We start from the raw sequence: 253,957 nt of genomic DNA on the forward strand, positions 1-253,957 counted from the left end.
AAAGCCAAAATCTTTCTCTTCTTCCCCCCCCCCCCCCCCCCCCCCGCTCTTCTCAGAATGATTTGAAGGGGAGTAGGCTTGATGTAGAAAACATACACAGGCATTCTAAATACACAGGCATATGTGGTAGGTGTGAGAAACTTCTAGGTGTAGAGACGTCCCTAATTGCTCAGTGCAGCCCTTTCACTTCGGCTTGTCAGTAATAGTGGTCACACAGAACTGGCTAAAGCAGCCAGTTCCTTTTCCTTAAAAATTGGATAAAAGCACATCCATGAATATTAACTGCTATTTTGCCTTTAAAATACTTCAGTACACCATTTCCTGGTTATGGGGGAGAGTCATAACCAACCTTCCACTACATCCCCTTGGTTAGATTATATTTTATAAACTAATCTAGAGTGACGGTGGGGAAGAGAAAAGTGTGCTGACACTGCTTCTCTCCCTCACCCCAGCAGGAGCAGAGGGCAATTTGAGGAATGCAAAAAATGGGTAGCAGGGCCAGAGTAAAGTAGTCTGAGACCATAAGCACACTGACAGCACAATCTCCTCCCCATGCTTTGGCTGTGCTCTCATGCAACAATAGAGGATACCTTCCCATTCTAGACAGGGATGGCAACAGGGAATGCAGCAACAAGGTCCCCCTACCTCAAGAGCCAGAGGGCTGCGGCAGGAGAATCCTTAGTACTTTTATGCCAGAACCCGTTCTGCTTTACCAAGGGTATGTCTACACTTAAAATGCTACATCAGCACAGCTATACCCCTGTAGTGATTTGGTATAGACACTACCTCTGCCTGTGGGCGGGGTTCTCTTGGTGTAGATCAGTGTTTATCAAACCCTGGGGCACGCCCCCTGAGAAGGGAGCATGGAGGAACATAGGGGAGGTGCAGAGACAGGGCCAGCCATGATGCAGGGCAGGGAGGGAGCACCATGCTTCCAGACACACTCTGCCCTCAGACCAGCTCTGTCTCCAACCCTGTTCAGCCTCCAGGGCCAGTTCCACCATCTCTGCCTCCAGCCTCAGCTCCACTCCTCCCCCAGTCTGGCTATGCCACACTCTCTTGGCCCCCATCAAAGCTCTGCCTCTAGTCCCAGCTCCTCCCCCATCCGCAGTTCTATCCCTAGCTGTGCCTTCAGCCCACGCTCCACTGCTGAGGAAGCCTTGGCTGCGTAGTAATGGGAGAGGGGGGTGCAGACCGATTCAGTTACTGGTAAAAGGGGGTAGTGGCAACTGAAAAAGTTTGAGCACCACCTGTGTAGATAATGCACTTCCCTGCGAGGGAGTAGCTACGTTGATGGAAGAATTCTGTGGATCTAGTGCTGTTTACGCAGGGGCTTAGGTCACCATAACAATGCATCTGAGGGCCGTGGATTTTTCTCACACTGAACCAGTGTAGTTAAATCAACCTAATTTTCTAGTGTAGGTATGCCTAAGTGGGCTGGGCCTGTTGTACTCTTTTACTGCTACACAGTTCATTGTGAAGGTGGCAGAAGGTTCCACCAGAGCAGATGGTCTTGGAGTTAACACCCCAAATGAAATGAATGAGGCAATTCAAATCTAAATTATTGCTTCCGGCTTTCTGCCCACTCTGGCAGATGCCAGTACACCAGTCATGCTCCAGTCACATTTTCTACACAATCATGAGGCTAGAAACTTTTAAATGAAAGCTGACTGAATCTGTACCCTCATGACTCCAGAAACTGGGGTTTTATGTGCAGACGTGTAGTACGTATGCCTTAATCTGGGCTTGTTTGGGCAGCAATGGAGGGAAGAAGCAAAATAAGACACACATGAAAATCTGCCCTTTCAGCATCATGATACTTCTGAAAGATGGCCACTTTGCACTACATTTTTCAATACTGTGGAGTTAAGACACCAAAGCAGCCTTCAGCCTCTGGATCCAGGTACCTCCGTTTGTTACATTTTTCTCTGTCCACATTATTCCAGATTAACACACTGCTTTCTAGCTTTACTCAAAGTGTTGCATAAAAAGAACAGGAACGCTGGGGTAAAAGGGAGGTACTTTATTTTAAATGCTGCTACCAAAGTCTTCTCAGCCTTCTCTAGAGACCTTTAGACTTCAAGTCTAATCTTACTAGACGTTTCTGAAAGCAAGACAATTTTCTCAGAAGCCTTCCTAATTGACTTTTCTTTTTTGTTTGTTTTATAGAGCCATGGATTATATAGCAGGATAAGTAAAGGATACTAGATAGACAAATGAAACTGCTTTCATGCTTATTAGTTCTCCTGGGCACAACCAACTGATCAAAGATCACTTAATCTCTCTCTCTAAAACCAAGTACAATTAAACCCCTTTGTCATCATTGTCACAGTTCAGGGTAACAGCACCTATATTCCCCTTTATGATCCAGCAAGAGCACCCACTCTTTAGACTTCTAGCACCACAGCCCTCACGTCTCGGGTGGAGACACATCATGCTTCCTTGTGACCTGTGTTCCCTGTAAGCTACACTGCACCAGGAGAGATTCAAGTGCAGCTGCTCCCAGGACCCTCCTGCTGGGGGTGCAGAGTGTGTGTAGGAGGGTGCTGATGTCAGGTTCATAGAATATCAGGGTTGGAAGGGACCTCAGGAGGTCATCTAGTCCACCCCCCTGCTCAAAGCAGGACCAATTCCCAACTAAATCATCCCATCCAGGGCTTTGTCAAGCCTGACCTTAAAAACCTCTAAGGAAGGAGATTCCACCACCTCCCTAGGTAACCCATTCCAGTTCTTCACCACCCTCCTAGTGAAAAAGTTTTTCCTAATATCCAACCTAAACCTCCCCCACTGCAACTTGAGACCATTACTCCTTGTTCTGTCATCTGGTACCACTGAGAACAGCCTAGCTCCATCCTCTTTGGAACCCCCTTTCAGGTAGTTGAAAGCAGCTATCCAATCCCCCCTCATTCTTCTCTTCTGCAGCCTAAATAATCCCAGTTTCCTTAGCCTCTCCTCATAAATCATGTGCTCCAGCCCCTTAATCATTTTTGTTGCCCTCCACTGGACTCTTTCCAATTTTTCCACATCCTTCTTGTAGTGTGGGGCCCAAAACTGACCCCTCCTCCCCCCTGCACCTGTACCCCATCTCCGCAGAGCAGGGGAGAGGGGACACCCTGGCTCAGGAGGACTCAGAGCTGCTGTGGGTCTCAGGTCTGAACGGTAAGTGACTGAGTGCCTTTCTTAAAGAGGTAACGCATGGTTTCTGAGACTTCCCAGCAGCCAGCTCACACAGTCTCTCTCTCACGCACACACTCTCTCCCCCCTCCCCATGTACCCCATCTCTGCAGAGCGGGAAAGGGGAGACAACAGGGCTCAGGACAGAGCAAGGGATCCTTCAGTGAGTGCCTTAAAGAGACAGCACAATGTGTCTCAGAAATGTCCCCAGCAGCCCCCGACACACACACACACACACAGTCTCTTTCACACTCACCTCCAAACACATACTTGTATTATTGTTGTTGTTACTTCTTGGTACTTTCTGCAATGCACATATATTCTCTGTAATTTTATTCTTTCAAAATGTGTTGTTTTAGTGTTTTGACTGGTCTATACATTTCATAATTTTTATTTCTCTTACACTTAAATTTAATTCTTTGAGTAGTGAGTTCTAAAATGCCTAACTTGTCCGGGCTGGAGTAATTATCCCTCTGGTAACTTTTTAAAAATATATATTATATCTAGGGTTTTTGTTTCTACTGGTGGCGCACATCCGCACATACCTCAATGCACATAACAAAATGTATTCTGCACATGAATGGAAAAAATTAGAGGGAACATTGCTTGTGACTGAGGCTGCACAGTTCCCTGCCTCCGCTGTGAATTCCCCAGCAAGTCAGAGCACCCAAAAAGCCATAGTCTGTGCTTTGCTTTCTCGTCAAAGCCTATGAACAGTTGCAATTGCCCATGTTTTAAAGTTATCACACAGCTCTTTCTAAACAAGTACATTTATTCTTAAGATGACATTACAGAGAAAACATTAAAAATAATAAATGAACCTACACACGTGCTAATAAGCATCCCTACAATCTACTGTCCCGTTACTCTGTCCCTTCTGCACCCTCTGCCTAACCGCTCTTTATGTGCTTTCTAACAATGAGTGTGGGGAAGCAGCAGACAAGTCAGTCACTCAATGTTTTGTTGACCGTAGGTGTTGCTGGTTATGGTTGTTGTAATGATGGTGCAAGAAATTAGACTGGGGTTGGGGCATAGCAGTTACTTTACCTTAAAAGTCTCTTAACCTACATGGTAGCTTCAAGATGCGGCACCAGTATATTTGAAAAGGAACAACCTACACTGAACTGATCCACAATTGAACCAGAATATTTATATACACTCTGCATATTTATATAGTTCAATATAGATAAGCATACTAACTGCCTTCTGCTTCTGAGCTATTCAGAAAGTGATGTCTTGATGACTGCCTCCAGGAAGAAAAGGAAAGTGGCATAATCCAAAAACTGAGCAATCCTAGATCTGTGCTACTGTGGGTGTAACAGAGCTGAGACGTCACCTCTCACATCTATTTCCTGCAAATTGAATGGAAAGTTAGTCCCACGGCATCTGTTCTGAATACCAAATTGTGCATGTATCCCCTCCCCCCCAATGTTCTAAAAATGTATTCAATTTGGTTTATGCAAATTTAGGGTGAATTAGAGAGAAACACATTTCATGGCTAATAACATCATATTGGAGCTATCTGTGAAATCAGTTATGGGGCCAGTGGATGCTTGATTTTGCTAAGTCAGCCACAGTATAAAATGTAAATTGGCTCAACAGTGTGTAAATTTCAGTGCTGTCCTATCAGTTTCACACCTTCATCTGTGCTGATACGATAGGACGTTTTACATGATCATTCCGCCTCCAGGTAGAAACTTTAGGCATTTACAGAGTATTTTATGTAAGGCTGATCTACACTAGAATATTAGTTTGACCCAGGTATGACACTCAGGAGCATGGAAAACTTCTCCTATTGGTGTAGGTAGTGGCTATGCTGAAGCACTACAGTGGTGCAGCTGCAGATCTCTCTACCCCACCTTGTATTCTAGTTTCCCTCAAATGGTGGATGAATCCAAAGTGTGTTCAGGAGTTTGTCAGCTCTTGGGAAGCTGATGGGCACCTCCTACTGTACAGACACTGGAAAAAACACCGCCTGCCTAGTCTCTCTGATACAGATTGAGTTTGAAGAGATTGGGGCTCTTGGTTCCAACTTCCCTAGTTCTTTTAGTATGGTCTCTGATTCCTTAGCCCTGAAAGGGACAGAGGGTAGCAGTACCAACCACCTAACAGCTCACCTTGGGATTTGCTGAACCAATCCTATTCTGCCAGTAGACCAGAGTTGTCTCCTTGTAGGAACAGGTACGGGCTGGTAAATGGTCTTCCTGAGGGCAGCTCCTGTAAAGACTTCCAGGAATCTCCCTGTGAAGCCACCATCTACTCTGTCCCCAAACTACCCTGCAACTGCTGGAGACTTCCTGCTTTTAAGCCCTTATTCCACCATAACATGATTGACGGGGCCAGAGGGGTGGGGCCAGCCTTGCCCATAGCATCTCTTTAATCCCGTCATCACTGGTGTGGGGTTTATATACCCCATCACTGGGTCCCATTCTACCACCCTCCACCCACTCTCTAAGTAGTTTCACCTATGAAAGCACCTGATGGAGAAGCTATGAGGCCCCTCTCCGATCCAGGCCAGGGAGACACCCCCATACATCAGCCTCCCCTGCCTAGAAGTGCCCCTCCAAGCACGTGCCTTGGAGTGGAGCTGTCAACATTTAGGCCCAAGGACGCATCTTCCAGGGCTCCCCATGAGAGGAGAAATCCCAGTTGAGAACTGTCCATAAGAAACATGTTTCCTCCATGAGCTGGTCAAGGTCAGGTGAGATGTCGCGTGAGTGAAACCTAAGGAACTGGCTCCAAAGAAGACCCCCAGATCGGAGAGCAAGATAAATAAAAAGAAAGATCCACTGATTCTGTGGGTCACCTCGGTACCGAAGCATAAGGATAGCTGCTTGCTGAGTCTACCAGTGCTGGTCCAGGCCCATTGTCAGTACCACCATATTCATCTAAAGATTGTCCAGCTGATGCACCAGATCCATCAGACTTAACTGAGGGAATCCCTCAGATACCAGGTTATACCAAGACTTACATAACACTGGAGGACATATTCCTCCCTCATCCACAGTCTCCACTTCTTTCTGGCCTGGCCCTCCTACGGGATGTCCTTACTCCAGAGGAGGAGCATACATCACTTTCCCAGGAGCAATCTCACCTCCAGCAAGCGGCAGGAGTTCCCCACTATGGACAGCACCACCGCTACTGATGGAGCAGTTCTCAGACTTGGATGAATCAGAGGAGATCGCAGCACCGGCATCTCCACAGAGACAGTTAAGCCCTGATAGAAAGTTGAGGGGTTGCTTGCCATTCTGCCGGGTATGACGGCCCCCCCTCCCAGGGACTGCTGGTACTGATTTCCTTGGGGTCCCCAGCAATTGATCAATCCCTCTTTCTGGCCTCATTGGAGTCCATGGGATCCTTATGGCAGGTGTCTGGGCCCCTCTCACTCCATCTCACAGCCTGGTTTTTGGATAGGCGTCAGAAATAAAACACTCATGTTCAGACTTTGTTCAGGTGATCCTTAACCAGAGTAGAAGAGAGTCTATTAGAACCTGCTATCAAGCCAAATGGAGACGCTTTTCAGCCTGGTACAACTGTGCCAACATTCTCCAGATAGTGTAAGCATTGCAGTTGTTCTAGACTATCTCCTTTCCCTAAAGGCTTCAGGTCTATTAGTTAGCTACAAGTACACCTAGCAGCAGTTAGTGCCTTCCTCCCTCCAGCAGAGGGACTCTCTGTCTTTACACACCCAGCTACAGTACGATTCATGAAAAGCCTGATCAGGACTTTCCCACCAGTGCTTAAACTTACCCCTCAATGGGACCTTAACCTTGTCCTGTCCAAGCTCACTAGTCTGTCTTTCGAACCCATGGTGACTTGTACCACGGCCCACCTGTCCACGAAGGTGACGTTCTTAGTAGCTATCACCGCAGCAAGGACGGTCAGTGAGTTTGGACCCATGGACCCTCCTTCTACAGTGTTTCACACACACAAAAGGTTTCTCTTCAACTACACCCCAAGTTTTGCCTCAGGATTGTTTCTCAGTTCCACATCAATCAAACGAAACACTTACCTGTATTTTTCCCAAAACCCCAAACTTCCATTGAAGACAAGAGACTTAATTCCCTCGACGTCTGGCATTCCGTGGTGTCCCATTACCTGCAAAGAACCAAGCACATTAGGAAATCACTGAGACTCTTTATCGCCACAGCAGAGAGGTCGCATGGGCAAGTCATATCCTCCCAGAGGATTTCTAAGTAGGTCTCAGGATGCATTTTAGAATGCTATAAGTTAGCAAACATTCCTCCCCCTGAGGATGTCACAGCTCACAGCTACTTGAGGGATTTGGTGGGTAGATGGGTGTGGTGCAGTGCCTGGTGTGCAGGATAGGCAATACCTAGAAATGTTATAAATGTAGAAGTTAGTGTTTCACAAAACTTCTTTGATCCTAATAGCTCCTAATAGCTAGTAGCCAAGAAGCTTGAGGGGAAGGAGTAGTCATTTTCCTTGTGGTCAGTACTTGTTCCAGCAAGAGCTGATGATGCATCCAAACCCAAGTGCTCTAGATCTCTCCCTCTTTCCTCTGTTTGGCCCCGCTATCTGCCTTTACCTCCATTTCTCAGGTTCCACCTTCCTTTACCTGATGCAGGACATCACATTGTCTAATTTTTGTCCCCATCCCCATGACATTTCAAAGCTCTGAAAATTTACCCGATAGTGTCAGAGTTTGGGAAAGAGTGGATTTTCTGTTTGTCCTATTCAATTCATCTAGGAAAGGGACTGCAAAGCTTGTAGGTAATCTTGGCTTACTGTATCAAGTTCTGTATTTTGGAGATATTCAGGATAATAGAGATCCCTGCCTCATCAGAACTTAAGGTGTCTGCCTCGTGTGAGGAGAGAAGCATCATCATCATCCATGGATATGTCTACCTGGCCCTCCCTCCATGTTTCCTCTAAATTAGGGCTGTCGATTAATTGCAGTTAACTCACACAATTAACTCAAAAAAATTAATCACAGTTAATCGCACTGTTAAACAATAGAATACCAATTAAAGTGTATTAAATATTTTGGATGGTTTTCTACATTTTCAAATATATCCTTTTCAATTACAATACAGAATACAAAGTGTACCATGCTCACTTTATATTATTTTTATTACAAATATTTGCACTGTAAAAATGATAAAAGAAATAGTATTTTTCAATTCAGCTCATATAAGTACCATAGTGCAATCTCTTTATCATGAAAGTGCAACTTACAAATGTAGGTTTTTTTGTTACATAACTGCACTCAAAAACAAAACAATGTAAAACTTCAGAGCCTACAAGTCCACTCAGTCCTACTTTTTGTTTAGCCAATCGCTAAGAGAAACAAGTTTGTTTACATTTACGGGAGATAATGCTGCCACCTTCTTAATTACAATGTCACCTGAAAGTGAGAATGGGTGTGCACATGGCACTGTTGTAGTTGGCATTGTAAGATATTTACTTGCCAGATGCGCTAAAGATTGATATGCCTCTTGATGCTTCGGCCATCATTCCAGAGGACATGCTTCCATGCTGATGACACTCGTTAAAAAAATAATGCATTAATTAAATTTGTGACTGAATACCTTGGGGGAGAATTGTATCATTCTTGCTCTGTTTTACCCGCATTCTGCCATATATTTCATGTTATAGCAGTCTCGGATGATGACCCAGCATGTTGTTCGTTTTAAGAACACTTTCACTGCAGAGTTGACAAAACGCAAAGTAGATACCAATGTGAGATTTCTGAAGATAGCTACAGCACTCGACCCAAGGTTTAAGAATCTGAAGTGCCTTCCAAAATCTTAGAAGGACGGGGTGTGGAGCACGGTTTCAGAAGTTTTTAAAGAGCAACAGTCCGATGGGGAAACTACAGAACCTGAACCACCAAACTGACTCAGATGATGAAAGTGAACATGCGTCGGTCCGCATCACTTTGGATTGTTATTGAGCGGAACGTGTCATCAGCATGGACGTGTCCTGTGGAATGGTGGTTGAAGCATCAAGGGATATATGAATCTTTAGAGCATCTGCATGTGAATATCTTGCAACGCTGGCTACAACAGTGCCATGCAAACGCCTGTTCTCACTTTAAGGTGACATTTTAAACAAGAAGCGGGCAGCATTATCTTCTGCAAATGTAAACAAACTTGTTTGTCTGAGCGATTGGCTGAACAAGAAGTAGGACTGATTGGACTTGTAGGTCTAAAGTTTTACATGATTTTATTTTTGAATGCAGATTTTTTTATACATAATTCTACATTTTTAAGTTCAACTTTCATGATAAAGAGATTACATTACAGTACTTGTATTAGGTGAATTGAAAAATACTATTTATTTTGTTTTTTACAGTGTAAATATTTGTAATTAAAAATAAATTAAATGTAAGGTGAGCATTGTACACTTTGTATTCTGTGTTGTAATTGAAATCAATATACTTTAAAATATAGAAAACATCAAAAATATTTAAATAAATGATATTCGATTATTGTTTAACAGTGCGATTAACCGCGATTAATTTTTTTAATCACTTGGCAGCCCTACTCTAAATATAATGGACTGAATAACTAAGCACCAGCTGATGCTTCCTTTGGCTGCAGTGTTCCCTTAGGGAGTCTTGAGAATAATAGGGAATAAGAGTGAGGCATTCCCTCACCCTAGACCCACTCCCCTTTAGCCCTAGGTGCCCCCCTTTCCTCTAATTATCAGTGTGTTGCCCCCCCCACACACACACACACTCTACATACACACTCTAAATATGTGTTATGGTTCTGCTAATCAGGACCAGTGCTTAATTTGTGCCAGGTCTGAGCCCTGGCACCTCTAGGCTTGGCAGTAGCCCGGTCACCTCTGGGGTCGCAACAGTTATAAATGTAAAAAAATTGCCTGGCATCTAATTGCTTGAGCCCCCGCTCTTCTTTCATTACAAATTAAGCACTGATCAGGACCCTGAATTCGTGCCATATTAATTAAATCATGAGGGGGGAAGGGGAATTATTCCTACTTACCTATTTACTTGGTTTCTGTGACTCACTTGATCACAGGGTGACCAGATGTCCCGATTTTATTGGGACAGTCCCGATTTTTGGGTCTTTTTCTTATATAGACTCCTATTATCCCCTACCCTCTGTCGTGATTTTTCACACTTGCTGTCTGGTTATCCTACTTGATCAATACAACCCAGGGGGAATTTGGCTCCAAGATAAAATGGAGCCAAAGAAACTCCCATTATGGAATGTAGATAAGCTTAACAGCTCTTTTGTTAGAAAGCAGGAATAACAAGCAACCACTAGAGGGTGCAAAAATCTTTCGGTCTGATACAGGCCGAAGAGGAAAACCCAGGGCCTGTGCTGTTTTGAACAAGCCACAGGAAACAAAATTAACAGGTAAGTAGGAATTAAAATATGAAAGGCCTTATTTGCTTTTGCTTTTCAGTTTGTGGTATTACAAGACATTGCTTAGTAGCTTTTGAGTATTATTAATACAAGAAAGTTCAGTAGTAATATTCAGGGCCGGCTCTAGGATTTTTGCCACCCCAAGCAAAAAAAAATTTGGCCACCCCCCCTTTTTTTTTCGTGCCCCCCTGCCCCCGGCCCTGCCCCAGCTCCACCCCTTCCGAACCCCTTCCCCAAATCCCCAGCCCCGCCTCCTCCCCCGGGTGTGCTGCATTCCCCCCCGCATTGCTTCCTGCGGGCCCCCCCGCGACCTCCCGCCCCGCAACCTCAGGTGAGGGAGGGGGGAGAAGCGGAGCAGTGGCGCATTCAGGGGAGCAGGCAGAGCAGAGTTGAACTAGGGTGGAGGGCGCAGGAAGTAACGGGGGGGTAGAGGAACCGCTCCCCGCTCCAGCTCACCTCCGCTCCACCACCGCCGCCTCCCCCGAGCGCCACTCGCTTGGCTTCTCCTCCCTCCCTCCCAGCCTTGCTGTGCAAAACAGCTGTTTTGCGCCCGGCAAGCCTGGGAGGGAGGGGGGAGAAGCGGAGTAGCGGCGGCACACTCAGGGGAGCAGGCAGAGCGGAGGCAAGCTAGGGCAGCGGGGGCACTTTTTCCCCATGCCTCGGAGTCGGCGCCTATGATGGCTGGTGCCAGAACGCTGCCCCAAGAAATGTGCCACCCCAAGCACCTGCTTGTTTTGCTGATGCCTGGAGCCGGCCCTGGTAATATTACTATTCACCATCAGAATCTTTTTTCCCTTCTCTCTTTTCAACAGTGAAAAGTTGTATTTGTTCATGTGCTTCTTTCAACAGCGATTTGAGCTACTGAGACTGTACCTATGCTGGGATCTCTAGATGATTTGCAGGTTTTCTTCAAGGTGTTGTATGTCTTGTTTCTTTGCATACGTTAGAACTCTATTTCCCCCTGGGGTTTGTAGGATAGGTGCCCTATCTCTATTCCACATCAAAGAGCCCTGTAGAATAGCGCATGAGTCAGGTGGATCTGGTGGATCTGAATTTAGAGCAGCTACTTTACTCTGTTTTGTGAGCAAATAACTATCCAGTGACTGACTATATATGTGAAAAATAAATCACAGCATCTCATTATATCATGCAATGACATATTGAGAGAGGAAGGTGGAAATGGAACATGTTATGAATATAAATCTCTTGTCAATAACTGGACAGTTACAGGACCAGGTGCCAGAAACTCCTCGTTCTAATCCCAGCCCTGACCTCAGCTGTGTGATTTTCCCAAAGTCACTTAAGGACAGATTCTTTCACCCTTTCTCATGCTGAGTAACACTTGCTCTGCAAATTGCCCTACTGATTTCTTGCACAGTAAGTGCTACTTGTCATGAGTAAGAGTTACAGAAACAGGCCCTCAATCCCCTTTTCAGTGTTTCTACCTGTAAAACAAAGTTAATAAAACTTATCTATGACTCAAGGGTATTTTGAGGGTCCACTAGTTAATCTATGTCAAGCACATTTAACATAAAAATGGAATGAAAGTCTTAAATATTATTATAATACTCCTCTGACATTACTTAAATTCACTAAATTTTTGCAGGCAAATATCAGTTCAAATCCCCAACTCTGATCACTCTTTGCTTGAACTTGTAAAATATCTCTGCAAGGGACACGAAGTCAGGACTTCTACATGGGTGACTTGGTATTAAAAAAATATTTAGAATAAATGTACTTTAGGTCAGAGATGGAGCCATTCTCAGTGCTTTTCTCCCACTTAAATCTGACCTGACAATATTTTTAAAGGCATGGGAGAGGTTTGGAAAAAGTGCACATTATGGATGATAAATGGCTTTTCCTCCAAGCTCAGTATTTTAGTGGATTGTCAGGTAACATTGGCAGCCACTGACAATTGAGTCAGTCTGTAATAAATGCAGTTATATTAAATTAATGTTTCATTTCCATGGTTACAAACACTGGCCTGCAGCTGCAGAATGGGATAATTGTAATGACAATAAGGTAGCAAACTGTAGGAAGTCCCTTAGCTTGTTGTGGGTGCACCTATTCTTTTTTCCCTGCAGTGATCCAGAATGCCATGACTGGGCTAAAAATCCTCCACATAGAACGGAGCCAGATTACTATATTGGCCACTAAACTGTAGTTGGAGGGCGGGGGGAGGAGGAAAGAGATCATGAGACTGGAAATACTTTAAAAGTTTAAAAATATGAATTGAAATTTGTCAATTTTGATAAACTCAGATAAAATTTCACTGAAACTTTTTCTTCCCAATTTTCAACTAGCTCTAGCTAGAACCCTTCTACGAGTTGTCGTAGGAGCTAGAGGGCAATATGGATCTGAGACCACCCACAAGCATATACAATCCCGAGGGCAGGAGCGGCGCCAGGGTTTTTGGCGCCCTAGGCGAGGGTCCTTCCGTACTCACGGTCGTCGTTGTCAATTCTGCGGCCGGGGGGGGGGGGGGGGGCCTGTCCTTCTGCGCTCCCGGTCTTCGGGGCACTTCGGCGGTGGGTGCCGCCCCCCCAAATCCTGGTGCCCTAGGCGACCGCCTAGGTCACCTAAATGGAAGCGCCAGCCCTGCCTGAGGGTAGCTAGCCCAAAGAGCAGCCTTTCTGTGCCTGTGTAGAGAAGCTACCAGGGGTCAGAGCTCACCCATTGTTATTAGTGTGTAGAAAGGCAGTGGTTGCATGTGAGCATAGGGTTCAGACTCGGTGTGTGTAGGGGATCCAGGTTAGGCAACCAGGGATAAGCTAGGTCTGGAAGAGATGATCTCCTTAGTAAGTGTGGAGCTGGGAAGAGACACAAGAGAAGCAGAGCCAGAAGTATTTAGGAATTATGGCCTAACAAACGTTCATGGAGACAAAAGCAGAGCTCTCCAGTAGAGATACAGAATCTAAGACTTAGGAAGATGCCATAGGTAACAGCCACTCACCTTTCTAATGGGGTCCTTGTCAAGGCTTTAGCTAGGAACTGTACTGCCTGCCCATAGAACCACTGTAACACCAGAGTCTGTAGATTAATCTGCCCAACTCCTTTCTGTCACCACTAGCAGAGATCAACTTTCTATTAGGTATATAGCTGGAACACACTAGGTGCTCAGGCTTAGCATATATTGTGCCTATAGCCTTCGTTTGGCCTTCAGGCACACCTGGCACACAACTGGATGCCCCCAAAAATGTGATGTTCCGTGACCTGGTGATGACCCAAAAAGGAGTGGAGGGCACTGAGGATTGGCAGTTCTGCATTTAACACTAGGACTAACATTTCTTCACTCCCACCTTGGGATCTCTTTCTTCTGAATGTGAGTTATTCTGCACGAAAGAGAGCTCATGCAACATTCTTATCATAAGGAAAATGGTTATAGTTCTGGTGACTGCGGTGTATGCCGGATGTTTCTGCAACTCTGTTTTGTAGCACATGTTCTCTGCTATAGTAACACAGCAGTTACAGCTTGGTATGAGTTCTTATGATCTTTAGCTGCTTTCAGATTCATCAGATCACTTATTTAAAAGCATCTTATTCATTGTCCACCAGAATTAGCCCGAAGATACTCATCACGCTTGTTTTTATTAGCCAAAGCTCTTTACTTCAAGTGGCATCTGGCATGTTTTATTGATCATAATCTCTCGTAGCTGGGAAATGATCTTTGTAACCATAGAAACAGAACTTTCATTTAATGCCAACAGTAACACCAGGAAAAAAAAAAGTAGGTAAGAAGGAGTAAGTTGTTTAAATTATTGAACAACTAAAAAGCATTTTCTCCATAACTGCTTCAGAGTTTCCTAATTTGATATGGTAAATAATGGATAGGAACAAAACCTTTAGATTTGTGAACTGCTACATTTGCTATGGAAGCCCATGAAAGAGAATAATATGGAACCACAAAATGTCAGCTCTCAAGTCACATCTCTGAACCTAAATTTGGAAGTGCTGGTGCAGTCACAAATTACACCCTCCCTCTTCACGCCCCCTACCCCACCATTAGTTTTTTTTTAAATGCAGTTTTTATACAGACTTGATTTTTTTTATCTCCATGTTCCTTAACTCCTGCTGCCCTGCAATCATGGTGACATTAAAAGCCCCAGACTTACCACAGGTGGCAGCAGCCCTGGAAATCTTTAGGTCAGGGCAGGGCCGGTGCATCCATTTAGGCGACCTAGGCGGTCGCCTAGGGCGCCAGGATTTGGGGGGGCGGCATTTTGCCGCCCTCAGCGGCAATTCAGCGGCAGGGGGTCCTTCCGCACTCCGGGTCTTTGGCGGCAATTCTGCGGCGGGTCCTTCACTCACTCCGTGAGAGCGGAAGGACCCCCCCGCTGCAGAATTGCCGACGACGACCGGGAGCGTGGAAGGACCCCCACCTAGGGCACCAAAAACCCTGGCGCTGCTCCTGGGTCAGGGAGCACTAGGAGAATTGGACTCCACTAATACCTTAAAGAATGAGTGAGGCTAGAGGGGCATCAGTAGGGAGGGAAGTCTGCACTTAAAGCTCACCCCATATTTAATTACCAGGATTAGCAAAAGAAGGCAAAGGGGGAAACAATATCCCATATACCCATGCAGTGGTTACTGAAGCCGCTAGGGGGCGACAGATGCTTCAATATGTTTTAAACATTTAAGATGGTGATGTAAAATATGTATAACCTCGAACTTGCTGTAATACCGCACTGATGGCTGAGACACCCGCTGTGGGGAAATGAGGAAGAGAATTTGTTACTTACAGATTCTGTCACTGCAGTGTCGTCCTATGTCTATGCCCATTCAGGCAAAAATCAGCTCACCAGACAGGGCTCCATGTGGGCCTGTGACACTAGTATTGCATGCCCTGACCTGCAGTGTGAGAGCCCTGCTCCCAGAATGCCAGGTCCTGTTGCTCTGTGCACACTTTCTGGGAAGTTAGTGGAGTGTGGAGCACAGCTCTCCATTCTATCTGATGCCTGTATACTCAAGGGAACCCAGTGGCCAAGACCCACCCAGCAGTTCACCTGACTAACCAGAGAAGGGACCAATGAAGGGTTAGCTCTCAGAAGTCATCAAAGTTCACGATTTGGGGAAACATGCAGCCCCCTGATTGGCTGAGGGACTCTATACAAACCATGAAGTTGAGCAACTAAAGAAATCCCTGGCTGGCTGGTTGCTACTACAGACCCCTTCAGCTTACTTGACTCCTGAGCCCTGCATTCCTGCCAGCTCCTGGTTCCTACTTCCCCACCAACTCCTGGTTCCTATCCTCCTATTCCAGACTCCCATCTACTCCCAGTTCCTGCTATCGTCCCCTACTCCAGGTCCCTGTTCATCTGCCTTACCTCTGACACTGTCCCCTGGCTTGGCAGCTGGCTCTGGCTGATCTTTGGCTTGGTACCTGACACTCTTTTCAGTTTTGACCCTTGTCTTTGGCCACTAGGCCTGACTCTGGCTCCAACCACTAGGCCTGCCCACCCACACCCCGGTCATTGCATCCAGCACTTGCAACCTCTGAGAAGCACCTTCCTGCCAGCATCTGTGGGGTGGAGGACTTGGAAAGAAGGAGTGTTACAGTGGAACTCTCTCTCTGCAGCAAGAATGCAAGGAGAAAGACAGGGGAGATTTCTCTCCTTCCCTATCCACAGCTGGGAGAGGTGGCTGTAAGACAGAGAGAGAGAGTGGAGCTTGAAATAAGCTTGGCTTGTGTTTTACCCTTCTGGAAAGTGGCAATTCCATGCTGGAGGGTGGATGGCACTACAGAGATAGATCTAGCTCACTGTGAGTGAAGGTGAAAATGTGGGGATGGCAAATGTTGAATGCCCAGAATCTGAGAGAGGAAAGTAACAGTGGGTGGGAGAAAGCCACTACTTCCCTTCCTTTACTTTAAGCCAGGCCAATAAAAAGGTTAAGAATCTCTCTGAATCTGAAGCAGAGAGGAGATTGTGAGACACAAGTCTATGCTGTAGCGTCAGTTGTCTGCTTTCCAGGACTCCAAGACATGAAGAGCTCTGTGTAAGCTCGAAAGCTTCTCTCTCTCACCAACAGAACTTGGTCCAATAAAAGACATTACCTCACCCATCTTGTGTCTGCCAGAATTACTCCTGGGGGAATTTTGTGCCACTGTGTATGTGCAGAATTGATGTCCCCTGCAGATTTCTTTGCTTGCTCGCAGAAAAATGACTTTCTGACAGGGAAGCAAAGGGAAGCTTGAAGAGCAGTCACGCAGCACTCCCTAGCTGTGCCAGTACATCATTTCAGGCACCCAGAGCAGCTGTCAGAGAAGTAAATCACCATGGGGTTGGGGACACCCCAGCCAGAGGCTCCTACCCTGAGTCGAGTTCAGTTGCTAGTCCCGGCTGGTCTGAACGCAGGAGAGGATAGGACTTCCTCTTCCCCTGCAAGGAGTGGCTGGGGCTGTGTCAGACCCACCCCCAGAAACCTCCCCCCAGCTGCAGGAAGCTCAGCATCCTTCCCTGCTTTGTGCCCCCATTGTTCCTCAGCTGCGGGGTCACTGCATGGTGAGCTTCTCCCCCATCCGCCCAACCCCTGTGAATCCGGATGTCCCATACCCAGACACCCCCGCTAACCCTCACCCTGTACACCAAGACCCCCCCTAGCCCTCCATACTCGAACCCCACCCCACTGAAACTCAACCCATGCATCTGGAGCCCCCCTGCACCCAGACCCCTTGCCTCCAGACCCCCTGCACCCAGACCACCCCCTTCTGAGCCCTTTCACTCAAACCGCCACCCCGATGAACCCCACCCCCTGTACCTCCACATCCAGACCACACCACTGACCCCCAACTAGCTGCACCCAGACCCCCACCCCAACACCCCTACTCCCCCAGCACCCAGACTCCTCCGCTGAGACCCCCAAGCCCCTCTGCTGAGCCCCAACCACCTTCATCTGAAAGCCCCTGTACCTGGAACCCCCCCACCCCAAACAAGCTTCTGTGTATCCAGATCCCCCCACACGGAGACCACCTACTGAACTGCCTCCAGATTGTCCCTCACAGAACACTCTCACCCCCACACCTGGATCCCCCCACACTGAGCCCCTTCACACTTGGATATTGCCTGGTTGAGCCTGCCTGCCCCATACCTGGTGCACCTGGTGCAAAGGGACAGGGCCCCAGGGTGTTTCTGGGGCAGGTCCAGGCCTTGTGCTGTGTCAGGGTTGAGTCCGTGTCCCAGCAGTGAGGGTTAGCAGGGTGATCTCCCACCTTCGTGCAGCCAGTGGCCTGTGCTCCCCATTGCCATGCTGGAGCCTCTGCATTTATTTATTGACAAATAAAACTTGCAGAATTTTAAAATATTATGTGCAGAATTTTAAATTTTTTGGTGCAGACTGCCCTTGGGAGTGAAGAATCGAGGTATTCAAAGGTGTTTGCTGATTCTCCAGGGATAAAGATTCAGCTTTTGTCATACAACATCCTGATGTGATATGTACAAGTCAGCAGCTGTCATCAATTTAAAAAAATGAGCCATTTCTCCACTGTTCATTGCCAAAGAGCAGAAAGGAGTGACAAATAAGGAAAAACACTAAGATCAACAGGCAGCCTCTTTCCAGACTCATAGGCATGATAGGAAAGTGTTGCTTTGCAGAATGAGTACACAGCTTGTGCATCCAGCACCACTTCAGAGCAGGTTTCTGGTGACTGAAAGCTGTTATCAGCTATTTGGTGGCCTATATGAAATGCTTTTGGTGGGCTCACTTTGATCTCTCCACCACAGATCTCTATATCACAAAGAACCCACCACTGCAATGGGCACATTCTCAGAAATGAAGATGCAGTTGCTATGGAGACTCAACATCAGGGCTGGAGTTCTTGGCAGGGCAGCATGGAGAATCCTTTATGTATTACTCATATCGTGACAGTGCCTAGAGACCAAACTGATCAGGGCTTCTCAATAACAGATGCTATACAAACGTTCCTTGTTCTACCACTGCCTGTGTAACCTGGTCCCGGGTTCAACCCCGACCTGCAGTGCGACACTTGGCCTGCAGATGGAGTAGTTTAGCCCTTTTTGGTGTTTATAGCTCAACCTCTTAGTTTAATCTTTCTTGAAAACAAAGTTTTAAAATGTCTATATCTGGTTTATTTAAATCTTCTCCTTCCCCCAGCCCCAGCAGACTGCTGCTGTATCTGTTCTTAAATGACTATGGTGAATGAGCCACAGTCTTCCATGTGGCTGCTGAAAATCAGAGCTGCTGATCTTCTCCCCCTCCTCCCCCCCGCACCCACCCACCAGATGGCATCAGCGTCTGGTAGGAGTGCACACAATGGAACATAGTGGTGCAGTCACTCATGCGTGTTAATCTCTGCATCAGGTCACTGAATGGAAACAAGGCCAGGATTGTTCCTCAAGGGACAAGAGGAGGAGGGAGAGAAATACAGGGAGTGGAGATGAAAGACAAGCCACACTGTCTCTGAGACAATGAAAAGGGGAAAATATGTATATATTCCTCTCTGAATAATAGTATTTCACTTTAAGGGCTAAACACATTCATGATTCTTTTATCATTTTAAGATACTGGACTGTAAGACCTTATAACTATGAATAAAAGCGTGAATTTCCTACTGAAGGAATCAATTCATCAGCCCCTTGGCACTAGCTGTCAGGAATTAGCTATGCACTAATTCACACTGTTAAGGGGTTAAAAAAATTAATGGGTACTGCTTACTATCTTCTAGCTATGAATCAAGATGAAAACCTATCAGTGACCCAGATGACTGCTGGCAAGTGTGCAGTATGTGCAAAATGCAATTGTGGCCATTAGAAAAAGTGTGCGGGCAGACTATCTGCAGCATCCACTAGTGTTTATGTGAGGGAGCTGGTATATAGGGCTATATAGCCTATGATGCCAAAGTGTCAATGTATAAGGTCCTGTGACTTACTTCCTTTTAACTGGCATTGGTATCGGATGTCATTGAACATATCTATGCTTTCTACTGCACCTGGATGGCACTTTAGGAGAATATTTATGTAACTAGGGCTGTGCTAGAATCTTTTTGTTCATTCAGAGTACTTTTTGTTCATTATCAGTTACTGCCAGTTCAAGTGTACCTCCCTACAGTTGTGGTTTCCCAGTCTCTTTAAAGTTTTGAAATTCAGCGATGAAAAGTGATATAATGTAATCACAAAGGATGCATCTCTCTAATTATTATAGAATTGTTCTTGTGCTGCAATAGTTTTAGGTTAGCTGACATTTCCAGAATATAGCCAACATTTTACTCAAGAGGTTATTTGTGAAAAAATATTGTGCTAAGATGTAAAGACAGGAACATATTTTATTTGCATTTTTTTACAGCATTGTAGTATGCATAGTTCTGTACAAATGCATTACTTTGAGCTGCTCACAAATTTAGATGGCTTCAACACAAACAATAAAGGATCAAGCACACTCATAAGAGTAGACAAAACAAAAGTGATTAGAGTGAATAGTTGGAAGAAGAACTGGTTTGCTTGGTTTTGGTGGTTGTGTAGTTTAGTTTAGTTTTGTTTTTTTTGGTGTTGCAGGTTTTTTTGTTTGTTTAATTTCTTCCTCCAAAAACAAAACAATGATTTTTAGATTTTTTTTTTTTTGCAAACTCATCTCCCCCACCTGCCAACAGGCACCCTGTCACCATCCCAACCCCCTGCCTCTTACAAAACCAAACCTCTAATTATTAGAACAAATATTTCTTTCACATCATCATTGCTCTAAAGCTCTTAACCACAACAGAGCTGGAAGAGTTTTAGTTCTTCCATTAGTAGCAATGAGCATCTAAGTAGAAAATCCAATGTTCAGAGTGGAAAGTTTAGCAGTGAAATGGGCCTTTAAATATTTAAAAAATATATATTAATGAGATGCTACAACTTTAAAATTGGCTATTTTACTTTTACAGCACCACAGGAATGCATAATACCGCACAGACATCAGAAAACAATCTGGGTTAACAATCTAGAGCCCTGATCTTGCACATAATTCTGAGCTGGTGGATTTTCCTTTCCAGATTGGGTCCTAAAAGCAAACAGACTAGTCAAAGAATTAGAGGGGAAAGCATACACTAAAGAAGTGCCATAATATTAGGTTTCCTTATATTCAGCATACAGTCTGCGTTTCTTAGTGTATATATTTAATATGTATTATAATTTAGAAAGTGCTCATTGGCCTAGAAACTAGCCAGGATTTAAATATTTTAAAAAGTAAACAGAAATCTCACAAAGCTACTTACAATGGGTAGCCTTAAAGCTCATTATTTGCACTATATATCCAGAGTACTTTTTTCACAAATCGATCCAGCGATATGTATTTTCTGGATATTGCATTTCTCATCCATTGAAAAGGTAAATGTTGCTGAATGCTTTGATATAGAAAATAGTTTTGTGGGGTAAAATAAGCAAACTTGCCCTCTACCAGTAGTAATTCCGTTAGATTATATAGATCTTTAATGATCTGGAAAAAGGGGTAAACAGTGAGGTGGCAAAATTTGCAGATGATACAAAACTACTCAAGATAGTTAAGTCCAAAGCAGACTGCGAAGAGCTACAAAGGGATATCACAAAACGGGGTGACTGGGCAACAAAATGGCACATATCAGAGGGGTAGCCGTGTTAGTCTGGATCTGTAAAAAGCAACAGAGGGTCCTGTGGCACCTTTAAGACTAACAGATGTATTGGAGCATAAGCTTTCGTGGGTGAAAGCTTCAAAATGGCACATGAAATTCAATGTTGATAAATGGTGGGATCTAAATTAGCTGTTACCACTCGAGAAAGAGATCTTGGAGTCATTGTGGATAGTTCTCTGAAAACATCCACTCAATGTGCAGCGGCAGTTAAAAAAGCTAACAGAATATTGGGAATCATTAGGAAAGGGATAGATAATAAGACAGAAAATATCATATTGTCTCTATATAAATTCATGGTATGCTCACATCTTGAATACCGCATACAGATTGCGGTCGCCCCATCTCAAAAACGATATATTGGAATTGGAAAAGATTCAGAAAAGGGCAGCAAAAATGATTAGGGGTATGTAACAGCTTTCATATGAGGAGAGATTAATAAGACTGGGACTTTTCAGCTTGGAAAAGAGATGACTAAGGGGGGATATGATTGAGGTCTATAAAATCATGACTGGTGTGGAGAAAGTAAATAAGGACGTGTTATTTCTCCTTTTCATAACACAAGAACTAGGGGTCACCAAATGAAATTAATAGGAGGCAGGTTTTCACACAATGGACAGTCAACCTGCGGAACTCTTTGCCAGAGGATGTTGTGAAGGCCAAGACTATAAAGGGTTCTAAAAAGAACTAGATAAATTCATGGAGGATAGGTCCATCTATGGCCATTAACCAGGATGGGCAGGGATGTTGTCCCCAGCCTCTGTTTGCCAGAAGCTGGGAATGGGCAACAGAGGATGGATCTCTTAATGATTACCTGTTCTGTTCATTCCCTCTGGGGCACTTGGCATTGGCCACTACTGGAAGACAGGATCCTGGGCTAGATGGACCTTTGGTCTGACCCAGTATGGCCGTTCTTATGTTCTTAAGGAACAGGTAGACATTTTACACTACATTTAAGCCTGATCCAAAGACCATTGAAGTCAATGGGAGTTTTTGCGTTTACGTCACTGGGGTTTAGAACAAACCCATATTGTACTAAAAGCAAAATCCTGTTCCTCCTTATGTGACCCATGAGGGAATAGCACAACAATGATTGTGTGCTTTGCATAAGGCCTTCTGCAGTGAGTAAGAAAGGGAGCAGCATGGCTAAGCATTTGCTGTAGAAGGCAGCATGGTCTAGCAGACTGAGCCAGAGAACACTGAATTCTAATCCAGCCTCTGTCAGGGACTGTCTGTGTTAATGTCAGGCAAGCCACTTAAATTCTCTGCCTCATTTCCCCCTGTGAAATGATTACTTACCTCACAGGGCATGGTGAGGATTAATTAATGTTTGTACACGGCTCTGAAAATGTAAAGCACCCATATAAGTGCCAAGTCCTGTGCTCATTGCTGCTGATGATGGTAGCAAATGTGCTAGATGGATGGAGAGAGCTGACCATGTGCCCAGCTGGTGGACAAAGGGTGAGATAGCACATAAGGCAGCATGATATCAAGGGATCCTATCATGTTTTCCACAGTGGCGACTGTGATAAGAAACTATCCCCTCATCCCACACAAGAACCCCCAAAGCACCAGTGCAAGGTCTTGTCTTATATTTTTATTTAGTGCAGTGGTTCCCAAACTGGGGTTTGTGAACCCCTGGGGGTTCGTGAAATGTTATAGGGGGTTCTCAGGAAACAAATCCCTAATGACAGACAGAGTTGTCCCTAGGAACTCCGGGCAGCATAGGGCCATCAGCCCAGAGCCCCTGGACTTCCAAGAGCTAAGCAGATCAAAGTAAGTATATCACACTGAGGAGATTTAAACTTCAAGACTCCTTCTAAGAAATGGAAAGGGAGGTGGATTTTTTTGCTGTTTTTAAAATTAAATAGGCAGCTAGTATTGTTTTTAAAATTATTATGAAGAACAAGTTTAAGCTTTGTTGTAACGTGCGTTGTTTGCCTTGACTGCTCAAGACCTGAATGCTTGTGTAGGAGGAACTCTTTGAGTTGGCTTCTTAAATACCTTCATGCTGTTTCACATCTGATACTCCTTGATGAAACATAACTGGCTTATTCAAAGTGATACAAGTTACGAAAGTGAGATCTTGTAAGAGTGTTGCCGTTTTCATAATGTAATAAAATACTGTAATGATAAATAATAATTAATGATAAATAGTGTGTAATAAGCATGTCATAAAAACAAATTTTATATTTCCAAGATCACTGCTTTTATTATTTATACTCAGATAAAGGAGAAAATTCCTGGAAATATTCATTTTGAGGAGGGGGTTCACAAGACTTGACATTTTAGTGAAAGGAGTTCAGAGGTTGTTAAAGTTTGGGAACCACTGATTTAGTGGAAAATCATTAAATATTTGCTTATGCTTTAAAGAGACTAAGACTTTTCACACAGCTACTGGTCTCTGCAGCCTTCTGGACATCCACACTGAGTTGGGGTATAGAATGTTCTCTCGCAAAATAACCTTTTTATATATAATGCCCATAGTGTGTGTCTATTGCTGAAACTATACCCCACTGTGTCTAGCTCAATGAACGTTCAGTGTTGTCACTAACATCGCTGCATAGTATCACCTACGTGGGGATTGTCTCATATGCCTGAGCCTCATTTCCATTCTAGCACTCTTTCGTTTTTAGATTTTAAAAAAGGACATTAACTAGCCAAATACTGGAAAAGACTTTGCTGCATTTAGGAAAAACAGAATAATGGTAACCCTTAGTGCTGTGCACCACTAGATTTCAAAGCACTTTACAAAGGAGGATAGGGTTCACTTCATCCATGTTACAGATATGAAAATGGAATCACAGAAAGGTGAAGTGATTTGTCTGAGATCCCAGCTCTACCATGGACATACTGTTTGAAGGGAACCCACATCTCCTGATGCCCAGCCCAGTGCTTTAGTCCCTTTTCTCTCTCTTTCCTAGAGGCCCTTGCTTCCCCCACCCTCAGTTTGTTGCCTTCATAGACTCCCCAAATCTTTCTTCTGTCTGTATAGCTCAATTTCACTTGTTGCCCTGTTTCTGGGGCCTTCCACATCTATGGAAGAGGAGAGCAGGCATTTTCTCAAAGGAAAAGAGATGTGAAAATGAAAACAAAAAGGGTGTTGTTTCACTTTGGCATTAAAATGGTTTTAAGCTGAATCTGGGAGCTAGACAGCTTTCTCTCGCCAATGAGTCATGTCCTTGACAGTGCTGAATAGACTTACAATAGGATGGCTAATCAGGATGTTGATAGATTCCACAGTGGCAATGGTGGACGTGTTGAGACTAAAGTAGTGCCATCCCATGACTCTAGGAGTAACACAAGCATCTGCAAATGCTAACATTCTCATAATGGCACAAAGACGTTTAGGACCTGACTGACTTATTTACAGGGATTTCTGTAATACTCATTACCATTTATGACAATGTCCAGTGTACTAACATGTGGCAAAGGGAAATAATGTTAATTGCGCAATGATTAGCTATCACTTCAAAGGCTGCTGTAATACTTTTTCAAAAGCTGACGGAGGCAGGGAGGAGCACATGCCCTTCATACCTGAAGAGGTAAAAGAATCTGACTGACTCATTGGCTATGTCTACACTACAGCTTGTGTTGGCATAATTTATGTCACTCGGGGGGTGAATAAATCACCCCCCTAAGCAACATAAGTTACACAGACACAAGCACCGGTGTGTACAGCGCTATGTCGGTGGGAGAGTTTCTCCTGCTGACGTAGCTTCTGCTGCTCGTGGGGGCTGGAGTAGTTAAGCTGACAGGAGAGCGTTACCTCTGCGCCACTGTAAACTCTCTAGTGTAGCCGGGCTCACTGGGATGCTCTCTGGCCTTGAGCAGGAAGAGGTGCAATAGAAGTGTCACCAGGCTGTAACACTGACCTGGTCTTGACTGTTTCTCATTGCAAGAAGTTGTCATTGCCATTGCCCTTTTAAAAATAAGAAATCAAGCTACTGTAAGATGAACAAAAGCTTATTAGTATATTTCATTAAACTGAATTTAGCGCTCATAAAAGTTGCAGTGCAAACTCCCCCCTCACTGCCTGCCACATCAATCTGCTTCCATCTTGATTCAGTCTCCAGGCACATCTGTTCCTTGGCCTCTTGGCTGAGTCTACCAATAAATATGCTATTAATTAGCACAGTGATGGTGACCCCATTCTCTAAAAACTGGCCTGAGACAGCCAAATCATTTTAGTTGGATGGTAGCCACCATTTGCCTCCCAACCAAGTCATGTTGGAATGAGCCACCAGTTCCCTGAACCATCTAATATAGAAGGTCATTACTGCTATGAATCTATTTACATTTGAAATAAGTTGAACTGTATACACATGGCTTTGAGGTAGAGAAACACCTGTTAGGGGAATAGTCATTTGTTTGCTTACTGTCTTGTTTTGAAATACCCACCTAGAATGACTTCAGGTACCAGATCAGGTGAGTGTCACGTGATGCTAGGATTGCAGTGGTAATTAGGAATTCCTGAATGTTAGTGCAATTAGAGTTGCAGTGGTAATTAGGAATCCCTGAATGTTAGTGCAATTACTGTACCAAAAATCCCATTCAATTTGCGCAACTATTAACCTACTCAGCAGCACCAGAGCGCTGAAAGGTTAACATCCACCAACAATTCTATTGCAAACATACGTTTCAGGGGATTGCAACTTGTCTATATTAAACTACATCAGGTTTGTGGCATATAAGGTAACCTCTCCCAAAACAGAACTGGCTCTGAGCTGCTGGACACCCACTCCTTCCCCCATCCATGAAGTGAACAATATGTCAGCCTATTAGTTCTCCTCCTTTTCACCCCTCCGCGACCTGAAATTTACAGGCATCTCTCTGTTCCTAAGAGAGAAGAGGCAAGAACTGCAGTAAGAGGAGAAGCAACTCTGGATCCCTGGGCCACAGAAGAGCACAGGGGCAGTATGGCAGCAGCTGATGATGGGGCTGCATTAATTGTAAAGGGGTGGCTAACATTAATTGTGGCAGGCTACATTAAATGTGTGTGTGTGTGTGTGTGTGTGTTCAGGGGCAGCAAGTACTAAGAGAAAGGGCATTATTTGTAAGAGGGTGGCATTCATGGGGGATAAGGGGCTTCACTGATTGTATAGGAAGATAGCATGAAATGAATTTGGGGACAATCTGGGCAGGGACTACGCCTTTCCCTGGTGCCCCAGGAGAAACCCAGATTTGGGCCTGATTCCACCACCTGTTCCCAAATGTACAGAATGTGGAACACCTAGATTTTGTTGCATGTTGTGCAACAGGCGATAATAGTTTTTAACCATATCACCTAGTTGAAAGAATGTTTTCTCACTGTGTGAGTTAAATCAACCAGTTTTGCAATCTGTAACAGCCATTAACTACACACAATCCCCCATTGACCTGGGAGGACAGCTGACAGTCCCCTTTTCACCTCCAGGGGTGGCACAAAAGGGACAGAGCTGTGATCTGTAACGTATAGCATTGTGTTCACTGCCACTATATAAATAAGTTGTACTCCTTATCTCTCATTGGAATACTGTATAATGCTTCTTTTATTAGCAAAGTCTTTGAGATATATATGCACCATTTGTCAATGAGTATGTTATTTATTTTAATGTGTATACATAAAAAGTGCCTATTCCAGGTTCTAGACTCTTTGACAATGAATAAGTGCACAATCCTGCCAAAAATAATATTTTCCATTGCAAAAAAAAAAAAAAAAAATCCCAAGGGAGATCTCTGTCTTGCTAATGACAATATATTTTGTCTTCAAGCTCCATAATGTTTTTGGCTTTAAAGAGACACTGTCAGGTCCCATTTAGGCCCCCAAAATAGGTGTTATAAAGTTTTTTTACAAAACATTTCTACTGAACTTAGGTTTCCATTAAAAAAAAAAAATTCCAGTGAAACAGGTTTTTTTTTGTTGGGATGCACACATTCCCCAAGAGCCAGGAAGTGACTAGACAACAGTGAATGTAACTAGCTTATTTTCATTGCCCATGTTGAGAGAAATGAAAACGGTAAACAAAATACGTGGTGAAAAGTAAACTGGCTTTTAAAAATCACTTCTATTTTAATATTCAAATGACTTATTAATAACACAGGTTATCTTGTTTTTATACAGGATTTTGTAACAATGTTCTGTGCCTATAGACTTAAGTTTCAGCAGGAAGTTTAAAATGCTGCAGGGCACTATGCAGTGCTACACTTCCTATTGACTCTGAGACCATGTCCTCACTACAAAATTATGTCGACCTAACTTACATCAGCATACAGATACCATAGTTATTAAATTGCTTGTGTATGTGCATGCTTGGCTCCTGGTGTCGGCAGTGTGCGTTCTCACCAGGAGCGCTTGATTTGATCGTATTATCTGGGTGGGGCATTGTGGGCGGCTCCTGAAGACCAGTAACAGTCGATGTAAGCAACTCAGTGTCTACACTGATACCACATTGACCTAATTACATTGACCATGACTCTATGCCGCTCGGGGAGGTGATGTTACCAAATCAGCGCAGAGAGGCACTTACGTCAGCGGGAACCAAATTTAAGTGAAGACACTTCTACAGCTAGGTCGATGCAAGGCAGCTTAGGTCAATCTAATTGTGTAGTGTAGACCAGGCCTTAGACAGACACACACACACACACACACACACACACACACACACACAGGACCCAGCTGCAGAGACTGACACGTATTACAGCCAGGCTAAATTACAGCAGCAATACAGTAGTGTCTCTATTTGATAAATTATTTCATGCTGTTATTAAATACATAATTTATCATGAAGTCTGCTTTAGTCACCTTTCAAATACTATCTGTACCTTTAACTTAATAATTCTTGCACCAACAGCATCCTATGTTTAAAACAAAATAAAACAAATTAGTTTTAAATTTCAGTAGAGGTACATTTTGTGTGATCTTGCATTTCTTACACTGGCTACCAATACATAGACTATTTGCCTAGTTATTGTACTTACCCACAGGTGACTGTGATTATACTTGCCTGTATGGCTCTGTATATCTTGACTTTGCTGCTCTTCTGTCTTTACTGTCTGTCAGAAAACTCTAAGTTTATTTACAGCACACATTGAGCAAATTGTACCAATAATTTGCCTAGAGAATAGCCACTTCTCATGCTCTTTGTCTGGTAAAACTGGTCTTGGTAAAAAACAAAATGCAACATTGCAATATCTTGTGTATATATTTTAAAAATCCCAAACCCCAGAAATTGGAGACTAAGGAGCCATATTCAGCTGTGACACAACTCCACTAAAATGAATAGAATTGCACCAAGGTTGAATGTTTACTTCTGAATGTCTGAGGACAAGGGCCCCAATCCTGGTCCTACTGGAAATTCTGTGATTTAATTATGATCAGAATAAGCTCCAAGAGCAGAGTTCTGCCCTTTGAAATTTGACAAAAGTTACATAACTGAAATAAATAAACTGAACCCATGAAAAGGAAATTACCCTGTGCCTGAGGAATGAGGATATAAGGGCTTGGGAGGCAGAGGTATGTTGGGACTCTCCTGTTGTGAATCCTAACTGCCTTTGTCTCCCTCTTTAATCTTGCCATATTTCCTCATCTTCTCCCAACATGCCCTCTTGATGTGACCACTTCCCTTTGTTAGTTCCTGACTGCTGTCTCAGACCAGGAACCTGCAGGGGAGAGATAAGTCACTTTGAGCATTCAGAATGAGATCAATTGGGAGGGCTGGCAATGCAGTTGCATGGAAAGGGCACGTGAGGCTACTACTGACATCTAAAGGAGAGTCTCATTTAGTACAAGCAGTAGAATGGCTATTGCTTTTGGATCCAAGAGTTCTTGGTTACAAGTATCAGAGGGGTAGCCATGTTAGTCTGGATCTGTAAAAAGCGACAAAGAGTCCTGTGGCACCTTATAGACTAACAGAAGTATTGGAGCATAAGCTTTCATGGGTGAATAAGCATGCGTCTGACGAAGTGGGCATTCACCCACGAAAGCTTATGCTCCAATACTTCTGTTCGTCTATAAGGTGCCACAGGACTCTTTGTTGCTTGGTTACAAGGACAGCGTCTTTAGACAGTCATGGCCTTTCTTTTGACAAAGGCCATTTCACCATAAGAATGACACACAACTTTTCCAACCCCTTCAACTCAGAATACCCCAAAGAACTTAAATATATAACCCTCAAACAAAGCAACCAAAACAAAGCAAACAAACAAAAAAACTTTCCTAGGCAGAATTTTACCCCCAACAGGAAGAAGTGCCAGAGACTCCAGGATGTCCACCAGGGACTTTGCTATTGCTACTGATTTCATGTGGAAGGTGCTCAGATACTATGGGGATGGATGACAGGCCTTTATAGTAGAATATGAGGAAGGCCAGAACATTAGTTTCATTATGGATTCTCAAGAAACCACTGTATTGTACCTGAAAGAAACATTAATTTTCTGAGTTTGGATACAGCCTTCTCCATGCCTTGTGACTAACCTTCAGATCTTGTGAGGATCCTAAGAGCAGATAAAGTACATGCACATAATGACATGAGTGATATATAGCAGTTTACAAGCAAAGATCTAATCAAGGACTAGAGAGACTGCTTTGACCACACAGTATAATTACCAGATTATTGGATACCATTGGCTTGGATTAAATCAACAGAAAAACCTTTATCATTCTTTGTAAAATCTTTGGGGCTCTGCAATAGAATTCTTTAAACAAAAGTTCTTCACTATCTTAATGCTATGTCCTAAGTAAATCCCCCACTTCAGGGACTGTATGAAGCTTGCATGGCACTAATATTTTACTCTTGTCATTCAACAAGAATAAATTCTTGGAAGATCTGTAGGTAACAAAATTCCTAGTGCAAAGCGCCCCAGCAATCTTTGCAAAATCTGTTTTTCTGTTTCTTCTTACAAAGATTAAAAATCAATTAACTGTAAAGTTCCTGTAGAACGTCACATGGAAGTTCCAGACAAGAAAAAACAGACTTTCTACAAAGGAAAAACTCATGTTCCTTTGGGAAGCATTGATTTTGAAAGGGACATCTGTCCCCCCTTCCCCCCCCCCCCCACTTTACAATCTCTGAATCTGAAATGAGAGAGTTTATAGAGAATAGATAGTCATCAAAGTATCATCTTGGCAGGACTATAATTTGTCTGGAGAGTACAACAACCTTGGAGGGGAAGCTAGAACTTCCCCTAGCATTCCCTCTGCAAGGCAAGTCTGAACATCCATTGTGGTCTAGTTATTTTATATAATTTCTCAGCACTGGCACCAAGTCAAACACTCCGATGCCTGAGGCTTGATGTGCCCCACGTGTGAGTGTATGCAAACACATCTGCTTTAGCACAAAAATTATTCAGGGGGGAAGAGTTCAGATTCTTAGCTTCCTCCCCTTTTACATTATCACTTGAAATTGCGCCAAAGCTGTGACTAAAAGACAAAATAGCTCTCAGTGATATACCACAGGCACTTCTAGTGGTTCTCTCCTATCTGAACTATGTACTCCTTGTACAATATCACCTCCTCAAGCATTTTACTCCTTGCATGACCTACTGCTGCCTGACAGCCTGAGTAAAAGATTCTTTTGGCGCTATAAGTAAGGAGGTAGTGAATTGGGTTAGTACTCTGGTGGAATTGTAAAAAGGGAGTCTGCATATTGCTGCAAAAAACCATAATCACTCAGTGGGCTATTAAATACTTCTGCAGCCTAGACAGAGAAATAAAGGAAATGAAGCATATAGAAGCTGATGTTCCAGCTTCAACTTAATGGATGAATTCATTTTCCCTTGACACCAACATCAGCTGAACCTCAACATATTTATAGAATGATGAAAGGCATAAAAATAACTTATTTTCAAAGTGTTCTATGAACATTAATCTTCCTGACATCCCATAAGGTAGAGTAGGTATCATCCCTATCTTACAATGACAGAACAGTTAAGTGACTTTTGCAAGGCTATAGAAAGTCAATCTTACAGCTGTTATTAGAAATAAAGAGTGTCTGGCTTCTAGTCCTGTCCTCACCAAATGATCTTCACTTCAGGTCTTTTCCTTTGCTGGTCAAATTATTGATAAAATATCTGGATTGTTTAGGGGAGGTTTCAGTGTAATTCCTCTCTTTCATTCTTATTTGGGGTAAATTAATTCTTTAAAGAAAAGGCCATCTCCTTGCAAGTCTAACTAAATGGGGATGTGTATGTATTCAAAAAAATGTAAAGATTGCTCAACAGTCTTGTCAGAAGTAATAACTTGGTCACTGCAGCAGTATGGTTGCTTTGTGACTTACTCATAACACTGTGGGGCATATATTTTTCTCCCTCAGCACTCCTGATGAAAGCTGTCTTTGGCTCTATGCATACAAAACTTGTTTACAAGTCAGCCATTCAGATGACTGGAATCCAGCAGAAGTGTACAGAAAAAAATCCCTTTTTTAAAAAATTTCATGTTTCAAAGCAAGTGTACACTAGCAAGTGTACACTATTTATTGCTTAAACTGTGTGACTTTACTTTCAGGAATTCAGAGGTGGTTATTTGGTAATCCACCCCGTTTTTCCAGCAGATGGCAATAACCCATAATGGGTGAGCAGGATGAATGGAATGTACACAGGACTGTATAGGGTGTGAACATTAATGGGACCATAAGCTTCCAGTGCAGCAATAAGAAAAAACTATGAATCCCAAGAGAAAGAGTGAGTGAGCGAATAAATAATAGATGGCTAAAATCTAGCCAGCTAGAAAATGCATACACAGGAGAGGGAGAGAGTGCATAATTCATCTATAATTGCTTAGAGGGGATTTTAAATAAAGACGAGAAAGATAAAATGCATGTTCCCTTTGTAGGTTTTTAAAGTGTAACTGAGCTAGGAGTGTGCTATGTGTTCATATTATTAGCTGGGAAGCTGCAGAAATGTAGGCTGAAAAATAATCTTTTTATCATTAACATTAATGGAGGATAACAACTGTTCAGCACTGAAAGACTATCCTGCAGTGTTGGAGATGAATAGGATGCATGGAGATGCCACAAACATAGGAAAAAGATGGGAGCAGGGTTAAAAGAAATCAATAGCACGCTCTAGAAATATTTTATATATTCTGTGGGCAACGAGGCCATTAGGTGCTTTAAATCAGGTGATATGGCTGATCATACAAAGGACTCTGAGCCATATCTGAGACCCAAAGAGGGCTATTGCATACGATGCTGCAGAAGCCAAGTGGAAACCACGTGAGTAGAAGTTTCAGTTAAGAAGCTTGATTTAGTTCTAGCTTACCGTGAGTGACCCCAAGCCTGTTACTATCTTGCAAACTACTATTTTACCACTCTGTGGGGAGGAAGAATTTCATAAAGGATTTTGTAAAAAGCAACAGAGGGTCCTGTGGCACCTTTGAGACTAACAGAAGTACTGGGAGCATAAGCTTTCGTGGGTAAGAACCTCACTTCTTCAGATGCATCTGAAGAAGTGAGGTTCTTACCCACGAAAGCTTATGCTCCCAGTACTTCTGTTAGTCTCAAAGGTGCCACAGGACCCTCTGTTGCTTTTTACAGATTCAGACTAACACGGCTACCCCTCTGATACATAAAGGATTTTATATCTTTTAGTCCATTGTTAATCTTCCTGTTTGCAAGTAACAATCTAGTTAATCAGTATTTATCTGATTTTGGATTTTGCCATATGAAATGGAAATTTAGTTAACTTGATTATTACACAAATACTACCTGGAACAAACAGTAGATCCAGTGAAAATAGTACAATTTTGCTACTCTGGAGTCTTTATAATAAATATTGCTCAGGAGCCGAGCATTTGGAGTGTTATAAAATGATTATAATAATCAATAATAAACACATTTAATAATGAATGTGTATCCTGCTTGTGTCATAGTTCAAAGCCTCATAATGGTGTTAGAGACAGCAACATAAGAATTATCACTGCCAGTCCAGGAACTTCTCTTTGACAGTAGTAAGTACCAGGTGCTTCAGAGGAAGAAACCCTAAGTAAGCAATTATGGGATAACATGCTCCAGGGAAAGTTTCTTTCTAATCACTAGTAGCTATAGGTTAGTTTATGTCATGAAGCTTGAGGGTTTATATCCCATCCAAAGATCACGCTTATTTTTAAAAAAGATTTATTATAATAACTGGGGATATTGTTGTTATCCATATAAAGGTCTAACTCTTTTCTGGAACCTGCTAAACTCTTGGCTTCAGTGATATCTTGTGGCAATAAGTTCCACAGTGTAACTGTGCATGGTGTGAAAAATTATTTCCTTTTATCAATTTATAATTTGTCCCTTTTCAATATAATTGAATGTTCCATTGTTCTTGATTTATGAGACAAAGTGAATAGAAGTTCCTGATGTACCTTCCGTTTACCATTCATTATTTTGTATACTTCTTATGCATCTCATCTGTAAGGCGAACAATGCAAATCTTTTAATTCTCTCTTCAAATGGCAAAGGCAAAAATCTGTGGGAATAATGGGTAATACCCATTCTTCCATGAAGCAACCTATATAAACCATTGTTGAAAGGGTACTTCCTAATTTCTAAACCTGTCTGCACCCCTCTACCCCAGAAAAGCTAATCAAGATGGCTTAGAAAAATAGCAGTTTCTGGGAACATGTGACTAAGTGGGATCTTAATAATAAAAGTAACAACAATTATAATAGGTTCATTGGCACATGAGACCTATGTCAGAAAAAGTATTATAATTTTTTATTACTGTTACCCACTGCCGTGTCAACAGACCTATTTTGACTCTTTTATTTACATCATAGCTCCTTGGTATCCACAGCAGCAACCGGTTTTATAAAAATGTCAGATGATTATTGTGATCAGCACCTCATGAGATTCCTTCGATACAGCATGTGATCAAGACTGCTGGATCTTGTACACTGCTATAGTGTTAGGCTTTTCTTATTATGAAGCTGATACAATGAGGTGATGACTCGCCTATTGCTCAGTGCCACGGATACTGACAAAGAAAACTGGTGTTTGGAAAGGCCTGTTTAAACTATATTATCTTGTGTTTTATTTTCTGGCCTGGAAAACAAAACAGCCATAGGCAACATTTTTAATATTTAATTTAAAGTGTTAGTTTAATAACTTGAGAGGTCTCTGGTGACTCAGTAATAAAGAGATCCTGGTCTAATAAACACCTATCCTTTTGGCTTTGGGGTTTATCAGCCCAAGGATATGGTCATCATCTTGTAAACAGGAAGCACCCTCAATGTATTGTTATAGCAATTATATTATACATACCTAAAAGATCTACTCACATATATATGTGGTTTAGCATTATATGCTTCCATCCTGACTCAGCTTCATTTCTGCCTAGCTGAGACACCTCCCTTTTAGGGCATGGAATCCTAAGTAACCCCAACAGCTTCCTGCATAATTGGATTCTGGCATGGCCCTGGCAGTTAGGACAGCAATTTTCCTTGGCATCTGTGTGCAGGAATAGGTTTTTAACCCCAATAATGCAAAACACAGGGTAGGTCCGTATATCCTATCCTACTATCATCATGAGATAGTATCAGAGGGGTGGCTATGTTAGTCTGGATCTGTAAAAAGCAACAAAGAGTCCAGTGGAACCTTATAGACTAACAGATGTATTGGAGCATAAGCTTTCGTGGGTGAATACCCACTTCGTGCATGCGTCTGACGAAGTGGGCATTCACCCACGAAACCTTATGCTCCAATATATCTGTTAGTCTATAAGGTGCCACAGGACTCTGTTGCTTTTCATGAGATAGTATTGCACAAAACTTCCTGTTTATAGATGAAAGAGTTTTCATTAGAATTGGTTGGGGGGAAAATAATAAATCAAAATTTTGGAGTTGTTTACATTTCAGAGGGTTCAAAGTGGACTGATTTTTCAAAAATTTCCATTAAATTTTTTTATCAACATTTTTATAAAAAAAAATTGAAACAATTATTGCATTCTGGTAAATGAACAATTCTGATAACCTGCAATGATGGTTTTGATAACAAGTGACTGGGTCTTGGAATTGACCCAATAGCAGAGAGACAGGTAAGGAGCCTTTATGAACATATTATGAAATGCCAGCATAGTTCTTCAGCGAGGTTTAGGGAGTTGCAGTGAAGAAGCAATGCAACTGCTACTAGCCAGCACAACCTTTCTCCCAACCAGGCAATGGAGCAGTGAGAAAGTTCAGCCAATCACATGATGTAACTTGCTGAATGTTCTCAAGTCCTCGATGTGTTATGCAGGCCAACGCCCACACCAATTTCACCAAGATACTGTAGCTTCACATTTTTTTCTAACTATAAATTGACATTGTTATAAATCAAAATAAAGAGGAATACATATCAGCCAGACTCATTTCAACTTTATTTTTAAGTAATTTGCTTTCTAGCTTAGAAAATGAATGCCACATTTCTGACTACAGCCATCTGAGGAAACAGAAGTGATGATGGCACTGCTGCTAGCCCCACCCTGCTACAATGAATATATTCCACTAGAGCGAAGGAGTAAGGCACTTCCCTCTCTTTTTTCTATGCAGGGAAGAACAAATAAACAAACAGAATTGCAAGCAGGGTCTGAATGAGCTCTCCCCTGACATCTAATGATGAGCTGGGGGGCAACATTTCAGGAGCAGACTATATTTGCATAAATACATCTACTCTGCCTAGGTATTCAGCAGACAGAGCTGGTTTGCCATGATCAGTTTTGGCTGATGCTGGTTACAAATCACTTTAGTATTGAATGCAGGGGTAAAGAAATATTGTTATTCTTATTGTATGTGTAAAGGGCAGCAGAACTGTACTTAGCAAGTCTCTGAACTGAACTGCATTTGCTAACAGGGGTAGGGATGCCAAATTCCAGTGAAAGGTGAGAGGTGGTATGGGCTTTGTCCAAGGAGTCTAAGGCTATGTACACACTACAGCTTAGGTCGGTATAAGTTATGTTGCTCAGGGATATGAATGAGCCACCGCCCTGAGGGATGTAAGTTACACCGACCTAAGTGCCTGTGTGGACAGCGCTATGTCAGCGGGAGAGCTTCTCCTGCCAATCTAGCTACCGCCGCTAGCGGGGGGCTGGAGTAATTAAGTTGGCAGGAGAGCTCTCTCCCATCAGTTTAGAGCAGTGATTCTCAACCAGAGGTCTGGGGCAGCATTCAGGGGGGCCACCAAGCAGGGCCAGCATTAGATTTTCTGGGGCCCAGGGCAGAAACCTGAAGCTCCACCGCATGGGGTTGAAGCCCAGGGCCCTGAGCTGCACCACCCAGGGCTGAAGCTGAAGCATGAGCAACTTAGCTTTGTGGGGTCCCTGGTGGCATGGGGCCCAGGCAGTTTCTCTGCGTGCTATCCCCTAATGCTGGCCCTAGGTTTTATATGCAGAAAAACAATTGTTGTAGCAGAGGTGGGTCATGGAGTTTTTATAGTATGTTGGGGGGGGGGGCTCAGAGAGAAAAAGGTTGAGAACCCCTGGCTTAGAGCATCTGAACTAGCAGCACTACAGCAGCACAATTGTATTGGTGCAACCGCCCTGGTGCAAGCTCTGTAGTATAGCCCTAGCCCTAGCCATCCTTTGACTATCCCCCCTCCACTGTTTAAAGATAGAGTGGATTAGGCTCAACTGAGAATCTTTTGTTCTGTTAAATGATCACTACAGCTGAAATCACTGAAACCAAGGCCTAGTCCAGGGATCTCAAACTCAGATGACTCCGAGGGCCGCATGAAGACTAGTGCATTGGCCCGAGGGCCACATCACTGAACCTGCGCCCTGCCCCCCCCCCGCTGCCTCTGGCCCCGCCCCCACTCCACCCCTTCCAATTAGGGCCCGCCCCTGCCCCACCTCTTCTCACCCCTTCCCTGCCCCATTCCAATCCCTTCCCTGAAGTTCTGACCCCAACGCTGCCCCCAGGGGGTGCAGAAAGGGTGCAGGGTGCAGCGGGGGCTCAGGGCAGGGAGTTGAGGTGCAGGAGGTGTGCAGGGGGCTCAGGGCAGGGAGTTGGGGTGTGGGATGTGGCAGGGGCTCAGGGCAGGGAGTTGGGGGTGCAGGATGTGGCAGGGGGCTCAGGGCAGGGAGTTGAGGTGCAGGAGGTGTGCAGGGGGCTCAGGGCAGGGAGTTGGGGGTGCAGGATGTGGCAGGGGCTCAGGGCAGGGAGTTGGGGGTACAGGATGTGGCAGGGGGCTCAGGGTAGGGGGTTGGGGTGCGGGATGTGGCAGGGGGCTCAGGGCAGGGAGTTGGGGGTGCAGGATGTGGCAGGGGGCTCAGGGCAGGGAGTTGGGGGTGCAGGATGTGGCAGGGGGCTCAGGGTAGGGGGTTGGGGTGCGGGATGTGGCGGGGGCTCAGGGCAGGGAGTTGGGGGTGCAGGATGTGTCAGGGGGCTCAGGGCAGGGAGTTGGGGATGCAGGTGGGATGTGGCAGGGGGCTCAGGGCAGGGAGTTGGGGTGCAGGCAGGGCGTGGGATGTGGCAGGGGGCTCAGGGCAGGGAGTTGGGGGTGCAGGAGGGGTTCAGGGTGTGACCTCCAACCTGGTGCCGCTTACCTAGAGCGGGTCCGGGGTGGCAGCAGTGCTCACTGGGACCAGGGCAGGCTCCCTGCCTGCCTTGGTCCCGGCTCCGTGCTGCTCTGTTCCAGGAAGCAGCTGGAACCGTGTCCCTGCAGCCCGAGGGGGAGGGGCTCAGGCTTCCCTGCTTGTGCGGCTCTTGCCCCTCTTCTAGGTACCTCCCACGAAGCTCCCATTGGCCACGGTTCCCTGTTTCCGGCCAATGGGAGCTGTGGGGGGCGGTGCCTGGAAGGATGCAATGCCGGAGCCCTCTGCCTCCTTCCCCCTCCCGCCAGCCCGAAGGGGCGTGCTGCCGGCTGCTTCAGAGAGCAATGCGGCGTTTGCAGCATCAGGAGGCAATCCCACGTAGGCAGCGGGGCGGGGAGCGGCGGCGGGGGGCACGGGGAGCTTGGCGGGCCACACACAAGAGCCCCACGGGCTGCATGTGGCCTGCGGGCCGCGTGTTTGAGACCCCTGGGCTAGTCTATGCTTTAACCTGGCTTGTGTAGTCATGGCAGAGCTCTGGGAGAGCCAATGCTCTAAAAAAACCCACCTCCACGAGGGGCGTAGCTCTCAGCACTGGTGCACTGTCTATACTGACGCTTTACAGCACTGAAATTTGCTGGGCTTAGGGGGGTGTTTTTTCACACCCCCTGAGCGAGAAAGTGCACGTGTAGACAAGTCCCAAACCTTAGGCCTGCTGTGGGACAGTGTTTCAGTGAACGAGACTGTGGTGAGGTTTCACTAACTGCTGAAATCACTGAGAGCTGGGTTAATTAAGTGATGATGGGACCTCAATATGTGGCATCGCAGAGGTTACAATAGAGAGGCAAGTGGAAGCAGAGAAAATGACAGCACAGCGATTGATGGTGGTGGACTGATGCAGAGTGAACAGTGGCAACCGTGATGCTGATGGCAGCAGCAGCTGAGGCATTGCTCGATGCCACTGCATTCCACCATCCCTTTAGGTGGGAGTTGAATGTAACTCTGAACTCTGGGTCTTTGCTGACCAAGGACAGCAACAGTCAGTGGGGGCAGTGGAGGGGAGAGGGGAGTGGCCTGTTAAAGGAACACTTGTTTGTCAGTCTTTCACACCCTGACGTGAGAAACTGAGACAAAGGACACTGCCCAAACTACTCTGGGGTGGGTGTTTGACTTATGATTGCATGTTTTTGAATGTGGTCGTGGTGTTTTCCGAAACTAATGCTTAGTTCCCTTTCTAAAATACTTCTCTTTTCTTATACACAGACTCAGTGCTTGCCAGTGGGGAAGTATTGCCTCTTGCAGGCTCCCAGGGGTGATGTTAAATTTTCCCAGATTACTGGATGGGGCGGGGCTCGAACCAGTTCTATGTAAGCAGAACCCCTAGATATTGAACCTGGCCTGTGTTGCTGCCGATTTCATCTAGCAGAAGGGTTTCATAACCAGGAAAACTAGTAGAGAAAGTGACAATGAAGTAAACAATAAGGCAAAGCTGACAGTGGCAAGCAGTGACCAGACAGCCTTCTTAAATCAAAGTATGATTTATTTAGAACAAAAGATTTCAGAGAAAACGTATCAAACAGTAAAACACACTATACGCATGTTTAGCTTACAGCAGTTTAACTATCTTCCTCATGGGATCCTAGAAGGGCTGGTGAGTCCCCCCCCCATCTCCTCCCTTGGCAGGGATCAAGATACTTTTTAATTGTTTATAGCCCTTTTGTTATTTAGCCTCTCAGCCTGACAAAACAACTGTGTCACTTCATCTTAGAGCTTAGAAGGATGCCCTTGTCTTTCAAGAGTGTGCATAGGTGTTCTTATCTGGGAAGCCATTGCTTCATCTTCCTGTGTAGGCCCATTGAATTCAAGCATTATAGGCATATAAACATTCCATTATCTGCCACCCCAATTAAATTAGATCAGCACAACCATACAGGAAATTCTAATAGCCGCAATGTACAATATACCTTCCCCTCTCTGACCAGGTGACTTTCAGTGTTCATAAGATTACATAGCAATATTCCTAACATGATTACATATGAGCTCAATGTCTATCCCTGCTCTTTCTCAAAAATACTATTGGAATTGTTACACTGGGTAGCCTCAAAGGACTGTGGTTTGACATGTTGTCAGGAGGAGGGCACCCCAATGGAATGTCAACATCTCCTAATACTGTACCACAGTGCACTGAGTATAAGCTCAAGTCCTAGTTTGGGAGTTGAATCCAAACCACTTGGCCCAGAAGTGAGCATATTGCCACCTGAGCCATACTAAAACTCTGCATAAAAAGGAGATTCTGAGCTTAACTAGTTTGGGGAATGTGAGCCTACCTCACCCCATTTCTAAAGTCTTGTGTTTTGTGCAGTGTTAACAGACATGAAAGAACTGTCAGTATGAAGACATTTTTATTTTAAACAAAATGTTTTACCTCATTCTTTGCCCACACAATCACATAATATCTTTATATTCCTCTAGGTTCTGCATTTCAATACTGCACAGAAACATAGTTCTTACTTTTCCATTAGACAAAAATAAGCTATCTAACAATGGCAGAGACTTGTATGAGGTCTCTCTCTAATTCTCCAGGGGGAAAAACAGGATGCTAGAAGGAAATATTATGTTGAGGATCTTTGAATGAAACCTTTCATATAGGTTTATTCCAAGAAAGAGACATTCCCAGTTGCAAGGGATAACTGCACCTTTAGTGTGTTTTGTCTACTAGCTCAAGCTACTTGCATAGAGTAAGATAAAACTAGTGATGTAGAGCTGGCTGGTTTGATTGAAGCTTTGTTCTGTCTCTCAGCAAAAGTTTTAGGCCAAGGTATCTTAGGAAGTATCCCCCTTCACCCATTATTTGCCACACAGATTCCATCAGCAAACCATTTGGTGCATTCCCTCATTTTATCTTCGTGCCGTGACTGCTAGCTATATGGGGTTGAAACTACTCATTATGAAAGTTACTGATTTTAGGATAGTGGGATGAAAAAATATAAACAATTTTATTAATGTTTCTGAAGTAATTCAGGTGCTTATTTCTGACAAGCAGAGAATTAATTTATTTTAATCAAATTAAAGGCTGTGTTGCTTCCTCCCCTATTTAATTCAGGCAGATAATCAGAAGTTTGTGAAATTTACAAATGACTGTACTGTAGACAGATATAAATTATATGTATACAAATAATAGTCATATGTTTCACTTTTATAGCACCTTCCATTTGAGGATCTCAGAGAAGTTTACAATTATTAAGCCTCACATCCATGAGGTAGGTAAATGGAAGCAGTTAGACAGGAGTGTTTGTAACCACAGTTCATGCCAATTGATTAATATGATGTAAAAGAAACTCTGCTGGACATTTCTTAAGAGTACTGAGTCCTGTAAACTTCTCTCTTTGGTTTAATAGTGAAGCAGAGATCTTTGCTGAACTTTGATACATAATTTGTGCTCAAATCAGATTTTCCATGTACACACAACTACATACTCTGCCACAAACAAGTAAAATGAACATAGCTTATTGGTTAGCTGAGGCAGGAAACAGAATAAATTGACAAGTTCATAAAAAAAAAAGTAAAACCCATAGGAATTTCTGTCAAGAAGTGCTTTCTTAGATTGTTAGAATGAACTTAAAGGAGGAAGTGATTGTACTGTATGTGTAGGTGGTGAAACAACTATTGCTATATAGTGGTGAGTGAAGAGAAGCTGCCAAAGTACTGAGCAGAGGAACAGCAGAGAGGAGTTGCCTCAGGAGATATTTTTGTCAGGCTAATTGGGTAGGTATTTAAAAATAAACTTTTAAAACACTTATAGCTATTACAAAAGAAATATTTCCATTTATGTCAGAGTTGTTTGCCACATTAATCACATAGTTCTTCCTCTAAGCTCACAGAGAAGCCCACTGAAGGAAAGGGGGAAAAAAAAACCAATAAGGAAACAGGTACAGTGGTACGAGTATTTCCTGACTGTCTGTCCACCAAATGCGAGGAAGCAGTCGTCACTCCCCAAACAAAGTTTCTATATAATTCACAATGAAGTCAGCCTATTTTGTTAGGGGAAAGAAAAAAAATCACAGTTAAAACAATTAAGTTACAGGCATTAGTAACACACATTTCAACCACCATGTTTCCATTAGTTACCAAACATCATAAATAATAGGATGCTAACATCAAATTTTGAGACAGTTTGAATACACATAGTTGTAAACTAATAAGAACACAAATGCTCATACAGAATCATTGCAATTAAATTGTAAAATAATGGATAGCTTAGGATTTTGATTTTGGACTTTTGGTGAAAAGGAAAAACATAAAATTAGAGTTCCCATTTAATGAACTCAAACATACATCTAGTTTTAAAAAAAAGGGGGGGCATTATTTACACTATATTGTTAGTGAGTACTCTGAAAAGAAATTGGAAAGAGGATGAAGCCATTTAAAGTATGGTGGCTGGGACCTCTCCCCTCCCTTCCCACTGGAGAAATTGGCACCAGAAAGAACCTCTTCCTGCTTTCCCTTCACCCCCACCTTCTCACAACAGGGGCTTGGGTGGTCAGTCCTAATGATCAGAACAGGGGCAGTGAGAACATAGCGCTGAAGGTCAGAGCCAGAGACAGGCAGGGCCAGCTCCAGCTTTTTTTGCTGCCCCAAGCACCAAAGCGAAAAAAAAAAGAAGATAAAGCCATGATTGGTGGCACTTCGGCGGCAGCTCTACCGCGCCACTTCATTCTTCGGCACCAATTCAGCAGCGGGTTCTTCCCTCCGAAAGAGAGTGAGGGACCCGCCGCCAAATTGCCACCGAAGACCCGGACGTGCCGCCCCTTTCCACTGGCCACCCCAAGCACCTGTTTCCTTTGCTGGTGCCTGGAGCCGGCCCTGGAGACAGGAATCAGAGGCAAGCATCAGAGCTGGAGTCAGGAACCCGAGCCAAGGGTCAGGAGTCCAAGAACAAGCCAAGAAGCAGGTCTATCATTACAATTGGCAAGAATCTGTGACTGCAGCTTGTACATGGACACTTCCTGGAATGCCTCCTGGGTTTAAATAGAGTGCCTGGGCCAATTAGGAGCAGATGTTTCTACCAAGCACTCCAGCTGCCCCAAGTAGATCCTGCTGGGCTGACGCAAACTAAAAGGTACCTCGCACACATAAACGTAGTCCTATTTGAAACTACACATTAGAGTTCGCTGCAGTTCACACCCTGATAGACAAGACTGTGATGCTTCACCCAGAAATCTGCCACCCTAGATAACTGCCTAGTTTGCCTATAGGTAGAGTGGCCCCTGTTTCCATATACCTGCTTAAAAGTGGTTGGCCATGGTCTGTGGTTGTATTGTGGTTGAGACAGCGAGCTAGGACTCGGATGCTCTGGCTTCAAATCCTGGCTCTCTCACAGACTCACTGTCTGGTTTGGGCAAGTTACCTAATTTCTCTGTGCCTCAGTTTCCAGTCTCTACACATCTCTATATTTTGTTATTTCACACTTGGTTTGTCCTGTCTATTTAGAGTATAAGCTATTTGGGGCAAGGTCTGTCGCTTTCTATATGTATATGTACAGCACCCAGCATGATGAGGCTTTAGTCTTAGTTGGGGCATCTAGGTGCTACTGTAAGACAAATAATAAGAAGACAGGGAAGAATTAGTGGAAGAAAAGCAAGAAAGTGAAATGAACTCAAGTTGCTTCCTGGGCATTTTGTGCAGCTTTTTATGGTTTGTTCTTCTGATCAGAATACAGGTAATTCAAATTAACATGAAAGTTACAATTATAAAACAACACATGCATAGTTCTATTTCTTTATGTGGCTGCCCCCAAACACCTCCTCTAGTGTATCATATTCATATACTTTCATAATAACAACACATTACTTTCACATAGCATTTTTTGTCCCAAATGGCTTTGCAGACTTGGGAAAATCATGGCTTTGATCTGCACAGTGGCAGTAGAGTGGCATGCCTGTTTAGGCGCTGGATCACTTCACCTATTGCTGAAATGCATTCATATTTGAGGTGTACATGTGACAGCCATTCTGGAGTAGCAGAACTATGCAACACAGCCATTTATATGGTGGAGTGTAATTTAACTCAATTTAACCAACTGAAATGACAGAGATAGGCAGAATATACAGTAAATACTGAATTGGAAATTGTGCTGAACACTCAAACTGATTCCAAAGTAATATGGAACCTTTAATGATTGCACATGGTCAGGACCTCAGATCTACATACCGTCTTCTGGCACCTTCATCAGTACTGTGCACCTTAACACTATGCTGGGCCATTGATTCGACACTGATTTAGAGCGGGAAAATTGCTACAGTGGTATCTACTGAATCACTAACACCACATCCTCTAGCACCCTGGCTTGGCCCTGGCAGTAAACAGAATTTTGTATACCAATTTATACTACATTCGTTTTCACATTTAAAACAATTAAAACTTAACCCAAAAAGACAAACCCGCTTGCCTTTTGCACTATGGAGCAGAGTAAGGATGGGGTTCCTTCCTTAAAAAATGACAGTCAAAGTGGGGATGGTGGAAGATGAATTTATGCCCTACATCCTGTTTTTTTCTCTTTATAACACATAAAGAAGACCTGGAAAGGTTTCTTTAAAACAATGTGTTCTCCTTGTTTACTACACAAATTCTAGTCTTGTCTACCCTTTTCCTGACTCTGTGAACAACTTGGACGCTAGTAGACTTATGACAGTGGTGTCAGACTTATTCTGTGGAGAGAGCTAAATTCTCACTGATGCTACTGGGAGCTTTGTACAAAGATCAAGGCTAGAATACGTAATAATTAAACTTTTAGTTATTAACATTATTATTTGTCCTGTAAGTTTGTGTCACATTTGGCCTCAGTGGGAAATTTCCCCACTTTACTATCATTCTTATTTCTAAGCTTTGTATCTCCCCCTTTTCCTCCTTGGTGAAGGTCTCTGTTTCTCTCCCTCTTCCCTGTCTGTATACATCTTCTCTGTTCTTCCCACTTCATTTCCTTCCTTTCAGCAATTCCTACTTTACACCCTCGTGGATTTCATTCCTGCCTCCTTCCCTATTCCATATGCTAAAGTGATCCATATGCTAAAGTGATCAGCAATGAAATAGTTAAAGCTGACATCTGAAATATCACCATTGCACTTGATTAGATTAATAGAGGGAAGACAGGTCACACCTCTCTATAACATTGTTTCAGAATGTTTGCAAACTCGCTCAGATATCACTGCATCAGTTACAGTCAGTTCATGTTTTCAAGGTTATCTTTGCAACTATGGGGAGTAGATACTTAAAAGAGAGAGAGAGAGGATTATGCAGAATCTGAATATGTCACGCAGACCACCTAAATGCATCCAGCTCCAGCCTGGATGTTTGACGCTACTGGCTAATGTAATCAAAGACACTAAGCAAATGATTCCTGTCTAATTGAAATGGAAAATATGTTTTGGTCAGGCTGTTTAAAAACTTGGGTTTCTATTTAAACTCAAACACCTGAGAAATACTTGAGCTGATATGTCTTTGTTAAAGATTTAACATCCTATCTCTTCCATTAAGGGCTGAAAAAGCTCACAATCCACAAATGACATTTCCAAAGGGTTTTTAAACAAAACCTGGGAAGACCAGAATTAATATTTCTGATATTCCCAAAGTGAAAAACAAGGAAAAATTTCCTCTTTAAAACAAAACAAAAGCTTTCAGGCTGCCTTTTTATCACAGAAAAGCAAAAACCGGCACAAATCCCATTTCCTTTGCAGGTCACCTTAAGGGCTATCTGCACTGGCTACTCCTGGGAAAATCTGCGTCACTGCGCATGCACAGAATTCATGTCCCCCACAGATTTCTATGCTTCCCTGCAGAAAAGTGACTTCTGATGGGGAAACAAAGGGAAGTCTCAAGAGCAGTCATGAACCCCAACCCAGCAGCACAGACAGGTTGGTTTGGGTGCCTGGAATAGCCAGTAGAAATGTAAATCACCTCCGGGGTGGGGTGAGGGGCTGGGTAGTCATGTGTGTGAGAGAGAAAGGTGTTCTGTCCCTCTTGCATGCTATTGTGGTATGCTCAGCATAGAGGGGCAGGGCTTTTGGGTTCTGAGGAGGTAGGCATGGGGCAAGCTCTATCTCCTCAGGCAGAGCAGAATGTAGCAGCCTGCCTCTTTAGTGAATTGTTCTCATTGTCTTTGTGAATCCCTCAGGAGTATAAAACATGTGAAAAAGTTTAAAGGCTCCTTTACATTGCCAGTGGTGCTTTAATGATTAGAACTGGTCTAAATTTTTGGATTGAAAACATTTCCTATCAAAATATGCTCCACGAACTGTTTGCTACTGACCTTTCTGGAGATGGTCAGTAGCCAATAAAATTGTGAATTTGATTCCCCAGCCCTCAATTGCTCTTCAGTTGCCTATGATGTAACACTGAACATATGGCTGCATATATTTGTTGACTAATAACTAGAAATAAAGGGTCAAACCTAGCTACATTACTATTAGACAAAGGAGGTTTGGGGATTTCTTCCAATGCTCCCCACTGCCATTCTCCATCCATTGTATTGTAGCTTAAAAAAATTACCAAAATAATTGAAACCAGCGTGATTATATTGTGTTATTTTGACAAATAAAATATGCAGAATTTTGCAGAATTTAAAAATATTGTGCGCATAATTTGTTTATTTGGAGTAGAATTGTGAATTTTTTGGTGCAGAATTCCTTCAGGAGTAATTGGCTGAACAATCAGATTAAAAACCTGCTTAATCAGAGTTTAAAGTCTGGCCAAATATGGTTTTAACATGGTTGTTTATTGGTTGGCCAGTATAGACATGATTGTACTAAGCTAGAACAGAGTTAAAAAATGATGATTTAGTCTAGGTCATGCTAACTAGACTAGAGCATTGTTTTAACACATCTTTGGCCCTATGCACACTGGGGGTATGTCTACGCAGCAGCTAGGAGGGTGCTCCACATGCACTAGCTCTGTTCCAGCTAGCACAGTAAAAACAGCAGTGTGGCTGTGTTGATGCTGGCAGTAGCTTGGGCTAGCCACCCAAGTACAATCCTGCCTGACCCATGGGCATAGCTTGGAGGGGTCAGAAGGGACGCTGTCCCCCTCACCCCAAAACTGCAAACCTCAGACAGGTGCAGAATTTGTCCCCCCACACATGGCCCCGGTGGCCTGACTGGAGCCCCCCTTCCCTCGCCCGAAATCTAAGTCAAACTATGCCTATGGCCTGACCCACTGGGTACATGCTAGGTCAGGAATCCAGTTGTGTTAGAATCCCATTTGTCTATAACCAAATTCAAATTGTGCTTAAGTAGGATTTAAATTCAGTGGTTTAGCTAGTAAAGATAGGGTCTAATTTCATTTGCTTTCAGAGCTGCAAAGTTTGGACAACGTAAGTGGCTATAATAGAGAACAAGAGCCCAAAGAAATCTGTTCAGTAACACAAAGGATCAGACCAGTAGATTTCAGTGAGGGCTTAAATTGCTAAAGAGTAAAGAATACTTTTATAAATGTATTTAGAAAGCTGAGCTACATTTACAAATGTCAATTCTAGTACGGCAACTCCTATATCCAAAATTTACAAAAACACAATTCAGATCCCTCCTAAAAACTCACTATTGCTGCCTTGCCAGTGAGAAGTGAGAGGGGGGAAAATTAACAATAAAAAGTAGAATAAAATAAATTTAAAATGAATTAAGTCCTTTCTTTGCAGACCTGTGATCTTATTATTGCGACCCCAATTGTGCCTCTTCCATCCTCCCTTTATTAGATTTTTTACCCCCATCTGTTGCATCATTTTCTAATTTAGATTTCAAGCTCTTCACTGGCTTTTGTGAGACACCCAGCACATTTCTGGGTACTCAAAATAATAATAATCTTATTTAAGTGGGTTAATTTAAAATTCCTTGACTTCCATAGATTTTCATCAGTAATAATGAGGATTTAACCTAGATGGTGATGTTTGCGAGTTCTGTAGCCCATGGCAGTTTCCAATTAAAGTTAAAATTAGCAGTGAAACACAGAAAAATTCTAAAATAAGATATTTAACAATGCTAATCAGAACAAATAAGTGTTTAAGTCTTAGATTTTCAAGGTCACCCAGGCTAGAGTGATTGAACTGACAATCAATTCTTAAACCACATGGGGGGTGAAGTGACTAAGGTTGCTATAGCCACATGACAATATGTATGGAAAAATATACCCCTTGTGTCAAAAGCAGCCCCATGATGAAAGTAGCCCCATGATATAAGAAGTGGGCAAGGGGACTTGCAGTGAATTGGAGATTGATGAGGGTACAATTTTAGAAATGTTTGGTTGCTTAACAGGAAGCCAGTGGAGTCACTGCAGGAAGAGATTTTCTGAAATCGTGGGTGTGTGTACAGAATTATGTAGTGAAGGGTGTATTTCCAAAAATGGTGCAGATTTTCTTTGCTCTTTATCAGGCTTTTTGAACACGTGGAGATTAATGGAAGGAGGAGGCACATATCAGAGCCTTAGGGGGGCTCACGTCAGGGCCCTAGTGGGGCTCTGGGTGATCGCTACTTCCCACCACCCAACACAGATGTAATGAGGTTGAGTAGTGTCCGCAAAAGAGAAACTAAACAACTAATTATTCCTCAAGAAAGGTTTTTAATGACTTATGATTATAAAGGCAACACAGATAGAATGTGCCCAGCGACTTTGTGTGTACTGTAACCATCCCCAACCAACATAAATTCATATGCAATACTGATACATTAATCAACTATAGTTTACTAATTTTAACCTACCTATTAACTTATTTAACAACTTATAAACTTTTACTGTCTTTTATGATAAACTTGATGGTAACTTATACTGAAGACAGGACAGCGACTTGTAAAGCTTTTATGATTTATAAACTGCTAACTTCATCAATGCTGTACCCGGTTTCAGCAAGGCACAAAACATATAAAGTTACTATATATTGATTAACTATTGACTACTACTATTTTTAAACAACTTAAACAGTTTACTAATATACTTAAACTATGGTATTAATACAGACTTAAGATTAACCAGCTTGCGCATAACCAGACCTTTTTAGTTCAAAATCTTACCCTGCTTTCGTCCAAAGATACATTACCTTTAGTTGACCAATTCCTGCACTGGCCAGGTACAGATAGTCAGTGAAGCGCAAGTCCCTTTGGTTTAGGGGGTGTATGTGAGCCTGACAAAGAGTGATCTCCTTTAGGTGTACACACCACACCACACCACACACACACACACCTATTTTATACAGTATTTGCTGGCCGTGTTTCAAAAAAGGTCAACCAAAGTGGCCAAATATTCTAGGGTGGTATTTGCGGTTGTCTTGAACTAATGAACTGTGCATCTGTGCCCAGCTCCTCTCTTCTCTATGCGGCTAATTGTGGTCAATTTTCTAGACTCAAAAAATGCTCGAGTCAGCTTAAAGAGGTATTTGGTTTTAGAGCATAGTAACCACAAGCCTGTATCAACCTTTACAGGGTTTCCTTCTTAGTCTATAAAGCTTCCTAGATGGATTATGCTTATGCTTGCAGGATTCTACTGCACTCGCTTCTTACAACTTCCCGAAGTTTGAGGCCTAACAGTACTTAGCCTGACACTACTTGACAAGGCTTATGCACATTAATCACATCCCCCCGAGACCTAAACTTCCGACTTAGCAACAACAATATTTATTTGAGTATATTCAGCAATAACAGGGGGCAAATAGTGAATGCAGGCAAACGTTAAGGCCCCAGCAATAACTATGGTAAGACAGACTAATAATCCCAGAAGAATATGTGGGCCTAGGAATGTTAGGTCCTGGACCTTGACTGAGGAATGTAGTATTACGTGAGCCTTAGAGGCATTTTCAAATAATTAATATATATGCATAGATATTTGTATGCAGTGTTGGTCACCCAAATTATGACTGGTACTAACAGGGAATTTGTTTACCCAATTTGTAGTTGCTGTATAACTTAATTTTTTTACTAATTTGTTTTTTCCTTGCCTTTATGCTGTTTGCTGCCTTTCATGTGTTGTAAACAGTTAGGAAGGTTATGCACACTGTAAATGTTGTACAGCAATAATATAGTTGTTTTTACAAAATAACCAAGCTGACAGTTTATCCTGGTTCAGCTAGTAATTTTTAGCTGATTGTTAACTTAATTGTCCATACATGGTAGATAGGTGTATTTGACCAGTTTTTTATTTATAAAGCACTTCACTTTTCTTTTCTTGATGCTTGGGGATTTCTTCACTGTATATTGATATTATCTGGTATTTTTGTGGTGTGATATCTTCTGATGTCTTTAGTCTGTGGGATACAACTTAAACATCTAGTTAGTTAACATAATAAAGGTTTTTTTTTTTTTTTTTTTTTACATTTTTTTTAGTATTCCAAATTTAATACATAGAGTAGGGACAAGTCTTTTATAACCCAAGCTATACTTTTTGCAATTGTTGTATAGACATTCATTTTTATTTGAGGTGAATTACTAATATTTTATATTAAATGTAATGCCTAACAGCTAAAATAAATGCTCACAATCTTTCATAAGAAGGTGTATTGCTTTCCCTTGCTGAACACTTTGTTTCAGCAAAAGAGTCAGTGACATAATTTTAACAAGCCTTTTAGAGTTAATTTTCTTTTTGATACAAACTTTACTCGTGTTAACTGTTTAGAAGCATAAACTTTAACAACCATTGCTTCCCATTAACATAACATAATAAAAGAAAAGCATATAAAATTAAACCAACTATAAAATTAAACCAAAATAAATTTTAAATACAGATCCATGCAATTACTTTGAGGGTATTCAACTTTTATGATGCTTTGTTATGTTTGGGAGCCAAAGGTGGAAACCTGTTGAAAATGTAAAAACCTGTTGAAATTATTTGGTTAGCTTTATGCATAAATTGTTATTTTTAAACATTTTTGCTATCACATTCTTATAACTATATTTAAAAGTGCAAACAAGTTTATAAAAACCCCACACAAGAAACTGACATTTTGTTAATATTATCTTTACCTTAATGTTGAGGTTTCCCCTTACATTTTTTCTTTGAATAACAAATAAAAAAACTGAAAAAACAAAATAAAATTGAGATTGAAAAAGAGAATTCTTTGCAATTGCATTATTTTTTGAGGCAGAAATATATGTACATATATTTGTAACTGAAACCTTTTTGAACTTTGCACGAAAAAATGGTGCTGATAATGCTATGATTATACCCCAACCATGATCTTAAAATAGTGTGGTACCACGTATACATATATTTTTAAAAGGGCATAAAATTGATTTTTGTTGCAAAAATCATAAAAAATAGTCACGTGACACACACAACATACAACACTCATGATATACAGGACAAACTTACAATTAAAAACAAATGGCGCCAGAATTTTATTTATAACTATACAAAATAAGGCAAACTAAAATATAAAATAAACAAAAGGTTTAAACATCTAAATAAGCAAGTTATTACCTTGTTATTTAAAACTTTTAATAAAAATTGATAAAATTTATATAATTACTTGCAAAATGTGTTGTATTAATTTAGTACTTAAGGCATTTTTTGTTACTTCATATTTAACATTATTTTAAAACTTTGCTATATGGAAAAGAGAAAAGCTCATGTTTCAAATATTAGTTAGTGGTTAGGATTAAAGACAGAGTGTGCCTTTTTGCTGCTTGGCAATCATATCTTCAAGAAAGTTAGGAGTAATTCCAGCTATTGCATCCCTGAAGGGTTAAAATAATTAATTTACTGGATTTATGTAAAGTAACATTTTTTACTTTGTTTTTTCTTTGTTTGTTGGTTTGTTCTGTTTTCAATGCTTTATCTTTTGGAGGTTTCTGTAAAAACTATAACTTTTAAATCAAAGTGAGAGAGCTTAAGTGAGGAAAGGCGGGAAAAATGGGGGGTGAAGCAGCAGCAGCGAGTTTTGCAAACTGAGCTGCAATGAGGAGAGGCAGAGAAAATGGGTGTGTGTGTGTAGAGGAAGAGCAACCTAGGAAGGTAGCGAAATGAAAATACAGGCAGCAGCAGCGAGTTTAGCAAACTGAGAAAGCATATAAAGGACAAAACTTAACCGGTATGTAAAAATATTTAAGAAAGAAGGGTACATTTTTAGATATGAGCGCGGAGTGTGGTTCCGTGGGTTAAAGCAGTTGGGAACCTGCACAGTTGGGAACTGGGCCCCTGGTTTTTATTCTGTCTTTGAGAGTGGGGGTAGTTACCTGCTCTTGTAAAACCTGAATTTGTTCCCCCACTGTTTGTTGAAACTTTTTTATTTACTCCCCTGTGATGGAGTCTCAGCTCCTGTTTTCTAATGTGCTTTGTGAACTGTTCCATTTTTTCCTTCATTTGATTTACCAGTTTAGTGAAAGTATCGTGTGCTACTTTTTTCATTTGTGCACTTACTTGTTCCGTTCTGACAGGCACCAGTCTAGGTCTCAGTTTAAGTTTAACCTGAACCTGGCATTTATTATAAGGTGGTGGTTGCAATGCAGTGGACCCAGTTTCATCTTTTAATTTTGCTAGGGCCACCTTTTTCCATTTCTGTCCCCATTCTTCAGGCACAGGGTAGCTACCTGAAGCCTGTTGTTTACCAAAATTATTTATAATAGGGGACGGCACATGTACTTTTTGTAGGTTCCTTGCAGCTATTTCCAGTGTTTTATTCTGTTCCTGTGCTGGCTTTCTCTGAGCTGCTCGCCACCCTGCAAGGGGAGTGGGAGCAGTCCAGGGCTGTGTAGATTCTTTTGATTTTTCTAACTCCTTCCTTGTTACTGTTACTTGCCCCAACCATTTAGCAGCCATGGTTAGTTTGCAATATTTTAATCAGACCATAAAGTCATTTAGCTAATCATTAAATACCCCGGGGATATAAAACCTTACAATTGTGGACCAGCCACAGAACTTCACTAATGGGATGTTGGGGTGCAGAGGGCATTTGCCTGAGCCGGATGATGGGGGAACTTGAATGAGGAGACGGTGAGTTCCAGTGTACTGGGTTTTGGAGATCACAGAACACCTAAAGGTAGCAAGACAGAGGGTAAAACCCCACCATGGATTTGTCCCAGCAGGATGTCTTGTGCTAAGAGAGTCATATCATTTCCGGACAATGCCCTAAACCCGCCCCCCCTCCAACAGCGACTAAGGCAGTATTAGGCCAGGAGCAGCGAGACCTAAAGCTGGACACCTTGTCCTCTGACCTCTCCATCCCACTGGCTCCCCTTTGCCAGCCGCTTCCCCACCCTTCCATCTCCCTTCCCCTCACAGATCCCCATGACCCCCATCTTCTCTCTCTTCCTCCAGCTCCCCACAACCCCCATCTCCCCTCCTCAGACAGCTCCTCTCCCGCCCCCCACAACCCCCAGCTTCTCTCTTCCTCCAGCTCCCCACAACCTCCATCTCCCCTCCTCACACAGCTCCTCTCCCTCCACCCATCTCCCTTCCCCCACAGCTCCTCTTCGGCCCCCCCAACTTCTCTCTTCCTCCATCTCCCCACAACCCCCATTTCCTTTCCCCCCCACAGCTCCTCTCCCCCCCACAACAGCCAGCTTCTCTCTTCCTGCAGCTCCCCACAACCCCCATCTCCCCACCCCACACAGCTCCTCTCCCTCCCACTAGAACCCCCAGCTTCTCTCTCTTCCTCCACCTCCCCACAACCCCATCTCCCCTCCTCGCACAGCTCCTCTCCCTCCTCCCGCCCACCTCCCTTCCCCCCACAGCTCCTCTGCCGCCCCCAACCCCCAGCATCTCTCTTTCTCCAGCTCCCCACACCCCCATCTCCCCACTCCACAAACAGCTTCTCTCCAGCCCCCCACAACCCCCAGCTTCTCTCTCTTCCTCCACCTCCCCACAACCCCATCTCCCCTCCTCGCACAGCTCCTCTCCCTCCTCCCGCCCACCTCCCTTCCCCCCACAGCTCCTCTGCCGCCCCCAACCCCCAGCATCTCTCTTTCTCCAGCTCCCCACACCCCCATCTCCCACCCCACACAGCTCCTCTTCCGCCCCCCACAACCCCCAGCTTCTCTCTTTCTCCAGCTCCCCACACCCCCATCTCCCCACTCCACAAACAGCTTCTCTCCAGCCCCCCACAACCCCCAGCTTCTCTCTCTTCCTCCACCTCCCCACAACCCCATCTCCCCTCCTCGCACAGCTCCTCTCCCTCCGCCCACCTCCCTTCCCCCCACAGCTCCTCTGCCGCCCCCAACCCCCAGCATCTCTCTTTCTCCAGCTCCCCACACCCCCATCTCCCCACCCCACACAGCTCCTCTTCCGCCCCCCACAACCCCCAGCTTCTCTCTTTCTCCAGCTCCCCACACCCCCATCTCCCCACTCCACAAACAGCTTCTCTCCAGCCCCCCACAACCCCCAGCTTCTCTCTCTTCCTCCACCTCCCCACAACCCCATCTCCCCTCCTCGCACAGCTCCTCTCCCTCCTCCCGCCCACCTCCCTTCCCCCCACAGCTCCTCTGCCGCCCCCAACCCCCAGCTTCTCTCTTTCTCCAGCTCCCCACACCCCCATCTCCCCACCCCACAAACAGCTTCTCTCCAGCCCCCCACAACCCCCAGCTTCTCTCTCTTCCTCCACCTCCCCACAACCCCATCTCCCCTCCTCGCACAGCTCCTCTCCCTCCTCCCGCCCACCTCCCTTCCCCCCACAGCTCCTCTGCCGCCCCCAACCCCCAGCATCTCTCTTTCTCCAGCTCCCCACACCCCCATCTCCCCACCCCACACAGCTCCTCTTCCGCCCCCCACAACCCCCAGCTTCTCTCTTTCTCCAGCTCCCCACACCCCCATCTCCCCACTCCACAAACAGCTTCTCTCCAGCCCCCCACAACCCCCAGCTTCTCTCTCTTCCTCCACCTCCCCACAACCCCATCTCCCCTCCTCGCACAGCTCCTCTCCCTCCGCCCACCTCCCTTCCCCCCACAGCTCCTCTGCCGCCCCCAACCCCCAGCTTCTCTCTTTCTCCAGCTCCCCACACCCCCATCTCCCCACCCCACAAACAGCTTCTCTCCAGCCCCCCACAACCCCCAGCTTCTCTCTCTTCCTCCAGCCCCCCACCACCCCACAAACAGCCTCTCTCCAGCCCCCCCACAACCCCCAGCTTCTCTCTCTTCCTCCAGCCCCCCACCACCCCCAGCTGCCCATTAGCGCCCTGCTGTCCCCGCCCCCAGCACCTTTCCTCTCCACGTCCCTCACTCCACCCCTCCCCCGGCACGTGACGCGGGAGCGCTGACGCCGCGCCGTGCCCTGGGGGAGCTGCCGCTGCGCGAGGAGGAGACGGTGGCAGCGGCGGGGGGAGGTGGTGGCAGCGGCGGGAGTCGCCGCGCTGAGGCGGGAGCGGAGTCGACGCCCACCCGGGTAAGGTGGTTGTGAGCAGGGGGCTGCGGCGCGGCAGAGCGCGGCGGCTCGGGGGCAGCGGGGACCCTGCGGGTGGCCCCGTTGGCTGGTGGGACGCTGCTGCTCCAGGGACGCCCCCTGGCTGGCTGTGGCGGGAGGGGTCTCGGACGGTGCCCCCGAGTCCGTTCCGGGGGGAGCCTGGGCTCCTTGTGCCCCCACCCCTGCGGTGCCCGAGGGCGGGGGTCCTAGGGGTTGCCGTGCGGGGCCGAGCTGGGGAGCCGCCTGGCCCGGCCCAGACGGTGACTGGGACCAGCCGCTTGGAGGATCCCGATAGCGGCCAGTTATGGAATAACCTGCCCATAGGGGAAGTTTCTTCCTGGCCCTTGCCCGTGGCTGGCTTGTGAAGGCATCTGTCCCTCCTGCGCTGTTGTCCAGGGGCTGTTAGACCCGTGCGGGGCTGGCCTGTCCTGTCCTGACTCACCATAACTCCTGGGTTGGGTGGGGGCAAAGTGAGTGACACCAGCACTGCCTTCCCTATACCGACAAGCTGGCAGCGAAAGACTTTCTTGTGTTGAAAATGTGAAGTGATTTTGTGTGTGTGTGGGTCATGTCACAGGCTGTGCTCAATACTGTTTGGTATGTTTTTCGTAGTCCTTTGTGTATTTATATACTGCAGATATACATGCTCACAAATTAGTCAACGGAGCTATGAATGTCTTATGTAATTTTGTTTCACCTGTTAAAAAGACTCCTAAAGCTCCGATCAAAACAACTTAAATGCTAATTGAGATGGTAGCCATTACTGTATTTTTCAGATGCCCATGTTGAATGGGGACTCTAACACGCCCTAAAATAGTTTGAATGCTGCTTGTTTGTATGATTTAATCATAGTGTATAGACACAGCTTTGCTCAGCTATTTATAGCTGGTCATTCTAGTCAACAACATAACAAAAGTGCACAGCGAAAGGCAAGGGGCTGATGTTAGGCTGCATGCTCATTAATATGTACAGTTGCTGAAAAGTGGCTTTTAAAAGTGGCTTTGACAACGATTTAAAAAATATACCATGTACTCAGAAGTCTATAGGCTGAGTCAATAGACAATTATCAGGAAATTGGATAGTTACTTGTTATGCTTTTAATTTTTAAGGAAGTCTAAACATTTGGGGGGGGGGCTTATTCTGCTTGGGAATTCCATTTGTCTCCTAATACTAATGATGGTTTATGTCTGAGGAAGGGGGTAGAGGAGTAGACCTGTTTTTTAAAGGGACTGCAAGTCCCTACTGTCCACATTAGCTGTTTGTGTTTCATATATACATGTGCATGCTAGCTTGAAATGATTTTTGCCTAAAATTCTGTACAAATAACTGATGCATGTTGTCAAGCAAAACTGTTCTGATGAACTTCAGTATGTGAAATTCATTTCTAACAGGGCAGATGTGAGGGAAAATGGTCTTACAGAAAGTATGGACTTGAGATATTCTGTGATGATATTAAAAAAAAAAGTAGCTTTTTGGATATTATAGAAGATTTCTTTAAATTCTGCTCCTAACATGAACACTTATAAAATGCAGAATATATTGCCGATTTCCTTTGTTATTCCCCTCAGTCATTGAATATATTGAAAAGCTTTAAAGAGTGATCAGCTAATTTTTGTTTTTGATCATGAAAAATAAGAAATAGTGCCTCATTGGAGAAATTTGAATAAAAGACTAAATTCATCCCTGATATAAAAAGAATTAAACAAAGGGTTTAATTCTGTCCCTAAACTAAGTATATCCTGGGACCATATTCAAGAAATGCTGTTGCAGCAAATGTTTTTGAGGGTGCTGAAAGGACAAACTCAAGGGGAAAAAATCTACTATGTAGAGATAATTGGGTGGATTTTATATTTCATCTGGCCTTCAGTTGGTAAGAATTTATAACAGATGTTCTCCAATATGATTTCTGTGGCTGACTTTCTTGTTTGTGCAGCAACATCATTAATGTATTCATCGCAGCTGTAGGGAATAATGCTTGTCAATGAAATATCTATTGCAGAGGTGGTACAAGAACCAAGCCATTGTTTTTGTGTGGCTCACATAAACAGTGGCTATTGTTTGGGGTCATAACAGTAGCTCTTCAAAAATACTTCTAAAAATCTAAGTAATTGTAAAAACTTTTCTGATATTCTTCAAACAACTTTTGGGAAAGGAGTCCAATTCGTAGAAGCTTAGGGCATGGCTACACTTGCAAATGTAGAGCGCTTTGAATTAAACTAGCCTTCATAAAGCGCAGTAGGGAAAAGCGCTGCAGTCTGCCCACACTGACAGCTGCAAGTGCACTGGCGTGTCCACGTTTGCGGCACTTGCAGAGGCATTAGGAGTGGTGCATTGTGGGCAGCTATCCCACAGCGCACCTCTTCCCATTCTGGTGCTATGGCTTGTGGGAAGGGGGCGAGAGGTGCGGGGCATTTGGGGTCCTGTCCCAATGCCCCATGATGCATCGGTTCGAATCCCAGCAATCCCTCTGCTTCCGTCCACAATTGGCGCCATCTTTCAACGTTTTTTGTACTGCGCGCTCTATCTTCCCTTTTGGTCTGCGGGAATGGAGCCTGAACTGCTGAGGAATATGCTGACGAGCTATTGCAATCTGGAAGCTGGCAACTCCAGACAGCTACCGATCGGTCGCTAACCAGTTTGGAGTGCGGAGTTGACTGTTGGAATTGTGTTGATGCAAGTTTGCAGGGCCATTAATCCCATCCTGCTCAGAAGAACCATGACTCTGGGTAACGTGCATGACATTGTGGCTGGCTTTGCACAAATGGGTTTCCCTAATTGCGGAGGGGCGATAGATGGGACACATTCCAATTCTGGCACCAGCCCACCTAGCCTCCAAGTACATTAATCAGAAGGGGTATTTCTCTATGGTTCTCCAGGCGCTTGTGGATCACCATGGGCGTTTCGTTGACATTGACGCAGGCTGGCCCGGAAAGGTGCATGACCCACACATCTTTCAGAACACTGGCCTGTTCAGGAAGCTGCAAGCCGGGACTTTTTTCACAGACCAGAAGATCCGCGTGCTGTACCATCCATAACATTTGTGAAGGGAAGGGTGAAAGATTAATTCAGGCATGGCACTCAGAGGTTCAACACCTGGAGGCTGAATTTGAACAGCCAAAGAGCAGGGCTATTAGAGGGGCCCAGCTTCAGGCTGCAAGGATTAGGGATGCCTTGAGGGAGCAATTTGAGGCTGAAAGCCACCAGTAATGTCCGGTGCCCTGCACAGGAGTAAAGTGCAATGGTTCCAATGTGAGTAGTAATCTGTGTTTGCTACGTGTGATACACTGACTTGCAGTGCCTGTTGCTTTCCTGGGCTAAGGTATCTTTTACTTTATGCAATAATAAAGAATGTTTTCAAAGCAAAAAAAATCCATTTATTGAAAAGAAAATGCATTTATTGAAAAGAAACACAACTGCTTGGGAAACAGGGCAAGGGGGTGGGGTGGGGAACGGTACAATCACAGATTTGCGTATGTCCTGTTATCATACTCAGCCTTCCTGTCTGGAGTGCTGTGCAATGAGTGCTGCACTTCAGGATGGCTATACTGCATGGTGATGGGGGTTGAGTGCAGTGGGTAAGGGTCGTAGTTTTCAGGGCTGGGTGGTGAAGCTATAGGTGTTGGAGGCAGCTGGTGGCGATAAGAACCCAGATGTTGGGGAAAGTGGGTTGGAGGTGACATGGGGGAACAAGGGAAAGAGTTCTGGTACAAGGGCTGCAGGGCCAGGCGGGCGCGGTAGTGCTCTGCCTGCATGGCTACGAGTGCCTGGGTCGAGTCCGCTTGGCTCGCCATGATGCTTATCAGCCGCTCCATGCTTTGGGGCTGGCAATCTGCATTCTGCTGGCGGACCCTCCTTTCACTCTCCCGCCACTCCTGCACTTTTTGATTTTCATTAAGGGAGTGCTGCATGTCCTCTTTGCTTCTACCTGGCCTCTTCCTGGTTCTTTGCAGCCTCTCGTCAGGTGACAACCCAGACGGCTGAGATCTCAAGGTTGCATCTGTAAAGGCAAAATGCAACACTTAACAGAGGCAGCATTGTTCACACCAGACGGAGCAAGGATTCCCCCGTACTTAAGGAGGGTAAGCACAGTCTACACAGTAGCTTAATTTGCTCATTCCAAAACGAGCGCGCACAACCCCTGGGAGCCCCAAAATGATGAGTAAGCACAAGGTCAAGGGGAACTGATTCTTTCATGGCTGTACTGTCCTCCGGGTTTCTGTGCCTTGGGGAGAGCCAACTGCTGCAAGAGGCCCCTATACTGAACACTGTCCCCACATTTTCCACAGGAGTTTGTCCTGGAAGATATCTCGCTGCTGAGGTGACCTGGGAAGCAAGGGAGGGTCTTCTACTTCAATGTGGCTTCCGCCCTGGCCCATATGCAGCTTGCCTGTGTGCAGCAATGGTTCCCCCCCCCTCACCCCCCCCCCCCCGCCCGTCTCTCATGGCACAGTGGCGCGGGCATGTTAGCCTGACTGGAACAAGGACCACAGTGGCTCTCCCACGAAACCTGTGCAAGTGCATTGCCCAAGTTCTGGATGAGACCTTTGAAGAGATCACTGAGGCCGATTACCGCGATGTGAGAGAGCACATCAACGCCCTATTCCGCATCTAGGCGTGCATGCATGCAGCCCTAACACTCCCTGCCCCAAGAGCTCGCACTGAATAACTTCCTTCCCAAAATAAAAGCTGCTTACCGGGAACCTCCTCTGGTATTTTTCCTTCCCCAAGCACTGGCCGCCGTGACTGGCTACCTTCCTCCTGGCTGCATGCATCTAGGGATGATGGGGTGTCTTCTTTCTCCTCAGCATCCTCGCTCCCGCTTTGATCCTCCTCCTCCTGCCTTGTTGGATTGGGCTCTGAAGTGTCCAAGGTGGTACTCAGAGTGGCGGAGGGGTCGCCCACCAAGTATTGCATCCATCTCTTTGTAAAAACGGCAGGTCATGGGGGCAGCAGCAGAGTGGCTGTTTGCCTCGTGGGCTTTGCTGTAGGCATTCCGCAGCTCCTTCACTTTAACCCTGCACTGCAGAGCGTCCCGGTCATGGCCCCTTTCCATCATGTCCATTGATATCTGCCTGATGGTATCGTAATTCCTGCGGCTGGAGCGCAGCTGGAACTGGACAGCTTCCTCCCCCCAAACACTGATGAGGTCCAGCACCTCGCCATTGCTCCATACTGTGTATCGCGTGGAGGCATGGTCACCTGGAAAGATTCGCTGAGAGCACTCCAGGCCTAGTTGAGCAAATGGGATTTTCAAAATTCCCAGAGAATTTAAAGGACAGGTCTGAGGGCAGGGCAGTAGCGTTCAAACTGATGACCAGAGTGGCTTGTACAGGCATTGTGGGACACTTCTGGAGGCTGATCAGAGTGCATTAACAGACCAGGGCGTCCACACTGGCGCCACGGCGCTCCAGTAGGGGCGCATCAAACGTTATTCCACTCGCCGAGGTGGAGTAGCAGGAGCGCTCTAGCCGCAGAGTCAGAGCGCTCTACATGCCTTGCAAGTGTGGACGTGTCATGAGTTAGAGCACACTGGGCTGCTTTAATGTGCTCTAACTCACAAGAAATGCAGGCAATACACAACTGCACTAACTGCTATGACAGCAACCCAGCAACCACACACGGGGAGATCTTTGTTCTTTGTGTAGAGTAGTGCTGATATTTGAAGATGGGAGGTGTTGTGGAATCTGGGGAAGTAGCTGAGCTACATAGAGTACTTATTTCAGGCCTTATCTGAAAGTTGCACAGATTTAACTAAAGGTGTGTTTTAAACGCACCAATTTCAATTTAAACGCATGCAAGTCTGTGTAGTCACTCTTATTTTAGTTTGAGAGTCTTATTTCAGTGTAGATTGTTTTTTGTTTTTTTAGAGTTTTGCTAAACTGAAATAAACTATTATTAAACCAACCTAAAAGTGTTTACATGCAGATTTACACCAATTTGAAGTAAATTGGTTTAAAAAAGCAACTTTAATTATAGTAGTGCAAATTTGTTCTTAGACAAGGTCCCAGATTATTTATGGATGAATCTCTTCTGGCGGGGTATGTGTCTGACAATGAGGGAATTGTCATAACAAACCCATTATTTCATTAAAATTGGAGAAGTCTTTTTATATGAGAGAGACTAAATTTTGGACCTAAGGCTCCTGAATCATGGCCAGGAGCGGGCTTTTTTTCTTTCAGCAGGTCATAAAACCTACCCAATATTAAGTATGTCCTTGCAGAATTTAATGGATAATCACTGTCTCTGTGTTGAGAAGTGTTCCATTTCCCCTAGGAAATGGGTGACCTAAAAGATCTTCTGCATGAGCTCGTAATCTAAAAATCTAACTTAATATGTTTTAACTGCTTCAGTTCCTATTATATCGGTAGTATAATTGTATTCTGCATAGTACATCACCTTAGGATGGTACAAATGCCTTGTAGAGTGGGGGAACTTAATTACTGCCAGACTATAAGGATGTTGTCAGTGTTTTAAATGCACTCTGGCACCCAGGCTTTCCTTGACCAAAGAAACAAGTATAGATACTGATCTCGGTCCTGTTGTCAATGGTGAATTTTCTTATTGACTACAGTGTGATCAGTGGGGGTCCATTCAGTAACATTAATGTCGTGAATCAGGTTTCCAGATACATTAAAATATCAAAGCCTACAGATGTACTCTATAGAGGAAGTTGCTTCAAGTAATACTTAAAACACACATACACAGCACTTTCCATCTGAGGATTGCAAAGCACTTTACCATAGTGGGAATTCATTATCATTTTACAGTTGATGGGGTGGGTGGGTGGAACTGAGCGACAGAGAAGTTACAAAACTTGACCGACTGTATCACTTTAGGCAGTGACAAAGTCAGGAATAAATCAAGAACTCTTAACTCCAGTCATATGTGCTCGCTTCTAGACTACACTAGCATTACTTGTTTGGAAAGGATGCCTAAACTTTTGTCATAGGGGTTTGACAATACCTCCTTACTTTGAAGAATCAGAAGATGGGCATTCAGATCTTTGGAAGGGCACAAATTAGAATCCTTTACTAAGGTAAGAATCCGCTAGTGGTACTACTATAGTTCGGAAAGTCTCTCTTCTGTGGCAGCGTTCACAAGAATGACTACATACAATCTATTGCATTTTTGGATATGTGTGATAAAGAGCATGGAATTATTTTGATGTTGAGCATTCACAGGACCCACTCATCCTGTTGGTGGGAAACGATGAGCTCCAAGTATCCCTATTGCCTTTCACTGTGACAGATAGAAATGGGTCTTACTCACTAGCTTGATTTTGACATGAGCTACTTATAAACCTGCATTAATGGCTCAATCTACCATGGGATGCACTGATAAAATGAACATGATAATTTTCTTTCCTGTCTAGATATCTAGTCATTGGTACTCAGACTACGGCAGAAACCTTCATGGGGTGCTTAATGCAGGTCCATTGACTTAAACATACTGCCATGTGAATGATGAAGAGAGCTGCCATCCCTCTCCTTTCCTTAAGAAATAGGACATGAGAGTCTGATATTGATAAGAGTGGTAGGATTGGACTCTCTTCTTGATTGACTTGTATTTTGTCTCTGCCTCCATAATACTGTGAACTATTTCTTTTTTAAAGCGGGGACAGTAGCTTGTATCAATTTCCATCTTGAAATAACATTAAGCATTTTGGTTTCTTATATGAAGTTTAGCTGATTGTGATGGTGGGGTGCAACATAAAATGACAACAGCAGTTTCTGTGTGGTGTGACCTTGAAGCAGAGAGCAGCAGTTAGCTGCTGTCAAAGGGAGCAAGCAGTCAGCTTGGAAGAAGCACTAAGAACTGTAAGATTTAATAATTTTAAAAATGGAATATTCCTGTGAGAAGATTTTGAAATTGGGTTGAGGGTGAGCCTTGCTGGCAGCTGGGACAGGAGGCAAGATATTCCTTAAACATATGTAAGTCATAGCCAAAACACCAAGAATGGATAATGGAAATCTGAAGCTGCAAGCAGAAGGGCAAAGAGGGGGAAAAAAAAATTATATGTGGAGATTGGAGCTGTGCAGCTGAGGAAAGGTAACAGCTGTTCACTTTTTAATCAAAACCATATAATTTTGATAGGAACTTTAACACTGGCACAGATATGTACTTTATAAGCAGAGGATCTACACACACAATCTTAGGCTGTATTTTTGTGCTCCTTTTCAGTTTTGTTTGACTGAATGTAGTGTCATCTTTTTATTCTTTCAAGTCCCCCAATAAAATCATAATTCAAAGTTTATGATGCTGTTTTCACACTGGAAATTACTGTAATTAAAAAGTCACTCTCATGACATTTTAGGGTGAAGCAGAAGAAGGTGGATTGTAGAAAAAGACACTTGCTTAAGCACCAGTGGCTCCTTATGGACCTCACTACTATGAACTTAGCTCCTTCAACCCCCACTGAATTTAATCGGAAATAAAGGTGCATAATACAATGAAGGATCAGAGTTATGATTAGCCAAACGGACAAAAGAAAAATAAAGGCAAATGTGTTAAAGGCAAAAGGATTTGTTATAGATCTTTGACATTTTCCCCAGTAGAAGAGCCCACTTCCCTCATTAAGATTTCCTATGTTTGCATGATTAGGCTCCAATCCTGCAGTCACTCTGTATGGATGGACCCATGTCAGTGTAGAGTTGCATTGATTTCATTCTCTTGCAGGGGTAAGCCCATGCAGTTCTAATTGCAGGCTTGGGCTTTCAGGAGCTGAAAGTTTCTTAAAGAATGTCACAGAGGGTCCTGTGGCACCTTAGAGACTAACAGAAGTATTGGGAGCATAAGCTTTCGTGGTGCATTCTTCAGATGCAAGAAGTGAGGTTCTTACCCACGAAAGCTTATGCTCCCAATACTTCTGTTAGTCTCTAAGGTGCCACAGGACCCTCTGTTGCTTTTTACAGATTCAGACTAACATGGCTACCCCTCTGATACTTAAAGAATGTCTACTCCCTAAGCAGAGTGTTCAATAAACTATACATTATTTTATACTTGTCTAATGCTAATCTTAAAATTTCTTATTACTAATTTGTTATGCAGTGGCCAAACTAAATTAGCATCACTTGTTTTTTGGAACTCAAGTTGTCACTGAACTATCACTAATGCTGTAACGGGACTATTAAACAGAGTGCAAGGACGGATATACATTTGGTTATATTGCCTGGACTATGAGAGACTGAAAGCCCTTTCTAAATTTTTCATAGAGTACATGCCTCAAATTAGATGTTAAAAGAATTAAACACAAGAAAATAGAAAAATAAAGGCTCATTGTTTGCTCATTACCCTCCTTCACCATTTCTTGTTGGTTCTGTCCTCTTACTCTATTTCCAATGTTCTCTTGTTTGTCTTGTCCCCTTCCCTTCTAGCTCTGTCTGGGTTGTCCCACACTGTCTTGTGAGGTAAGTAATTAGAAAGTGCTTTAAAAACCCCCAACCAATTAAACTGTGGATGTTTTTAACTGCCTTTAACTGGGTTAAAACCCAAAAACTAAATTGGGAACTTAAAATGTATCATTTAGAGAGAGATTAGAAAACAACAATCCTAGCTAATGGTGTCATGGATGTTAGTAAAGCACACTTAAAATCTGCAAGCAGGCTAGCTGCTCCATTATGAAAGCCTGAGTTTGACTGTGGAGGCATTATGCTCTGCATGTGGAAGGGAGAGAGTTCCTTGTACAGGGATCTATTTGGCCAATACAGAAGAGGTGTTTATAGCACTTGAATAGAGTATCATCAAGCCATCCTTGCAAGGATTGCTGGCCTGTCACAAGTTCATTGGTTTGAGGGGAGAATGATTAAGGGGACTAATGAGTAATTCTGGGATCTCTGAAAGGGTCCTCAGAGGACCTACTGGGACAGAGAAAGGGAGGCAAAATAAGCAAACCAGCCCTTCTCCTTCTGAAGACTTAATTATAAGAGAAGTCACACTGTTCCATGAAGAATTTAAGCTTGTACGTAAGCAAGCGATTGACTCGAGCTAAAAAAAACCACTGATCTTCTTTGCTAAGTAACAGAAACAATAGGCTTAATAGGTAGCTTGCAGATAGTAAGAGGGTCATGAGAATAGGAGGGCAGAAGTTGTCACATGGGTTGCCAACCCTCCCAGTTTTGCCGGGAATCTCCTGGAATCAGGCTCTATCTCCCGGAGGCTCTGAAGCCAAACCAGGAGATTTTAGGTGCTAAAAGTCTGGTGGTGCAGTGGGGCAAAGGCAGGCTCCCTGGCTCCACACCACTCCCGGAAGCAGCCTGCACATCCCTGGGGAGCCTAGGGGGTCTCTGTGTGCTGCCCCTGCCCTGAGCACCAACTCTGCAATTCCCATTGGCCGGGAACTGTGGCCAATGGGAGCTGTGGGGGCGGTGCCTGTGGGCAGGGGCAGCAGGTGGAGACCTCCTGGCCCCTCTCGCTAGGAGCCATTGCCAGAGGGATGTGCCAGTCGCTTTTGGGAGCCGCCAGAGGTAAGTACCGCCCAGCCGGAGCCCTCACCCCCTCTCACACCCCAACCCTCTGCTCCAGCCCAGAGCCTGCACCCCAACTCCCTCCCAAGAGCCTGCACCCCTACCCCCTGCCTCCTCCTGGTGAAAAAGAGGGAGGGTGGGGGAGAGCAAGCAATGGAGGGAGGTGGGATGGAGTGAGCGGGGGGGCATGACCTTGGAGAAGGGGTGGGCTGGGGGGGCAAAGGTGATGGATTTGTGGGATTACAGTTGGCAACCCTAGAGACCATTGTTTCCACTGTTTTACTTTCATAAAGAGTGTCTCAGCTATGATCTTAGAGTTGTTTTCTTATCAAACTGTTGTTGTTTGTCGAAAGACTTAGATAATTAATGCAATATGTGGTATTAATTTTGAAACCAGTTTTCCCTCAGGCATTTTAGGCAATTGACTGGTGACAGTTTTGTTTTTGTTTTTCTTATAGCTCTACAGATACAAACAGAAAAAACAAGTCATGATGTGCCTTACCTTTCGCCTGGAAAGGTGAATATCTCTTTCAGATAGAGATGGCTGACAAAGCTGGAAAGATCCTCCCAGGACCACTGTACATTGAAGTGGAGTATGATTATGAGTATGAGGCAAAGGATAAAAAGATTGTGATAAAACAAGGGGAGAGATACATCTTAGTGAAAAAGACTAATGATGATTGGTGGCAAGTCAAAAGGGATGAAAATTCCAAGCCCTTCTATGTGCCAGCACAGTATGTGAAAGAAGTAACACGAAAAGCACTAATGCCACCTGTTAAACAATCAGGTGGTCTGCCAAATAGCTCTTTGAAACTGATGCATAGTTTACAGAGGTCGACAGAAAATGTGAACAAATCGCCAGAGCTTTCTAGTTTTGGAAAATCCTCTCCAGTGTCTGGCCTAGTTCGTGATGCCAATCAGAATCTGGGACCAAATAGTAGCTCAGGTCAAAATCTTGGCCTGAGCCTGGACCTTGCCCAAAATAATGGAAAACTTAACAGTGAGTTGCAGTCCCCCAAGGTTTCCAGCCAGTACAAGTCTCTCTCTCTGGGCCATTTCACTTGTCCAGAGTTAATGGAAATCGAGAAGACCAGCTTCTCACATGAACAGTCCTGTGATTCAGCAGGGGAAAGCTCAGAAAAAGTCCATCAGGATTCAGAGTCTGGAGATGAACTCAGTAGCAGCTCCACAGAACAAGTGCAGGTAAGCTTGAAAAGTGGATTTTTTTCTTTCTCAATTATACATCTTTGATGTAGTTTACTACTGTTTTTAATTTGCTTCCTAAATAGAAAGAATTGGAAGATTTGAGGTGAAATCTTCATTTCATATTTTTCATCTCATCTAGCATGGCATTGATTTGTCAAGTTAGAAAAATTGGCATGTATGGGGAAGCGAAAAATTCTCTAAGTTTTATTTGTAACAAAAAGTACTTTGCTTTGTGCTCTTATTCTCATTACAGTGTCCATGGAAATGAATGGCATAGAAGAACTTCAATTAGAACTGTCTTTTTTTCAGTGTTCAACGTGTAATTGGAGATGTGAATTTAAGTAGTTCTTAGTGACTCTTCCCTAGAGGAAGCAAGCCCAGTGCTGTTAATTTCAACTTCTGGGTTCACTGAACTTTAGTCCAGATGCATGTGATGGTCACTAGCCACTGTCATTGATTTCTTATGTATATTGTATGTAGGTAATATTGTATGTAGGAAGTATGGAAAGGTGAATGTAATTAATGGCTTAGTGGCTATGAAATGGTACTTTAAAAGTTAATGTTGACACTTAGTGTGAAAATATCTCAAGAACATTCCTATCTAGCCTTGAAATTAACTAATGGAAACTGACATATTTGAGTTTTAATTCAGAGATATGCTGAGGTTTGAAAGAAGTAGTGGTGGTAAGGGTGGCTTCTTACCAAAGCCAGTTAGTGACAGCTTTAAAAAAAATTGACTCTTTAGGCTAAAAGGCAAGATACCAGGGTTGCTATACCTTTGGTTATCTTAGTAAAGTCTCTTTTGGCTTACTAGGGAATGGGCTGGGGAGTTCACCAGTTTTTTTTTCTGTAAGGCAGGGCTCTCAAACTCAATTTACCTTAGGGCCAGGGCCAGTCCTCAGAGCTTCTCAGCAGACCAATGATGTCATTGAAGATGGTGTTCAGAAGAGAAAACTTTTATATTGTATTTTTTATTTTGAATTTCTTATAAAGTTGTATGACAGTTTTTATTATTTCTACAATTCTTCGCCTGCCAGAGAGTTTTTAGTGTTTGCCAGACACCTGGCAACACCTCAGTTCGGTTTGTTGATGTTTGGCCTCAGTGACTGAGCAGTTGAAACCTTCAGGATTGCAACAAGGTGTGCATCAGAAAATTGTGTTCAGTATTTTAACTTGTTTATATTCATTGTGGGGGGAAAAAAGTGACACTGCCTCTATGGCTGACTCTACCCGGCAATTAATTATGCTGCCTCCATGGCTGACTCTGCCTGGCGACTAGTGATGGTATCTCTTTCCCTCTCCCCCAGCCAATGGGAGCTGCGGGGGGCCTGCAGGCAGCATGGCTGCATGCGTCTCTCCTCCACCGGCTGCAGTCGGGAGGTTCTCGAGCTGCAGATGGCCCGCGGGCTGGGACTTTGAGACCCCTGCCGTAAAGACTGCTAGAGAGCCATTGACTGGTAATGGCGATTTGACACTATAGTTGTAGACCATTTGAACCATTAACATAGAAATGGTAAGGCTCTGTGTGCTTTTTCCAGTCTGAGAGGTCACTTTAAACGGTGATATACATTATCTCTGTAATAAATTCTACATTTTCCCACTCTTGCTTTGATACTGTAGCTTGAGTATGTACTGACAAACATTGATAGTAAATCAATTTATCAGCAACTATTTAACACCCAAAAATATTTTAGTTTAAGGATGGTATTCAGATAAGGGTAGACTGTAATTTTAGAAATGAAATCTTGATTATATGGCTGTTAGCTGGAATCAGTTTGCTGAAAAGCCACAGTTAAGGCAATTTTCTTCCACAGCATAACTTGCAAAGCTTTGTTACATTGCTCAGTTAACAAGAACCAGTACAGTTGGTCACCTGGACCGAACACACATACATTTAGATTAGTGGTACATTAATCTAGTATCCTGACTGACAGTGGCCAGTACTAGATGCCTCAGAGCAGGCCTGCACAACTCGTAAAGCGGCGACGGCCATATTACTCCAAAGAAAACAGCTGAGGGCCGAAACCCCCGGCCCCACGGAAACACCCTGCCCCTCCCCCCCCAGCACCGCCTGGCCCCGCGGAAACAAACCCTCCTTCCCCAGCACCACCCCGCCGAAACAGCTAAGGTTTGGGGGGGGAGGGGGTGTGATACTTTATTAAGAATTTTTCAATTAAATCAAACAATTTTTTAAATTATTTTAATGTTTTTATTAATCATGGAAAAATGAAAAATCTGTTCCGTTGAAAGAAAACATTTGTACTTTTCATAATTACCTTGCAAATTTAATGAGAAATATTACATCTCTTTTCGGCAACAAGCTTGTCGCATTCGGGGGTCATATTTGAAGTGGATATTTTCATAATGTCTTCTAAATGGTTGTCAGTCAGAGAAGAAAGTTGCTTGTTTTTATTCATGTTCATGATGGAAAATGTTTGTTCACATATGTAAGTGCGTCCAAAAATGCTGAACCTTTTCAGTGCAACTTCATTGTCCAGACTTTTGTAGAAGTCCCGCAAGCTGCTTTCTCTGTGCTTATTTCGGTAAACTGCTGAACAGTGAAGTTCAATAACCTCCAACTGCAACTCTAGTGGCACTTCCTCTGGATCCACAGAAAAGGGATCTTCAATCAGCTTCAACTGGATGTCTTCTTCTGTCAAATTCTTCAATCAAAAGAATGATGTGCTTTGCGTATTTTTCTCCTAACTCGGCGTGTTTGTGCTGAGGGATACTCTGTGCACAAGTGGGAAAGTGACACATTTCGCCTTTTGACAGCTGACTTCTGAAAAGTTTCAATTTCATTTTGAAAGCTTTCACTGCTGCACACATTTGAAATATAAGTTGATTTTTTCCCTGAAGTTGAATGTTGAGATCATTCAGGTGTGCTGTAATATCACAAAAGAAAAAGAGATCTTGATTGCAGGACTCACTTTCAAGCTCTGGGAATTTTATTGGCCCATTTTCTAGGAATTTTGCTACCTCCTCTTTCAAAGCAACAAAACGCTGGAGCATTCTTCCTTGACTCAACCACCTCACTTCTGTATGGTAGATTAAGTCATTGCACTCGGTGTCTACCCCTTCAAGAAAGGCTTGAAATGTCCTATGTTTTAGTCCTCTAGAACGGATGTAGTTTACAATGGAAACTACCACTGACATTACATGCTCAAATTTTAAGACTTTGCTACACAAAACCTGCTGATGTATAATGCAGTGATGTTTGGTTATTTCTCTCCCGATAAATTCTTCAAGAAGAGTAACTGCTCCAACATTTTTTTGGCACATAGCTGGAGCACCATCAGTACAAATGGCCACTAAGTTTGTGAAATCTAATCCCGACTTATCATTCATGCACTTTATCACTTCACTGGAGATTTCTTTTCTGGTTGTGCGACCTGTCATGGAGCACATGCCAGCAAGTTCTTCAGTAATTTCAAAGCTTTTTTCGATACCTCTAATAAAAATAAGAAGTTGGGCGGTGTCTTTAAATCGGTGCTTTCATCCATAGCTAGGGAGTAAAAGCAGAATTCACTGACTCTCTGCTTTAACTGATCACTTAGATTGGTAGAAATGTCAGCTATTACTGCACACAGCAGTCAATCAATGCAGTTGTAGATAAATCTCTGCATTATGCATTTTTGTATAACTTTTATATGACTTTGTATTGAACCTTGGTACTATGTTATAGCGGGCTCCTAAGATAGTATAATTAAGGTAAAAGAAAAATTTCTTCTGTGCCAATTTTTGAAGCAGAGTTCAAATTTGTTTGCCATGAGGCAAATGCGCCCAAGTGAGTAAAATGCTTTATACATTTAAAAAGCTTTAATTTGCAATTTGTGTCAGTTTATATGGGTTTTCAGATAGACCTCATAAGTAAAAAAAGAAAAACAAAAGTTTGTGTTTTAAATTATTGATATTTTTTAGGAAAATTTTCAAATGATTATCAGCCAAGAATAAGATATGTAATTACAAATGCATTTTAATTTCCTTATTGGTCAAAATGTCAAAGACTGCTAAACTAACCTTACTGTTTTTCCCTGCAATCTTTTTCATTTCCCATTCAATATAAACTCTGTTCAGATCTATCAGTCCGCAATCCAGCTGGTAACTCTTAATACACATCAGCATCCCACACAGAACCCCCCACTCGCTAGTTTCCCAATACACACAGATTTCTCCTCCCTCCCTCCCAGTGTCCTTCCCCACAGCCCCACCACCACCACAACTAAACAATGCCCCACACAAACCTCCAGTGCCCTGACACACACAGATCTCCCCCACTGCCTAGCACCCCAAAACACACACACTTCCCTCACAGCCCAGCACCCCCCTCACACCTCCCAGACATTCACTCCACCACACCCTTCCCTGGCTGCACTCACCAGCCCTGCTGGGAGGTCTCTGGCTCCTAGGATGAGAGCGGAAAGGGGAGTCTCCAGTGGTGAGCTGGAGCCAGTTCGCACCGGTTCGCGGGAACCGGTTGTTAAATTTAGAAGCCCTTTTAGAACCAGTTGACCTGCGCGGGACAACCGGTTCTGAAAGGGCTTCTAAATTTAAAAACCAGTAAGTTGAAGTGACCAGGAGCGTAACTGGGAGGGAGCAGAGGGAGCGGCTGCTCCCCCTGAGCACATTATCCAAAAGTGGCACCTTAAGAGCCGACCCCATGGGTGCTCCAGCTCTCTGCCCCACTCCCCGGCCCCAGCTCACCTCTGCTCCGCCTCCCTGGGCCGGAGCGTGAAGCCGCCGCTTGCTTCTCAGCCCTCCCAGGCTTCCAGCGCGAACAGCTGATTCGTGGGAAGCGGCAAGGCTGTAAGCTCAGCTTGACCCGGTGCTCCAGGCACTGCACGGTGGCGGCGTGGCCCAGCTACAGCTGAGCGGCTCAGCTGTAGCGCCGCCAGCCACCTCCAGGCAGCGCGATAAGTGAGCAGGGAGGGGGTGTTGGATAGAGGGCAGGGGAGTTCAGGGGGGTGGTGGGGGGTGGATAGGGGTCGGGGCGGTCAGAGGGCAGGGGAGTTCAGGGGGATTGAGTGGGGGCAAGGGTCCCGGGGGCAGTCAGGAAGGAGCAGGGGTTGGATTGGGGCAGTGGGAGGCAGTCAGGGGCAGGGGTTCCAAGGGTGGTCAGGGGACAGGGAGAAGGGGTGGTTGGATGGGGCAGGGGTCCCGGGGGCCATCAGGAATGAGAGGAGGGGTTGGATGGGGCAGCGGGGGGCAGTCAGGGGACAGGGAAGGGGGTGGATGGGGCGTCAAGGAACGCGGGGGGTTGGATGGGGCAGGAGTCCCAGGGGGGTGGGCCAAAAAGCGCTCAGGATGGGGGTGGTGGCTGAGCCCCGTGTCCCGCGGGTGGGGGGGGGGCGCGCGAGGGCTCTGTGCCTGTGTCCCGCTGGGGGGGAGGGGGTGGTGGTGCACGAGGGCTCTGTGCCCGTGTCCCGCTTGGGGCAGGGGGGAGGGGCAGTGGCGCACGCAAGCTCCATGTCCCGCTTGGGGCTGGGGGGTGGAGGCGCGGCGGCGCACGAGGGCTCCATCCCCATGTCCTGCTTGGGGCGGGGGGAGGGGGGGGCTGGTGGCGTGCGAGGGCGCAAAAATATCCTTGCACCGGCGTCGGGTCGGGGGGGGGGGGGGGGGAGGGCGCCTGAAAGCTCTGATTGGGCTGGACTCCGCCGCCCGCATTGCTGGTTCCTGTCAGTGGGTGGGCACGCCACCGGGAGCTGCCCCAGGAAGTGCCGCCACGCCAGCCTCGGGACTTTGGCGGTGATGGTGAGCGAGTGGTTAAAGGGCGTCCCGACCAATGTGCGGTTGGGACGCCAGACAGATGTGTGCGTGGGGTTTAGAATGCCCCCGCGAGCCGCACAGTGAGCCCCCACGGGCCGCATGCGACCCACGGGCCGTATGTTGTGCAGGCCTGCTTCAGAGGAATGTACAAGGAGCACTGTATTGGACAGTGCCGCTACCCCACTTGGCAATTTATTAAGACAATGTTTTTCTTAATCCCATTCAATGAGAGGTTGGTTTATGCACTGAATCATGAGTATTTGTATCCCCTAAAACTTTCTAACCAATAAAATATAACGGTGGGTGTTCTTGTTACATGTACAATCCTTTTTTGTATCCTACTCGTCGCCCCATCTCAAAAAAGATACATTAGAATTGGAAAAGACAGAGAAGGGCAACAAAAAGGATTAGGGGTATGGAACATCTTCTGTATCAGGAGAGATTAAAAAACCTGGGACTTTTCAGTTTGGAAAAGAGATGACTAAAAGGGGATATGATAGAGGTCTATATAATCTTGACTGGTGTGGAGAAAGTGAATAAGGAACTAGGATATACTCCTTCACATAACACATGAATTAGGGGTCACCAAATGAAATTAATAGGCAGCAGGTTTAAAACAAACAAAATTAAGTAGTTCTTCACACAACACAGTTATCCTTTGGAACTCATAGCCAGGGGATGTTGTGAAAGACAGATCTAAAGAAGGGTTCAAAAAAGAACTAGATAAGTTTATGGAGGATAGGTCAATCCATGGCTATTAGCCAGGATGGTCAGGGATGCAACTCCATGCTCTGAGTGTCCCTAGCTTCAGCTTGCTGGAAGTGGATGACACAAGATGGATCACTTGATGACTGCCTGCTCTGTTCAATCCCTCTGAAGCACCTGGCATTGGCCACTGTCGGAAGACAGGATACTGGGCCAGATGGACCATTGGTCTGACCCTGGATGGCTGTTCTTATGTACTAAACTGTTGGCCTCTAATTTGAGGCATTGTGTTCCATGGATTATGGTTGTGTCTTTGTTTGTTAAGGTGGTTGCCTTTAATTTTCATTGTCCCTTTTTCTTGCATAATGAGAAGGGATAAATAGGATCACTGGATTTATTTTCTCCATATTGTTAATTGTATATATTGCTACCATGTTCTCATTTATTTAGCCTTTGAACTGTCACACTTTCAGGTTTTTTTAAGTGTGAACTTTTAAAGCAACATGTTTTATGCACTGCAATAGAGAGCACCACAGAGAACTAGTAAGGATGAAATATATATTTAACTGCTCTTTCAGCATTGGCAAAATGTTTAGTGGCACATCAACTGTTGATATGGTGACTTCCAAATTAATGACAAGGATGAGAGAACTCTTTAAAAGCGTACTCTAGTTCAAACACTTTTTTTGGTGCTTTCTATATTGCTTTATACAATCCCACTAAAATGGGAAGAAACATCGTATTAGAAGCAGCAAATCTAGTCAATTCCATTTGTCGTATAAGTAGATGCTCTTAGCATTGCAGGGCTGATCATGCTGTCACACTTATTTATGTTTATAATTTAGTCTTCAGCTAATTTGGGCAATATTAGTAACAAACTAATGCTTTTTCAGTGAACTGAATATGCTAATCTTCATATATTTCTGAGGCGTTGGAGAGGAAAAAGGTCAATGTCATGGATACTTCTAGTATCCACCGTGTTTGGTGATGGGAAATCTTCATGGTGTTAAAAATGATGACTTTTATGATTTCAGCTGTGAGAAAACATGGCTATGGTTATTAATATTGCTGTGGAGCTGTCGTTTACTGTCATTGCCTTAGGAAACAATTGCAAACCATATTGAACATTTGCTTGCTTGTTTTCTATTTTTTAAAGCAGTGGAGTAACTTAATCTCATCATATGGAATCACAATTTCATTAAATATAATTTAAATATTTGACATTTATTAGCCATCGGGATTAAAGCAGTGGTAGTGCTGATGTCATTGTTACTGTGTTGGCTTGGTTTAGCTATTACAAATGCCAGCCTTCTCCATTGGAACGTCCTTCATCCTTTCAATAATTAGCATTGTTTAGCAGAAGTCAGCTGTGCAGAAATTAATGGCTTAGAAAGCTGTTTTTATTGCTCTCAGTCTGTAGTCAGAACATGAAGTTCCAAACCTGCATACACAAATGCTTATTTTATTTTCATAAGGCAAGCTGAATCCTTTCTTTTTCATTGTAGAGTCCAGTCTTACGCAGTCTGTATCATAATAAACTTTAACTTACAGTACTATCAGAAGTTCACATTTATCTCCTTAGATTGATTCAACTTTTAGCCAAAAGTGAGAATGGTTTATTGAAATTGTTAAAATGTACAGTTAAAATGTTGTCTTAAAAGATTTATGGTTTAATTAGTGTTTGCAATGAGGGGTCTGGGATTTTAAGATTTTTCAGAAAAATTGAGAGCAATTTATCAGCAAATATAAACCAAAGTTTCCAGGTATGTTTATGAAACTGTTTTTCACAGGTCTGATAGATTGCACCCAGGATTTCTGTAAAGATTTTAGGAAGGGATGTGTATGAGCTTGGGTGAGATGGGTATAGGCTGCTTAACACTTTTCCCACAGCCGTGTGAGCTTTTAAGTGTCTCAGAATCTTAGAATACATTTTTATACAGTTTTTGGCATTGATTTATACTATAAAGTTTTATTGCAGGGGGAAGCTTAGAATCTGATGTGCTCATTACCATGGTGTCTATCTAGCCTCTCAATTCAGTTCTAAAGGGTGGATTCCCGCCTCTGATTGGCCCATTGTTAGCCTTCGTTGCCCACTTGATAAATTCTCAGACAAGCATCTTTGTGCTTTCTCAAACTCATGCTTGGAAAGAACTTCCTGTAAATGTTTGCAAAACTAACTCATTTTCTTCCTCCAAATCACTCCAAAGCTCTCCCTTGCTGTGATACCTACAAAAAACTTGACAATAGTTAGCTCCGACCTATCAGGCTGCCCAGTATTGTCTCACTGTTGATTTGTACTTCCCTGCTGATTAGTCTGTAGCCATTTGTTCTCTTGCCTTATACTTAAATTGTAAGTCCCTTGGGGGCAGGGACTATCATTTTGTTGTTTCTACAGCACGTAGCACAATGAGCTACTGGTCCATGATTGGAGCTCTTTGGCACTATGGTAATATAAATAATAATAATAATTATGGGCAGGTATGGAACTGTGAAGGCACACTACATTGGAGGGATTATAGTCCTCCACCTCCTGTTTCTTTACCAGTAGCATAAGTGTGGAGTATGTGTGTGGGCTTTGGATTATTTTTCATATCCTGTTGTCAGGGGGGTATTCTTACTGTGGGAAGAATTTTGTAAAGAGATGGTTCTTAAACTATATTCTAGTGAATTGTGGGGTCATCTTGATTTCTTTTGAAGGGGAATGCTGTACCTGAGGACCAGTCACTAAGGATTGCCTCGTAGTTCTGTCAGCTGCAGAGGCCCTGAAGAATGCAACTGTTGTGTGTTAGGCTTCATAGAGAGCGGGATATGGTCCAAGTCACAGTCAGTCCCATCCTGTTGAGAGCTTTGTAGGTTAGGACCAGGTCCTTGAAGTAAAGACATTGATAGGGAGCCAGTGTAACACAGGGATCCAGAAAGGTGGGGAGTTGACATTGTCAGTGATGGGAAAAGATTATTTTAGTGGCTGAAATTCATATGGACTAGAGGTTGATGAGGAGGTGACGATGTGAATGTTGGGGAATTTGCTGCTGAAGGCCTGCAAAAGTATTCTGGTGATGTGGCCAGGAAGAAAACATTTATATATTAGAATTATTATGGACAAAGAAGCAGTTGTAGTTGGATGTAGCCTGGATGTGTAGGTAAGGGGAATGGGAGGAGTCAAATGAGCACTGAGTTATGGGCTTGAATTATAGGAAGGATGATGATGCTGTTTTATAGTGACCAGGGAGGGCTTGTGAGGAAACTAGTTCAGAAGTAGCCACTTTAAATTGAGAGAAGGATATGTGGGAGGAGATGCCAAAGATAAGCAGCAGTGTGGTTGGATGGAAGAAGACAGGTCTGGAATGGATGGGTAGATCTAGGAGTCACTGACATAAAGATGATGGTGCTTGAAGCTGGGAGGGCAAATGAGGTTACCCAGGAAAAAAGGGGGGGAAGAGGGTGCCAAAGAGGGTGTGTGTGTGGGGGGGAAGAGGGTGCCAAAGATAGAACCCTGTGGGACCCCAGGGAAGGAGGAAGGGGTTGGCAAAATCTTCCTCCAAGAGACTGGAATGAAGGAATGTCTAAAGAAGGGAGGGGAGCAAGGAGAGGAGAATTTTGTCGCCAAAGGTGAACAAGATCAAGAGAGAATGTGAGTATGATAAAATGTGTCATAGCTAGTTGGTATTGAAGAAGTAATTGGAAATCTTGGTGTAACCAATTTGGGTGCAGTAGAGAAGATGGAAACCAGAACAGGGGGGATTCAGAATGAAGTTGGAGCAGAGGCACTTGAGGCAATGGTTGAAGGTGGAATGGTCAATGAGTTTAGAGGTAAAGGGCAGAATGGAGATGGGGCCGTAGTTGAATTACCTGGAGATTATTGAAGACTATTGTCCACTTTGTATATCTTGCTTATTGGCCAGGAACACTCTAGAAGTGGTTCTCAACCAGGGGTCTGGGGCCCCCTTGTGGGGCCATGAGCAGGTTTCAGAGGGTCTGCCAATCATGGCTGGCATTAGACTCGCTAGGGCCCAAGGCAGAAAGCCAAAGCCCCGCTGCACAGGACTGCAGCCTGGGGTCGTGAGCTCTACCACCTGGGGCTGAAGCTGGAGCCTGAGCAACATAGCTCTATGGCGCCCCCTGTGGCAGTTGCCCTCTTTGCTACCCCTTAACGCTGGCCCTGGCTTTTATATGCAGAAAAACAATTGTGGCACAGGCGGGCAGTGAAGTTTTTATAGCATTTTGGGGGCCCTCAGAAAGGAAAAGGTTGAGAATCTCTGTTCTACAGTAATACATCTTCAACAAAAACAAATTTAAATATTCAGTTCTGTTCTACTTGGCTCTTTGTCATGGCCATCTGCACTAAAAGAATTAAACATGAAGGAAAATGTAGTCATTTTGTTGTTAATTAAATATCCTATCTTGGCTTTTCAGTAGCTTCCTTCTCTGTGTGTGATTAAGAGAACTGAATAAACTGCTAGAGCCATAAGAAGCAAGTGTTATTTTCCCCTGGCTTATCTGCGTCTGTAGTAATCTTAGTGTCTGGAAGATGTAGTGCACAAATCATTTTGGAGTTTATATCAACTGTAAGTGTAAAGCAGCTGGAATATCCCCAGTAATGGCAGCAGTAGCATACCTTTCTGATTTCTAGAGTTAGTCTTTATTGTCATTTATCTTGTAAGAGCACCTATACTACTGTTCTAAAGGTGGTTTATAAAAATGAATTACACCAATCAGTGGTCATATTTTAATTAAAATATTGAGCATATGACTTAATCCTGTAAAGTAACTTCTGTAATGAAATCATGAGCAAGTTTGGGTACCATCTGCTCTACAGTTATATTGTTCACAAATTGATTAATAGCTTCCGCATAGAGCATGATCCAACTTTAAAGTTATGTTCTACTGCAACACGCCTCTAATTGGCACATTCAGTTTACTTGGAATTTGTATTCCTGTTTTCCACTTATGTTCTGTACCCATTTGTGATTTGAATAAGCATGTGCTTAACACTTTTAGATTATAGTACTTTAATGTTGTTTAACGATTCCCTCGGAGAGATTTTTAAACCTGTAAAAAGTTGCTGAATCTGGGTAATCTTCCTATGGTATGCCTGGTGCCTCCATGGTAGGCATGGTGGTGGTGAGGAACTTCCTCGCTTTTCGCATTCCCTCCTCTTTTGTTGCGGAGTGACCCTGACTCCTTAAACCTTTTGTTGTGCTGATTAAATGTTATCTTTTCCTGTTCATAGAAAAGTTACTTTTAGTAGTAGGCTGTTTTAATCATTACAAATATAGACTGTGACCTATTTGCAAAGAGTGCTCTGTCTTTTATCCTCTTTAGTATAATTGACTATTGCATAAACTATGAAGCACTAAAGGGGATAATCACTAAGATGTCTGTCTTGCTTTGATTAATTCTGAGTAGTAAAGATCCCACAAATGGAGCTGACTTTTGCCTCTACAGTTTCTGTAGAAAATGCTGTAATTTTGTTTTCGATTGCATTAAAACATAGCAAGTTAACTATATTTAAAAAATGTGTATGTATACTGGTAAGTTTCTTTAGGGAAAATCACAGAACCCTGTTTAGTTTCCTCTTAATTAGACTAACTTAATTAGGCCTCTAAATACAGGGGAGTTGTCAAGTTCTCTAGATCCCAGATTTAACTGTGCTGCTTATTCTGCTTGTCTTTATTTTTAATTCACAGGGTCCAACAATTGGTAATTTGAGGAGGGATATTGAAAGAATTCTGTTTACAAGACCTATACTTAATCAAACTGGGCATGTACACCAAATTCTAGGGCTGCATATATAGCTTGGTTAGTGTAGATCCCAGACATAAAGTGCTACATGTAATATTTAAAACCCATTTAAAATAAGATCTGTGCCAGAATAATTAAAATTCTCTCCCCCCTTTTCCCAACCCTGGAAATTATGCTTTCTGTAGAAGGACGACATTTTGTCTGGTATAGTTATGATTTTTAAAGGCAAATTTAAATTTAGGACCAAAAACTATTTGTAATTTGAAGTATTTTGCAAAACACTAAAATTAATAGACTTGTATTTTCTTCAGTTATTGCATCTAGCATTTCATATTCACCCTGAAGTGTTTTCTAAGTGACTATTAGTGCTATCAGTCCAGCACCTCTCCTATTGGTGTGAGCTTTTCTACACTAAATTGTTCTTCAACTGGCAGGATTGGGGTCACCTCCAAGATAAGAGAGAAGTTCAATTTCCTCAGCTTCTCTAACAATGGTTCTAATCATGGTCAAAATAGTTGATGTCAACATCTCTCTTTGACAAACTAATGAAACCAATAGCTCTCTTTGTATCAGCCAGCAGATGGTACTCCCTTTCAGTCACAAATGATATTCCTGTATTCATATGAATGATGTAAACCAAAGAGGTTCCATGTTTCATTATTATTCCCTGACCCATCCATTCCCTTCATAGTGATGCTTTAGTGTAATGAATTTACTTTTTACTTTTTCTTTAGGAAAACAGTCTCTGGCTTTTTCTACAACAACAAGTATTTTTGAGAGTTTAGGTGGCTTGATCTTTACTAGAGATCAATGGAAAAATCAAACTGGGATAGAGTGTGAAGGCTTTAGTTAGCTTTTATTTAAATAGTGGAAAGGTAGTAATTTCAAGTGGTTGCATGTCTCTCAACTGACTAGATAGTTCAGTGAAATGAAAATCTACTTTTAGTCTAGGCCATCTTATTTTACACTTTTGTAATTTCTGAATTAGAGTGCAGAGTTGAAAAGTCAAGAGAAGATTGATTTTTGTATTTGACAGTTGTTAGTACTTTGTTTCATATTCACTTTTTGTGCATGCATGACTCATGGAAATGTAGAACTCTAAGACATCAGTTTATACTGATAAATGTGAAATGATCTGATCCCACATTATTGAAATTTCTTCAGTTTTGAGTAGCATTACTTGATGCCTTATCTTGGGCAGCAAAGCTGCAGTGCTTAATTTTGTATCTTGCCACATACTTTGTCTGGTAGCTGAAGTCTAGAAAAAGGTTTCTCAAACTTTCAATGTCGATCATATTTTAGTGTATGCAGTGTCATCTGCCTTCTGTTTGAGAGAGTGCAAAGTATCTCTTGCACCATTCATAATAACTTGTCATCCTTGTGGCAACTAGTGCAAATGCTTAATTAGAAAGTGATATTAGTAAATTTAATGAATATACTGTCTCTTAATGAAATCTAGCAGCTGGAAATAAGTTGGGATCAGCCTGTTTTTTGCCAACAGGTATTCCGTGGGCTGCAGTTTGGGAACCTCTGATCTTGAACATGTGCAAACATGCTTCAAAATTAATAAAATTCCTGTTTGAGGGCACATTAGCATCAGTTTATATTTTTATACATTTTTTGGGAAATATTTGTTTATATGTAGTATGGCTTTACCTAACCAACATCTGTACATTGTTTAATGCTGGAATATAGAGCTATCATGTAGCTATGTCATCTGTGTCCCAATAATAATGAATCATTTTGATATTGTCACTTAACCTCTGTGAACTGGACAATGCAATTCTTCTGGTATAGTGGAAATGTCTATCATGAAAGTAAAGCTCTTCAGTGCAGAAGACAGAGCTTTCTTGAGGGCCAGTCCAAGTCTGTGGAACAAATTCCACAGGATTATAGAACCACCATCAAACTTAGTCAATTCTTTGACCTTACCTTGATTAATACAAAAACATTGCACATAAACAATTAAAATAAAAATCTACAGATTTTTTTCCTTTTTGAGAAATAAGGAGAAAAATAAAAACATGTGGCAGATGTTAGTTATATAACTTACTGTGTTACTTCTAGATGGTGTTCGGATACCATGGTGATGAGGTAAAAATCGATTTCTTAAATTTATCATGGTGTTATAGGGTGTGGAGTCTTCAACTAGTTCAGGATGCCATTTTGCTAGTCACTGTACAAACTGAGTCTCTCTGCTCCAAAGAGCTTACAATCTGAAAGATGACATAACAGGAGGATGAAATAAGTACGGCTATGGTAACAAAAATAATAGGTTGCTTTATTCCAGACTAGCTGTGGGCAGAACTTTTTCGCTAATCAGTAACAGTAATTGCTACTTGCCACCTGCCCTGCTATTACTGGATGGCTGTATGCTTACTAAATATGTGGTTAGAAAAGAGTGTCTATTTTCAGAACTTATCTGTACAATTTTCGTTTGTTAGTGTCGGTATTGTGCTAGGAAAAGTCCCTGTAATTCCAGGATCTTGGTACCCCTTCCAGACGGATGTCCATTTGAAAGATCCCCTTACTTCCCAACTTTCATTTAATTTTAGTAGTTAACCAACCACTGGCTTTATTTCTTTCATGTGACTTCTTCCACTGGTGTAAAACATGTAATTGTTTTTTCCGACTCAGTAAATCCACTTGATCACAGTCAAACTTGACAATTGGATGTTACCTCCCTTGCTCTTTAGTTTGATGATTTTTTTTTTTTTAACTTCAAACTATGCTGATCAATTCTATCAAGTGTTGATGAGTAAAGAGAGAACTATATTTGACTCTGTTTTTCTTTCAGAGTAGTTTAGTGTGGTGGCTTTATCCTGCAGATAGTCCAGCTAACTAAAGAAATTTCCCTGTGTTATATACAGTTTATTAGCTTAGGTATTGAAAACATGTACTCTTTACCTCTATTTAGACCAGGGGTGGGCAAACTATGACCTGTGGACCGGATTCGGCCCCTCGGGGCTTTGGATCTGGCCCGTGGGATTTGCACCACTGTGGTGCTGCAGGCCCTGCGCTGCTCCCAGAAGCGGTCGGCACCAGGTCCCTGTGGCCTCTGGGGGAGCGGGGGTAGAGGACTCCGCGTGCTGCCCTTGCCTGTGGGTACCTCCCCCGAAGCTCCCATTGGCCGGGAACGGGGAACTATGGCCAATGGGAGCTTCGGGGGAGGTACCCACAGGCCAGGGCAAAGCGCAGAGCCCTCTGCTCCCCATCCCCTGGGGGACGCTGGGACACAGTGCCCTCCACTTCCCAGAGTGGCGCTGGGCCAGGGCAGGCAGGCAGGGAGCTTGCCCTGACCTCGGTGCGTGCTGCTGCCACCCCAGAGCCACTCCAGGTAAGCGGTGCCGGGCTGGAGCCCCCAACTCCCTGCTCTGAGCCCCCTGCCTGCACCCCAACCCCCTGCAGCACCCCTGCCCTGAGCCCCCTCCTGTACTTTGCACCCCTCCTGTACCCCAACTCACTTCCCTGAGCCCCCTCATACACCCTGCACGCCTCCTCTGCCCCAATCCCTTGCCCTGAGCCCCTTCCTGCACACCACACCCTGCACTCCTCCTGCAACCAACTCCCTGCCCCAGCCCTACATTCATGGCCCTGCATGCAATTTCCCCACCCAGGTGTGGCCCTCAGGCCAAAAACTTTGCCCAGCCCTGATTTAGACTGAGGTAAAGAGTGTAATACAAAGCACTGCAGAGCTTTTATGATAGAAGAATATGCTTTAAATTTGTTTAATGCAGTGAGTGAAGTGAGACTTTCAGTATAAATATTGATATAAATACTGTTCAATAAAGCATAAGTAGTTTTACATTTCAAAGTCTGGACAGTGGACTTTTTGAACTTTGGCATTCTGTGTATATAATAATTAGTGTCATAGTGATGCCTATAGAACACTGCCAGCTGATAATGTCTAAGCAAATGGTGAGCTGAGACTGCAGCTACTGATCTGTTTGCTTGTTTCCATTTAAAAAAAAAAAAAAAAAGCCTCTACATAAAAATTGTCCATACAGCTTGTGACCCGGTGTGCCTGGTGTAGCCCTCACTGGAAATGCCAAGGTCAGGGCAGGCTGCAAAAAGGAGAGCGGATACTCCCAAGACTGGTGGATAACACTGAAGTTAACTCCCCAACCAGTCTCAAACTGCTTCTGATCCCCACACTGGTTATCAAGAAGCCAAGAAAAGAAAGAATCACATAGCCCCCGTATTGCATTCCAGTTCTCTGGCTCACAATCAGCACCTAGGTCCAATACAGTGAAAAGTTATTTTAAAACTCTGCTCATTATACAAAATGTTCTTCTGACCCCAAAGGGCCAGCCACATTGCCAGGTCAATATTAGGTTGGATCTTACCCAAAATACCATGTTGCCAGGCAATCCTTTAGTGTCTAAAACTAAAGGTTTATAATAAAGAAAAAAGAACAAGAAGAGCGTTATTAAATGATAAAGCACTTACATACATAAAAAGACTTTAAAGGCCATATATCAGGTTCTTAGCAGTATTGGTGAGTTTGCTGGCTTGCAAGTCCCTCTGGAACACATCCACAGTTTGGGTGGGTCATTCATTCAGAGCTTGGTTTGTAGAAAAGATACTCCAGAGGTAAGAAGCAGGAATGAAGACAAAATGGAAAAGATGCAGCTGCCTTTTAGTAGTCTTTTGCCATGCAGCTTGTACTTCCTTTATCCCAAATACAAGCTTCACAGCACATGGCATGGAAGCCTCAGGGTATGTCTTCATTAGCAATGTTAAAATGCTGCCATAGTGCTGTGTAGTCGCGGCACCAGCGCTGGGAGAGAGCTAACCACCCCCACAAGAGGAGTAGCTACCAACGCTGGGAGGGCGGCTCCCAGTGCTGGTGCACTGTCTACACTGCCACTTTACAGCGCTGAAATTTGCAGTGCTTGGGGTGTGTTTTTTCACACCTTTTGAGCAAGAAAATTTCAGTGCTGTAAAGTGGCAGTGTAGACAAGGCCTCAGAGTTCTCTATACAGGCAGGCATACCACATGCTGCCTTGCGGACTCATAAGGTGTCTTCCCTTGTTCCTTTCAATGAGTTCATTATACAGTTGATGACCCTTGATGGGCTAAGCAGTGCTTATGCCAATCTGCCTGGGGGTGTCACCCAGAAACATAGCAGAAGTTTGGAAATACAGATATACCCTACATACCTATAACTCATAATGCAAAGGTGATACAAACACATAAACAAGATTATCCTACTTGGCAAATGGTAACATTTTTGCAGATACCTCACATGGCATGTCTGGTCAGATTCCTTGCAATTTTATAATATTGTCAACAATATCTTAGTGTTCCACATATTCCATACAGCATCACACATCCTGTCTGAAAAGACTTTCTTTCTGGCGTCACTTCCTCACAACCCTTCCATGCCCCCCCCCCCCCCCAAGAAAAAACAAACCTCTTCTTGATTGACTCACCTATTTTGTCATATCGTAAAGATTGTAAAGCTCTCTGGGGCAGGTCTGTAAGGTGCCTGGCACAATGGGGTCCTGACATAGATAGGGCCTCTAGGTGCTATCGTGACAAAAAGATAAAATTTGGGGATTTTTATATGTTCTGAAAGAGCTCTGTAAGTGATATGGAAATTAAAAATGTTAAAATATTTGATGGATGGTCGCTAGCTCAGTAGAGACAAATGATTTAAAGTGAAACATAGGATTTGATTATTTGGGACTTCCTTTATTTTAAAGCCCTATATACATTCTGTTTAATTCTGAAATACATATAATCAGTAAAATGAAAAAGCTAAGCAAATACTCTTGTTCTAAAAGCATTGAATTAGCAAAAATTCTTTTTTAATTAACAGAAAATGTTTCTAAAAGTGAAAAAAATTCTTGCTAAAGTAAGGAAAATAAAGAGGAAGCAAAAATACAGAAGTGTATGGTTGTATGTCAAGCTTTCTGCAGTAAAACTGTCAAGTGCTTTCAAACCATCTGCAAGCAGAGAGAAATAAAGGAAGCCAAAGGACAAATACATACAGTGTTACACTGCTTTTATCATGGAGAAAAGCATAACCTTGTGGGAGGCCTCTAATTTAACTCCTCTATACTTACTTTTTTATTGAAAGCTTCATACACAACTTTTTAATGTAATAAATGGTTAAGCTTCTCAGTTTTTCATTTTTGGCTGATGAGGTCACTGCTGATATTACAGTGATTACTGTACACTACAGATATTACTAGTTCTTGACTAGAGCATTTTATAAAATAAGTACTTTTAAAAGAGTGTTGTTTCGGTACTAACCATTTGGGACTAGTCTACTGTGTGGTGAGTGAATTTCGAGAAAATATTGGCCTTACTATGTGCCAGTGTTATAGAAACACTTCTGTACAAATATTAGTGCCTATTACATGTTCATTTTGAAATTATTGTAGCCTATTCCATGACTGTAGATATTTCAGTTAAATAGAAGATTGATTCCAGATTTTTGTATTCTCAATAACAAGTTTCAGAGTAGCAGCCGTGTTAGTCTGTATCCGCAAAAAGAAGAACAGGAGTACTTGTGGCACCTTAGAGACTAACAAATTTATTAGAGCATAAGCTTTCGTGGACTACAGCCCACTTCTTCGGATGCATATAGAATGGAACATATATTGAGGAGATATATATACACACATACAGAGAGCATAAACAGGTGGGAGTTGTCTTACCAACTCTGAGAGGCCAATTAATTAAGACAACTCCCACCTGTTTATGCTCTCTGTATGTGTGTATATATATCTCCTCAATATATGTTCCATTCTATATGCATCCGAAGAAGTGGGCTGTAGTCCACGAAAGCTTATGCTCTAATAAATTTGTTAGTCTCTAAGGCTTGGTCTACACTAAACCCCCAAATCGAACTAAGGTACGCAACTTCAGCTACGTGAATAACGTAGCTGAAGTCGACGTACCTTAGTTCGAACTTACCGCGGTCCAGACCCGGCAGGCAGGCTCCCCCGTCGACTCCGCGTACTCCTCGCGGCGAGCAGGATTACCGGAGTCGACGGGGAGCACTTCTGAGTTCGATTTATCGCGTCCAGACAAGACGCGATAAATCGAACCCAGAAGTTCGATTGCCTGCCGCCGAACCAGCGCGTAAGTATAGACAAGCCCTAAGGTGCCACAAGTACTCGTATTCTCAATAGTATTTATTCTTTGGATTATTGTATTACTGTTTGGTTAAGAACTTGGTGTTCTTACTTTGACTGCAAAGGCTTCAATATTAGATCTTTATATTATATAACTAAACAAACACACTGCCTGAGCATATTTTTATAACACTGTTAAAAGTTGTATTTGAAAAAGTCTTTGGAGCTTGAAACTGAAATCTCTCTTAGAATTTGTTTTCCTTTATTATTTGCACACTAAGTCTGTGGTTCTCAAACTGAGGGGTGCGGCCCCCTAGAAGGGTGCAGAGGAAAGTTGTTTTTTTGGGGGGGGGGGAGGGGAAGAGGGTGAGCTCAGCAGGGCCAAGGCCAGATCCCACAGGGGGCAGAAGGGGATTGGCATGCTTCCAGCCCTGCTCAGCCCCCCAGACCCGCTCCATCTCTAGCCCCAGCTCCTCCCCCATCCCCAGTTCCGCCTCCGCCTTCAGCTCAAGCTCCTGCTGTTAAGGAAGCCATGGCTGTGCAGTAATGAGGGTGGTGGGAGGAATGCGCCGCGCATGTGACTGAAAAAGTTTGAGCATCACTGCACTAAGTGCTGTACTTGCTGGCTTTTGTATTGGAGAAAAGCATTGAAAGACTTACTTTTGGTGGGGGAATAGGGAGTGAGGTGGGGAAGGAGAGATTATGCTTGCCTACAAAGTAATAGCAGATATTTTACCTAAATAGCAGAGATTTACCCAAATACAGATGACTTTATCAGGGACTTGAAACTTTAGGAGTTCCAAATTTTGGTGATGCTGTGAATTGTAATCACTTCACTTATTCCTCCAGTTAATGTAACAGAGTACTATAATTGAAAGGGTTATTAGATTTAGTTAGTTCAATTAGAGTGCATATCCTGTGCTATAAAAGCTCTAAAGCCAAAATGTGCATTGGCTCAGGATCTTACTATCTTTTAAATGGCAGAAACTTCCTCCCACTTATGTTACTGTGAAATCTTTAATGATTTATTGTGGCTAACAGTTTAGCTAGTAAGAAAAGCAAACAAGTTTTGCTCACTTTTCTTTGCTTTTGCTCTTCCATTTTCCCTAGTAAGTTTCTTATCAGTTCAAACTGCCTCCATAAGCTTTCAACTGTTCCCTTTCTTCATAGAGTTGCTGAATAGTCATTCTTGCATATTGACCTTTTCACTGCAGCATTTCCAGTGAATGGATGGTAAAAGTGGAGTTCTTCCCTGGTTCAGATAAATCTGAATGTTTGCCCTATATACAGATTCCTTTGTCTTCAGATCTTTCTTAAAAAAAAAAAAATTGATAAATGCAGGATTCCAATTGTCAGCATGAATATTCCAGTACACAACTAGGATAATCAGAACATTTCTGTGGGAGTCCAATAAAAAACAGTATCTGCCTTCCTATGGCTCTGCTACCTGTTTGACTCTAATATGAGTTGGATATTGATGTTTTCCAGAGCAGTTGTAAACTGCCTGTAACCACTGCTTATTTTCTGTTGTGTATTCAGTGTTATGTAAGTAATTTACAGTTCAATAACAAACTTTGTTAAAGAGGATTTAAGTTTGCACAGTGCCTTATACCCCTCCAAAATGTGGAATTCGTGGCAGCCAAAATCGTAAATCTCTGAGGTCAGGGAAAAATACTGAACCATACAACAGAAACATTGGGAAGCTGGGAATATATAATCTGAGTTAATTGCACAGTTAAAATAATGTTTCAGCCCCTTTGGTCATGGCTCCAAACGGTCACTTATTGTGGGGTACACCACTGTGTTCTGCCTATAGCCTTGATCAGGGGTCTCAAACTCAAATGATCACGAGGGCCACATGAGGACTAGTGCATTGGCCTGAGGGCTGCATCACTGACACTCCCCCCCCCTCACTATCCCTGTCCCCGCCCCCACTCCACCCCTTCCATGAGGCCCCGCCCCTGCCCTGTCTCTTCTCCGCCTCCTCCCCTGAGCGCACAGCTCCCCGCTCCTCCCCCCTCCCTCCTGGAAAGTGCTAAGCACCACCAACAACTGTTTGGCGGCTTGGTGGTGGGAAGCACCTGGAGGTAGGCAGAAAAAAAAATGAAGAGTAATATAGTAGTATAGTATTAAAATATTGTATGCTATTAAAAGTCAATTTATTAACTTTTTTATTAACTTCTTTAACTGTAATGTGAAAAGTCAGTGCTAATTTTGACATTCATTTCATTTTTGGCCACTTAGCTGGCAGTGTTTTGCATCAACCAGAGCATCAATATTTGGTTTCATCTCTGGATATCAAACCTATCTCAGTGTTGCTTTCAAATGTTCATCAGTGAGCCTTGACCTTAACAGAGATTTGTTAATCTTCATGGAAGAGAAAAACTGTTCACATATATATATATAATGTATGTACTTCCAAACATTGCCATTATCCTTGCGGAAGCAGAGAATAACATGGGAAATCTTTCTTGTGAAAGAAACCTGTAGAATTCTGGAATTCCAACATCTGTATACTTCTGCTTCAAAATGGTGTCACACTGAAGCTCCACTAACTCCATCTACATTTCCTCTGCAATATAGTCAATTTCAACAGCAAATCATGTGGGGGAAAAAGTTGAAAATGTGGTTAAAGTGCCTTGAAATCTTTAAACTGCACATCAAACAGTTTGTGTAAGTCAGAAATGATCTCTGCATATTCTTTCAAGGATTTGGGTTCAACTTTTTCTAAGGAATTCAGAGTCAAGAAATGAACCAAATTGCCAGCAGTCAGCTTTTTCCCCCACAAAGTAAGCTTGACTTTGAATGAGTTAACACTGTTATACATCTGTGTTATCACCTGTTTTCTACCCTGAATTTTCAAGTTCAGTGCATTCAGGTGATCAGTTACATCTGTTAGAAAAGCAAGGTTGCAGATAAAAGTGGAATCAGCAAGCTGTGGAACCTCCTTGTTTTTCATTTTCATGAAGGAATCAGTCTCCTCTCTAAGTGCAAAAAAAGCTTCAAAACATTTCCACGACTCAGCCATCTAACTTGAGTGTGATCCAGAAGTTCCTCACATTCGCTGTCCATACTTGCTAGAAAAGAAGTGAACTGTCTGTTATTCAGCCCTTGTGCACGTATAAAATTAACAGTTTTAACAACTACATTCATAATTTCCTTCATTTGTAGACTTTTACTACACAGGGCTTCTTGGTGCAAAATACAATGTATACTAGTGAAGCTAATTCCTGGTATATTGAGGCTGTTCAGTTTGGTCTTCAGTAATCCAACCACACCAACGTTTTCAGAGCATATTTATGTCGCATCATCCGTAGCCCAAGATAAGAGTTTGTTCCATGGCAGCGCAGCTTTTTCAATGCACTCTTCCAGTCTTTGAAATATGTCACGTCCCGTAGTGGTACCCTTCAGTGGATTAAGTCTAGCAATTCTTCAGTTATATTCAAATTGAAATCCACACCTCTAATGAACACTGCACACTGTGCGGTATCTGATACATCTGTACTCTCATCAAGAGCAATTGAAAATGCTTCGAAGTCTTTTGCCATTTGAATCAATTGTTTTTGCACATTATCAGCTAAATCCGTTATCCTGCAGGCAACTGTCTTGGCAGACAAGCTTATACCTTCAAAAACTTTCTTCCTATCAGGACATAAAATTTCGCTGGCCTTCATAAGACATTCTTTTCCGAATAAGCCTTCTGTAAAAGGTCGCGGTGATTTAGCTATCATTTCGCTTATCACAAAACTTGCTCTTACTGAATCTTCGCTAGACTTGTTAATCTCAGAAAAGAAATTTTCTTTGCTTGGCAAATGCTGCTTTAAGTTGCTGAACTTTTTCCTCTTGGATTTTTCCGGTGAATGCATCCTAAAGAATCTAAGTATTTTAAACTTTGGTCTTTGTTCTGAGGAATCCCAGCTTTACTCCTTACATTGTCATTTTATCCAATGTGATACCTGCCGACCCCTTGTTAGTATTCCCCAGGTCAGTAGTATGCAGAGCACAGTGAAGATCCATAAGGTGTATGGAATATGAGTGTAGATTTGGGATGTGTAGAGGGTTTTTTGAGTGGGGTGGGGAGAAGGCAGATGAAAATGGCAGGTGGTGATAGGAGTGGTTGTGGCTCAGTTATACTTGGAAGGTGTATTGCAATCTCTATATGGGCGGAGTTAAGATTGTGAGAAGTATGATCTTAACTGTGCATTGACTTTTGCAGTGCATTTCCTGATTTTTCTAATATTTGTGTTTTAATATGGTTGAATATTTTTCCTCAACTCAGATTTGGTTTTGGCTGCCACCATCCACATTCTGAAAGCATACAATCCATTACTAAGTAACCTTAACTCTTTTACTATTATTTTTTGTGTGTGGTGACTTTCCCTTGTGTTTTTTGAGAATCTGGTGGTGGTCGGGGAGGATGATTGAGAGGAGCCTGTGGGAGGGGCATGAATGGGTTTTCTGGACACACCTCACTGCTGTACAGTTACTTTTACCTTGTGCTACCTGCTCGAGTTGCAATCTAGGTTCCCCCAAAACCTACAGCTTGACCAGCTGTCATTTAGTAAAAATGTTACCATCTGTATGCTAGACATTTAGAATGTTATACTAATCAAGACACACCATCATGGAACTCCTGCATGTATGGCAACATGTAACTCAGATCAGCTGTAGAATCATAGAAATGTAGGTCTGGGGAAGGGACCTTAAGAAGTCATTTAGTCCTGCCCCCCCTGTGCAGGACCAACTATACCTAGACCATCTCTGACAGGTTTTGTGTAATCTGTTTTTAAAAACCTCTGTAGAATTCCCATCACCAACCTTTTTTGGAAGCCTGTTCCAGGTGCTTAGCTGTCCGTATAGTTAGAACGTTTTTCCTAGCATCTGTCCTAAATTTTCCTTGCTACAGATAACCAAATTACTACTTGTCCTACTTTCAGTGAATTTGGAGAAAAATTGATCACTGTCCTCTTTATAACAGCCCTTAACATATCTGAAGACTGTTATCAGGTCCGCCACTAGTCTTCTTTCCCCAAGATTAAACAAACCTAGTTTTTTAACCTTTCCTCATAGGTCAGGTTTTCTAAACCTTTTATCATTTTTTGTTGCTCTCCTCTGGACTCTCTCCAATTTGTCCACACATGTTAATACACGCCAGAATATTAGCCTTTTTCACAACTGCATCTCATTTGTTGGTTCACAGTCAGTTTCTTCTCTGCAGTACCACTGCCTAGCCAGCTATTCCCCATTTTGTAGTTGTGCATTTGAATTTTCCTTCATAAATGTAGTACTTTGTATTGCTCTGTCTGGAATGGCTTATGATAGTCGTCTTAGCATATGTCTGATATGCCTCAGGTGGCATGTGACCAGGATTCATCACCGAATTTGGTCTGTTGGTTGGATCTTTAGCTTCCCTGGCTTGGGCCAGGTACTGACAGGGAGTGCGACATGAAGGCTGATACATGTCCCTTGCTTACGACAGTGAGTGCCTGCCTCAGGGCACACTGTCAGAAACAGGGAAGACACTCCAAACTGGTGGCATGTTCTATAATTAGATTTCGCCAAGCAAGTAACAAATGTGAAATTCTGGATCACGATAACAGTCTTCCATGGACTCACAGACTGGAGAGTCTAGGGCACTGTCTATCTTGCCACCCAGACAAACTGGGCTTTGAAATAAATGGTCACTTACACCAAAAATAATACCACATTCAGGTTGCTTCCAGTCCCAAGAGATCAGTCACTCACCCTAGATTTTACACCAAAGACCATGCCAGTAGCCAATCCTATAAAACTATGTAAAGGTTTATTAACTAGGAAAAAGGATAGAGTGTTTACAGGTTAAAGCAAGCAAACACACACAGAGATGAGTTACTATCTAAATCTTTAGAGTGACAGAGTTGTAGTGAGCTGTGAATTCAAAGAGTCTTTCACAGTAGACACAGGGATGGGAACCCCTGGGGATCTCTGGCTTCAATTTAGAGTCTCTGGCCCAGCAGAGTTCAAACAGCGAAAAAGATGGACAATTTTCCTGCCGTTTTATTTCCGTCATTCAGCTTCCAACCCACAGGAGGAGTTTCCTTGCACATAGCATTTCCCAGGTGCAATAGGGCCATTAATCAGTCCTTTGTATTGTAATGATTCTTGATGGCCCATCTGATTTTGATAGTCCTTCTGGATGGGCAGGGGGAGATGATTCCCATGTCTGAGTTTACAAGTTCAGGGCAAACATTTTTGACAGCAAACAATTTGACGACAAACCATTGAAACTACTCTTTGATATGGTCTTTCAACCAGTTGTTCACCCATATAGTAATTTCATCTAGACCACATTTCCCTAGTTTGCTTATGAGAATGTCATGTGATACTGAGTAAAAAATCTTCACTAAAAATCAAGATATCACATCTACTGTTTCCCCCCCATCTATTAGGCAAGTAACCCCGTCAAAGAAGAAAATTAGGTTGATCTGTTCTTGACACGTCCACATTGGCTATTCCTTATAACCCTATTATTCTTTAATTGCTTACAAAGGGATTGTTTTTAATAATAAGTTCCAGTATCTTTCCAGGTATCGAAGTTAGGCTGACTGGAGTATAATTCCCTGGGTCCTCCTTGTTCCCCTTTTTAAAGATAAGTACTTTGTCCTTTTCCAGTCCTCTGGGACCTGACTCATTCTCCATGAGTTCTCAAAGATAATCACTAGTGGTTCAAAAATTGCTTCAGCTAGTTCCTTAAGAATCCTAAGATGAATTTCATCAGGCCCTGGTCACTTTAATATATATTCATTTATGTAAATAGTCTTTTACCTGTTCTTTCCCTATTCTGGCTGGTGTTCCTTCCCTTTATTGTTGATATTAGTTGTGTTACGGATCTGGTCACAATTAACCTTTTTAGTGAAGACTGAAGCAAAATTAGGCAATAAACACCACAGCCTTCTTGATGTCCTCTGTTATTAGCTCTCCTTCCCCACTAAGTAGTGGACCTATACTTTTCTTCATCTCTTACTTCTAGTGTGTTTAAAGAACTTCTAATTGCCTTACGTCCCTTGCTGGGTGTAATTCTTTTTGTGCCTTAATCTTTCTAATTTTGTTCTACATGCTTTTGCATGTGCATTGCTCTATAGATGCAAAATGAATGTTTAAAAACTCTTGGTAGGTTTCAGTTGTGGGGCTGGACACTAGAGGAGGTCAATTGGTGATACGTTTTTATGTGGATACTGCCCATTATTTTTGTTTTTTTGTTTTTGTCTCCTCCTTCCTCCCCCCACCCCCGTCTGTGGGGAAGAAAGCATTGAATTAGCAAATGTGTAAGATTTCAGAGTAGCAGCCGTGTTAGTCTGTATCCGCAAAAAGAACAGGAGTACTTGTCGCTTACAGACAACCCCCCAACCTAAAGCAAATACTCACCAGCAACCACACATCACTGAACAAAACCACTGACCCAGGAACCTATCCTTGTAACAAAGCCCGATGCCAACTCTGTCCACATATCTATTCAAGTGACATCATCATAGGACCTAATCACATCAGCCATACCATCAGGGGCTCGTTCACCTGCACATCTACCAATGTGATATATGCCATCATGTGCCAGCAATGCCCCTCTGCCATGTACATTGGCCAAACCGGACAGTCTCTACGCAAAATAATTAATGGACACACATCTGACATCAGGAATCATAATACTCAAAAACCAGTGGGAGAACACTTTAACCTGTCTGGTCATTCAATGACAGACGCAGCTGCGGGTGGCTATATTACAACAGAAAAACTTCAAAAACAGACTCCAACGAGAGACTGCTGAGCTGGAATTGATATGCAAACTAGACACAATCAACTCAGGATTGAATAAGGACTGGGAATGGCTGAGCCATTACAAACATTGAATCTATCTCCCCTTGTAAGTATTCTCACACTTCTTATCAAACTGTCTGTACTGGGCTATCTTGATTATCACTTCAAAAGTTTTTTTTTTTCCCCCCCTTCTTACTTAATTGGCCTCTCAGAGTTGGTAAGACAACTCCCACCTGTTTATGCTCTCTGTATGTGTGTGTATATATATCTCCTCAATATTTATTCCACTCTATGCATCCGAAGAAGTGGGCTGTAGTCCATGAAAGCTTATGCTCTAATAAATTTGTTAGTCTCGAAGGTGCCACAAGTACTCCTGTTCTTTTTGCAAATGTGTAAGAGAAGGTTAAGAGATGGTATGGTCAGTCTATAAGTACATGCATGTGAAGAAGATTTCTGATAGGAGAGGGCTCTTTAATTTAGCAGTCAGACATAACAATATCAAATGTCTGGAGGATAAACTTAAACAAATCCTGACTAGAAATAAGGTGCAGTTTTTTAAGTGAAGCCAATTAACTATTGGAACAGTTTTCCTAGGGAAACTCCAATAGTTGAAGTCTTTAAAGATTAGATGTCTGTCTGAAAAATATTCTCTAGTTCAACCAGAAGTTAGGGGTTTAGTGCAGGAATCACTGACTGGAATATTGACTTGTTATGCAGCAGGCTGGACTAAATGATTGTAATTGTCCTTTTGGCCTTAAAATCTCTCTGAAATCCTGACCCTACTGAAGTCAATGGAAGTTTTGCCATGACTTCAGTAGGGTCAGGATACCCTATGAATTTACACTCTGCCTTCCTAGTTGTTGACTCTGTTAGGCATGTTCTCCTTAGAACTCTTTTAATTCCATTAACAGATTTGTAAAAGCTTTTTTTTATTCCTCTTAACTCCCATGGAGTCCCTTTTACTTCTTCTTTGAGTGCCAGAGACCTACCATGTTTTTAATAATGAGAGCTTCACAACATGAAATGTGTGTACACAAATAGAAAGAAAAATGGTGAAGAATATGGCATATACTCCAGACTCCCAAAGGGAAACTAAAACTACACGGAAATGTGCATTTGAGTCTTTAATGATGGCTAGATATTATAAAGTTGATGTTTATAATAGAATGCAGGCATTCAGTGGGGGAAGATTGTAAATGAAGCCTACTGCTAGTATTTGCCTGCACTGTTGGAGGTGGTCATGCAGAAAGATTGTCATTGTGCAAGACTGTTCTGGATGTAAATGAAATTCTTGTTACAGGCACTGTTGAACACATCAGTTTTATGTGGGTCTACTGTGGGTCAGATAAAGGGCGTATAGGGGAAGAAGAAACTAAACTCTATGTAACAATTAATGTTGGTTCTGTTCTAATAACCTCAAGAATTTTTATATTACTAGTTTCAGCATGCTTATATCCTGTGTAAACATGAACAGCAATTAAAAAAGATCTCCTTTTCTTCCCTCTATCTCCCAAATGTTGAGAGATAAATTAAATAAATACCTTTTTAAAACAAATTATTTTAGTCACTTACAGAAGAAGTAGTAGGATTCAGTTGTAAATCAGTAGCTAACTATCCTTTGGAAATTTTAAACAGAGAGATGCTGTCAAGTTATAGTTTTTAGGCTGAAATTATTTTGTTTTGGGAAGTAACTTCTCTTGTATTCCAAATATATTTTAACTCCACTGCAGATAGGGATGCATTTCATCTACAGTAACTCCTCACTTAAAGTCATTACAATTAACATTGTTTCATTGTTATGTTGCTGATCAATTAGGGAACATGCTCTTTTAAAGTTGTGCAATGCTCCCTTCTAAGATCGTTTGGCAGCCGCCTGCTTTGTCTACTGCTTGCAGGAAGAGCAGCCCATTGCAGCTAGCTGGCGGGGGCTTGTAACCAGGGTGGACCGGCAGCCCCCCATCAGCTCCCTGCTCCCCTAAGTTCCCTGTGCCTGCAGTTCAGCTGTCCCTACCCCCACTGCCATGTGCTGCTCCTGCCCTTTGCCTTGGAGCTGCTCCCCGAGACTCCTGCTTGCTGTGTCAGGTGTCCCCCTCCCCGCTGCTCCTGTACCCCGCTTACCCCATCTTCCATAGAGCACCAGAGCTCAGGACAGAGGGAGCTTGCAGCAGCTGCGGTCTCAGCAAGCTGATTTAATTAACAAGGCAGTGTACTTAAAGGGGAAATGTGCATATCTCTCTCTCACACATACGGTGTGTGTCTCTGTCTGCGATGTCTCCCCTCCCTCCATTCCTGCTGCCTTGTAGAGTGAGAGAGTTAATCTTTGAGGGCTCAGCCAATTGCTAGTTCATCATTTAGAAATAAGGGAAATATCCCACCTCCATTTGACTTCTCCACCTAGCTTCACAATCATAATCACTGTGTACCAGTATTAAATTGTTTGTTTAAAACTTATTCTCTGTGTACACACACACACACACTATAGTCTTTGTCTGGTGAAAAAAATTTCCCTGGAACCTAACCCCCTCATTTACATTAATTCTTATGGGAAAATTGGATTCACTTAACATCGTTTCGCTTAGTAGCATTTTTCAGGAACATAACTACAACGTTAAGTGAGGAGTTACTGTACTGCTTTAAACAATTACACAGGAGTAGAAAGCAGATCAGATACATGAAAAGTTGATCTCGCGAATTTACTATTTTTATATAGTAATCTAGTAACCTGTATGTAATTTAAGACCTGAGTTCCATGATTTTTATTAAGTACACCTCTACCTCGATATAATGCTGTCCTTGGGAGCCAAAAAATCTTACCGCGTTATAGGTGAAACCGCATTACTTCGAACTTGCTTTGATTCATCGGAGTGTGCAGCCTCGCCCACCCGGAGCACTGCTTTACTGCGTTATGTCTGAATTTGTGTTATATCGGGTCACGTTATATCGGGGTAGAGGTGTATGTCACTTTGCTGTGCTCCTGCGGGGGCACAGAATTCACCTGGCCTGCATATTTCTATGTACCATGCGCAGGAAAATCCAAAAGAAATCTGTGGGGGACACTCACCTCTTCCCCTGCAGCCTAGGCAGAATGTCTGTTTCAATGTGCCTGGAGCAGCCTCAGAGAAACAAATTACACCCAGCCTCCCTCCCCTTGCAGTATGTGCCTGTGGGGGAGACATTGATCACTGTCAGGGGGCGGGGCTGGGCATGCGTGGAGGGGTAGGTCTTTTTATTATGCACAGGAAAGACTCTGTCCTGGAGGCAGAAATGTAGCAGCCTGCCTGCACAGTAACATTGTTAATGTTCCTATTGTTAGTTAACTGTTCCCATTCTCAGTCAATTCCCCCAGGAGCATAAAACCTGTAAAAGTTTTAAGGCCCCTTCATTGCCAGAGTAAGGAAATCAGCTAGGAAGATCTATGGCTACACTGGCGCTTTACAGCGCTGCAACTTTCTTGCTCAGGGGTGTGAAAAAACACCCCTGAGCGCAGCAAGTTACAGCGCTGTAAAGCGCCAGTGAAAACAGTGCCCCAGCGCTGGGAGCCGCGCTCCCAGCGCTGTAAGCTAATCCCCTCATGGAGGTGGAGTACCTGCAGACTTTTTTCTGTATTGTAATTTATTGTAAAGGTTTTCAACCTTTTTTGCAGGCCCCTAAAACATTTCAAATGGAGGTACAGACACTTTTAGAAACCTTAGACATAGTCTGTGTACCCCATGTTGAAAATCAGTATTCTAAATAACTCCCTGTGCTAATTACGAAATGCTAGTTTAGATGTTTTTGTTAGTTATTTCAGTACTTGCCTTAAGGATTCCAATAATAGTATAACACATAGTGTTACAAAGTGTGTGTTTTTTCCAATTGACTATTACAACTTTTTGACACCACCATTCCTTCATGGTGCATGTGCCAACGTGGCTGAAAGTGGGTTTTTTTTTTTAAATGCCGTATTGACCAATAGCATAATGGATTTATCAGTACAGCTTAAATAATAGAGAGACAAGGTGGATGTAGTAATATCTTTGATTGGACCGACTTCTTTTGGTGAGAGAGACAAGCTTTCAAACATACAGCATTGTTTTTCAGGTCTGGAAAGCACTCAGAGAATCAGAGTTGGTCCATTAAAAGATAGTTCCTTACCCACCTTGTCTCTCTAATATCCTAGAACCTATATGGCTACAACTGCACTGCATACAGCTTAAATAATGTAAGTTGTGCTCCCACTGCTGGGTGACTCTACAATACTAAAGCAAAAAAAGTGTATCTGTTTGTATAATACATAGGTGTATACAAGAATATACATTTGGCAGGTAAGGGCAAAATCATACAGTTTTAAAATTTGTTTCCGTGACTATTGTTTTCCCTTTTCCTGTGGGACGTAATTATGGTAGCCGTGAGCATAGGTGCAAATGTAACAAGTGCAGCTGAACGGCTTCAGCCCACTGTATTTTATAATTACTGTTACTATGACTGGGCCAGATTATGTATTTTCTCCTTATATAAGCTCACTGACTTCAATGGAAAAAGTACAAGTATTGAAACTAGTTAATTGATTTTTATGGAGAAGATGTGGTTAATGACACTATATGGAGTTGCAGCTTTTGAGAAAGCAAAGAATTTGGGGTAATCTTAATCTAAAGCCCATTAAAGTATTTAAAGCTTTTCTGGAAACTTTATATTTAATATAGCTATTGTACTAGAGACAGCTGAGAAATAGTAGTTGAATAGTGAATTGAGGCAAAATAAGTTTTATTGAACCAATGGCAAGAATGAACATCAGCCTTTTAGCTGTGTAACCACAGACTTAAAAGACCCATCAGAGAACCACCAACCACTAGGATGCTCACAATTAATTAACAATTAGCAATAATTTGTCTGCTTTTCTTACAGGAAGCTCAAATGGAAATTCCGGCAGGTTAGTCTGCAAACTAGGGTTGTGGCTAGTGGCAGGGCATTTGGTTGGAAACTTGTGTTGCAGCTTTGGATAAAAGCAGTGATCACTGTTTTAACCAATGGCCAGCTGCTAAACCTTCACAAATATATTTCCCTTCCAAAAATAGGTTGAGAAATGGAAAAAGGCATACTTCTACTTTCAGTATTTGTCAACCTGCTCAAGGTCTGTTGTCTTATTTAAAATTTGAACATGACTGCTGTTTCAACGATTAAATTCTCCTATGAATGAGAAAAGGACTATCCATAGAGGATCCTAAATGATTGCTCAAAACCACCAAATAAAACTATAAAATAAGGTGCAGAATCTGTTACAACTTAATGTAGTAGGTAGATCAGGAATACTAGATTTTCAACAGATAAATTCTGTACCAAAATAAATGCCACTTTGAAATTACCTCAAAGTTCAATAGAGAATTAAACTCCTAACGCTTTAACCTATGTTGTCTGGATATACTGAAAGGAGGACAGGAGACACTTGATATGGATTTTAATCAGGCCACAACTTTGTTACATAGATGTCTGGGACTACCCGGCAGCTGAAGTGTACAGTGCGGGCAAATCCATGCTTATTCAAATCATTATGTATTTTATCAATACATTAGAAGCAAGAGGAAGACCAAAGACAGGGTAGGCCCACTGCTTAGTGAAGAGGGAGAAACAGTAACAGGAAACTTGGAAATGGCGGAGATGCTTAATGACTTCTTTGTTTCGGTCTTCACCGAGAAGTCTGAAGGAATGCCTAACATAGTGAATGCTAATGGGAAGGGGGTAGGTTTAGCAGATAAAATAAAAAAAGAACAAGTTAAAAATCACTTAGAAAAGTTAGATGCCTGCAAGTCACCAGGGCCTGATGAAATGCATCCTAGAATACTCAAGGAGCTAATAGAGGAGGTATCTGAGCCTCTAGCTATTATCTTTGGAAAATCATGGGAGACAGGAGAGATTCCAGAAGACTGGAAAAGGGCAAATATAGTGCCCATCTATAAAAAGGGAAATAAAAACAACCCAGGAAACTACAGACCAGTTAGTTTAACTTCTGTGCCAGGGAAGAAAATGGAGCAAGTAATTAAGGAAATCATCTGCAAACACTTGGAAGGTGGTAAGGTGATAGGGAACAGCCAGCATGGATTTGTGAAGAACAAATCATGTCAAACCAATCTGATAGCTTTCTTTGATAGGATAACGAGCCTTGTGGATAAGGGTGAAGCTGTGGATGTGGTATACCTAGACTTTAGTAAGGCATTTGATACGGTCTCGCATGATATTCTTATCGATAAACTAGGCAAATACAATTTAGATGGGGCTACTATAAGGTGGGTGCATAACTGGCTGGATAACCGTACTCAGAGAGTTGTTATTAATGGTTCCCAATCCTGCTGGAAAGGCATAACGAGTGGGGTACCGCAGGGGTCTGTTTTGGGACCGGCGCTGTTCAATATCTTCATCAACGACTTAGATATTGGCATAGAAAGTACGCTTATTAAGTTTGCGGATGATACCAAACTGGGAGGGATTGCAACTGCTTTGGAGGACAGGGTCATAATTCAAAATGATCTGGACAAATTGGAGAAATGGGCTGAGGTAAACAGGATGAAGTTTAACAAAGACAAATGCAAAGTGCTCCACTTAGGAAGGAAAAATCAGTTTCACACATACAGAATGGGAAGAGACTGTCTAGGAAGGAGTACGGCAGAAAGGGATCTAGGGGTTATAGTGGACCACAAGCTAAATATGAGTCAACAGTGTGATGCTGTTGCAAAAAAAGCAAACATGATTCTGGGATGTATTAACAGGTGTGTTGTGAGCAAGACACGAGAAGTCATTCTTCCGCTCTACTCTGCTCTGGTTAGGCCTCAGCTGGAGTATTGTGTCCAGTTCTGGGCACCGCATTTTTAAAAAGATGTGGAGAAATTGGAAAGGGTCCAGAGAAGAGCAACAAGAATGATTAAAGGTCTTGAGAACATGACCTATGAAGGAAGGCTGAAAGAATTGGGTTTGTTTAGTTTGGAAAAGAGAAGACTGATAGGGGACATGATAGCAGTTTTCAGGTATTTAGGGTGTCATAAGGAGGAGGGAGAAAACTTGTTCACCTTAGCCTCTAAGGATAGAACCAGAAGCAATGGGTTTAAACTGCAGCAAGGGAGGTCTAGGTTGGACATTAGGAAAAAGTTCCTAACTGTCAGGGTGGTTAAACACTGGAATAAATTGCCTAGGGAGGTTGTGGAATCTCCATCTCTGGAGATATTTAAGAGTAGGTTAGATAAATGTCTATCAGGAATGGTCTAGATGGTATTTGGTCCTGCCATGCGGGCAGGGGACTGGACTCGATGACCTCTCGAGGTCCCTTCCAGTCCTAGAATCTATGAATCTATGAATTACCTGGGGCTCCCTCCAGGTCCCCCTCAGCCAACCTATGGCTTGGACCTTACCATCCACTCCTCTTGTAGGAGGGTTATGGTGGGCTATTAGAATGGGCGGGGGGAGGGAGTTCACTCCCAGCCATATCAATAATAGGAATTGCCAACCTCCTCCCCAGTTCTGTTCCTTTATCCAGCACCTCCTTTTAAGTCCTTTACCAGGTCATTGATCTGATCACTGGATGCCTTCCCTATGGAGTACCTGCACTGGATATCCGCCACAAGGAGGTGCCAGCAATTTGCTCGGCTGCCCCCCCTGAAACCCAGCTGGGTTCCCAGACATCTCCCAGCGGCCTCTTGTATAGCAGCCCCAATAGGTGAAGCCCCATTCTCCCGAAAGAAACCGTTGTCCCTTGCACTATGCCAGGATCATCAAGGATGCCAGCAGCTGGGTTGTCTGTGACCAGGTACCACAACACCTGCCCTCTGCGGTGGGCAATATCTGTGACCAGTGTTCTGGATCCTGAAATTGGAAGAACTCATTTAACCTTCCTGTATAGCTCAGCTGTGTGCACGGAGCCAAGAATCTCCATGCCACCGACAACATCACGTGCTTGGAAGATAAATAAATGTTGAGGTTTAAACATTGTAGAGAAAATGTCCTCACTAAGTTCATAACCCTGTACGATTTGGAAGTTTGGTGATTGATAACCTGAACTACTGCCATGTTGTTGCACCCAAAGCACACCTTTTTATTAGCCATCTCCGGTCCCCAAATAACTACTGCAACTAAAATGAGGAAAAAATTCCAGGAAAGTCATATCACGCACAACCCCATTTTGCATCCAGATGGCAGGCCATTTCTGGGCACACCATCTGCCTTGATTAAAAAAAAAAAAACCCAAACCTGTACCCTCTGCAGCATCCAAATGGATTTTTAAACCTCCTTGTAATAACCATTCCTCCCTCCACAATGACATACCATTAAATTGACTCAAAAAACATTCCCACACCTTCAAGTCATCCTTCATCTCTCTAGTAACTCCTATGTAATGGTGTGGCCTGGATATGCCTGCTGTTGCCACTGCCAGCCGGGTACAAAATGCCCGCCCTGGGCAACAATCGTGCTGGCAAAGTTCAGGTGCCCTAGAATAGACTGCAGGTCTCGCAGTGAGAGTTCTTTGGCTCCTTACAGCTCTCTTGAGCAATCCCAATAGTTAAATAAATATATAAATAAATATATAAATATAAATAAATAAATAAATAATGGAGATATCCCATCTCCTAGAACTGGAAGGGACCTTGAAAGGTCATCGAGTCCAGCCCCCTGCCTTCACTAGCAGGAAGTTCCTGAAGCTTATCCTGAAGGAGCTGCGATATGCTCTCCCCGGTGTCCAGCTCGATTTCCAGGTAGGTTAATGTAGTGTAAGGGCCCTCTGTTTTTTCTTTTGTAGGAGTAGCCCCAACTGGTTAGCCAGGACCTGAAATGTGTCCAATAGGTGAACACACTCATCTGACCTGGCTCGTTCCGCAAACAAAAACTTGTGTAAATAATGCACTACTTGGCATAGTCCTGCTGCCTGCATCACTGCCCAGTGCAACGTTGTACTAAATTTTTCAAATGCTAAACAGTATACTGAACAGCCCATGGGCATAGCTTTGTCAAAATAAAATTGACCTTTTGGGTTTCTCTTTTGTGGGATAAAGTCCAATGGATGCACAGGCAGCAGTCGAAAAGCAGACTTGATATCACAGTTAGCCATTAATGCCCTTGGGCCACAAACTCGTAAAAGTGGCTTCTAACACCCAGGGCTTGAACCTTTATAGCCTTCAGACCTCACATTCCTGGCAGGTGAGTCAGCGCCGCAAAGCTGACCACCATTCCCCTTTTACATCTGTTTCTGACCTCGTTCCTTTTCTTCCCCCACTGGCCATAAAGTACAGTTGCCTTCCCAGGGCAAGCCCAGACAACGTTGCCCCCGCTTTAGATGCGGTGTGGTAATTTTCTGAAGTACAAAAAAGCTGTCAGCTTGCAGGAATAACCTTATGGTAATCACATAAAGACCTTACTGCACTTATAGTAAAAACACATCTTTGAAGCATTGCTTTCTAAGCATGGAGGATAGTGCCATTGCATTTTATTATATCCTTACTAGAAGTTACAATGAGAAAATTCTCCAAAGATTTGTCTCACTAGCTGATCCTCTGAATGCTGAACACTGCGTTATAATTCAGTCCTGTGTGGGGGGATATTTAGTTCTAATGAATGGTCAGGCACCCGATTACTGCATGGGCTTAATCAGCATGAAACTATTAACTAATTCTTGCCATCTCAGCTATCATGGGTTTATTTATTTAACTGACCAGTGACAGCAAAAGAATCTGGGATGTTTTAATAATTGCAAATACCTCAACTTAATGAAGTTTGACACCTTTTTTAACCTCTCTCTCATAAATAAACATGAATGTATTTATGCTACTCAACATGTGAGATGATATTTGTTTTAGTGTTACTAACTAGAGTTGTCTACATAATTTTCTTCTCTGATTATCCCAGGAAATATGCTATAGAAGGCAATAAGATTTACAGTCAGAATTAACAAGTTTGTTTTGATGTACTCTGACCTTGGTTTTATGGAAGCTATACATGTCAATAGTTTTATTGTAGATATTAAATGTCTCTAAAAAGGCTTTTTTAAAAGTTACTTAAGTTTTTCTAAATTTTTCTCCTGATTTGGAAGTAAATTGGAATGTGTAGTTCAGAGGATGGCATAGTCCTCCTTACACAATCAGAGACAATAAATCACAAGGATGACTAGCAGCAAATATTTCTCAGTCCTGTTTTTCTGCTACCTCTGCTGTCTGTACCTTCTGCTTTAGAGGCAATATGCATTTCTGCATTTTGTAATGCAGAATTAGGGCCAGGATTCCAGAAAAGGCAAGAAATAGTTTCTTCATGTTGGACATTAGTGCAGCCAGTTCTCTGGATTGGTGCATTTGACCTGTTCGTGGAATTATTGTTCGGACTGGACCCTGATGTGATAGAAGGGCCAACAGTTCTTAGTTAGCTGGCTTGTTGTGAGAACTCTCCCTAAGTAGCGTTTTGCAAAGGAAGCAAGAGAAGTATGGTTTTGGCTAGAACTTTTTCCTATGTATTTGGAGTTAAAAAACACAACAAAAAACAAACCAACCCACAGGTGCTTGTGGACTTCCTTAAGAATGATTGTTGTTTATTTGTATTGCCATAGCGCCTAAGAGCCCCGATCATATTTAACTGTTTGCAAGGTTTTCACTTAACTACAGAAATTCAGTCCTTCAATCCTAAATCTATATTTCTTCCATACATACAAATATGTGACACCTTTTCCCTCTCCCCTACCAGTGACTGTGGATCTTCTTCCCAGACACATGATCTTAACCACAGAATCTTCTGTTACGTTGTAGGGCTGATCCTGTCTTTCTCCATCCAAGGTATGCCATGGATGTGCCTAAAAAAATCAGAGGGCTTATATTGTCCCACAAGGGACTTGATAGTTTTGCAGCAAAGACCATTTAGATTCTACATGCAAAATACAGTAATACTTACGCTGTGGACCATTTTTTTTATTGGCAACCTCTTGTCTTAAGGTATTTCCAATATTTCTAGTACAAATCTTGTTGAACTGGCATGTAGTGACCATCTCTACTAGGCAGTTTCTGTATTTTGGTTAGGAGGATGGGATTAGAGACTGATCCCTTAAAGTAAATACACCTCTACCTCGATATAACGCTGTCCTTGGGAGCCAAAAAATCTTACCACGTTATAGGTGAAACCGCATTATATCGAACTTGCTTTGATCTGCCAGAGAGCGCAGCCCCGCCCCCCCGAGCACTGCTTTACCACGTTATATCTGAATTCGTGTTGTATCGGGTCATGTTATATCAGGGTAGAGGTGTATATAAACCAGCTGATAGCAGCTAAATTTTAATGGAGACTTCCTTCCATAACTACAGCTCCAGGATAGAAATTTTCATCTTCTCATCAGTCCCAATCATCAATAGTTGCTAAAATTATACTTGCTTGGGGAGGGGAGATATTCTCCAGTTATGAGTATTTTGGTGAGAGAGGAGGAGAGTGGATAGATTGCTTCAGCTGTCCCCATAATTATCACAATCAAGCAAAACAGCTCAAGGTCCTCATTCCCAGATCAAAATCTGGTTCATCCATAACTGTATTTTCAAACTCATTTATTTCTCAGGCCAGACTTTGAGACAGATATCATGTACATCCAGTCCAACTTGGTGCTTGTGAATTGGATTCCCTGGCGGGGATTAAGAAAATAAGAGCAGCCATAGGGGATCAAACCAAAGGTCCATCTAGCCCAGTATCCTGTCTTCCGACAGTGGCCAATGCCAGGTGCCCGAGAGGGAATGAACAGAACAGTTAATCATCAAGTGATCCTTCCCCCGTCTCCCATTCCTACCTTCTGGCAAACAGGATAGAGATACCATCCCTGCCCATCCTGGCTAATAACCATAGATGGACCTATCCTCCATGAATTTATCTAGTTCTTTTTTGAACTCTGTTATAGTCTTAGCCTTCACAACATCCTCTGGGAAAGAGCTCCACAGGTTGACTGTGCGTTGTGTAAAGAAATACTTCCCTTTGCTTGTTTTAAACCTGCTGCCTAGTAATGTCATTTGGTGATCCCAATTCTTGTGTTATGGGAAGGAGTAAACTTCCTTGTTTACTTTCTCCACACCAGCCATGATTTTATAGACCTCTATACAGGGGTTGGCAATCTTTGGCCTGCAGCCTGCCAGGGTACGCCCCCTGTCGGGCTGGGCCGATTTGTTTACTTGCTGCGTCCGCAGGTTCGGCCAATCGCAGCTCCCATTGGCCGCGGTTCGCTGCTCCAGGCCAATGGGGGCTGCGGGAAGTGGCGCGGGCCCTGTTAGCCTGGGACAGCAAACCCTATCATATTCCCCCTTAGTCATCTCTATTCCAAGCTGAAAAGTCCCAATCTAATTAATCTCTCCTCATAAGGAAGCTGTTCCATACCCCTAATTTTTTTTCCCTTTTCTGAACCTTTTCCAATTCCAATATATCTTTTTTGAGATGAGGTGACCACATCTGCATGCAGTATTCAAGATGTGGTTATACCATGGATTTATATAGAGGCAATATGATATTTTCTGTCTTATTATCTATCCCTTTCTTAATGATTCCCAACATTGTTAGCTTTTTTGACTGCTGCTGCATATTGAGTTGGTGTTTTCAGAGAACTATCCACAATGACTCCAAGATCTTTCTTGAGCGATAACGTCTAATTTAGACCCCATCATTTTATATTTATAGTTGGGATTATGCTTTCCAATGTGCATTACTTTGCATTTATCAACATTGAATTTCATCTGCCATTTTGTAGCCCGGTCACCCATTTTTGTGAGATCCCTCTGTAGTTCTTTGCAGTCTGCTTTGGACTTAACTATCTTGAGTAGTTTTGTATCATCTGCAAATTTTGCCACCTCACTGCTTACCCCTTTTTCCAGATTTATGAGTATGTTGAATAGTATTGGTCCTAGTACAGACCCCTGGGGGACACCACTATTTAACTCATTCCATTCCACTACTTCCAGTATGTTGCATCTGTAATGGGGTTGACAGGATGTTAACTTTCTGAAAGGTGTAGCATTACCAGAGTCTGGATTATTCTGAACATGACTGCAAGACTTTGGAGCTGAAGCCCTCACTCTCAATATCAAACAACTGAATTTTTTTCGCTATGTTCAACATGGCAGCACGGTTTGTCAGAAGTTGAGCTCTATACTAGCTGTTTGTGAACATACAATGAGAGATGTGGAACTGTCACTTCCAGCCAAAGACTAAATTTTCATTCTTGTGGACAGCAGTTCCCCCAGCCCTTGTCCCACCCCAGTGCAGTGAAAGCGTTTCTTGGTAAGGATACACAAACAGGCAAGAAAACTTGTGACAAAGGTTTTAACTGTTAGTTTCTTCTGCTTTTTGTCTGAGGAAATGAGACCCAGTCTGGAGTGGTGAGTGAAAGATGCAGAAACAAAATTTACAAGTAAAAAAAACCTCTTCTGTGTTCTCTAGCAGTTGACTTCCTTCCATAACCAGTATAGACCCGTGTTGGGCAGACAAGCATGTGAAGCATTAGAGCAGAATTTTCAAACTTGGATGCTAAAAACTAGGCATCGCGTAAGTGGTCTGATCTGGAGGGGTTGAATCACTCAAAACTCCCAGTGTTTTGTAAAAAAAAAAAAAAAAATCAGGTCACTTATTTAGATACCTAAATTTTGATTTATGTGTCAAATTGTAGATGTCCAATTTCTTAAACATTTTGGCTTTAGGTTTTACTGTAATCTTGGAGGAATGATTGTTAAGCTTAAAGCTGTCAGAAAAGTGAACAATTTTTTTCTTTCATACTAGTAACAGTGTGTTTATTCATGCTAAAAAGTTTTGTAGAATTAAGCAAATGCCAGCTAAACACAGGAAACAGTACAATACTAGTATTAGAGCTGAATGTGTGTACTTATGTAAAACTCTTGTTTTTTTTCCATGGTGTCATGGTAAAAATGTGTCTAGAGTTTTGTTTCTCCCAATGTGGTTTGCTTACAGAAATCTATTCCTTAAGTGTTTTTCTGAATTGAGTAGTTTAACCGAAAAGAGTACTACTTTAGAATAAAACTGTTTCAGAGGAAATCAAATGAAAAAAGGTACTTCACACACAAACTACATTCTTGTTAGGCTACTGAAATACGCTATAGGAAATTTGGCTGACTCTCATCTATGTAGTTACACATATTTTAGGCTTTTTTTTAACCTTGACAGGTTCTAATACTAGATAACAGCATTGAGGAACTAACTCTAAAGTGAAACAGTTTGTTTCCCCTCTTGTTACTGGAATCTAATGGAAAGAATAACAGTACTATGCATTTATATAGTCTTTCATCTGATTTTCTAAAAGTTGGACAATGGCATCATTATCCTCATTTTAAAGATGTTGAAACAGGCACAGATTTCTAGTGATTTACCCAAGATCAAATGGCAAGTTAGTGATGGAGTTGGGGAGTCCCATTCCTGAACTACTTAAACTACATTACTTTCTACCTAAAAATGCACTTATCTTACCATATTTCACCAGTGTTACATTTTAATCTTTTATTTGGTTTCTTTTACTGTAATTTCCATTCAAGAGGTGTCAGACTTGCAGATTAATGTATTTTAAGGACTGAAGGAATCATTCTGAACTGCTTGTCTGACCTCCTGCATAACACAGGCCAAAGAAAAAGAATTATTTCTATATCAATTACTTCTGCATAACTTCTGTTGAGTAAAAAGCATGCATTTAAAAAAAGATATCCAATCTTGATTTAAAGAATTCTAATGACTGAGAATTCCATAGTTTCTCGGTGTTAGGGATCATTTTGATGAGAAACCTATTTACTGTTATGCAATGTTAATTTTGATATTTCATTTATTAATTTCCCTCCAAAAATACATGTGTTTTCTTAGTAAGTTGTTAAACATTGAGTCCTTCACTCATTCTGCCAAAAACCTGTTAAACAATTTGCTAGATGAAGTTGGGGGCAGGGGGACTAGCACTGGCACTACCCTAAGTGGCCCTTCTTTCAATTCTCAGTATACAATACAGAGAATTTGTAGTCTGGTGGGCCTCTCTACCAGCTTGGGGCCAAAAGTCAGCCACAACCAACTCTGGTTTTGCCCTCTATGCCGGCTTTTATTCTTCTGCCACACAAAGGGAAAAGAATATGGAAAAGTAACAGTTCTGATCTGGACTGATATCGCAGGATCCTCTGCCCTAAGTTCCCTCTAAGCTGCGCAGGTGCGCAACAGGCTATCAAGGACCATGCAGGTGGGGAGAGGCACCTCTGCCCTGGCCCTGGAGCTGCACTGGCCGGGGGAGAGGTGCCTCTGCCCCGCCCCCAGAGGCTGCCCCACTCAGGAGCCTGCACCTCCAGCCAGAGCCCTCACCCCCACACCCCAACCCTTGCCCTAGCTCTGAGCTCCCCGCACCCCACATCCCCAGCCCCACCCCAGAGCCCTCCCCCCAGCCACACATCATCTCCATATTGGTGCACATAACAAAATTCATTCCGCACATGGATGTAAAAAATTAGAGGGAACATTGCTTCTGCCCCCCAGTAGTTCATGGGTTATGGCCCTCCCTTAGCCTCAGGGGCACCACAGACCTGTTACAGCCTTTTGCTGCTGTTCTGAGAAATTCTCTCCCCTAGTCTTCTGTCTTACAGAGCTGGGTTTTTACTTATATCTTCCAGCTGGGAATCCCGAGGCGATCATTTAGCTGCTGCTTAGCTGAATCAGCTGGTTGCCAGTACTGGCCTGCTGGACTTTGCCTGCTTCCCCCTTGCTCCGCAGGCCCTTAAAGGGGCAGACTGCCTTGCTGCAGTTATCTTAGTGACTGCATTGTTAAATTGATTCAGAGGTTTGTGTATGGAAAATGTGTAGCTAACTTTTCCTGAAAAGTAAGCATTCATTCTAGAAAGTAGTCTAAAACATGAGGTATTTTCACTTTTGCTTGTGAGGACTGTATTTTTTGTCTTACCACCAGGCAAATGATGAAACAACTCAAAATTTGTAATTCATTTCAGAGAAGACAGGTGACATAAGGCTTTCTGTTAATGGATCTGTAAAAGTTAACAAGTGGGAAATAGTCACAGGTCTAGTTAAGGACAACTGTTTTGAATATGTGTAGGCTTGGCAGAAGTCTGTTAATTTTTTTATAATTTTAACATAATGATTTAAAGCATTTTTCTATTGATTTAAAATGTTCAGAGCTGTGGGAAATTATGGGGGTCAGACAATAGGACAGGTCAGCCAGTTATTTAATGACAGTTGACATTAATTTCAAAAAGTTAAAGCTTTATAACCATAAAACCACAAATTGTCAAAATCACGTGTCAAAATAGACACAATAAATATCCATAGACTAAACTCTAGTGAGTTCTTGCACAGCATTTTTCTTTGCCGATGTGTAAATTTTGAGTGCGAGTATGAGAGAAATATTTACTGATTAAAAATCTAATCCTTCCAAGCCTAAATATGCCGATATTCAGGATGCACACTGCCACCTGTCATCCATATTTTGCAAATTATCTCCATGATTGGCTTGCCAACTTCCTTTCTTGTTGACAACAAGAGTGAAACTGGTATTAAGAAAAATTGGTTTAGGCATCAGCCTTTGTAGTTGCCTAATGACATTCTTAAATAATGTAATGCTTCAGTTGACGTTTCTCTATAAATATAATTTTCTTCCTTAAACATGATTTCACTGATTTAGTGTTGTGGTAGAAATCATACAAGATAGACCTGTCCACTCTTGTACTGAAGTTCTTACATACTCTTGACTGACTAGGTTGCCTCAGAATTGAATTGTGTTGTATTTTGCTATAAACTTTTGTCTCTGGTTTGTTTTGCTACCACATGAGTAAAAATGTTTTTTGTTTTTGCAAACCTGTTTGCTTAAAGGAGGTGCAGGGGTCAAAACTGGTAGAATGACTGAGTGGATGGAAACACGTTTTGCTTAAAATCTTTGAATTATTTGGCTCTCAAAAAACTGAAGAGCCTAATAGCACTGACTAGAACCAGATGCAGTGTGAATAGGCCTAGGACAAGTTTCTTCACACATCCCTGCCACTGTACTTCAGACTGAAGAAACTCTTTAATTTTAACAATTGGGAGAAATCTCCATGTGTCTTTATTGGTAAGTTTCTGAATGTTCTGCAACTCAGGGTATGTCTACACTAGAAGTGTTACAGTGGCACTGCTGCAGCACTACAGCTACGCTGCTGTACTTATAGGCACTTATTGTAGTGACGGAAGGGTTTTTTCCATTCCTGTAGTAAATCCACCCCCTGGAGAGATGGTAGCTAGGTTGATGGAAGGATGGGTCAACCTCACTATATTTCACAGGGCATAACATTTTTCACAGCCCTGAGTGATGTAGCTAGGTTGACGGAAATTTTAGGTGTAGACCAGGCCACATTTGTATTGGAACTTATTTTCCTTTTTAGCATCTTTCCTTTTAAAAATTGGGTCAGATACAATGGAATGTCTAAATCAATTTTCATTTTAAAGATTAACAAAACTAATTTTTACCTGAAGTATAATAATCTTACATAAATAGCTTTAAAATAGTTCAGTACTTTCAATACTTATAATTGATGGGCTGCTGTTCTTCTCTAACAAATTTACAGGCACACCTGCCAAGCATAGTGAGAATGCTTGCTGCCCTTTCTTCTACGAGGACTTCTTTTATTCCTTCTCTTCTCTTTTTGCTAATGACCGTTGTAGTGGAAACAACTAGTTTTTCTTTCCTGTGGTTACTCACTCATATAAGGTGATGGAAGAACTGCACTATGAGCAGAATGAGAGAATTCCTTACAGTAAACAGTCAAAATCCATGTCTACTGAAGAAGGCTTACATCTGCTACCTGTATTGCATCCCCTCCTGCAGCGTGAAATGGGGCTGACTGGCTCAGAAGAGGGTTATAACTAGTCTTCTTCCAGAGGAAAGATTCAGTTTTTACTCCTGTATTGCAGGAATAGGAGAGGTAGGATCCTAAGGGCTCAGAGGGTCTTGTGGGATTCTGGGGTTGGTATGAAGAAAACATATAGTTATTGCAAAATAATTTTCTTTGCTGAAAAAATGAAGTGATTGTTACCCTGAGCAAGCAGAAGTCCACTACCTTAGTGCCGGTAGTCTTAATGAGGGCTTTCTTTCTTTCACCAGTCAGTCATATTGCTGCTTGTGTGTTATAGTACTAGCTAATAGGAACCTGCTGATCATCTTTTTCTGCTCATCAAAATCCCTTATTTTTCTATTTTTCTGTTTTTGTTTGTTTGTTTGTTTTGGGGGGGGGGAAGGGGTCACTTTGAAATAGTTCTCTCGTCCTTTGAGAATAAGTTTGAATGCCTGTGGTCTTTCCTCCTTTAGATCATATTCTTAAATGCTGGAATTGCCATTGTCCTACATTGCTCCTTCTCCAGGGCAATAATTTCCTTCTGACAAAAAGGTATCAAACTGAGATCAGCATGCCAGCTGAAGGCGTAATTTTGTACAATAGATTGTTTTATTGTATCTCTTGATGTAACTCGAGACCTCAGAATGTTGATTTTTCAGGGTGAGGGTTCAGTGTGCATGAACTGCTGCTGAATTTTATATAAAGTCTCAGTAAATTTTCAGTGTAGGCAGTCGTGTCCATGTAGCTACTGTTTCTGTACACAAAGAGAACTGTTCTTGTGTATGCATGGGGATTTATGCAGATAATTCATTAATACAAATGTTATTGATAAATCCCTTTTCTCTCCATCCCATTTGTTAAGGGATCCCAATATCAGACTCTCATGCTCATAAAAGCTACTGTATGGGTGCAGTTTTTTAAAATATTTAATGTCATCCCAGAATAGTTCAAGGGTAACAGCCTAGATGATTTGCCTGCTAAAATGAAATGTGGGAAAATAAATGGATCTTTACATGCTGTGGCTGCCTAGGACTATGTAGACCTACATTGTTAAACTGTCCAACCATGCATCTCAATGACAGGCTCATTTAGATGTTTTATCAAAAATAAATAAATAAAAAAGTAAAAATGACAATAGAAAATGTTAACACAAATTAAATTGTAGAACTCATTCCACAAGAGGTTGTTAAGGCAAAGAGTTTCGTGAAAGTCAAAGGATTGCACATGTTAATATTTGCTGCTATGTTACATTAAATAGGCTAAAAATTTATAAGAGATATAAGACAACAACAAAGTACTTGGGGGTTGTGAAGAAATTCTGTTACAGGAGTCATACACCTTTCTGTGAAGTATTTAGCATTAATCACTCTTGAGACAGGTTACTGGACAAAATTAACCATTGTTCTGTTGTGGAACAGTGATTCCTGTGTTTTTATTATGACTTCCATTATCAAAAATTTCTAAGAACACCTTATTAGCAAAATATATTTTGCTTTTTTTAGGCTTCACGGTGGCTTTTGCTTTGATTGGTGGCTTGATTCACTTCCTCTTATTTTAATTCTATTGTTATGGGTATCAGTTATGGTATTTTTGTTAACCTCAATGGTACTCAATATTGTTTTGAGACTGTTGGAATATTCTTTGCAGCATAAGAGTCTCAATTTCTTTGCAAAGTATACTTCTCAGTGTCAGAATTCTCAGACTCTTCTAGAGTGTATCCTGTGTGTATGTTCAGGAAATAAGAGTCCTGTAAATGGAAACATCAAGTTGGTGATAAGTTTGCTGCTTGAGAAACTGTTGTACAGAAAGGAGACTGACCTTAAGAATGCAGTTCAAGGCCTGTTTTGTCAACAGAACAACAGAACTGATGGTAGGTAAGATGTATGGGAGAGGGGAATCTGGCCAAAGTCTTCCCTCTTTAGGTTGGGATTCAATTTTAGGGTTCTCTGCTGGTTTTAAGGTGTGTGTGTGTGTTTTTTTTTTTTTTTTTTATATATATACACAGTTCTGTCAGAGGTGACTAGGTAAATAAAGATGGGCACTTCTTTCCATATGTGTGACATTGCAACTAAAATAAACACATGAAAATTACAACAATACTGTGATTGGTAGCAGCACATAACTCTTGAGACTGGCCAGCTAATGAACCATGGTGTTAGTACTATAGCTGATATTGTAGTGGCGCTATCTGTTCCTAGCTGTGCATATTTGTACTAGCAGTGATTTCCTGTTTCCATGAAAAATCCTCTTGCAGAATTTCTAATAAGCTTGGGTTCCCAGGAGTTAGTGCCATTTGTGCAGGCAGATGTTCAGTTCCCATGTGGGCCAAATTGACTGTTACTCATTTTTAAATAATCTGGAGATAGCTGAGAGAGATGTGGATAGAACCACCACTAGGGTGACCAGATGTCCCGATTTTATAGGGACAGTCCTGATTTTTGGGTCTTTTTCTTATATAGACTCCTATTACCCCTCCACCACATTTGCTGTCTGGTCATCCTAACCACCACAGCCAGAAGTATTTGGGGTGGTGAGTAGGGAGCAAGCTGACTAGCCATGATATTAACTGTAGAGCTGTTGTAGCAGCCCACTCATGAAGCATGCTTGAGATTAACATAGTAGTAATTAGCTACACTAGTACATAAGTGGTGGAAAACGTGGATTTTCCACTGACATTTTTGTTGGAGCAGTGGTAGTTCTAGCTGCCATAGAATGTTGAGTATTCAAAAAAAGAGCCTGGTGGTTTTGCTCCATTTCTCAAAGATTTAACAAATGACTCTAGCATGGTGTCTTATTTACGGAGACTGCATTCATATTACTAAATCTAGTATAATATATCTTGTAGTGCACTCTGAAGTATTATAAATTAAAACTGCACTAGTCATTGATTTTGACAAAATGCATTTGTGAAAGAATATCCTTAGTTTTTGTGTGTAGTAACTTTTTCGGCAACATGCAAAGGGTTTCCTGCTCCCTAGAAATTTTTTTAGGGTTCTATGCTAATTATTTTTCATATTCTATGTTGATAGAATTTTGACATTTCATAAGTGTTGGCCTTTATAATGCTGTTAACTTGGTGGTTCTAGGATAAAGGTGAAACAGATGTACCGAAGTCTGAGATGATAGCTAAAGATAGAAAATCATACCTCTCTTTTGGGACATACCATGTTATGTGGGGATTTAAGATCTCCACTCACCATTCCCACTCCTATGCATTGACCTAAAGATACATTCCCAGAAAATGTGTGTGTTTTTTTTTTTTTTAAACACCTACGGACAGTTTGAGATGGAGAAACAAATCATGATTATTGACCTAAATAAATCCAATAGATGGAAATAAATACTTATTACTTGGGCTGACCACGCAGAACTGGTTTTTAATATGACCATGACCCTCATTTAATTTCAGAAAGAATTTTTTAAATATCCCGAACAATTTTAAAAAAATTGCATTGCATTTATTATAGGTGAGGCTGATAGCACCAGTGTAACTAAGGTTGCCCGACACTTATCATTATAAGACCTTGTTTTCACTTGCTTATAATTTGCCCAACTTTAATTGTTCGAGCTGAAATTTTACACGCTGGATATCTGTCACAGGTCAAACTTTTTTTTGAAAATTTCAACCAAAATGGTTCTGTCACTTCAGAGACTGAGATTGAGGGGGGAAATGTTTTTTGCCCATCTTAAAAACATAAGAATGGTCATACTGGGTCAGACCAAAGGTCCATCCAGCCCAGTATCTGCCTACCGACTGTGGCCAATGCCAGGTGCCCCAGAGGGAGTGAACCTAACAGGTAATGATCAAGTGATCTCTCTCCTGCCATCCATCTCCACCCTCTGACAAACAGAGGCTAGGGACACCATTCCTTACCCATCCTGGCTAATAGCCATTAATGGACTTAACCTCGATGAATTTATCTAGTTCTCTTTTAAACCATGTTATAGTCTTAGCCTTCACAACCCCCTCAGGCAAGGAGTTCCACAGGTTGACTGTGCTCTGTGTGAAGAAGAACTTCCTTTTTATTTGTTTTTTAAACCTGCTGCCCATTAATTTAATTTGGTGGCCCCTAGTTCTTATATTAAATACAATAATTTAAAATCTAAATAAGTGGTGTTTAAATACAGTGCTGATAAAATCCCCACCCACAAGAGCAGACCAAACTGTGTTGGAGAACAGTCTTGCTAGAAAGGTTTTCAAATTCTATTCCTAGGACAGTATAGATGAGAGAGAAGAACAAGATGAGGCTTTTAGCTGTTTTGATTGTGAAATTAATCTTTGTAATGCAAACAGATGCACTGTCGTCTAACTGAGTATTAAACTTAAGGGACTTAAGTAACCAGGTTAAGGTAACAGGATAAGGTAAGTCTGTGGAGAGCTTGGATATGCCCGGTCCAAGTCCTGTGCCTTAGCCACAAGACCTTCCTTTTTTTCATAAGCCATTTTATTTTTAAAAAACAAAACATGAATAGAAATGTTTCCATTATTATAAATATGTACAAATATCACTAGAAACAAAGGTGAAAGTAAAGTCTACGTTTTGCATGCTACTTTGTTTAGTTGTTCAAAATATAAATGATGAAAAGTAAACTAGATGCTTAAAGTTTAGTCTTAATCTAAGGTGAAATTGGGTGAAATCCTTTTAAATGATTTCCTTAACTTGGCAGTATCTCTTTAATAATTAAAGAGGACGCTCTTAATCACTTTAATACTGAATGACATGTACATTTCACAAATGCATTAGCCTAGTACTGCTTGATGTACTTTGCTTCCCATGTCATTCCATTCATTTGAGTGATCTGTTTCAGCTTTTGCAGCAAAAACTGCTCAATTTTGCTGCAGTCTCTGAAGACGATGCCCAGAAACACTATAGAATGAGACTTGTATCTGCTCGGCGAACACGCATGTTTCTGAATTGCCATTTAATAGATGTATTACTTATAATGATATAATTGTTAATTTTCAACCTGGTGGTTGAAAGTCAGTTACATTGCACAAGTAGTGTTGCATGTTTCCTCTGAATAAAGAGTGGGAGATCGCTGCAGATTTAGCCAACCCTATGTAACATACAGTAACTCCTCGCTTAATGTTGTAGTTATTTTCCTGAAAAATGCTACTTTAAGCAAAATGATGTTAAGCGAATCCAATTTCCCCATAAGAATTAATGTAAATAGGGAGGGGTTAGGCTCCAGGGAAATTTTTTTCGCCAGACAAGACATATGCATATACAGTATACGTTTTAAATAATTTTAAACAAACAATTTAATACTGTACTCACCAATGATAATTGTGAAGCTTGGTTGAGTCAGGGGAATAGAGGAGTTGGGGCATGGGGGCTTCCCCGTTCTGCCCGCCCGGCACTCCTGCCAGGGAGCGGGATTAGGGGCTTGCCCACTCCCCAGCTGGAACGCTGGGCGGGGCGGAGCAGGGCGAGCCAAACAACCTTATAATGGAACATTGCACGACTTCAAATGTGTATGTTCTCTAATAGATCAGCAACCTAATAACGAAACAATGTTAACTGGGACAACTTTAAGTGAGGAGTTACTGTAGTTTGTCCTAAACTGAAAGGGACAATTTCAGTAAGTGGATTTATGGTGACATTTAGTGTTTGAATTCCCAGTTAAAATGTATATTTAGATTTAACCAATAATTTATACAATTGGTATTTAGATGGGGATAGCTAGTATAGTGTAGCATTATTTGTGGATTCATACTACTTTTCCCCCACCCCAAACTAGGCTTCTGTTTTTGCTTCTGAAGAAAGGCCCTGTTGAATATAAAGTGCAATATATACAGAATTGACCATATAGTGAGTTTTTTAATGTATTCAGGTATACTAAGGAAAGAAGGCAAAACCTAGAGAATACATGTAAGAGCTCAGCAGTAATAAAACAAAAAGAGGTAGCCAACCAGTGCCCCTCAATAGTGTTCCCATATCTGATAGCCCTCATGTGCCAAGGACTGTTGGCTGGCCTGGGCTGTCAACTAATAAATATGCCATTTGGGGGTGAGGGGAGAAATGTAGACTTGAATAATTTTCTAGTTAGTTACTAGGCAAGGGACAACAGGGATGGGGCAAGGTCTAGACCTTGGGCCTTGCCAAAAGATACAGCTGCAATTTTCTGGCAAAAATCTAGGTGTTTGGGATCATTCCTCCCCCCTTCAACTTCTATTCATGTGGGAGGATAACAAGTCACAATGTCTGTTAGTGCTGGTAGCTTCCTAAACAGCAGCCCAGTGAAACTTACATGATTTGCTGCCCACATGCATTTGAATACCAGCAATGACACTAATAAACCGCTTGTTAATTTCATGTTACTGGCACTCAGGAAAGAAGAAACACTAGTGAAGGGGTAGGCAGCCTATGGCACGTGTGCCGAAGGCGGCACGCGAGCTGATTTTCAGCGGCACTCACATTGCCTGGGTCCTGGCCATCGGTCTTGGGGGGCTCTGCATTTTAATTTAATTTTAAATGAAGCTTCTTAAACATTTTAAAAATTTTATTTACTTTACATACAACAATAGTTTAGTTATATATTACAGACTTATAGAAAGAGACCATCTAAAAACATTAAAATGTATTACTGACATGCAAAACCTTAAATCAGAGTGAATAAATGAAGACTCGGCACACCACTTCTGAAAGGTTGCTGACCCCTGCACTAGTGATTTGTTTGCAGACCCCATATATGTCTTCTTGCATTTGGACAGTTATCTTCCCCAACCATAACTTAAGCAGCTATTAAGCCTTGCAATTGTGATGCTGTGCAGTTGAACACTGTACAAGGGGGAAGGCAGGTAACTGTCAAACAGTTTTTTAATTTCTGCAAGGACAGCTTGCCCTGAGAAGTTGTTAGGGGATTAATAAAATTGCAGCAAGTTGTCCAAAAAATCTAGATGTCTGTATCAATCCTCTTTTGCTCATGCCATTCGCAATCTGTTATACTATTGAAGTGTATGTAATATGTGCATGTGGTTTCAAGTCATCTTGATGTTAGTGCTTCATGCAGTGTTCGAGCATTTAAAAATAAATACTGTTTGCATATATTATTTTTTAATAAAGTAAGCCATCAAAACATAGGGTGCTGTTTTAAAATCTCCAAGTTTTTCCTGAGAATCTGACATTCATTTTGATATTAAAGTATGCTTTGTGAAGTATGGCAAGTCTGCTTTTCTTGGCATAGAGTTCAAGCAAATGTGTTTATAGGCTAGGAAATATACGTTTGGTCTTTTGTATGAAAATGTTGACAGTTCATTCATAAATGATTAACCAGGTGTTTTATTTAGAGGTGGATACCTACCTGTTGTACTATGTGACTGTGAAAACGTAAGTCTGGAGACCTGTTTATTCAAGCCCCATTTCAAGAACACATTCTGTAATGGTGCTAAAAATTGTTTTCTTGCCTACATTACTAGATTAAATAGTCTTCACACTGGTTCACAAAGATCTGTTGCTCACAAATCAACTTTCCTGTGTAGATTCTGACTTGAGACTAGACTTTAAAAGTTTGGTGCATGTAAATATTAAATATATAACTGGCCTTGCATATGTTTAGAATTTGCATGCAAAATTGTAAACTCATGCAAATATTTGCATTTATCTATCTTTGAAAATTAAATTAAATTAAATGAATGGAGATATCCCATCTCCTAGAACTGGAAGGGACCTTGAAAGGTCATCAAGTCCAGCCCCCTGCCTTCACTAGCAGGACCAAGTACTGATTTTGCCCCAGATCCCTAAGTGGCCCCCTCAAGGATTGAACTCACAACCCTGGGTTTAGCAGGCCAATGCTCAAACCACTGAGCTATCCCTCCCCCCATCTGTCATATAACATTCTTTTTTCTAACTTTCCATATTCTAGTGGGAAAATACTGCATGAAAATGATAAAATGCATTTGGTGTTTGGTAAGGCTTATAATGATGGCAGCCTGAGTCTGTCTTTGTGTGCTGAAGATACTACATAGTGTCAAGATTACAAGAGTAACAAGGATAAATCTGAGAAAGTAACATGTACAAAAAATTTTGTTCTTCTAATTGTAATTCAGTTTTTTCTAGCCCTCTTTAAATCTATTTCTCTTGGCCCATAGAGAGTCTACTAGAAATTTTTATTGTGATGTAACTAGAAGGATTAGATTTCTGGATTAGTGATTTAAAAAAAAATTAATGCTCATTATAATGAATTGTACTATTTTGTAGTAGTAAATAACAGGAATGCATTTAAAATGGCTTAAATATATCTTAACTTGGAACTATTAAGGACTATTTTGCCTAATATAACTGTGTCTGGTCAGTGCCTGTGTAACTATAGAAACATTTCCCCAGGATGAATTAAATTACAACGTTCCTCAAGTTCTTTAGAGCTCTACAATGACATCTAGTGGGGATTGCTTTTTACACTACTCTTGTTTAAATTAAAAAAAAAAGTGAGATTTGGGGGAGGAAGAGTCCTGGTTATATCAAAAAAGTGAATTTAACTCCTTTAATGTACTTCAATTAAAGTTGAATTTTTAAAAATTGCAACTTTCCTCAGTACATTGTAATTTATTAATCATGTACATTGGAGCATCTGGGTCCAATTGCAATCTGTTGGGGCTCCATTGTGTTTAGATACCGTAAACTTACAAAGACACGTTAAATTCTAAAGAAATATTTCTGCATATTATATAATTATTTAGACTAGTTCTGGATAAGAATATAGTATTTCTCAAAGATGTGGTTACAAGTAAGGCTATGATTTCATCACGGAGGTCGCCGAAGTCATAAAATCTCTGACTTCCGAAGACCTCCGTGACTAGCATGGCTCCAGGGCCTTAGTTACAAAGTGAGTCCTTTAAAAGAGCATTATGCAGATTTCTGAGAGAACAGATCTGGGGAAGAAAGTAGCTGAAACCTTCGTTTGAGACTCTCAGCCCTCACGAGACTGCCCTTTGAACCCATGGCACCATGCTCCAGGACCCACCTTTCCATGAAAGTAGCATTCCTGATTGCTGCCACCTCGGACAGAAAGGTCAGCGAGCTCAGTGCCATGATGGCAGACCCTCTCTACATGGTGTTCCACAGAGAAAAGGTATCTTTGAGATTACACCCTGATTTCCTCTCTAAAGTGGTGTCTTAATTCCATCTTGCCAGTGTTCCATCCAAAACCACATGCCTCCTTCAACAACAGAACCCTGCACTCCCTTGATGTCGGATGTGTCCTGGAATTCTACTTGCACAGAACTGGATGTTTTCAGACTTTATTTATGTATTTATTTATTTTTGCCATCACAGAGAGATCCAAGGACCAGGCTATCTCCTCCCAGACGATCTCTAAGTGTGTCCCAGGTTGAATTCTGGAATGTTATAAACAGTCAAACGCCCCCTCCTCTAGGTCACGCTGTGTTTCAGATGGCTCTGCTGTTAACATCCTCACACCCACCTCTGAATTGATTACTGCTCAAGTGTCACCCACATGTGGAATACACATAGGGACCATCACTCGAAGAAGAGGACCTTACTTACCTGTAACTGGAGGTTCTTCGAGATGTATGGTCTCTATTTGTATTCCACAACCTGCCCTCCTTCCCTTCTGTTTCAGACTCAATTGCACAACAAGAGGGGAAACTGGAGTGGCGTCGACCTGCATTGCCCCTTATACCCTCAGTCAAGAGCATGAGGAAATGCACTACGCATGTGTGGGTCAGCGGCCACTATTTGGAAACCCTTCTGTACTTAGGTGCATGGCGTGCCTGAGCACACGTGTGGAATACAGATAGGGACCACATATATTGAACCTCCTCTTATATTTTAAGTGCCAGGAATGGCCTCAGTGCTGTACAATACACAATTATCAGTCTCGAAGAGTTTACAAAAGAGAAGACCTTGAGGAGGGGAATAATTTAGATTTATTCTGCTCTAACTTTACTAATCTCTTGTGGTGAAAAGTTGTCTGACAGGTTCATGCTTAAGAGTCTTTGTGAGGGGATTTGAATGAGGAGAGGGTGGAGGGATGGGATGCTGATATTGGGGTGATGCATGCATAGAAGCTGACATGGAAGACGGCAGAGACAGGAGTGGGAGAAGCAAGCAGATGGGGTATGCATTACTGAAATTAAGGAGACTGGGGGGGCATAAACAAGATTTGAAATGAATGCTGTGATGTGGAGTTCAGAATTTTTAAAAGAAAGGCAGTGAAGTATAAATTTAATATTATAGGTACAAGGAAGCTAAAGCAGCTGGGTATAATTCCAAGATAGCCATCCATGGGATGGGAAGTGGGGAACCAGATATGATCCTGTTTCTGGAATAGTGAAGCTTTTTTCCTTCCAGCATGAGATTTGAGGTTTTTATTTAGCAGGCTAAGATAGTTTTGTTTTGTTTTTTAACCTTTAAAACTATCATATGCCATAATAAAACTAGATAGGAACACCAAAACTTGTCATGCACATGGTGGAAAATGTGATTTATTTCACTGGTTTTCCAGCAGTGCAAGTGTCAACTTTTTTGACTAACTTTACTGTGTTTCTATTAAGTATATTTGTCGTAAACCAGAAAATCTGCTTTCTAACAGACATAGGTTTGTAATCTCAGGCTGTTCCTCTTATAGCTATTTCCCCTTTTGGTTATGGGTGTTCGCCATTTGTGGCTTCTATTTGACTGTGTGGTATAAACCAAAATATGCTTCCTCATGTAAGCAAAACCATCTATTTATGACCAGGTGTGGTCTAGATTATCAGTGTGGGTTTTTATTATAATTGTATAATGCAAGCTCTTTCTTATGTCGAAACAGATTTTTTTTTTCTGCTTTGAAAAGACGCAGCAAAAAATGAATATTTTTGCCTCCAGAGATGAAAATTTCAGTTTAAAACTCAGTAGAAGACTGAGGGGAAAAATACAGAATATAATTTATTTAGGAGCTATGAAGAAAAAAACCTGCTGATAATACTAACCCCAGACACTGGGATATAGATTCTGCATTAACAGGAAACGTCTCTACAGCTTGAGTCAATAATAGGTTGCTAGTATAATCACCTCAGTTCTGAAAAATTTCATACTAGTATCATGTTCTAGGTATTATAGTGGTGCAGCAGCACCATATAGTTAAGGTTGTGTCATGACTTCTGTTTTAGCAGACTTAAAGTTCAATCTTTAATGGACATGTTTAGTCAGATACCTTTAGAATTTGGCATGCATCAGCAGGGTGCAACACAGGGGGTTATTGCCCAAATTTGGAGTAATTTGAGCGAAGGGTTCCAGAGATATAAGCCAAGGAGGAAAAATAGCAATTTTTAAAAAAGTTTCTAGATTTTTGCGCAGAGTTAGAGATCAAACTATTGATGTGATGTGGGTCAGAATAGTCAGTCTGTCAAGTTTTACCTAAGGTAGTGCATGGTATCTACTCAGACTTTGGGGGATCCACATTCTTTCTTCTAATTAAGAAAATGTACATTTTTATACTGTGCATGTGCAATACAGAAAAACAGGTCGAGGATTTCTGTTCCTACCATTTTATGTGCTTTAAAGCTCAACTCTTGTAAGTGCCCTAAAATCTGAACAGTTAGATTGTTTTGAATTTTGGTATGCCTTACGGGCATGCGGGGTAGCATTAGTAATCCAAATTTGGGGTTCTCTTACCAAGGGGTCCCCAAGTTACTGCCCTCCCAAAACTGTTTCCTTCTGCTGCCTTGTACTGTTAAACTGAGATGCTGATGACTGACTGAATCACAGACCCCTTGATGACTGGGACCTCCCCGTTTAATTAAACATAACTAAGGATAATTTAATCAGAACCCTGCACCTGAAGGTATGTCTACACTGCGAAGTTGTGTACAAAACTTTTGTCTTTCACGGTACTTAAAAAAGCCTCCCCCCCCACCCCCTTCTCCGCGAAAGAAAAGTTTTGCCAACCCAAGTGGCAGTGTGAACGCCGCTTTGTTGGCAGGAGCACTCTCCTGCCGACAAAGCTAACGCCGCTTGTGGGGCTGGAAGTATTTTGTCGGCAAAAGAGCGTTTACGCACGCTGACTTCTAGTGACAAGGCTGTGTCGACACAGCCTTGTCACTAAAAACTGTGTGGTGTAGACAAGCCACGAGACAAAAGGAGTTTTGGACTGAGTGTTTGGAGGTTACAATTTGAGTCATGGGTGGTGATTCTAGTTTGGGGGAAACGTAATCAAAATATTTGGGGGGAAATAATGATGTGAATGCTGCCTGCGAGAGTACGGGTAATTGAGGGGTGAAGAATGGGGCAATAGAGGGGTTTGGAGCTGCAGGGGGGTTATGAGGAGGGGGATAAATGGGAGTGGGTGGGAAGTGAGGGGAGAGATGTCTGGCTCAGGTGATGAAGTGAGGGGTGGAATACTTGGAGAAGGGACATGGGGATGAGTGGCAGAGAGATTGGGAGAGAACAGGGCCAATATACCTGTCAGCTCTACATTCTTCCCTCATGTGTGCCCCCAGATCTAGGGGGGCTTTTAGCTCCACAAAGGGCAGAGCTAGAGATCCAGCTATTGCTGTGGCGCAGGTCAAAATGGTCTCAGATGGTTAATTATTATCTAAGGTAGTGCATGACACCCACTAAGTCTTTGTGGGTCCCAAATTAAAAACAAGTTCACTTCATTTGCATAGATGTGCAGTCTGGAAGGATTAGTGCACATTCACCCGTAAAGGGGGAAAAAAAAAACCATGAAGTTTTCTATAGAGGCATGTTATGTTTGCCTGGGAAGTTCAAGAGAATGTGCTGATGCCATTGCCCCTGTGAACACCCTGCCAGTGATGTCTCTGGTCCAAACCTTTGTACCGCTGTGCAATAAATATGTTGTTTCTAAAAGGTTGCTTAATATAATGAGATTTTTAATATGTGGGGAGGCTTACTGTGAACGCAACAGAATAGTTAGTGCAGAACATTGATTTGAGCAAAATACGAACTTCTGTATATCAGGAAATGCACAGGTAAGGTTGCCCATGCACCCATAACTTGTCCCTCTTTGAGCAATGCCTCAATAGGTCCTGTTAACACACACACACCTTTATTCTGCCAACCCCACAGTTGCAGAAATGTACCGGCTTTTCACCTCCTTTTATAACCCCCATTCACTCTCACCACAGAATTGCATCTAACACTATTGAAGGACAAACAATTAAAAAAAAATGCCTGTGCTATCTCCCCTCTACCATCTTAGAGCGATGCCTCAATAGGCACGTGGCACATACTCACACTGATCCTTGGCACTATAAAATTCAGGATTGTTCCATATACACCTCTACCACGATATAATGCGACCCGATTCGGATATAACGCGGGAAAACAGTGCTCCGGGGGGGGGAGGGGAGGGGCTGTGCACTCCAGCAGATCAAAGCAAGTTCGATATAACGCGGTTTCATCTATAACATGGTAAGATTTTTTTTGGCTCCCGGGGACAGCGTTATATTGGGGTAGAGGTGTACTGACATAGAAAGAGTACCACACGTGTAGAGTTTAAGAACCACTTCACAGCTTCTTACACCTCCCTTACACTTACTCAAGGATACCATCTCAACTTACGCTTTAATTTAGGATTCTAATGTTTTAATGATGGCTATCTTATTCCCTCTTACTGTGGACAAGACACTGCTACCCATATAATCTACGCAGTTCGGCATAGAAAGGATGCATACTGGAGTGTATGTGAATGATTCTATCAGCTAGTGCCTGATCCAGGGGAATAGAGGGAAGGTGGTGTGGGCACCCTTCCCCCCTCTCTCTATCACCTCTTTTGCCTTTAATAGCGTTAGATGGAATCTTATGTGTAAGAGTGAATGGGTTGTGAGAGGAGGTGAAGGTCTTGTACATTTCATCAACTGTCGGATTGGCAGAGTAAAGTTGTATGTGTTAATAGCACGTGTTGGGGCACTGCAAGAGAGGCAGAGTTAAGATTGCATGGGCAACCTTAACTGCATTTCCTAGTTTTCATAAGTTTGAGGTTTTGCTCAACTCAGCATCCTGCAAGGGGACAACATACCACTATGCAGCCTTAACTTTTCATTAACATAGTTTTTGCCATTGGTATTTATATGGCAATGTGGATTGACTTTTAAATCAATGATTTTAAATCATGGTTTAAATTAACTTTTCCATTTGTACTTCAGTTCTTTTCTAAAGAAAGGTGCATTCTTACTAGTTGATATAATTATTAAAACATGTTGATTTACAACTAATTGGTCTTTCACTAGATTTAGTACATTTATTTAAGCAGTTATATAGCTTAATATCAGATTCTTATTCATTGTACAGTTTTAGGATGTTAGAAAATGGTGAACAATATATTGCTTGTTTACTAGAAAATTAATTTTATGCTCATGATATGTGTCAGACTGCATTAGAATGGTAACTGGAATTTAATTAAACACACAATAGCATATAACATTTATTTTTATTAAACAAAACAATCTTAAATGTTTTCTCTTACCAAAACATGTTTCACATTTACAACTAAATGATTTATTAAAGGAACAGAGGGATTAACTGTAGTCAGTGAATTGAACTGATTATTTCTGGTCAGCTTGAGACAATTTTAAAAAATGCCTAAATGAAAGTGACTAGATCTTAAGTTTCTACTTGCCTAAGTCTCTTGAAAATAGACAATTTCCTAAATTACTAAAGGCTGTCCTTCAAACTACTAAAATAAGTAGCTCCCATCCCCTTCTGTCTTGGTTTTATTCATAGACTGGAAGAGAGAGACAAGTTTTCTTGCGTTTTCAGCTTCTAGTCGCCTTCTCAGTTTTGAATGAATTATTCCAAATGAAGAAAATATTCTTCATACCTCTTGAATGGTTCACCTTCAGTCCTGAAATTTATTATGGTTGGCATGATTGATTGGTGATTATTAGATGCCCAGGTCATAGCATCAGCATCTTGCTCGGCTTTTAGGCATCTATCCATTGGTACTTTGGGTTGAGAATATTGGCAAGAAAATGAGGTGGAATAAGAGCTTGATCCATCTGCTTCATTACTGCCTGCCTGCAATTTAACTTTGTTGTTGGGTATTTTTTTCTTCAGTGTCTCGAAGTTCTTTCCAAATTTCAACAGCATCAGAAATAGAGCAACAGTCTTTCTGGAGTTTGTCCAGGGCTATGGACATAGGTTTCAATATATTCAGCAGATCTTCTACATTTCTCTTTAGTCCAATGTTGACTACTTTGGCTTTGATTGATCCATGTGTGTTTTGTCATGATTTTCTTCCAGAAATAGTAATCCGAATAGGCCAGTTCTTGATAAATAGGTCAAAACAGTCAACCACTGAATTCCCTCATATATCTTGGGGGAGAATTAGTTTGGAGCATCCTGCTCTCTTCAGTGAAACTGAAGCAAAGCGGTTCTTATGGAAGTATTTTCCAATTTCAACTTTTTCCTTTATTCCTGGAGTTGTACTTAAGTCTTTGGCTAAAAGAGGAATCAAATGAGCACTGCACCCATCTGTTATAAGTTTCAGGTTACTTCAATATCTTCTAGATTTCTTTTAATCTTTGTTACATTGGTGGTATTGTCTTTGACACTTGACACTTCAATTTTTGTTTATAGTTTGCTATGGCTTTTACTGCTGCTACTTCTAATTATTCTGCTCTATGGGCATTTCCTGATGTATCAATTGTTTCTGTAAGATAGACAACTCCATCTGCTGATGTCACACAATCATATATTATTGGATAATTGTGTACATTGCTCCACCCATCAAGACTCAGATTAATGAATTTCCCATCAACATTTTTTGCACACTGTTCAATTTCCTTCTGGTACAGTGTATCCAGCAATGTTCTGGCAATGTCTGCTCTGCCAGGTGGCCTGTAGCCTGGTCATAATGATTGAACCATGTCAATGAAATGTTTGTTCTGAACAAGACAAAAGGGAGAATTTGTTTTATAAATGAACTCAGCTATCTTTTTATCTATGGAGTCTTTCTGGAATTTGCTGGTCCTGATTATAAACTCCTTCATGGTTTTACTAGATAATGAAGAAAGATGGCAAGTTACTTGTATCAAAAAAAGATTGTTTAGCTGATAGTGGTACAAGCAGATGACTCTGAAGTTGTAGACATTGCAGATGTTGGATGTTTATAATTCAGTGTCTAAGCTGGACCTTGAAACAAAGTGGTTAAGAAAAGTCACTCTTACTCACTGAGTACTCTTCAATACTTTTTTTGAGATCTGTAAATGAAAGGTTCCTCCTTGTGAAGGTGCTTGTACTTCTGTTTATACTAAACCCGCATTGTTAGGGAGAAGAATTATTTAATAGATCACAAGGATTATCTAAATCAGGGGTGGCCAACCTGTGGCTCCGGAGCCACATGTGGCTCTTCAGAAGTTAATATGCGGCTCCTTGTATAGGCACCGATTCCGGGGCTGGAGCTACAGGTATCAACTTTCCAATGTGCTGGGGCGTGTTCATGGCTCTGCCACAGGCCCTACCCCCACTCCACCCCTTCCCGCGCCCTCCCCTGAGCCTGCCGTGCCCTCACTCCTCCCCCCCTCCCCTCCAGAGCCTCCTGCATGGCACGAAACAGTTGATTGGGGGAGGGAAGGGGAAGCGCTGATCGGCGGGGCAGTCGGTGGGTGGTAGGCACTAGGAGCAGGGTGGGGGGGCTGCTGACTTATTACTGTGGCTCTTTGGCAATATACATTGGTAAATTCTGGCTCCTTCTCAGGCTCAGGTAGGCCACCCCGATCTAAATCTATTGAAACTTTTATTTCTAGCAACATACCAAACTGCTTGAGAAAAAACATTTTTTAAATGTTAAAATTCATAAATGCCTAATAAAACTTTACTTTTAAACTGGAAATATTCACCTTCGATATTTGCTTATATGCAGCAATAAAAATCACTTCAGAAGTCTATCAGTAACAGTAAAAATATAATTGATAAATACTCGCACTTCAAAATAACATACCAGCTATATTTTGAATGCAAACATTTTGAAATTCTTAAATCTACCCAAAACACCAATTTATGACAGTAATCTGTTTTCATTTCCTAGCATAGTAAGAAATGGTAAGCAGTCTAATAAATTTATTTTTGCACCGTTCTTATCAGCTAATCCAGATTGAAGATGATGATACGGATGTGTCTGAAACAGTCATTTCCTTTTGGGGAGCATTCTTCATAATCTTTCATTCTGATAACCAGGCCTTTCATCTTTGTGTTGCACTGTTTACATTTAGCATGTGTTCCTTTCTTATCCGGAGGTTCACAAAATTCTGGAAAATAAGTAAAAATATTCCAAAATAGGGTATTTTTTATAACCTGCAGCCATGGCAGTATTTTCCTTCTGTTCCCATGTGTTGAAATCAACACTAGAGGCTGCACTCAAATGAATGTTGTCCCTTCTTCACACAGTGTCCTGCTTTGACACCAGTGTTACTCCTTTTCTTGGTGTGCTCCTCTCTTTTTACATAACTCCCCCACCCCTACTCCCAAGAAATCAAAAGGACTAATAACAATCCAGGACTTCTGCTTGTGTAACTCACATGCCTTTTGCACTGCAGTATTTTATTTGTTGCAAAATTTAATGGATTTCTGTTAGTTTGTATCTCTGTCTGTGTATACATGGAAGGAGGCAGAGAAAGGTCATTTACTTGAAGTGCCCAGAACAATCCAGAAGCAAGGGCTGGTAGTTACTGGGTAGAAGAGTTTTTCCTTGAGCTGAAGAGTAAGTTTCCATAGTGGGTAGAGTCATAAGCATTCGTCATTTTGAGAATCGAGCCAATCAGAACTTAGGTAGGGAGAAGCTATAAAATAGGAGTACGAGTATGAGACCACCCAGGTGGTCAGTGAATGATCCTGATGGGATACGTGATGGTATGTCCTAAAGTCTGAGGCTGGGTCCCAATGCCTGTGATGACTTTGCTAGTCTCTTGCACCCTGTAGCACAGCCCCTGGACCCCCCACAAGATTAAACCTTTTATACAGTATATGACTTATTGTGCCATATTTATAAAGCTTGACCTCAAAAGTTAGATTTGTTCCCCCTGATTCTTTCTTTGTATGGAAAAGTTGCCTTTAACTCAGTTTTTGATAGAGGTTCATGGATTAAGCATATTTATTTTTAAAATGTTTTAAGAGATTATGATAAGTTTAGACATAACATATTTTGTATTACAGTAAGATTTCATTTTAAACAGGTTTATTTTTAAAAAGAAACATACTTTAAATAAATAAAATCCAATGTAAATATTTTTTTTATCCATCCTGTCATATGGTGATGTTAACATACTACGGGGTGGTGTTATGCTTTTAGAATTATATATATTTTTTAAAAATAAAGACAGTTTTTTCCCCTGTAAGTAGTTTTGTGGTTCATAATTCTGTCTGAATTTCCAATAGTTTTTCCTGTGAGAAAGTGGTTGAGGATGTTCTCTACCTGAGCTCACCATCTTAGCAGAAATGTGCATTTATGTACCGTTGCTAGTAGTAGTATTACATTCTCCTGCAGATGTTGGTTGTGGTTCTGTTTCTTGTATTTAGGACTAAACTTTATCTGTTCCACATTACTGTTTAAACAGGTAAAAGTTATTCCTTTTGTTGACATTGATAAATTACGGTGGTATGCAAAATATTTTGTTTGTACTAAATAATATCTTAAATCTATTTAAAATAGATTGATTAGCTCAGTTCTGTGACTGTTAATTTGGAAAAAATTACAGAGGAAAGGCTCAAGTGAAATTCCCAAATTCCTTAGCCCAATACTGTGCTCACTACTTTAGACTGCACTGCCTGTTATCCTCTATCTTGAAAGTGAGATCTGAGAGGTGTAAAACAGTGCTTTTCCCCCCACCTTTTGCTCCACACGCATTCCAAGTTTGGGAAGGAGAGGAGCCATCAATATTTCATGTCTTGAAACAAAACCCAGTGAAATCTTTCAGTTATTGAATACTGCTTTATCTTTTCACAAGTCTGCCATATGAGATCATTAAAAGATGCCATTTGCAGGAATGTTTAAAGATTTTTAATAAACTATAAATACAGTTTGTGAAATAACCCTTGTGGTTATGGGTCAAAAAATAGATTTGTTTTTGTTTGACTTTGATTTGACTGTTTTAATTGCAGAAGGTGTCTCTGTATAAAAGTAAGACTTTGTTTTTGATTATATAAATATTTCCTATTATACTTCTGTAATATAATTGATTTTTATTAAAGGAGAAAATTAAAAATACACTTGCAGTTTAAGTAATACTTAATTTCTTCTCTCACAATAGCCAGCTACTCCACCAAGCCAAGGCAGGCCGGATTCACCAGTTTATGCTAATTTACAAGAACTGAAAATATCTCAGTCTGCACTTCCACCTTTACCTACAAGTTCCCCAATTCAGATTAATGGAGAATGGGAAACCCATAAAGATACTACAGGACGTTGTTACTACTACAACAGAGGAACACAAGAAAGAACCTGGAAACCTCCTCGTTGGACCCGGGATGCAAGCATAAACAAAGGGGATTCCCACAGCCAAGCTGATCAGGAGGTAGTTATTCAGTATAACTAGAACAGTGAGATTGAGTGATGCATGGCTATGTTCTTGGGCTAGTAAATTATGTTGCTGCCTATTTGAACTGTAAAATTAAAATGTAAACTGTTTTGAGGTAGAGAGGAATTGTTTTTCGTTATTTTCCTCTTCTTCTCTGGAGGAAAAGCCTCTTTCATTTGGCTAGATGTGTGTTAGTATAATTTGTGTTACTCTAAGCTGTCAAACTTGTGTGCCCCCAAACTAGAAGTGAGCCCAAACCTCTGGGCTTGCACTTTTAGAGTTGCTTCTTCCCTCAGTGGGTATCTGACACCTATAGTTAGTATTTTGTTTTTCTTTCCTTCCTTTGAAGAACAAGTGAATGGCCTTTTTTGAAGCTAATAAGCCCCCATGTAACAGTGGAGTAAGTCAGCTGTAACTTCTAGGATGTGGAATGCATTCTCTTGTGCATTCTGTCCTCTTAGTGATGTTATGTGTAGAAGAAGGATCTTGGAAAAATAAGATGTGGCTGGCTTGAAAGTCTACACACTAAATTATTCTTTGTGCTCTCATATGCTGATTTGGATCTTGTGGCATATCTTCCTATCTCAATGGACAGAAAACAGTGGAGTCAATCACTGGCCAGACAATTTTGGCACACCTTTCCTGTGGCTTTTTTCGTGCTTTGATCAGTTGTCCCTTTGCTTCATCTGTACCAGAACATAGTACAATTCACATATCTTGTAGTGCACAAATTCATTTATTGGCATCTCACTTTCATGCTGTAAGAAGCTTCCATTGCTGTAGAGGGTATCATACTCAGTTTGGAGGAGCAGTTATTCCCTAGCTTTCTCTCCCTGCACTGCCCTTTAAAGAGCTTCATTTTAGGCTCAGAATGTGATCTGTCAGTCCTCCTTGGACAGAAGGACTAAATTTGACCTATAGACAAATAAAAATGGGATTTCCTCAAGTTTCCTTAAGGAATATTGGAACGAAATTTAAAGCTCAAATTAAACAAAATAGTGTGATAACACTACCAAATAATTCCTTAGAAATTCTTATAGGACTTCCTAGCGGTGGTAGTAAATAAGAGTTAATTTTTCATATTTTAGAGCTGCAAAATAGTAGCTAGTTACTGGAAAAAAATGTCTAATGTTAATTGACTGGCTTATAAATTTTGGAAGGGTTTCTATAATAAATCAGTTACGTGCATAACAAAACAGGAGAAAAAAGGTTATTTAGATGTTTGGATACCTTGTAATTAATAATATGATAAAATCTGCAAGAAAACAAATCTTTAAAAAATTGTCTACAGTGAGATTGGAATGAAAGTGGAAAGACATGCTGCTTTGCTCCCAGTATTTTCCTCAGTGATCTACACTTATTGGGTCTTGATAGACAATGTGCAGAAACAGTACTGTTTGTAGAATAGAAATAATGCTTATAGTCAGTTTTAGACAGAAATGTAAATTTTATTTCTGCAATAGAGTATAATTTTGATACATTAAAAATGATGGAATGTGAAGATGTCATACTTCAGCCATTATATAAAAAGGAAAAGCAAAAGAGAACGGTGATACATTCAAGTTTGAAATTTTTTATTTTGAACTTGATTTCATCAGAGTTGGGATAGTTACAGTGATTGCATGCATCAGCATGGAAGCAATCCTTAACACCTGTTTCCTAGACTTGAATTTGCATGCTTTTCAACAGTTTCTAAATGGTCACGTAGAACCTGTCTTAGTTCAGAACTGTAAGACTGCAAATTGCAGGACTCGACTGCAAGACGGGTACAATTTTGTGTTAGGGCAGTTTAAGTCCTGTGTGGAAAGAGTGTGCTCTTACATTATTTTTCCATCTACATATGCATTTCTATATAGCCATCTCTCCCTTGTTTATAGTATCTATGCATTATTTACATAAGGTGTCTTTTAGTAAATTCCACAGATCTGTTACAGTAGAACCTCAGCATATTTGTAGCATTGGAGGCAGCATTCAAAATTGCAAGTATGTTGAAGAGGCATTATAACAGATCCATGGAACCTATTACTTAGAAATACTGCTGAAAATAAATAAATCTCTGCTTACCTGAAAACTTTCTAAGATGTACATGCATATTTTCTGAGCTGAGCAGCCACTTAACACTTTCCTCTTCTCCTTGCATATCAGTAAACCAATCGGTGAGAAAAATGAGGAAACTCTAGTTGGAGGGAGGTGTGACTATTTATTTAAAATTATAAATTCTTTTAAAATACACGTTTATCTTGCCATTCTAACTGTTAGATGAATCTCAGAAACTGATATGACGAAGAAAAAACAAACATTTACTAGCAAACTTCCCACTTGATTTTTTTGGTGCCCAGTTTTAACATTTCATTTTTGTTGTTGGTTTTTTTAGTACAACCATCTTCCTCAGCTGTACTTTGTTGTAAGTACTTTGTTATAAGTACTTAATCGGAAAACTGATTTAAAACTTTAGAGTGCTGGTGTCCTGATGTAAAAGATGAGGGCTTCAAAAGTTTCTGACTCTGGATTATTAATGTAATAGGACGAAGGGGAGAGAGAGAAATGATTCCTCTTCCCTGGTCTTGCCCACCCCCAACAGGATTGAATCTCTGCTGCTTCTCCTAGAGTCTGAAGCAGCATCACTGTGGCATTTACAAGCATTTCATCAGTTTCACTGCCTCAGAGCCTGTAGGCAGCAGCGAAGCAGATTATATGCTTGTAAATGTCATGGTGCTGCTTCTGACACTCTCCCATTAGCTAAAAAAAATTTCCCACTCACGGTTGTTGACTAGAAGAGGACTTCATTCAAAGTCTGGTTGAAATAGTAGCTCTTCAGTAACCAGCCCTTTAGCAGTCTCCTGACAATAGGTTGATGGTATACATTATTTTCCACCCCATCTTTCTTCCTTCTTTCCACTGTCAGCACTAACAATGGGCCTTGTCTTTTTGCTCCAGTCCTTCATCAAAGAGCTGCATTTTACCTTTTGGCTTCCCCCTACCTTTGAATCATAATCTTACCATGTGGTCCTACCCTCATGAATATTTTATTCATTTTTGTGATGAATACCTCATTTCATTGATGGTTAAAGTTTAGTTCTTCATCTTTGTTCATGATCCTTGTGCACTTGTTTTCGGACAGTCATGTCTTTTCAGTCTCTTTAAGGCCACTGAAGAATGCATGCTTTGAGTAATGTAAACTTTGTTCTGGTTAAGTTTCCCAATCACAAATGATCCTCATAAATTAAATAACCGTTGTGTCCTTGGTGGCTGGATTCCACAGTCTCTGAACCTCTGAGATACTGCTAACCTGATAATATAGATAGTATTTTTCAGAAAGTGCAAATTGTCAGATGTATTAATTTTCAGCCCTTTCATCCATTGGGCCTTTTTATGTTTGCATTTTGGGAGTTTAATTATCTCTTTTCATCTGCTGTATGTTGAACATCTTAACTATGAATTTTTTCAAGTATGTTTGTTGGATCTTCTGGCAAATCTGCCAACTATATTCTCTTGAGTCCTAGTGGTTGAGTTGCAGATGTCTAGCAATAAAATACAATGACAATTTAAATAATCAGATCCAGGGTGCAGCTAATATTTCTTAAGTGCAAGATTGGGTATGATAAAGATGTAAACGTGAGACGCTCCAAAGATTTGAGAAAAATCAACTATGATAGGACATATGTAACTGCTCTTGTTCTAGAACTTCTCTGATGATCAAGATTCAGATTTCAGAGGGGTAGCCGTGTTGGTCTGAATCTTTAAAAAGCACCTTTAAGGTGCTACAGGACCCTCTGTTGCTTTTTAAAGATTCAGATTGTTTTCTTAAAATGTATACCCTAATACTATTGGTCTAGAGTACTAAATCTAAGGCCTTTTCACTTATAGATTGATGTATAAAATTGTACTTTCACACATTTAGGTCTCTAACTGAAATGAATGAGTATATCTCAAAATGTTAAACATCAAGCATAAATAGAAAAGGAAATAACCCACTGGACTTTTTATAAGTTGTATACATGGGAGAAATGGCTGGCCACTTAAATTTTGTCAGAAAAGTGGGAAAGCAAGGTGACTTAGATCTGAGGGGTGTGTAAGGTTATACTGAAGCAGAGGGCAATTGAATTAGCTCATTATTGGTTCTGAAACTCCTTGATTAGGAAGGAAAGTTTAGATAATTAGAAACTGATGTAGCTGTACCTTTTTATAGGCAAAGTAAGTGAAAGTGTTTCAGAGCATAGCTGCACTTCAAATGGACAGGCAGGGGACTTGATAAACACAAAGGAAAAACAAATATGGTTCCAGTGAAGTTTTCTGCAAGTTCTCGGTATTTAGCACAAAAAAAGTACCTAATGACAAGAATGAGGGCCTAAAAATCAGGAGTCTAGAAAGTAAATAGGAGGTTGGAATTATTAGATGAGCTTCATCCTAGGCAATGCATGCTAATATATCTGAGGAAGAATAATGCGAAACAGATATTTACAGGGTGAATATATTGGACAGTAAAGTGATGTGGGAATATGGGCAATGAGTTAAGTTTGAACTAGGAATGCAGTATGGTAGCAACAAGGGTAATACAACTTTTGGCTGCACGTGAAGGGGCATTTTGTCACGGAGAATGGTAGTGGTTTCTCTGTACATGGCTTAGAAATGAACATAATAGAATGTGCCATTCTGGATACCTCATTAGCAGAAAGTTGTAGGCAATCCATAGAAGAACAATAAAAACAAAGGCTGTAGGGACTGATTGAAAATTAGATAAAAACTAAGTATATCTTTGCCAAATATTTGAAATAGACAAAGGGAAAGGACTTGTTTAAGGTTGTACACAAAGTTACGATTAGGAGTGATGGAAATAAAAACAAACTTCCTAATGAGTTTAATTGTGGAATAATTTTCAAAAGGAAGTGGTGAAAGCTGCACTACTGACCCAAACAGTAGAAGGTATATTGTAAGGGGGGGTGGACAATGGCAAAGGAATAGATTTGGTGGTTTTGTCACTCATATTTCTCATAGCTGTGAACGGTAACTCTGGGGTTGCAATAGAGCTGTACAGAAGACAGGAACAAAAATACAGGGATCTCTTTAGAGACAATATGATGACCATGGAGAATTGGATTGTGGAGAGAAGGGTGAAAATACTTCATTCTTATGAATGTATAAGATTCAGAGGACAAGGGAAATTCAAAAACCTATTAAGAGCATAGATAAAATAATGAACAAGAGAAGGATGATGGAGATAGGGAAGATAAACAGTAAGTGGAAAAATAGTGAAAGAATCCAGAACTTCATGTGTCTGCAGTAGCACCCTTTTTATGGATATTTTTTCTGGGAGTTTGTGGTAGTTCTATAAGAACAGATGGAATCTTTCATAGTGCATAATAACAAGAACTACTACAAAAATGGTTTGTTGAATGTCAACTACAGGCTCTTTACCACTGATCTTGAATAGAGTTGAGAACCACAAAAAGAATATTGAAAGGAAATTTTATGTCGTCAGGAATGTTAAAAAATTGGCCTATGCAACTTCTAATTTTGAGAGAAAAACTGGAATAGAGAAGGTGACTTTGTATGTTTCTCTTCAGTTTTTAAGAACACCTGTAATTCTGTGTTAAGGGAATAGCTATGACTTGAAAGCATACGATTCTAGAAGTGAGTGAACCTTCTAAAGGTAGTTGGTAGGAAAGTGAGATTGGTTCAAAACTACCTTTCCTACCAAAATGTAATTGGTTTGATACCAAACATTTGATTTTTTTCCCCCCCTTTTTAAGTTTGATCTCTAATTATCCAGTGAGTCCTTTGGTATAAGCAAAACAGTTGTATAATTGTAACAATTATTGAACAAACTGAATAAGCCGTTCATTCTTTCACAAGGTTATTTCACTATGGTATTTATTTGTATTAGAACAGTGGCTTGGAGCCAACTGAGAACAGGATACCATTGAGCGTTGTACAAATAGAAGTTATAGTCTAAATAGACAAAGAAGATGAAAGGAAAGAGAATGCTTTGCAATTGTTATGTTAGCGCCATTAGTTTTGTGTGGGATGGAGGTTGGTGGTACAATGTTTTTAATTTTGTAGCTCCAGTTTAGTAAGGGGAATAGCTAAAAAGACAAACACAAGAAGAGAGGAGGGTAAGGATGTAAGGCAGGAAGGAAGGAGTGGGGCATGGAAGGCAGATGGAGTGGGGTTGCGGTGAAGAGACTGAGGGAGCACACAGGAGTGTTTGTAGCAAACAGCCAGTCAGCATCGGAGAGAGAATATGAGAATATTCAGACTGAAAACTGGAGAAAGCCGTCTATCATTATTGTTTCATAGCTCCTGCTTCAAGTGCTTCTGCAGCTGTCTTTAAGTGTCTGTCTGGCTCCTCCCTGCAGTTTCTCTCTTCCTTTCTCCAAGCCCACAGAGCTGGAGGGAGAGGTGGGTTCTCATGAAGCCTAGTTATTCCTGGAATTGGAGGTCTCTTGTACAGTTCTGGGCTTAGACTTGCTTAAACTTCTTCTTCAACTGCTTCTGCCAGATAAAGAATATAAAATGTCTTCACTTGATTTATTTTTCTAATCACAAAACAGGAATTGCATTAAAGTTTAGACCTATACCACCTAAATTCCTTTGTCATGTGTAAGATTTTGCATGATACGTGTGAAGAAGGTATTCCAGTTGAGATTCGTTTGCCTCTGTGATCCTCAAGGATGATAACTTTTATATAGTTGCACTTGTGCCTAACTGGAATGTAACTTGAGGGCAGACTTTGTATAGTAGAGTAGATGAGATTTTGTTCTAGCAGAGTTCTTCCATTCACAGGTATTCTACTGGGATTTAACTGTATGGTATTTCTGCAGTGCCATAGTGGTAGTAGTGACTGCTTGGCAGAAGCAGAATATAGATGCACTAAATTATTTGCAAAGACAGACTGTTATCTGAAAAGTCCAAAGAGCGCTCAGTCCTCTATTTTGGTTCTACTGATACCAGTATATTTAAAGCTTTATCAGGTTGGGCCAATCACTAGTATTTCTTAACTGTCAAGATCTCTTCAGTGCAGCTCTTGATATTCAGAACCAAGGATGGACTATAACTGACAGACAGAACATACCCGAAGGCTTTTCAGCCTTAAGTGATTTACAAACTCCCACATCAAACTCCGCACATAAGTAATGTTATGTTAAGTTTATGGGTGATGTATGGGTCTTTTCTCTTTTGAAGTGGGCATCCTTTATAATCGACAGGTTTTTCATGCTTTGTTTTTTAGCATCCAGAAGGTGACTCTGTAGAGGGCTCATCTATTTTGGTCGACTTGGGAAGCTAGCTCATGCAAATACTGAGGCCATTTCATGTAAATTATACATTAGTCTTGTACTTCCTTTTGGGGTACACACACACATCAAGGAAAAACTTCATAGAAGGAAATAGATATGCTTTTTTAGCCATAATTCACCCTCTGTAGAGCCTGAGTGCTGCCTCATGTAGGGAACACAGATTTAATCCAGGTGTTTGCAGGACAGCTCTGCCATACCTTAATGGGGACAGAGGAGTCTGGCAGGGAGGCACTGCAGTGGCAGATCCAGGTGGTTGAAACCACCACACCGCCATGTACCCGACCCAGGGTGGGGAGGGGGATTATTTTTATTCACTTTTGTGTAGTTGAAATGTAAGATTTTGAAACACAATGGTTGGGAGAAATTGAACTACCAACTTGTTCCACTGCCAAAGGCAGAGAATCTGGTGGCTTGAAGTTGAAGGACAGAGCCTAGTTCTGGAGCCTCCAGCAACAACATTGGGCTGCTTCCAAATTCCACAGGTGGGAGGCATTAGCCCGTGAGAAATGGAATGAGGAGAGAAGCTGTGCAGCAGAAATAGATATGCTTGTTTAGGAAAAGTCACTGTGGCCTCCCTCTCCAAGAAACTAAATAGGTCTTTTGGGTATAACAAAATTCAGGTGAACCAACATTATTAGTATTGTTTTAAAAGATATAAATACTAGGAAACCAATTTCTTGTTTTGTATTGCTACAAAAGCTGAAGATCTGCCATTTTCCTCCTGCTTTTCAGATTTCCCACTCTCAAAACCTTGCATCATGGCCCCATCTTTCTAGCAGAGGAGCTATTCCCTTTAGAGCCCATTGTGGCTATGTGTTAACTGTCAGGGTTGTTGAGTAACATGATGTGCCTATGGTTGCCAACTTTCTAATCGCACAAAACCGAACAACCTAGCCCACCCCGAGGCTGCGCCCCCTGCTCAATACATTCCCCCTCCCTTAGTGGCTCACTCTCCCCCAACCTCACTCACTTTCACCAGGCTGGGGCAGAGGATTGGGGTGTGGGAGGGGGTGCGGTCTCTAACTGGGGGTGCAGTCTCTGGGGTGGGGCCAGAAATGAGGTGTGCAGGAGGGGGCTCCTGGTGGGGGTGCAGGCTCTGGGGTGGGGCTGGGGATGAGGGATTTGGGGTGTAGGAGGGGGCTCTGGGGCCAAGGGTTTCGGAGTGCGGGAGGGGGCTGCGGGTTGAGGCAGGGCATTAGGGTGCAGGAAGGGGTGCGGGCTCTGGGCTGGGGATGAGGGATTCAGAGTGTGGGAGGGGGCTCTGGGCTGGGGCAGGAGATTGGGGGGCGCTGAGAGCTCTAACTGGGAGTGCAGGCTCTGGGATGGTCCTGGGGATGAGGGGTTTGGAGGGTTAGGAGGGTGCTCTGGGTTGGGAGGGGCGGGGCTCAGTGCTGGGGAAGGGGGATGGGGCACAGGCTTACCTTGGGCAGCTCCCAGTCAGCGGCGCAATGGGGTTAAGTCAGGCAATCACTGCCTGTCCTGGCTCTTCGCTGCACCCTGGAAGCGGCCAGCAGGTCCAGCTTCTAGGCCAGGGGAGGAGAGGGGGCCAGGAGGCTCCGTGCGCTGCTTTTGTCCCCAGGCACTGCCCCCTCAGTTCCCATTGGCCACAGTTCCCAGCCAATGGGAGTGCAGAGCCGATGCTTGGGGCGGGGACAGTGTGCAGAGCCCCGTGGTTCTGCCGCCTAGGAGCCGGACTTGCTGGCCACTTCCGGGGTGCAGCGCAGTGCCAGGACAGGTAGGGACTAGCCTGCCTTAGACCCACAGGACAGCTGACCGGACTTCTAACGGCCCAATCAGCGGTGCTAACCGCAGCTGCCACAGTCCCTTTTCGACCGGGCGTTCCAGTCGAAAACCAGACACCTGGCAACCCTAGATGTGCCCCCTCCTATGAATAGTGAAGCAGTCCGAACTGCTACCAGCCATGACAGCTAGAGAATCTAAAAGGGAATCTATAGTTAAGATGGATGCTGGAGTTTTTGGTGTATGGCACATCTGTCTTTGGGACTACCCTATCACATGGATAAAAAATGGAGGAGACATATCAAGTTAGAGATGCCTGCTCAAATTTTCTTCCACATGCCCTGAATGTCCTGATCATCCACCTCCCAAAGCCTCTCTTCTTTACCTCTCCTACACATAATGATCCTTTTCTTATATTTTAAAGATACTGGTGCTCAGTTGTCTGGCTGCTCCTGGCATAGCACCTACTCTTTCAATTTTTCACTATGTATGCAACAGAGTTGCGGGGGGAGGGCAGGAAATGCCAGTGGAAATTTGAAGCACTGTAGGTTCCATTGCATGTGCACATCTGTTCAATGAGAGGGTTCTGGGACCTAGAGCAGATACAGCTGGGGCTTCAGGTTATTCCTGGGGTTTGGTACATTGAGTTTCGGAATAAGATTTTGATATAAATAGCTGGTATCTGCTCCCCCTAGGTCTTATGCAAGACTGTATGGATTGCTAGCAGTTAAACCACTGGATCAGCCCAGTAATGTCAAATAGTAGTATATTAATAAAATTCAGGTGCCGTTACTGACCAGGAACCTTGAGAAAATGAATTAAATTGAAGCTGCTTTGTTACGTGACACGTGCCAAAATAATTTGGTGAGTGGATATTTGATGTCAGGAAATACATTGTTCTATAATGTCATCTAGCTCTTTCAAATTCAAAGTCTTTAAACTAGTTAGTGATAACCAGACAAGTTTCTAAACACTAAAGATGTATTTATTTTCTGACTTAATGGTATTAAATAAAACTGGAATCACCCTTCGAATTATTTCTACTTTTTAAAACCTATTTCTATCCAAGTAAACTTTGATCTCTTTCAGATTTTGAACTATATTCATTCTTAAAACTTGCTTGTATGTTTCTGACTACTTGTAGCTGCTTTCATCTGAAGAAAACGACCACAGTTCTTGTTACAGCCAGTCAGATAGTCAGTATGGTTCTCCTCCAAAAGGTTGGTCAGAAGAATTGGATGAACATGGTCAAACCTTATATACCAATGACTATACTAATGAAAAGGTACATTCTCCTTTCTTCTCATCACATATATTCTAAATTGGCAGAACCTTTTCAGTAAATTTAGTTGTAAGACAATACAGATTTCATTTTCGGTGGTGAAAATCTTTCCTCAGTGCTGGCTTCTTTTGTTCTTAAATGTCCACAACTTTGGCAACTGAATTAACAGTTTGCTCTGGTGTATGTTGTATTGATATTCCGTGGGGATAATTTTCTTAATGCTAATTCAGTGAGAGATTTGGGGCATCAGCTCCAATTTACACAAAAATGTGTATTGCACAATTCTTTATATTTCTGTCCTCTTTGTGATGTTATAGGAACGTATTCCTTACCATTCTAATGTTCTTCTTTCTGTCTTTCAGAAACACTTCTTTTGATGGTGCTGTGTAGGGTTGATAATATAGTACTCTCTCTGGGTCTGTTTCCTGCTGAAAATATAGTTGCTTTTGCTTTTTATAACCTTGCTAAATCTTCTTTGGGAAGCAGCAAAATCTAGTGACTAGATCACAGCAGTATCAGGAGACTTGGGTTCTGTTCTAATTTCTGCCATTGACTAACTTTGACTTTGGGCCAGTCACGATAACACTGTTTCCTGATTTGTAAAATAGGAATAACACCCCTATTTTGTAAAACAGTTGGTAATCTTTTTGGTTTGTGTTCATATTAGCGCTGCTCTTAATTATTTTTAAAATAATTCTTTGAAACAATTATGAATTTCGTCTAACTGAAATGGATATGCTGCTGGAATATGTTGTAATGTATACTAAAATCGTTTTTAAGATGCAGAATTTAAATTACAGTAGATTTTGGTAAAGGCTTGAATTCTGTGAAAGTTTTAGCTAGTGTACTTTTAAGGAGTCATGTTTAATGCTTCAGATTCTCAAAACTGACTTGCAAATAAGTCATAAATTTAATTTACTTCAGAAAAAACTTCAGAATTGCACCACTACCAGAGCTTTTCCTCTCTTTAAGCTGTCCCTAGGTGCTGCAGAATGTGTTACTCTGTTATAATATGTTGTATAGCATTATAAATTTACTTTATGCTTTACAGTAAAATACATTTCCTGACTCAAAGAATTTATTGTAAGAGTATCTGTGAAGTCCCACTGTTTTCTGAGGGGCTCTGCCTGGTTTCAAAGGCCTGCCTGTATATCTTGTTTTAGGATCAGGGCCTGATACAAAGAACTTTGCCCCTAAGAACTCTTCCTTTTCCATGAAATTGTGTGCATGCACTGTTACAGATGTTGGGTCTGTAGACTGCTTGTCCTCTCGACAATTAGTTACCGGAGCTGAATAAATTACTTGTCAATACTCTTACTAAATAATTAAAGGTTTAGAAGAATAATTTTGTGCAATAATCTCTCTAAAATGGGCCCTTACTACAACTCACCTCTTAGCCGTACCAGGAACTTAATGGAGCTTGATCAGATAAGATATAAATTTCTGTATTCTGTTCTTAGACTTTTAAACTTAACCCTTTCATGTTGAAAAGAGTGCAGTATACTCTTTAAAGAGTGCAGTACTCTTTTTGTACTTTTAAAAAAAAGTCTGTTTATCTCAACGCTGTGACATCACAGGGTTATACGTTCTGGGGAGTTATAATGGAGATGTTGAGAGTTAATGTGACCTGGAACAGAAAAAGAGCACATAAAATTTACTTTCTTATTGCTTTTTAGTTTTGCCTAATTGAAAAGGGTGCACAGTTGGTACATTTCTGAAGTAAATGGAATTTTATTATTTGCAAGTTGTCTTCAAGCTTGAATGCAAAGTATCTAAGATGTGTTATGATATCAGTCTTTCTGTCACGGTTATTAAATTTCCTATTATCACATTTATTTCTACAGTGGATAAAACATGTAGACGAACAAGGTAGACCATATTACTACAGTGCTGATGGATCACGATCAGAATGGGAACTTCCAAAGGTAACAAAAACAAAAGTACAGTGACAACTGGTTGTTCTTTCAGTAAACGTTCAGAAATCTGTGGTGGGAGTTCTTCACAACAGATGTATTCTTTCAACTGTGGCTAATGCCCCATGTTTAATTATTCTTGACATTTTGGGGGTTTTTTTCTGTGAAGACACTCGTTATCATGAAGGATGCGACATCAGAAATAATTCAGTATAATGGTGTTAAAAATTCAAGAGAAAGTCTTACCTCTGTGCCTAACAGTATTTTTCAAGTAGTGCTGCACAGTAGCATTGGCCTTCCTGTTATAGAGGCAGGGTTTTCAAAGTATTTTTTATGAGTAGTAGTATTGTTCACTTTTTAAACTCAGCTCTATAGACAATGATATTCATCAGAGGCTCTTGAGAGAAACTATGAACTAGTTTTTAAAACAAGTTGCAATACCAGTACTAGCAGACCAAGAAAGAGGAGACCTGAGCAAAGTGGGAAATGGCCAGGAAGATCATTTTCTAACAGAACTTGCCTGTGCAAATATACTGACCTCTAAATTACTAAGGAGTTAAATGGAATTCTGCTGTAATCCGCACACAATGTGTTAGGGAGATTTTTCTTTAATCCTGTAATCCAATAGAGATCTTAAATTTTGTGGCAGCCAAAAACCTATCAGGCTATCCTTAATGAATACAGTTTAAAAATTACTTAGATACTGCTCAGTTGCTTCAGTCCAGTAATTAGCAGTCTTATACTCTTGAACAAATTGCTTTTATCAAAAGCACTTTGAGCAGTCAATTTGTATAATATATGAATTTAATCCAGGAAGTGAAAGATGAGTTTCTGCTGCATGCTGTCACTATTTTTAATGTAGAGTGTTTTTGACAGAGTGGAAGGGCCCACTAATTCAGTTTTGGATCTGAATTATACAAATAATTGATACTATTGGCTCTAATCTAAGAACTACAGTTCACAGTGCCAACCCAATAGAAATTTACCTAAAGCACAAGAGTAGAGAAAGGCGGTGTCTCAAGGTGCTGTGTGTTTTTGTAATGCAATAGTTTAGAGGTCCCAATCAAGGATCAGGGCCTGATTGTACTAGTTATTGTAGCTACACAGAGGCTGTCTCTACACTTGGAGTTGGGGTGTGATTCCCAATTTGAATAGACATACTCATACTAGCTTTCATCAAGTAGTAGTGTAGCAGTAGCGCGAGTGGCAGCACAGGTTAGTCGCCCCAACTACAAACCTACCTGGACCCTGTGGGTATGTACTTAGCGTGGCTAGCCTGTGCTGCTGTCTGTACTACTGTGGCTACACTACTGTTTTTAGTGTGCTAGCTTGATGAGAACTAGCACGAGTATATCTGCTGTGTCTGGAAATCACACCCCCAGCTCCAAGTGTAGATGTAGCCAAAATGAAAACACACAATTGCCTCATTGTTAACACGTGCTTCCCTTGTTTGTTTGTATCCACCTGTTGTTTTATCATTACTTCAGACTCTTAAGTTCTTAAAGCAAAGATGGTCTTTTCACTGTGTTTGTAAGGACTAGCATAAGGATGCTGTGATTGGGGCCTGTAGGCACCACCATAATAGAAAGAATTAATTAATTAAAGCAGTCTCTGTTTACATGGTTAGGAAATAATCTTAATCTTTTAAAAGAATGAGTAATGGTAAATGAGTCTGAAATTACCAAAATTTACCAAATATTAACTTGGTGTAAACAAATGAACGATGGATCTTGCGCCATAACTCAGTGCCCTGTGTACTGTTAAAATAACAGCTTGAAATTCTAGAAGTCATTTAGTGTACCAGTTTGCCGCAAAAGATCTTAAGAGTACCCAACCTATAACTTACAGCGAATAATAGAGATTTGTGAGTAAAGGCAGGAGCACAATTGAATCCTCATCTCTGGAAAACCCCTGATTTATTAGAACAGAGGCACGCAAGCTGATTTTCAGTGGCACTCACGCTGCCCGGGTCCTGGCCACCGGTCCGGGGGGCTCTGCATATTAATTTAATTTTAAATGAAGCTTCTTAAACATTTTAAAAACCTTAATTTACTTTACATACAACAGTAGTTTAGGTATATATTATAGACTTATACAAAGAGACCTTCTAAAAACGTTAAAATGTATTACTGGTACGCAAAACCTTATTTTAGAGTGAATAAATGAAGACTCGGCACACCACTTCTGAAAGGTTGCTGACCCCTGTATTAGAAGTTGGTTCAAAACTTACCAAGGAAGTAAAGGATTGGAAAACATAATATAGACTGAAGATCTGTTTCAGGAAAAAGATTTTTCTCTTCTTAACTGTTAGAAGTGGGAGAAGAAAAGACTTTAGGAGACTTTTTGGCTGTTTTTACAACTGAAAAGGTATAGTGCTGAAACTGGGGGGTCCTACTCTGACATCCATCTGAACGTGAACTTAAACAAAAAAAAAATGTACATGTAGACCACACCAGTTCTCGTACCTAGAATCATTTTTGGCAAATTATTACAAATCCTTTAGAGCAACTGCATATCACTGGGAACCAAAAATAATCAAAAATAGTCAGGAAAGAGTTAACTGTGAAAGATGCTAACCTAAGACTAAAATTTTAAAATCTTCATGATGTATGTTGGATACTGGACACTGCTATGAATATACCACCTTGGAAGAAAATTCAAACACCTATTGGGGAGATAAAAATACCGGGATTGTGGTGCAGGTTCTTGAACTGTGAATATATAAATGTTTTTTAGGGAAAGTTATCATATATACTTGTTCATTAGCCCGTTCCTTTATAAGCCAACCCCCCAAAATGGATAGGTAAATAGCAAAAACTGTATGACTCTTTCATAAGCTGACCCTATATTTCAGGGTTTGGAAAACTTTGGCTCCTGGCCCATCAGGATAAGCCACTGGGGAGTCGGGACGTTTTGTTTACTTGGAGCGTCTGCAGGCATGGAACCCCTCAGCTCCCACTGGCCGCGGTTCACTGCTCCAAGCCAATGGGGGCGGCAAGAAGCGGCGCGAGCTGAGGGATGTGCTGGCCGCCGCTTCCCGCCATCCCGATTGGCCTGGAGCGGCGAGCCGCGATCAGCCAAACCTGCGGACGCGGCAGGTAAACAAGCCGGTCCCTGGCGGGGCTGCGGGCCAAAGGTTGCCAATCCCTGTATTAGATATTCAATTCAATGATTCTATAGAGTTTAAAATCATCAAATTTTGGTGTAGACCCTTTTATAAGCTGACCCCCACTCTTTGATGCATCACTTTTTTACCAAAAATATTTGGCTTATGAACGAATATATACGGTACTCTTTCTATCTATATTGAGAGAGAGATAAATATATAGATATAAAAATATATAACTTTCCTAAAAACAGCAATTTAATTATATAATATCGATATAAGAATCTATATAGAAATAAAATTAATACAGTGACATATTGGAGTAGCAGAATGCCTCCAGCTAACACAAAGTTTGGATGATTGGACTTGCTTTGAGAACTGCTAAAAGAACTTTGTTAGGCCTTGTAAGACTGTGACCTATCCTGCTATCCTAGAACAGATGAGCATACTGAATAGGGCCCTACATTATGAACAAAATTCATTATTTAAAGAATATTTTGAAAACTATTTCCTGTATCCCACACAGATTCTGCTGACAGGAAGGATTTTAGTTGTCACATCTCAACAATTATATTTTTAAATGAAAATCAAACAGAGTACACTTAAAATATATATTTATATTTTCTAGGGCTGTTGATTAATTGCAGTTAACTCACGTGATTAACTCAAAAACATTAATTGCGATTAATCACAGTTTTAATCACCCTGTTAAACAATAGAATACCAATTGAAATTTATTAATTATTTTGGATGTTTTTCTACATTTTCAAATCTATTGTATTTTGTTTTGTAATTGAAATCAAAGTGTATATTATTTTTTATAAATATTTGCACTGTAAAAATGACAAACAAAAGAAATAGTATTTTTCAATTCACCTCATACAAGTACTGTAGTGCAATCTTTGCCGTGAAAGTGCAACTTAGAAGTGTAGATTTTTTTTGTTACATAACTGCTCTTAAAAATAAAATAATGTAAAACTTCAGAGCCTACAAGTCCAGTCAGTCCTACTTCTTGTTCAGCCAATTGCTCAGACTAACACATTTGTTTACATTTACAGGAGATAATGCTGCCCTCTTCGTATTTACAGTGTCACCAGAAAGTGAGAACAGGCGTTTGCATGGCACTTTTGTAGCTGGCATTGCAAGATATTTACGTGCCAGTTATGCTAAACATTTGTATGCCCCTTCATGCTTCGGCCACCATTCCAGAGGACATGCTTCCATGCCAATGACGCTCATTTAAAAAAACAATTCATTCCTTAAATTTCTGACTGAACTCCTTGGAGGAGATTTGTATGTCCCCTCCTCTGTTTTACCCACATTCTGCCACATATTTCATGTTGTTGCAGTCTCAGATGATGACCCAGCACATGTTGTTCATTTTAAGAAAACTTTCACTGCATATTTGACAAAATGCGAAGAAGTTACCAATGTGAGATTTCTAAAGCTTGCTACAGCACTCGACCCAAGGTTTAAGAATCTGAAGTGCTGTCCAAAATCTGAGAGGGACAATCAACATTCCAATGCAGAAACTAAACAACCCAAACCACCAAAAACGAATATCAATCATCTGCTGGTGGCATCTGACTCAGATAATATAAATGAATATGTGTTGGTCTGCACTGCTTTGCATTGTTATCGAGCAGAACCCGTCATCAGCATGGACTCATGTTCCTTGGGATGGTTGAAGCATGAAGGGACATATGAATCTTTAGCACATCTGGCACGTAAATACCTTGCAATGCCGGCTACAAAAGTGCCATGCAAATGCCTGTTTTTACTTTCAGGTGACATTGTAAACAAGAAGCGGGCAGTATTATCTCCTGCAAATGTAAATAAACTTGTTTGGCTGAACAAGAAGTAGGACTGAGTGTACTTACAGGCTCTAAAGTTTTAAATTTTTATTTTTAAAGCATTTTTTGTACATAATTCTACATTTGTAAATTCAACTTTCATTATAGAGATTGCACTACAGTACTTGTATTAAGTGAATTGAAAAATATTATTTCTTTTGTTTTTTTACAGTGCAAGTACTTGTAATCAAAAATAAATATAAAGTGAGCACCGTACAGTTTGTATTCTGTGTTGTAATTGAAATCAATATATTTGAAAATGTAGGAAACATCCAAAAATATTTAAATAAATGGTATTCTATTAACAGTGTGATTAATCGTAATTAATTTTTTTAATTGTGCGATTAATCATGATTATTTTTTTAATCGCTTGACCGCCCTAATATTTTCTAATATTTGTGACAGTTAGCTGTCTTAATTAGCTTTGTTTTCTTCTCCACACTTAATTCATTCAACCTTCCTCTGCCATACACCACTTCAGGATCGTATAGCCCTGATATGGGAAATAAAATGGTGTGTTGCATGTGCTTAAAATACAGAAGAAGAGTTAAAAATGTGTTTTAAAATACTTTTAATTGTGAGACCATTAGGCACAATTTATAAAGGAAAAAATGTAAAGTCTGGAGTGACACGTACTAGCTGTCTAAAAAATTGCTTAACAGTGTTTCCTTTTATCTACCTAGAAAATACAGAATAAATAATTTTGAGTAGGAGAAAGAATGCAGCACAATCAAGTAGAGGTTAAAGGGACATTGAAACTAACAGACATATTTCCAACGTGCATTCCCAGTCTTTCATTCTACACTGGCATAGGAACATATGACCACTGATTGATCTATCTAGTCCATCTCTGAGTCATATATCCCTGAAATGAAGCAAGTAAAATAAAAATAAGTTAATTTAAGAAGTATAAACTGAGGTCAAAGAAAGCAAAAATGAGAGAAAATTACAAAATAAATGAAACAGGAGTGAAGGAAAAGATCTATTGTGCTTTAGAGACACTCCTTGGTCTTTCCATCACTCTCCTCTCTAAACATTGAGCTAACACACAGTTTTTGATATTTAGAAAGTTTAAAAGTATCAATGTTGACCAAATGGGAATGAGGATATGGAGGTAGATATTACCGCATCCGAGGTAGAAGCCAAACTCGAACAGCTTAATAGGACTAAATCGGGGGACCCAGATAATCTTCATCCAAGAATATTAAAGAAACTGGCACATGAAATTGCAAGCTCATTACTGAGTCATTAAAAATTCTTCCTAAACTCAGGGGTTGTACTGTACGACTGGAGAATTGCTAACATAGTTCCTATTTTTAAAAAAGTAAAAAAAAAAAAAAAAAAGGGGGATCCGAGTAACTATAGGCCTGTTAGTTTGACATCTGTAGTATGCAAGGTCTTGGAAAAATTTTTGAAGGAGAAAGTAGTTAAGGACATTGAGGTCAATGGTAAATGGGACAAAATACAACATGGTTTTACAAAAGGTAGATCATGCCAAACCAACCTGATCTCCTTCTCTGAGAAGGTAACAGATTTTTTTAGACAAAGGAAACGCAGTGGATCTAATTTACCTCGATTTGATATGGTTCCCCATGGCGAATTATTAGCTAAATTGGAAAAGATGGGGATCAATATGAAAATTGAAAGGTGGATAAGGAACTGGTTAAAGGGGAGACTACAACGAGTCATACTGAAAGGTAAACTGTCAGCTGGAAGGAGGTTACTAGTGGAGTTCCTCAGGGATCGGTTTTGGGACCAATCTTATTTAATCTTTTATTACTGACCTTGGCACAAAAAGTGGGAATGTGCTAATAAAGTTTGGGGATGACACAAAGCTGGGAGGTATTGCTAATACAGAGAAGGACCGGGATATCATACAGGAAGATCTGGATGACCTTGTAAACTGGAGTAATAGTAATAGGATGAAATTTAATAGTGAAAAGTGCAAGGTCATGCATTTAGGGATTAATTACAAGATAAATGTAGTTACGGAAGAGCCTGAGACTTAATTTATAGGTATGAAAGGAACATTGAAGAATACAGTATTGATAAGAAGCACTTGGGCTTGAATCAACAAAAGGCAATAATTTAGTTTCCTTGCAGTCCAAAGTCCTTTGACACAATAGTCAGTTGTGGCTAAATAAAAGGAAAAATTTTTGTAATTGCAACTGTTACATGATTAATATGTAATGACATGTTATGTGATTTTTGGGACCAATAACTGTCCTTAATGCTCTAGTCAGAACACATGGAATCACCCTGACAAAACTGGAACTAATCCCAAAAAATCTGGATAGGTGGCAGATTGTGCATGCATCCTGAGATGACAGTTTTTTAAACTAAAATTTTAATGCACTGTGGTGGACCCTTGGAAAAAGTAGTGGGTTTTTAAAAATAATGTTAATGAACTCGCACTTAAGCAGGTAAAATTATTCTGTGTGGTGTGACGGGTTAGATCACAGAAACCCCCTTGGGAGCTGCCACCCGATGTGCAAAGACTACCCCTGCTTCTGTTTTCCCTGCCAGCTCAGGACTCCAGCACCCTGTCTTGCTGAGCCAGACACTCCTGTTTGGCTCCAGACACAGACCCAGGGTCTGAATCACTTGTCCCAAAGCTGCAAGTTTACCTGAAAACAGCTCACAGTAGTGTGCTTGTCTTTAGCACTCAGATGCCCAACTCCCAGTGGGGTCTAAACCCAGATAAATCCGTTTTACCCTGCATAAAGCTTATGCAGGGCAAACTCATAAATTGTTCGCCCTCTATAACGCTGATAGAGAGATATGCACAGTTGTTTGCTTCCCCAGGTATTAATACATACTCTGAGTGAATTACTAAATAGAAAGTGATTTTATTAAATACAGACAGTAGGATTTAAGTGGTTCAAAGTAGTAACAGACAGAACAAAGTAAGTCACCAAGCAAAATAAAATAAAATGCGCAAATCTATGCCTAATCAAACTGAATACAGATAATCTCACCCTCAGAGATGCTTCAGTAAGTTTTTCTCAGACTGGACGCCTTCCAGGCCTGGGCACAATTCTTTCCCCGGTACAGCTCTTGTTGCAGCTCAGGTGATAGCTAGGGGATTCTTCATGGTGGCTCCTCTCTCTCTCTGTTCTCTTCCCCCCTTTATATATCTTTTGCATAAGGCGGGAACCCTTTGTCCCTCTGGGTTTCCACCCCCCCTCACTGGAAAAACACCAGGTTAAAGATGGATTCCAGTTCAGGTGACATGATCACATGTCACTGCAAGACTTCATTACTCACTTGCCAGCACACACATATACAGGAAGACTCACAGGTAAATACAGCCATCTGCAGACAATGGGAGTCATCAAGATTCCAAACCATCATTAATGGTCCACACTTTACACAATTACAATAGGCCCTCAGAGTTACATTTTATATTTCTAGTTTTGGATACAAGAGTGGTACATTTATACAAATCAGATGATCATACTCAGTAGCTTATAAGCTTTGTAATGATACCTTACAAGAGACCTTTTGCATGAAGCATATCCCAGTTACTTTACATTCACTTATTACCGTATTTTCTCTAAAACCATCTCAGTTACATTATATTGACTTATTATCAAGTTTTTATAAAACCATATAGACTGCACAACGTCACATGTGGATTCCAGAAAGGTTTGAATTTCTTGGACAATAACTCCTTCCCCCCGCCCTCCACACCTGCACTCAAGTTTCAGGTTTAAATGTTTTCCTGGGATACTGTATAAAAAAGATGCTAGTCAGCTGTGTTAAATTAATAATCAGCCTTTTCTTTCATTTCTTGCTAATAAAGGAGAAGATAAATCTGAGATTCAAGGAATGTGTTCTATAGCGTGGGTGTAAAACTGAAAGCTCTAGCATTGGTGTTACCTAAAATTCAGCCAAAGAGATTAATCTAGTGTAAAAGTAGTATAAAAGAAGACAGTATGCCATAAAAATGTAAACTTCTGCAAAAAGTCTGAAAGTATCTTAAAATGCACTTCATATATCACTGATGTCTCTTGCTGTAAAAGTGAGGGTAAAGCTGAGTAAATGGCCTGTCTTCTTTGTTTTTTCAACTTTGGGCCTGAGTGGTCAGATCTTGGTATAGATAGAATATCTTCCTTCTGCTTAGTTAGGAATTGTAAATAGGCACAACAGCAAGATCTGTGGCATCAACACCTACTTGCAGAGAACAGGCTGTTTTTGATGCTTCACAGGCCTGGTCCCCACTTAGTCCGGACTTCGGACTAAGGTACGCAAATTCAGCTACGTTAATAACGTAGCTGAATTTGAAGTACCTTAGTCCGGACTTACCGCGGTCCAGACGCGGCCGGAAGTCTCCCCCCGTCGACGCCGCGTACTCCTCTCGGCGAGCTGGAGTACCGGCGCCAACTGTGAGCACTTCCGGGATCGATCCGGGATCGATTTATCGCGTCTTAACCAGACGCGATAAATCGATCCCAGAACATCGATGGCGTGCCGCCGGACCAGCCGGTAAGTGAAGACTAGGCCACAGACTAGTAATCTGAAGGGATGCTGGGAGCGTAAGGTTGGGGAAAGAGTATGTGTGACAGTTTAGTGAAGGAATTGTCTCTTTATTCTCCATCTTAGGAGTTATCTCTAGTTGATTAGTGCAGCGGCATCCTCTTCCCTACAGACAGCTGCAACTGCCTCATGTATTGCACCTGATGCCTCAAACTTGTGTGTACATTCATACCTGGGGAGGACATTGGGCTTTTTACCTATATACAGGGGAAAAAGGGCAAGTCTTCAAACAAAAAATGTTAAGATCAAGACTAGCATATATAAGGGCAGATTTAAAACAAACAAAACAAAACCCATCTAGGAGCACTTAAGTCAAAAAGAGCATCTGAAAATTATGAACTCAAGCCTCAAATGACCAAAAATGTAAAAATGAGTAATGGAAGAAGAATTTGTTGCAGAAACATTTTTTAGTTTTTGGACTTCTCTCCAGCTTCCGTTTAAAATCTGATGTCAGAAGAATTGCAGTAAATATGTTAGAGGTAACGAAGGTTGGTAGAAGTCTCAAAAAAGAGAGGTAAATCTAATAGGTCTCTGCAAGTCAGAAAATTATCTTGTAATGGGACAGTGGGAAAAACTGAAATCTCAAACTAATCTAAGATTCCAAGCAAACAAAGTAAAATCTAATTTGAGCTATGTCTACTAAAAGTGGCCAATCTTTTTCTCCCACATTCTTCCAATGAAGCTGTGTCCAATTCCTTTTAATCTGATTATAGATGTCCTTAAGAGGAAAGTACTTTCTGATATAGAAAGAGGAACCAGTGCTCTCCCTGAAACTTGAGAAACTCCTCTATATAAGAATGAGGACACCTGCTACAAATAGGCACAAATGGGCTAGGAGACAGCCTTGAGCCCTACCACATTAACAGAACAGAAATAAGGTCTGGGTTACTTTTAGGCTTTGTCTACTCTACAGTTTGTGCTGGCATAATTTGTCACTTAGGGGTGGGAATAAACCACCCCACTGAGCCACATAAATTACGCCGGTGCAAGAGCTTCTTCTGCCGACATAGCTTCTGCTGCTCGCTGAGGTTTTTTATTTTTATGCTGATGGGAAAACTGTATTGGTACAGCTACACTGCTGCAGCTCTGTACATATTGACATGGCCTTAGTGTATATAGTTAGATTGAGAATTCCTACCTAGTATGAAAATTGTGCTTACTATCTCCACAGTGGTGGAGGGAAACTGATAGCGAAAAGTAGGATAAATTCAGATGGTGTTCTGTAGTGATTTTTATGTAATGGCATAAGATTTCAGTTTTGGGTGGAACCTGCCTCAAATTGATTGTCGCATAAGCACACAAAATTTGCATTATCAAATCAGTTGGTTCATCAAGTCTACGGGTATGGCTACACTTGCAGCTGTACAGCGCTGTAAGTTAAACCTGTCTTCGTACAGCTGAGTAGGGAAAGCGCTGCAGTCTGTCCACACTGACAGCTGACAGCGCACTGTTGTGGCCACATTTGCAGCTGCATTGGGAGCGGTGCATCCTGGGCAGGTATCCCAGCGTTCAGGTGGCTACAATGTGCTTTTCAAAAGGGGAGGGGAGGGTTTGGGTGGAGTGTGACAGGGAGCGTGGGGGGGGGGGGAGTGGATTTTTGGAGTGCGGACACTATGTCAGCACCCTGCCTTGCAAGTTCTGACCCCCCTCCCTCCTCCACCCCTCTCTCGCTCACTGAAAGCAAACAGCAGCTGTTTGTTTTTTTTCTCTCAGACCAGATAATCAGCTGCTCCCCGAAACGGACCTCAAACCCCCTCTCCCTCCCCCCCGCGCGCTGCCTCTCTCTTCAAGCAAACATTAGATGTGGGCGTTCCAAAGGGAGCCCCCCCGCCTCTGCTCATTCACAGCAAACAGTAGCTGTGTTTATTTTTTTGATAATCCCCTCCCAGAGTGTCCGAGTTCACAACAAAACAAAGAGAGGCATCACAACAAAACAAGGAGAGGAAGCTTCACTTAAAAGGATTATGGGTAGTTTCCGGAGGTCAATCACTGCGTAATAAGGTTACTTCCCATTTACACTGGAGCACCAGCATCTCAGCCACTCCGCAGCAGCTGTTAATCCTCTCGGGGTGGTGGAGTATATGCAGCGCTGTAGCCACGGAGATACAGCGCTGTAAGTGCCCTGCCAGTGTGGTCGGGGAGTGAGTTACAGCGCTGGGGACAGCTTTATTGCGCTGTAACTCTCAAGTGTAGCCAAGGCCTATCTCTTGCAGCAAGCAGTATATAAAGCTTTAGAATTAAGAAAACTGCTATGCATGCCTATACTATATCTATCTAGCGATTCCTGAACTTTGGTCCATGGAGCACTTGCTGATGGTTCAGAGACCTGGCTTGTCACATAGTGCTGGCTCTTCTCATTTTTTGTTGATGAAGTGCATTAAAATGTAAATGTAAGGTATTTTATCATCTTAATTCTTCCATGTAAATATATTGCTGTAGGTGTCACAGTGATGTAATGTGACTGTGATTGGGAGGTGACATTAGTGATCTTAATAATCTCAATTAAGAATATGTTACACCCTGTGAAAAGCTTGGAACTCCCTTCATCATCTAGCTAAATATTTAGTGTTATACATGGGGATGATAGTAAGGTACCTTTTTAACCTCCTGAGTTGATCAATTTATTGTATGCCCTAAAGCATGAGCTTTAACCTTCAAGCTCATACTTGAATATTACTCTTCTGGTTACAGAGTACCAACAGGGTACTATCCCAGCAGGATATCCATAATCTTGGACATGCCTACTTTAACCTAACAAATGATCCTTGCTTGTTGCCAGTTCCAAAGACTAATTAACAATGGTCAGGTCCATAAGCATAACTGCATAGACAACAGAAGAAGAATGTTGATCTGTTTGGTGATGGAATTAATGTAAACAATGTACATTCTATGCTGGGATGCTATTAAAAAAAGTGAGTCATTTACTTTAATAAAGAAGAAATTAACATACTTTTCAAAAGTGCCTAGACTATGTCAAATGACTTCTGAAGGCAGCATTGTTAAGAATTAATAAAGAATCTTGCCTGAAAGCATGTCACATGGGAAGACAGTTGTTCCTGTTAATAGGTTCAGAAAAATGACTTGACAGCAAAAAGTCTTAAAGCAAATAGACTATTTTCCTGTGCTTTTAAAGTCTAAGGTTTCTCTAGCCTAGAAATATACCAGCTTTATCCTCATTTTATTGTTTCCACTATTTTTGAGGTGTATTGTGCAACGAAGAGGAAATGAAAACAATCTTTAAACATTCAAGTGTAAAGATGTTTATTTGACACCTGCAATGTGGGAAAATAGAAAAATGGCAAATGTTCTCTCAGAAAATTTACAGGGTATATTAACACTGTTTACATTAGCAATGCAAAGTATTTAAGCTACTAAGAAGCACTGCTTATTGTCACTGAATTTTAACAAGGCTGTCATCAGTCCTTCATACCTGAACTCTGTTTCTGTCTTCGTCTTTTTTGGCAGAAACATTTGAAACCTGGGTTTTATATTGCCTTACAGGTTCCTTCTCCTTCAAAATGGACTTGTCTGTCCTATTAAGTAAAGTCTCCTCATGGTTTGTGATGGTACCAGAGGCACCTTTGATTATAGATCATGTACAGTTAGGCCCTGCATATTTTACAAATTTAACATTTATTTTAAAATATATTTAATTTTTATTTCAGTGGAATTCAAAGTACTTATCCTGGACTCTGAACTTGCACAGCATTTTAAAAGTATATTAAAAATAAAACAATCAAATACAGAAGCATATACAGACTGCCATAAATTCACAATGATGCTGGCTAATATTACTAAATTAAGTAGTAATCCCATTTTTCCATAGCAGGAAATAAGTAACTAATACGTTTTCAGCCTATACATTTCTTAAATTGCTTTTAAGCACTTGAGAGATCACTGTTTGAATCCTAGAAGTTGAGTTAACTGTAAGCATGGTCCCATAGCAAACAGTTCAGTTTTTAGTTGTAGTATGGGCCAGGTTGCTAGATAATACTTAGCTGCTGATATACAGTGAATTGTGAGAGTGCCTCTGTGGGCTAGATACCTGCAGAGTAGATATTTCCCTAGCAAGGAAATAACCAGAGGTTAGATGCACTCCAGCACACATGGAGGAAAAACACTTCTGAAAGACTAAATGGCTGACCATTCAGCTCTGATTTGACATGGGAACAAATTGTGAGAGCCACACACACACACATCACTATTTTACTCTACTTGTTACCATTGTCATGCAGACATGAGTGTACTGAATCCATGACAAATAAATATGGCTCTGCGTTCTCAGATGTGAAATAATTCTTACTAGTATAGGACACTTATAAATCTGTCTTGGACACAATTACCAAATTTTATTTTTTTTTAACGTGAGGTTCTCCATTTGGAGTGATTCGTTCTTATGATGCACGTTGAAATATTTCAATAAGACATGAAAAATCACTATTTTTTTTTACATTTCTTGTTGAAGTATGAATCCTATATATAATAAAATGAAAAGCTGCTAACATAAGCATGGTATCTGCCATGGCAGTAGCAGTGTTAACCCTTTATTGGAGCGTGGTGCAGCTCAGGATGTTAATTCATTATATTCATCTAACTTTTCATTAGTAGCTCTCAAAGTGCTTCATAAGTATCAGTATGTGTTATTCCCATTTTACACATGGAAAAACTGAGTCATTAAGAGGTTGTGACTTGCCAGATGTTACCATAATGAGTCAGTGGCAAATTTGAGAATAATAATCCCTAGCTCTTACATAACACTCTTTTCACCAGTAGGTCTTAAAGCACTTTACGATTGAGGTTAGTGTAATCTGTGATGGGTTGGATCACAGAAATCCCCTTGGGGCTGCCAACTGATGTGCCAAGACTACTTCTTTCCCTGCCTGCTTGGGACTCTAGCACCCTGTCTTGTTGAGCCAGACACGCCAGTCTGCTCCAATACAGACCCAGGTCTGAACTATGTGCCCCAAAGCTGCAGACTTAACTGAAAGCAACTTAAAAAGTGTTCCCATCTTTAACACTCAGATGCCCAAATCCCAATGGGGTCCAAACTCCAAATAAATCTGTTTTTAAACTTATAAATTGTTCACCCTCTATAACACTGATAGAGAGATATGCACAACTGTTGCCCCTCCTCCCCCCAGGTATTAATACATACTCTGGGTTAATTAATAAGTAAAAAGTGATTTTATTAAATAAAGAAAGTAGGATTTAAGTGGTTCCAAGTAGTAACAGACAGAACAAAGTGAATTACCAAGTAAAATAAAATAAAACATGCAAGTCTAGGCCTAATACAGTAATAAAACTGAATATAGATAAAATCTCACCCTCAGAGATGTTTCAATAAGTTTCTTTCACAGACTGGATGCCTTCCTAGTCTGGGCACAATCCTTTCCCCTGGTACAGCCCTTGTTCCAGCTCAGGTGGTAGCGAGGGGATTTCTCATGATTGCAGCCCCCTTATATGGCTTTGGGACAAGGCAGCAATCTTTTATCTCTCTGGGTCTTTCTCTCCTTCCCCCCCCCCTCCCCAAAGCACCAGGTTTAAGATGGATTTCAGTACCAGGTGGCATGGTCACATTTCCTGTGAGATTCCAAACCTTCATTCCTCTCAGCCTGACTCACAGGAAGGCCTGCCTGCAAACAGAGCACTTCACAGTCAATTGTCCTGGCTGATGGGAGCCATCAAGATTCCAAACCACCATTAATGGCCCACACTTTGCATAATTACAACAGGCCCTCAGAGTTATATTTTATATTTCTAGTTTCAGATACAAGAGTGATACATTTATACAAATAGGATGACCACACTCAGTAGATTATAAGCCTTGTAATGATCTTACAAGAGACCTTTTGAATGAAGCATATTTTTGTTACATTGTATTCACACTCATCAGCATATTTTCATAAAATCATATAGAGTGCAACGTCACATCATTATCCCCTTTTTACATTTTAATAAAACTATGGTGTCCTGCTTCTGTCAGATGCCATACCCAACGGATTACAATCCCTTGTGTAATGAATCAACAAGTACATTCTTAGTTGTCTAATGTGTTTCAAAGTGCAGGTTCTGCTACTTTAGCATTGCCCCAGAAAAAAATTCCAGTCAAGATTTTTTTTATTGTTAAAATGTCATACCGTTCTCATTTGCTGTTTGTATATTCAATAAAAAGCTTTGTTTGGAATGTTTTTTAACTTACTTGGATGCTGCATGAATTTCTGTGCACATGATAATTTAGTGCTACTGTGGCAGAGATGGGGGCTTGCTGCAAAATTTAGGGCTAGTATTATACAGAATATGCATGGCCCTGCTTATAGAATTTGTGCCTTTCTCGAAGTCATGCCTCTTTGGATACTGTCAGGATATTAAACTAAATTGCAACTTTTTACTCTTAAATATATATATATATTTTGTGGTTAAATGTAGCGTAAATCTGGTCTAAGAAGTAGTTATTGCATTGCCACCACCAGGAGACAGGAATTGCTGTATCAGAATAGACTACTTTGCAGTGTCTCCTTTCTTCCCCCACAAACATCCTTCTGGCCAAATAGGGTTGGATGTTACACTCTCAGACCTTATCATAGTTCATGATCCAGAGGTATCATAATAGGGTGACATGACACACCCCTTTTATACAACTGTGTTTGTAGTGCTCTTAACACTTCCCAGTGTGGAGAGTAAAGGTCTAAATCCAATGTTAATTCCACTCTACAGGTGCAGGCAGCAAGAATTTGGGACCAGAAATCAAACACCTGGATGACAGTACAATGTACTATAACATCAGGCTAGTTCCTATTTACCTCTTCAGAAAACAGCACCAGAGAATTTAGCTTTCAAGACTTAGGGTTTAAACACTTAGGCTATTGTTTACAGTTTCATGGCTGAATCGGTGATGTTATGAAAAATTATGCTGTTGGAAAATATACAGATGAATTATCTAGGTTTTATGTTAGTATAAATTTGACCCTGTTGATAGTGTGATTTTTCTCTTCTTTAGTATAATGCTTCACCACAGCAGCAAAGAGAAATAATTAAGAGTAGGAGTCTGGACAGGAAGCTACAAGAACCAATAGTTTTAACAAAGTGGAGGCACAGCACGATTGTGTTGGACACCAATGACAAGGTAGGAATGAGTTAAAGAGCATGTTAGTATTTTGGTCATTGTCTGGTTTGTGAAGTGTTTAATTCACACTAATTTCTGAAGGATTCATTATTGGCAGTTTTTTCTATGCTACGTACCAGCAGTGTGCGTAAATATTCAACGAAACCAAGGACTACTTGAAAACTGGTATCTTTCTTTTTATTTTGAAATAGAGTAGCTTGTTTTTTATCTTTATTGGACTCTTTCCCTTTCTTCTGAACTATTTCCATAAGCCTTCATGTTGAATTTTAACTAATATTAATTTAGGCTTTGTATGTTCAAAACCATTTACTTGCCTCTAATTAGAAACCACCTATGTTTTGGTTAAAAATGGATAATATTTTGCAACATAATATCAGTTATGTAAAATGCTCCTTACCTTGTATCTGAAGGCTTGAACTGTCAGCAGCAGAGATATGGTATGAAAACACTGGTGAAGTGCAAACATTTACAGTTTTCTTTTTCAGTAGGTGTTTATATGGGTTTCACTGTCACAGTAATATTAGGCACACATGGGTATTTGCCAAGCTAAATATTATCTTTAAGATGGGAGTGATAGTAGAAATATGTAGTGACTTTATTCTTTTAACAAATATTCCCTTGAGTTCCTTTGTATTTGGTTTGGTGAGGAGAACATTTCAGCTAATAATGTTGAGGATATACTATTGTCACATGGAGCTATTTTTGCTTATACACAGGGTATTGAAAGTGCTAAACATGTGGCTCTATTTTCTCTCCAGAGATCAACTGAGTTGAATAGCTCTTTCTCATTTTTAAAAGCTGCTCCTTGCACAGTGATTGTTGATAGTCCCCCTCAATTAGGTTCTTTTAGCACCTAACAAAATATAAAGAAACGTATCTTAAGTAAAATTAAAAGGACAAGTGTGCCCACTATACCCTTTATCTCATTTTAGCAATAGCTGAGTTATTACCATAAGATGCTTTCAGTAAATTATAGGTATCAATATAAATAGAGTAGAAATGAAACTAGCATTGTATCCTGATGAGTTTCTAGCTTTCAAAATTCAGCCAGAGCAATCAGTCTCAGGATTTTAATGGAAATCATGGGTAACTTTGCAATACTGAGGATATAAAATAAACTAGTTAAAATCTGATACCTATCAGTTGGAATGGATGCTCTGTCTCCTCTCTCCCTACCCACGGGGCCATGCTGAAAATTTCCCTTTAATAAAGGCAAAGGGGAAAATTAGATAGTTGGGAATATGGATCTCCATAGTTGTATAAACATAAATGGGCAACTGCTATTACAAATGTTAAGGAAGCTCTTGTTAAATGGAAAACGTTCTGCATTACTATTGAGTAGAGTGACTGTAATAAAAATGAATATGCTGTTTAGAATATTATAACTTCATACAGATGTATTTTTATTTTAAATCATTCTCTCTCTTAATTGAAAGAGAGTGCTTTCTTCCAGAAACTGAGTAAACTCAGGTGCCCAAAAGAGGGAGAATGTATTGGATTGCCTGGCTTCAAAAAGTACTATTGGACTACCCAATTAGAATACACACCGTGCCCGGAAGCCAATGGGTAGCACTTGTCTTGGAATCAAACAATTTTCACCTGCCCGTGTTACTTTATTGAAAACTTTATTTTGTTAAAAGAAATTTATTATATGGCCCAGCCACGGTACATCCCCTTTATACAAGGTCTGGTTCAAGATTAGGAAAGTTCTCTGAACACAATAGAAAATAGTCAGTAGTAGGAGGTCTAGGCTTTCCACAAGGACTCATAGATCCCATATTCCAAATGTGGGCAAGATTGGGACTCAAAAGAGACTACAAAATAATCGTTCACAAATAGCAGGCTTCCTATATCTATAACAAAAAGGTGTTTGAAACAAGAACTGGCTGTACTACCTGCAATTCAGAAGCAACTTTTTAAAATACTTCAATATTAAAAAGACTTGCAGGAACTGCATCCTATTGAAAAGTCTGCTATAAACCCTTTGACCTTAATAAATCTTAATATCAGCCTATAAAATACTAATGAAGCTTACTGAAGGGAACTCCACAGTTACCATAGCTCTTAGGAATAAAGGTTTAAACATAAAAATTAGCCAAAAGCCATGGATAAAAGATGGATGGATAAAAATATATTTTTCCAGAAATTGTGGACTGTCTAGTTCTTTTTAATCCCCATGAGCTTTAGTTTTTCAAGATTATATAATTTGCAATAAACAATAAATCTAAATTACAAGGAATGTAATTTTCATGCAATATGGTCATATCAGTTAACACAAACTTCTTGAGCAAAAGTAACATAGTAAAGTACAAGTTGGAGATTGTGCTACACACAATTCTGTATTAAATGTTAATACTTCTTAAAATTGGCAAATGCTGTATACTATAGTTAAATCTGCGCCCCCCCCCCCCAAATTCCTGATGGCATAGATCAGTGGTCTCCAATCTTTTTGCGCCTAAGATCACTTTTTGAATCTAAGGGCAACCTAGGATCTACCCCGCCCCACTCACTCCATCCCCCTGCTTCCTCTGTCGCTCACTCTCCCCCACCTTCACTCACTTTCACCAGGCTGGGGTAGGGGGTTCAGGTTCGGGAAGGGGTGTGGGCTCTGGGCTGGGGCCGAGGGGTTTGCAGTGGGAGGGGGCTCTGGGCAGAGTCTGGGGTAGAGAGTTAGGGTGCGGGCTCTGGGATGGAGTTTGGGTGCAGGAGGGGGCTCCAGGCTGGGGCAGAGTGTTGGGGTATAGGGTGCTGGCTCTGGGAGGGGGCTGGGGGTTGGGGTGTGGCATCCTGCCGGGCAGCACTTACCTTTGGCGGCTCCCAGTTGGCAGCAGGCGCAACGAGGCTAAGACAGGCTCCCTGCCTACCCCAGCCCCACACTGCTCCCAGAAGGGGCCAATGCGCCCCTGCTCGGGAGTGGGGGGGAGGGGAGGGAGATGGGATGGGATGTGGCTCCGTGCACTGCCCCTCTCTGCAAGCAGCTCTCCTGGCCAATGGGAGCTGCGGGGGCAATGCTTGCAGGCAGGAACAGCGCACAGAGGGAGACCCCTGTCTCCTCTCTCCCTGCCCGCGGGGCCATGCTGTCTGCTTCCGTGAACATGATCACAAAGGACAGTATAATTCAAACTGATCAGAATAAACCTTATAATGGAGCAAGTCTTGGTAAGAACAATACAGAACTTGGACGAGTTTGAAAGAAAATGGGAAACAATCAGCTATTTCAAAATAAAATATACCAACACTATATAGTTTTAAAACCATTTGATACTATAATATAGGGTATAATGTTCTCCTTGGGTAGATATTATTGAAAGCATTATATATGTTTACAATATATTTATTTTTTAAAAAACATGGAATAAGTAAATATTAGTGATACTGACTTCAGACAGACACTTAAATAATTAAAGCATAATAATGTGTTTGGTACCGTACAAGTTATAAATACAAGAATCCCTGACCTGAAGGGTTCTATCACAGCTTTGCCTGTTTGATTCCCATAATGAAGAAGGTATAGCCATTTATGGCCTGCATGAATAATTTACACCTGTCAGTTTGATAGTGTTTTAAATATCAAAGTGAACACGTGACATCCATTTGATGTTTTTTCAGTGTAGAACTAAATCTTATCAGTATTAGGAATTCAAAGACTTCCTGTCTATGTTGGAGAGATTTTCCCCAAGATAAAAAATGGTTCAAACTAATTATAAATCCAATTGGTGCCCTAGTGTGGGCAAGGTTTTTGGACAGCTTGAAACATTTTTACTGAAACAATTTAATGGAATTGTTTTAAAAACTGGTTAGAAACTTTCCTAGTATAGACAGTGCTTCAAGGCTAGATGTACTATGTGCTCTCAGTTCCCACTGAAGTCAGTTTAGGACACTCAGCACTTAACTCTGTAAAGATTTCAGCAATGACTGGAAGAACCAGGACACTTTTGATTCCTGCAAGTGCTTTCACACACTGAAAGAACAGATATTACAAAATTTTGCTAATTATTTTCATTTTCAAAGCTGCGGAATACAAAAAGTAAACAGGAAACATAAGTAGTGAACAATAAACCTGAATTTTAAAAATCTATTGGTAATATTGCAAGTTATTAATTTCATTTGGTCTTTTATTAAATTATTACTTTAACCTCGCAACGGAGCAAGTTGAATATTGAAAAACAAAGCAAAAACAAATCACTATTCAACTTGCTGAAAAAAAACAACTCAACTATATATAGAACTAGTAATTGAGGGAAAAGGTGTGGTCCAATAGGTAGAGCACCACATTGGTGTTAGGAAGCCTGATTCTGTGGCACTGTCACACACACAAACAAAATGAGCACAGAAGTGCTTATCCTCCTCTGGGAAGCATTTTGTGGTTGATAGTGAACAATCACCTCAGTAGCACTTTTCATCTAAGTTCTATTAGACTGAATCTCTTAATCTTTGCTTCTCTGGGAAGTGGCAATTCTCTATCTCTGATGTGAGGACTCTGTCCAAAGAGCTATAGTAGTCCATTATATTGCCATGTTCTTGACAATGTGTCACCAATTACATACTTGCCAATATTGAGATCATTCTCCACCTAAGCTGGGTCCTGGGGGCCATGGAAGTTTGGGGGAGTGTGCATTCTGGTGAATCTTATTTTCAGTGACTTACGGCTTCTAAAAGCATTCAGACACTTAAGGTAAGTCTATACTTCAATAAAAGACTTGCAGCACAGCCTCAGCTGGTCCAGGTTAGCGGACTTGGGCTTGGACTGCGGGGCTAAATATTGAGTGTAGACATTGGGCTTAGGCTAGACCCTGGGCTCGGGGACCTGGAGGGTCCCCCAGAGCCTGCGCTCCAGCCCAAGCCTGAATGTCTATGCTGCAATTTTTTGCCCCTCAGCCTGAGCCCAAGTCAACTAACCCAGGCTCTGAGACTCCATGCCCTGGGCTTTCTATTGCAGTGCAGACTTACCTTTAGATGCTTATCTTAGCCCAGTGGTCCCCAACCTTTTTCGTCTGGTGGGTGCTAGATGACGGCCCACAGAGGACTGTGGCAGCGGACGAGCATCCTCCGAAATGCTGTCGGCAAGCGGCAACGTCAATAGGCAATGCCACCGAGGAGCAGCGTCATCCAGAGGCGTCGCTGCTGAAATGTCGCCGAAAATCGGAGGCATTTCGGCGGTGACGCCTCTGGATGATGCTGCTTCTCGGCGGCATTTCGGCGGATGCTCGTCCGCCAGCCAGTACACGGGCGCACTTAGATGCCCCGACGGGCGCCATGGCGCCCCCGGGCACCGCGTTTGGGACCCCTGTCTTAGCCTATAGAAGAGCCCACCTCACTAAATCCTGTTTTCGGTCTAATTTCAAAACTCAGGGATGGTCCAGCCAAATCAGGACTACTGACATGTTTTTAATGGGCTCTGTTGGTTCTAGGCTTAATTTTGTAGACCTTGTTTTTCACCAGAGACTCCTCTCCTAGAGTAAGATTTCTTGTTATCACTGGGTTGTCCTTGGGTGTGTCTATACTAACTGAGGAAATTGTTGCAGGACACTGAGCAAATAAAATGTTTTATAAATTGGTTTTGCCATGCACACACCAGTGGTGGTGTTGTGCCATTTTGGCACATCCACATTCAGTCTGCCTTATGGCTGTGGTTGTACCATTGTATTCTCTGGTTCCTGATGCACCTATCTCATAGCACCAAACAGAGTTGGGCACTATTTTGTAGAGTGGAACTAGGTGAAACAGCGTGAGCCAGTAAAAAAAAGGAACACTCGCAGGAGCTTGTTCACATTGGAGAGAGATTGTTGTAGATTGACTCAAATCCAGCTACACAAATACAAAGATCTTGCGCTGGTTTTAAACGCGACTAGTACAAATGTTTATAGAATCATAGGGTTAGAAGGGACCGCAAGGGTCATCTAGTCTAACCGCCTGCCAAAATGCAGGATTTGTTCTGTCTAAACCATCCGAGACAGATGGCTATCCAGCCTCTTTCTGAAAACCTCCATCGAAGGAGCTTCCACAACCTCCCTAGACAGTGTGTTCCATTGTCCTACTGTTCTTAGAGTTAAGTTTTTCCTGAGATTTAATCTAAATTTGCTATGCAGTAGTTTGAACTTATCCTGCCCTATGTGGCAAGGGAGAACAACTTTTCTCCATACTTTTTTTATGGCAGCCTTTCAAGTATTTGAAGACTATCATGTCACACTTCAATCTCCTCTTTTCCAAACTAAACATATCCAGTTCCTTCAGCCTTTGCTCATATGGCTTGCATTCCATCCCTTTGATCATGTTTGCTCACTTCTGGATCCTTTCCAGTTTCTCCACATCCTTTCTGTACATTGGTGAGCAAAACTGGACACAATGCTCCCACTGAGGCCTAACCAGCACCGAGTAGAGCAGTACTATCAGCTCCCGTGACTTGCATGGTATACCTCTATTAATGCAATCTAAAACTGCATTTGCTTTTTTTGCAACACAGCATCACGTTCTTGACTTATGTTGAGGTTGTGATCAATCACAACTCCCAGATCCTTTTCAGCAGGGCAGCTGCCAAGACAGTTATCTCCCATTCTGTATTTGCATTTGGTTTTTCTTTTCTCAGTGTAGCACTTTACATTTGTCTATGTTGAATTTCAATTTGTTGTCTGTAGCCTAGTTTTCCAATTTATCAATATCCCTCTGAATCTTAATTCTATCCTCCAGAATTTTGGCAAAACGTCCCGTCCGCCCCCGCCCCAAGCTTTGATCAGCACGCTCTGTATTCCTACACCCAGGTCATTAATAAAGATGTTAAACAACACTGGACCCAGAACAGATCTCTCTGGAACCCCACTTGAGACCTCCCTCCATCCTGACATCATTCATTAATAGTTACTCTTTCTATGCATTGTTTAGCCAATTATGCATCCACCTAATGGTATTTCCACTAAGCCCGCATTTCTCCAGCTTACTTACCAGAATGTCATGTGGGACTGTGTCAAAAGCCTTGCTGAAGTCCAGGTATATTATGTCCACTGCATTCCCACTATCCACCAAATCAGTTACCCTGTCAAAGGAGAAAATCAAGCTGGTTTGGTATGATTTGTTCTTTGTAAAGTCATGCTGGTTTCTAGTTATTACCATTTCATCCTCCAGGTATTTGTAAATTGAATGTTTTATACATTGCTCTAGTCACTTCCCAGATATTGAAGTCAGGCTGACTGGTCTGTAGTTCCCCAGCTCCTCCTTTTCCCCCTTTCTAAAGTCGAGCACTATTTTAGCCCTTCTTCAGTCTTCTGGGACCTCTTCTGTCATCCATGAGTTTGCAAACAGTATTGCCAGTGTCTCCGAGATTATATCAGCTAATTCCTTCAGTACCCTCAGGTGAATAGCATCAGGCCCCGCTGATCTGAATTTATTCAAATTGGTCAAAAAATCTCTAATGCGTTCTTTACTTATCCTGATTTGCATCCCTTCCCCTTTATTGTCTATGGTAACTTCGCTAGTTGTCTGGTCACATGTTATTTTTTGTGAGAAGACTGAGGCATTTAGCACCTCTGCCTTCCTAACATAGTCTGTTACCAGTTCACCTTCTCCATTGAGCAGCTGACCCACACCGTCCTTGATCTTTCCCTTTTGCCTGGCATGTTTGAAGAACCCCTTCCTGTTGTCTCTAACATTCCTTGCTGACTGCAACTTATTCTTTGCTTTGGCTTTCCTGATTTTTGTCCCTACATGCTTGCGTTATTCCTGTATATACTTCCTTGGTGACATGCCCCCCCCCTTCATTTCCTGTATGTATCCCTTTTGGTTTTTAGATAGATAAAAAGATCCTTGTGCGGCCACATGGCCTCCTGTGGCTCTTCTTATCTTCCCTGTGCGTCAGAATAGCTTGATGTTGAGCCTCTAGTATCACATCTTTTAGGAACTGCCAGCCCCCTTTGACTCCTTTTCTTCCTAATTTGTCTTTCCCTGGAACCTTGCCTACTATTTTTCTGAGTTGGTTGAAATCCACCTTCTTGAAGTCTAACGTCCTTGTTTTGCTGTTTTCATGTCCTCCTTTCCATAGGATCTTGAATTCTGTCAGATGATGATCATGTCCTCCCAAGTTCCCAACCACCTTCCCGTTTGCAACTACTTCATCCCTGTTGGTCAAAACCAAATCCAAAATGAATGACCCCCTTCTTGTTTCCTCAACTTTCTGAATCAGAAGGTTATTCCCTACTCATGCTAAAAATTTGCAGGACATATTAAGCTGTGCTGTAAAAGTCTTCTAACAGATGTCAGGGAAGTTAAAATCCACATTAATACTCGCTCATGTATTAGTTAATCTTGTTACCAGTTTGTAGAATGACTCATCCACTTCCTCTTCTTGTTTTGGTGGCCTATAATAGACCCCCACCATAACATTGCTACTATTCTTTTGCCTTTTATCCTCACCCAGAAACTCTCAGTAGGTCTGTTGCTCACTTTCTCTTAGACCTCAGAGCAAGTGTATATGTTCTTGATGTACAATGCAACACCACCTCCTTTTCCCCCATACTTATCCTTTCAAAACAAGCTAGGAAATGATTGATCATAGAATCATAGGACTGGAAGGGACCTTGAGACCTAGAGGTCATCTGGTCAAGTCCCCTGTACTCATGGTAGGACTAAGTATTATCTAGACCATCCCTGAAAGGTGATACAGCCACTGCATTAGGCATTTCAAGGCATTGCTTATATAATGTATATTCAGTCTGAGCCAATAGTTTAATTCCTTTTCACCTAGTGAGCTCTTATGGCTGGCTGTAAGAGCCTACTACATGCTCTGGTGAGGCAGTATGCACTTGCAAATGCTCTACAAAAACGGCAGTCTCTATGCTAAAGTACAAATGTTCTGAGGAAAGAAAATATAGAGAGGAGCAAAAAGCTAACATTGAATGGAAAGTGGAATTTGAAAATATCACAACCCTTGTTCAGATCATTGAGGTATCCACTGGAGGGTGGATGGATGACTATCGTGGCATTGCATTGGCTTTGATGGAATGGGAGGTGGTTGGGGTGGCCCACAATCAGATGCATTGGAGTTTTCCTGTTCAAATTTAAAAAAAAGGCCACCTAAAATTTCATAGCACTAACAGGGAAAATAACTTTTCCTTTTATATCCTCAATCTAAAATGCACTTAGCTTGGTAGGTGCAGATAGTAATGCAGATCACTGTTTACTGAAACACATCCAACTTCTAGGAAATAATTTCTGGGAAAAAAACAAAATTACTTTTCTCTGTGAAGTCAAAGGAGCACTTGAAGTGGGCGGCGGCAGCAGCAGCAGTATAGGTCACCAAGTGGGCTACAAAAATTAACTTCACAATTTATAACTCAGCAATGTCAATCAGTACCTGCTCAGTGCCTAGCAGCAACGGGCAATACGCACTATGGTGTTTGTACATATTTGTCCACATTTACACTTCTGTGTGACAGAGGAGATTTTTGTGTCTTTCCTTAGGAGTGAAGTAAAATCAGGAAACTTGAATTTTATTATTCAGATTTTTTTCGACAACTCTAATGCCCTTCGTGACCATTATTGTAAAAAAGCTAGCATGCTACTACTATAGTTAGACTTGCGGGGAGATTTCAAACATTTATAACATGAGTGTTATGCATGCCCCTGGAAAAACTAATGCTTTAATATTAAATGTGCACTGAGACAGTTCACTAATCTGGTTTTGGTCAAACCTTTGGAGAAGTACCTGGGAAAGTGAATAAGAAAAAGAATCTCAGTCAATAACAGGTAAAATCAAACAATGTCTCTTATATGAAATATCGCCACTGAAGATCTGTAGGGGAGAATTGCACACAACTTTTCAAATGCAGAATGATTATAAACAGCTTCAGAGGAAACAGGTTTTTTTTTTTTTCAGTTGAATAACTTCCCTGGTCTTTAGAGATTTAGCACTTCCCTTTTTGAGGCATAATTAATACCTAATTCAGTAAACCTGATTCTCTTGCACTTTTTTCAGAAACTTCAAGTCATTGATTACAAGAAATTTAATTAAAATTACTTCAGAATATTTAGCAAAATCTATGTAATAATTATCCACATGTTAAAGTAATTTTGTATTTGTACAGTTACCAACCAAGCACTGGCGTATTTCCTCTGAACATTTCTTGCCTAATGCCAGGTATTCCCACCGCACCCAGAACACATTAGTATCCAGAACATGATTTACCTTTTGACAACACAGGTGAATTTTTAAAATAATGTAAGCAGAATTTTTGTATGGTATTAAGAAGCATCTTTGTAAACTAATATGGCATAGTGAAGATGGTGTTACTATTCCTTTTCAGCAAACATGTCCACATTAACTCAGTTTGTTTGGATTCTGTAAATCTTGCAGGAGCTCTGTCTGAGTTAACAATTTTATAATATCAGTACTTCAGTATACTATTTATGCTTCAAAAAACGATCCATAGTCCAGGACTGAGATTGTAAAATGACTTACGTTTTTTCTTTCCAGGATTAATAATACAAAGAATATTATTGTAGGAAAGAGAATAACTAGTTGCATCTTCTATTTTTCTTGTAGGAATATCCAGCTGCTTCAAAGCCCAACTGTCCGGAAAATGAGTCCTCTCCTTCCTCGCCAAAGCACCAAGCCACAGTCAGTATGCAAGTTGTCTCATAATAGACATGTAGATGCCAGGCAACAAGTGCACTAGATAGTTTAAGACAGCAAGTCTGCTTGTGATTTTAAACAAAGTAAATGTGTATCAGGATTTTCTCTCTCAGTTGGCTTGCATCGGCTTCTGAAATTACATTTAAAAAGTACCCACATTAGGATTTAGACTCTGTCCAATAATGTTGGAAAAGAAAATATTGCATGATTTTCCCTTAGAATAGGATTCAGTATCTCATATGCCTATCGTTTGAGATTGTAACATGCTTACATGTTATACAAACAATAATATCTTCACAACGTCCCTGTAGGGATAGGAAGATTTTCTTTAATGGCTTACATTTTTTTTCAAAGTATTTAGTTAGGACTTGCTTGTGGAATAAATAATTTATGGCAAGTTATTTAGCATCTCAAAGAGAAATCTCCACTATTTTTGTTCAACTGGCAATTTGATAGGTCAAAGGTGTGAAGCACTTCCTATTGTTAGTAAACAGTAATAGTTAATTACAACTGTTGTTTCTGATCTCCCTGCTACCATTGGTGTCTTGCAAAAGAGAAACTGAAATTATGGAAACGTAATGAAAGTCAGTAGTGTGCATTCTTCTCTAGCAAGAGCTTAGCTTTTGGAAGGAAAGCTTGAACTCAGCTGGTTTTATGTGGTGACCTGTGCAACTTTTAACTTTTTAACATCAACTTCATGTTCTGAGTATTAAACAATTTGGGGTTTAGGTTAAATTTAAATACATTTTTGTTTTTTGAAACTGTATGAAATAATTGTGGAATGGGAAAAGCAATTGGGTTTTCCTTTTCACAATTGAAAAGCCATAATGTGATAGCATTAAGACATGTTGAAGCAAGTTTAATGGTCATTAATATTTATCTCGTGAGGTTTAAGGCTACATGCTTTCAGTCTCATCTCTCTCAGTGCACCCAAGGCATGTATTAATCATTCCACAGTTATTCACGATGTGTTGTATTTCCTATTTTATGAACATTCAGGTTGCTAAATAGAACAAAATAGGTAGTTTCTCTCAATATACTAAGTTTTCCCCCTACAAGCAAACTGAATTGCTTGTTTGCCTGTGCACTAAGACAACACTACTGCTTATTTTGATAATTGTTTTTATATATGGCACAGTATTTGAATGATTAAAAATTTATTTTATGTAAATTCTCTACCGGTCTAGACAAGAGAAAAATACTGCCTCTCCAGCAAATTCTGTGTTTCTCAGCTCATTGTTTTTCCACTGCTTTCAAACATCCACACAAAATCAAGTAAATCTTTTCGTATTGCTTGATCCTTAACGTACTTCCTTCTCATCCCTTTTTCACATGGGAAATTACATTAGCGCTCCCACTTTCTGTTGCTTAGTAGGAAATTATTTAGTTTACTCAATCTTCTGGAGTCTTCCTCCCCATTGAGAAGATTGATGTCTTTTGTGCAGGCACAGCTATGGTGGGTGCAAAGGTGTTTTTGTGATGCACTTCCAATAGTACTGCCATATATACCTAGCAACAGCATGTTTCAGCCTGCTTAATAACACTGAAAAGGTGGAGAGGCAGGTTTGACAGTTGTGGGGAGGAAATAAGTTGTCCCCCTTATTAATATTAAAGCGTTAAGGTTTGAATGGAGAGTGCAAAAATGCAAATATTAGTTGTGATTTGTTCGGACCACAAAGGGCATGCTACAAAGAAAATGCTACTTCCCAAGCCGCTCTAGAATATTTCAGCAAACCATTTTTGCATTACAAAAAGGTCAATTTGAAACTGAAACTGTTGTCAAAACCTACCCTTCCCTGCAAATTTCATCACTTGAAAAATGTTGATAAAAGCTTCAATATTCTCAAAATGTCCCATTCTGACATTTTTTAAAATGAAAAATTTCAGTTTCTCAAGTTGAAACTATTTGTTTTGAAACTTGAGCTAATTATAGTAAGAGGTGTTTTTTTTTTTTAATGAAATTTGGTAAAAATCTAACTGAAACATTAACAAATTATCAAAATAAAACATTGAGCCAAATCAGTGTTTTTCAATTTTGTATGGTGTCTTGGAGGAAGCTGGCCCTTTGTATGATGAGTGGTTTGGCCAGCTTCCTCCAGGACACAACTGACTTCTTCCACAAACTCCATACTATTAACAACCTCCCTCAGAGCACCATTCTCACCACCATGGATGTCACTTCCCTATACACCAACATCCCTCACGGCTACATAGCTGCCCGCCTCAAATATTTACAAGACAATGGACAACCCTCAGATATCCACCCCAAAAACATTGCCAAACTCATCCATTTCATCTCCACCCACAATTTTACATTCAACAGCAAACACTTGTCCAAACCATGGGAACAGCCATGGGTACTCGGATGGTTCCCCAATATGCCAACCTCTTCATGGACCATCTTGAAGAAGAATTTCTGGACAAATGCACCATGAAACCGATGATACACCTGAGATACATTGATGAACACACTCAGGCCTTGGCTACGCTTGCGAGTTAGCGCAGTAAAGCAGCCCTGGGTGCCCTAGCTCACTCCCCGTCCACACTGACAAGGCACATAGAGCGCTCTGACTCTGCATCTACAGCGCTGCTGGTACTCCACCTCGGCGAGTGGAATAACCTTTGCTGCGCCCCCACTGGAGTGCCATGGCGCCAGTGTGAACGGGGTGTTGTGGTACTGCGCTGCGATCAGCCTCTGGAAATATCCCATAATCCCCTTAAGTCAAATGGCCACTCTGGTCATTGTTGTGAAATCGGCTGCAGGAATGCGGAAATGCCCTTTCAAAGCTCCATTTTGGAGAAGCCGGCTGCTTATCAGCTCCAAGAAAAAGCAAACATTTACTGTTTGCTTTGAGTGAGTGAGAGAGAGGGGGAGAGGGGTCTGAACTTACCTGATAGCATGCTGACACACTCTCAGCACCCCAAAAACCCACTCTCTCCCCCCCCCACATACATACACACACACTCCCTGTCACACTCCACCACACCCCTGCCATTTGAAAAGCATGTTGCAGTCACTTGCATAATGGGATAGCTGCCCATAATGCACTGCTCCCAATGCTGCTGCTGCAAGTGCCGCAAATGTGGCTACGCCAGTGCTCTTGAAGCTGTCAGTGTGGACAGACTGCAGCGCTTTCCCTACTGCGCTCTGTGAAGGTGGGTTTAACTCCCAGCGCTCTACATCTGCAAGTGTAGCCATGCCCTAAGAAATCTGTTATCTGTGGTCAGGCACTCAGAAACCACAGAATAGGCTCTGAGTAGAAAGCCCAGGATATGCATGTTAACTTACTCAAAACACCCTTCACCAGGCAAGGACACTCCACCAGGGAAGTGGATTGAATCGTAGAACGGGTCACCCAGATACCCCAAGAGAGCCTGCATCGATACAGAAATAAAATGCCCTTCCACTATACACCCCTAGGTGTCAACTAACACCGCACATTGGAAACCATACAGGGTATCATCAAACTACATCCATACTCAATGGGGACTCCATCCTGGAAGAAATCTGTCCTGAACCCTCTCTTCTGGCCTTCAACAACCCCCCAACCTCTCCAAGCTCATCATCAGAAGCAAACTACGCGCCCCCCCCCCCCCCCCCCCCGGACCAGGACACACCAGCTTAAAGCAGCCCCAGACTCTGGCAGAACAACAGATGCAAAAACTGCAGCTGTATCACCACTGCTACAATAATGACATACCTGACAACACACTTTTCAAGATCTATGGGTCCTATCACAGCATGTGGTATATGGCAGCGGTTCTCAACCTTTCTAAACTACTGTACCCCTTGCAGGAGTCTGATATATCTTGCATACCCCCAAGTTTTACCTCACTTAAAAACTATTTGCTTACAAAATCAGACATAAAAATACAAAACTATTACTGAAAAATTGCTTACTTTCTCATTTTTACCATATAATAAAATAAATGAATTGGAATATAAATATTGTACTTACATTTCAAATGTATGGTATATAGAGCAATATAAACAAGCTATTGTATACAATTTTAGTTTGTACTGACTTCGCTAGTGCTTTTTATGTCGCTTGTTGTAAAATTTAGCAAATATCTAGATGAGTTGATGTACCCCCTGGAAGACCTCTGTGTAGTCCCAGAGGTACACGTACCCTGTTTGCGAACTGCTGGTATATGGTATATGAATTATCTGGGTTTTATCTCATCTAGTGCAGTAAATGCCCAAATAACTGTGTGGGTGAAACCAGTCAATCACTGTGCTCTCAAGTGAACTCTCACAGGAAAGTAAGACAAAAACACCCTGTCACCTGTGGATGAATACTTTTCACAAAGCAATCACTGTATATCTGACCTATCAGTTTTCATCTTTAAAGGAAACCTACACAATACTTTCAAAAGATGAGCATGGGAGCTTAAATTCATTACTCTGCTAGGCATTAAAAATCATGAATTGAACAGACACTGGATTTATGGCTTCTTATAATGATCCGTAACCCACTAACCCCCTCTTTTTTGTACTATGACTGCAGAGGTGTTAACATGCCACTCTACCTTGAATGTCCCTTACAATATGTGCTAACTTCTTATTCTGTACCTTGCATTTTGCTGTGACACTGGGAGTACCTTTCCCAGACTTGAAAAAGAGTTCTGTGTGTTTCGAAACATCATCTCTTTTGCCAACAGAAGTGGGTCCAATAAAATATATTACCGCACCCACTTTGTGTCTCTAATATCCTGGAACTGACATGGCTACAACTAAACTGCATACAACAAAGGAGGAAGTAGCAGAATTTATATTTATTACTTCATTCTGCAAGTCTGAAACAGTACAAGTATAAAGTTTACTTTTTATCCGAGAATTTGATAAATATGCCTATATATGTTCTTAATGTTGCATAACATCGGAAAATATTTAACCCCATGGCACCTGCAAACCACTTTTTTTGCTGTGTGGGGTGATCAATCAGCCATCAAGAGATCTACAAATTTACGCAGATGCTGACCAATTAATTTCTTGAGCTTTAATTTACAAAGCATAGCACAGCAGTTTTTGTTTTAATCTTTGAGAATGTACATGGGGTGGGGAAATAATATACGAGACATCAAAGCAGTGTTTCACTTCCTATGTTTAAACTAAATTAAACACACGAGTGGGAAATTTTTTTAACTGAGTCTGCAAAGTATATTTTTTAAAAATGCAATGCTAAAATTACTTCTAAAAGCTTCTTCTTAACTGACAGAATTCAGAGTTAAGGCTGGTTTGTCTTCAATTAACCCAATCATTTTAAGAGAGGGCATACAGTATGTCATCAATGTGTAGAACGACCTTCATTTACAAACCTTAATTTAAAATGAAGCTGCCACAGAATTTCCAGTCTGCTGCCCCAGACGGTCAAAGAAATTAGTTTGCAACAGAGTACGTGCGGCCCTGAATAGGGTCAGCTTCCCACTTATTGAATGGTAATGATGAACCTTCCATTGTCATCTTGTTTTCATCACTATGCATATATTTAAACATAATACAATTTCTGCAAGTGTCATATCAGTGAAAATATTTATTGCCAAATGCTTATTCAGTGGTGTTACTGATGAACAGGAATATAGAGGCCCGTGTTCATAAATGTAATGTCTTATTCTTTGTCTAATGTCTGTTGCCCTACAGGGTCAAGAGAAGTATGGATTATTAAACGTAACAAAAATTACAGAAAATGGGAAAAAAGTCCGGTAAGTCTACACTTAATTATATCTCCTTGATCATCATATTCTAGCTCTGTGTATTGCTATTTATCAAAGTAAATATGCAATAGCAGATATTAGGATTTTCATAGTAGAACTTTTAATCAGTTTTTGTAACCTCTTTATTCTGGATAGAATTTGTAACACTTCTGAGTGATTTTTGCCCCAGTTTCTCTTTGGAACAACATTTTCCCTACCCCAAAGCTAAACGTGTGATTCTGTCAGTAGACTAAAGATCCTAGACTTCTGACAAGACAGACTATGGCATGTCAGGACTCTGGATAAGATCCTGCTTTAGTTGAAAGTGCTCATTCATACTCCATTTGGGTGCGATATTGTGAGGCTATAGCAATTATTAATCAATCCACAGGTTCACCTACTCAGTTTTTGTGGTAATTATCCAAATTGTTCATTTCCAAATACCAATTAAACTGACTGGTAAGGAATATGATGATGAAAGGTATTAATCGTGTATGGCATTAGCAATTTAACTAGAACTTTCTTCTTTTTGTTTTCCCTTCAAATAAGTCTTCCTTTATAGAACTGAAGTGTGACTTTCATAACAAAGCAAATTTTAAATTTTAATCAACACTGTACTAATTCTTCTCCTGCATTCCAAGAGTAGTTGTATTCCCTGGAGGAGAGAGAAGCTTCAGTTGTTGCCTCTAGCTATCTTGTCTAGCACTGTACCCCATAGGAGAGGAGATGTTCTGGTCTGTATTCTTATTTCTTTTGTGGATACAAGTTTGATTACCACTTTCATCTTTCGTTTGCACTTTAAAAAAAAAACACTTTCAAAGAGACTGGTGTGAGGTGTATTTTGATGCTGTGCTATAACTGCACTATAGTTGAGGTTGCACTAGCGTTCAGTTTTAATAGGAGCTTTAACCATTTATTTTGTAAAAATCTCATTGAAATGGCAAAAAAACAAAACATGAACTTGGAACACTATTTGAATTTTTCATGGTTTGAAAAATGAATTCATACAAAAAGAATAAGAAGTTATATTATTACCACTTTTGGCAATTTTTTCCCAACAGGATTGTCTCATTTTCCTTTGTATCTCTTTTGCAAGAAATCTAGAGCACTCTGGGATCTTCTCCTTTGTCTATATTGTGGTGCCTCGTACTGATTCCTCAAGTATCGGTTTCACATTAGTAGTGTTAATCTAGAGAGCATTTTATAATTTTTTAGCCATAATGGAAAATGTGCACCAAGGCTAATTTAACAACAAATCATCATTGTGCAAACACTATCAGTGTGACTCCTTCACCAAATACCCTCTGAAGCCTAGAGGAAAGCTTCCTGAGGTGGGAAAGAGAAGACTAGGACTTCAAATCTCACCTTTTCTAAATGCTGTTTAAATTTCACTACCCTTATTGACAACAACCCTCAACCCCAACCTAGAACAGTTAATGAAGAGCTGCCAAACATTCACCCACCCTAATTTGTTCAATTAAATTAGAGAGTTTATACCAGGGGTAGGCAACCTATGGCACGCGTGCTGAAGGCGGCACGCAAGCTGATTTTCAGTGGCACTCACACTGCCCGGGTCCTGGCCACCGGTCCAGAGGGCTCTGCATTTTAATTTATTTTAAATGAAGCTTCTTAAACATTTTAAAAACCTTATTTACTTTACATACAACAATAGTTTAGTTATATAGTATAGACTTATAGAAAGAGACCTTCTAAAAATGTTAAAATTTATTACCAGCACGCGAAACCTTAAATTAGAGTGAATAAATGAAGACTCGGCACACCACTTCTGAAAGGTTGCCGACCCCTGGTTTATACAATGTCATTGCCAATACAAAACTTAGATCTCTGAAAAAAACCCAATCTTATCCACTGCGCTATGCTGACTTTCAAAGTGACTAACCCTATTTTGGCTTTTTTATCTCTAACCACTATAACACCAGACTCCTTTCCCAGAGGTAGAGAGAGAATCCATGATTCCGGATCATTAACCGTTTACTGCTGACTAGTAAACAGTTGTGTAACCCATTGGGAAAGTGTTAAGTCCTCCTCCAAAGGCAGGTCTATGGTGGCTTTAGCAGTTACTCCTGTAGCTCTAGTAGTAAGGGATCTGAAGGTCAAGAGGTTCATATCCTGCTGCTGATCTGTGAGAGGTTAGTATGATTATCTGTGACTTGCACAGTGAATAGACCACTTTAAAAGTAGGTACTTAAACTATGATCTGTAAATTATGATGTGAATCCTAAAATACACGTTTCAGTTATTTATCACATATTTTGCTTGTGTAACTCACTGGTCAGTGTGTTGTCACTTTTTGTGCCAAATCCACAGAGGATGCGAGTTTGTGACAGCTTGAGAGCCTGACTCTTTAGGATAAGTTGTAAAGGCTTTTAGCTGTGGAGGTCATTGATTTAATCCTTTGTGTTGGCCAACATGGTGGCCATCACTCTTGCAACTGTCCTCCACTGGCATATTTGAAATTTGAGAAGTATGCTTCATTCCATCAGGGAATGGGGAGAGCAATAAACAGATCTGCTGGTGTAATACAAGCACATGCACCCTAGTGCTGCAACTGCATCTGGCTGTATCCAAGTTCTAGAAGTCCATGAGAGGCCATGGAGTGTGTTGGGAAGTGACTCCTTTAGTAAAGTTCCCTCCGGCTGACAGGTTATGCTGTCACTGCTAAACAGAGGGCTGCTTTTGGTGTACTTAGTCTCAGTAACTTTTAAAATGGTGATAAAATGTTAGACACAAAGAATTTACTGAGGCACATCACAGTTTCTCACAATTTTCAGGAGGGTCAACACAGGAGGAGCTTTGGGAAGGTCAGTTTCTCCCTCTGATTTCCAGGCAGGTATAGCTCTTGTTCTCCCTGCCTCTGGTGCCATTTGCTGAGGTACATCAAAAATGCATTAAAAATATCTAGGAAATAAACAAAAACTACATTTTGTGACTGTGAAGATTGCGACAGTGTCCACCCAAAACCTTAAAGGCATGGAAATTTCTTGTGCATTCCTTTCCACTTCGTTATTGCCTACAACAGTCAGTAACTCACTCCAATACTCCTTAAGGCTTTCATTTCCACCTGCAACAGATACTCCAAAACAGTAGATACCCAACTTCATCAAACTTGCACTCTAAAACAAAACCTTAAGTGATTCAGCATGTGCTGATTTGTTGATATAATTGATGCGAAGGCATATGAGGTCAATTGGCTAAGGTTTTATGTTAGAGTGCTATTTTGAGGTTGGGGTATGTATTACTGTTGGATGAAACTGATCAGCTGTGAAATAGTTAAGTGTTGGAGTTGAGAGGAGTGAGGCAGTTCACATTACTTAGAGTGATAATTTATCCATGTGTGGCATCAATAAGATTGCAGTGTTCACATTCAGAGTATTCTCTTTTCAGATATAAGCGTTATAAACTAAACTTTTTTAAAAAATTAAAGCTGAAATGTTTCAGAAACCAGTTGGCCACCAAAGAATTATCAGTATGATATACCGCAGAGTACTGGCTCAATCTTACCTCTGGCCTCGGTGATGGTCTTCATCTTTAATTGCTATGACTTTTTGCTTAGTTCCACAGATGGCAACTTAAATTATAAATAGGAATAAAAATACAGGTTGTAGTATGGACAGTTTGATGTTATGAGACTACTTTTGGAATTCTACCTTTTTTTGTTTGTTTGTTTTAAATGTTGCATTAATGTAAAAATACTTTCTACTTAACTCAGGTCTACTTTTCCTTTAGTCTAATTTAAAATGTGGAATGTTGTGAATGTTAGTGTCTTGCTTAGACTCAGATGCAATATTACATTTTTTGTTCCAAAGAAGCCCTTGAAAATCATGCAGATAGGTTTAGTATAGCCATTTAGGTTTATGGACTTCTGCTTAAAAAGAAGCAGTATGGCCATCCTGTCTATTTTGCTAAGCAATTTATTATTATTTCATACTTAGGCAATAAGACTAGAAGACATGGCTACTTAAGATTTTTTGTGTTTTACCTCAAGGGAATAGGTGTTCAGAAATGGTAATGGACTTAAATTTTTCTGCATTGTAAATACACAACAAATATTCTTTCAATCCAAATAAAAATTAGTGTATTATATCAAATGTGGTACATTTACATCCTGTGTAGGTATGAGGTACCATGATCAGTCAGTCTCATGATTATGCAATGTTTTGACATAACCTATTTAATACCCTGCAGTTTGGGCATGCTAAATTAGCATCTTTGAGGTCATAATTATACACTGTGATTCTTCTAGTGAAACTGGTGGCTTTCATTACTAAATAGCTCTGTTTGGTTTAGACTTTGATGGCCAGTTTGGGGCTATTAACACATGTTCCCCATCACAAATATAATAGTAGCAATTAAAAGACTTACTAATGTCACTAATGAATATATATATAGTTAATTGTGCTAACACACCAGTCAGCATTCTAGCAATGATGGACAATGTGAGGTAGTTTAATTTTATCTGCAAACAAATATAAATGTCAGTATTTTAATTGCAGAAAGAACTGGATGTCTTCATGGGCAGTATTACAAGGTTCATCGTTATTGTTTACTAAAACCCAAGGAACTGGAACTAGTTGGGTAAGCACTTCAACCCATCTTTTTGCTTTATTTAAATGTGGATCAGATTAAGCACAATAAATTCTAGCAATTATCTGTAGAATCTATATAAAAAGGTACTTAATCATTCAAAAAATGACAAAACAAGGAAAAGGAGGGAGGGGGAAAATAGCTTAGTGTAGCAGTCAATTATGATGAATGATAAGAAGAAAACCAAATATACTCTTTTCTGTGTTCCAAAAAAATCTTGTGATACATTCTTATCAGCACTATTTTAGAAACTCGTAAAGGGTTTTCAATTGTCTTCAAGTTTGTCAGAATTGAATAAAAAGACAGCATGTTGCAGAAGAAGCTCCAGACCAAATATGTCCTTGATTTGTTTCTCACCAATGTGTTTCTGAATTGGGTCTGTTTTTTGTGTGTTTTTTGGTTCATGGATTAGTTAGTAGCTTGAACAGATTTTTCACACTTTGAGGTAAGTTTGAAATAAATACATAAAATTAAATAATAAAGGAAATGCTAAAGCTCAAATTATTACACTGGAAGAACTGAATCAGTGAGTATGTACTTCATAGATTATGCTCCCGATGTGTGTGAAGCAATCTAAGGGCTGGGGGAGAAGGCAGAACACTTACTGAGCTTTTGTCATGTTACAATCCATGCTTTATTGAATTTTGTTTTATGCTGAATGTTGAAAGAAATATTTTTTTCACATGCAGTATGTCCAATAGACAAAAGGCATTGCTTAAGGGTATCCTGAGACTGAAAGGTCTTCAAATTTATATCCACACCAAGTTGAATAACAGTTATTGTTTCAATGATTATGTATATATCCAGTTACATCACAGAAATGTCTTGCTATCCATTTTCTTTCCATATTAGATTTTGTACAAGATTACTGAAGTTCTTATATTAAATATATATGTAGTCCTATTTGAAAATTAATGAATGGTTAGATAAACAGATTGTAATTCTAGCAGCTGTATTTGACTGGCATGTGCTATTATTCTAGCATACTCTCTGGAACTTTTTTCTGCTTGATTCACCCTCTGCTGCTTCACACTGTATGAGCAGCAAATTGGTAATGACAATTTTTCTGAAGGACTGTTTTCATTTCAGAGATCAGAAATCTTGTCCTTTTTGCCATTCTATTGCTCTGTAGCAGTAGAGTGGATGGTTGCAGGAAGCACAATGAGAATAGGTAAGGACAGAGAAGCTACTAGGATGGACCAGGAGGTGATGATAGGAAGGAAAGAGGAAAAAATAGGGTGAGGAAGAACAAAATGAAGAGTAAAAGGAATGAGGCAATGTTAATCATATTGGGATATGATAGAGAGTGGACCTAGTGACCTAATGAGATGTTCACACAATATGAATGAATTGAAAGAACAGGAGGGAGTGAAAGCATGGTTGACGAAGCACAGAAAGTGAGCTTGAAACACTTAAAAGGATAAAGGAAACAAATGTTAAATGACTTGTGCATCTATAATCATTCTAATACTGGGTAGAAGACATATCTACAAGCATTTATATTTTAAAGGAAAAAATCAGGTACATATAAATACTTAAATGCTTTTCTGTGCAGTGCATGTGATTTTTACATAAATTTAATAACATGGCATATTGAAGAAATATTGGAGAATCTGGAAAGGTGAGCATGGGAGTGGGAAATGCTTGGATTAGTGAGTGATTAGATTTTACAAGAATACAGATTTTAGTTTTTCTCCCTTTCATTGCTGACTGGAATCTAATTAGCTTAATTTCACCAATCCACTTTATAGAATAGCATATTCACTACAGATGATCATGAGAACTCTGATATTCAGTCTCTGTCATGTATAAAGATGATCCTCCCCTTTAAAGCACATTGCTGTTATTGGTACCCTCTAATCATTTTTATAGGTTTCTGAAGCTAAAAGTATAACGCACACTGTAATCTTCCAAATCAATTCAGAGAATCTCCGGCTGGAGGTTGGACGGAGAGGGCCAGGTCTCTGAGTTGGCACCAAGCAGTCTCTCTCTCTTGGGTGCCTGGCTGGATGGTTCTTGCTCGCATGCTCAGGATCTAACTGATCATATGTGGCATCAGGAAGGAATTTTCCCTTGGGTCAGATTGGCAGTGACCTTGGGGTTTTTTGGCCTTCCTCTGCAGCATTTGGGTCACTTACCAGGATTATCTAGGTATATCTCACTTAATTATTTCCCTACCATCTCATGGGCTTCACACACTGGTGCATCTATTCTCTGCTTGTGGGACATATCTAATCTCCTGTGGGCTGTAATACTTTGGTCTAATTTCGATTGTTGGGATTAGTGTGATGGCCTGTAAGATACAGGAGGTCAGACCCGATGATATAGTGTCCTGTCTGGTCTTAAACTCTGTGACACAGTTTGTTAAAGTTTGGGAACCACCGCTCTAATTTAAATACAAGTATATATCTTGTCCACGATATGGTAAAAGATTTTCTATTTAGTACCTTAAGGAATGCAGAGTTGGAAATGAGAAAAATATTTACAGTGTGATCAGTGTAAACTAGCCTTTAAATTATCAAGGGGGAGTGTCTGTTTTCAAAGACTGTATATCTCTGTTATACATCTTATGCACTTTTCTGCTCTCCCTGTACAATGAAAAAATGAATACAATATTTTAAAAACTACTCATCAGTCATTTGTAAACTCTTACCCTTCAGAAATAACCCATAAGAATATTTAAACGCATGTTGTACAATCATGTTTAAGATTCACTTGAATCCTATTTAAGACCCAAGATTAGTGTCCCCATCATCTGGTTGAAAAGATTTGTTTAGTGGTTGATGTTTGCTTTTTCTCTTGTGCATTGCTTTATGACTTCATCATTTTTCTTCCTTTTTCTCACCAAGTCATTTTGCCAGTGGGGCTTAATTCCTGAGCTCCTGCTCTCGCTGTTTTCTTCTTGGAAAAATGCTCTCAGTGGTCGGCCTGCTGTCACCTATGTAAACTGTGATCCTGTTTCAGCTATCACTGTATGTGTTCCTGTTACATGCCTCTTGCCACCATACTACTTTATTCACTATCAGTATCTTAAAATAAATTTGAAAGACACATCATTTTACCAAGAATTGCTAACTGAGTTGAAGTAATTTTCATGCCATTTTATGTAACGCTTCATGTTTTCTTTGTATCATCTGTGGGGGTTTTTTGTGGTGTGTGTGTGTGTGTGTGTGTTTTGGAAATGCGTTAATTTTTACCTTATACAACCTTAACAGGTATATTCCAATAATCCTGTAATCACCCTAATGGAACTAAATACAAAAATAATCCACTTCATTGGTATTGGAGTTCTAATCCACATTGTACCAGTCACTGGAACCACTAGTATCTTGACTAATGGAGAGCATGATATAGTATATTAATAGCTTTTAGGGCCTGTCTCTAATTCTTTCTAACAATGCAACTAATTTAGGATGTTTGGAAGATATTTATATGCATTTGATTGAATGGTCTGTTTGAAATCTGTCAATTTTAGCTATAAATGAAATACATAATGATCTCATGACTGCATACTTGTCACGTTATGTGTCATGGGACATATAATGCAGCTGAAATAAGAGGAAAATGTCAAGGATGTCTTACTGCACAGCATGCAGAAAACGGATGCAAAACACCATACCAGTTTACATACAATAAGACAGCCTTCTTTGGTATACTGTGGATACAATATAGAAATGCTGTATTCTCAGAAAAGAATCAAATATTTGTAGGTTAAAATGTTACTGTTGAGCTAGCAAGTTTGTAAGGGATGGTAATTGGCTCATTTGAGCTATCTTCAGTTCTGCAAAATTCAGTTAAAAAAAAAAGGTTAAAGCTTTTAAATCTTTAAAATGCAAAACTTCAAAATCTACTTTCAGTATAAACAACGAGGAGTCCTTGTGGCACTTTAGAGACTAACAAATTTATTTGGGCATAAGCTTTGGTGGGCATACTTTCATTATGTTTTGATGATGATGGACAGAAATGTTGCCCCCTCCCCCCCCCCCCAAAAAAGTGATGCCATAGTTGTGCAATAACCTTTTAGTGCCTTTAAAGGAAAGGGAAAGAGGCTGTTAACTTTAAATGTTGTCAGGCTACTTGAGATTTGGTATGGTTGACAACATCTCACTTGTGGCAATCACTTTTGATTGATCTCTTTGGTGGGGTTTGCAATAGGACAATATAAATGCATCTGTGCATGTTTAATTAGCAAAATAATAAGAGAAATTAAACTAATGTAAACTCCTTTCCATTGTCAATCAAAATGTGCTGCTGAATGCATGAAATGTTAGGTCCAGATTGCTCATAAGTATTTACCATCTGTTGTTCCTGAATACATGAGTGACTATGTGGTTTGGATTTTTGTACATTCTTTCAGAATCTGAACTGATTCTTGAAGAAATTTAGACTTTTAGTTGCAGAATGAGAGCCTGATTCTTAACTGCTTGGTACCAAAAGTTTTGCACTATCCACTGCCAACTAATGTAAGCTCAGTGCAGGCAGGAACCAGCTTTTTGTTCTGTTTGTAACACTTAGCACAATGGAGCCCTAGTCCATGATAGGGGCTCTTAGGCACTATGGTAATACAAATAAGACAAAATTAATAAATATTCTGGGAAAATCTGAGTTGTGTGATTTACTAAAATACAACAAACTGCTTTGAAATGTTCAGCTGTCAACCTATACTAAAAGTCTACATTATCTGAGATCTCTTAAATATGTTTATATTATTAAAACTATCTACTATACCATAATTTACCAGTATTGTGCAACTGTGTATGTAAAAGAATTAAAGAATAAAATTACAAGGCACTATCTCTAATTGGAACATAAAATCTTTCTGGAGGATTGGGTCTGTCTAATTTAAAGACAAATTCTTACTGAAAAACTTTTCTTCTATCCTTTTGTTGGGAAAATAAAGAAAACAGTAAAATCCCTCCTCCTTTCATTTAAATGATTAAAAAAAAATAATAGTCAAAAAAGTTCAGCGTGTGTTAGGAAATGAATGATTCAGAGAGAGAATTTTCATTTCATATATTACCAGACTAAGTTGATAGTTTGAATTGGCCTAGGTGGTTGTCAGGTATCCTGTATTTGTGTGTGCTTGTACAGCAGCTATCTCAATGAGCCTGATCCTGAGCAAGGCCTCTGGCTACTGCTGCAAAACTATTTTTAAATGTTTTTTCTTATCATTGGATGGCTGCTTAGAGGCGCATATGAAATGAGGTAGTGTTTTTATTTTAAGTGGTCATTCTGTTTGGCATATAGCTGTTGTCCCCACAGTGTTTGAATAATTTCCCATAAACTAAGATTGTAAAGCCACAAATAATAATTAGTTACCCAACTGCTATTTGCCTTTGAAAAGCTCCTGCTCTGTTCATGGTGAACAGTATCCATGGTACAGAACCATTGGCACTAACAAACATCATTGCTGACAGTCTCAGCAGAGAGGACACAAATTAAATGGGAATGGAAACTGAACCATTGTCATCCTAAAGGTGGTTCCTCCTGAATAGAGCTGAGGCATATTAGTAGATTCACTGTGGAGAAGCTTGCATTGAACTCTCCATGGGTTCCTGGTCTGTGGCTAATGTGAGGATTTTTTTCTCCAGAGCAGTCAATCAGCACTCCACACAAACATTCAAATCACCTTTTTAGAAAGACAAAACGTTTAGGTCATTAGTCTGGAGCCAGGAGTCTCTCAGTGATGGTATGGCACTGAGTTTCTATGCCATCTGCACTTCACTTCTAATTTTCCCTTTTTTGGCTAATTAAAATTTTGATTATTAATTTTTTGGCCCAAAATTACCTTTTGTGTTTTGTGAAGACCACAGGTTCAGACCCTTTAAAAGGGAAATAAAAGCTGAGTGATAAGGGGTGAAACTCTAGTGAAAGTTCAGCTTTCCATTTAAGACTTATTACATTACACATGTACCACAGTAAAACCTAATCAGTGTGTTTTTAATTTTTATTTTATTGTTTCATAAAACCCAATGCAACACTCCTTGTTTAACAAGGAAACTAGTGGTTGTGCTGATATCAGGAAAAGAGTGAAAAAAGAAAAAGTTTGAATGGTTTTTCCCATTTGCGTGAAGGACACTTGTGGGTTGTACTTCTCAATCTTTCACAATTTATGTTGGTTATTCAGTGTTTGATTATTAGATTAGACAGTGAAATTGCTTTCTGTTTCTGTGAACTTGCACAGTGCAGCAGTGTTTGTGTTGCAAATACTACAGGGAAATGTTTTAAGTAAAATTTTAATTGTAAAATCAATTGGGTTTTATGAAACATTCCTTAAAAACCAACATTCCGTCAGTACACCAGAGAGAGGTTTTACTATATTCTACAAGGGTGTATTTTTGCCTGTCTAGTAACGCCATTAGTATTTTTTAAGTCCAAGTGTCCAGGTGTTGGTTAAATGCTAGAATGACTTCACCAAATGCCAACCTGTTTACAACTTTGGACAATCTATGCCCCAAACCATACTATAATCAAATTATAGTTGTACAATTGTTACATTAAAAAATTCTGTGTTGGAGTTGGTTCTTTCATTTAAAGCATTTATTGGTATCTGTACATTTACCTAGCCTCAAAAACAGACCATTCTTTGGAAACATTTAGTTTTTCATGGTACCGCTTCTGTTGGGTAGTTGGGCAGAACACTGTACTTGAGTTAACTGTGTGTAGACTGTAAAATACTAAGCTCTATTATATATGCGGGGCACAAGTCTGTGTACACTTTTTAGGGGTAGCTAATCACAGAAAATCATTATTTATTCTTTCTTTCAGAAGTTTGGGGTCAATCAATCTAAGCCAGAATTCACAGTGGATCTCAGAGGGGCAGTTATTGACTGGGCATCAAAGGACAAATCCAGCAAAAAGAACGTTATTGAGGTGAATTTATTTACTTTTCAGAAGTATGGCTTTGTTTTGGTGGTTTACTGTACTCCAGGGGGAAAAAAAGCTTCTCTAAACTTCAAACAAACAAACAAAAAAATCAGTCAGTTGGATTAAAGGCATACATGCCCCAGGACAATATCAAGATAAAGGTTTTTCTAAAATATGTACAAATTACTGTAAGTGCAAGCTGTTTACCTTTTTAATATAGCCTATAATGTATAATTGCTTTTAAATTTAGGTTAACTTGTTCTTTTTAGTGGCATCAATTTTTGAATCATTATATGGCACCTGAAAGCAGTAGCCAGGAACTTAACGTTAGCTGAAACCAGAATACTATATTGTCATTTTAACACATCTCTTAGAAATAAACTGTTGTCATTTGCTGCTAAATAGAATTCAATTTTGTGTGTATTTTGAATAACTTTAAGCACTGATCAACATGTTATACCCTTGTCTTATTTCTTAATTCTGTTGTGAGAACTGGATCATCTGATAATACCCCTTGGCTGTATACCTTGTATACCGGACCCCCGCTAGAACGCGGGGTTTTGGATCCATGCATGGTCCCGCATTAACGCGGGGACCGCGTTACCATGGATTCCAATGAAGGTAATTCAGTTTGGGATCCATGCGCAGTCCCGCGCTATAACTAAATTTGCGCTATAAAGACGCACGTTCTAGCGAGGGTCTGCTGTATTTATATTATCAGCATAGCTAACTATGGCATGCTGCAATTGTTCTCCTGTCTGAAAATGAGAAGACAAAGGTCACAGATAAATATAATTAATAGTTACAGCATTTAAAATTTCTATATTAATCAAACAATAGTTGTACAGCATGTATGCATGTATACACAATAAAGGATAGTTAAGATTCACTTTAGGGTTTGATATCTTGTCTGACACACACCGGCTTGCATTGTCCTATGAGTTGCAGGTACTGCACATTTGTGGTCATGTACAACTGTTGATTTTAACTTAACATGGTATTAAAACACTGAATTATTCTGAATATTTGTATTTTGTTTTAATTCTAATAGAATATTTCTTTTCTTTAAAGCTGAAAACCCGGCAAGGAACTGAACTCTTAATTCAATCTGATAATGACGTTCTTATTAATGAGTGGTTTAAAGTTCTTAGTTATACTATCAGTAATCAGGTATGTACTTAAATCTTGAAGATATTTTTTTCAGTGCTGTCTAGTTGGAAACTATTTTGTGACCTACTCCATGATTCCAGCCCTTCAAGCATTAAGTGTATCACTCATGCTTTCATTTCTTGACTTCTTGGAAAGTGAGTATATTGGAGGTGGGAAGAGGAAAGGGCATTTAGTAGCTAGTTGAGTGATCCCTGTTGACTGGCTAATGTAATAGCACTAAGCATTGATAAGGGGAAAAGGGATTGTCTAATGGATAGGATGCTCAACTGGGACTCAGAAGACCTGGATTCAGTTTCCAGCTCAACTACAAGCTTCCTGTGCAAGTTGCTTTCTTGAGCAAGTCACTCGATCTGCCTGTGTCTGTTCCCCATCTGTTAAATGGGGATAATACTTTTGTGGTGAAAAGGCATTATGAGAATAAAATCTGTGTATGTCTGATGTACTTGAATGCTGCAGTGATGAGGTCCATATAAGTACTTGGATATTAAGTGTAGACTTTTTTGCTTGAGTATGTCAGTCATTCGCTTAAGTTACATATGTTTAATTGCATGTAAATTAGAGTAATACCCTTCCTGGCTGGTGAAGACTAGTGTGATATTACTACAGTTGATTGTCAGTGCCTCCCTAGAGAAAGCATTATGCCAAGTGCTTTTTATTTTTTAAAAGAAGTGAATTAGACCTTTTCTCAAAGAACAATCTCTTGATACTGACAAACTGTAGTTACCATTTTGTAGGGAAGCTTTATATTTGGGAAAGGTTATTGAGAAGGTGGCGGTGAGGCAGCTCCATCACTATCTAGATTCTTAAGATCTGTTACCTCAGTCAGTTTAATTTTAGAGCTGGGTATTGCACAAAGACTGCAGTAGTCTTGATTGTTATCTTTCTGGCAATGAATACAAACTATTTATTGCTGATTGAAGGCAGATGACCGTCTAAAACAGTGTTCTTGACCACGAGATGGTGTTGGCACATGTGTGATCCCCAGGCACAAGTAGAAAAATCTATTGAGTGGCTTAACTCCTTTCTTCATACACCCACAGGATAATTTTGAGCAACTGCTCATCTACCCTGAGGGCTTTCTCCTGGTTAACATGTATATGGTATGAATGTTAATTAAGAGTTAGGGCTGCACTGTCTCCAGTATGCAGATGGTCTCAACTTTGTCTTTCTCCTATCTGACCCATGGGCCACAAGTGAGTGGATTACCCATTGTTAACAGTTTTCAATTTAGTTTAGGGCTAGCTTGGTTGAGATTTAGTCCAGACAAGAATGAGGTAGAGCTTGTTTGGCTTGGGGAGGCAACTGATAAAATTAGCTGAGTTTATTTCAGCTCCCTTGATTATGGGAATATGTTTAGAGCACTCATGCATGTTCCCAGACAGGAGTCTCTTCCATACAGTGGTGTGCGTCTCCTGTCCAGGAGCATGCGAGCCACTTGCCCACACTAGTGTGACCAGGGACAGCTGCCAGTAAGCCTGGTGTCCACCCCAGTGAGAGAGGCTAGGGGCAGTACAGCCACACCAGAGGAGCTGCCTGGGCTGGGTGCCGGCTCCTGCGAGCGGCAGCCTGACATGCTGCTGCTTTTGCCGCTCCATTTCCTGGTAAAGCCCTACAGCTCCACAGATATCTGCTTTATATCCGTGGATATCTGCATTGTCAGGTATAAATTTTGTATCCGCTCAGAGCTCTAAATGTGTTCCCATTATTGGTAACAGTTGTGAAACCTGGAAACAACACTGGATTCACAGCTGGTTCTGGATATCCAGATAGCAGCAGTGGCCAAGAGCACTTTTCCCCCTGTGGCTAGCTAAAGGGTTCCAACCTCGTTACATATATCCTAATCTTTGTCACTTCAGGATTCAATTTCTGCAATATACTGTACAAGGGACTATACCCAAACACCATTCAAAAACTTCAGCTAGTACAGAATGTGGTTACCCATTTGGTTAGTGAGGTGTCTAGGAATGAGCATGTTACACTTGTTCCATGATGTCAGTTGAATTCCAATTAATTTCTCGGTGAAGGTTTTGGCTTTAATTGGTTTAGTCATAAATGGTTTGAGATCAGCCAAGGATCTGAATGGAAGAGGATACTGGCCAAGTGTTCTCAGTGAGAGATCCTTATCTCTGGTAGCCTTCCACTGTTCTAATGAGAACTTGAGTGTATTGATCTTCAGGGCATCCTGGACTTTATCTGTTCTCCTAGGCTTTTGAGAAGGCAGCAGGGAATGAGGAAGGATTAGGGTTAACTTCTAGCCTTTTTGAATGGATAATTGATTTAATTGCTGGATTTATAAATATTTGTATTGGTTGTGTTTTTTTGTTTTGTTTTAAATAAAAATGTCTCACTCTTTCCTCAAAAATAAGGTGATGCACATAGAGGCCTTGAAATAGTGTGGAAGTCAAGTCTAAAACAGTCTTGTTAGTATGATAGTTATGAAGTAGAAGTACATCATTCCTGTAATCATGGAGTAGAGTACAAGGAACAGAATATGGAGATGTTACACTAAAGCCAATGAGAGCATCCTTACCAAACTGCTAATATTTCTGGAATTGTGTGCTCTGTCCAGGTATCACATTGCAGGTACAGTTTCACTGGGGCTTTGGCAATAGCCCTTGGATTAGTTGGAATTTATGCCTGATTGTAGAAAATAATCCACATTGATTACATCTGACTGAGCTATTCACTTTAACATGCTGAGAGAACGCTGACATTAGCAAACAAGGTTAGGCTTTCAGAGGCTGACAAGATCACGCTATCAAATTATCTTTGGGGTGGTGTTCTGTCACTTTGCTTTGCTTTGCCAACTGGCATTTCCAGTTTCTGCCATAGAAGATTGCTTCTTATTTATAGCCATGGCTGACAAAGATAGGGAAACTGCTTCATGTGCTTTTCGTGTACACCCAGCCCCCACACTAAGCGATTTTGTGGTGGAAAACATAGAATAGCACACAGCCTACCTTCCCATGAAAGAATATTTTATATATGGTTGGCTGGTTGATGTTACAGAATCTCAGCAGGGCAGGTATACTACTGTGTTTTGACCTTAACTGAATTCAGTTAACCTAATGACTGTCCAGTGACGTTTTCTCTGTTGGGCCTTGTGAACAAATCCTGTAACTGTTAAGGGTTAATATTAGTCTTGTTGATACAGGAAAGAATATTGCTTACAAGACTATGGTATCTGATTCCAAGAAGTTACCAGTTTAATATTTTTAAAAAGCATATTTGTATTAAAGACATTCTGTGGATTATGGTTGTTAATAAAATATACTCTTGTCTGTTCTGAAAACTGTCAAGCTATAAGAGAACTAATCAGTGTCTTTTTTTTAATCAATAGGCAGTGGAGTCTGATGAAGCATTCGAAGATGATGTACCGGATTCCCCAGGGGTGGAAAAACAAGACAAAGAGAAGGACCATAAGGACTCCAAGAAACTTCGTTGTAAGTTAAACTAATTCCCAGTAAAACCTTCATTATTAATATCTACCTGGTTAAGATTGGAAATAATATAATTTAAGCAAAAAGTACATTTAGTGCATTGCAGTTTAAAACAGCTTAAAAAGATAAACAAATGAAAGATCATACAAAGTTAAAGTTTTCCAAACAATCCTAACTGCCCTGTACCCTACTACAGTGTACAATCCATATACTAATTATTATAACTACTTTTCAAAAATTTGAAATTTAGCTGTTTGGTTTCATAAAGCTTAAGCTTCATCAGTTGTTTTTTATAAGCTTTGCAAGATGTAAGAGAAATACTTCATAATTTGAGATTCAAATTTTATGTAGTTAACTTGATTTTTGATAAGGTTGGGTGGAAGAAAAATAGTTTGCTGTTCTAGAATCCAGGACTAGTGAATAAAATGAATTTGAAGTTTCTGTACTGAACAATTGGAGAGTTTTTTAAAGTTAGCAGATATATCAATAAGTGACGATCCCTTCATTAAGTTTCATATTTTTGACAAATTAACCTGAAACTTAAAAGGCACTGTCAAATGCACAGAATAAACAAAGTGATCAGGCAAACTTTTCACTTCTTGTTTCTGGCTTCATATGTAATATGAGAAGATAATTATTTTAACTGTGTAAGTAATTTCATATCAAGGAGGTTTGATGCTGGATATGAAGTTTACAAATCTAAGGTAAAAAGCCTGACTTAGAAATAGTACAGTTGTAGTAAATTGTGTATGTGTATATGGCAGTGTTGCAACTAATCCTCTGTCTTGTAAGCCCCTCTGAGAAGGGGCCATTCTTGAGGGTTCGGAAGGTGCCTAGCACATACCAGGTGCTTGCATAAATAAAAATACAGAGCGAGAGAATAGTTTGCACTGTATATTTCAGTGTGTTAGAATATACTGGTTTTTTCCTTGAAGCATTTGCCAGCTTCAAATAAGTTTTTCTTGTATTGTTCTCTGGGCAAACTATTGAGCTACTTAATGCTTGTCAAGTTTGTTTTTACATTTCTATATTAAATTTACTTTTTCTTTTTTAGCGATGAAAATATCTAGCAGTATAGATTCTTCAGAACAGAAGAAGACAAAAACAAAGCTGAAGAAATTTCTTACACGACGCCCTACGTTACAAGCTGTTCGAGAAAAAGGCTACATTAAGGGTAAATTATCCTTATTTCTTCAGGAAACCTTTTGATAAGCTGAATTTTACAATCATGTCTGTAATAGAGCAGGAATTAGTGTTGTTGTAGAGGAAACTAGCCTTATAACGTTAACTACATTTGACTGAAAAGGAACCAGTTATTTTTGTAACAGATGGCAGATGTGATAGTTTTAGTCCCGGGGTAGGTGTGTGTCATTCTTTCAACAGCCCTAGTGGTCACCAAATTCAGCTACAGAGAGGAAGTAATCTTATTATTATAATGGACAGAGGTGAAGCGATTGGGTGGATGAGATCCCAAGAACCCACTGGGCCTTGGGCAATGCTTATGATAAGCAGAATCCTTTTGTTCTGCACTTTCAGCTGGCAAGCTTGGGAAGCCAACACTTGACACAAGCAAACAAAATCATCTTGCAATGCAGAGTTGAACACATGTAGATTCTCATCTTTTTCAGAAAGGGATCTTGCAGTATGCAAGGTACCAGACAGCCATGTGCTATTCAGAAACAAGTGAAATACCTAAGCCAAACAGGATGAGTTTAAAGAAGTCCTAACTTAAAATTTCTTTACTCTTGGTCAATTTGTTTTTCTTTAATATTTCTTAAATTTACTTATTTGATCTTTTCCAAAAAGTAGTTCTTATATGATACGTCTTTGTATCAGACTTAAGGCTACATGTACACTACGAGCTGGGGGTGTGATTCCCAGCTCGTATCCATGTACTCGCACTAGCTCTCATCTGTGCTAGGGTGCTAAAAATAATAGTGTAACTGTGATAGCACAGGCAGCAGTATGTGGCGGTATGGGCTAACTGCTCCAAGTATGTACCCACGGGATTGAAGAAAGTTTGTACTTGGGGCAGCTAACTTGTGCCACCGCTGCCCATGCTACCCTGAGATTTTTAGTGCACTAGCTCAGAAGAGAGCTAGCATGCATATGTATATGCAAGCTGGGAATCTCACCGCTAGCTTGTAGTATAGACATACCTTATGAGTTGCTAATTAGCATGTAATGGTTCCAATATGACATATACTTATATAGAATTTCTAAATTTAAAATTGTGAATGAAGGTTTAAATATTTAAACCATGAGTTCATGTAAGTTATTGATTTGATATTATTCTAGACTTAGTTTCTTACTGTCCAATATACATGGCACTGCTTCATAATTAAAAGTCCACTAGGTACAATAAATATAGTTATAGCTCACATCAGTAGAAATATACCAGGCCAAATTCTTCTCTGACATTTAATCTGTCAAATTTCATGTATTTCTACCAATTTTCTTAAGTAATAGGAGCCCAAATATTTATGAAATGTCATACTTCTAGATCGTAATTACAAAAGTAAATTGTGGGATTTTTAAGTGTTTGGGATGGAGGGAATTCTTCCCGGACTGCAGCTTTGCATTACATTTTATAGCTTGGAACTGACTTTATGCACTGTGTGTAAATTTCTGAGAAATTAGTTAGTATGAACACTGAGCCAAGTTGAACTGTGTGCACAAATGCAATGCTGGTGTTTGGCTCTAATAAAGGTGTTTTTATTTAAGGAGCAAGCATATAAACTTCAAAAGTTGGTGCTATTAGTATATTTTAAAATATAAATCTGCAATCCTGCATTATCCTTGTGTAATGAGTTATACAGAAGCTGTTAGTTAACAGACACAAAAATGCAAAAGCTTTTACAAAAGAAAGTGTAGTAAACTTCAAAAGCAGGTGATTAGAATAAGGAAAATGTTGAAAAAACAATCTTTAGGAAAACACTGGAGAACAGCATGCATTAATTATAGTAACTTTTTAAATGAGCTTTTACTACATGAAAAAAGTACAATTAAGGAAAATACTTTGAAGATACAATGGAAGAAAACATTAAGAGGCACAGTATGATGATTAATACCTATAACCCACTAGGGATTTCCCATTATGCTTGTTGGGTATTGAGCTCTTTTGAAAACCTTGCCCGTTGCTTCTTGTTACCCAATGTGGTATTGCCATATATTCTTGGTATATCACTGTTGTGCATGAACTAGTTTTATCCTTTGAAGCGCATTCAACTATAAATGAGGTTTTTGTTTTGTTTTGTTTTGTTTTTGTTTGTTTTTTTACTTGATTCCAGATCAAGTGTTCGGTTCCAGTCTCACCAGCTTATGTCAGAGAGAAAACAGCTCAGTGCCAAAGTTCGTGAAGCTGTGCATTGAACACGTTGAAGAACATGGTAGGGTGAAAATGTTCATCTATTGGTTTTTATCTCCAAATCTCTGAGAGTCAGTATCTAATTTTGGAAGCTTAATTCTTATCCTATTGGTTTCCAAATGACTGATAACTGAGTATTGTGAAGTCTAAGGCTTATAGCTGGAGTTATAGCAATAGGATGTGAACAGCTGGGAATTAGGGAGGGAAGGGAACCTGAACTAGTATCCAGTGAGATCGTGGCTAGCAAAGAGTAGCAAGAGGGAACTGGGAACAGCTCATCATATTTGGGGACGGGATTGTTGAAAGGGATCTTGTCAGTAGGTAACTAATAAAATTGCTTCTTAAATCCTTACCTATGTTAACAAAACACCACTTGCATTAAAGACTGTTTCTCCTACAAGTTCATTTTAGGGACGCCTTACCTGTGTAAATATGTGGAGAATCAAGGCCTTCAGATAACACTAAGTCATCTGAGATTCCTTTAGCCAGTTACACTGATAAAACTTGGAAAATTTGCTTGAAACTGCTCAGATTACCAGATTTCTACATTTTATCTGATTTATTAAAGTGCCCTGATTTGTTGAACATGTCCTTCTCTTTTCCTGTTGACAATAAGAGAAGGCAAATCTCTCTTACTCAAATATTTAAAGTGAGTCTAGATTGAATGTTAAAATTTTGAAAAGTCTGAGGTATAAGATGACCCAAGACTTCTGCATTTTATGTGTATAAAAACTTTTAGGTAACAGTGGCTGCATATTTATCCCCACCCTGACTTGTCTCCTCACTTGTCTCTTGCCTGCTTGTTGTTGTGGTTGTTACTAGAACTCTTATGAGAGTAGTATTGCAAGTGGGTCACTTACTCCCTTGTAGTGAAACTATTCCCATGTAGTGGCTGATGCTAAAGATCAAAGTTGTGTGTAGGAGAATCTACCCACCCATCTTTTTGGTGCACCCCACTTCCTTCCCACCTTAGATCTGGCACATCACATTCAGGGCCTGAGTGGGAGCTAAGGGTAAATGTTGCAGGGCAAAATAGGTGCCCTCCATGGGGGAAACAGCTACAGTGAAAGAATATGGTGCAACTTGTAGCCCCCCTTACTGCTGCTGTCTGGTGACTCAGTGCAAGAAGGAAGAGCAGGAACTGGTTCTACTGTCCCCCACCCAACTCCAGAAGCTGCAATAGATGTGTGTTTTCTGCATTGAGATAGGACAGCAGTGAAAGAAGCAAGTTCTCTTTTACCTTAAGGTGACCTGCTTTGAGCAGCTTCTTCCCTCCTCTTCCATCTCCATTCCCCTCCCCATTATCCCTTCAAAGAGAGAGAATGACCAATAGATTGTGGCAGTAAAAGGTAGTGGGGAACAGATGGGTGGGACAGATGGTACTGACAATTGTGCGCCATATCTCCTGATGCTTCTGTTGCATCAGGATTCCCTGTGGATGGGATTAAGGGAGTTGTTGAATCCCGTCTTTGCAACACTCATATCAGCCAACAATGCACTGAATTCATGTAAAGGTTATGAGCATCTGTAGACAGAAATTCTTCCTGTCTTCTGCACTTGACCACTTTTGATCTTCTGCAACAGCAGCCACTGAGAAGTATTTTTTCTCCTTTTGCCAAATCCAGTGTTTTCGTCAAAACTGTAAAGATGTTAACATGTGGTAGGGATGGAGGGGACATCTGCTTGCCATGAGAAAGTAAAGGGAACAAGGTGGAATTAAACACACATGAAAACTCATAAACCAGTGGAACGGGTGGTATCGGTTGGACCTGGTCACCCACTATCAACTTTGAGGTGTTTTCCAGAATGACTGACTTAGCTTGGTTTAGTCACCATACATTTTGGTAAATATAGTCTCAATGTGAAAGGAAAACCTAAATCAAAAACCCTACAATCCCACTGCTAGTATTTTAGGATGAGTGGAGGTATATGAGAGAGCGAGAGAGCGAAAGTGTGCATATATGTGTAAGAGATAAAGTGAAATCCTTCATGTACTAAGCATTGGTTGTGCTAACTAAATACTAGGTGTGAGGTTTTTAAAAGCAGCTAATTGGAGGGTGGGCCCCCAGCCCTCATTGGAAATCAGTGGGAGTTGGGCACCTCACTCCTGAAGACTCCTTCACATTTTCTGAGTACACATCACAAGTTTGCAGATGACACTAAACTGGGAGGCGTGGTAGATACACTGGAGAATAGGGATCGCATACAGAGGGACCTAGACAAATTAGAGGATTGGGCCAAAAAAAACCTGATGAGGTTCAACAAGGACAAGTGCAGAGTCCTGCATTTAGGATGGAAGAATCCTATATACTGCTACAGACTAGGGACCGAATGGTTAGGTAGCAGTTCTGCAGAAAAGGACCTAGGGGTCACAGTGGACGAGAAGCTGGATATGAGTCAACAGTGTGCTCTTGTTGCCAAGAAGGCTAGCGGCATTTTGGGCTGTATAAGTAGGGGCATTGCCAGCAGATGGAGGAACGTGATCGTTCCCCTTTATTCGACATTGGTGAGGCCTCATCTGGAGTACTGTCTCCAGTTTTGGGCCCCACACTACAAGAAGGATGTGGAAAAATTGGAAAGAGTCCAGCGGAGGGCAACAAAAATGATTAGGGATCTGGAGCACATGACTTATGAGGAGAGGCTGAGGGAACTGGGATTGTTTAGTCTGCAGAAGAGAAGAATGAGGGGGGATTTGATAGCAGCCTTCAACTACCTGAAGGGGGGTTCCAAAGAGGATGGAGCTCGGCTGTTCTCAGTGGTGGCAGATGACAGAACAAGGAGCAATGGTCTCAAGTTGCAGTGGGGGAGGTCTAGGTTGGATATTAGGAAACACTATTTCACTAGGAGGGTGGTGAAGCACTGGAATGCGTTACCTAGGGAGGTGGTGGAGTCTCCTTCCTTGGGGGTTTTTAAGGCCCGGCTTGACAGAGCCCTGGCTGGGATGATTTAGTTGGGAATTGGTCCTGCTTTGAGCAGGGGGTTGGACTAGATGACCTCTTGAGGTCCCTTCCAACCCTGATATTCTATGAGTCTATGATCACATTTTAGACATTATTTCAAGCATAAGGTTTGCAGTGGCAAGTTATTAGTCAGCAACTATCTCTGCAGATAAGTAAATAGTTTTCATTGTGACAAGAGATTTTGCAGTTCTCCATATGGTGGATTTTCTTTTTGCTAATGCGAATCTCTAAAATGAGCAGACTGACACATTTAAGTATCTAAAAAAAATCTACATTTTAACATTTGTTTTAGGATTGGATGTTGACGGGTTATACCGAGTCAGTGGCAATCTTGCAGTGATACAAAAGCTAAGATTTGCAGTTAATCATGGTAAGTTCCATTCTCCAACTGTATTATCAATTTGAAAATATATGTAAGAGTATTTGTCAAAATTGCTAGAAAGTTCTTCAGATTGTGCATTGATTGTTGGTCCATCTGTTTTAAAATAATATGACAACATTTCATGAGAAATATCTAGCACTTTTCAAAATGAAAATGCTACTAAATAGCAGCTTCTATGCTCTTCAAGGTGGGTACTGTCTACATCTGTTCATACAGTGCCTAGCACACCAGCGCCTTGGTCCTAATTGAAGCCCTCTAGTCACTCCTGTAATAATTCTGAAGCAACGTGTGGCATGGCAGTTTAAAAGGAATGAAACTCAAATAGAATTTCTATATCTTATGGAAAGGAAGAGAAAAAGTATTAAAAAACCCAACAACCTTGTACTAGCATTTAACATTTGTCTATCCTTCTGACCTTGGGTGAGAATCTCTATTGTGCCCTTAGGTGGTCCAGCAAAGGACACTCAGCCTAGAGCAAAGGTGGGCAAACTACCGCCCTGGGGCCGCATCTGGCCCTTCAGACATTTTAATCCTGCTCTCGAGCTCTAGCCAGGGAGCGGGGTCTGGGGCTTGCCTTGCTCCGTGCATGCCGGGGCTCCATTGTGGGGATGTATCATCCCTACACCAACCTAATGGAAAGTTCCATGAGGAGGTAAGGGTCACGATGGGACACTTGCAAGGTAATAAATCATGGCCTTATGTAAGGCCCCCCTGGTGGTCTAGGGATTATATAAGATGAGGTAAACAAATCATGGCCTTATGTAAGGCCCCCTGGTGGTCTAGGATTATATAAGATGATCATGGCCTTATGTAAGGCCCCCTGGTGGTCTAGGATTATATAAGATGAGGTAAACAAATCATGGCCTTATGTAAGGAACGGTTGAACCAATCGGTGTGGGGCTATACATGTGATAAACACATGATTCTCCTTCTTGTCCAATCCGTAGATGTGTTATTATAGCCTAATTGTGTTATGTAATGTTGAGAAAAAACTATAAAAGAAAGCTTGTAATAAACAGGATTCGGATTCAGCTTGCAACCACATTGGTCGTGTGCTTTATCTGCTCCGCATGGAACCCCACACTCCATGAGGCTCCCGGAAGCAGCGGCACATTTCCCCCCCCCCGCCTCCTATGCATAGGGGCAGCCAGGGGGCTCCGCACGCTGCCCTGGAACCAGAGAATTTTTGCCTAGCAGAATCTGTAGAAGGGCAGTACTTGCATCTTGTTGCCATAGCTCCTTCCCTGGCTGAATGAGCTGGTGCCACTCCGACCCCCCTCAGTTCCTTCTCACGCCAGTGGCTGGAGTTGGAGCTCTCTGGTGGTTTTCACCTCATAATCCCTCTATTTTTAGTGATTTTTTTTCTAATGTATATCTTAATTAGATTTAGTGTTAGGCCTGGTCCACACTAATCCCCCAGTTCGAACTAAGATACTCAACTTCAGCTACGTGAATAATGTAGCTGAAGTCAAAGTATCTTAGTTCGAACTTAAAGGTACTTACCGCGGGTCCACACGCGGCAAGCAGGCTCCCCCATCAACTCCGCCTACTCCTCTCTCAGAGCAGGATTACCGGCGTTGACGGCAATCCCAGAAGATCGATTACTGGCTGCCGAACCAGCGGGTAAGTATAGACGTACCCTTAGTTAGCTGTAGTTTAACTATTTCCCTAGTGATGGCATCACAAGGGTTTAAACATTCTGTCATGTGGGGCAGCGATCCCCAACAACGATCCCCACATGCAGTGCTTGCTGTACCTAGGCAAAGCCCATGTTAAGGAGCAGTGTTTGATTTGCAGATCACTCACCAAACAGACTCTCAAGTGGTGAGGGATCTTCATCTGAAGCAGCAACTGTTTGAGTAGGCCATGCAGTCTGCTTCGGTACCAAGGCCCTTGTCAAATCAGAGGTTGCCCTCGGGTTCTGAGAATACCTGAGGCACCTTCGGTTGTCGGGTCTTGCACTTAGTTAATTGAAAGTGCATCGGCAGCAATATTGGCTTTTCATCCCACTCATTCAGGGAAGATCCATCTTCTCCATTGCCATGGTGGCAAGATGCTTAAAAGGGCTTTTACATCTCCATCCTCTGGTCTGAGAGCCATTTCCTCTGTGGTCTCTTAACTTGGTCCTAGCAACTTTAATGGGACCTCCATTTGAGACCCTGGCATTTTGGGGTGTGGTCGTAAAGTTTCTTCTCAGTTTCATTTGAACCAGATGGTATATTTACCTGTGTTTTTTTCCTAAGCTGCATTCATCTCCATACATTAAATGTCAGATGATGTCTAATCTTCTATCTGGACAGGACTGAAGTGTTTTGTGCTTCTTCTCACCTATTTGTGTCATATGTAGATCGTATGACATGTGAAGTAGTCTTTTCACAAATGATCTCTAAATGGATAACATCTTGTATCAAGACTGCATATAAAATAGCTTCAGCTATGCCTCTTCAGTGTGTGCAAGGTCATTCTACACGATCTGTTACTGCACCTTCCAGAGGATGCAAGTTTTGGTCAGGCAATCCTACAAATCTTGTTTAGGTAGACTCCAAGGCCCCGCCTTCCGGGGGATACTGCTTGTGAGTCATGTAAGTGGAATACATGGCTACATCTACTAGAAGATGTAAGCTAGAAGAAGAAACAGTTACTTACTGTAACCGTTGTTCTTCAAGATGTGATGCAGCCATTTATTCCACAACCCACCCTGCATGCCCTCTGCATTGGAGTCTCTGCACTGCACTCTAGGTGCTCAGTGCAAAGCAACTGATGGGAGTTGGGACGCTGCTGCCTCATATAGCCAGGGGAAGGGCTACAGCAAGAAGGCATGAGCGCCATCCCTCTACGGGTACTGCTAGGCAAAATTATCTGGCTCTTGAATGCTGGGTGTGCATTGTAACCTGTGGGTGCCCTTCTCCAGTGCTTGGAGATGCAGAAATCAGTCATGGAGGATTTTCAGGAAGGATTGCAAAGAGTCAATCTCCCCACAATCAAGTCCAAAGGAACTAAATGAATTAATTTAATTCTTAAATACCAACTTTTAAAAATCTTATGATAAAGAAACATAATAAATAATAACTACATTTTTACAACATAACATGGCTACCTTATAAGTCGCATACATTATCTTCACAGTTATACAGAAACATAAAGAAGACAAATTAAATCTAAACAGGTCAGTCCCCACAGAAAAACAGTGAGATGAAACTCAGAGTTCCCAAAAGCTTAGGTTGCGTTTACCTGAGTCTCAGTTAGTCTTTGATCACTACATTTATACAATCTGCTGAGTTAGAAGCAACATCTTTCCTCCACTTCCTTGTAGGAATCTTCAGTTGGAATCCATGCAGACTCTTTCTCTGCTGAAATCAGTGTTAGCCAGTCAGCTAACTGATTAACCAACTGGTCAAACAAGTACATGGGTTTTTAAATAAACCAACCCTGTTACAAGAAAAATACAAAACAGAATAGCAAAATAAATGACTTTCTCCATTATAACATTTAAAGAAAAGTTGGTGAATCATACTAGTTGAGACAATTTAACTAAAATGATTTGGCTAAAATCAAACATTGTTTAAAGTATACGATTAAAATAAAAAAATATTTTTCCCTCCCAATTTTCCCTTTCTGTAATTAACATTGCTAGGACTTCCCTGTTGGAGGGTTAACAATATCACTAACCTGCTGCAAAATGCTTCAGAGTTAGGGACAACAGCGTGCTTTTCTGTTCTTGGGCTCAGCTTCTCCCAGCCCATACAGAGCAACATGGCCTTTTGTAAAGCAGCTGCCCTCACTGCTTGCCCTCATGCAGTCAGACTCTAGCAATAGGGAACCTATTGAGCATACCCAAAACTATGACACGCAATTCCAGAAACTTCTGGATGTGGAGTGCTAAGTGTGCATCTGCCTAGCAACAATGACCGACACAACTCATACCTTCTCACCCCCCAATAGATCTCTTAAAGAGATATCTCCCCACATCTTGAAGAAATACAGTTACACTAAGTAACTGTTTCCTCTGGTCCCTTCACACTGGGTAATAAGAATCTCATTCATTGTTCAACTTGTATAGGAAATAAGTAATTAATGATGAACACCTACTAGATTATAGTAATCATTCATATGCTTTCTTTCAGATGAAAAATTGGACTTGAATGACAGTAAATGGGAAGATATACATGTCATCACAGGAGCTCTAAAAATGTTTTTCAGAGAACTGCCAGAACCACTCTTCACATATAATCATTTCAATGACTTTGTCAATGCAATTAGTAAGTCCATAAAGCATGCACAGAATTTTCATAAATATTTAAGTATGCACGATGCACTTAATTGTAATATGTTCTTCTTTTCACTGTTTAAAAAGGAGAAATTATGAAATTTTGTAAAGGTGTTACCTTATATGCAGTTGTGGTGTAGCTGTGTCAGTCCCAGGATATTAGAGACAAGGTGGGTGAATGATCCTTGAAATATGCTAAACAATCTGTTCCACGTTGTATTTAGTTATGAACTGAGTATGTTTCCCAGACATGAAGAAGAGCTCTGTGTAAGCTCGAAAACTTGTCTGTCTCATCAACATAAGTTAGTCCAATAAAACAGTGGCTCTCAACCAGGGGTTCTGTGAATTCTGGGGGTATGCAGAGGTTTTCCAAGGGGTATATCAACTCATCTAGGTATTTGCCTAGATGTACAACAGATTACATAAAAAACACTAGCAAAATCAGTACAAACTAAAATTTCATCCAGATAATGCCTTGTTTATTCTACTCTATATACTATACATTGAAATGTAAGTACAATATTTATATTCCAGTTGATTTATTTTATAAAAATGAGAAAGTCAGCAATTTTTCAGTAATAGTGTGCTGTGACACTTTTGTATTTTTATAGCTGATTTTGTAAGCAAGTAGTTTTTACGTGAGGTGAAACTTGGGGTACACAAAATAATCAGACTCCTGAAAGAGGTACAGTAATCTGGAAAAGTTGAGAGCCTTTGCAATAAAAGATATCATCTCACCCATCTTGTCTCTAAGGTGTTACCTTCAGATTATCTGTAATATTCAATGTGGCCACCAGGTGGCAATGTATTACTTAATATCAGCACTGTAAAATTGTGTGCTTCATTCAGTTTTTGGTAAATTATATGCTACCAAAATTTTAAATAAAAATATTGAATTTATGGTGCATCTGTCTTTTATCTTTTCCAGAACAAGAACCAAGACAGCGTGTTCATGCTGTCAAAGATTTAATTAAACAGTTGCCAAAGCCAAATCAGGATACCATGCAGATACTTTTTAGACACCTCAGGAGGTGAGTAGTAGAAGGAAGAGAAAGTTTTAATGTACTGGAGAGCTTCCTTAAAGCTAGGGTGACCAGATAGCAAGTGTGAAAAATCGGGACGGGGGTGAGGAGGCACCTATATAAGACGCATCGGGACTCTCCCTATGAAATTGGGACATCTAGTCACCCTTTTTAAAGCTGAGTGATCAAACATTAGAAGTCCTGGGGGAAGGTTCTAATCATGTTTCCTTTGATGTTCGTTGTGCTTCATCAAAGCAAAACACTTGTCTGTGTTTATACAAGCTTATGGAGAAGCAAATCCAATTTTTGGACAATGTTTTTATTAGTTGTGCTTTTAGCAGCGAAAGCTGTAGATTATAGGGACAGAGCTAGTGTCAAATATATTTTAAACAATGAAAGTGATTACAATAGTGGCATGTTTCATGAATAACAGTAAATATGGAATAAGTATTATGAGAAATTACTGATTTGGTTTGTTTCTCTTCTCTGTTAACATATTATTCTCTCACATGGATGAATATATTTTAAACACATATTTTCTTTTTTCCCCCAGAGTTGTAGAAAATGGAGAAAAGAACCGAATGACTTATCAAAGTGTTGCAATAGTTTTTGGACCAACTCTGTTAAAGCCAGAGAAAGAGACTGGTAACATAGCAGTCCACACTGTTTATCAGAATCAGATTGTAGAATTAATTCTGCTGGAACTGAACTCCATCTTTGGATGTTGAAGTTTTCTTAGAGTTAAAACTGAAGATATGAGTTGGCAACAGCTTTCCATCAGAAGTTAAATCTCTCTGTGTACATGATGTATTGTGTTTGTGGACCAAGCGACAGCTCAATTTTGCACTTTTCAGTAGGATGGGAGGGAAGAAATGGGAGGAGTGTTTGACCGATTATAATTCACTTATTACATTGTGAATATTTCAAAGTTTGTACTCTGTCTGTTTTAATAATACAAATTGCAATTCTAGTATGGGCATATACACTGGATTTCTTGGTGAGAAACTAAAATTAATCTCAGACTGGATAATCTGGAATGGATTTTTTTTTAAAGGTTCACCCCTTGGTAGGGTGAGGAAAACCCGATCAACTGGCTTCAAACATGTTTTTTCATACTTTTAGTGACAATAAAATCCTATGCTTATGTACTGAAATCTGTGTGGATCCTGTCAGCAGGGATTCTGCATGTAGTGTGACTGTCTTTAAACTAGTGCTAACAGTGGCCAGTGTGGTTTACAGTAATTCAAATAATCCCTCATTTGAGGCTTTTTTTTTTTTTTAACTGTATTATATAGCATCCTTGCTGGATCTTCTGGTTGCTTGATAGAGCAGGATCCTATTATTTCAAACACTGAACTTTTAAGAATATCCAGCAGAGGATTTGTTCTGTGACATACTCGAGTTTTATTTAATACACACATCCATTTTTCAGGGTATTTCTTGGGCTACATTTTGTGCTATACTGAATTGCAGTTAACAATTCTAATTAAATACCATCATTATCTAATGCTGTACTGAGTTCTTGGTATGATCCTGTGGTAGTGAACATTTTTGGATGTAAATACAAGCTAAAGACTGAATGACCTTTGGCTTATGTACATAATTCAGTTGTTGTATAGTCTCAAAGTACCTTCTAGTTGCACATTTCTAATCATGGGTAGATTAGCTACAGGTAGTGTAACACTTCCAGTGGAGGTCTAGGTTTCCTCAGATAAACAGGTTACTCGAAAAACTAAACATGTGCACTTTTAGATGTTAATTACATTTGCAGGCAAATAATTGTAATGCAAATGGTACTGGAAAAATACTGTGTGCTTGCTAAATTGTTAATGCACTACAAGAGGAGCCTTTTAGGTTATTTAATATGTACAGGATACATTAGAGAAATGTATTACAGATTCTAACATTTGCAAATAATGGAAATGTTCCAATTGATGTTTGTTGGAAATAATGACATAATACTAAATTTGAGAATTTCTTTTTACATTAATAATGTAGATTAATTTTGTAAAATAAATTTGGTTTTGGAAGATTTTTGTTATAGGGAGCATGGTCTACTGAAGATTTTTAAATGTATTTTTTTAGACTAACTGCTGTACCTAATATTTGTTATGTCTAATCTGAATAAAGAAAACTATTAGCTAGTTTGGAGTTTGCCAGTCCAAATTTGGATGACATAGTCCCCTGTTGAATTTGCAAACACTCCCAAATATTCAGTTGTGTCTGACTGTCTGAAATGATATTTCCTGCAGAAGAGATTGTGCTGTGGTTAAAAATGGAGTGTCTAACTGAAACTTTTAAGAATCCCCCTTTTCCCTGAACAGTAGTTGGATTGTATGATGAAGATGGGTAATTTATAGGTTTAAATTTGCAAATATTTATAAGTATTCCACACAAGTATTTTTGTCCTAATGTTTAATATGTTCCACACACAAACCACCTGCCCACAAAAGGAAGACAGACAATTTGACCTTTGATCTCTTATATGTTCAAGGTGAGAATTCCAGCAGCAGAAAGCTTGCTTGAAAAAGTCTTTGTAGATAAAAGAAGGGACGACTAATCTTGTGGTTTTCTCACTTTATTTTTATTGTGGTAGTGGTGAAGTCTTGCGGTTTGTTGCAAAACAACTTGGGTGAGAATCGTGATATCTATAAATCAGTGTTGCATTTTCAACCTCCTGTTGAGATTTAAAAGTATAATTTCTTTTTTGATACTTGTTTTGAGACACATCATTCTAGTAGGAAATATAAATTAAGTTGAAATTTGTTAGTTTATTCAAATCCCAATTTAAAAAAAAAATCAATTTCGTCTGAATAGCATTGTTTAATTACAGATCATGTTGTTGAAGTGTTGCTGTAATCAAAGTAAGAAAATACCTATTTTGAATATCCTCTTTTAACAATGAGGAATGTAACTTTCCATTATATTCCCAGAGAATTAAGTATTGGTTACTACATAATACTATATATAATACAGTATAACTTTTGTGCAGCAAGTGATATGAAAGCTAATTTTTAGTTTGAGGAGATGGAAATACTTCCCAAAAAATCCAGATAATGTGGCAAGAGTTAAACACATACTGCAATCAACAGAAAAATAACTGATCTACTTGAGGATAAAGGACAAGCACACCAGCTAGAAATTTTGTACATTAGAACCATGGCAGTTTTACATATTTAATATCTCTTGCTTCCTTTTCAAATCCTAGTGATAGAAATAAGCTTGTAGCAAATGTTGTCTTCCTTTTCTAGCATTAATCACTTGCCTTGCTGCTTCCTGAAATTGGCATACCTTTAAGTTTAAGGGCTTTATTTTTACATTGACTATTTCAAAGTCAGTATGAAACAGAACACAAACTGAGGAAAGCCGAGCAGCAGAAAAGGTAACGGTAACTATTTACATTTTTTAAAAGTTTTATCTAATGTATAGAGCCCAAAATAGGAATAAAAATGCATAAAGAAAAGTGAATAGTCATAAAAGTGAGAGTATAAACTTGATTTTTTTATTAAAACTGGAGACATTAGTATACCAGACTTACAGCCTGTATCCCCACTGTGGCTATGTATTGGTGTCAACTTGTTTTACAAATTCGAGTTTTGTCCCATGGGCAATAGCTGCATGCCTCATGGAGGTGCTGTGTATAGTATTACTAAAGAGTGACATTTGGAATAGCTCAAGCTTGGTAGTGAGGAAATTTTGCTGTAGTTACTATGGATCAATGAAGAGAGCTGGGCACAGATAAAGACTACTTTAATAAATGTATCCAACCTTGTAAATAAAATAGCTTTCAAATTGACTTGACATGTCCTTCTGTTGATTTTTTTTTTAAAAATCTCTTGAATTTAATGAAGTCTTACAAACTGGCAAGACTGTCCTGAACTTTAGCCACCATCAACTGAAAGCCATGATTAATTCCCCCTTTATTGCATCCTCTGCATTATGACATGCAAATCCTAACAGCCTTTGGTAGCGAAGATGAGTTAGAAAGTATTGTGCAGTCTAATTAAAAGTTCAGTCTAACACAGTTAAATAGCTATACTTTAAGTAGTTAATTGCAGAATGCTACTTTTTGTTTCCTTTAAAGGAAACAACTTTATTCGGACACAGAAAAGAGCAGTGATATTTTGGAATCAATTGGTAATTCATAAGCCATAAACTTAGACCAGGCACAGTCAGACATTCTGCTCTGAAGAAGGGAGGTACAGAATATCTAATAAGGCATTCTGCAAAGAGAAGGAACTTCCTCTGAAGAATCTTAATTAGTCTCCACAATTGCAAAGTTTTGTGGGCAAGCAGCTGCTGAGGCTGTATTCTGCTGGCTTACAAAGTAGCCCTATGTGATTACGGAACTTAAATGAACATTTTCCTTCATGGCATTCTCGTAAACAGAGTACTTGTAAAACAAGATAACACTGTGACAAAGCAACATAAAAGGCATTTCGAGGGGACCTGGCCTCTTTTGGTCCCTTTTTCCCTTGAGAATCAAATGATAGTTCTGATATTAAAGATTTTGCAATTTCCCTAAGTTGGCCAGCTTCACTGTTCAGAGAAAAATATATAAAGACACTTAGAATGATTTTTGTGAAAGAAAATAAGTGCCTAATCTACCTGCAGCAGCCCTGTAAATATGTGTAAATCAGCAATTCTTAAATGGAGGCTTAGTTTATGGATGGGATGAGATCCCTTTTGGGAAAGGTCTTGGTAATGAACAGGTGCTACTTTTAGGATTGTGTCCTACTGCATATTCCATAGAATTGTAGCTTATTAGGAAAACAAAAATAGAGATCACTGGTTTGGGGTAAGTAATATTAGCTGCAGGATTCTGAAGATGACAAAAGGGAGATAATGAGAAAGAGAGGCCGAGACCCGGGGAGACTGGAGAGATCAGACAAATAGTCCAAAGCAATTGAAGTACTGGAGATGGAAGAGCCCAAAACAGACAACTAGAAAGAAACTGGAGAGCAGTAGACTGGCCAGGAAGCAGAGATCTGAGCGAGCCAGATTGCATGGAATTCTGCTCTTTTCTGTCAGCCAGCATATTCTGTGTAAAATCTACACAGCTCATGAAGACACTTCTCTATAAACTGACTGTGGGGGAAATTCTGCTGCCCCTTCTCCTAGGATGGAAGAATTCAGTTCTAAGCAGGCTATCTTCTCTTTCCAGTCCTTGGTTTTGCTTTTTTCAGTATTTATATGCATGTTTTGCTTACTATTAAGAAGCCTAATTCTGAGCCCAGTTTCTGTGACTACAGTGCACATGAAGCTGTGCAAACTGGCTGACCTTGGGAAAGGTCTGATAGTGCACTAAGGCTGGTGGGGAAAAGGAACTTCGGCTAATTGGGAAGAGCAGCTCAATGAGATAAGTTCACTCCACACATCCCCATCATTCCTCTTCCCACCACGTGTTTCTAGAGCCTCAGCATGTGCAGTAGTTTCTGCAGCTGAAGAACTTTAGCAGATATTATTTATCTGCCTTCTAATTTGAGGCCCACTATCTATCCTTAGCAAGAAGCAATCTTGTCTGTGGTTGTTGTAGCTCAGCTCCCTGAAATCAACAGCCTGTGGCCTCTTCCCTCCCTCCCTCCCCCCCCCTCCCCCCCCGCTACCTTCCAGGACTCCGCAGACCTCGCTTTCGCTGTACAGGCTAGCGCTAGGCACACACCAATCCCCGAGTCCGCACTGTTCCCTGCAGCATCCAGCACCTGTCACTGGATACTCAGAAATTACCAAAGGAAGTGCGCAGACCGTCCTTGATCCTCACAACCGATAACCCCCCCCCCCCCCATGTGGTTGGAGAGCACAGCGGAGGACCCACACAGTACAGGGCAGGTCGCTTCCTTCAGAATCGGTGTTGCATATCAACTGGTGAGAATTACATGCAGTCTGCAACATGTGCCAGGACTGTAAGAGTAATGACAGACAATGTTGCCTGCATGTTATAGTAACAGACAAGGGGGAGCAAGGTCCCAAAACTTGTGCTCAGAAGCACTAAAATTGTGGAATTGGTGTATCCAGCATGACACCAACAGCTTGACCTCTTACCTATCTGGACACCAGAACACCATGGCGGACTCACTGAGCAGGTGATTTGCACTTGGGATTCCTGACCATAGACTTCTTTGTCACACCCAAAAACTCCAAACATCCACAGTTCTGCTCAAGAGCAGCTCTGGATCATCTGTCTTTGAGGGACGCCTTCCTCATTAGATGGGATGTACCCATTACATGCCTTTGTTGCTCAAAGTGCTTCACAAAATCAGGTGGAACAAGCCACAGTCATTCTCATAGCCTCAACGTGGCCATGACAAACTTGGTACCCATACCTCATGTACATGGCAGTCTGTCCACCAATCACCCTACAGTTGACTCTATACCTCCTCTCGCAGGACGCAGGCCAAATCTTCCATCCCAATCTAGAACTCTGAAGGGGTCACTCACAATAAAGGATTTTCACTTGAAGTTTAGACACCTACAGTATGCATGCAAGTCTCCACTACTGTGATGAGATTATACCCCTACCTGAATCTAATGTGGGGGTCCATCTCAATACACCCCCTTCCCATTTTGCTATACCATTTCTATGTAAACCATCTACTGTAATCTTGATTCCTTTTATAAAGTTTTGTCCAGCTCATTAACACATATTATAGTAGCACCCATAGGCTGCAGTCTAGGTCACATTGTGCTATGTGCTGTACACATAAAACATGGTTAATGCCATGAAGAGCTAGGACAGTAGCACCCACAGGCTCCAACCAAGATCAGGACCCTACCATGCTGGGCACAGTACATACACCGGGACACAATACATGGCCTGAAGATCTTATCTAAATAAGACCGAATGGAAGTTGTTTAGTACATAACTCCAGTTTGAAAAAAGTAAGTGGGAGTTCTCGTCTATATAAAACAGCACTACTGGTCGGTGTGATACACTGTACCTTGAGCGAGTGCCCTGTAACCCCCATATTCCTCATTTATATATAATTGTGATATTGCATATAAAGCATGCCATGTGAGGTATCAGGAAAGGTTATGAGCTGCTGAAAGTCTTTGTTCTATCTAAATATGTAAATCATTAATGCATATGAGACTGTGTTATACGGCTGTCACTAAAACATGCTGTAAATAGGGGAATGGGCAGCTCCCCAGAGACAACAGCAAGGAAAAGTAACCAACACCCAGGCCGGTGTCGAACAACCATCAACAGCCATTGTCCAGCAAGGGAGCTACAATGCAATGACACTCGCACAGGGCCACACCAAGGGAATTGCTCAACCTTGCCTGGTGCCTCAGCAATGCCCACCAGACATGCCTGGACTTGTGCTCTCCAAGCACATAAACTAAGGATATAAAACAGAACACCGTGGTCCCGTGCTTCACCTTTTTCTCCTCTCCTCCACCTGTGCTGCAAGCAACAAGGACACTGAGAAGACTGAAGACTCCATTTTGGAGACTGGCCCAGGTTTCAAGGATGAAACCTGTGTACTATGAACTGCAATATCCAGTGGGGGTGAGAAAAACTCCTTAATCTCGATGTTACCCAGTCTAATCAAGTTGAAAGTTTAGACTGCGTGCTTATATTTTATTTTGGTAACTCTGATTTTTTGCCTATAACTTATAATCACTTAAAATCTACCTTTTTTGTAGTCAAACTTGTTTCACTGTTTATCTTTACCAGTGAGTTTGCCTAGGGTTGCCAACTTTCTACCTGCACAAAACTGAATATCCTTGCCCCATTCCCTTCTCCGAGGACCTGCCCCATCTGACTCCATCCCCCCCTCCTTCTGTTGCTTGCTCTCCCCGCACTAACTCATTTTCACCGGGCTGGCTCAGTGGTTGGGGTGTTGGAGGGGGTGAGGGCTCTGGCTGGGGATTTGGGCTCTGGGGTGGGGCCAGAAATGAGTTCAGGATGGGGGAGGGGGCTCCAGGCTGAGGCAGTGGGTTGGGATGTGAGAGGGGGTGAGGGCTCTGGGGTGGAGCCAGGCATGAGGGTGAAGCCAAGGGGTTTGAAGTATGGGAGGGGGCTCTGGGCTGAGGCAGGGGATGGGGTGTTTGGGGGGGGTATGGGCTTGGCTGGGGGTACAGGTTCCACAGTGGGGCCAGAAATGAGAGGTTCAGGATGTGGGAGGGGGCTCTGAGCTGGGGCAAGGGGTTGGGGTGTGGGAGGGCTCTGGCTGGGGGGTGTGGGGTACAAAGGGTGCTCTGTGCTGGGATCGAGGGGTTTGGAGGGCAGGAGGGGGTTTGGGGCATGTGAGGGGGGCAGGGCTGCAGGCTCTGGGAGGAGCATCCCTCAAGCAGCTCCCAGAAGCAGCGGCATGTCCCTTCTCTGGCTCCTACACAGCATGCAGAACTGCCTGGCTGTGCCTCTGCCCCGTCCCCAAGCGCTGCCGGCCGCAGTTCCCGGCCAATGGGAGCTGCAGAGCCAGCGCTTGGGGTGGTGGCAGCATGCTGAGCCCCCTGGCTGCCCTTAAGTGTAGGAACCAGAGGGGGGGGACATGCCACTGCTTCCGGGGAGCTTCACGGAGCTGGTCACACAGCGAGCCTGCCTTTGCCCCGCTGCGCCGCCGACTGGCCTTTTAACGGCTCGATCAGCCGTGCTGACCGAATCCGCCAGGGGCCCTTTTCGACCAGGCGTTCCGGTCAAAAACCAGACATCTGGCAACCCTAAGTTTACCTGAAGTGTTTGGTAAATCGGCTCAGGTTTAAAAAGGCTAGTGTATATCCACTTCTTTGAGTGTTTGCTCATGTGTATTCCACAGTAGGTGTACGTGCACTGGTGCCGGAAGTTTTTCCCTTAGCAGTACCCGTAGGGGGAGCGCTGCTGCGACCCCTGGAGTGGTGCCTCCATAGTGCGGTATAAGGGGAGCCGTGTGCTCCCCCGACCCTCAGTTCCTTCTTGCTGCCAATGAGGGTGCGTCAGAACTACTTGCTCCAGCTTCACTTCACTGCAGCTCGTCCCAGAACTCGTCGTTCGTTGTACTTGTGTTCGTTAGTTCAACAAGTTTCAGTTCAGACAGTTAGCGTTTGGGCTGGGGCATGCCCCATGCCCCAGGATTTAAATTGTGTGACTCTTGCAGGCGTTCAATGCCCAGAAGTGACCCACAAGCCAGCTGTCTCCGCTGCTTGGCTGAATCCCACATTAGTGACCACTGTAAGATCTGCGGGTCCTTTAAACCTAGAACTAAAAAAGAAAAAGCTATTAGACTTCGGGCCCTTCTCCTGGAGTCAGCACTGGCCCGAACCCTGGTGCGCCAAGCAGATTTGGCACTGGGCACCTAGTCTTCGATGCGCAGTGATCCCCCCGCCACCTTCCGCTGGCTGGCACCGCTCCCCATCTAAGAAACAGAGAAAGGCCCCGTCTTCTCAGCGGCATCGAGAGAAAGCAGGGGGAGGGGCTAGACCTGCGTTGGGCAGCCCCAGTTCCCCCCCCGGGCCCCAGAGCTCTGACTTATGTCGAGCGGAGCAGCCCGGTTGCGTCGACTCAGGCCTCTCTGGATGTCCGGGTGCCTTCGATGCCGGAGGCCCTGCAGGCGTCTTGAGACATTATGACTCTGCAGGGACCTGGGGCACCACTGGCACCCAGGCCCTGCTCTAGAGGCAATCCGCTGCTGGGCTGTAGACAGTCGACCCCGACCCGATGCAGATCCCGGTCAGGGGACTGCTCTCGGGCCCGCTTGCCGCTCAGCATCCTGTCAGGACACAGTCTCCGGCCTCTGCTTTAATCACCCACTAAAGTTGTCTGGTCGGGCGCCCTCGGCTCGGAGTTCCAGACACCGCTCCACGCCAAGCAGAGAGTATCGACGGGACAGGCACAGGTTCTGTAGATGCTCCCCTTCACATTGGAGCTACCGTAGCCGCTCCCGACCCGGGCACCTTTGCCGTTCGCGCTCCAGCTCTCTCTCCTTGAGGCACCGTGCCCATGACTCCCGGCGGGGATCTAGGCGTTGCAGCGTCTCGAGAAGTAGTAGCTCGAGGCGGCACCGTTCCTCAACGTCCGAGTCCTGGTCCCGTGGCAGACGTCGTTCTCGGCACCATCGATCGTACCACTCCCATGGTACCGATAGGTCGTTGGTAACCTCGACCCACACGTGGCCCCCTACGTCTCAGCCTGGCCAACCCGACCAGCGGGTGCTGCCGGCGCCGCAGCATAGTCAGTGGCACGGGCCCCTATGGCAGGGCCAGTGGTACCAGTGGACTCCCTGGCCCCCCGTGCATGCCCAGCCAGGGACTTGTTTGGTAGCAGGGGCGTCGGAGGCTCCCTCCGCCTCATCATCCAGGCCTCCAAGGGATAGATTGGCAGGTCACGGATCCTCGGCACCACACACTGAGTCCGACCAAGGGGTAGATCCCATGGCGCCGGCCACCGTGCAGAGCTCCGTACCGGCCTCCTCTCCCGCGCCGGATGACAAGGTTACAGCCCCATCCCCCTCCACACCACAGGAGGATTTCAGGGCTCACCAGGAGCTACTGAAGCGAGTAGCATCAGGCCTCCAACTCCAAGCTGAGGAGACGGCGGGACCCTCAGACTTGCTCTTCAATGTGCTCTCGCCTTCGGCACTGGGCAGAGTGGCCCTGCCTCTGCACAAAGGAGTGGCCAACATTTCCCATGCCCTCTGGCAAACGCCGGCCTCCCTCCTGCCAATATCGAAGAAGGCGGAGCGCAAATATTTTTTGCCCACAAAAGGGCACGAGTATCTCTATACCCACCCGGCCCCCAATTCCCTTGTGGTGGAGTCTGTAAATCATAGGGAGAGACAGGGTCAACCCTGACCACACCCAAGAATAAAGACTCTAGAAGGCTGGACTTGTTTGGTAGGAAACTTTATCCTTCGTCCAGTTTCCAGCTCCGGGTGGCGAACCACCAAGCCCGCCTCAGCCGTTATGAGTTTAACTTGTGGGGGGTCACTGCCGAAATTCGAACCCTCCCTGCCGGAGCGTGAAGGGAAGGAATTTCAGGTGCTCGTGGAGGAGGGTGCCGCGGCTGCGAAGGCTGCGCTGCAGGCAACATCAGATGCGGCTGACACGGCTGCTCGGTCCATGGCCTCGGCGGTGTCCATGCGCAGAGCGTCATGGCTACTGCTGTCCGGGTTCCCCACGGAAGCACAGTCTGTGATGCAGGATCTTCCCTTTGATGGCAAGGACCTGTTCACGGACGTGAAACTTCATGGCATGAAGGACTCACGTACTACCCTACAAACCCTCAGGCTTTACGTCCTGCCCAAGGAAAAGCCTAAGCCGCAGGTTCCTGCCCCGGCTCCCCAGCCAAAATATGAGCCCACCTGTAAGAGGTCCAAGACCCTAAAGAGGCAACCCTAACAGCAGTCTCGCTCTGCCAAGCTACCTGGGCCCTCAAGGGGCAAGCAGCAGGGCAAGAGGCGTTTTTGACTGGTTGCAGGAGGGTACCCAGGTGCCCTCCGAGAAGCACCTACCAATAAAGTTTGCCTTTAGCAACCGCTTGTGTGTGTTCCTTCCGGAACGGTCCCAAATAACATCGGACCGTTGGGTCCTCAACATGCTACAATTTGTCTCACCCCCGCCCTCCCACCCCCATCCCTCGGACGGCAGGGGAGACCCGTCACATTTACCCCTGCTAGAGCAGGAAGTGGGTCGGCTCTTCAGCTTGGGAGCTGTGGAGAAAGTTCCAAGGGAGTTCTGGGGAAAAGGGTTTTACTCCCTTTACTTCCTTATCCCGAAGGCGAAGGGGGGGACTCAGGCCTATCCTGGATTTATGAGACCTCAATCAGTTCATAGCCAAAGGCCGGTTCCGTATGGTCTCTCTGGTATGCATCATACTCTCTCTGGACCCTGGTGATTGGTATGCAGCCCTGGACCTTCAGGACGCATACTTCCATATCCATATATTTGAAGGGCACAGATGCTTCCTTCATTTCCTGGTGGGACAGGACCACTACCAGTTTACGGTCCTCCCATTTGGCCTGTCCACCGTGCCCAGGGTGTTCACAAAGTGTATGGCAGTAGTGGCGGCCTACCTCAGATGCTGAGGGGTCCAGATATTTCCCTACCTCGATGACTAGCTGCTCAAGGGCAGCTCGTGGTCTCAGGTCCAGGACCCTGTGGAGCTGCTCTTAGCTACATGTGCCAACCTAGGCCTCCTAGTAAACGAGGCCAAGTTGACATTGGTTCTGGTACAGCGTTTAGAATTCATAGGCGCTCTCCTGGATGCCTCCAAGGCCACAGCCTCCCTTCCCCATGGCAGGTTCCAGACCCTGAAGAGGGTCATAGCCTTGGTCACGGAGTTCCCTGTGACAATGACCAGGGTATGCCTGCAGCTCCTGGGCCACATGGTGGCGTGCACATATGTGGCCTGCCATGCCAGACTACGGATGAGGCCCCTCCAACTCTGGCTGGCCTCAGAGTTTTCCCAGGCCCGGGACAGGCTGGACAAAGTGCTCATGGTACCAGTGCCGGTGATCGCCTCGCTACAATGGTGGTCCTGCCCGGCCAATATGCTCCAGGGGATTCCCTGCCGGGACCTGACCCCGTCACTAGACCTCGTGTCCAATGCTTGGGCTGGGGGGTCTACATAGGGAACTCACAAACCCAAGGGATGTGGTCGGCCTTGGAGTTGTCCCTTCACATAAATGTCAGGGAGCTCAGGGGAATACACTTAGCCTGTGTGGCGTTCAGCTCACAACTGCGGTGCAAGGTGGTCAGAACACTCACGGACAACACCGCTGCGATTTTTTTACATCAACAGGCAAGGCAGGACAAGGTCCTCGGCCCTCTGCCAGGAAGCCCTTAGCATCTGGGAGTTCCATATAGCCCACGACATCTCCCTGAAGGCTTTCCGCCTGCCAGGCATCGTCAACACGCAGGCCGATCGATTGAGCAGGGTTTTCTCCTCCCTACATGAGTGGTCGCTCTACTCGGAGGTCACTCACCAGCTCTTCCGAGCGTGGGGCACTCAGACCTGTTTGCGACCTGACAGAACCAGCATTGCCACCGGTTCTGTTGTGGGGGGGAGGAACGCGATCTCAGATACCTTCCTCCTGTCATGGTCGGGTCAGCTCCTCTACGCCTTTCCACCCCATTCCCCCTCATCGGCAAGGTCCTAGAGAAAGTGAAAATGGACAAGGCACGTGTCCTCCAGATCACCCCAGCTTGGTCCCGGCAACATGGGTGCGGGACCCTCCTGGGCTTGCTGGTGGCCCCTCCGCAGCGGTTGCTGCTCCGCCCGGACTTACTCTCCCAGGATCAGGGCCGCCTCCTCCACCCCAACCTGGCCACCCTCCATTTGACAGCGTGGCTGCTCAACGGCTAGATGTGGAAGAGAGGTGTTCGGAAGGGGTCAGGTGTGTCCTCCTAGAAAGTAGGAAGCCATCCATGCGCCAAGCCTACCTGGGGAAGTGGTCCAGGTTCTCCAGGTGGGCGGGCGAGTGGGGTACTTCCCCAATGTCTGCTCTGCTCCAACTTATCCTTGAGTACCTCCTTCACCTTAGACCTCAGGGCCTGGTGCCTTCCTTCGTCAGGGTGCACCTGGAGGCTATATCGGCGTTCCATCTGCCCGTCCAGGGCTGCTCGGTTTTCTCCCATACCATGACTGGGCGTTTCCTCAAGGGGCTAGACCAGTCCTTTCCGTATGCTAGAACCCCTGTTCCTCAGTGGGATCTCATGGTGTCACCTTTCATGGAAGGTAGTCTTCCTCATGGCTATCACGTCAGCCCGGCAGGTTTCAGAGCTCAGGGCCCTGACCTGTGATGACCCCCCCCCCCCCCCGATGGTCTTTCACAAGGACAAGTTGCAGCTCCGCCCAGGCCCTGCATTCCTCCCTAAGGTGGTCTCTGCTTTTCACATGGGCCAGGACATCTTCCTGCCTGTCCTCTGCCCCAAACCTCATGCCTCTAATGAGGAACGCCGCCTCCATACGCTCGAAGTGGTGAACCAATTAATGAACTTGCGTCGTTGGTCCTGAGCAGTGCAAGATGGTATATTCCTGAGGTACAAGGCTGGGAGTTGGGGGGATTTGGTTGGTGCCTTTCTCTGTGTGATTCATGAGTGGCTCTGGGAGCATTCATGCAATCCAGCTGGGTGTAGGGCTCCACATGCTGTTGTGCTGAGTGATCACAGCTCCTGGAGCGGTTTCCTGCTTGTCTCTATGAAAACACTGTGAGAGACGGTCCAGGCTGAAGCATTAAGGGGGCCCAGCGGTCCCACAGTCCCAAACTGCATCCCGGGGATCCTGTCACACTAGGTTTAAGTCATAATCTGCTTCAGTAAACATTTCATGAAGATTCTGTAGTACAACAGCTCTGCTTGATTGGGACAGCCTGCTGGGATGGTGGTTTGTCCAGATGAAGAAAAGATACCACTGACAAAGTATTTTCATCTTTAAAAACATTTACAAACAAAAATGCAGTAAGAGGTGCCATACTTCTTTTGCAGCAACGTAATGGAAAAAAAAATGTTAAACACTGATGCTATCATCTCATGCTTCATATAATTTTCCTAGTTTATAATGCACTGTGGCCAGGCTGATGAAATCAAACTATTAATGGCAAATTACCTGTCATGTTGATTTGCCTATGCTCTTCATTAGCCTTACCAAGAATATTAAGCTAGACTAGTATATCTATATAGATGAAAATAATCACTTATTGTCGTGTAGGCAGAGTGAAATAATTTGCAGTGCCTGAGCTCTAATATTCAGGCAAAGTATTCTGGGTGGGTATTTGTATTAGTGTAGCATCTATGAACCCCAGTTATGGAGCAGGACCCATTGTACTAGGCGCTGTCTAGAGACAGTCCCCACCCTAAAGACTTTGCATTCTAAATTCTTGGGATTTTTGTTTGCTGGGTATTTTGCTAAGTGATTGGTCCTCGTCTTTGCCTATTGCACAAACATCCCATAATTTCTGTTCACAGAAGAATGATGCTGTTTGCTCCAGGCTGCCTGCCAGGAGCAGAGACCTCACCTCTCAGTATATGTGCTTAAGTATTCCACACACTTGAGAGTGTAGCCCCCTTTCCAGACATACAAGTTTGTCTAATAAGCACAAGATTGCAGTTTCTCATAGCTCAACTGAACTATTGTTATCGGGTGATAGTTTAATCCCATTAGTTACTGGGTTCAGAATTCCTTTTTGGAGCTTTAAAAATAACACTTCTTTCATGGCTAGTCTGTCCTTTTCCCTCTTTGGTAAGCACTAACTTCACTGTCCATCCACCTGTTATTTCTATGGCACTGAAAGTCAGTATGACTCGGGACTGTTTGCTTCCTTATTTGTACAGTCTCATCACTGAGAATGTGGGCTGGAATGTGCTCTACTCTGCAAAGAATGCTGGGTTGCTGCTTTGCCTGCAGGGAGCATCACACACATTTAAGTACTACAAAGCAGCACTGATGGCTGCTTTCTAATAATGAATCTGAACCAAGCAGTACTATAGATTTAAAAATAATTGAATGTATAGGAATATATAACAACTTTCCTCATATATCGGTCCCCTATTTCATGGTGTGGCAGAAGTACAGAAAAGCGTGGCTGAATAAAACAATTAGATATTTTTGAAGTGATGTTTGAGAAGGCAATACAATTTCATGCCAACACTTAAACATCATCTCATCATTTGAGAGTAGACTGATACATAAGCCATCTGTCAAATAACTGAACATCTGAATACTTGCATTGACTAATGCCACTGCGCAGGAAGGTCACTAATGCCAGCCCCTTTACTTAGTTTTGTGTAAAAAGTAGTTCAGACAACTAACTTTCTCCCTATTGGTACAGATTTCCTTGTGATTAGCCAAGTGTTCTGTATGGCGGTGATGTATTCAGCCCTGTCCCCTGTATGTACACAGTTTACTCGAGTGAAAGTGAGTAAAGATAGTTAATAAACAATGAACAGAGGATGGTGGCATTAGCTCTTAAAAAAAAATCATATCTAACTCCCCAGTTGGCTATTTAAATGTGCGCTGGGCTTTCTTTGCATTTCTAAACTAGGCTTCACAGAAAGAAAGCCTAGAATCACAGGGACCTCGAGAGGTCATCTAGTCCAGTGCCCTGTGCTGAGGCAGGACCAAGTAAACCTACACCATCCCTGTTTGTCCAACCGGTTTGTAAAAACCTCCAATGAGGAGGATTCTACAACTTTGCTTGAAAGCCTATTCCAGTGCTTTACTATCGGAACAATCATAGAAAGCTTTTCCTAATATCTAACCTAAATCTCCCTTGCTGCAGATTAAGCCCATTACTTCTTATCCTACCTTCAATGGGCGTTGAGAACAATTGACCAGTCCTCTTTCCAACAGCCCTTAATATATTTGAAAACGTATCGGGTTCCCCCCTCACTCATCTTTTCTCAAGACTAAACATGCGGTTTTCTAAACCTTTCATCGTTTTTGTTGAGCTCCTGTCTCCAATTTATCCACACCTTTCCTAAAGCGTGGTGCCCAGAATTGGACACACTACTCCAGCTGTGCCCTCACTAGTGTTAAGTAGAGTTGGACAATTACCTCCCATATTTGACATTCAACATTCCTATAAATAGAGCCCAGAATTGTATTAGCTTCTTTTGCAAATGCCTCAAATTGTTGACTATGATTGGTGGTCCACTTTAACCCCTAGGTCAGGGGTGGGCAAACTACAGTCCCCGGGCTGAATCCGGCCCATCAGGGCTTTGGATCCCACCCGCGGAATTGCTGCTCCCGGAAGCGGCCAGCACCACGTCCTGTGGCCCCCCCCCGGGGGGGGAGGGAGCGGAGGAGGGGACAGAGGGCTGCACGCGCTGCCCAGGCCTGCAGCTACTGCCCCTGAAGCTCCCATTGGCCTCAGTTCCCTGTTCCTGGCCATTGGGAACTTCGGGGAACAGGGAACTGTGGCCAATGGGAGCTTCGGGGGAGGTAGCTGCAGGCTTGGGCAGCACGCGGAGGCCTCTGTCCAAGCCCTCCACCAGGGGCTGCAGGGACGTGGTGCCGGCTGCTTCTGGGAGCGGCACGGGGCAAGGGCAGGCAGGCAGACTGCCTGAGCCCCGCTGCGCACTGCTGCCACTCCAGGTAAGTGGCGCCATGCTGGAGCTCATACCCCAAACCCCTCCATCCCAACCCCCTTCCCTGAGCCCCCTGCCGCACCCATCCTGCACCTCAGCCCCCTGCCCTGAGTCCCCTCCTGCACTCTGCACCCCCTTGGATACCCTGCACTCCCTCCCAACCCCCTGCCCCAGTCCTACATTCATGGCCCTGCATGCAATTTCCCCACTTAGATGTGGCCCTCGGGCCAAAAAGTTTGCCCACCCCTGCCCTAGGTCCTTTTCAGCAATACAAATGCCTAGCCAGTTATTCCCCATTTCGTAGTTTTGACTTTGACTTTTCCTTCCTAAGAGCTAATACTTTGCATATGTCTTTAATGATTTCAGAACAATTCTCCATTTTGTCAAGGTCATTTTGAATTCTAATCCTGTCCTCCAACATGCTACCAACCCTTCCCAGCTTGGTGCCAGCTGCACCTTTTAAAGCATACGCTCCACTCCTTTATCCAAGTCATTAATTAAAATATTGAACAGTACCAGTCTCAGGCCCGACCCCTGCGGGACTCCACTACATACACCCTCCCAATTTGACAGAGAACATTTAAACTATTTTTCGAGTACGGTCTTTCAACCAGTTGTGTACCCACCTTATAGTAATTTACATCTAGACCACATTTCCCTAGTTTGCTTATGAGAATGGCATGGGGGACTGTGTCAAAACCCTTACTAAAATCATGATGCATCTCTTCTACATCTTCACCCTCTATCCACCAGGCCAGTAAACCTGTCAAAGAAGGAAATTAGGTTGGTTTGGCATGATTTGTTCTTGACAAATCCATGTTGGCTATTATTTATCACCATATTAGCCTCTAGGTGCTTACAAATTGCTTAATAATTTGTTCCAGTATCTTTCCAGGTATTGAAGTTAGACCAGTCAAGCCTGTAACTCCCCAGGGCCTCTTTGTTCTCCTTTTTAAGGATAGGTGCCATGTTTGCCCTTCTCCAGCCCTCTGGGCCATGTGCATCATGTGATGGCACGCTCAGTATAAATGTTTTACTTCCACTATGCTGTAAAAGCAAACTCCATTTTGCCAGCATCAACATTTTACTGCACTATGGGTAGCTTTGCTGTAATGCAATACTAATGGTATAGTTAAGTGAGGTGGGGATTACTGATTTTCCCTTCCTGCTTCCTTTGTTCAGAGAGAGAGAGAGATTCCCCTTCAGCCTGCCTATAATATACTAGGGAAGGTTTTGTAGCCTGTGCAATGCAGAAGGTCAGCCATGATAATCATAATGGTTCCCTCTGGCCTTAAAAATCTATGAATGAATTTGGCACCATGCTTGTGTTCCTTACTCACTCATGCTTCGTATCAGCCGAAAGTGCTTCTCCTGTGGCCTGTCGTTAAATTTTCATTTTTATCTTAAAGGACAAATGTAATTAAGTAAACCTGTCACTGGCCTATTCACTCTGGTAATATGCTTGACTGGGGTACTGTGAGTGGTGGCAGTACTTGCTAATACAGTCATGACCTGACTAGTCACCATGAGTTGAGATCTTAGGGCAAATGTGCTTAAAGTTGCTCTAGCAACCATGGCCTGAAATAAAGAAACTACAAAAGCTTCTCTCTCTTTAAGATGATGAACACCAGGTACAAAATAATACTCCTCAAAGCAAAAAAAAAAAAAAAAAAGCAGCGTCAATAAGTAAAATTAAAATGCTGTCTGGCACAATGCTGTAGGTTAGAAATGTAAGTAGGAGGCAAGGTGGGTCACCAGAGATCAACAAAGAATCCAAGTACAAAGAGAGAGAGAATATATATATAAAATGATGGTATTTTGTACATCAGGGAGAGAGAGAGAGAGAGTGTGTGTGTACATATAATTCCAGAAAGATCACTAGTATTTAATTATTAAAAATAAGTATCCAGACATCATTATGAAATAGATGGAATTAATCAGGATACCATCTTTTGAGAAAAGCAAGTTCTCTCTCATTTAAACCTCAACAGGTTAATCTTCTTTATTTCCCACATCTATATGTAGCTTAAACTTATTTTTAATAATTAAATACTAGTGATCTTTCTGAAATGCTGATGGGAACCCAGGGCTTCCAGGGCGGTAACTCCAGGCCAATCCTGCCTTGCAAACTATCTTGGAGTGGGGGTACCCAGGACTACCAGCTCAGTCATTGATCTCAGGACTTCAAAGCTCCCAGCTCCCCACTGGCTGCTTGATGGGAAGCTGGGAGTCACAGCTGAGCTGGGAGTCTCAGAGCTGGGCTTCCCAAGATCAATTTCATGTAGAAACTTAAAAAAAAATTAACTAGATGATGGTGAAATTAAATGTTCAGCTCTCCTTGCCATGGGAAATTGGGGCAGGGGGGAAACGGTTACCTACCTTTCGTAACTGTTGTTCTTGGAGATGTGTTGCTCATGTCCATTCCATTCTAGGTTTGTATGCCCCCCCACGTGCACAGTTGTTGGAGACTTTTGCCTTAGCGGTATCCGTAGGGCCAGCTGTGGCGCCCTCTGGAGTGCCATGCTCATGTGTCGGTATATCAGGCGCCGCCAGCCCTACGCCCTCTCAGTTCCTTCTTGCCAGCAACTCTAACCGAGGGGTAGGAGGGCGGGTAATGGAATGGACATGAGCAACACATCTCGAAGAACAACAGTTCTCGAAAAACAACAGCTGCTCTTCAGCATTCAGCCATGCAACAACCAAGCTATTAGGTGCAGCAGAGCTAGATTTGGGTGCAGGAAACTGCCATGGTTCTGGGATAGAAGATCTGGCCAGAGGGGCAGCTGAAGCGGGGCCATCACCCACAGGTCCATCAGCGTGCCAAACCAGTGTTGGCGAGGCCAAGCTGGGGCTATTAGGATCACTTTGGTCCTGTTCTGCTTGATCTTCATGAGGACTCTGTGAAGCAATGGCACTGGTGTGAATGCCTTACTGCCCCTGACCATGGGACTAAGAAGGCATCTGACAAGGATCTCATGTCAATCCCCCAAAATGAGCAGAACATGTGGCATTTCCTGTTATGACGAGTCGCGAACAAGTCCACCTGAGGAGATCCCCACTTTTGGACGATCACGTTGACCACCTTGGGATAGAGTGACCATTCACGGTGAGACAAGAAGGCGCTGCTGAGGCGATCTGCTAACACATTCCTGGCCCCAGGGAGGTGCATTGCTATGAGGTGAATGGCATGCTGCACATAGAAGTCCCAAAGCCAGAGAGCTTCCTGGCAAAGGGCCAACAAGCTGGCTCCACCCTGCTTGTTGATATAAAACATCGCAGCGGTGTAGTCTGTCAGGACCTGAACCACCTTGCCTTTTAAGTGGGACCGAAAAGTCTGACAGGTCAAGAAAATCACTCTGAGTTCCCTGACATTTATGTAGAAGGAGCAGTCGACCCCCAACCAGTGGCCTTGTGTGCCGAGTTCGCCCAGATGGGTTCCCCAGTCCAGGTCCAAGGCGTCAGAAACCAGAGCTAGCGATGGGGACGGGTTCACAAAGAGACCTCCCTGTAACACTGATCTGGGGTCCAACCACCATGCCAGTGACAACCGGATGTGGTCTGGCACCTTGACTAGTAGGTCTAGGTCATGCCTGTTGGGGATGTAGTCCAACACCAGCCACCCCTGCAGCAGCTGAAGATGGAACTACAAAAGTAGTCATACTGACGCATGAGCGCAGCACTCCAGAGGGTGCCACAGCCAACTCTATGGAAACCGCTAAGGCAAAAGTTTCCGACAACTGTGCTGAAATGGAAGGTTTTTTTCCAGAATTTTCCATGGAACAGCAATTCTGACTTTCAGCCAACTCTTTTTGAGCCTGCTACAAGTCCCCTTGCCAAGAAGAGACTATTGTGCTCCTCCCCTTGCACAGCCCACAGAACTCAGCGCAGAAAGGAGGGGTCTGCAATCCCTTTGGGTGCAGATGCACTTCCTCTCATATCCAGGGCCGCCGAGAGCGAGTTCGGGTCCCGGGGAAAAAAAAATTTCGGGCCCCCCAGCAAGGGCGGACCGGCTAAACAGGGCCGATGGGAGGGTGGAGGGGGATGTGGGCCCGGGGCTCCTTTCCGGACCGGGTAATTTGTACTGGCTTCCCCCTCTTTCATCGGCTCTGCTCATATCACAGTGTGAGCAGTGGCAACCTACTGCAAGAAATCCCTGGCCCTAACAACACAGCTGTCTCTGACACAGTAAGGGCAGTTGGAGTGCACACAAACAAATGAAAATACAAGTCTCTGCACCACCACATACCACATAAAATGGTACATGTACTTAGTCCACATGTTAGTTTATTACCTGCAGAAGAGCTCTGTGTAAGCTTGAAAGCTGGTCTCTCTCACCTACAGAAGTTGATCCAATAAAACATATTACCTCACCCACTTTGTCTTGCTTATTAGAAGGCAGCTCTGGCTGAAACATACTTCCAGTATATACCCACTAGCTCTCCCAGCAATACTGTTAGGATACACTGAAGAGGCCCCTCCCTTCCAATCTTATCCTCTTAGTCCCTCTAATGCTCTGTCTGTGGAATGGATTCATTGCTCAGGCACCACAACTATCTAACAAATAAGTCACACTTCATCTTCGCAACACTGGACAAATGTGTGAATTTCACCACAATGCTAGTAATTTAGGAGGTTTGCTCATCATGAGTTGGGGCTAGTTGTACTTAGACATGGCCTCTTCAACTCCTTTGCAAACTGAAATTGTGTGTCAGCCCACTGAGATGGCCACAACAGGAACAAATCTTTCCCTCCTTCAAGCCCCAGGAAAGCAGAATGATAGGAAAAAGCAGATCAAATTCAGGAAACATAACAAAGAATGTTACATGGCCCAAGCAAACTATCCATATTTTATTAGAGCGAGACCAGGTGAGTGAGGCAATATCCTTTACTGGACCAATCTCTGTTGGTGAAAGAGACAAGCTTTCAATTTACATTGACAGACTAAATCCCTCTTTATCTATAGCACAGATACCACAGAGGCAGCAACAATGAGAGTTTCCTGGGCCTGCCCTGCCCCAGCTCTATGCTAGAGTGTGAGAGAGGGTAGTTGGCTCAGTGTCCCATCCATGTGACTGTCAGACCACACTGACCTAAGAAGTAACTATTTTTTGTCACTACTATCCTGACTTGAATGCTTACTGTGGAAGGTCACAGGATACCAAATCTACTGCCTGAAGCATCCAGACCCCACTGGTTAATTTGTTTGATGTTGAACTATCACTGATGGCTCTGCCACTAGTAAAATCTTTAAAGCTATGGTAAACTTATACCAATAAAAATCTGATTATCTGCTGAGCCATGTGTGTAGGAAAGATGTACGTTTATTATCCAGGTACTGAGGTACGTATGGCACAATGGGACTGATCACAGGAGTGAAGGCAGGATTCAGCTTGCTATCTGTTTGTTATAGAAAGAGGGCTGTGGAAACTTTACCATTCACAGGCTCATTTCTAAAGGGATCCTGCACGCTTTCTTCCTGAGGGCATAGCTAGCTCTTGAATGCTAAGCAGTCGGTTCCCAGTGTAATTATTCTCCTTTAAGGCCTTACAAACGGTTTTTGAAGTTACTGAGGCTTTTTCAGTGTGTGAACAGGGGTCATTTTTCACTTTTTTTGAGGACACTGGCACTCTGCTGAAGCAATGGTGTATCTTGACTGTACAGAGCTGTAAGGATACTAGTGGTATTATGCATAGCTAAATTTATCTGCCTCTGCATCTTACCTGAAGAATTCCAGCTTAGATTAGGGAGAATGTCTAACAGAGCCAACATATAATTATTGCACAACAAAATACTATACCAAGAATGTATAGCACTGTTCTTCTGTGACTTAAAATCCCTCTGTGACATTTTTAATTGTACAAATAAAATTTTCATTTATAGTTCATTATAAAAGAAAACAAGGGATCTTAAGATAAATTGTTAAAATACCACCACTAACGTTACTTATAGCTCTGACCTTATCTGGTCCCAGCTGCAGAACTAAAAGGCTAGGTCCCAACTCTACAGGCAGAGTTACAGAGGTGAGCACAGCTGGGAATGGAATATTTCCCTCTTTCTGAGAATACACACAAAAATATAAAGCATAGAAAACCGTACTTCAATAGGAGCTGTACATATCCAGGCATTTACTACATCTCTTTCATGTGGTCAGTTTGAAAGGAAAATGAACATGCCAGATAATCTTGCAAGCAATCTACAAATGGAACTGAAAATAAACTGAAAGTTTAGCAAAAATTTGAAGTGCCGTTATCTGAAAAAAGGACTTGAAACAGAAGTTCAAAATTATATTGATCATCTGTAAAGTCTCAAAGTACTTAATCTAACTGGAAGTTCTAAGCCCTAATATCTAGTTTAAGCATAATAGAAAGCTCTTAGTTCTCAGAAATATAAATCGCAATAATAAAGTTTAACTTCCTCTGTGTGTGTGCATTTAGCCCCCATTTCCAGTAGTGTGAAAGAGAATGAGTTTTCTACTTTTCCAGCACTTAAAAGGGAGAGGGTGAGTTATGTGACTAAATTAAGGATATATTATTTTTAAAGTACTCTAAAAGGATTCTCTTTTTGTTTGTTTAGAATTCTCTTCTAAATTCTCTTTTTGTTTATTTTTTGTGGTAGACTTGGAGCAAGGGCAATGGGTAGGGGGTCGGAGTTGGGCTTTTTAAAGCATTTCACAGCCATAGTTCAGAACATCCCTGTGTCTTCCTTGTGCTATTGCAGATCAGCCGTACTCTTCCAGGGTGAAGTGAACCCAGTGCAGCCTCAGAATTACAGCTCAGTTACATAAGACATAATCTGCAACCTAGCTACAGTTTAAAAGTCTATTTATTTTATTCATCACCGTCTAGGGGAAAAATTAGTATGATGCTGCTTTTGCAGCAGACAGAGTTTAATCTCCCCCCTTCCAGCCCCTCTAAAATTCAAATTAGCCTCCAATTCAGAGCTTTTGCCACCAGGTCATGAATGCTAAACAGTCTGCTTCTAGTCCAGTCTGTTCAGTGCCTGTCTAATGATTATTCTCCATAGAAACCCTACTGGAGTCAGTTATTATTCTTTCCTCATGCACTCGTATTGCTCCTGTATTTATATAAGATTAAGTAGTCATGTTAGGTTTTTTTACCTCTCTGATTGGAGCTTATTTTAACTTCAATTAAGCCATCAGCCCAGCTTTCTGAAGGCAGAGCAATAGCTTTTCCATTATAATTCTCTCCACCTTTTGTATGAAAACGATGTTGATGATTGGTTGCTTTGGGGATTACTCTGTGGCAGGTAACCAATGAGAAAAGTCATAGAGGATAAATGGTGCCAGACTCCCAGAGGTGCTGTGGCACTGTGTAATTATTGTTCCAGACAGCTGAAAGCAGCAGGTTTTCTGGTTCCCCGCTTAGTTTTAGTCTGCCATGATTGCTGGCATAGAAAGACACTGATTATAAGTAAACATTAATTATGCCCTGCTAGCACACTGCTTAAGGTACGGTGTGCTCAGCTTAATAGAACTACAATCCTGTACCTGGCTTATGGCTTTTTTAGTAGCATTTTTTCCTAAGATTCAGCCTCCAGAGCCTGATTTTGATTTTCTATACAGAGGACATTTCTTCCAAATATCCTCCTCATGCATGGCTAGAGTTATGGAGTTTTCTTGTAGCACTACTTACATACCGTACTGCAGCGCTGCTGCTACAGTAAGTATAAGCATTTGAGCTGCTCTTTGATGAAGCATCATACAATCTTGTTGAGCTGTGACTTACCACCCATCCAAATCTGAACAGAGGGACATTTTCTTTTTGCCTTCAAACATTTAAATCACTCAGCATGCCTAATGAGATTATTTGGGTGGTGTGGCTATTTCTGAGAACCCCCCCCCCCTTTTTTTTTAAACCATTTTAAAATGCAAGGCCCAGGTGTATAGTTCTGCAATTGTATATATTGCCTCTTGAGTTCAGTGGGAAGTTTCAAAGTGATTTCTGTGGCACTGTGAACACAGCCTCTAACAATGATGAAATTTCACTACGCTGTGATTGCACTGCATTGCAGTGAAAGAGGCTCAATTTGATTATCTGGCTATTCCATTTCTCCTATATTTACAACCTGACTGACCTCTGGGGAAAGGGTAGGACAGCCAGCCAATCATGTCGGAGACATTTCAAAAGGTCAAAGCATTTACTACTATAATTCAAAGCTACTACAATTCTGAGACCTTGTTCTCATGACAAAAATTGGCAGAAGAACACAGTTAATATGAAATATTTATCCATTCTTATGGCAACTGTCAGAATATAAAATGTTGTAAAGAATTAACCCCTTTCTTGTACCAGTGTTCAAGACTACAGGTTTTCTGTAGGTGCACCAAAAGGATCTTAAAATTAAACTAAAACTAATTTTAACAGTTATTCTAGGTCTCTTGTTTAAAATGGCAAACTAAGAATGGCTTCTCCTTGCCAATTTCTTTACTTTTGCTCTTAGGACTTGTATCTAGCCTCACAATGATACATTCTTTGGTTTTGCCAACCTTGCTCCAGTTACAAACCACTCCAGTGTTCAGGAACTTAATGGGAGTGTCCAAATCTTTTAACTGAACTTTGTTTCTCCCATCATTCATAAGCAGCAGGGTTCACATAATCCCTTCTATGCCATGATGATATACATCAGTACAATTTTAACAGGACAATTCCTCTACTCTCCAGCCACCTGGTAAAACATGTGTTTGTCGAATTTGAGGCTTCAGAAATGGAAATAGGGACAGATCTGAACATTAAAGCCAGGCAGGATCCAGATGGAATTTTGTGCAACCTTCTCTACACAAGTCACCGCATCCCTGACTTGAAATACTTATTGAGCTGAGGCACAGCAAGAGGCTTGCCTTTAGTACCAGCCTACCTTCCAAAGGGAAGGGCTCTGATTATAGGAGTATTCCGAGCAGTTTTATGTTTAAGGGTCAGTTCCATTCTAAGTCTTGATTGCCGGCTTTACTCTCCCATTATAGAACAGGTTAGATTGAAATTCAGTCTACAAATTTGGCAGGCTGCATACAGTTTTTCTCTTTAAAATGACTTCGAGTGCAGATGGGTCTGAATCAAAACCTGAAGATCCAAAACTCAAAGAACAGTCACATGTTCAAAACCCAGATCTGAATTTTGCAGATCAGGCCCATCTCTAGTTGTCAACCATTTTATCCCCTGATTTTATTATAAAGGAAAATAAATCCCAGACTGTACCCTGCAACATTTACTTTGTATAGCAACTTTACCAAACATTAACAAATTAAGCTTCAAAGCGCCCCAGATGCCCTGTTCCATGCTGTAAAAACCAGACCACACTATCAAACTAGATAGTTTTTAAAGCACTGTTTATGGCCTCTTCCCCACACTATTATTTTGGGGATTGCTGAACAAGGTTTTTAATCAAACTCTTGGGGGGGAAATATACATGTATTAGATTATTATATATTTAGTAGGCCTGTCAATGAATCACCATTAACTCAAATGATTAATGCAAAACAAATTAACTAGGATTAAAAAAAAGTTGTGATTAATCACAGTTTTAATTGCACTCTTAAATTTAAATTGGTATTCTATTACTACTGTATTTTTGGATGTTTTTCTACATTTTCAAACATATTGATTTAAATTACAACACAGAATAAAAAATGTACAGTGCTCACGTTATATTATTTTTGATTACACTGTAAAAAAACAATTGATAGTATTTTTCAATTAATCTCACACAGGTACTGTAGTGCAATCTCTTTATCGTGAAAGTGGAACTTAGAAATGTAGATTTTTTTTTAAATATAACTGCACTCAAAAACAAAACAATGCAAGACTTTAGAGCCTACAAGTCCACTCAGTCCTACTTCTTGTTCAGCCAATTGCTAAGACAAACATGGTAGTTTATATTTATGGGAGATAATGCTGCCCGCTTCTAATCTACAACGTCACCTGAAAGTAAGAACAGGCATTCATATGGCACTGTTGTAGCCGGCGTTGCAAGGTATTTAAGTGCCAGAGATCCTAAACATTCATATGCCCCTTCATGCTTCGACCACCATGCCAGAGGACATGCTTCCACATTGCATTTAAATTGGTATTCTATTATTGTTTAACAAGGCGATTAAAACTGCAATTATGTCTATTTTTTAAATCTCGTGATTAATTACAATCATCTTCTTTAATCGTTTGAAAGCCCTAATATTTAGGGCCAGATCCATTGAAGTCAATGTAGCTACACTGATTCACACCAGCTGAAGATCTGTCCCATTGTGTGCACGCGTACCTGCCTGGGCAGGGGTGCATATTATATTATAGATATTACATTTCCTGCAGAATGCCCCTTCTCTTCATTAAGATGCCTAAAGCAATTGATAGTATTGAAATATAAACTCATTTTGTAGAGAGGACTCAACACCAAAACTCTACATCCAAATCCCATCCCTCCACTCCAATCTTGCTACATCCAAAACAAGATCTTTCTTGCCTGGCCTCTGAAACCCAGGCTCCGAACTTTGGAAGATTTGACATTTGGATCCAGATTTTACAGTTCTGGCCCCTATGCAGTCAGACACTATTCAGTCCCAAATCTCTCACTGAAGTCAGACTCCCAAAAACTCCTGGAGTCAATGGCAGTTTGGCCCTTGACAGTTTTCTTGCCTGCACCTGTTTTTAAAACAGAGTATTGGAAAAAAGTAAACATTTTCCATTATTTGTAATAGGAACCAGTGTCTAATCATTTTAATGTTATTTGTTTAATATGTGAGAGAGTCAAGTTTGACAGGCAGCACCATCTCTTTCAGAAGCACAGCAGCTACTTTACATATTCTTTATCTGTGCAGCAAACCTATTTGTAAGGCAATCTACTAAAATGTACACGGTTGAAATAATGTATTGCATCAGTTTAAAGAAGCATCCATGGATGAATCAGCGTGAATCAAAACTCCTCTAACAGTTACTTGTACGTGGAATTTTTTGATTTAGACAATGCATCAAGTTCAAAAGGACTGTGGACCCAATGACATGTGATGGCAAGTCTCTCATTGGTTTGTAGTGTGGTTATGATATATTATATTATGTGTATAATACATATAGCTATTTTTGATGGACATTTGGGCTTTCAACTGAACCAGTTTTTTTTTCCCCCGCATGAAAAGTGGCTGCTAGCTGTGGAAAATTGCAACTTTTCATCAAAAAACAAACTTTGGTTGTTTTTTCAATTGAAAGTTTCTGCAGAAACCCCTCTTCCTCCTCTCCCAAACCTCCACAACATTGTTTTCCAATCAGCTCTACTACTGAGCCTGGACAAGACACCAACATAATTCTGTGTTGCATTGTGGGGAGGATGGGAGGAAGGCAGAGAAACAAGAGGGGGAGGGGGAATACCACCACTATGTCTGGGCATCTGGCTGGCCAAGAGAAAGACAGTAACAAAGGAGAATTGCCAAGAGCAGGCTGCCAAGAGCCACAAAAACTGTCTTCTTTGAGTATCATCATCACGTTCCTATTATGCCTCTGGCGTTTAGGACAGTGCCAAAGCTCCTCCATTCCGGTTTGTTTCTGGGAAGTCTTTCAGTGGTTCCCCAGCTGTGCCCCAGGTTTTTCAGCTCGGCTTCCACAACTCAAAATGTTGTTTTCGGGCGGCCTCATTTTCGCTTGCCTTCAGGTGTCCATCTTATTGCTACTCTGGTGATGGAATCAGTTTCCAACAGAAGCACATGACCAATCCATCTCCAATGCCTCCTGGCAATGGTGTTCAGATCCTCTTGGCTGCACAGTGTCAGTAGATCTTGGTTTGAGATTGTTCTGGGCCAAAATATACAGAGGATTTTTCTGAAGCAGGTTGTATGGAATGAAGACAGTTTGGACATGTCATACTTTCTCATTCCCCAGCATTCTGCACTATAAAGTAGTGTTGAAAGTACGCAGCTCTGATAAATCTTGAGTTTGGTTTTGGTGTTGTATTTTGAGGATTTCCACACTGTATTTAAGCTCCTGAAGATGTTTCTGGCCTTATAGATTTTGTTCCGGATGCCCTGGCTTGTTCCACTATTCTGGCTGATGGTGCTGCCCAAGTGTGTGAATGTTTCTACACTGGTAAGAACATAATCCTCTATCCGTACTGATGATGGTGAGGCAATATTAAAGGTCATGATATCGGTCTTATTGTGGTTGATTTTCAGTCCAATTTGCTGGCTAAATGTGTTGAGCTGAGTTTTTTCTTGTATATGGTGTTGGGTATGTGATAGGAGAGGGTCATCATCTATGAAGTCCAGGTCTTCAAGGGATGAAGGGATGAAGAGTTTCCATTTAATGCCGTGTGGCATGTCTTCTGTTGTACACCGCATTACCCAGTCGATGGCAATGTTGAAGAGGATTGCAGACATGACACTCCCCTGACGTACTCCTGTTTTAACTTCAAAACTGAGCTCACTGTGATCAACACTGCATGTAAAGTTGAAATAGCAGCTTTTGATGACATTGATTATATGGAAAGGAATTCCCTATGCCCACAGAATGTGCCATAGGCTGGTCCTGTGAATGCTATCAAAAGCCTTCTCAAAGTCTATGAAATGTATGTAGAGTTGCCGTTGCCATTCTTAGCACTGTTCTATTATGTTTCATAGAGTAAAGATCTGGTCTGTGCATCCACACCCTTTCACTGAGCAACTCTGACTAAATCTGAGCCTCAAAAGAAGCTGGCATGCTGTAAAAACCCAAATCAATTTGCTGCAGTCTTCTGTACATCCCAGTTCACTCTCCTGCAGTATATCTGGGTTTGTGCCAAGGAGCAGGTATTTTGTTACAGCTTGGTGAACAAATTAAAAGATAACTGGGCAACTACTGCTCACACAGCAGCTTGAATGAGCTATTACTATAGGAGGTAAATGCTAACAATATTCCAGCACCTAGCACCAGCAGGATGTGCCATTGTGCCATGTAGGGGGGAAGTGGTTAGGCTAGGTGTGTATGAACGGCTTAAACAAGCTTTGGAAACATTGGCTCTTTAAACAATCAAAGCAGAAATGGTTGTAATGGCTCAGATCATTCTTTACAAAACATTTGAGGGGAAAAATACTGAAAGGCTTATGAACTATTACTGGTTTGATCAAATTCTTGCTTTCATCTCCCCACTGAAAGCTCTCTCTAACCTATATCTCTCTCACTTCTAGCTCTTGTCTTACTCTCCCCATGCTCATCCTTTCAGCTCACATCCTCCTTTCATTGCCTTTGCCCACTCTCGTCTTTCTGCTTTCTATCACGCTGCCTGGATCACTCCCTTTCCTTAGCCACAGGCCTCTCTCCTCCTTTGGGCCCCTCCTTACATCCCACCCTTCTCATTTTTCAAGCTCTCTATGTCCCCCCAGCGCTTAGCTGTTCATCCTGTCTTGTGTGCAAGCTGCTTGGAGCAGGAAATGTGCCTTATCATTGGCCTCAGCCCTGAAAACACTTACACATGTGTGCACTTACTCATGAACAGTGCTGTCAGAGGCAGCCTTCATTTATTGGTGTCTGAAGAACCCTCACTGCATAGATAGTTGGGGCATTCAATGGTTTTTAAGTTTCATTTGAAAGCCACCTTTAAGCATCTTCCTCCATCCATCCCTGGTTTCCATGTTTGGCTCTGTGTGATCCCCTCCAGTCCCATCACTTCGGTCATCCTCATTCCTCTCCTTTTCTCCCTCTCCCTCCTTCCCCTCCAGCCCCCACAACCTCTCCCTTTTCAGACTTGATTCCCTTCCCCTTTCACACATTCTGCCACAGCCTTCCAGATTCTTTGCTCCTCTTTCAACCTCACCTGACCTTGGGCAAGACACTTACTGTTGTTCTTATTTTATAGGTAGGAAATCCAGGGGAAAACGAAGGTAAGTGTCTTGCACAAAGTCATACATGTTCTAATCCATTCAAGTCAAGAGGCATCTTTCAATTGATTAGAATGGGAGTTCAACTCAAAGAGTGAATGACACTCAGTCCATTAGGCCATGCTGCGTCCACTAGTGTTAGAATACAATCTAAAGTCACATAGATTTTTTTGTTTAATAACTTCTTCTGGTATTTCCTGGTTCTTAGAATAACAAAATCAAATTCCTTTGTATTATATTGGTCCTGCCTGGAGTCAAGCAGCAGAAACTGGTAAACCTGAAAGGCCTCTAGTAGTTTTTAACATGTAATTTGGTTAGCAGAATAAAGCACAGAAGCTATTCAGTCCCTAGAACAACTCTTATGTATGACTCACTATCTGCTCAGCTGATCTGAGCAAGGAAAAAAGGTCTCTTATAAGGGGGTAAATATGATTGACTCAGACTTTTTCCTACCTCTAGCTACTATGATCTCCTAGGAAAAGTGTCAAAACATAACCAATAGACTCAATCTTAATAACAGTTAAAGCCAACTCCTAAAAGCTGATTCACACAGACAGACTCCAATGCCTGATTAGAGTCCCATTGAAATCAGTGTTGAGACTCTGCCCACACTGAACATCTTGCATGATGGGGGGTCTATTATGTTATTATAGGCAGCACAGATAGTGAGGCCTCTAGTTAAAGTTGCCCAACATGCCCCATAATCAGACCCTATTTTCAGTTGCTTATAACTTTGCCAAACTTTGGGCTGAAATTTGCCATACATGGTGTCTGCCTCATGCTGATGTATTTGTTTGGCTGAAATTTTCAAATATGAACAAACTGTTTAGCTGACTATGAACAAGGCTGAGGAAAAGTATTTTGTTTTGTCCATGTAAAAACATTCACAACCATTTAACTGAGAGGCTTTAAGGACCCCACCACCCTCACCACCCTGCTTTGGGGCAAAAACTTTGAAATTATGCAAGGGAATTGCTCCTGTTGCAGTGATGTGCTTTTTGCCATCCCACAAAAATTTACCTAAATTTGGCCAAGTTATGAGCCTCTGAATAGCTTAGTTCACCACATGCTCCATAGAGACTGGTTCAAATGTAGCAGTTAATTCTCTGAGCATTCCACCTGTATTGAGCATATTTCAGCTAGGGATGCCAACTTTCTAATAGCAGAAAACCAAACACCCTTGCCCTGCCCCCCACGCACTCCATCCCCTTTCCCCCCCCCGTCACTCTCCCTCACCTTTGCTCACTTGCTCATTTTCACTGGGTTGGGGTAGGGAGTAGGGGGTGAAGGCTCTGGCTGGGAGTGCAGGCTTTGAGGTGGGGCTGGGGATGAGGGGTTTGAGGTGCAGGCAGGGGCTCCGGGCTGGGGTTTTGGGTGCAGGAGGGGTATATGCTCTGGGCTGGGGATGCGGGTTCTGGGGTGGGCCCAGAAATGAGGGGTTCTGGGTGTGGGAGGGAGCTCAGAGCTGGGACAGGGGTGGGGGAGGGAGTGAGGGGTGCAGGCTCCAGGGAAGTGGCAACATGTCCCTCCGGCTCCTAGGCAGAGGCGCAGCCAAGGGGCTCTGTTTGCTGACAGCACCCTCCATCCTCAGGCACTGTCCCTGCAGCTCCCATTGGCCGGGCTCACTGTACTGCCAACCAGACTTTTAATGGCCCAGGAAGAAGTGGTGACGAGAGCTGCCAGGGTCCCTTTTTGACTGGGTGTTCCTAATTTCAACCTAGGGTTACAGGCGCTGAGCAGGATTTTTCCTGTAATTGCTCCTCTAGGCAGACACTGGTGTGGTGCCAGGCACAGGAAGTGAGAGCAGGGAAAACGTCTCTCCTGTATTTCAGTACTCCCTATGCTCGTGCCCAGGTGTTTAGGAGAATTTTATATCTATCCTATACCTATCTCATAGAGCTGGAAGGGACCCCGAAAGGTCATCGAGTCCAGCCCCCTGCCTTCACTAGCAGGACCAAGTACTGATTTTTGCCCCAGATCCCTATGTGACCCCCTCAAGGACTGAACTCAGAACCCTGGGTTTAGCAGGCCAATGCTCAAACCACTGAGCTATCCTCCCCCATGAAATTTCAGATTTAAATATAAGAAATCATGAAATTTACAATTTTTTAAATCCCATGACCGTGAAATTGACCAAAATGTTCTGTAAATTTGGTAGAGCCCTAATTCATGGGCTTTTCTACAGTCTAATCACTATAGTATCCAAGTGCGTCACAAACATTGCTGAATTTATCTTTGTAACACCCTGTGAGGCAAGGAGGTGGTATTATTCTCATTTTACAGATGAGGAACTGTTTGGTACAGAGACATTAATGTTAAAAGTCCACTAATTTTATGTACCCAATTTGAGATGCCTAGGTCCTGATTTTTTTTTAAAAGAGTATTTAGCATTATATAGCATTTTATATGCTCAAAGCACAGTTCCCATTGACTTCAATTGCAGTTCTCAGTGCTCAGCGCTTCTGCAAGTCAGACCCAAGGGTCTCAAGTCAGACACCCAGAAAATGAGACACACACAGTTAGTGACCCTCTGTGAAAAGTTTGGTGTAAGTGACTTGTCCAGAATCACACAGGAACTCTAACACTGGCAGTGACTGAATCCAGTTCTCTGGGGTAGCATTCAACTGCCTTAACTATAGGACCATGACTTCTGTTAATCTCTTGCCTCATTCACCACACACTTTCCAAATTTTGCAACAAATGAGGCAGGGAACCTACCAACAACAGCCTCCTTCGCTACAAACTCTGATTCATTCCTTGTGCATTGAATGGAACAGAGGTCCTGTGGAAAAAAAATGTATCTGAGCATGTAATTAAATACTATCATAATGCATATGCACAAAGTGGCCAAATGAAGATTGCACAAATTCAGATTTTAACTTTAGAGTGCTAGACTTTGTGACTTTAAAATTCTTTTAGTGTAGTTTTTTAATGTAATGTAATAGTAGGTGAAAGTCTCTGTTGTAACTGAGTCCACATGTTATTATCTAAACAGTGTTTTTACTTTTTTGGCTCAATGTTCTCTGTATTTAAGTCAAACTAGCAATTTTTTGAAGGGAATTCCGAAGGGTACACAGTGCATATCTCCAAAAGTATGACAAGCCTCTAATCATTCTGGTCAAAATAATGTTTGTTTAGTTTATTTCTCTTCACTGTGCCAAAGCATCTAGAATAATGTATGAGAACCCTCAGATTTACACACCTGTTCAAATAGTTATTTAAAAGGACAGAAAAATACATCTTTACAGAAATACCCTGTGTAATTGGCACAACTAGGTCTTGGCTGGGCTAAATCAGTTGACTGTCTGCTATATTAGATTACCAGGATACAGAGTAAATAGGAGATAAATCCAGCAGACTAAAGATGGGGGTGGGCATGTCAACAAGGATGAGCGAGAATGTCTGAAGAAAGAAATGACCTAAGCTGTCTGGATATTATAAGCTCAGCAAAAACTCCTTTTAAAAATGAGGCAGAAGATAAAAATAGCAGGGCAAAAAATGAAACAAAATAAAACAAAAAACACATGCCAGGAAACTGTAATATATCTCCAAGGCAGGATGGGAAGGCAGCTCAGGAAGCGTTTCTGTAGATAAGAAAGCTCTGTAAAAAAATTCTCCATCACTGATCACGGGAGGACTGCATTTACCATGACATTAACCTCAGCTAACCCAGGTGAAATAAGAGAGGAAGGATGCAGTTTCCCCGGGTAGCACACGACTGTTTTTCTGACCTATACTGTGCAGCAAGTTACAACAGCAAAGGCTGTTCCGGATACAGTCTTAGCAACAGGACAGGTTGTGATAAAAACCAAACAAAACCCGCTGAAAGCTGCTGATTGCAAGGTGAAGTACTCCTGAGAGCACTTGTGCAAAAGTATACTGGTGACATAACAGGTCTGGAAAAAGGCTCCCTAACACTGAATTATTGTCTAGTGACTGTGAGCAATACCTTTGAACAGTCAAGGCCAGAGATCTGCATAGTCATTAACTCAAATTAAATCAGTGAGAAAAAACAATACATGTAAGCAACATTGCAGAACATTACACAGTGTAAACAAAACTATTTAAGCGTAATCTACAAAGGAAAAACGTTGTTTGTTCTTCATGATATGGGAAGAAGACTTGGAAGGCTCTGGTTTGTTTGTTTTTGCATGGTCATTTCCCACAAGAGTAACCAAGGGCCCATCTACCCTAGAATACTATATGAATGGCTGCAGAAGTAATGGATTATGACATCCCAGGTACCATGGACGCAAAACCTGAGTAACTGAGCAGGGAAGTGATTTTGCTTTGGACTGTTTAACACACTAAAATACATGGGGGAGAAAAAGCAGTCTCGGTTAAAGCTTCACAAACTGGCCCTTTTCATCTAAGGAGTGAGGACCCTCACAGTGCCCATGTTTGGGGCCTCCTAACAATCCTCTAATAAAACCAGAGAAAATCAGACTCAATATTCCTGACATTTTAAAATAAAAAAACAAGCAGAAAATGTTATTTTACCATATACACACACACACACAAATTGCCCGCATTTGTGGAGTTCCACTCTGTGCCTAAATCAGTGTGCTAGAACCATCCCAATTTGGTCTGAAAACACCTACCCAAAAGCGTGGCCATCATTTGGATGCCTTGTCCAGTTTTCCATTCAGTAATTCGGGTAGCCACTGTCTACACTGTAATGAGGAGGTTTTGCGCCTTTAACACTTCCAAGTTAGCTTTGCTCTAGCTAGAGTGACAGGTTTCAGAGTAGCAGCCGTGTTAGTCTGTATCCGCAAAAAGAACAGGAGTACTTGTGGCACCTTAGAGACTAACAAATGTATTAGAGCATAAGCTTTCGTGGACTACAGCCCACTTCATCTACCCAGGATCTGCTCAAGCAGCTAGCCCATGTCGCTGCCCATGCTGTCACCGCTATATTGCTATCATTGCACAGCTAGTGTTACTCAAACTAGCTTTGATCTTGTGTAGTCATACCCATGCTAGTGCAGCTCTAGCTAGATCTACACTAGCTTGGAGTTGTCTGGATGAGCTGCAATCACACCTACTGATTGCACTGTAGACATACCCTGGCTTAGGGTATCCCTATGGGCTCAGACTGGCACTTGCTCAGGGCAGCTCGACCCTCACGTCGCTGCAGCTACACTATAGTTTTAGCACAAGAGCTCATTCAAAGCCTGCATGAGTATGTCTCGTCAAGCTGGAAATTACACCCCCATGTCAAAGTGCACAGTCTTAAAAAACCTCTACTCTCAGAGTCTGGCAAATGGTACGCAGTCAATCCAGTCACCTCCTAAAACATTATTATGCTGCAGGAATTATGACTCTGCCCCTGACAACACAGGGATATTTAGTTGGCCAAAGTGCTAATAGACGTTGGGAACATCTTAGAAAATACACACAAAACTCTAAACCAATCCATTCACAGTCAGATTCCCATCCTAATCCAGCACAGCAGCCTTGCTCAAAATAGTCTGCCAAACCTCAGCAATTAATTAAAACAACAGTAAAGCTTTGGTGTAAACCAAGATAAGGGAACAGAAAATTCAGAGTTTAAACTTAATCTATTATTAGTTCACCTTGTTATGTCTGGAACTGCAGATCACACAGTATAGTATTTAAAATAAGAGACTACGTACATTCGGAGAAGCCACAATAGGCCAAGTTCTGCAGTCCCTAACTGAGCCAGATTTGATTAAAAACTTCAGAATATGGCCCAGTATTAGCTATCATACCTGCACATAACAGAGACAAATTTCAAGACTTGACTCTGATGTATTTTTCTACTTTAAGTCACAACCTGAATTAAAAAAAGTTCTCATGCAAAAAGCTGGGTTCACATTCAATCCTTTGCCTTCTATTATCAAGCTTAGAGAGAAGGTTATTAATAACTCAATCAATAGTAAACTGGAAAAATGTCTTTACTGTGGTAAAACAAAGAATTTAGCTACAGTGAAGTTATACTTTTAAGAATTTGCAGAACAATGCAAAAGAAAAAGGATGACATTTTACCTTCCGCCCTAGCTCTTATCAAAGTATGTTTTTTTTGGTCTCCCCTAGTGTTCCGGAGCTCTTTAAAGAACGGGGGATGCAATGGATTTCCTGTAGCATTTAGATTTTCCTATAAACATTTGACACATTTTTTTATTTGGTGAAAGTTAATTGTAGCTGCTAGACCAGGAAGAAAGCAGGCAATAGAGCATTACAACCTAGCTAAAAGAGCAGAAACTAAAAAGTAACTGTAATAGGCCAATAGATCTTGAGTGGAGTTTGATGTATACAAATAACGAGTAATCCCATTTTCATTTTGCCCTTGTTTTGGTATGTTATCTTGAAAATTTTTTTTTATTCTTTTTAAAATATTCCTCAAAATCTTCTGCCTCAGGTGTCAAAGGCCACTCATGCTGTCAAAGTACAGGTTTATATTGGTAGAGAAATAGTAACAGACTGTATCACTCAAAGAAGGCGATAGCATAAAATACAAGAAATTGGAGCGAGCTGTTGTCAGTTCTGGTCATCCCACCTCAATACATATATATCAGAAGAGCAGGTATCAGAAATGGGTGACGAAAATTATTCGACACATGGAGAGACTGAAAAGATTAGGACTGCTAGTTTTAGAGAAGAGACAAATACGATGGAACTGGTGGAGGTATACAGAGCGATGGTAAAGAAAAGATAGGACAGATAGGAATATTTATACCCTCCCTCATCATACAAAAACAAGGTAGGGTGACCAGACGTCCCGATAAAATCGGGACCATCCCAATATTTAGGTGTTTGTCCAGATATTTCGCTCCGCTGTTTTTTTTTCTCCCTCCGCCAGCGGACCCCCTCCGCCCCATGTGTCCCGATATTTTCTTCCTCTCATCTGGTCACCCTAAAACAAGGGGACATAAAGGCAACAAACTTAAACCTGATAAAAGGAAATAGTTTTTACTGCACTCTTTAACCTTCTGAACTCATTGCCACAAGATATCACTGCAAACAAGAGTTAGCAGGATTCAGAAACTGATTAGACATTTATATAGAGAAAGAACATCCACAGTTGATAAAATATAAAAAATACATGTGATACAGGAAGGGCCTAAGCCAAACAATGAATGATGGGTTAGAAAAAACCTCCCCAAGGGGAAAGATAGTCCATAATTGTCCACTATGATGTTACCTAAAGCAGTGATTCCCAAACTTTTTACCTCATGCCTCCTCTTACCCCTGTCCATTGCCCCTCCCCTCTGCCAGCAAGGGTTGGGAGTGGGGATGCAGATGGGGTAAGGGGACCTAGGCTGGGGCCACAGTTGGGGGCGGGACCCCAGGCGCGGGGCCGGCAGCCAGGGCCAGGACTGGAGCTGGGTGGCACTCCCTCCCTGCTCAACTGTAGGGGCTGGCCCGGGACCCAGCCATGCTCCCATGAACATTCCTCTGGTGCCCCCTTTCTGAACATTCCTGGTGTGCCCCACCAGGGCCAGCTCCAGGCACCAGCCCACCAAGCATGTGCTTGGGGCGGCACCTGGAGGGGGGCCTAGGACGGCAAAAAAGCCAGAGCCGGCCCTGTGCCCCACAGATTGGGGACCTCTGCTCTTAAGCTTCTGACACTGTTGGACACAGGGTACTGGACAAGATAGACCTCCAGATGTGATCCACTAAGCTAGCTCTATGTTCTTGTACTAGTACAAATGATTCAGATTGTTTAAAACATGCAACCAATGAAACCAGAAACCTCTGTGCGTTGTTTTACTGCAGTATACAGTAGAACCTCAAGTTATGAACTCAGTGGTCAACCACACACCTCATTTGGAACTGGAAGTACACAATCAATGCAGCAGCAGAGAAAAAAAAGCAAATACTATACAGTACTATGTTAAATTTAAACTATTAAAAAGATAAAGGGAAAGTTTAAAAAAAGATTTGACAAGGTAAGGAAACTGTTTCTGTGTTTCATTTAAATTAAGATGATTAAAAGCAACATTTTTCATCTGTAAAGTTTCAAAGCTGTATTAAATCAATGTTCAGTTGTAAATTTTTGAAAGAAGAACCATAACATTTTGTTCAGCGTTACAAACATTTCAGAGTTATGAACAGCCTCCAACTCGAGGTGTTCGTAACTCTGAGGTTCTACTGTAGTAATTGAAACTGAAAATATTAAATATACCTGCTTAGAGCAGTCATTTAAAATCTGCCCTGCCTTAATGAATGCCTGCTCACCTTGATATTAAATACTGGTAGGTGTTTAAAGTTAAGCAATTTTACAAATTTCTTTTGATTGGCTAAGGGCTTGAAAGAAACAAACAAAACTCATAGAGACGGTTTCTTTAAATGTCAAAGGGAAACATCTGTTATTCTGAACCTAGGAAGAAAGTGCTCCTGTTAAATTTCTTCTTTGCACATTTTCCTCCCTAGCTGGGAAGTGCTCCTCTGGGATTCCTACGCACGCTTTCTGCTGCTTGTGGCTTCCATAGTTAACAGCTTACTTTACAAAAGCATTAGGATCTAGATCAGCTAAACATTCATTCTCCACTAGAATTTCCTAATTAATGGCCTGCCTAACACAGCTCAGTGGTACAGAATACTTTTCTGAGTACATGCAGCCAGAGCTAGGATTGAGAAAGCAACCCCCTAGCAGCTTGGAGGGTTTCTTTCATTCTTTACATGGATCCACTTCTGGGTAGTTCAGCCATGTTGGCTTTTGTTATTTTAAGCCTCAGGGTTGTCTATCAAATTGAGCTTCTTTGTTTAAAACTCTCATCTCAGACTCTTCTCTCTTTAAACGGAGGCTCACTGACAACATCAAGAAGGGGAAAGGGAATTCAAAGCAGAGACCTTTGGCTAAGGGGGTTGCTTTTCTGGAATCAGTCAGCCAGTGGGGCAGCTACAGTGATTCTACTGGGAGGAAAAGTGGGTGGTGGATATGGGACTTCTCATACCCTAGTAGATCAAGCATTTTCTAGTAAAGGTCACTGGTGCTCTCAGAGTCCGCCAATAGGTGATAGAAATATTTTGGCCATAGGTAAAAAAGATTCCATAGTTTTCAGATGCCTGGGAACTGTACTTTTCGGGGGTTTAGAATACTTCCTTGTTTGAGATTCCTGAAACTGTGGCTCCACCTCTAGTGACAACAGCTGCAGGATGCACTGTGATTAAAGAATATATTATTGCTGTAGCCATTGACTCAGCCTCTGTTCTCATCAGCCTCCTCGTGGGAGTGGCATAGGTGAGATGCTCTATTTATGCAAAGATTTGTTGACACCTATGCCTTGCCATCTGGGTGCAAAACTTCAGGGGGGAAAAGGCACATACAGTGCATATCACCCACAGAGGAGTCAGAACAAACCATGCCGCACCATACATTACCATTCACAGCTCCCTGATACACAACTCACATTACCAAGAATTCAGAAAAAAGTGCTCTTTGCCATCAAATGAAATCCAGAGCAAAGAACTGCTGCTCACACGTAGCTCCCAGTCCCCAATGGTTCAATCTGAGGCACTGCCAACAAGAGCACCTCAGTGGGTCTCTACGGTGGAGACAGGGCATGGAGAAGAGGCAGCTTCTCAGATAGAGAAACCCAGATCCAGAGCTCTAGATTGAATTGAACCCAGAAGTGACTCAGATGTCAAGAGGAGAGAGTTTCTTTGGGGCATCTGAAATACATTACAATTTAGAACACCCCCCACCTCTGGAGGCAAGAATTTATGAAATCAGATGACAAATTAATGCTCTCTTCAGCTGCCCTGGATACTCCCACTTTTTTGGCAAGCACCATCTACTTTTGAGTTTGCACTGCCCCCAGTGGGCCCCTCTGAGCTCCTATAACATGGTACACTGGCACACTTTCAACTACCAGGGACATTGCCACCATTTGCATAAACCATAGGTGAATTTATCCCTGTGTTGGTGACACAGACTTTATAAATAGAACTTGTGTGTATTTGTTATTCATACTTTTTTGGGGGGAGCACCACATTACAAGTATGATCAATTACAAATACTTAGTGAATAGTATTATTCCTGGTCCATGACTAGGGCACACTATGGTAATACAAATAACTAATAATAATAAATGTATGAAATAAATGCAAGTGGAATATTCATGGCACCCTCCTATCTCTGTTTACATCTGCTGCAATGATTACTTGTTATTTTGTGGCTTATTGGCAGATTTGGGGGCACTGGCTGCTGGTGATTTTCTGCTCTTTATGATTCTGTATTTCAATTTCTAGTTATTTATTGATTTGGGGTGGTGGGTTGCACAGCCATGACAACACCCCTTTATTTTAATTTAAATTAATATACATCATACAACACCTTCTTCTCCCTAGCAATGAGAGTGAACACTCCACTGCAGACACAACTGCCTCTCTGCTAAAAAAACAAGACGTGCGGGGCTAAGTGATTCAGCATTCCTGGTTGCTTTAGAGTTATGTTACAGAAGCTGCTCAAGGGTGAGACTGCTACCACATCTCTCTCACTAACCGAAATATACCTTTATTGCTTCATTCTTCAGGGCTGAATGCCGGAGGTGCTGAGTGCCTCCTCCATGCCAATTGGAGCCCAAGGTTCTTAGCATCCCACAGGAACAGGCCCCTAAATGTGATTCTTGAAGAAAGGCAGCAGTATCACCTGCTGTTCTTCGCTTGGCCTTAAGACTGCAGTGGGGGCCTGTCTCTGGGTGCTGGCAGGAAGTGACAGGAAAAAAGCATATATGGGAAGGGAAAGAGTGACACACTCTCTCTCTCTCTCTCTCAGCCAGATACAGCCTTTTTTCTGTGTAATCCCTGGAGACACCACACATGAATAGTTCCAGCTCTTTGTGTACATGGTTTGTTACCTTGAGGATGTTACATATGGTATTTGCTATAAAATGGAATGCTGGAAGGCCTGAAGTGATGTTTATTTTCCCTTTCAAAGCAAGCTAATCTATATTCATTATAGTGCTCGACTCTAGCAAGACTTCAAGGTATATCTTTAAATTGGAAAATAGAAGGTTTATGTTATTATGTAGCTCATTCAACTACCCCCTGAGGCTGTGAGCTCATAAGCTAAGACGGGGTGTTTCCAAGCAAAACCCATGATGCTATAAGAAGTACTGTTGTGAACTCACTATGTAACATTCAGGGCCGGCTCCAGGCACCAGCTTAACAAGCAGGTGCTTGGGGCGGCCAAGGGAGAGGGGCGGCACCTGCGGCAATTCACGGGCGGCAGGTCTCTCACTCCCTTTTGCATGGCCATAAAACCAAGGGCCCCACACTTGTGGTCAGTAGCAGTCCGACAGCACTTTTGATAATGTGTTCTGACCACAGCCCAACATAGATGATTGCATTCTTCCTGCTCATCTTTCTTCTGCATGTTCAGCTGCATACAGAATTCTTTTTCACTTCCTATCCTAAACTGTTGTGTAGTGGAGCTGTGCATTTCCACCCTAGAGCAGGCTGCATTTCAGTAGTCTGAGATGTGATTGTTGTGTGCCATATACACCTTGTAAAGCAATTTGGTATCTAAGCCCCCATACAAATGTAAGGTATTAACATTACATTTGTTTCTAAAATGTAACTAAATGATAACTAAATGTCCCCTTTTAATTAAACTTCTGAAAGCTCCGAGTGAAGAGTGGGGGGGGGGGGGGGAAATAGAGAGTGAAATCCTAGCCTCATTGAGGCCAATGGCAAAACTCCCTTTGATTTGAGTGGGATTAAGATTTTACCCAAAGTTGTTCTATAACTTTTCCAAGAACATGTAAGAACTTCCCAGAAAACCCATGTTAGTCAGCAAAGGAGCCTGTAAGAGTGAATTGTGATGACATGGAGAAGGTGCAAGGATCTGCCCCATTTGGGCACATGTGACCCAGCGCAAGCTATGGGAGTGATCACATGAATCCCGGAAAACTAGTTCAACAAAGATTCCTGTATCTGTCTTTTAAGATGTAATTTTAACTAGGAACACCAGGAACAAACTGCCACAGCTTAAAGGAAGCCAGGCCAGCACTGCCAGCACCATGTACTTCTGACAGCTTAATCTGAAGAACAACAACTCATTCATACCTTTGCTTTAGGAATCAGATTTTTCACTCGACCTGTATCAGCCAGACAACTGCTTTGTTCTTCTGGTCTCTGACAGACTTAGCCATGTATTTCAATGGAGTCTTTGGCAGTTCATTTACCTTAGCAATATATTTGTTCACCAAAGCCCTATTTCTGTACCAAAAAGTCACTGGTATCTCTGTGGATGGCCCAAAGTGATGCCTCAACCTTCACTAATTTGGAACCCTTTATTTATATATGTATTTTTTAGGCTATACTGACATCTGCAGGTACATAATAATGGATTTTGGAAAACAGTTGAAAACCCAGACTCTGGATGGTTTGCAAAGAAAATGATTCTGGTATTACTCTGCCCAAAGGAGGTACATTGGCACTGCATGTTTCCACAAGAGGGTGCTATGTATTTTAATGGCTAAGCCTTACTACTAAACCTTTGCTAATACTGTAATAGCAGACTTCATTACTTTTTGCTGATGGAATCATTCTTAGGCCAGTTAGCCACATCAAGCCAACACAGCAAAGCCCTCTCAAACTGCAGACATTAGTCTGTGCATTCAGGATTATCAGAGAATTACACTATGCAGAATTTCCAATGGCCAATACATGCATTCACTTATTATTAAACTGCTGCCATAGAAATGTACATGTTTTAAGAAAAACAAAAGGCTGCAAGTGAGAATGAGTCTAATAAACTAATGTCTGCTATTATTTGTGCTCAGAAATGCTCATAATAAATTATGCTTAGCCAGAATATAATTCACTTAGTGACTGGCTCTAAGTTCCACAGCTCTTTTTAATAAAGAAAACATTTAATTTTTTGTTAAGGATAACGCAAAAGCACAGCAGAATACCATATAGTCAATCAAAGAGCAATTTTAAAAAATGCAATGATATCCCAGATAACACATTAGAACATATTTTAAGATTCAGATTAAAAAGTCCAGTTGCCAACACAGACTGACTTCTGGTCAGGTTTAATTTGCATGCCTAGTAATTACATGACAAATAAATCTATCAGCCCTTGATATCATTATTGTGGTAATACTTTTGTAAAGATTAATTGTTCTTGGACAACTTCTCTGCAAGGTAAACAAGAAGTGTCTTCATTTTTCCCAAGTTGTTTTTAGTCTTGTAAAAACATTGTGGCCAATGCAAGACTTTCCGTTTAAGTTCATCCTTAAAGTATTCCAAGGTATAGGGAGTCCACAGCTATTGTTCTACTTCCAGGTATTCTTGTACCATTAAAAAAAATACTTTCGTTTTACAGAGCAACTCATTTAGGCTGCTGTTGATCTGTCTTATTGGTAGATAAAAATCCAGACTGTCTCCTTAACCCATTGCTCAATGTGGCCCAAGTGCAGATACACCAGCATCCAAGGGGGCAGCAAAAGAGGAATTAGACAAGGAAGCTCAGCATGAATAGACTATACTGAGGCAAGTTCCACCTATGCTATTTTAAAAGAGTTCCTCCTCTTTCCTAAGCATTAAGGGTCTGCTCTCACCGAAGTGAATGTGGGGGCGTCCAACTGACTTCATTAGGAGCAAGGGGTGTCCCAAAAGAAGCTGCTTCTATAATGATAAGGCACCAATACAATAAGGTGCAGTTCCCAAATACATCCATGCAAAGTAATCCTGCCAGCATGCATACAGAACAGGAGAGAGGAAGGGAATAAAAGACATCCTGTGGTGTTATCCTAAGGGCCAAATCCTAATCACTTTACTCACATGTAGTCCCACTGGCTTCAATCAGACTATTTGAAGAGAACAGGATTTTGACTCTAAATGGATAATAGTAGGATATTAGTCTACCTTTCCCTTATAACGAGTATTATATTTGAGTGCTGTGCTAGTCATGAGAGCAAGGATATCAGTTAAGAATTGTCTTTGGTTGTTGAATTTAGAAGGGCTCATCTATCCACGTGTCCACGGAAGATTAACAGAGGTGGCGTTTCCTTTGTGAAGAATGGGGCAGCCCTCTGCTGTGCTCCTTGTTTCATCTACAGAACTCTGGGATGCTAGCGTTCTCCATTTTGTAGGTGCATAGAAGGAAGGCAGAAAGATTAATGATTATAGTGATATTATCTGTACAATGCTGGGAAGGCCCACACCAGAATCCTGGCCAAGACTTTGGAACAATTGAAGAAGAATCACAGCCAGGTTTTTCCACTGCTATCGGTGTGTGTAGAACATTGGCTGTCTAAAGATCAGAAGTGTAGATACTGAAGTGCACAGACATGAAGAATAAAGCTCATAGCTTCAGTAAGAACTCAATATTGAGTCTCCCTTCGATTCAAAGACCCACCAGTAACCTGGTACACAGCATTATCCAGGTCTGTACTGTAAGGCAGTGGTTCTCAACTAGGGGTCCAGGGCCCTCTAGGGAGCCACGAGCAGGTTTCGGGGTGGGGGGAGGCACCAAGCAGAGCCAGTGTTAGACTTGCTGGGGCCCAGGGTAGAAAGCTGAAGTTTCACAGTGTGGGACTGAAGCCCCGTGCTCCCAGTCCTGTCCCCTGGAGCTGAAGCCGAAGCCTGAGCAATTTAGCTTTGTGGGGACCCCTGTGGCATGGGGCCCTGGGCAATTCCCCTGCTTCCTACCTCCTAATGCTGGCCCTGGCTTTTATATGCAGAAAAACAGTTTTTGTGACACTGGTGGGCCGTGGAGTTTTATATCCTGGGAGGCGGGAGGGCGGGCCTCATAACGAAAAAGGTTGAGAACCTCTGCTGTAAGGGTATGTCTTCACTGCCAAGTCTACATGGGCTCTTACTTGGGTATTTCCCCTAGCCCCCCCCTCCCATCCACACACACAGCCCTGTCATCTGAGTTTTAGTGTTGCTTTCAACCCAGGCTAGCTGGCCTGGCTGGGGGTAAAGGCTAAAGCTCAGGGCGTGCTTTCGCTTATTCTGGTAACACACCCACTGTGTAGTGAGGACACAAGCTAAACCATTCAAAACCTGATACTCCTCCAATGCCTACCCACAATTCACCCGCAGGACATCCAGAAGGACAGTGGCTGAGCAGCACAAAGAACCATGGACTATGCCCTCAGAATGCCTAACACCACAGAGGGATGAGTGCAAAATTAGTAAGGACACAGTAACTCAGGTATGGCTTTGTTGTGTGTGACTGTTCACTCGTGAGCTAGGCTCAAGACAAATCCTGATTGGGAGGATGGAATCATAGAATCATAGATGGCATTTGAGACATTCCCAGGTCACTGCTATACATTGGTAGAAAACTGCCCTCCTCTCGTCATTTAGTTCTCCCAGAGTGAGATGAAGTATAGGGATAGTGTTTGGAGTAGAAGTTCCTAAGTGCTATTGCTGCTAATTACCATTACGTCTAAGCAGCCACAGCACGCAGCGTAGCTGACAACCATGACGACTGGAGTGGCCAGAAAACAGAAGCATTTCACAGACAAGCAGGAAAAGAAAGAGTCCAGTTCTCATTTGAAGGCCCTGTCGCACCATTCCCCCAAGATCTGCACAAGTGTTTTGTTTGGAACCTGCGCAAGCAACTCTCCCAGCTTGAGGTGACACATTCTGGCTGGGGGCCCTTTGCACTAGCAGCAATAATTGACAGCACTTTGAAATTGTGGCTTTGGCTGGAGCTTGGGCCCTGAAGCCTGGGGAGAGGGGTGGGCTTCAGAGCCCGAGCCACCACTTCAAAGCGCTGTCTGCACAGCTACTTTTAGAGTTCTAGTGTGAGCCCTGCTAGCCCAAGTCTGTCCAACAGAGCAGGGAGACTCACTCCGGTGAGCTCCAAAATACTGCACAGACGTACTCAAAGAGAGTGTAATTATTTGAGAATCAGGGCCCAAAACCTTTAAATGTGATTGAGAGACAATTCTCTGCTTTTCCTGTTGTGCAAACCAATGCAGAAATATGAAGTCAGCCCCAAGAAGAGAGATGGAATTCTTAGCATCATAAATAATCCACTGCTTTTGGCATTAGAAATAACTCCTCACAGAACTTCTAAACAGAGTTTTCTGTCATTTCAGTATGTTGGGAGAATTCACCGTGTGCAGTCATCCCCACAGAGTCGTGCACTGTCACAATTTGTACTTGAACCCATCTGTAACCCTTCTGTCAGGTGGAGATGGCAGAAACAAGGTTTCAATATCCGGGGTTCCTCTTAACAATATTTAAAAAAAAAAACAGCTCAAGCCCCCACCTGGTAATGTGGGGAAACAAACCACCATTCTGGGTCCCTCTAAGAGGCAATACTTCCCCACTCACAAGCACTGAATCTATGTATAACAAAAGAAAACGTTATTAAAAGGGAGAGGGAATCCAACAATAACTTCTTTGGGGGGGGGGAGGGGAGGAGGAAGGGAAACACAACCACTGACTGAAAACACATAATGATAAGCAAACACCCGCCTCACACTACAGTGGGCAGTGCCCTTTGCCTCAGTTTCCCACCTTGCAGTGTGAAGTCCAACGAACAAATGTCCCTTTAATGTGGCACTCCCCTTTTCCTCTACTGCACCCCACTCACAGTTGTTTGTCCTTACTCAGTGAAGACACAGAGTTCAATGGTACATTCACATAGGTCCACCGCCCATCCTTGAAAAGCATGGGGGGGGTCATCAAGCAATGCCTCCACTAGATCACTGCTGCCATTATCTCTGGCGCTTCCACAATGCCATGTTCTGAGGTTCCCCCACCTAACACAGCTCTTAGTAACTTCACTGGGTAGCAGGAACCACTGTGCTACTGAAAAAAAGAAGTGAGGTTTTTACCCACGAAAGCTTATGCCCAAATAAATCTGTTAGTCTTTAAGGTGCCACCAGACTCCTTGTTGTTTTTGCCTCTTTGTTGTCTTTCACTGCAACGCTGTCCCCAAACCAGGTCTAAGCCTTAGCCCCTTAACCAGTTCATCAGTAATTGTAGCACTAACAACCACTGAACAGAAACAAGGACCCTTAATAGAGTTCAATCACCTGTATTCTTTATCACCAGAGAGAGAAGGGTCAAATGGTGTTTGGGACTCTTTAAGCACAGTCCACACCCCCTTCTCACTATCAGTAGGATTTGGCATTCTTACCCCTGATTAGCAAATGAGGCTCAGTTTAGGGTGACCCCCTCAATCAGGGCATGCTACGTAACAGATCTGCTGCCCTTTACTCACATAGGAAGGATAACATTTCATTATCCCTGCATTAATACCAAAGTGAATTCTAACCTTAAACCAGCCAAAGTTGATCACTTTGGCAAAGCAGGCCTGTCTGCTGAACACCTGGGCACATTAGGTGTGTCTATGTAAATATGGTCTGCTCCTGAAGTCTTTTCCCCCAGCGCATCAGTAGATGTGAGAGGAGAGCTCATTCAGAGCCTGTTTACACCTCTTTAATAAAACCATATAGGATTGCTTATCCTGAGGTCTTTAAAAGGTCTTTATATTGTCTGTGCATCTTTATTTATCCAGATCTCTGTGACTGGCTACATATTTAGCACATTTTAAAGAGAGTGTAACAGGTTTTAAGCAGCACTTAGAAATCAGATAAAACTTTGGAAGAAGAGTTGCAAAAACCACATAGACAGCAGGCCAGCTCTGAAGCTGGGAACTTTCCAACTGCTAACAAATACACTGTCAAAACAAGCTACAGGTAAACAGCACATAAAGCAGGTGAAAAATGTGATTGCAAGGGGTGTGATGACAGTTCTGTTTCCATAATACATTAATCTCAAGGTACTTGAGCATCTGTTATATATTTAGTTTTTTCCTGCTATTTTAAAGACAATAAAGCAGGTGAGCATCACTTACACCCAATAGACCATATGTTAAAAAGGTGCTGGGAAGTGCAGTCAGCATGAAGGAAAGTGCTGTGGCTTCTGAGAGACACAGTATGTTAGAAATGAATTGTTAATTCGGCTGGGACTCCTGTTGAGAGTGAACTGAATTCCTTATTTTACATGACTAAACACTAAAACACTGTTTAGAATCCTATCTCATTAGCCTGGGTAATCTGAAATCACACACCCATGGTACACCAAAACAGCCTCTGGAATAGACTCCTCTTTCAGGGCCCAACCTTGCTCCCATTTAATTGAATGAGACTCGAACCCCTGACTTTCATGGGAACAGGATCAAGTCAGGGGTTCGATTTCAGAGTAGCAGCCGTGTTAGTCTGTATCCGCAAAAAGAAGAACAGGAGTACTTGTGGCACCTTAGAGACTAACAAATTTATTAGAGCATAAGCTTTCGTGGACTACAGCCCACTTCTTCGGATGCATAAATAAATTTGTTAGTCTCTAAGGTGCCACAAGTACTCCTGTTTTTCAGGGGTTCGAGTGTTTCTCCTTCAACAACTAGTGGCCTCATTGCTCTCTTGCTGTACAAAGACTACAACTCCCTGCACTAAGTGTCATTGATGTAGGATGCCACGCACAGGTCTCAATAGGTTAAAGAGCCTTTCAGTTTCCATCTACAATGGAGAGGTAGCAGGATATAGCATGGAGGAGTCTAACTGCTCCAGCCCAAGAGCCAAGTACATTATTTCTAACTGTCAAGGGTCCTCAGCCTAGAGGAGAGGGGCTGGTTAAAGCTGCCATTCCACTCTCCTGTCTAAGTTATTAAGAAAACAAAATTGGGAGCCTAGAGGGAGCTTCCCCACTCACATCTCTAACACCAAACTTTATGCAAGTGGGGGAATGGTCCTGCTATTGTCAAGAAGTTTCCTGGCTTATAAATTACTCCGGTGAAGAGGGCTAGCAAAAGGATCTGAGTCCTCGCTTCCACTCCCTTTACTCAGAGGCCTGCCTGACCTCAAGGTCTCCCCTTCCACTCTCCTGTGTCACAGAGTCCTCGTAACCC

The 253,957-nt window shown here is 41.7% G+C and overlaps 1 protein-coding gene across 33 annotated transcripts; it reads left to right on the forward strand.

Moving 5' to 3' along the window:
• Positions 1-54,801: 54,801 nt before the first annotated feature.
• On the forward strand, positions 54,802-206,398 carry ARHGAP12 (Rho GTPase activating protein 12). Of its 33 annotated transcripts, none has more exons than XM_065582857.1 (21): positions 54,831-54,939; positions 63,272-63,394; positions 64,332-64,364; positions 65,879-66,623; positions 130,742-131,005; positions 141,188-141,328; positions 143,170-143,250; positions 159,734-159,859; positions 170,391-170,465; positions 176,122-176,183; positions 180,689-180,770; positions 183,629-183,751; positions 187,548-187,652; positions 188,718-188,816; positions 192,157-192,259; positions 193,311-193,430; positions 195,547-195,645; positions 198,876-198,953; positions 203,090-203,224; positions 204,161-204,263; positions 204,808-206,398. In XM_065582857.1, the coding sequence occupies exons 4-21, from the start codon at positions 65,961-65,963 to the stop codon at positions 204,980-204,982; spliced, it is 2,634 nt and encodes an 877-aa protein (XP_065438929.1). In that variant the 5' UTR covers positions 54,831-54,939; positions 63,272-63,394; positions 64,332-64,364; positions 65,879-65,960; the 3' UTR covers positions 204,983-206,398. The 33 variants fall into 33 exon arrangements, with proteins under 33 accessions (XP_065438927.1, XP_065438932.1, XP_065438934.1 ...); XM_065582866.1 differs by lacking the exons at positions 54,831-54,939; positions 183,629-183,751 and adding exons at positions 61,794-61,993; positions 62,638-62,774; XM_065582858.1 differs by lacking the exons at positions 54,831-54,939; positions 63,272-63,394 and adding exons at positions 61,912-61,993; positions 62,638-62,774.
• Positions 206,399-253,957: the final 47,559 nt, after the last annotated feature.

The sequence above is a fragment of the Chrysemys picta genome, chromosome 2, assembly GCF_011386835.1.
Source record: "Chrysemys picta bellii isolate R12L10 chromosome 2, ASM1138683v2, whole genome shotgun sequence".
NCBI lineage: Eukaryota > Metazoa > Chordata > Testudines > Emydidae > Chrysemys > Chrysemys picta.

Excerpts from the sequence above, each read along its gene's own strand:
- ARHGAP12 (XM_065582855.1), top strand. The coding sequence starts at position 65,961 with ATGGCTGACAAAGCTGGAAAGATCCTCCCAGGACCACTGTACATTGAA. Across the intron at positions 143,251-159,733 it reads CAGAATGGGAACTTCCAAAG|TATAATGCTTCACCACAGCA; the intron begins GTAACAAAAACA and ends TCTCTTCTTTAG. Across the intron at positions 193,431-195,546 it reads AGAAAAAGGCTACATTAAGG|ATCAAGTGTTCGGTTCCAGT; the intron begins GTAAATTATCCT and ends ACTTGATTCCAG.